The sequence below is a fragment of the Chamaea fasciata genome, unplaced genomic scaffold, assembly GCF_029207755.1.
Source record: "Chamaea fasciata isolate MVZ Bird 193981 ecotype frontalis unplaced genomic scaffold, bChaFas1.0.hap1 SCAF_1, whole genome shotgun sequence".
NCBI classification, from domain to species: Eukaryota; Metazoa; Chordata; class Aves; order Passeriformes; family Sylviidae; genus Chamaea; species Chamaea fasciata.
In genome coordinates, this window is record NW_027094086.1 from 32,590,297 (window position 1) to 32,878,654 (window position 288,358).

The window sequence follows — 288,358 nt, forward strand, 5'->3', positions numbered from 1 at the left end:
AAGAACACATCACTGTGTTTCTTTGTCCTTCTTAGATACCTAGTGCTACGTCTAATAGAAAGGAATTAACTAAAAGAAAAAAAACAAAGTATTCACTGGAACAAACTGGGTGAGCTTGTTCTCTCCTTTAATTAAGATTCTATTTTTCCTGGTTGCTCCGAAGAATCTGCTTTACTCTGTCTACTAGAAATTGTAACATTTTTCATTTGAATTCTGTTTTCTTTTACTAGACTATTGAAGACATATTTTCTTGTTTCTTCTATAAACATATCCACTAAGAGAAAGCCCCTCTTTGACCTGTTCCAGACTCATCCAAGTTTTATTGACTTTTCCTTTCGGCATAAGTCATCTGCACACAATTTATCCACCTACAAAGGTAGTTTCTACTGCTATTTGTTAATATTTTGCCTTTCAGGTGAAGCACAGGAATACAATAAAGGAAAGGAAAAAATAAAGAGGCATTCCTTCCCTCACGCAGCTTTTACCAAGGCAAGCTGCAAGTCTTGGTCTCCTCTCACCCACCCCAGGAACTCTCCCAACATTTGCTATTCAGGAGTTCAAGTTTTAGGCTGGCAGAATGCCAGTAAATTCATTAGTGGCACACTGGATAACAGACCAGACCCAATCCTCAGGGATTTAAACAACATTTTAACAGTAATGTTTGATGGCTAGAAGAAATTAAACTCTGTCTGGCCTGAGCTGTCTCAGAAGGTCCAAGTACCCACATGTAGTAGATAATAAAATAAACTGTTACCTCCCCTCGTAGGCAGCTTTGGAAGACCAGATGTCTCTTGCGTTAGTAGCTATCTGCAAATTGAAGTGTGGAAATCTAACATATTTTTGCAGACACCTCACTACTTGCTTTTGGGATTTGACTTTTGGCTAAAATTATCAGGTTCCATTAATCCTGAAAACCTCTTAGCATTGAAGTGAACTGAAAACTAAAATCCAAACCACTTGTTACGAAGAAGTTACTTGGAAATCCATCTTGCTTTTCTTGTGCACCTGCAACTACAGCTTCTTTTCTGTTCTGGAAACAGATTAAAAAAAAAAAAAAGAACAAAAATGAAAAACATTACACATGCAAACACTGTGTGGGACATGCCCTGAAATGAGAAAGTGCCTGTACCAATAAACCACGGCTAGTGGCACCAGGTTGTTCCCACCCACGGGGCTGTGTGGAGATGGCTGGGGATGCTCTGGAACAGTTTTGTGGGTGACTGTGATGCGGGTCACCACTGTACAGGGAATGGCTGGCCCGTTCACAGCTGTGCGGGACACTGCTGGTCGGGATGTTGCCGTGCAGATCGGTCCTGTGCAGGACGTGGCTGTGTGACACCACTGTGAAGGACATTGCTCAGTGGCTCATCACTGCATGGGACACTGCTGCGCAGGACATGGCTCTGTGGGAGGGACATCACCATGTGAGACATTGCGTGGGGGGTCATTGCTGGAGTGTGCGACATTGCTGAGGGGGACATTGCTGTAAGGGTCATAATCATGAGGGAGACACTGCCATGGGAGGACATTGAAGGTTATCGCTGTGTAAGTTCCTGCAGTGTGGGACATGGCAGTGTGGGTCACGGTGTGCGGGCCATCCCTGTGCAGGACATCACTACGAGGGTCATAGCTGTGGGAGTCCTGCAGGGTAGGACACGGGTCCTGCCGTGCAGGGCATCCTGATACAGAACATCGCAGTGTGACATGGCCAGCTGTTCTGCCATGCGGATCCCGAGGGAAACACCCACCACCTGGCAGGACACCCCCGGGGACACGTACCCGCCTCAGCTGCCGCTGCCCCCGCACCCCGAAGCTCTGCCGCGGCCGCTGTGCCGCTGCCCGACCGGGCAGGGCAGGGCAGGGCAGGGCCGCGCCGGCCGCCCCCCGCCCCCGCCGCCGGCCCAGCCCGCCCCGCTCCGCTCCGCTCCGCCGGGTGCCGGCGGTGGAGCGGGGAGCAGCGGTGGCGGGCCCGCACGTCGGGGCGGCGCGGCGGTGGTCGGTGTGGCTGTGTGGCAGTGTGGCGGTGTGGCAGTGGTCGGTGTGGCGGTGGTCGGTGTGACGGTGATGGGCGGCACGGCGCTGTCGGGAGCGCTGTGGCTGGGGCTGCTGTGGGCCGGGAGCGGGGCAGGGGGCAGCTGCCAGGGAAAGTGCTGCCAGGGTCGGGATGCCGCCTGCGTCGGCGAGGGATGGAGGGCGGGAGGTGGCTACGGGACCTGCTACTGCGACGGAGACTGCCGGCGAACCGGGGACTGCTGCCACGACCACGGCCAGGCGTGCCCGGGTAGGTGCGTCTGCCCCCGGCCCTGGCGAGCGGGGCGCGGCGGAGGGCGGCCGGAGGGAGCCCGCGGCCCGGCCCTCCCTCCGAGGTCGGGAGCTGCTGCCGGGGCTGCGCCGGGCGGAGGTTTTTCGCTGGGTTCAGAAGTGGGGCGTGCGGGCTTGGGCTCAGGGCTGCCAGAGGGGCAGATTCTCCCTTCCCCAGCCCCGGGGCGAGGGCATGAACAGGCACCAGGCTGGGGGAGCGCCAGGGTTAGCGGCAGGCTCAGCGAGGGAGACAGACTTTTCTCTCACCAGAGAGAAAAGGTTTCCGGATCAGCTGCAGTACAGTGACAGTCTGAAGTTATTGCCCTCTAAAATGTTATGTTACTTACTTTTCACTCAGGCAAGTCCCAAACACAAATTGATTGCAGGGGGGGCTGTCCGATTACAGAGTCAGCCAGGGACATTAATTTAGCACCGCCTGTGTCTCTCAGCTGATTCCTCACATCCTGACCAACAAATATCTATGAAATAATTGGGGAAGTCCCCACGGTGAGGTTTTGTCTAGGAGCATGAATCCGCAAGAATTTACTGTGAAGGCGAAGGCTTTAAAATAAGCATGAGTGAAAGGGTCCTTTGCCAGCCCTCGGGGGATGGCACGGTCTCCCAGTGAGCAATGGCAAGGAGGGGAAAGTAGCCCAGTTCTATCAAACTGAATATCTGCTTTGTAGGTATTCGCTGCGCCTCTTTCTGTGGGATTTTTACCCTCTGCAGTCTTCACAATTTGACCGACCTCTCTTGTGCCTGTGGTGCAGGACGCAAACCTTGCTTTGCAGGTGCAGTACTAGTACTCAGTCAGCTTAATGTCTCTTCCCAGCTGGTTGGACACATGCCAGCCTACAGCCAAAAAGTCATGAGCCTCTGCTGCACAGTCCTGCTAATTAGGGTGTATTTAGCAGACTCAGTGCCATGCTGACACAGCCACAGAGCTTTGGGACCCAAGTTGGTTTACACCTGCCGAGATTGGGAAGGGGGAGTATGACTCTTGGATGGTGTAGACCCATCCTAAGGGATGTAAAACTGCACAGAAGAGCTCAGCAGAGCAGAACTGTGACCGTAGGTCTCTAGAAGAAATATGGTCAGCTCTCCCACAGCTAAATAATCTCTTCAGAGTAACAGAAGGGAAAAAAATGCACCACAAAGTCTGACAGAAGGTAGCAGTTTTGAAATTAGCATTTTTAAAATACATTGTTCTTTCATTCGGGAAAGTCAGTAGAGGGAGAACTGGCAAAGATACTTGTCATACAGCCACAGCATATTGCATCTTTTCAGTAAATGAAATTATTTTTAATATTCAAGCATAAAAGGAGAGAGCTGATAAACATGCACAGTATTAGCATTAAAACAGAGCTGAAATCCCTCAAAAAGAAGCTCAAGATTGTGCTTGAGAAGTTCTAATTTAAATACTTTCATTGCCGTGACTTCTGGAGTGATTTCTGGCATGAGTGATGCCCTGCTGTTATCAAGCTGATATTTTTTGTCCCAGGCTCCGTGGTGATTGCCTCAAAAGGCATTTTTTGCCTACAGTGTAAGCACACCCCGCTTGTACCCTGTGTGGGCAGTGGGTGCCCTAGATCGAGTCAGGAAGGTGGAGTCCCAGTGGAGCCTCCCTGTCTCGCTGCCTCTCCTGTACCTAAGCTGGGGTTTTCTGGTCTTTGGTGGCCCAGTTCTGGGACTTAAACACACAGGGAACCATTTCTGTTTTCTCTATTGCCTGTTTCTGTCTGGTTTGACTCCCTGCACTGCCTCGCTGCCCGGCTGTGCGGGCACTAATGCAAACACCAACGGTGGGAACAGCACATTTTGCATTGATGGGTGTAGCATGGGAGGACAGAATTTAGGCACCCTAGCAAGGTGGTCATAGAACTCACACATCCAAAAGCTAAATTTAGAAGAAGTCATTCTTTTAAAGGCAAATGATCATGTGTACTTTCTATGGCAAGCAGTTATTAACTTGTATTCTGTATAAGCAGGAATTCCAAATAGTTCCAGTGGAAGTTTGTATCAATTTTCACAAGTATGGCTGAAAGTTTTAGTCTTCTTTGTTCCTATTGGATGTTGAGGTCTCCCCATTGAGTCTTGCTAAAGTCTGTCTAAGTATTTAGTGACACCAGGGGTGTTCACTGGCATAGTTCACTGTTTAGAATGTAGAGTTCAAAACTTTAAAATAGAAATGTGAATAAAAGTGATCAATGGTTCTCATGCTACAGCTTGTTTGTCAATCTGTTTGCAACTCATGATTTCAGCACCTGCAGAAATTACATTTTTTGGGGACTTTTCCCAAAAAAATGACTTTCTCTGGGGAAAGTGTGAAGTGACTAAAGAGTGAGTAATCAAGAGGTGCTAGGATGCAAGAGATGTTAGGAATCATACAAAAACAATGCTCCAAAATAAAAGAAACCACTGGAAGAGCAAACATCCTAAAGCTGCCAGCAGCAGGGTTAAATTCTGTCATGCCTAAAAATCATTGTAGGTTTGGTACTTTATAAATAGATGGCTCAGCAGAAGCTCATGGACTGCTGAACACAAGTTCAAGAGTTTTTAACTAAACTTTCTTATAGTTCTCACACAGAAGAATATTTTTGAATAAATGAAGAATATTTTTGAAGAAAGAATATTTTTGTACACAGCATTTTAAATAGAAACTGCTGTCCAATGAGAAAGCCTGAGAAAAGAATCAGCTCACCATTTGAATCAAAGTGGTTACGCTGAGAAAATTCAGAGATCCTTATACATTACAATATATGTTGTACAATGAACATACTACAGTCCTCCATTTTTCTTTTTCCAGAGATGGAAAAAAATTAAATAGAGTTCGACTCAGAAATACTGCCGCAAATGGAAGACAAAAACAAGGTTTTGGCTACTCAAGCTGTCTTTCTTAAGATAGCAATGTAATCTTTTTGTGTATTTTCTAAATTCCAAGTGTCTCGTTAGCTTCCACATTTTGGTAGGTACTTGAGACCAAGTTCCATTTTTCAGTTTCCTTTGACTTCCATCCTCCTTACTGTTTCAATGAATCATCATTTGATGTTGCTGTGTTAACTAAGCTGAGCAAATAGCAACACAGAGATGGATCTATAAAGATGTAGGTATGGGTCCCTGATGCTTCTTTTTGTGTGTCAAGAGATGGCACCATTCCTTTTATGTCAGCTCATGGACTCCATCTCTGTCATGCTGGGGAATTTGACATCTTTCCAACAAGGCACAAAATCAGTCTATTGTCCCTTAATACTTGTTGGGCACTGACTTAAAAAGCGACAGTATTATCCCATTGCCTAAATTCCATTCTAGCAACCCAGTATTCTTATTTTTCCACATGACTAGGGCAATTCATCCTTCTCATTCTAAATCTTGGTAACCATAAAATTACCATGTATTTCTGGAGATGACCAATATTTAACTGTCGGCTTGGTTTGATTCCAGTAAGACATGAAGTCATAGCTTTATTTGTTATGCAGTTACTCAGTCCCTTTGGGGGCTTCTTCATGGAAAATGTGATGTTAGACTTCATGTTATCTGCATATCAAGGTGCTAATATAGGATTAAAGTTCTGTGGAAATTCTTATTTGTGCAAGTCATTCATGCAGCCAGCTTGGAAGAGAATCAATAGATAAGGGAACAGGCTAGATAGACACTGTTCTTTGGATATGTGGGTAGAACTAAGAGGTGTGATCGGGCATTGAAGTCTGTGCTTGTATCATTAAATCAGATGGGGTCAAGGACTGTGTTTGGTCTCTGCAGCCTGGTGGCAAAGACTGAGGTCCATACTACATTTAGCACTTATCCTGGCTATCTCATGGTGGGGTCTAAGACATTATTACTATCACTGGTTTTCTTTTCAAGTTCGCAATTCTTGGGACAAACAGTCTGAGGGCTGTACTGCAACATGTCAGTGTGGTGCCTTCACAGTCACAGAGGTTGTGCTATGTACTTTGGGCTACCTGGATGTGTCTGAGGGCAGTGCCTGGTGATGCAGTGTCAGGTGTCCGCATGTGGCAAATGGGAGCTTTTTCTGTGATTTTCCAGCACTGTTTTATACAAATCATACTCAGGAGCTGTCTGGGAAGGTATTTATCAGTAACTGGAGGAGAACACCGGAGAATACTAGTCATTGAACATGATGAACAATTGGTGGCCCAACAACCAGGGCAGCCCTGTGGTTCTGTTTCAGTGGTATTCCTTAGGGTGTGGGATGCAGCATCCTCAGCCACAAGACACCTGGTGCTGTCAGAGCACTCAAAAGTGGGCGAGTTTGGTCGGAACAGCTGGTGCACAGTGAGAACAGAGGAAGGGAATTTTAGTAGATTGGTGGTAAGGACATCTGCCAAGTAGCCTCTTTCCGAGGTTTTATCTTCTTTATGATATTGGTAGTCATCCAAGAAATTAGACATGTAATGACAGAGCAAACACTGCAATTTCTATGTTTTATGAGAAGAGTCACAAACCTCAAGGAGGTTATCACATTCTACTCTTTCTTCCCAATGTCTTATACTGGCAGAATCCCAGAGGGCATAAAGTATTATCCTGAAAGACTAGTTTGGTCCCATCGCTTTCCTGCAATGCTGATACAAGGATGTAACTCATGGTTAAGCTGTAAAGCTTCTTGGGGATTTAAATTGTAATCGGAAATGCAGAAAAAAAATCGAAAGCATGTGCTATGTTCCATTACAAGCCAATGAGAAATAGTACACATGGGAAATGAAAAAGTTTTATTTAACTAGATAATGAGGAGCATGACCCAAAACAATCCAGAACCAGTTTAAGATAGCCCACCCACTGATGATAATGTGTATTTTGTACCATTCTCTAACCTGGGGCACCTACCAGGTGGCCTCCAGGAGAAAAGGCTACTGGAAATTGATCACCAGTCAGATTAAATGTCCTTGTAGGCCACAAATGGAGGATGACTCCTGTAGGGAAATGATTGTTTATCCTCAGAGAATTCTTCCACTTGATGCATGCCTGTGTGTGAGACATTTTTCTTACCTGCTCTTTCACTGCTCCTCCTGCCAAGACTGTGCAGATTTGAAGTTCCCAGGTGGAGGGATTGCATTTGTTCCATCAGTGAGCATGCAGAGGTCATCCTACTCCAAACCCTTGGAGCTCAGCCTGCAGTACAGTTTTGAAAACCTGTAGTATTCATTCTTACTGCTAAAGGGACAACTTTTAGGTCGTACAGTTTTCAAAAGCAGGGACTTGATGTTCTTGGAGATGAGGCTGAGGAAAGCAGTTTCATGGAGATGTGAAATGGCTGTGTGATCTCTATAGTTGCATATTGTTTTAATGGAAAAATAAAGTGAAGCTTCTCACTCAGGAATAATGTATCTATCACCTGGTTTTGTATTCTGGGAATAACATCGCAAAACCTTTTCTTCCCCTGCCTGAGGTAAATGCAGTTTCTTATTATTCAAAGTTTACTTTAAAAATAATGGTACTTTCCCCAAAATTTTTGATTAAGTTCAGAGGAAGTTTGTGATCCATGAGAACTGAAATTCAAATATCCTATGGGTTGTTCTGTAGTTGGAAAGGTGCAGACCTGTGTTAAAACAGGGAAACAAGGCTGTGGCAGTGGATACAGTTCAGTGTTGAGGAAAAAGGAGTTAGTAATTGATCTGAAGGGAATCGAGCGTGCCGCTACTTAATGTTCCAGCCTTTAAACAAAATCTAGTGGTGCAGGAACTGCCAAGGAAAGTCAGACCAGTCTGATGTAGATAATCCATGAGCTGTTCTCCTTTGAGGCTAATGCTTTATGCTTTAGAAGAGGATTCAGGAGAACCCCACAGCTGTAGTGAGAGATTTTGATCAGGGGCTGTTTCTTTGTGGACAAGGGTTGGAATAGGGAGTCAAGCATTGCAGGCAAGTTTGAATTTTCAATTTGATTATCCAAAATCCTGGAAGAGCGTTTAAACCCATAAAAATAAAGTTAGAAAAGAGAAAGTAAAAAAAAACCAAACCAAACGAAAAGCCCCTCAATATAATCATATTATCTCAAGCTTCTGAGAGCAATTAGGATAAAACAGAAGTCTTGACTACTAATAATGTTTTAATACTGCTTTGCAGCTATTCCCTGTGTTGTGGGGGAGTGGAGTCATTGGAGTGGCTGTGCAGAGCAGTGTCATCCTGGGCTGCGGATCCGTAGGCGCTATGTGCAACAGGAACCTAAAAACGGTGGGGTGCCGTGTCCAGCTCTGGAGGAGAAGGCTGGCTGCCTGGAATACCTGACTTACCAGGGGGAAGACTGTGGCCATGAACATGGTACTCTCAATTTCATCTCTCTGCTGTACAATGTGTCCATCACAGCCTTCATATATTTTCCTGATGTCAATGAACAGCAAAAAACCAAGCATTTATCTGCACTTAGCTGGTTAAAATTATAATTTAGAACGTTACTTTCTACTGTCATATTGCTTTTTATTCAATAATTTGTTTTCCTACTCTGGCTTTTTTTAATTTCTGTTATGGAAAGAACTAAGCTGCATGCATTCCTTCAGTTGGATGTAAGTATGAAATTATCTGTGTGAAGTTTGAACACAAATTCAGTATGAAACAGGAAACAGTACTCCTTGTAGGATTCCAGCACATCCTATTTCCTCACTGACTAGATGGCATACATTGTTAGATATTTTTCTTCTGAATAGAGAGCTTAGCTGTAGGGAATGGGGTTGAAGTCCAGTGTTGCCAACATTTTATCACTTTTTCAATAAAGTGAGCCAGCATCACCATCCACAAGCTCTTGATTCATTCACCCACTGTTACAGTAATTGAAATATGACTCAGCTGTGCCTTGCTGTTTTACCGTAACTGTTTTTTCCCCCCAGTCCCTGCTTTCATAACTACCTCTGAATACGGTAAAGAAAGAAAAAGACGAGCAGCATCTTCTCTCCAGCCTTCAGACAAAGAAGCAGCAGGGTAATCTATTTATCATATGTATGTGGGTCATCTTGTTCAGGAGCAAACAGCTGGCTACAAAGAAAAATGCAATTAAATTTGCAATTATTAAACAATAAGTTATGGCTTGTACTGATTTTCTCTCCTGCAGTTTATTTGCATGTTCTAGATGTTTATTACATACTAATTGTCCTGAATTAGACATTGGAATCATGGCAAATCTGATGATAGCTGCTTTTGAAAGCAAACAGCAAACAGTGCTAAAACAAAGCTGAACATATCCTAAGTGTAAGTCTGAGAAATTAGATGTAGGTCTCTGAACAAAGTGGGCTGAATGGGATTGGTCTCAAGAGACCTTTTTTAAAAAAACTATTTGACACAAGCAATAAAAAAATTGTTTAGTTACCAGTAGAGATGGTAATGAAGTTTAAATTAGGTTATTACTGGGTCTGTAATGCTCATAATGCTTTGTCCTATGCTATTTCCCCTAGAACAATAAAACTCATTGATATTCTTAAAGTCTCTTTTTCTTTCAGCAGCACAGAAGAAAAAATATGGGTTACTGAGATGTTTTTCAAAATAATTTAAGAATACAGAACACTACCAGAAAGTGAAGTTATACATAAAACACTGGACTGGGGCATAGAATGAGAAATAGTTTACAGAATGTTTTTAAGAGTCTGCTGATTGGGTTAGGGTCAGAAGGAGATTTGTTATCAGTGCTGATGTCTAACTTGCACTTCACAAACAGCACCCTTACGATATGTAAATCCTTTCAAAGTGCCTACCTAGCTCATGCTTCATCTCTCATACTTTGGTGCTTTTCCTTCTGGGCAGATACTGTGTGGAGTTCAGGACAGAGTCTCTTTCCCAGCACTGTGCTCTGGAGGCGCGTCCGTTCGCACGCTGGATGCAGTACCTGCGCGAGGGACACACCGTGTGCGTCGCCTGCCAGCCCCCGGCCATGAGCGCGACCACGCGGCGCTGCTCTGGAGACGGCCACAACGCACGCGGGTAAACCAAAACCCAGCATGCCAGTTAAAGCTTCTCAAGATCTCTTTAAAAGCTGCATTTATTATACCTAAAAAACGGAACGGCTCAAATTGTTTTGTAGAGGTCAGAAGGTTTTACCCTTTCAGTTCTCAGAAGTTGCTTCTAAAGTTGCTTCTCTCAGAAGTTGCTTTTAAAACCCAGATAAAATTGGGAAGTAATTTCAGTATAGGAGTCCAGTACTTTGCATGCTTTATTCGCTGTTGTGAAGAAGTGAAGCAATTTGTGTAGTGGAAGAGGACTTTTTTACATCTGTGGGCACTTCTACTCAAAAAAGGTATTTTCTGCCATAGTCCAAATCTGATTGCAGATTAAACAGTGGTGAATTGGTACTCCCCTCAAGCCTATATACCTGGTTTTTACAAAAGTAATTGTGAAAGTAGATATTTATTATTCAGAACTGATTTTTATTTGATCCATACATCTATTTATTTGCATACTACTTAATACCTGTACAACCAGCTACTTAACCCACCATCTTGGATATTCCACTTAGGAACAGAATGTCTACCCCAGAATCATTTTAAGAGCTAGATGAGTTTAATAAAATCTTACTTGCATGATTAAAAATATCCAGTCCTGCAACATTTTATACAACACAATCCAGTAATACTAAATACACAGCTTTTACTCCTCTAATTTCTCATTTATTGTCTCGTTTCAGAGATAAAATCTTACACTGGGAAGCAGTTGGCAACTCTCAGTGCCAAGGAACTTGGAAGAAGATCCGGCAACTGGAACACTGTTCCTGTCCCCTGGTGCATAGTTTTATTTTTACATAAAAGTTTAAAAGACATTTAAAATGGCAACAAAAAGAATAAGAAAATTAACACCAATGCCAAGAAACCTATAGATTTCTGATGCGTTTTCTGGAGCCTTAACAAATTTTAAATGAGTCGGAACTTTGGCAGAAGCATTTCAGGAAATTCTCTCTGCCTTAATATAAAATGCAAAGAATGATCTCTGTATTAGAACACTAGAAGCATGTTTCCATATTTCTCTTTTGTAATTAAAGAGCTAATGTTTCTAACCCTAGTAGTTGCTTTTCCTGAAGTTCTCCATCTTTCCTAGCCACAGCCCTGTCTACAGGCACTGTTCCTACTCAGTAGTCAGCCAGCCAAATATTTTTAAGTCTGAGAATAGTCACTGTCAACATTTAAGAGCAAGAGTGAATAAAAATGAAGTTTTTGAGAGCTGAAACAGATTTCAGTTTAGGTCCTTTGTTCCTCTCTAGTATCACCTAGACACTTTTTTATACTACAGCTGCATAAGTATTCTTCCTCTACACTGCAGTTTTCATATTCAGCCACCTTCATGAACACATATACCTAGTCAGCATTGTTAGGGAATTGGTCTCCTCAGAACTTCATGTCAATAATACACAGTGTAACTTCTCTAGCAGATGAACCTTGACAAGACTTAGTGACTAAGGCATTGGCTAAGAGTAAAAAAATTACTTATTACTAGTTAAAAATGCTATCTGCAGTGATTAACATAGGAACCTGCAACACCTGGCAAGACTGACATGCAGGTTAGGAAAATTTCCTGTTAAGACAGGCAGCATCTCCATGCAGGATAAAGACTTGCTGGAAGAAACCATAGTGTCTCTTGGCAAGAATGAGGAAGATGATCTGCTTGAGCTTCTGTCCACAATAACGGTGTATTGTGAAACAAACCTTTGAGCTATATTTTACTACTTCATTGTAATTTTAATACTTTCTGAACATTTCAGACTTCAAGAATATATGTTTTCCTTTTTAACGGGGAAAATTATCTTAGAGAACTTTGTTTTATTATGACCAATTCAGACAGGTGCTTTTTCTTGTAAGATTCTTGGAAAATAAAATCTTAGCCAAGGAAAAAAGGTACAGAAAATATCTGAATTCCAGGGATTTCACTTTTAAAAGAATGCTGTATTGTGGTAGTTCAAGTCACTAGATTCACACCAGTCTGACAATGGAAAGCATGAGTTTTAAGAGATAGTGAAAATCTCTTCCAAATTATCTGAATCCAGAGAGACAGGCTAGTGCCATCATCCATCTGTTCCAATCTCCCATGAGCAGGAGTGGGTGGCAGTGGCCAGGAGACACCTTGATAGTGACCTCCATCAAGGTGTATCTTTAATGTCACTGAGGAGTGTAGACTCGTTATTGAGCCTCACTTTGGCCATGTGTTTTTGAGCTTTCCCGTTCCTACTGGTCTGGAAGGAGCCACTTGTCAAGTTAAAGTAGGTAGCACAAGCTAACCAAGAAATGCTAAGTGCTAGTATAATAGTATTCCTTTCCATGTAGAAAAATAAACCAGTCCCTTTATGACTTACAAACACAATATTACCTCAATTTACACATTTTTAACTGCAGAAAAAAAACCCCAACAAATCATCAGCTTATAAAAGTAGCAATACTAATACACATATACTTTTTGATATAACTTACAGAGATGACAAGTCTGACCAAAATTTCAAAGTGAAGCAAAACAAATTAGAATGGGTTATATGGCAGGAAAAAAATTATGAAAAGGTCAGTCTAAAAAGAGATACAGCCCTTTAAAGATACAGAACACTGGAGTTTTTATTAGCCTCCATCAAGCTAAAGATATTGCCAGTCAGATATAATACCCTTATTTACATAATAGAAATTTCTTAAATCACCGCAAACATTTTCACATTTCAGAATCTAGGCCATCTATTATTGCATGTAGCAAAAAAAGCCAGACTTTAAGTCATCATTTCCAGAGCAAGTGAGCTTACATGAATTACTATTCTGTTTCACATTTTAGGACAGCAACACTGCTGGACACTCTGAGACTAAAATAAGATGTTATTCTGAAAAGCTAGAGTAGGTTTTTATGTAGGGGAAGGACAAGAAGAGTTGGCTCCTGTAGTCCAAATCAGATTTATTTGATCTTGCTCAATGTTCTCCACCGGTCTTTCAACATGACACTTGTTCGGTTGTTGAAGTTACCATGGGCTAGAATTTTAGCCCAGTTACCCACTCCAAACTCCCTTATTCCCAATTTCAGCTCTGAGTCTTCTTTGTAAGTCCATCGCTAGGGCAAGAACAGAGACAAATAGCAGATACATGAACAGAGAAAGGTATTAATGTAAGAGCTTATAGCAAATATAAAAACAAGTTTTCAAACAGCTCCTTAGTTATTTGAGTACAGATGTCAGTGGGTTTTTTTTTCGAGCACTGTATCTTGAAACTAGAGATAAATGATAAGTTTGTAACTGAATCTGTTGAGCTTTATGGGGGCTCCCATAGGGGACCCATGTTAATAATGCCTTGAGTTAATTGGAGTAACTGGATTGGAAGTAAAAAATGTTTATAGAACATTACAAGAGCCATAAGAATTGTAAATGACTGAATCTGAAGGCCTAAAATTTATAGCTTGGTGGAATAAAAGAAAGGTTGGTTTCCCAGAGTATGTATAAAACCTCCTCTTGTAAGTAACAGATAACTTCCAGCTATCAAATGGATAAATGATGTTGGCTATAAAGCAGAGGGGAACATTAGAGAATCATGTTATGGCTCACCTTTACAACTGAAACCTTCAAAATTGTAAAGAACTGGGCAGAAAGGGAAATGTAGGTGAAAGGAAGAGCCTCAACTTAAAACCAACTGGTAGATCTGGTAAATATAAGGAAACATAAATTACAGGGGAACAAACATCACTTAACTCTGAAAATAATGTACCCAATGGAAATGTAAATCGTATGGCTGCTGTCGTTACACAAATGCATACCCTCCTCCTTGTGCACAAGAAAGAAAAAAAAAATCTCTTTCTTAATTATGTGTAATTCTTCTGGGATCTATAAAAGATTCCACTCTTGGTAAGCATCATCAGTTCAGTCTTTCTCCAGGTAACAATTTTGAGTGCTATGCTGTGTGGTTCCACCCCTTCTGTTACATTTAAACTAACTAAAAGTTGCAGCAAGGCTCAGACATGAAAGATGGGGGAAGTAGCTTAGATAACATTCAGCCTCAAAACTGTATCAGATAAAAACTGTATCCTGGTTATTTTCCAAAAAAGGGAAAATGCGACATCTATGCAAAGTGGAGGCTGAGGTGTGTAAAACTTCACATCTCAAAGCTGGATTTGTTCCAGCTTAATGTGAGTATCAGGGCCTCCTCAGTAAACTTTGAACACTGACAAACCTCACTAAGCAGTGAAAGAATTAAAAGTAATAGTAGATCACCCGTATTTTTTAGACAGCTAGGAACCTAAAACTTCTCTAAAGTAGTTTACACTTTATCAAAAATACTTCCTTTTTCCAATTCTTCCTGTTCCACAGATCTTTTGCAACATTAGCAGTGAATAGCTTTTTTTTTTCTACTATTATTAAAAGGCCAGAGATTCCATTGAAATCATGTAGTTCATCTCATTTCAGAGCATGCCAGAAAACTTTCCTAAATAAAATCTTTAGTCAAGTAACACAGTTGTGCTTGAGCTACACCACCAGATAATTCAAATGCAATCACAACCCTTGTAACTTGCAATGATTAATTATATTTGCTGTTAATATGGTTGTTTTTAGCTTGTTTTGATTTTTAATTGCTTACATTGAGCTTTTAAAAAAAATAAATTTCTTTCCTATACTGTATAAATGAGGGGCCTGCTTTCCAGGTAAATCAGGGACTGACTCATTTTCTTTTCACTGAGGAACAGCACAGAGCAGTAATTGCCCCCTGCCCCACTCACTGACAAGCTGTCTGACCCCTCTGGGACAGAATTTATGTAGATTCAGCTTTGCACAGTTCCAACACTGGTTGAAAGCCTGGACATAATGCTGCACTACACTTGAGCTCACATCAGCACAGTGCCTGGTCCACAGCAACGTGACATCTGGCCAGCTCTGAACACCAGCAGAGCAAGCTTGAGTTTGCCAGGCAGAATGTGAAGACATTCCCTCACATGTCTAAAGATCCTGTTATTCCTTAGAGTCAGTTCTGCTCTAGTAACCTGTCTTCCTTTATGCATGATGGGACTCTGCACTGAGTTTTCTCCTTCAGCTTTAAATATATGGATTTTTTTTTCCCATACAAGTCTGACTAAATTCTGAACACTCAGATTTTCAGACATATGGTTTAATTTAAATAAAGTGTTATGCAGATTTTAGACAACTCAAAGGACTTGCCATATATTTACTGGATATAAAATTGAGTACAAACAGTTCTGTAAATTCTGTGACACTTGCATCCCCTAATTTAGGAATAAGAAAATAAAGTATGTATCCTTTCAATAGCGCTGCAGATTGTTCTATGCAGCTAACTGAAAACACTGCAATGAAAGGCTGAAAATGGGCACTGAACCATTGCAATGAAATGCCATCTACAAAACAAGAGCAAACAATGCCAACATTGAATGAGGGACTCCATGGAAAAGGAAGTTCTAGAAGTCAACAGCTCTGACATTCATTGCATTCTTTCATGCAAGTGGACAATTTTATAACCCAGATGATTAGGCAGAGGAGCAGATTTATTGTTTAAAAGGCCAATTATCATTGCTTTCTATAAAACATTTATGAGGTTTCAGTGGTAGGGAGTAAGGCATAAATATTAGAGGGAACAAATGCCTACAACTTTTCTAAGTGTTGAAAGAAACACAGTTCTGAATTTTAGGTTTCATTTAAGTTCTTTTAAAATTTTCAATGCCACTGTCAGATGCAGTTCTCTACAGATTTAGTCTTTATCTTTCAATTAAGGTTGAACTATAACAACATAATTAAGCAAACAACTCCTATTTTAAAAAAAAAAAAGATGTGTGGGTAAGCTCTAGATCTAGACACAGTGCTTGTAGGTGACCCCATAACAGACTAGCTCAGCATAAAAATATGTGAATACAAAGCTTTCATTAGCTCTGTGTCATTGTGGTCCAAATAGTTTAATTCCTAATGTTGAAAACAAGCTTGATGGAAGTGTTTGTGTTTACCAGCAACTGGCTAACAAAGTACCTATCCAAGTATATGCTGGAATAAAGTAATTATGTCTTTAAAGGCCAAAACCAAATCCAGTAAGTATTGCCTTTTTTTTTTTTTTTTTTTTTTTTTTTAGGGCACTGGTTTTATCTGCAGCTTTTAAAGAGGTTGTCAGTGATTTAACTATTCGTGAGATTTGTGAGAAAGTGAAAAACTCTTTACTGGAGCTCAAAATAGATGAGGTCTCATTAGGACCTTAACCAATTTGAGGACAGCATGTAACAGAAGATTTAACCAGTACTTTAACTTCAGTAAAAATGCTTAAAGAAATAGGAATAAGTACAACTCTTCTCTAGAAAAAAAACCCAAAAAACATAAGGAGATTTGGTCCTCCCTGTTATATGAAAAATGAAATATCAAAATGAACACCAGAAAAATGAAACAGCTCACATCAAAATGAAGGTGTGATGATAACTTGCACTATTACCTAAACAGAAAGACTCCACACATTGCTTCCTAAGAGATATTATAAAGAGGAATCCAACAATGGCAATACATGTATTTAATGTTAATTTCTTCAGTTATCATGATAAAATGCTGAGCACTTATGAAAGAAAATCGGCTATAAACAAAAATTAGCTTGAAAGACTGCAACATCAAACTCAAATTGCATTCTATTAAGGCAAACACTTCCGCACTTCCCACCAATGGGAATTCTAGCATTAGTGAACACAGTAGGGTTATTTTAATGTAATTCAATTAAGTAGGCTTACCCATGAAGAGAACACAAAGGATCATTTGAAATGTAGCATTATAAGAAGACCATAACCCTTTGGTTTATAAAAACTAGAGTAGTTTCCCAAGTAAAAATGTTTTTACATCACATAAATAAAGTATTGAATTATAAAATTGCTAAATATTTAACCTTCTAAACTGGAAAACAAGTTGCCTCTGATATTTGATCAAAAATCTCACAGGTAAATGACATCCTGAATTCTTTAATCCACACTTTGAAAAGAATTTTTTTTTCACCCTATGCTTTGGTAATGGTGTATTTCAACAAATAAAAGGCTTGGAAGCATTAACAACAATATTTGAGACAGTACAAATATGTTTTATTTCCTGTCTTTAAAAAGAAAAGGACTGTAACAATTTCAGGAACTGTAGCACTTGAGTAATCTACAGAATCCTAAACCTAAGAACTAGATTCAAAAATTAGATTAAATAGAGCTGGGAAAAAATTCTGTGCACGCAGATTTATTTTAATCTCCATTTAGAAGAGAGAATAGGTACAAACCTGTCTTCTTCGGCTACAAGCCAGAGAAACTTCATTTTTCCCCACATTTTGCATGTTGTTAAGACCTAGAAGACAGTCAATATAAATCCAGAACAATGAGGAGTCAACATCAAGGCAGCAATTTTGCATTTTACCATTACAGTGACAAGAATGTACACTATTTTGATTTGCTTTGACAGACTGGGAAAATTTCATTGTCTGTATCCATAAAAGTATATTTTTATACATGAATACACACGAATCTTGCCATAGTCCAAGGGCTTCAAAAAATAGGCTGTTCAAAAAACCCACCATATTTTCTATACAACAGAGCTCACAGAAGAATTATATTTTAAACACTTAGGTTAAACTTGGTACACAATAATAAAACATTTCATTTTGGTAAAAACATTTTTACTATATGCACTACTCTCATTTTACATAGAGGGAATGGGAAGTAACACCCAATCAGAGTTATGATTCTTTGTATAAAACTTACTTTCCAAGTACATGTATCAGGTTTTAACTGTGGCAAGCATTCAAGGCACCTTAAGAGTTTGTCCTTCCATGCACAACATGGCCATGTGCAGGAACTATATCATCATCTCTCTGTGCTAAGAGGGTGCTAATGGTCTTAAGAACTTACTTGTAAGTATTATATTATTTGTGATGTGGGGTTTTTTAAGAAGTAATACCAGGAAAATGCACAAACATCCTGACTTTGTGCATTTTATAGTACAATTCGTTTTTCCAATCAGTCAACTTCTTTAGTTCCTTCCCAATCAAGTTGCCTAGCACAGAATTCAGAAAGAAATGAATTTCAGTACCCCTCTGGCAGCCTTCTTTTGCACAGAATACCGTAAGTCCCATGAACCAACCAAGCAAACCAGAAAATAGTGAATGATTTTGCAAAATTAACTGCTAGAGAACCTTAAGCCACTTCACAGCTTCCCAAATATGGCAACCACCAAACCTGCATTTGTGCAGAAACCACACACAACTTTGAGTATTTTTATCCACAACCATTTCTGTATTAATCCAATCACATTGGATAGCAGTTAGAAATAAGTGTTTGATGTGACTGTTTTGAAAGTGTAAAAATAAACTAATACTCACTCTGAAGAACTCTGCTCTCTTTGGATTTCTGTCGTGAACGTCTCCTGCAAAGAACACAGATCTAAAGTAAAAATACAAAGAACTTGATGAAAAGTCTGTGACCAGAGAAACAGCAACAAATTTTTTTTACCTTACTGTGGGGTTTTTTATGTCTCCAGATGACTGACTTATGATATTCTGTTCCTCTTCCTCTAGTCTTAAAAAGAAGAGACAAAAAAATTATTTCCTAGGCAGCAACTGGCCATTTATATGATTCAACAATATTTACATGAAAGAAAATACTAAGACTTCTCTACAGAAGCAGTGGCATACAATCACTAACTGCACCAATGCATTCGCCCTCTTAACTTTGCCTCCCTGTACCTGAAGGAGAAATTAGCTACATTAGGTTTATAAAATCTGCTGAGTTGGAAGGGACCCACAAGGATCACCAAGTTCAGCTTTTAGGCCTGTACAGGCATCCCCAGGAGTCACACCACGTGCCTGACATCACTGTGAAAATACTTCTTGAACTGTCAGGTTTTGTGCAGTGACCACTTCCTTGGGTAGCCTGTTCCCAAGATATTTAAGTCGAAGATAAAGAGGCATTTTGCACTTCTGTTTTTTACATTAGGAATTATTTCCATAAGTTTTTTTGAATGAGTCTTTCATATCTCTCAGGTGTGTCAGGAGATGCCCTTCTATAAGAAAAAAAAAATTTAAAAATCTCATGACCTCTATTCCTCCATACTGTCTGCATCAGCCAATTTTCTTAACTAAATGATACCAAGTATTCCAAGTACAAAAATGAAGAAATACAGACTCTATCCCAGCTAAACACTGCAACTTATTCTCCCTGAACAACAAGTGGTGATAAACCTAGAATATTAGCATTTTCCGAAATAATCATGTAATTGTTCTGAAGGTTTACACTGTCAGAATCATGAAGCAACATAGCTATTTCCCTTCACGCTAGTATCATTGAGGGGTCAGCTGTAAGAAAAACGTAACAGACTGATTCCATTTCCTTATTCTTTTTCTTCATGAGATGATCCATAGCCTGCAATTAGAACTAAAAGGAGTTCAATCAAGCATTAAAAAAGCAAAGTCTTCTTTGTGCTTTTATTATTATAGACTGACAGCTGTTTAAACTGAAAGTTGTGCAGCCTCACAGATAATTAAACTTAATGACAGGCTGTTTGATGTAAATGCCAAAAGTAACAACCACAGAAGAGCATAAATTAAAAAAATAGGGAAATGTGCTTGTAGCTAATTTTCTATTGGACAGTAGTTTGGAATTCAACATCCCTCTTTCTACCTACTCTTTGGTTTACAAGTTTCATGTTACTGTCCAAGCACATCCCTTAGCAGTGTAATACTTAATACAAACCTTTGTTTTGATTCCAAATCACTTTTGTCATTTTCATTGACTTCTACAGCTCTGTTTAGCAATGCTGTTGCTCCCAACCCTTGCGACACCGCATGTTTTGTGGCTTCCTGTGAGAAATGGAATTGATACCTCAAAATTAAAGCCAGGCAGTACTTAGGAGGTTGCACTAAGATTAATATGTATAGTTTTTATTAGAACTAGAAGTGCTTATCTGACAGATATTTCAGAGGTATTAACATTAAACTAAGTAGTTTCTAAACAACTTTAGCATGTTATGTTGAAATCCATAAAGATCTTTATCAACTAACAACTTGGAGAAATTTGAGTCATAGCTGCAATTGATCTTTATATGGACACAAAGAGATACAACAAATAGTTGCACAGAGAGCGAACTTAAAAAGGTGTGAAGTAAGTTGCAGAGCTTAACTAAGACTGCACATACTATCAATGTACTCCAAAGTCTGGATTTTATGAGTAGGTTAGAAACTAAAACTGCAGGTGTCAAGTTTATCTAGGTCTGTAGCACATGGCAGGACAAAACATACATGTAACACTTTCAAAAGACATGACCAAGCAGACCTTAGGCTTGCAATATAACCTTTTTTGCACTGGCAAAAAGTATTTCTAACATCCTGCTCCAACTTTTAGCCATAAACTAAGATTGTTTCTCCTCCATTGCTAAGAGAAAGAAGTAGTAATTCATTACTCCATACAGAGTACCTAAAAGGGGCCCCCTACACCGAATAAAGATGAGAAACACTTCTTAGCAGGGCCTGTAGTGGTAGGACAAGGGTTAACAGCTTTAAACTAAAAGAGGGTAGATTTGGACTAGATATAAGGAAGAACTTTGTTTTGTTTATGATGAGAGTGGAAAAACATGGAACAGGCTGCCCAGCAAGGTGGTTGATGCCTGATCCCTGAAAACCTTCAAGGCTGGGTTGAATGGGGCTCTAAACAACCTGATTTAATTGAAGATGTCCCTGCTTATTGCGAGGAGGTTGGACTAAGCTACCTTTAAAGGTCCAATCCAAACTATTCTATGATTATACTTCTACATCTGACACTAGAAGAAAGAGAAGAGAAATTAACAGTTAAAGCTAGAGTGTTCTGCAGAGAAGACAGGGTACACTGCTGGGAAACCTGTGTGCTGAACAGAAGTGGGAATTCTTTACAAAATTGTCTCCTCCATGTGCCAGAATAACTCTGTTCAAAGTAAGCTTTGCAATGTGGGTGCAGACAGTAGCACAAACACACAGGCAGTGAGGGCCTTAGGCATGCTAGTATGGAGTTCTGGGCCTTCTCCGACACCTCCAAGCTTCCACTTCCTCTTAGGCTCAAAGAAAGAGCCTTGAAAAATAAACTTGAAAACTGACAGTCAAGTGAAACCATTAAAAGGTATTCCTTGCATTATCCTTTGACCGTATCTAGTAAGTTGTCTAGTCTCTCTGGTAAGAAAATGAAAAACACAAAGGAACTTCAGGATTGTTTATTTAAAATTTGCTTCTTATTACCTTTAGATGTCTGTGCTTTTGTAATTGAATAATTCAATATTCTTTTATATGAAGTAAACATAAGAGAAATTCTTTACAATCCTCCTGAAGATGAACTGAAGAAGGAATGTTGTTCTTGCCAATTTTAAATCACTTGAGGAAGACTGTTTGTAAGGAACATTTGTATTTACAGGAAAACAGCAATAATAGTTTTCTATCTCCTAACTCCTCTGACATTCCTAAAGCTTTTAGCCAAATTAACAGGTCCTGATTTTTTATTTTTAGTATAAGAAGTCATGTAAGCTTAAATAAAATAAGCATTAAATATAAGGCTACGTTTTTTAAGGAGTCCCATATCAGAACTTCTTCTCCTAAACAGATTGTGTTTTAATTACGTTATTTCCTAACTATTTTTCTAATCAAAACAGTTGTGGGAAAAGCATTCATAGAAGATATCTTAGAGGAGTCTCTTTCCTACTAACTTTCTCTAAGACATAGTAATTAAAACAAAAGGGTTGAATATAAGACAATTCAAAGGAACGTAAAGTTTCGTTTTCATCTAATACAGTAACTGAATATTGCCTAAACAACTCCCTTGAAAGGATAAATCTAATTGTACCAGGTAAGTTTTCCCAAAAGTTTTAAAAATACTTTCAACATACCTGTATTAAGAAGTTAGTTTCATTCTCCTTCATGGAAAGTTTAATGTAAGACTTGATTTTACTTATCAAAAGACTGTAACTGAAGCTTTGGAGAAGAGGAACATATGGATCCTTGGCTTTAACTACGGTTGCCAGCTTCACCCTTAAAGGCTAAGAAAAGCACAGCTTTTTACAACACAAATCCTGCAGTAAACTTGGTATCTATGCTAAACAGGAATTATAGAAAGCTAAACATGATGATTATATAGTTTTCTGAATATCCCCATGCAGTTTGAAAGGGTTCTAGGGTCAACTAGACATAACACCAGGTATTTACCTTATATGCTCAGTAAATGGTAAAGTTTAACTGATCAGAGATCCACATTTTCATTTCCTTTACGAAAACACTGAAAGCAGGGTTGTCAGTGGAGGAAAAACACCCAGAAAAAGCCACCCATTACTCAGTTCTCTCTTCTCATTTGCTGCCTCATAAAGACTGCCATTGAAAGGGGCAGTACAGCTGTACAGGGTACAGCATTCAGGAAAAGGATAAGTTAGCACAGCAGCATTAAGGACACATCAATACTGATAATCAGAAATTCACATTGTGTCTACCAATCTGTCTGAATTTTAAAGAAGCCAATATAGCCAGAGAATTATCTTCTATGTACAGGCTGCATTTTTATTTATGAATTTGAGTACTATTACCACAATCTACACTTCCCAAGCATCCAAATCCTCTGAATGGATGTGTATCTGAAGAGTAAGTTATACAGAGGCTACTACTTACATAGAACATGTGTCCTGGTATACCAGTTGAAGATATAGGCAGCATTTTAAACTTCTTTTCACCTACAGTCCTTCTATTGCTCTTTTCTCCACTCCAGCAAATTCAAGTGTGTGCACTAACTATTATATTAAAGAGACATTCACTCAATCTTCCAACTTTCTGAATGATGCAGTCAACTTCAAACCAGGAGGTGGCCTGACACATATATTGCCTTTTCTAGGCAGAGGCATAGGAGCATTCAGTCTGTATAACAGAACCTAATGAGTTTTCCTTCCCTGGGATGCTTTGGTACATAGAACACTAATCAGAGGTGACAGAGTCCACTGCAATAGAAATCAGCACACTGACTGTTAGTAGTCAGCACTATCAAATTTCCGAATTTGTGGTGCCACCTCACTCCTCATATGAAGTGGAAGAGGGGATGAAGAACAATGGCTGCTAAAAGCATTTTACTCCCACAAATCATCCAGTATTTCTATTGATCTCCTGGCCACAAATCTCCTTTTGTATTTTAAAGTGACATAGGTGTGAAAGTGACACCTATAGGCTACAATGAGACTGAAGTTATGCAGGTAGGATTTGCCAGCTTTGCAACCAACTTCCCTCTTTTTGCCTCTGAAAATCAAGAGCTTTTAATGCAATTTAAGCAATTTACTACCTTATCTGATTCAGAGTCTGTGAACAGCCTTTCAAGAACTTCAGCAGCTTCCTTGAAATATCTGTTTTCCATATGGACTGCTACAATCTACAGGAAATGTAATAACAAGATATGATGAAATACTTTCCACCTGAGATTCAGAAAAAACAAGAGAATTCACAATTCTACAGATTTCTAAGACTCCCAAAACTCAGATGATTATATATTTAAGGGTTACTGACTCTTATTTACTTCTAACAGCTAGTTCTGAAATTAGTTTTGAAATTTATTTTAATTGATATCTTTTCCATATTGGCAGATTTTGAAACAAATTTGAACTGGCACAAAGAGGAACAACTTGAGATAGAAAAAGGTCTCCTGTACAGATCTATTTACTCTCTACTAAAGCTGAAAATTCGGTTCAGTCTGCTAATAACCTAAGATTTATACAAAAGAGGTTCTGCTTAAGCAGGATAGAATAGCATTTTTAAGGTTGGAAAAGACCTTTTAAGGTCATCAAGTCCAAGCATCAACCTAGCACCCACCACCATATTCATCATTGAATCATGTCCTCAAATGCCATATCCACATGTTGTTTTTCAAACACTTTCAGGGATAATGTCTCCACTACTTACCTGGGCAACCTGCTCCAATGTTGTGCACCCTTTGTGTGAAAAAGTTTTTCCTTATAGCCAATCTAAACCTCCCCTGGCACAACTTGAGGCCATTTCCTCTCGTCCTATCACTAGTCACCTGGGAAAAGAGACCAATCCCCACATGGCTGCAACCTTCTTTCAGGTAGCTGTAGAGAGTGTAAGTCCCCCCTGAGCCTCCTTTTCTCTGGGCTAAACATTCCCAGCTCCCTCATCTGCTCCTTGTAAGGTTTGTGCTCCAGACCCTTCACTAGCTTTGTTGCCCTTCTCTGGACACTCTCCAGCACCTCAAAGTCTTTTTTGTCCTGAGGGGTCCGGAACTGAACATAGAATTGACAGTGTGGCCTCACCAGTGCTGAGCATTGGGGTCAACCACTGCCCTGGTCCTGATGGCCACACTGTTCTGGATACAAGCCAGGATGCCACTGGCCTTCTTGGCCACCTGGGCACATGCTGGCTTTTGTTTAGCTGCTGTTGCCCAGCAGCCCCAGGTCCTTTCCTGCCAGGCAGCTTTCCAGCTACTCATTCCCAATGAGTAGGTAGCATCCTGAAGCATTATGAGTAAGTCACACAGACCTGAATTTGAATCAAGCGACGAATATCTTCATGAAGTTTGTCCAGTTTATTTTCTTCCCTTTCAAGTAAAGTCCAGAAAGACAGAGCAGATTCCAAAGGTGAAATTCTTTGATCATTGTCAAACTGCAATCCTTAGAGGGGGAAAAAAGCAAAGCACTTGTAAAAATCAAAGGATAAAGCTAAATAGATTATATTATTTATATGCAGTACAGTAACATGTATTATACAATTTCAATTCCTTTCCCCTCAATTTTTAGGTGTGTTTAAGAAACCTGAAGCAACTGTCTTCTTTTAGGAGAGACTGGTTCTTCCTATCCTTGCTAATAAAATCACTGTTGCATTTTCAGGGGGTATTATGTCAGCTAATCATTTTTCACTTAAAACACCACTTGCAATTAGGTATTTGGGCTGGCAATAATTATACATTAAACTTTGCATGAGATATCACACCATTTGATATTGATACTATTAATTTTGTAATATAATCACCATGCTAAGCATTTTTTTTTTCCTGAGTCTATCACTATTTCCATTTCTTAACCTTTTGTTGTATTTGAAGTGCTTAAACCAAGAGGGAAACTCAAACAGCCCTACACAGGAGTGTCACTGAAAAAGCAGAAGCAACCTCCCACACCAGTGTACTTCTGTGCCAACACTGAGGTTTGTGCAAACTCCCAGCAAAGGATCAGTGACCAGTTCTGGCAGAAATCTAGCCAAGCCAAATATTTATCCCCTCAACGCTCTCAAGCAGTTTCCCAGTCTCGTCCTTGCACACCTGCACAAGTGAGTGTGCCAATGTGACAGATGCAGGAGGAGCTGACAGGCGCACAAGTGCTTTTTTCCCATGGCACTGCCAGTTTAATTCAAGATGTTCACTGAACTACAGCCTCACTTATGCCTTCATTTTATGGTATCAGCAGAAACTCTCTTCATAACTTATTCCTTTCATTAAGTATTTTTCAGACAGAAAGTAAACAATATACACAATACTGAAGACAGAAATGTTATTTTATAATGCTACAATGTCAAACAGTGAAATTTCAAACAGTATTATGTGCATATATACACAACTAAAACAAAACCACGTGTTTCTCTAATTATTGTCTCCACCAAGTAACATGACACTTCATATTGTTTAATAGTGTAAACCCAAAGTATTTAGCTCTTAGAGAGCTGAAACAGCCTACTCTGTGTGATCAGCACAGATCAAATATTCTAATAACTAGAAAAATTAGGAAAAATACCATATATTACCTACTTTAACCTCTAAGAGTTAAATATGCAGAAAAGAACACATATTCTGAGTTTTAAACTTGAAAGTATTGCTCACTAAGAGCTAGCCAGTCCTTTCCAGTATATTTCTTCCATTGATACTACTCTGACAAAAAAGACCTGATAATTTAAGAAGTATGGGGTCATTCAAACTCCATGCAGCTAAGTCAGCACAGAGTAACACAAGTCTTGCAAAAAGCTCAGTCACGTGTGGAATAAAGAAAGTCCAAAATGTGAAATTTATTCAATTTATTGATATCTAGATATAGCTATATATAAAAGTATATATAGACATGCACAGTAAAGGCTATGTGAAAACATATCTAATACATCTTTGTAGAAGTTCATGCAACAATTTTTAAACAAGTGAAAAAAAGAACCCGGGTATTTACCAAGGCTTTTTCCTTGTGCAATTCTTATCAAAAGCTGGCAGAGATAGACTGTTTTTTTCTGATGTGGAGGTATTTGGGAGAAGCCATTAATAAGAGCTGGAAAAGGAGAGAAAATTGTATCAGTCTTGCTCCAGCACTGCCACAGTGTGGCTAGACATATACTAGACGCTGCGTTATCAGATTTCACTAAATATCTACTTCCTTAAGAAACCAATGAAGCACACTTAATTAGTATTCTTCCATGCTAAAACAACTTAAATAATATTTAAGAGCTTGACTAGAAGAAGATATCCTTTCCTGAAGAAAGAGCAGAATTAATCGCAGGCTTACATTCATTAAATTCAAAGAGTATAGTATTGAATTTAGGGGGGTTTTTTTTGGTAACTAAGTTACTACAAAAGACAGCTGTCTACTCCAAAGAACACTTCTCGGGAATGCCCACAAACCAGGAGCCACAGGCAGACTGGTTACGCCAACATGTTGCTATAGCAACTTAGAGAATTAAAGCAGTAAAAGTGACGTGGAAAGCTTACTCAGAAATGTAAATTTACAAGGGAAATCCTTCTTGCAAGGCTGGAAGGTCAGAAGGATTATTACATACTTTAAATGGGAGCTATCATGAGTTAATTCCCATCACACAGGTTACTGTGAATTTCTTATGCTAATGTGCTGGATATAGTAAGTCATCTTCACAGCATAATACAGAACCATTCAAGATGAAAAGTGAATCACAGAATAGCTACGGTTTGAAGGAGCTGCTGGGTATCACCTAGAACCACTGCCTTCCTACCTTTCTGCACTTGCTTCAGTTTGAATTGACTTTCTTGTTGAGAGCCAATCATTACTGCTGTAGGGTCTCCCTTTGACACATGCAAGAGTAATAGTTCTGTGTTTCTATGAAAAAACCACACTCACTTTTCTATTACAATCGTATGACTATGCTTAGCTTTTCCCAAAGACTTTTACAATATCGACTTTATAATCTCAGAGTGCCAAACTCTTTCCTCTGTTGCTGAACAGAGTAGGAATAAGTTAAAAATTTGCTATTACTTCTTATTTCCATATGACCTTGAATTCTGTACAATTTAATTAATGGTTTCTACTAATACACTCGATCTTCCCAGCTCTTCTCAGGAGATACTTTCAATCTGCTTTTGCACTGACCGTGTCTCTGCTTCCCACCTTCTCAAAACTTCAGTACAATTCTCCTGCTGAGTTGCAGGCCAAACGCCACACATCGAGAAGCAGCACAGAAAATTCAATCTAGCAGCCCCCCATTCAAAGTACATTATTAAGTTATCATTAGATTTCTTACCTCTTACCATATCCCAGATCAATCTATTTAGTAATCATTCTGCCTGACATTGTATTCCATTATTTGCAGAAGCTCAAACAAGTCATACCACCACATTCACTTGGGTCAAGAACATATGCACAGACAAAATATCCCCCGAAGTTCTAACCTGGTATCCTCGGGAAAACCGCTTCTTACAGAAGAAAACATAAATCCATCAATTTATCTGAGACTTAGACATTTAGTTCTAGTTGTCAACCACTGTCACTCTTAAGTTTATTTCTCATTTTAAATATATGTTTTTCCATTCAAAACCCAGTCACCAGACCTCATTTCATCTCATCTCTGTCTGCCAGGCTATAGTTCTCTGAAATATTTCTAGCACTGCTGTATTGCCACCGTGTGCGAGGGCTGCCGGTACCACCCAAGTCCTCCAAGGCTCCCCGGTAGCCCAAGGACCTCCTGAAGCCCCCGAAAGAGCTGAGCATCGCCCTCAGCGCTGCCGACCACGGCGGTCGACGGGCTACGAGCGTTTTAGCACTGCCACCGTCCGGCGTGCTGGAGGCAGCTGCCCCTCAAGCCCCGCTGCCCCGGGAGCGGCCGTGCCAGAGCCCCTCACCCTGCGCAACGTCCCTCCACCGCCAGAACTCCGCCCCGCTCTGCTCCGCGAAGTGCCGGCACAGGCAGGAGCAGGCGAACTCCAGCATCCACTCCGCGGCCACGGCCTCCACGGCCCCCGGCGGGGCCGAACTGACGGAGCTGCTGACGGGGCCGCCGCTTTCCGCCGCTCCCGCTGCGGCCGCCGTCGCCATGTTCAAACCGGCCGCCAACGGCTGCCAGCCCTGACCTTCGCCGCGCCACAGCCAATCAGAGCGCTCGCCCCACCTAGCTCCGCTCTGCATCCAATCAGCACAGCTTTTCCTCCCGGCCCCGCCCTACTCGCCGCGCCGCAACCAATCAACGCGGCCGCCCCTCCCGGCCCGGGCCGTCGTCGCCGCGCGCTTGTTTTGGTGCGCGAATGCGTTTTGGTGGCAGAGGGGGAAAGTGCAGCGGGCGCTGTCGCTTTCGGAGCCGGGGGCTCTGAGAGCGGCCGTGTCCCGCGCTTCCTGGGAGAGCAAAACTGTGTGTGTTTTCTTGCATGTATGATCCGAAGGGCTTCTCTAAGCACGTCTTCTTGTGGGTGCTGGAGAGAGGAGACTGAGGAAGGGAGAAGATACCAGAGCTTAGAAAAACTGAAAAGCGGGAGCTTCGACTAGGCAGCGAAGCCCAGGACGGAATGTGAAGAGGGACGGTATTAGCTGGAGTGTGTCTGTCTGAGAAGGCAACCGTTTATACATGTTTAAGTTTAAAACCCAGGGAGGAAGAAAGTAGTCTCTGAAGAGCTGAATGTAAAGCGAGTGCTGAAGGGTAGAATAGTTTTCCTCTCAGGGTTGTGATGGAGGGTCAAGCAATGTTCTGGTAGATCTGGTGAAAGGCTTTAATTTGAGCTTTATTTCACTCCGGGAAAGAACAGCGTGGTATCAGAGAGCAGGAATTGTCAGCTGATGGGCCTTTACCTCCTTTGACTCCTGTGCTGACGCTAAATTGCACCCCCAGCAATCCTGCCGTGGCGTTAATAAGTTGAGGTCAAAGAGACAAGCAAACACATAATTTAACTTAAAAGAATCTTCTATTTGGACAGCTGTATTAATAGAGTACAAGCCTTAGGTTTGCACTTTGAAAGAGGTTGTGACAACTGCTTGCTGCTGATAATCTCAGGAATCAAAATTCTTAGTGTTTGACATGAACCAGGTAGACATAAAAATTGCGATTATTATGCAATAATGTTTAATTGAGCGGGCATTTAATGAGTTTTGTAGTAGAAACTGACAGGCAGGTGGATCAGAGCTTGAAATTACTATGATAAACAACAGCAGGACCAGGTTGCTGAGTGTAAGCTCTGCGCAGTACTAACAAAATCATCTTTGTTATCATCCCTGTGTTCAGCACAAAATCGAAAACACAGTTCCTCACCAAGCCACTGTGAAGAGAATTAACTCTGGCCCAACCAAAACCAGCGCAGCACCCAGCCCTGAGTGTCCTTGAGGAGCCCATAATATGTGGACAAATGAATTTCAGATTCTGCCTGTCTCTTCCCCTTGACAATAGAAGGAGCCTGAAGAAGTATTTTTAGAAAAGATCCCTATCTTGTAGGTGTTTTGAGGTCAGATGACTCTTGTGCTGGGTGAGCTTGCAGCAGCATGAGAAATGGTACTCTAGGGTGGCAAAACCCCTGGTTTTATTCTTATGGATGAGGTGTAAAATCGCAGTAGGTCAGTATAATTCCTAAGCCATTTTTTTTCTTTCTCTTGCAGGTGTTTCTACCACTTCCATCTGTAATGGTGGGAATATTTTTCTTCCCAGTTCTAGCTCCTGTAGCCTGGTCTCCAAACCTGCAACATGTTTGTGCTTTCCTTTTTCTGCTGGGACATTTTATTGTTTATCTGCCTTTTATACATTTTAAATTGCACTTTGCATTTCTTGATAAAATTACTTGCTACTTAGAACCTCTGCTAGAAATCTCTCCTGCTGATGGATCTGCTGAGGGCAAATGTGGATAGTGTTTAATCCCAGCATACCTAAGAGCCAACAGAGGATTTTGTTTAACTGAGGGTATAAAAGGTACAAGTTAGATGTGATGTATAGGTGTGCATGCATGTGTGCATATGTATATATAGATACAGATGAATGTATATATATTGCATACCTATATGCATGTATAACTATATATTTATAAAAGTATAGGCATTAGCATGGGGAGTTAGTGTGTATATATTTTTGTCTCTGTGTGTATACATACCTATACATAAATGTATGTGTAGCAATTTAATAAGTGCAAAGAGTCTCACTTAAAATTGTAAAATCTGTAAAATGCTCTCTCTTGCTCCTCAAGACAGTTAGAATAAGAAATAAGACTAAATTACACAAATAATCATCAGTATTATCATATAATAAATGAGTAAATACATACTTAACAGCATCATTATATATTTCTGGTCTCCAGACTCAATAGTCTGGATTATTCTTGGTTCATAGTTGTTCATTTATTAGAACTTGCAGTTTAAAAGGCTTTAGTCTTCTGTTCATCTGTTAATTTTTTTTGGTTTGAATTTATTTTTAATAAGAATCTTTAAGGAACATCACAAAATTGACAGATCCTTTTTAATCCCCCCAAAACTGTGCATTTTAGCATTTTAGCTCTTTTAGAACACATGCAAATTCAGGTTGAAATCTTACACAGCATTAAATAAGGCAGTAAGAATGACTTACCCTCTTCATTACAGCAACAATACTAAAGATATGTGAATTACTTTACTAAATTGTTTAAATCTTAGCATTAATGTTACTTTATTCTTCATTTTCTTTTTGGTGTTATTGGGAAGTAGGAGGCCCCTTTCGCTGCATTTTTGTTTTGTTTATGAAAACAAGATAAATTTTTTTCTTTTGATATTTGGGCCATATTAAGTTCATGCAATATTTAATCTTAAAAGCAAAGAACTTTTACACAAGAAACATCATATACTTAGGTGATTTATCTATTAATATATGCTGCTATTTTTATAACTGCAATGGAATTATGTGCGTAAAGCAGTTTTTCAAATTTGTCGATGAGGGCTCAGCAATACAACCAGTAGATGGCCCCAGCCTAATATCTCCCTTACACAGTGGTGCTCTGGTTTGCTGGATTGCTGGAAAAGTTCTTGCTAGAATACTCAATGCACTGATGTCTAAAAAAGTAGGGATCAGAATGATGGATAAAAACTTTATTCATAGTGGCCCAAATTGTAGGATACCCTTCCATAAAGCTGGGAACGAACTGAATGTTAAACTCAATGTTTCAGGAGATTTGACTTAGGCACTTTCTTCATGTACTTGTTTTCATTTGTGCTTTTCTCACAGGTGGTAATGCACACAGAATGAAAATTTGAAGTAAAATTTAGAACATTTAAAATGCAGTATGGAGTAAAGTTTGTGCAAGTGAGAAGCTGAGCTGGAGGTTGGATCCTGCTGAAAAGCAAGACAGGAATCAATCTGTAACTTCATTCAATATTGCTATTGGAAAAAAACATTTCTCTTGCTATTTAAATTAAAAAAATCACAGGACTCAACAAAGTTTTCTAGCAGTAATATTTTAATAATTGAATTCTACTGTGTAATAAAAGGAAAGAAGGATTTTACTGTGACCAAAGCACCAACCAGGGATTTCTAAATGCAGATGGTGCCTGGCAGTGCCACAGATTTTCAACTGATCTTTATCAAATAATTTATTTAAACCCGTATTTTACTATTGAAATAAAAGTGAAATTCATAAGGAACAAAAAGTGTATGCGACAGTAATATTGTGCTGTAGACCAGATGGTTAGAAAAAGCAGGCATCAGGGAGAAGTTGCTCAATTGGATGTGTAATTTCTTATATCTGCTTGAATTTGTTTATACACTAGTTCAACTTTTCCGGCAGCCGGTGCATGATAAGAAATGTGATATATCCATTCAATGCCACGTTCTCTAGCCCAGGTGTTGATAAGGCTGTTCTTGAAATGGGTCCCATTGTCCGACTTGATTCTCTCAGGGGTGCCATGTCTCCACAGGACTTGTTTTTCCTGGCCCAGGATGGTGTTCTGGGCAGTAGCGTGAGGCACAGGGTAGGTCTCCAACCATCCAGTGGTGGCTTCCACCATGGTGAGCACATAGCGCTTGCCTTGGCAGGTTTGAGGAAGGGTGATGTAGTCAATCTGCCAGGCTTCCCCATACTTGTATTTGGACCACCGCCCACCATACCATAGGGGCTTCACCCACTTGGCTTGCTTGATTGCAGCACACGTCTCACAGTCATGGATGACCTGGGAAACACTGTCCATGGTTAAATCCACCCCTCAGTCTCATGCCCACTTATAGGTGGCATCTCTGCCCTGTTGACCTGAGGCATCATGGGCCCATCGGCCTAGGAACAACTCTTCCTTGTGTTGCCAATCTAAATCTATCTTTGACACCTCTATCTTTGCAGCCTGATCTACCTGCTCGTTGTTTCGGTGTTCCTCATTAGCCCGACTCTTGGGGACATGGGCATCTACATGGGGGACTTTCACAGGCAGCTTCTCTACCCGAGTGGCAATGTCCTTCCATTCGTCAGCAGCCCAGATTGATTTTCCCCCACACTGCCAGTTGGCCTTTTTCCACCTTTCCAGCCAGCCCCACAGAGCATTGGCTACCATCCACGAATCAGTGTAGTGGTAGAGCTTTGGGCAGTTCAGCAATGTCCAAGGCTAATTGAACGGCTTTGAGTTCAGCAAGTTGACTCGATCCATCTTTTCCTTCAGTGGCTTGTGTGACTTGTCGTGTGGGGCTCCATACGGCTGCTTTCTACTTGCGGTTCATCCCTACGATGCGACTGGAACCATCAGTGAAAAGAGCGTAGTGTGTTTCTTCTGCTGGCAGTTGGTTGTACGGAGGAGCTTCTTCAGCCCTTGTCACTTGTTCCTGCTCCTCTTCATCTGTGAGACCAAAACTTTCACCTTCTGGCCAGTTGGTAATTATTTTCAAAATCCCAGGGCAATTTGGGTTTCCAACGCGGGCGCGCTGTGTGATAAGGGCAATCCATTTGCTCCATGTGGCGTTGGTGGCATGGTGGGTAGAGGGAACCTTTCCTTTAAACATCCACCCCAGCACTGGTAGTCGGGGTGCCAGGAGGAGTTGTGCTTCCGTGCCAATTACCTCTGAGGCAGCTTGAACTCCTTCATAGGCAGCCAAGATTTCCTTCTCTGTGGGAATGTAGTTGGCTTCGGACCCTCTGTAACTTCGACTCCAGAATCCCAGTGGTCGGCCTCGGGTCTCCCCTGGCACCTTCTGCCAAAGGCTCCAGGACAAACTGTTGTTCCCAGCTGCGGAGTAAAGCACATTCTTCATATCTGGTCCCATCCTGACTGGGCCAAGGGTTACTGCATGAGCAATCTCCTGCTTGATCTGGGCAAAGGCGTGTTGCTGTTCAGGGCCCCAGTGGAAATTGTTCTTCTTGGGTGTAACCAGGTAGAGAGGGCTCGCAATATGGCTGTACTCTGGAATGTGCATTCTCCAAAAGCCTATGGCACCTAGGAAAGCTTGTGTTTCCTTTTTGCTGGTCAGTGGAGACATTGCTGTGATCTTATCAATGACCTCAGTGGGGATCTGCCGCCGTCCATCTTGCCACTTTACTCCCAGGAACTGGATCTCTCTGGCAGGTCCCTTGACTTTGCTCTTCTTGATGGCAAGCCTGGGTTTTAGCAGAATCTGGATGATCCTCTCCTCTTTCTCGAACACTTCAGCTGCAGTCTTCCCCCACACAATGATGTCATCAATGTACTGTAGATGTTTCAGAGCCGCACCCTTCTCCAGTGCAGCCTGGATCAGCCCATGGCAGATGGTGGGGCTGTGTTTCCACCCCTGGGGCAGTCGGTTCCAGGTGTACTGCACGCCCCTCCAGGTGAAAGCAAACTGAGGCCTGCATTCTGCAGCCAGAGGAATGGAGAAAAATGCATTGGCAATGTCAATAGTGGCATACCACCTCGCTGCCTTGGACTCCAGCTCATACTGGAGTTCCAGCATGTCCAGCACAGCAGCGCTCAGCGGTGGAGTCACTTCATTCAATGCACGATAGTCCACAGTCAGTCTCCATTCTCCATCAGACTTGCGCACAGGCCAGATGGGGCTGTTGAAGGGTGAGTGGGTTTTGCTGACCACCCTTTGGCTCTCCAGCTCACGGATCATCTTGTGGATGGGGATCACGGCGTCCTGATTTGTCCGATACTGCCAGTGGTGCACCATCGAGGTGGCAACAGGTACTTGTTCTTCTACCTTCAGGAGTCCCACTGCAGATGGGTTCTCTGATAGTCCCAGCAAGGTGTTCAACTGCTTAATGTTCTCTGTCTCCATGGCAGCTATTCCAAAAGCCCATCTGAGTCCTTTAGGGTCTTTATAATAGCCATTCCTGAGGAAGTCTATGCCCAGAATACACGGAGCCTCTGGGCCGGTCACAATGGGATGTTTCTGCCACTCCTTCCTGGTCAGGCTCACCTCGGCTTCAACCAGAGTCAATTCCTGTGATCCCCCCGTCACTCCGGCTATGGAAATTGGTTCTGCCCCCACATGTCCCGATGGCATTAGAGTACATTGCGACCCAGTATCTACAAAAGCTTCATATTTTTGTGGCTCTGATGTGCCAGGCCATTGAATCCACACAGTCCAAAAAACCCGATTTTCCCGTGCCTCTTCCTGGCTAGAGGCAGGGCCCCTCTAACACTGGTTATTATTCCTTTCTTGGACATACATGGTAGAGGTTCCTTCGAGGGAATCCGACACAGCATTCCTACCTCCGTAATACCTGGCAGCTTGCTCATGGGAGGCTGAGGCTACCTTCATTTTAGTGGAACTCCCTCTGTTAGTGTTTCTCTCCTTGAGCTCATGTACCTGTGCTGCCAGGACAGAAGTGAGTTTCCCATACCACACTCCCATGTCCTCCCCATGGTCCCGCAGATAAAACCACAGGTCAGCTCGAGGGGTGTACCCTCTCTCTCTCACTGGGGGATGTTGGGCTCTGATTCTGGGGCCTGTGACTCAAACCGGTGCTACATGGGAGCTGTTCCTTCTCCTCTCTCATTTCCCTTATCTTCTCTTTGAGTTCCTTCACCACCACAGAGACATGAGCCTGCATTGGGCCACTGATCATACTTTCATAATTTCTGAGCTTGTTGGCAACAGAACCCACTGTCTCTTGGTTATCCTTGGCATTAATTGTTGTGATGAATGTGGCGTATTGAGATGGTCCATGAGTTGCCAGATTCCACAACATGTGCCCTGTGCATTTAACCTTGTCGGGGTCATTATCATGCTGTCCGGTCCTCCCAAAAAGTACTTCCAATACTGCCACTTCTCTCAACTGTTGGATTCCTTCCTCAAGGGTCTTCCATCGCATTCTATTGTTGTGCTCTTGCATTCTGTCTCTGTGGACAAATCTCTCTCTCACACTCATTAGAAGTCGTTCCCAAAGGGAAAGGGGCCTTTGCTCTCTTACAAATACCTGATTTATACCTGAGTCCTGGGTCAAGGGTCCCAAATTCCTTGCTTCAGCACTATCCAGTTGTACACCTGTACCCATAAGGTCCCAGACTCAAAGTAGCCAGGCTGTATAAGCCTCACATCCTCGTCATACAATATCTTTTTGCAGATTACGTAGACTTTCATATGACAGGGACTCAGTGATGATCTCAACCTGTGGCTCTTCTGTGGATTGTGAGGGCCCTCCTTTCTTATCCTTAATACCAGGGTTTGCCGATTTCTCTTTAGACTTCCTTGTTTCCACAAGGCGACAGCTGCTGGCTGTGGCTGCCCCTGTGGTTCAGCTGGAACCTGGACAGTTGTAACTCTGTGGGTTCCACTGCTGCACCATCAGACTGCCTTCTCGTGGCAGGGGGAGGGTTTTTCATGAGCTGGGGAAATGTACTCCCTCAGCATCTGGCCCATCTCGTGCATCTCTTTTACCAGAACCTCAACTCAATCCGGGTGGGTCCTTTCTGAGGCAGGCTGTGGGGCAGAGTCAGGCTCTGGGGTATCATCCCTATTCTGTGGGGTAGGTATCAGGGTGGTTATCCAGGTTAATCTTCCCTTATCTCTGAATGCTAAATAGTGTTGCCTGTTAGCAACACCAGCCATTGTATGATATCATTAGCATTCAGAGAGGATCTAAACCCTTCAAAAACTGGTGGGGTAGACCCAAAGAGGTGGGTAAAGGGTTGGGAAAAAAACTCCCCCGGTGTCATTTCCTCACAGTAGGTACCATTGTTAAAGTAACTCCAAAAACACACAGTGTATGATAGCCCTGAATCCATGTGCCTGCCTTCCAGAGGAAATTAAAAATCCATGAGTTCCTCACCTTATTAAGCCATAAAATAAACTGAATGACAGTCACAGTAGCTTTAGTTATAGGACCCATATTTAGATAAGGGTTTGCAAATGGCAGAAATACAGCCACAACCACGTGCCACCCAAACCAGGGAAAACTGGACCACATGATGCTGTTTAACAAGGCTTCTATACACAAGAACTTAGCTCACCAAAGAACTGCTATTCCTTTTTCCTCTCAATGCCCTCTAGCCCCACATTGGGTGCCACAGTCTTTCTTGGTTTAGGTAGACAGGTATCTGCCAGGGAAGGTTGGAGTCTCCCTTGAAATGTAAGCCTCTTCCCCCTTTTCCAAATTATTATAAAATTGCAGTTAAAAGGCTGTCGGGAAAAGATTTTGGGAATAGGTATAGCAGTTCTTTACTAGGGATATGAAAATACAGATGTTGTAGTACAGAAGAATAAGCAAGCAAACAAACAAACAAGAAATCCTAGGAAACCCTGACAGAGTCAGAAATACAACCTGACACCCTGTTGGTCAGGGTGTTGGAAGCAGTCCAAAGTAAGCCCTCCTGGAGTGGCAGATGTGGTTCTGTTGGAGTAGAGATGGTCTCGTTGAAGAGAAAGAGTCCAGTAATGGTGAGATGGGTCTGGTCTTCCTCCAGGGATCCGGTGGAAAACTGGATACGCAGTGGCACTGTGGCTCCTTTTTATCTAAGTTAAGATGGTTTGGCTCCTCCTCCCTGTGTGGAGCATCTTACAATAGTACAATGTAATGTGTCATGTCATTGGTGAGCTTTTAATGGTCCATTAGCAGAAGACATCCCCATGAGAGTAGTGGAACAATGAAAAGAGATAAGTAACACTCCACCATCTGATAAGTGACACTGACCCATTTGGGCAAAGATAAGCAATTCTGCTCCATCCAGTTTCAACAGATGGAATAGAATAACATGTTCTTTACAAAACCCAAGACACTGTTCAAAATGTGAATTTGTTGCTCTGATTATTTTGTCTCAGTAACAGAAATTTTCATACTGTTAATAAGTGCCTTCTAAAATAAGGATTGAAATCCCTTCCATACTTTTTGGTAGTAGAAATTTAAAAAATGGAATACAACTTGGAAGCATTCAAATTGAAACACTTCATTCAAATTATTTTAAAATAAAACTAAAAAAATCCCAAACATCTTAATGAAAAGCCAGCACTTGTACTCTGAGCCTTGCCATTTTCCCTTTGTAGCTGCAATAGAGATTCAAGCCAAAGGACAGCAAGGCACGTAAATGCAAAATAAGCAGCCTTGGGGATGGTGAATTCCCAGTCACCCCTTTTATAATTGTTTATCATACAGTTTCTTCCTGGGACTTAAATCTAGAAGGTGATCCTTAGAGAAGGCATTTTAAAGCTATAAAACCTTAGATTTTAAGGCCACAAAGATAACTTTTCATTGATAGTGTTATCCAGGTAAGTATTCAGTTTAATTCAGAGGTACTAATCTTTTTTGGATCAGAATATGAGAAGTTTGTGTGGCCTTGTATAGCTGAAGTATATTTTCTCTTCATGCTTTAGGTAAAAGCTTTGTTTCATAATGAATATGAAGAAGTTTTCAGAATCCCGCATCCTACCTTGGCTGAGGGAAGACATTTTTTTGAGGACTTAGTTATGAAGCAAGCTGCTCAACCTCCTGCGTTAGAAAACAACACAAGTGAAGAGGATATTCTACATATAAAGCTTTGCTAACTCTAGGTTAACAGCTAATACGGTATTTTCTTTGGTGATAATTTTCTATCAATCATTTTTAAATTGCTTGTAGTTAAGTACCATCAATTAACTACAATTTTCTGATTCAATTAAGCTTGCCCGCCTTTGGAAGTGCTGCCTGTAGCACCACCACCCAAGCCTCGAAAGCTGTCAGAAGAAGAAATAAGACAGATGGAAGAGCAGGAAGAGGATATGTTGTGTGAACTTAGGATTTACTTAAGAGATGTGGCTCAAAGACTTGTCACTGATAAATGTTTCAAAGCATTGACAAAGCCCATTGACCCAGAGGAGGTTAGTATTGACTTATAATACCATTGTAACTGTGTGTATTCATAATTCCTTGTGTTTATGTTTCTTGGTGGGTTTGTGCTCTTTCTAGGAAAGTTTATCTTTTGTGGTAGGACTGTACAATTCTGATTTTCCAAGAAGAAGGAGTGAATTTTGCTTTTACTTGATTCCTGGAGGCACTCAAATGTTTATTATTTGAGTTTTCACTGAAAGCCCTATGTTCTTTCTGAAAGGTCTTTAAAAACTTTAGGATATTTCAGTTAGAAGGGATCTACAAGGATGATCTAGTCCAAGTGCCAGTTACACCAAATGACAATACAATTTGCCCATGGAAAGATTTGGGTACATAGGTGTGTTACAGCACTAAAAAGTGGAGAGATCACTTTATATTTATAAAAAGCTGCTTGTAGGGCTGTTGTAATAAAGTCTAAAGCTCTTTGATTAAGTGCCAATAGCTTCTGTGAGAACAGGAGTAGAATCAGCAGTTTGTCAAATAGATTTTCAGATGCTATTCTCAGTTTCATCAGGGGGCTTTCCTCGGTAGAGAATCAACCATAAGGGCTGCGTGGGGTTTTTTTGCCCCCATACACTTCCCATTGAATTTATTGAGTAAGTCTAAGCCAGGGGCATGTACTTCAAAGTCAGTTGTAGTTTTAAGATTTGCATTTGCATTTCAGCAAGGTCCCATTACCCTAAGCATCCACTTACATGTCTTTTCCTTTCTTTGCAGTTTCCAAGATGTGAATAGCCTATAAACACAAACATGTTCTCATCTAAAGTAGTCAGTTAGGCTCTTTTTTAAGCTCTGAGTAAAGAAATTGGCATCTCTGGTCCAGTTATTTCATTCTAGAGTAGATACTTAGGACAAGTGCTTCAAAGGTGCAAATCCTGCAGATATTTTCTTGCTGCAAATAACAAAGAGAATCCAAGGTGACATTACTGAGAAAAGTTTCTCTGTTGTGATTTTCTGAAAGGAAGTGAAATGAATCCTGCCAGTTTTCCACGGCCCTCCCACATACGCTTCTGACCACCCTGCTTCTTTCTTCCCCTTCTCCTGGTCTGTCTCTTCAAAGACACCTGAAATACCTTTTCAAATTTCTAGAAGCTAACTGGTTATTTTCTTCATTTTTGAAGGTGTTATAGATATTTGGGGCTCTTAAGAAGTCCTTTACTTGGCTTTGTGAAAATGATTAATTTTTGTAGCTTAAATCTCTGAACATGCATATTTAATTTGTAGACAACCAATTACAAGAACACTACTAAACAGCACCTGGACCTCTCGACAGTTGTCTCCAAGATTGACATGCACCAGTACCTAACTGCAAGAGATTTTCTAAAGGACATTGATCTAATCTGTAGCAATGCTTTAAAATATAGCCCAAATAAAAGGTCTGCAGGTAAGGGTGTTTTTTTTATCCCTAATATGGAAAAATTTCAGATGTATAAATTGATAGATTTTGTCTGTGGAAATTTAGTAATCCCACAGTGGATATGGGATCAGATAATTTTTAACCACTCCATTAGATAATTTTAAACAACCCCAGAGAGCGTTTCTTGCCCAGTTGTAAATGTTTTAGCATTAGATATATTGTTTGAGTATGGAGTTGTGATAGATGTGTTGATTGGTAACTAGTACTTTTTCTTAAATAATTAACATTTCTGGTTTTATTCTGAAAATAGTGACTGAGATAACCTTTCAGAACCTGCTTATGAAAAAGAAAAATCATTCTAAGTAACCAAAGAAAAGGAGTTTCCTTGACTGGTTGAAAATGCACTGTTCTGGCTGTAAAATTTCAGATCATCATCTGAGGCACAAAGCTTGTACTTTGAGTGATACTGCGTATTCCATAATGAGGCATGAAATGGATGAAGGCTTTGAGCAGTGCTGCCAAAAATTTAAAGAATCTCTTCAGGAAAGAGGTACGTTTTTTGATGCTGAGGATTTTAAGACTTGTCTCATGCTTTGTAACCAGCCACACAAGACACAATTCTTTTCTCTGTGGGTGTAACAAAGCAGACCCAAAGTGTAATGAAAAATGGAAGATACCCACAGTGCCTGTGGACACCAGTACCTCCTGCCCTAATGGCAAATTGCATTTTATTCAGTCTTTCCTGGAGAAGGTGTTAAAGTCACTGCTACCTTCTCTGCTCCTGTTGCCTAAAAGCAAGTTCCTGTGATGCTTGGTTCTTCATGCCAGAGGCACTGAATTTTTCATTATGCTGCTTCAAAGTGTGGGGTGAGTCCTGATGTCATTCATTCAGTATGGTTATGAAGTTGAAATGCGCTGGCTGCATGACATTTTAAGAGCCTGGCCTTGATGGCCCAACTGATATTTAATGGCACCTACATCTTGAAGTCCAAAGCATTGTCTGTGGCTGTTTTGAATATTCAGCTAGTTTTCAGTTACATGAAACAGTGTTTTCCCCTTCCTTGCCTGTAATATATCTAATGGAGAACTGATTTCATTAACTTGCAACCTTTTCTCTAGACCCATGTAGGGAGATGGTACTGAAGCTCCTGTGGTTATTTTCCTTGCAAGATGCTGCTGCTGCGTTTTGAGGAAAAAACTGCTTTGGGAATGTTTTGGATTACTTTTTCTTGGTATCTCTTTGTAGATAAGTCAAAAAGAAAATGCAAAATGAAGGGAGACTCTTCAAGAATCACAGTAAAGAGGAGGAATTCAGTTCAGTTTGCTTCTTCCCAGGACAGTCCTTTGGAAGAACATGAAAATGTACTTCAAGGACAACAGAAAAATGGGACAGAAAATGGAAGTGAGAGAGTGACCCTTGTGGCTAAATTCCCTACTGAAAAAAGGAGTGTCATGCTTCCTGAATGTACAGACTTAAGAGAGGAGAGTGAAATGCTGGATTGCCAAATAGCTGGAACTTCTGAAGATGCATGTTCAATTGGTAAGTGAAAAGTCAAACAAGTAATTTAGCTCTTTTTTTTTTTTCCTGAGGAGGATTACACTATTTATTAGGTTTTAACCTTCTTGAATTTTATTCTGTTACTTCTTTTGTGTCTCTCTCAGGTCAACACAAAGTGTTCCTTCCATAACGATGCTGCACCTCTAGTTATGCTGGCTACAATCATGGTTTTCTGCAGTGGCTTTTTTTTTTTCTGATTCTGCAGTTTGTTTTTCAAATGGTACCGAATTGTATCTTCCCAGTAGTAAGCAGCCTAAGTGTAAACTATACTGCTGGACTTACAGCAGTGTGGACCCAGAGACTGCTGAGGAATAGAAGAATTACATCCCTATGTTTGAAATGTAAGATGTATAGATGTGTTTCCTAACCTAAAATACATTTTTTAAGACCATATTTGTTTGGTTTTTTTTTAACTTAAGGTTTACTGTGCAGTGCTGTAGTGGCAGCATTTATTTTTTTTCTTAGTTTTACCCTGCCTTTTTTTCCCTCGTGCTTTTTTTCATCTCCAAGTTCCTAGTTTTTATGGAGCAGCACTAGAAAGATAGAAGTCAAGAATTTCTCCATAAAATTATTGGTAACAGTTCTGTCTCTGTTACTGCAGAGGGCTACTGTTTTCCAGGTACAGGATACTTCACTGATACTGTATTCCAGATAAAGAGAAATCCTGAATTAAGAAATGTGTGTAATTCCAGATTCATGAATACGTCATACAGCTTGTGTGGGACATTCTCAGGTGGATGAGCAACCGCAAGTATGTGACGGGAATGGGAAAGCAAAGGAAATTCACATACGGGGAGTGTCTGTGGATTACTCTGAGCTCAGAGTAAGTCTAATTTCAGTTTTGGTAATACTGAATACTGACATTTTCTTGCTACCTCTATGGTTGTCAATTAAGTCAATTGTTAACCAATGCAAATTCTAACAATTCATGAGTGGAATGTATAGCTTATGAAATAACCTGTAATAACTGTTGTTTCCACAGTTGGTGTGGATGGCTGCTCTTGCTTTTGGTGAACTGAATTTTAGGAGACTGTTCTCCTCCTAATTTTCAATGTAAAAGGGCTTGTTAAATTTCAAGATACCTCACTGACAACCTGCTACTGCTGTTGGTTGGCTGTTTTTATGATGGACCGGGGAGATGGGTATTTTGGTTTGCTGTTTGCATGTTTTCGTTAATTAGGAACTGGAAAAGGACCTTGATTTTTAGCAGCAACGACTTTAAACCTGAAATTAGAAGATTGGCCAGAAGATCATCCTGGATAAAATGCTAATATCTGCTTTTCTGAAATGCTTTCAAAATTCATTGCTAGATTTTGCATCCATACAATTACAGTGTTACATGGTTTTTCCAGTCCCCTGTAGGATAGAAGTTGTTATCCCAGGGTATAGTTGGGGAAAGGATCAAACATGGGCCTAACTGCAGGAGGAGGAAGAGTTTCCTTTGCATGAATTGGAGAGGGTGAAAGAATGACCTGCCCTTCAGGGGATATAGCCACAAGAAAAAAATCAGGAAATTGCTAGGTTGAAGTCCTGGAGGTTGGTCAAAGCAGAGTAAGCTGCTGTTTACCTGCTGTGATGAGAAAGGGAGTATTTACTTGGTTGTTTCCCTTGTGAGGGGAGAAAATCCCCTTTGGCAAAAGGGCTCACCAGCACAATTTCTGTGACATTTTAAAGTATTGATCTGAACGGTAGAGGTTAAATTAACTTTTCAAGATGGAAAGTTTCCTAAGGAAGCAAATTTCGGGGTGTTGTGTTGTTCATGTCTGCTTGTATATTTAAAGAAGCTACATAGTTTTTTCTAAAATCAGGATGCTAATGGCATGTAATCTGAAGTTCTTGCGTACTGACTGGGGAAGTGGTGGGATTAGAGCCTTTACAGATGCTCCTGCTCCTGTGTATCAGCTGTGAGGAGAGAGCTACAGTCATGCAACATGTCTTTTAGAAGACTGGTTTCCTTAACATGGGTGTCACTGGAACTCACTGCTTGTACCAGAGAGCCCCCCCAAAATGGGGCTGCTTGGTTTTGTATAGGGTTTTTGTTTAGTTGATTTTGTTTGTTTTCTTGGTGGTTTCTTTTGTATGTGTGTTCACTTATTTGCTTGATATTAGGTGTAGGACTCAAATCTTACAGTAGCTCATCTAAGGGAGGCTGAGTCTGATGGCAAGCAGTTGTGAAGCAGTAATATTTTTGTTTGGTTTGCCTGCTCTCTTCAGCTACATCTGTACAGCCTCCCACAACACACAGCTATGGAACAGCCCCAGCAATGCTGTTGCTAGCTTGATAGTGTTGCTTTCCCCAGATTGCCACATTCACATCTTTGGTAACACAAGGAAGAACTGTGTGAGACATTGGTAATTTCCTACAGACTGCTCTGGTAGTTCATTCACTCTTGAGTAGAAAAGTAGGAGTTGACTGATAGTCACAGTGCAGATTCAGCTCATGGGTAGAGGTGAGCACCTAAGGATGCTTCTCTTTCCACCTGGCACAGCTCTGTCTGGAAGATAGATAGGCTTGTTTCTGAAAACACTTTTTCCAGAGCCCTGTATTGCATTTTTAGTGAAATACAACCACGACTTCCCTGAGGCAGCTACTCTGTGACAAAGCGGATCGTGTCATTCCCCGCTGTTCCAGAAGCAGTTGATTGGCAGTTATGATCAGTGATGTCATATAGTGATAAGTAAGAAAATACTGTCTGAAATGTAAGTAAGCCTTTCCTCTGATGTGTGCAATACTAATTTGCTTCCTCCAATTGAATTTTTTGAGATATTTAAGCAGTTTTCTGAAGTGCCACTTCTATTTAACAGTATAAGAAAGTAGGATCTAACTTGTGCTATTCTGAATTGTAGTTTCCATTCTTTTGCTTCAGCAAGTGCTGGACTCAGTCTTTATGGCAACTGAGAATGTCCGTATATCTCGCATGGAAAGACTATATGCTCTTTTTAGCCAGTACATTTACCAACATCGGGAAGATGATGACAAAACTGAATTAGTGAAGGTAAATTTTTTGTCTTGCAGCCCTTTCTGTCACATGCCATTGTACATCTGTGTGTGTGTGTTATGTATATGTGTGCGTGTTATATGTATGTATGTGTGCACTGTGAACATCACACTTACTTGGGATTACTCTTTACAGCTCAGTTGCCTGTTTCACAAGGCTTTCATTTCAGTCTGGAAGACACTTATCCGTATTGCAAAACCATTGTTGTATGTAGCAAAATTGTTGCCAGTTTCAGCAGGAAAAGGCTTGAAGACACGGGTCCACCCACTCAGGCCTCTCAGTTAACCTCAGTCTGTCAATAGTCTTCTCCAGAAGCCTTTCAGGGGTGGAAGGCTGTGAAAGGAGAGTGCATTTCTACATGTATTGCTTCCTCTTTCTCCCCTTGCAGGCAGGCACACATGGTAGTGCTTGTATAGTAGTCATTCCTTTCTTGAAAAGAAATTAAGTATGAAGCATAACAGGAACTTGAGACTTTTTTCTAGTCACACCAGACTTTCTTTTTAACTAGCATTGCCCAAGCATCTTTAATTTGAGAAATGGGGAGTTTCTTCCTATGACAGTTCACTAATGAGTCAAATTCTCTAATCTTTGTCTCTAAGAGGATGTCTGAGTTGTCAGAAGCTGGCAGAAATCTTCCACAGGCACCCATGGTCGCAGTTGGGCATTGCCAGTTTGAGTTCATTAGGATAGGTTGGATATTCAGTCTTCAGCTTCAAGGCCCTTGAATCCATTTGTCTTTCAGATGCATGTGCCTGAGAATAGATAAAATTCTTTATGCCTCTGAGTCTGCCTTAAAAAAAAAGAGCAAGCTTGTTCTATTTGGCCCTGGTCATCTCAATCTCTTCTTCCACAGTTGATAAGAGTTAGAACAGACTCTGTTCTGATTGTGCAGGCCATTCCTGAAAAATGCACCCACCCTTCTCTCATCTAGCATAATGATGTGGTTTAGTATGGAAAGGGACCTATTTGTGTTACCTCAGTGCTTTTGAGCTTTTGTGACTGGACTTGATTTTTCAGTTTGTTTTCTTCTTCTCCCTTAACCAAAAAACATCTCCTCTTCAGAGTACCCACATGAGTGGAGCAGCCTCTGCTGTATGAAGAGAGAGAATTTAACAAGAACTTAATCAGAATGCAGAAAAGAGCAGCTCCAGCTTTCAGTTGTGGCTCTTTGGGAACTGCTTCTTTTCTTGTTGTTGAAACCGTCATTGATAAAGATTGATAGTCCCATATCACAGATTTCTCCAGTCTCTCTAGCCTACTCTGTATTTTGGGTGCCTAAGGATTTGTTTGAAGCTAAGGGGGTCTAGAAAGATGTGATAGCACATGTATTGGCTAAACATTATTAACAATTGTATGTATCAACAGACTCTTGATTCTTTTGGTGAAGAAGCAAACAGGGTTCTCTTGCTTGCATTCACACTGTCTCTCTTAATTTATCTTTTTTTCCTGTTAGGCAATGAAGAAAGAAATTGCAACGTTATCTGTGAAAAAATTACTTCAGTATATTCTAATGTTGATGTACTTCTCCCAAATGGAAAAATTATGTTTAATGTCTCAGTAATTGCAGCAACTATAGAAGAAAGAATAGAAGAAAGAAACTTCTTTTACCATATGAATTAAACCAGACATAACCTCCACACTGACTATGGATCATCTCCTTGCACACTGAGTGAAAGAGCCTGTTTCAAGACAACAGTGTTTTCTTTCCATGGAAACAGCATGAAATTCTTCTAGAGGGTCCTGATTCTGACTCCTGATGTTGTCACAAAGCTTCCAAATATTTTTGTCTCTTTAAGACGTGGAAACTGATTTTTTTTTCCTTTAACTTCTTCCTCTAATTTCTAGTGAAGAGAAGTGAACTAGGAGGTTCTGGTTTCTGCACCTTGGATGCAGCAACCCTGTTTGTGTGTTCAGACTGGAGAATGAGATGCTGGAAAGCAGTGCCACAAAAAAAGACCTGAATCCTGGTTGATGGTTGAATCTGAGTCAGCAGGGCCCTGGCAGCCAGGAGGACCAGCTGTGTCCTGGGCTGCATCAGGCACAGCATGGCCAGCTGGGCAGGGGAGGGGATTGTCCTGCTCTGGTCTGCTCTGGGTCGGCCTCACTTTGAGTCATGTGTGCAGTGTTGGGCTCCTCAATATAAAAGAGACATTAAACTATTAGAAAGTGTCCAAAGGAGGGCAATGAGGATGGTGAAGGGCCTTGAGGGGAAGCTGTACGAGGAGTGGCTGAGGTCACTAGGTCTGTTCATCCTGGAAGAGACTGAGGGGTGACCTCACTGCAGTTACAAGTTCCTTGTGAGGGGTAGAGGAGGGACAGACACTGATCTCTCCTCTATGGTGACCAGTGACAGAACCTGAGGGAATGGCCTGAAGCTGTGTCAGGGGAGGTTTAGGTTGGATATTAGAAAAAGGTTCTCCACCCAGAGGGTGGTTGGGCACTGGAATGGGCCCCCCATGGAAGTGGTCACAGCACTAAGCCTGACAAAGTTCAGGAGTTTGGACAATGCTCTCACGCATGTGGTGGGATTCTTCGGGCTGTCTTGTCCAAGGCCAGCAGCTGGACTTGATGGTCCTTTTGAGTCCCTTCCAAGTCAGAAGATTCTGTGAGAGACCAGTACTGAGATCAGCCTTCCAGCTGTGGCACAGGCTGGCAGAGGATGCCACTCCTGCTTGTGACTCTGACTACCCTGTCGCCTCACAGGGGTGAGGGGAGCACTCACCTGCCCCAGCCTTGTTTCCCAGCAGCCCTTTACCAACAGCAGGTGGTGCAGGCATGGACAGGATAGGACCACACCATTGCCTTGCAGGTGGCCAGCACAGGGGTGTTGAAAGTAGATGATCTTTAAGGTCCTTTCCAACCCAAACCATTCCATGGAATGGGTAGCCAATGGTATATGTATGTGTGTGAATATATATGCATAGATATGGTATATACATGTGCTCTCTCTGCATGTGCCTACTGAGAACAAAGCTTTTGCATGCTTATGAAGTGATTATTAACTATTAATGTTGCATAAAGTCATTTTTTTTACAATTCTTTTCTGGACTTTAGAAGGAAATAGATAAGGGGAAATAAAGGATATGAGTATAGCACATGGGTAGTCTGAACCTGACTTTAAATAGGTCTGACAGAACTCCATGCTGGAATGCAGAGCTTCTTCAGCAGGCATAACAGACTATGAAGTTTTTAGTCTGCAACAGTGTTAGATTAGGTAAATTTTTTATATATATCTTGGAAAATATGCTGAAATCCAATATAATTTCTTACTACTGTTTACATCACTTATCACTATTTGCACTGTTTCTGCAAATGTGTTTTGGAATACATTCTAGCATCTCAGGAGTTTCAGACACCCCCTCCAACATTCTCCATTGTTTTTGTGGTTTTTTTTTTTCCCCCGCAAACACTACAAATTGCAGTTGTTTAATTTCCTTGTTCTGAAGGCTTCCTTTCCTTTTACATTTCTGCATGAATTGTTCTTCTATTATTTTTGTCTTGCCTCAAGTAGAGTCAAGAATCCTATTAAAAAGTACTTAGGAAGGTGGAAAGCTAGGAAGCTAGGAAGGTGGAAAAAAGAAGTCATGCATTGAAAACTGCAAGGTCCCTTATCAAAGTTTTTGCACTGTTAGTCTGGTTTAGCCCTTTAGCTGCCTTTTCTGCCTGAAAGGCACACTTTCAAAGCTGCTGAGCTTTTTCAGGTGTGTTGTATTACAGTCTTTTGTTGCATGAAAGAGCTACTTCTTGGCTCACAAACTGTAACTCCTCTGGCTGTGACAGCACAAGTTTTTTTTTTTTATTTTTTTTAATCTTACTAGCAGTGCTGAGCTGTCAGACAAATTGAATCAGTAGACTTTAGAATGAAATATATTTAAATTCTCACAACCATGAAACATACATTTAGTTATAATGGAGGTTATATAGTATTATATGCAGTTACCTTGGAACAAAGAGGGAAGAAATTGTTTAATACTCTTGATATATGTGTAATCAGCCAAAATGCTCTGCTGTAATCACCTTTTCACGTTAGTCAATGGCAATAGTTATAAGACATAGAATGATGGAAAACTCAAAGTAACAGAACTCAAAAGTTCTTTTAAAATAGTATTACTGAAATTATTCATCATATATAGGAGTACAGGACAAACCAAACTTCTGGTAGAATACTGACTAAAATAATAGATTTTGGAAAATCACATCTGCCTAGAAACTACTGGCAGTAAATTTCCATTTAGTGAAGGAATTTAGTTACAAGTATGCCAAGATTATGCAAGGATAATACGACGTAGACATTTCACAGATTTATGGATGTTGTTCCTGAGCCAATAATCCAGAAGCAATTAGATACAGTAAACTTCTGAGAAGACAAAAAGACATGGGTGAGGCTGGTCTGCAACAGAAAATATTTGTAGTTCTGAAACCGTGATCTGTCTTTCCTTGATCCCCTGGGCATGCTTCTGCTATGGTTTCAAACGGTTTGGACTTTAGAAAAGTGGCAAGGCTGAATCAATGATTCCCTTGTCACATTCACAGGCCCAGTGAGTGCTGGGGAATCCCCATGGTGAGGTCTGAACCCAACATTTTTGTATTTCAGCAGCTTCTATGGGAGATCTGGAAGTCTCTGCCAAAGCACATGTCCCCTTTGTGGATACTGTTTCTTCCAAGGAGACAGATTTCCTTGTGGAACTCTGATCAGTGGGAAGGGAAGAATTTTCTGATTAATTGGCTAGAGAATATCAGTCTAATTTCCTGGGACCTGATTAGGAGCAGAGTATTATCCAACATATATGTTCCCATTTTGCTTTTTCTAACTTAGATTACTTGATTCAGTATTAAAGATTTCAACTGCCTTCTTGTAAATAAATGCATTTTATGGAATAAAATGAAAGAGCAATTTAAAAATAAATGAAAGGCTAAATTTCCCCTGTTGAGAGTACGATTGGCACTTGTAAGGTATTTGGATGGCTTCTGAAGCTTAAACTATAGATCTTTTTTTGTATGGTTTAAATACTAGACACGTTAATGGCTCATTAAGCTAATATATGTATGAAAGAATAAAGGCTGCATTATTCTCAGTTAATGTAATGCAGTTTTAGAGACAAATGTATTACAGTATTCAATATTATGAACTCAGCAGGGTCTCCTCCCCTTTGCGGAGATTAATTCATCCACGGAAAAGGAACCGAGAGGTATTTTATTCCATCCCAGCTGAAGAGCTGCGTATGAGACTTGAGTTAAAGACAATGCAGTTGCTACATTATCACCAGCTATGTTCACTGGCACATTCACGTCACTGAATGTCAAACCATTGTGTTGCCCTAGTGTCTGGGACTCCCCCTAGAAAGAAGAATGGTGAGTTGGAATGCTGTGTGGCACTGACTGTGGTCCACCTTGCTTGCTACCAGAAGCAAATACTTCTCACATTTTGCCTTTACTCTATGTCTCTTGTTTTAACCAGGGACATGCTGGTCCTTATAGCCCCTCTGCAAAACTCCTGATGAATTTATATGGAATTCTCCTTGGCTAAGATCATAGAATTATGGAATGGCTTGGATTGGAAGCAATCTTAAAGAACATCTAGTTGCATATTGAACTAGAACATCTAGTTGTCTAGTTGCAACTCCATCTAGTTGCTGTCATGTGGGGCAGCACCATCAACTAGGCCAGGTTGCTCAAGGCCACATCCACCTTGTTCTTGAACCATTCCAGAGATGAGGAGTCCACAGATTCTCTGGGCAATCTGTTCCAGTGCCTCATGACACTCAGAGTAAAGAATTTCTTCCTAATGTCTAATCTAAACCTGCCCTCCTTCAGTTTACCACCATTCCCAGTTGTCCTATCACTATATGCCCTTGGGAAGTTTGTCTCCAGGTCTCTGGTAGGCACCTTTAGGTACTTGTTGGCTTCTATAAGGTGTTCTTTGAGCCTTCTCTTTTCCAGGCTGAAAACCCCCACTCTCGCAGCCTGTTTTCATAGGAGAGGTGCTCCAGCCCTCTGATCAATGTATGCATTTAAGTGAATTTAGCAAATCCATAGTGTTTACATTCTTTAATGAATTTAAATTATGTTTACGGATTATCTTTTATGTAAATGAAGATTTTCTGATAAAAACACACAGAAAGAGTCCCTAAGTTACTGGCCAAATACTGGTATCACTGGTATACTGAGTATTGACAGACATTTGAAATCGTTTTCTGTGGAATTATACCTGAGATACACAATTGCAGCTTAGGTGATTATAGTTCTACAAAATGATCATTAGAGACCTCTCAGAAACTTTGCTTGTTTAGAAGTAATAATTTATTTATGTGTTTTTTAACTTTGCTAAATATGCCGGACACTAGGAACTTACAGCTTTGCAACTGTTCCCACTGTGAAAATAAGGTCTTGGAAATATGATTATCTGGCTCTGCTGATTAGCTGAGCATTGAATGTGTTTAGCAACCTGGAAGAAAGAGAATGAACTTGCAACAATGTTAAATACTGTGAAAATATGAAAGAGAGACACACTTTATTGTATATCCGTAGAAGTGTCAGAGAAGATTAGTTGTAGTGAATACCAGAAAATTCAAGATTAATTTGAATGGGTGAAACTAAATCTGGTGCTGTTTTCAACCCAAGCTTCCAAATGAAGAGGAAATAACTTACTCTTGCTTAAAAATGGGAGATTGGTACATTTTATTAGATTTCTAATGCTGTGTAAGTAGCTATTGTGACAGACAATACCTCTGAACACATGAACAACAGCAAAGTAGTTTGCCTTGATCACTCATCCCAATGAATGTCAAATTAACTTGCAACATCAGTACACCCCTGGAATTACAATTTTATTCATTCTAAGCTCTGGATACATTGCTGACAGTCCCTGAGTTTTAATTCTGCCAAAGTCAAGACTAGAAATTCCAAGGAAACAAAGCATGCTGATCATACAGAAAATCAATTTCATTGTTAACTGGGAGAAACGCTGAAGTGAAACTGTACTCACAACAAGCAGAGGTAGTGGAATATTTATGCCATGGTGCCTGTTTAAATCTGTTTCTTCCTTATTCATTTTTGTGGGTGAGAATAAGATCTCAGACATGAAAAATGGCTACTATCTTCTGGGGTTTTTTTAACACTATAAAATTGATTTTCTTTTTGTATGTACTAAGGTCTTTATTTCTTTTGATTACTGGGAGTCTTATTTTGTCCTCCCAAAAAATGTGAGTAGCTTTTGACTTAGTTTTGAAATATTTAATAGAAAAGTTGGAGCTTTTCTCCCATCTTGCAAGGTAAACATGTGAAGCCTGCTTGAAGTTATTAAACAGGATTTGCTTATGTTCTTCTGATGAGAAGGGTGGTCAGGCAAGTAGGAGTGGCTGATAATTAAACCAGTAGTTGTATTGTTACTACTATAAGAAACAACTTCTTTTGGAGACATAACTGTTCATACTAGAATTAAATTATTCCAGTCTATGTAGTTTTTAATTTACTGCCAGGTATACAAGCTTGTAACAATCCCAGTGGTGTGCAGGTGTTAACAATTTCCATGTGAATGGAAAATGATGTCCTGGACTTATTTTGTTTTGAGTATGAATTAGAGTTGTGACAACTATGAGATCTTTCTGGTGTCCTTTGGTGAACTGAGAAATCTCTCTAAACTGTAGCTACATCGTAGCACAAATGCAAAGTATTGCAGGGTTTTGGTTTGCAGACTGTGGTGCTAAGACAGTGCCACATTCCATATGTGCTCTCTGCGTGTGTGGGTGTTTTATGTGTGTGTGTATATATATATATGCAAGTGCTCAAGTGGTCAGCAGACTTGCCACTGGAAGATGAGTCACAGGTACAAGATGTTTCTGTTACCATCCTGCTAAAGGATTGAAGAACTGAAAACCCAGTTCCTTTCTAAGACTGGTACAATTGTGCCAGCCTCTCTATATATTATAATGAAATTATTAAATCAAAACCAGTAAGAGATTAAACCAGAAAAAGTGGTAAATACAGACTCTTTTTTGAGTGGCTGAGCAAATGAATTCTACTTCTTTCTGGATCTGTGTTTTTGATCATTGAATGCCTCAGTGTTTAATAAGTTAGGAATACTTCTTGCAGTTGGGGCACTCATAGTGGCTCTTTTAAATGTGGATTGTCCAGAGTGTAACTGGACTAAAGTTCACTTTGAGCTCTTTTCCATAATGAATGCACTAAATTGCAAACATATCTGAAGAAGCTTTTTTAGCTTTCATAGCGTAGATATGAATAATGCACTGATCCTTGACAGCCGACAGCTCGCCTCTTGCCATCTAGTAGAAACAAACTGTTGTGGGAAGATATTTTGAAGAGTAATGGCAAATTGCCATTTGAAAACTGCCACATGAGAGAACAAATCATACAAATAGATTTCTTTTGCAAAGTAAAGCAATAGTTTCATTAGTAGTTTCAATACCAGTGAATGACAACATAACTCAACCTGAATGTTTTACAGCAGGAATACCTAAATTGTAATTTAGCAGTGATTCACAATAAATTGTCACTGTGCTGATTTTCAGTGTGGGAAAGATGATAATCTGTAGAATGCATGAGAATGAATGGCGAGAAATAAAAAATCAAATTTATTTACGATAATGTAAAAACGTTATGGAATGGCACCATTACTTCTGATGCCCGTACACTTGATATGTCTTTACTTTCTACAAATAAGACATATTTTATGGTTATGGTCATTCAACATTATTAAGTACTTTCTAAGACCAAAAATGCCTTTTTTTAGCCGCATTGAGTAAACTCTTTTCCCCTCTGGGGTCTCTGATGTTAGCTAACAAAACTGCAGTTAATTTTTCTTCATCATCTGATTAATAGCGTCTGTTTTTCATTCAATGAAAATTTGCATTCAGAGAGTCATGGTTTACACCCATACAGTAAAACCCAAAACATGATTTAAGCCTATGCAGTAAATTAAGTTTTAACATGATATTCTGAATATTTAGGTTGCTTTCTTTCCTAATATTTGTATCTAAAAATGCTAGGAATTCTTTTTTTTTCTCTGAATAGGTTCTGGCAGAATACTTTTTGTGCTAACGTAATGCTGTTTCAGTATTTTGTCAGTATCATCTCTATTGACCTGCTCTATTCCTGGTCTGCCAAGAATATTTCTTTCTTTAGAACCTAATCCCAACCACATATCACACTTGCAGGTTATCATAAAATAGTTTTCCTGCTTTCTAGCTGCATTTGTGTTCAGCCATAGGTCAAGTTGCACCAATAAAATAGTAGAGATTTTCTATATTTTATTTTCTCACTAGCATTGAGTCAGTTCCTTTCTTAGGCTGTTTTGGATTTGGGATAAGATGCTGGGGTTCTTGACATTTTGTTTTTGAAATGTGCTCCACAAGAAAAAATAGAGGGAGAGGAGAAGGTGGGAAAAGATGAAATTGACAGAACAGAGAGGTTTCCTAAACTCATGACATGATTGAAGAGATGTTGCACTAGGAAATACAGTGGTGTGTCTTGGTTCCTTGACTTTGCTTTTTGGAAGATGCTCCCTCTTTTTTTCTTCCCATGTAACTTAATCTCCTTTCTGCATAACCAAGAGGTCTGAAGAGGCCCAGGTCTTGCTGCAGGATGGAAGCATGTGGCAGCTGGAATGTGCATGTAGAACTGCAGTTTTGCAAATACTCTTGGGCACCATGAATAGATGTGTGGGCTGCTTGATTACTGAATAATATTTAACCCCCAAAATCCTTTCCTTAAAATGCAATTACTCACATGAATGCCAAGAAGAAGAGATTTAGACAAGCAATAAGAGGGATTTTTTTTTTCTTTTTTTAAAGGAAAAAGCAACTTGGGAATTTGAGGTTGAATAGAAAGATGGAGCAAATTTAGATTTATGTACAGTGCTGTACATTCATAGAGGGAACCCTTAGATTAAAAGTTGAAAGGGTAGAAGTTCTGCAGTACAGTGAATGGTGTATTAAGAGATGTATAGCACAGTGAGGTTGTGAAAATAAATCATCTCTATTTTCTCATCAAAGGGATGAACTTGGACTTCCATTTTTTGCTTCATTGCAGGGCTGTTCAGATGTTGATATTAAAAAACAGCTTTCTAATTTGAAGGTGAGGGAATTATATTCCCAGTTTTCTGAATGGTAGAGTTGCTCTATTTATTATAGGTGGATTTGCAGCAAAACTTTGCCTGTAAAAAAAAATCTGTTATTTTCATGACTCAAAGGAGTAAAATAATTTCCACTATAACCTAAATTTTCTCTTACAGTTGTGAGGTGGACAAAATTGGTTTATCCACTACGCCTGAATATTAGGCTGAGGTACCTAGGTTTGACTAGCCAAAAAAAGGGTGCTAAATCTTTCCATGCTTCTTCTTTTCATCCTGCAGGCAATACTGTTTACTCACCTTGTAAAGTCATTTGAGGCTTTGTATCTATGACAGTGCGAGTAGGAATTACCAGTAATTCTAAACAGAGAGGGAAGAAAAAGCCTTAGAATCACTATCTTTCTTTGTTGTTTTTTTTTTTTTTTCTTTTTTTTTCATTTTTTTTTTTTAAGAATGGATTCTGATTTTATTTGCATAGCCAAGTGATTTATTTCTGTACACATTGTCTGTGAGAGATCCCTATATAATTTTGTTAAGTAATGACACCTAAAGACAGTATGGATTATTGTTTTGGTATATATGCAATGTTCAATGTGAAGTGGTTTTATGAAGAGAACTGAAATGAGACACAGATGATTCATTTACACATTTATTTACTATCCTGCTTATTCTATCAGACTGAAATGGAGAACAATGCATTTATTTTAAAGACATTTGACATAAATTAAACAGATATTTTGATGTTGAACAATTGTACAGACTACAACATGCATATTAATATGTAGATTGGTGCAGAAATACTTAGTTGATCAGCAAAATCTAGTATGACAAAAATAATAATAACATTTCCTTTTTTATGAAGTTAAAATGCAGCTGATATGGAAACATTGATATGAATACCACTAAATGTGAGAAGTTATTAGTCTAATGAAATCAAATGTTTAGTTGAAAAAATTAAGCTATTGTCGAAGTTTTACCTACAGAAAGAAACTAAATCAAAATGTTTCTAACAAATACAATAATAATGAAAACAGCGTGTTTGATGCAATTACCATTGCAAAATGCCCTATTATTCCCCCGCCCCACCCCCAAATACAAACAATGCATGAAGCAAAAGCAGCATATTCTCCCACAAAATGTCTGGGGCATTTTGTAAAGGCAGATGAATGAGATTAGACAAGACTTATCACATATGCTTTTATCTCCTAGTGACAGTACTTTTAAAGAAAGATACGTTATTAATAGAGCAATGTATGATGAAATGTTGCTAAATCTGTAAAACTGAACAATAGTGAAGACACTGCTATTGCCCCAAGAGAACTTGAAAAAATACTGTTGTGCTTTTTTTGTTTGCAGCATTCAGAGCATTCACAGAGGAATACAAAGTAAAGTTCATTAAACTCCATAAAACTTATAATAGTCATGCTACTGTATCTATGAAACTAACACAGTAATAACATATAAACATGAATTAGTACATATTTAATTTGATATTTACAGTGATCTTAAAGCAATAGGCTATGTATTCAATGCTCAGCTTCTTTGTACACTAATCCCTCCATGTTTCAGCTTATCAGCATGGCTCTTTTGATTTTTGAAAGAGTTGTACAGGTAAAACTCTGCAGAACTCCAATAATTTAGACATATAAATCCAGAACTCTGCATCCTAGCAGAAGTACCCTTGATTGTCCCCAACAGTAAGTATTTTTATTTTTATTTTAATGTATTTTGTAATATGTTAAAACTGTTCCTTTTGCCTAACACTATAATATATTGCTCCATCCTTCAGTTTTATACAGGCAGAATTTCCACTGGTGTTCTGCTTAAGGACTTCAAGAACAGGCATAAATATTTTGTATTCTGAACCTTCACAGAGAGATGCTATCTGAGCAAAACTTAGAGCAAAAATATCACTGCAAGACTTATGTCCTCCACCTTGTAATGGTTAAAAGAAGTAAGATAAGGAATAGACTTTTTGTTCCTTGCATTACTGTACAAGGTATGTCCCAGACATCAGAGCAACAAAGCACACAACCAAAACCCTACTAGTCCCTCAATTTAAATAAATTTCAGCTGGTGATCCAAATAGGAAGATATCTAGACATGGAAAATCGGCACAAAATACTCAAGCTGGGCTTCTGATCCTCCATCAATGCACAGCAATTTGCTTTTGTTCATACCAGTATAAAGTAAGGGTTACTGTTAAGTAAAATAAAGCTACTTGCAATCAGTTTAATCATTCCACTGATTTTGGAGTAAGTCTAGTGCTGTCTGTACTGTCTTCATCAAATGTAACACCAACTTTAGAGAAAACTGATTGTAGAAAAAAGCAGTATATAGAGTTTGGTCCCAACTACGAAACCCAACTATCCAAAGGTTATCAAGAATTTATTTTTTAAATGATTTTATGTGGGTTAGCTTGGGGAATGCACTGGGAACAATTTAATATGGCTTTTTTTATGCAATACCACTGATGAAAATGGCAAAATTTGCTTGAATAAGTGATTTAGCCAAGAGCTATATGGGCTGAAGACAGTAGTCATGGTAGAGATCTATGTCTACATTAGCAAGTTGTACAATACAAGCAGATCTGTTGAGGAAAACAGTTTGTGCTGACAGTTTGCACTATCGGGATACAATTTTTGGACTTACTTTCATCTGGTATCAGGGCCTGAAAGCTTTGTTCTACCTTCAGTATAGCTGGTGCCCTCATGGAAGAGGTTTTCTGGTTCAGGTTCATCTAAAAGTAGTCCAGTTTGCATGAGTGTGAACCAAAGCATGAGAATTGGGGGTAGCTGAGAGATTCATGTCAAGAGAGCTCTCCTGATTGTCTCTAAGATGCCAGTGTAAACCAAGCCATAGACTTCCAGATTTAGAAGTGTTTGTTTTTCCTGCTGATGCTAAATATGTATTTAAAAAGTTGTTTGAGTTAAAAGATTACCCTAATGAAGTTAACTACACAGACTGCTCTTATATTCATGATTTATGTTAAACACAGGACTACAGTTGATGTCTAAGGTAACAATAGGTCACCATTCTGTTTGGTTGATAGGTATAATTAGGATAATAATATTTTTTGGATTAAATGTTAGCTAATATCATGTTTTTTAGTTACTTTTAAGTAAAAAGAGCAGTAATATTTGTGTTCTACTTCTTTGTTCCACAGTGGTATTCATCGGGATCTGCATTAGGTGTCATGAAAGAAAACTAAATATCAATCAATAATAATATAGTATTACAAAGTGTTACTGCTGGAAATTTCCATTTTACCAAAGGGTAATACTTCCTAAATATCATAATTCAGCATTTAAAAAATATACTGTTTAAATCTGGAGCAAAATAAATACAAAGGCAAGTACATTACCCCACCTGCAGATGTCCCGTGGTGTATGATCACTGAAAAAGAAGCCATCACACAATGCAAACAAATTTTTTTCTTTCATTTTTGCCTGCCAGTTACCTAACCTTCCTTTGTTAAGGAAACTGACAGAGGGCTTGGCTCCCAAAACACCTAATCTGTTTCAGAAAGCCTTTTAACTGGAGTTAAAGCTGAGTACCACTAATTAAACCAGATTGGACAAAAGACAATTATTCACCCTTAGACCGATGGCTCTTTTCATAGCATTTACCAGTCAACTGCTTTTAAAAAATGTTCTTGCAAGAGCATTGAAAGCGCTTGCATGAAGGTTGGGTACACTGAGGGGACATTGGAGAAGGCTGGGCACTTTACAACTAGAAAACAGGGAGAAGTAACATTCACTTCTTGTTCCTTGGTTCCAATGCAGCATCTGGCCATTTGCATCACACTTCCAAAACACTTTCCTGACAAACAAGACACTCCAACAAGATGTTGTTGAGTGGGCTGCCTTCTGTCTGCTCCCAAGAAGAAGAGAAGGTTGATATTGGGAGGGAAACGGGAAGAGATTCAAAGATCAATAGGGATATCAACATGTGGTATCTTATTTTTCAGGAAAGTCTTCTGAAAAATGATTGCAGGTCAGATATTTGTGTGGCAGGCGAGTGGGTAATAGCATCACTGAACCTGTTGGTTCTAGGTTAAAAATTACGATGGAGAAGGAGAGGAATTAAATCTTTTGCTTCTGGAATTTTTACCTCATTTAGTGTGAACAAGGATTCTTTCGCAAATGTTTTATTACATCTCTTTTTATATAGTACACTAAAACATGCCTTGTTTACTTACAGTTTTCTGCCCTTCTTTCCCCTTTGTTGTATTTGCATTTCTTGCTTGATCTGTGCTGGCTACTTAGAAAAAAAACAAAGGCATATTTGTTGCATTATTTTGCTTCTAATATATGTTTGCATGATCAAAATATACCTGTTCTATCCAAGCGATTCAAAAATTATTCGAATCAAAAAGCCAATCAGTTAAACCCTGGACATTTTTACCAGTCTCACTGTATCTGCCCGCAATAGAGCTTCAAGAAGACAACTGTCTTTTTTAACTGGACTGTGGTTTAGAGATGAGGTTGAAGCAATTAATTGAAAAACTTAAAGGTAAACCTTGAAGGAAACAGAAGCTCAGTCAACATGTAGGGGAAGAGGTCTACTTTTAAAAGAACTTAGTGTTTTTCAAGGAATACAAATACATTGCCCAATATTACCTGTTAGGAAATGATTAAGGAAGCCAATTATTATTTTGATTTATGAATGTTATAAGCAAAAATACAACTGTCTGTTCACATTTTGGGTTACATAATAGTGTGCTAAAAGGCTCTTCATGTCCGTTGCTCTAGTGTTAGATCAGATATCACCTCTAACATCACTAATGTTTGAATTTTGAGACCAATTGTGAAGTGAGGACACAGTGCATTAGACTGCTGCATTAGCACAGAGGCTTCTATATTCTATACAATGTAGCATTAAAAGGCCTTTTGTGTTTTCATTTAAAAAAGTGTATTTTATATAAATTCGGTAGTGCAAAAACTTCCTACACCATGTTACATTCTTTACATTACGTACTTCCCCTGTAAACAGCTTTCCTGTAGGAACTTCCTTTGCAGTTTGTGCGATATATTATTTCCCCCCACTCCCCACCCAGATTTGGATTAATGTGACTATTACTCAAAAACTCTTCTAATTAGTCTGTGAACATTTTTTAAATATGTGCATTTGGTTTTGTCATTGAAAACTTTGATTCAAGATTCTGCAGTTAGTAAAAATATAAAAAATAGATCAATTGCAAAGCTATCTCCCTGAACATTCTTCATTTTCCAGTGATGTGAGGAGTCAGACCTCTTTCAGGTGTACAAAGGAGTCACTTCTTCCTAAGACTCCTAAAGTTCTGAAATTGCACAGCTGGCATTAGAGATTGACGCCAGAACTCAGACACGTTCTCTCCTTACTGTGGTGACTGGGTAATAAGTCTGAAATGGCTTCAAAATTTTAGAAAACCACGAAAGTATACTTGTGTAATTTTGTATAATTTGCTGCATGTCAACTCGTGGTGAATGAAGTGACCCTGGCCTGCACTTCTTACACCTGCTGTACTGGATAGAAAGCTAGATCCAGTCCTGCAACTGCTCAAGTAGATGTTTTAATCAGGAATTATACAAGTTAGGTATTCAGAGGTGGATCCTATGTATGCAGTCAAGACTGGAAAAATCACATCTAAACCTGTGCTTCTGGTAATAGTTTTCAGTATAGTCAAAAGTAGATAACAAAATTATACCAAAAGCACTTCTAAAGCTTAATCATTTTGCTTCCAGTATTTCAAAAAAATAAAGCATCTGTTAATAAAGTGAATTGCATTTCTTTTGCTTTCAAAATAAATGTGCTTCTCTGAAAACATTTAAAATACAGCAGCAAATAAGGGCCTGGTCTTTCATCTGATTTATATAGTTAAAGCTCCTGTTGATTTTCATCAAGAGGGAGACATTATCGTTCTTCTCATTTATATTTCAGTCAGTCCCTTTTTCCACCAGACTCCCATCGGTTTCAGGGGGAATTCATCTGCACAAGGATTGAGGCCTTGACTTCACGCCTTTTAAATTTTTAGTGATTTTAAGAGGCCAGAATCAGGTTTGCATGTAGTCTAGCTCAGGAGAGCTTAAGGAATTAAACCTCTGTTCCTGCAATACGTTCCCTATGGCTGGATTCCTCCCTTTCCATCAAGTGGCATGGGTCTAAGGGGCTTTTCCAAAGCCTAAGGATCACCTGGGAGAAAAAGCACACAGAAGGAACATGACACAGACCTCAGTCTTGCCAGAACAACATCATTGTCTTGAATGGGAATTTTCTGTGGATCCAGAGCATGGGATGGGACCAGATCCCATTTGGTCTTAATTTGGACTTCAATAGTTCACTAAGATGTAAAGGAAGATCGAACAGGCCCATGTGATTTCATAAAACTGCACATAGAAAATACAAACCAACACTTCAGGCATATAAAAATTGACTGGCATTTAGTTTTTGTCACCGAAAATATCTAGAAACTAAAAAATAAATGTAGAAGATTAATGACTATAAAATATTAAAGAGCTAAGTTTGGGGAGAGTGAGACACAACATGATTGAAAAGTGTCACACAGAATACAATATAAATACATAAAACTGAATGCAGCAACAAGTTGGAAAGAACTGCAATTAAAGACAAAAATCATTTTTATTTTGAGAATTAATGACCAGACATTGTTCAAAAAAAAGACATTATATTCTCAGTTATTCAAATGACTAAAGAGACTTCTCAATATTATCTTGTTACATAAATAAGAAAACTGATGGAAATATAGAAAACTTTTTTAAAAAACCAACCTAAATGATTGTGCTGTGCTCATTGTTTGGCCCAGCCACCAGGATCAATATTTTGGGGCTCTTCAAACTTGTCTCTCTTCTGTGTGCCAGGCTTAAGTGAGGTGTGTGGCATTGGCCCAGCCATTTCAAGCAAAGGGCCCCATGTTGTAACAAAATTGCTTGTTCCTTTACACTAAATGCATTAGGTGCCTCGTTGTTACATATTCAAGTGACAGAAAAAGACACAAGTAAAAATTAATCTAGCTCCACTATGGTAAGTAGAAGTCTGCTGTTCCAAATCATGTATTGATTGGTCTAAAGTACTTTTAAGTCTTCCTAAAAAAAAAAAAAAAAAAAAAAAAAAAAGGGGGAACATTTTTTAGGACATGTCTGTGTAACTGCATACATTTGATTATGATTAGAATTCATGAATTGAATAAAATTTTGATGATTTAGGGAATTAAAGCAATTTACAAGATTTAAAAAATATTTTATAGCATAGGAAGCTATGGATTATGGATAAAATAAAAAGAAGGTTTTTTGAGACAGTGGTTAGATGGGTACTTTGTAATGAAGGCTTTGGTTCAGCATCTTTCTTTTACAAGCTGGAGAAATCAGAGAAATGAAAGATGCTTTGGCAGTTTTCAGTGGAATGATTGACATTTTCTTTTGTTTAAGCATAATGGAAATCCTGTCCTCCATTTCGGAACAGCTATGGAAGGATGGGTTGAGGCAAAGTTGGTGAGTCAAATGATATTTTATGTCAGTCCAAATGACTGAACTGAAAAACACAAAAGCTTTGGGGTATGGAAGACCTGAGGTAAATCACATGTACTTGAAGCTTTTTTTTCTCCAGCTATATGATTTATGATAATGAAAGGTACCACTTTCTCCTACAAACCTTGTCTCTTATGTCCTTACACCATCACAGCTTCAACAACATTGCCATTACTAAAGTATGAGCACGCATGGAGAACAAAAGGTTTTAAAGAGTTTAAAGAGTCATGTAGAAGCAAATTGTGTTAAATCAAAGGAAAAATAAGAAGTGTGGTAAATATGTTTTTAATACCAAGGTATAGTCTGTGAAGTTGAAAACTTTTGGATATATCTGAATAGCCATTTGGCACTATTTATTGCCACAGAAATAACTATGATTTTTAAATTTTAAAATGGAACTGTTTTTTCCTTAGTTATGAAATGTTGGCAATTTTCTATAAAAATATCAAATGCTTTAAGTTCTGGTCATTAAATCTTTGCTTTTCCTCACAGGATCATTAATTAAACTGACAAATGCAATAACTGAAGTTCTGCAAGTTAAAAAAAATGATTTATAGCACAGATAAACTAAAATACGGTAGTCCTTAATTAACAGATATACTCATGAGCTTTTTAACAGAAAGCAAGATACGTGAGATGCTTTAAGTAGAAGTTGCAATTTTGCAACATAAGTCTGTACAAAACCTCCAGGCAGCACGCTGTGAAGGAAGTACCTGTGTCCCAGGAAATGCTTTTTCCATAAATCCTTGTTAACAGTAGCTTTCCCCCTAACCCCAAACTATTTACAAATATATGCATTTTGCAAGCTCAAAGCACCTTGTTTCACATCCTTATGAATGCATGCATTGACATTTCATCCTTTCATGTGCAAATTCTAAAATTCATTGTAACCAAGGAAAAAAAAAGTTAAAAGAGTTCAAAACCTGTCTACAGTCATAAGTGAAAGGATCACAAATGTCAGATGTTGCAGACCACTGGCTCCTAATAAAGCTCTCTTTATTGTATTCACCTTTCTTGAGTAATTTTTTCCCTGTTTTTTCAGTTTGTTACAAAAGCAGTCTTTTTTTTTTTAATTAAACAGTATTTAAACTAAACAACTCTTCATGCCATGCAAAAATAACATTTTATGCACTTTTGTTGAGGCTTTCCATGTTTTAGTTCATAGGCATTACTAACTGTGTTTTAAGAAAAGATATTTTTATTGCTTCTGTAACTAGTCACATGCTAGTTTCACGTGTAGGACAATAACCAGTTTCTCCTGGACTTGAATGAATTTCTGGAGCAAATAAATGGTTTTCCATTTTGTGACCTTCTTGGTTACTGTCTGGCTTTACCTCACCCACCGCATGGTAAATGTCTTGAGTACAGTTGTGGCTCATGCTTTTGGGTGAAGAGGTGACCTGTGGCTCCCCTGTTAAATTGTTGCCATCACTGTGTTTATCACCACAGCAATTTGTCTTGATATCCTGTTTTTTCTCATGTTTCATACCATGTAACTCCATAAACTCTTCTTCTTCTCCAGTGTCTATTTCAGTGAAGCTCCTCCTCTCTTTTGAAGGGAAAGTGAAAATTTTTTGTTTGGGAAAGAGGGGGGATGATTTTTTAACAGGTCCCTGACAAAGTGCAGATGCGTCAGCACCAAATACAGGCCGATCACCTTGGGGGGAATTTTCTTCTAGGAGAATGGTGCTGATGTGCTGAGGGGTGGACTGTGTGAAGTCTCCTCCTGCTGTCACTGGCAGTGGCCTTGCGGTGCTTGGTGGAGTTTGTGGAGCGCCACCTCTATTGTCTTTAAAATTAACTTTAAGAGATCTAGATTTTAACGGGTTGCTACCTTTCAGGGAGCTTTTGGGGCTTTCCATGGCCGTGTCAAAATGAAAGTGACCATGTGAAACTGTTTGGGACCCACTGCCATCACTGATAACAGCTCTGTTGATTGGATTATAGTCAAAGGTGATATCAGTTGGAGAAAATCCTCTGTCTTTTGCAAATGGTATAAACTGAGAACTTCTGCCTCTTTGGTTTTCTTCCAGGTTAATAGCATCAGTTGGAAATCTCATTTGCAAGTGAGAGCCAGGAAACAGAGAGAGGGGAGACCTCTCTGTTTCCGTGAAGTCAGTTGCACAACTGGCAAAACTGTCGATACTGGATGTACTTCTCATGTCCATTACGATGTCCGCAGGCCCAGCTGGCAATGGATCTCTCTGACCTATAACTTCTTCCATTTCTATTTCTTCTTCATAACTGGGTGGCTTTGCTGACTGGTCTTGGTAACCAGCATTAAGATTAGGCTGAGACTGAGTTTTAGTAATTTCATTATACAGCATCTCCAGTTTTTGGGCACTGAGGTGCTGCGGGCTGGAGGATGCTGCAGCATTATTTAATTGCTCATGAGAGTCTTGTTGACTAACTTCTTGGTACTTGTTTTCATAAGATTTGTTTGAGCTTGTTTCAGACATTGTCCTTCTGGCCCATTTCCACCGGCTTGGGGATAGGCGGCTGTCATCAGGTGTGTCCTTTGGACTGAGTGGTTCTCCAAGCTTACCTGAATCTACTGCTACATCTATCATTTCCATACTACGAGCAAAGGCATCTTTCAGGTTCATCGAGACAATACTGCCATTTCTTTTAGCTCGCTCAAGTGCTTCTCGCCTCTTAATTGCCTTCTCCTGTCTTTTCTGCTCCTTATAAAACTCCGAGAAATTGTTCACAATAATTGGTATGGGCAGGGCAATGACCAACACTCCAGCAATACAGCAAAGTCCTCCAACTATTTTACCTAATAAGGTCTTAGGATAAATGTCACCATATCCTACAGTAGTCATAGTGATTGTTGCCCACCAGAATGATGCAGGAATACTTGTAAATTTTGTAGCATCTTCATCCTTTTCAGCAAAGAATACAAGACTTGAAAATATCATTATTCCCATGGCTAAAAATAATATCAACAAGCCCAATTCATTGTAACTCCGCCTGAGTGTAAAGCCCAAAGACTGAAGGCCTGTTGAATGTCTGGCGAGCTTAAGAATCCTTAGGATCCTCATAATTCGGAATATCTGAACCACACGTCTGACGTTTTGGAACTGCAAGACACTTTTATTGGACTCTGTGAGGAAAATGGTGACATAGTACGGCAAGATAGCCAGTAAGTCAATGACATTTAATGGGCCTTTGAAGAACTTCCACTTATTTGGTGAGGACAGAAAACGCAAAAGATACTCCATGGTAAACCAAGCAATACACACAGCTTCAACGTGTGCTAGCTGAGGGTTGTCATTTGGCTGCCCAAATTCATCCATCTCTTGAAGTTCTGGCAGTGTGTTAAGAGATAAAGCAATAGTGGACAGGACGATGAACAGAATGGACACGATGGCCAAAATCTGTAAAACAAAATAAGAAATGTTTTGGTTAGACTGATACAAGTGTACTTGTCAGGGTTTTATTAAATCCTTTCAAATGTGCATGTGTCAAATAAACACAGAATGGTGGAAGCTGTTATCACTCCTGCATTTATTATTTTGTTTTATTGTTTTGAATTTTGCACAGAGAAAACATTAGACTTATCTTAGACGTGGTCAAAACCTGATTGCTTTACTGCCTGCAGTAAGCCAATTCATTTCAGAAAGCAGGCCACGACTGGTCTTATCATTTTTAAATTACAATAGAAGGTGATGTTTATTAATGCAATCCACCAAGTGAAAGATATATAGTTCCTGCTAGTGTGCAGAGCATTATGAATTTTCTGCATTAATTGTTTTTATGTAAAACTTTACATAGTGTGGACAATTGCTTAGGGAGTACCATGTGTAAGATGGTAATTCAGTACTACATAGTGCACACTTTCTTAGACAGGTGTAAATTTATAAGCTGAAAAGTTAAGAAGAAAAAGTTAAGAATAAACAGAAAACACTGCTCAAGAGACTAGTCCTGCTGATTTGTCGTGTCTGGACAAATTTCAGATGCTACAAGAATTAAAGGTATTGGTCCTGAATTAGGTTGAGAACAAGATTTAAAAAAGTAAGTAGTATGAAGGTGAACCAAGTTTCTCATAATTAATAAAATGTGTAAGTAGACAAAGGCTTCCAAGAAATAAAGTTTTGCTTTCTGTCTAAGGAGACAGATTTTTAAATATATTTAATTACTCATTTTCATAGAATCTTAGAATCACAGAACTACAGAATCACAGAAACATTAATGTTGAAAGAGATCTCCAAGACCCTCAAGTCCAATGTTTGACCAACCACCACCATGCCGACTAAACCATAGCACTAAGTGCCACACCGCTTGGTTCTTTAATGCTTCAAGCTGACTCCGTAGGCAACCTGTTCAAATTCCTGACAAACCTTTGAGTGAAGAAATTCTTCCTGATGTCAAGTTGAACTTCCTCTGGAATAGCTTGTGGCCATATCCTTTCATCCTGCCACTTGTTGCCTGAGAGAACAGACTGACCTCCACATGGCTACAGCCTCCTTTCAGGCAGTTGTAGAGAGCAATAGTCTCTCCTAAGCCTCCTTTTCTCCAGGCTAAACAACTCCAGCTCCCTCAGCTGCTCATCATAGCACTTGTGAGCTGCTCTGTGCTCCAGACTCTCCATAGAAGCTCTGTTGCCCTTCTCTGGAAACACAACAGCACCTCAAAGTCTTTCTTGTAGGGAGGGACCCAGAACTGAACTTAAAGTGTGGCCTCACCAGTGCCAAGTACAGGGGGATGATTGCTGCCCTGCTCCTGCTGGCCACACTATTCCGGATACAAGCCAGGATGCCGGTTGGTGGTCTTGGCCACAAGGGCACACTGCTGGCTCATGTTCAGCCTGCTGTTGAGTAGCACTCCCAGGTCCTTTTCCACTGGACAACTTTCCAGCCTCTCTTTCCCATGGAGCACTACATGGGCTTGTTGTGACCAAAGTGCAGGACACAGCACTTTGTCTTGTTGGACCTTATACAGCTGGTCTTGCCCCATTGATTCAGCTGGTTCATACCCCTTTGCAGAGCCTTCCTGCCCTCCAGCAGATCAACACTCCTGCACAACATTGTGCTGTCTGCAAACCTACTGAGGGTGCACTCAATCCCCTCATCCAGATCATGGATAAAAATATTAAACAGGACTGGCCTCAATACTGTGCCATGGGAAGCCCCACTAGTAGCCAGATGCCAACTGGATGTAGCACCATTAACCACCACTCCCTGTATCCAGCCATCCAGCCAGTCCTGAACCCAGTGAAGAGTGCAGCTGTCCATGTGGGCTGCCAGCTTTGGAGAATGCTGTGGGAGACAGTATCAAAGGCTTTGCTGAAGCCCAGGTAGACAGCATCTACAGCCTTTCTCTCATCCACTAGGCAGGTCTCCTGGTCACAAAAGGAGATCAGGTTAGTCAGGCAGGACCTGCCTTCCCTAAACCCCTTGTGGCTGGGCCTGATCCTCTGGTTGTCCTGTTTGTGATGTGTGATTGAATTTAATATAATCTGTCTCATAACCTTCCCCAGCATCAAGGTCAGGCTGAGAGGCTCATAGTTCCCTGGACCATTCTTCTGACCCTTCTTGTAGATGTGCCATTGGTCATCATTGGCCAACACTGGCCAACCTCCAATTGTCTGTTCTTGAGCTCTACACAGCTGAAACACTCCCTAATGTACAGACCCCCCCCACACCTCTCCTTCCTCACCTGTTCCTTCTGAAGAGCTTATAACCATCCATTGTTAGCATTGTAACACAGCAAAGTGTTAAAATGATACAAAAATTATTACAGTATTTGGAAAAAATATATTGTTTTGGTTGGAAGTCTTAATTACATCCAGGTTTTTATTAGAAATACTAATTTTTTTTTCTGCTTTAAAGCTCAGTTTAAGCTCATTCATAAAAGCATTTACTTTCATTTCTCAGTAATGGTGCTCTTAAATCTATTTGGTGATGTTCCAAGGACACATTAGGTCCGACAAAGTTGCTGGAACACCGAAGAAGAGTGAAATGCAGCTAAGAAGAATGCAAGTGTGAAGAGTGTATGCAGAGAGATAGGTCACAGTGGTGATAGAGACTCTAGAGACAGAAAGGCCACCTCACTGTAGCTTTGAGAAAAATAGCAGTAAACTAGTTTCCTCTATGGGTTACCAAGTGGATATTCAGCTCTCTAAGCACAAACAGAAATTGCTCCCGGTCTGATGTGTATCATGATGTACTTTTGTACTATCTTTGGCCTTTTTCAGATACTAATAGTACAGAGCAGGTATGCAGGTATCACCTTTCATATTCTAAAGTATTGAAACATATTTATTTGAATGTTTTTTACCAGTGCTGCATCTCTTTTTTTTTTTTTTTTAACTGTATTTATTGGAGAAATAAGATCCATTCATTTCTCCTGCCAAGTGAGTTATGGACCATCTGTCTTCATCCTCCATACAGCCCATTCAGAGAACATCCTTAGGTTAATCTATCCTATTTAGGTGGGGTATGCATTCCTTTAAAACTTCTGCTACCAGCATCAGCAAAAGAAGCCAATCTTAGTAAAGAATGAGGGCAATAACATTGCATATGTAGGCAGGGCTGATTGGTGAAATTTGTAGCAAGGACTGAGGCAGACAAAAGACAACACTGTAAGAGAGCAATAACTGCCTTTCAAACTGTGAAAGTCGCCTGTACCAGATTTCACTATATTACAGTTGGAAACTTAAATAAGGTGTACTAGGTATCCACTTAATCTAAATGACTGTGAAATAGCTAATGCAGGCCTGAGTTCTCTAAAATACTCAATAACATAATTATATTTTCAGAATTTACAGAACAAATGATCAAGGCACAGGTCTGAATAGTTGAGCTTGCAGTTTCTGTCAAGCTGATGGAGCCTCATTGGGACCAGAATCAGAATATAAATAACAGGATTGGAAAAGCTGTATAATACCAGGACCCAATTACTTGACATGCATTGTTCTTAAAAGAAAAGAAAACTGCAAGAATGTATCTGCTCAACTTTCATCAAACTGATTTTAATTAGGAAACACTGGCATTTCAGTTTGTCATAAGGGATTTATTTTATGCAAAATGTTTACCAGCGTATAAAAGATCCTAGAAAAGAGGTGAGTCAGTGAATAGCACCCCCTCTTGCACCTTGTGACATTGGTAAAACTCCATGCATTTCATAGGCCTTGGACACAAAACTTTCCTGTTCAGAGTTGCCACACAGTGGGTTTTATTGAAAACAAGCATCTATCTGTTTGTTCCAGCCATTGCTTCATATGCTGCTAACACACAAGCCTGAACTCTCCCAGCTCTTTTAATAAAATATGCAGTATAGCAAGCCTGGTATTTTAAGTGTTTTATACATATAATCTTATAAGCATGAGTCTGTTCTTTGTGAAAAAAAATTACAGCAAAGTAAAGTAGATTAGTTTGTTCTAATGTAAGAATCTCAAGCTTTTATTTGTTTGGGACTTTGTTGTGTAATTAAAGTGGTGCATCATTCCACACACAGTATGTTTTAATTATTGCAATTGATTAGATTTCACAACTCATTAGGCAAAAAATGCCAGGGGAAAACTTGGAAGAAGAAGAGCAACTATGAGAAAAAGAAGAAGAAAAAAGAATTCCCTTTTCCGAGTCTACATAAAGAACACTTTGCAGCTATTAGTATGCTGGTAAATTCTCATAGAATAGATGCAGATTGTATTAAGAGAAGTACAGAGTTTATAAGAAAAACCTGTAGCAAACTACTAGGCTGGTTAGGATGATACAGAAGAGTGAAGAAACCACCACTGACTGAATCTTTCCCAGCAGAACTTCCTGTTTATTACATAATATTTCTAAACCATATTCTGGACTGAAGTGCCTGGAAAATTTGTGTACTCCAAGTAATTAATCTAGGACCACAGTTCTTGACATAATATTTTTAAACTGCATTTCAGAATATACTCTGTTAAATGGCAGATTCTGGCAGGTTATGTCATCTAGATATGGTACTAAAAAAGCACATAAAAATCCAGATCCTCTTAATCTTTAAAAATATTTCCTTTTAAATGGCAATTTTTTTCTAAAAGAATGGACAGATTTTAATTTCTTTCCAATGGACTGGACATGAGGCATTTGAATCTGCAGATGCAATGAATAGTAAAACATACCTTGAGTTAATGATGCAGTCTTAACAGCCTCTGCCAGATGCTGTTGTTTCTAATTTTTGGGGTGTGGACTGGTAGCAATTTCCTGAAAATGTAGTTGTTTCCCAGTATTAAATTGCCACTGCTTTTTTTTTTCCTGTCCACCGTCTCATTGCTTATCACTGCCAGAAGTATGAGGAATTCTGCATAAAATGAGCATACAACTAAGGCAGAAAAGAATGGTGTATTGGAATAGCCTTCAAACTGTTCCTTGGTATTCTGCAACAACTGATATGATATGTGAAATGATATATTATATGATATGATATGTGAAAAGGCTTCTGCTATAACTGACAAGCCAGTGTAATTTTTATGTACAGCAGAGAAAAAGTATGCACCAGGTTCACACTAAAATATAGCTGAGGGGAATTTCAGTTGAGCCCTACTGATCAACCAGTACAGTATGTTTGATTAATATAGGTTTCAGTCTGGAATTGGGTAAGACTGTATTAGCAATAGTGTTTCCTTAGTCTTTTTTCTTTTTTTTTTTTTTTTTTTTTTTTTTTTTTTTTTTTTTTTTTTTCCCAAGGTGGGATCTGGGATAGGATATAGACCATTTAAATAATAGACAGCAGTATAGTCTCATACTTTTCAAATTTCTAGCCTCCACAGACACTGAAAATTATCAGGCTGTCACATATTCTTCTCTTTCTGCATTTAAATGTATGATATTGTCTTCACATAAAGTTCCCTGGCAGCATCTTTAACTCTGCCTTTAGAAAATCTCAAAAATATTGCTGTTGTTCAGCTTTTGAAAGGCTTCTGGATCAACTGTATCAACTTTCTTGGGCACTTAGCTATATATTCTCAGAAACATCTGCTCTTGGGAAAGAGGTGTCTTGATCTAGATTTAAGTGGATAGGTATCTGGAATTGGTCTAGGTTCTTCAGATCAACCTGAGAGCTTCCAAGTGCTGTAGCCTGCAGGTCAAGCTGGATTTTGCATGGAAGTGTCCTAAGCTTGCAGCACAGAGCTACCAGCTCTGGCCAGAGAATCCACAGACTCACAGCCACACTGGCAGGAGCAGAAGGTCAGATAATGAATGTTTTCATTTTTTTGAGGGAGTAAGCCCATGAAAGTGGAAGACATATTGGTAGGCTTGATGAGAAGTTTATAGAAATCAGTTTATTTCAGCAGCATCCTTTACTGTCAGGTGTCTTCAGATTATGATAGTGAGTTTGCAACTGAATGGAAAAAAAGTCTTGCTCAGTAAGAATGCTCTCTTTTACATCTGTCTAAATCTGTATGCATTATGTTCTTGACATCTGGGACTATCCAAATGAGATGCACACTGGAGAAGCAAAGACAACACTACAAATGGAGTCACCTTGCAACTATAACTATTCCCACATGAGGAATTTTAAGATTAGTCAGGACATCGGTCTGTAGATATTTAGGAGAAGGGGCCAATAAAATACTCTTCTGTGATGCAAAGGACAAGAAGAAGGTCATGATACAACTTCTCACTGCCTGGTCACTCCATTTTCTCCCTCCACTGTGTCCCTGGGACTTCCTAGTTACAAGCCTCACCTCTTGCTTCTGACCCACAATTCTATATCATGCTGCTTTACAGAGGAGACTGTACTCAGCTCACACCTGTAATTCTGAATTCCCAACATGTATCAGTGTGTCATAGATCACATGAGACTTAAGATTACTTTGAATCTAAGGTTTCAACAGACCACACTGGAAAAGTTCAACAAAAGGCAAAACATTCTGCTGCAGTCCTTTACTGGCTAATGCTCTTTTTTAACATAAGGTCCTTGGCCATGGGACATGAAAAAGGAGACAAATAGAAACAAATCCAACTTGGATTTACTGCAAACTAGAACACCATGGAGCTATGGCAAGTGTTAAGCATGCCAAATGTAACCAATCTCAATGGTCCTGCAACACTGAGAATTATCAAAGAATAGAAATATGTGTTTGCAAAAGCTCCTTGTTTTAAGTGATGGAAAAAATTCATTTCCAGTTATTAAAAGTTTAATTTCTGGAAAACAAGAGAAACAGAACAACATAAATTTAGTGCAATCTATCACTGTTGCCCTTTCAGGAACACATCTGATAATTCTGACAGCCTGTGTGATCACAGAACAGCTTCTCTCTGCTGCTCTTGATCTCCTTCCTTGCTGACATTATTTGGAATTCTGACATTTCATTTTCCCCTTTTTTTCCTAGATTAGTATTATTATTAATACTTTTGAGGACTTGGTTTGAAGGTTCTTCATTGCTCTTTCAGGGATATTCATTAAGCCTCACCTTAACCACATATCTGAAGGTTAAGCTCTCAGTATTGTATTTATCTGGTGTCTAAGTGATGCACAGTCTTTTCTTTTGGTCTCTGCACTGGGAGGACTCTCACTTAAGAAGATTGGTTTAGAAATACTCATTTAGGAGGTTTTCACTAAAGATTTCATGACTAGCTCCAAAACATCGTATTTTTAGCTATGACAATTATCTATTAGTTCATCAGTAGGTGAAAAAGCTCTGTCTCCAGTTTAGCTTGACAGACAAGTTCCTATGAAGATAGTGAGCTCAAGTGCTTCTAGATGTTTCTTCACAGTTCTGTGAAGTTCAATGTTGACTTTACCTAAGGAGTGGCATTTGTCCAGGGATATGCTGTCCTATCAAGCTCACCCAGACTGGGAACGAACAAGTGGGACCACCTTTGTTTCTGTAATGTGGTGTCCTTCAAGTCTTTGTCTGAGGAGGTTTAAGGCAGGTAGGAGTTTGCTGCCTGCCAATGCCAGTATGCATGACAGACCAGGGATGGTAACATTGGCAGGATCGTAATCATGGTAATTCTAGTGGAAGGTGAGATAACAGGTAGTTAAAACTCACATTTTGAGTTGCCTCACTAGGTAACTCAAACTTCTCCGAGCACAGCTGTAGTCAAGTAAGGTATTTTGAAACTGGCTAAGACAGGTCTACCTGTCTGGAGAAACTGCTGCTGTCTTGGAAAAATCTTCACTTCAGAAGTTCAGTCATAAAGCCATTCTCTGTAGCTGACATACTTCCTGCTTGAGAGCACTGTATAAGTTCTATTTTTTTTTTCCACAAAGCTTTTCCACCACTTTGTGCTGACCTTCCCATAGATGAATATTTGCCTTAGAAGACCTAGTATCTCAGAGGGAATAAACCTGCCTAGGAAAGGCCATTTTGTTGTCTGAGATTAGAAAGCATTCTCCTGGATTAAAGTAACAGCAATAAAATGCATTTCTCCTGCACTCTGTGGCAGGTAGATTACTGATTGTTTTATCTATGCTCTTAGGATAACAATCATAGAACACACCCGTCCTGCATTCTGGGGTGAGCTAATTTCATTTACTTAAGGACTTGATTATTGCTTTAGGGAAGTGTGCCCTTGGGGTTTGTGCCACCAAGATTTTCAGCATAAGAATTTAGTTTGGGTTTGAGAATTTGATTATGGCTTGAGTGTTGAGGTAGTTTTGCATGAGGCAACTCAGTGGGTAATATGGCAAATGAGAACCCTGGGAATGGACTTGAGTCTTTGTGAATCTGGACACAGGAACCACTCAAGTCTCTTAGAACACTAGGGGCACATTAGGTACATAGAAAAATAAGTACAACGCTGCAAACATTTGCAGGATGTATTTCCTAATATTGCAACCAAAAAGTGATGTTGGAGACCAGAGAAATTGCAATATGCACAAGTAATAGGCAATGGATTGCAAAATGGGACTATCAGCTTGATCTTTAGCACAGCCCTGCCTGAATCTGCTGTGATTAATTATAGGCAAAAGCTGAGGCTAATACTGAAGGCATCTGTTGGACTGGCAAAGATGGGAGACCTTAAGTAGTCACAGATGAAGACAGTCTTTACAGTTTGTGAAGAGACATATGTATTCAGTTTAGCATCACTAGAGACAACCTTGAATACTGAATCAGCATAGAGCTAATAAGAATTATGTTTTAAGCATATCAAGATCCATATCAAGTCAGCACTAATATTTTTTTTCTGTTGTTCAACAGCAAAAAGCTGTTTAAGCTCGAGACATGAAATCAACTATTTAATGATACATCTTTATCATAAAATATAAAATATCATATTGCTATAATAAATAGAAAAATGTCCCCTAGGAATTAATGTATAAGAAATGGCAGATCCAGAGTAAATGTAGGTGAATTGCTTTGGTTTTTTTTCACTATGAAATTGGATAAGCCCATGGATGTGACTGTCATGTATTGACAGAAATAGAGAGAGTACCCGCTTGAAATTATGGTGTGGCTATTTTAATCAAATAAATACTTAATGTAAGGTAGTTTAAAGTGAAAATAGAAGGTTTATCTACCTAGTACTTTCTTTGCTCAATAACAATGTGAGAGATTTAACTGTCTTACAGATGATCACAAAAATTAACTTAAAGAATCATCTTAAAGGCTTTGTTTATATGTAGCTTTTTGGCCTCCTAAGTATTATTAGTATGTGTGCAAGAAAACTCACCTACATTTATCAAAAATGAATGAGATGTCTTTATTAAAGTTCCTGCCTGCCCTTGTTCAGAAGCTTTCTAAACCTGTGACGTATTTGTTACATTTAGGTTGTGTTTTGTACTAGCTGTCTAATTTTTGGGTAGTGAAAGCTGAGTATTATTACTTAGATGAATGTACTAGACTCTTCAAAATTTGCATCGAAGTCATGACAAGGAGCTCGCAGTTTCCAATCCTTTTGCATAGCAAACCATATGCAAGATCTGTTCTGTGCTACTTCACGCACGAAAACATTGGCTTCGTTACAGGAATTTCATTAAAGAAAACCCAAACAAACAAAAAACCGAAAGAACCCCGCAGCAAAACAGCCCAGGCTCCAGACCCGAACAGAGAGGTGGTTTCCAGCAGCAGCCAAGGGAGCGGGGCAGGGAGCGGGGCTGGATCGGGCGGCGGCACACGGGAGCTGTCCCCGGCCCGGTGCTGAACGCGGGGCCGCGGCAGATGAGGTGCGCCCATACTCACTGTAAACCCCTTTTATTCTATCACTTTACTTACATTAAGGTATGAAAACTACGCAGTCTAAAAATACGAGTCTGGGAAAACAAAGATAGCTCTGGTATAATACTTTTTTTCTTGGAAAAAATGCCACTGAAGGAGGCTGAAGGAATTCCACTGAAGGAATCTCAGCAGAGGGGAGATATTTGTTTTTACTTCTTGCCATTTAGTATGTTACTACTAAAACCCAGCAAATCACGGTGGAGATAAACAAGTAGGAAAAATTAAAAATAAAACTCCAGTTGTTTAGCCCTAAGGAGTTTTAGCATAGGCTGTTGAATGGATTTAATGGGGGAAATCAGCACACTTAACATACAGATTTATTCTGACACTACCTATTTTGATATTAACATTCAATTTAAAGCTGAAAGCTGGATGTAACTGATTTTTAAAATGTGGAAACTGAAAATCAAATTTCTTGGTTCTCACTGTTTCTATTTGCCATTTAGTTTTAATGGAAGTTGCTTACACTTGGGTTATTAACCAGGACTGTACACTTGAATCTAATTTGCCAACAAACTTACTAAGTTTTTTGTTTAAACTATTCTCACTTTATCATCTTTTTACCATTGAATAAGACTGGTTTTAGTCATATAATACAGTGCTAGGTATGGTCTTCCTGAAGGCAGATATTATTATTATATTATATACCAGACTTATTTGAAATTATGACAGACCCAAAATTCTTTATTCACACTTTAAAAATAATTTTATTATCTTGGATTCATGTCAATTTCTACATAAATTTCAGAATGAAGTCTCTATATAAAATACCTATATTACTCCATGGTTTTATGTAAAGGTTTTGCCAGTATTTCCCAAACTTGCGGAGTAAGAGAAATTGTTAGGGAGGGGAATCCAGGCTGTTGCCTTTTTTGCAATGCAGTAGTTAAGGGTCTGCATATCTTAAGTGCCATGTCACTCCAGGATTACTTTTGAAAGCTCATCTATAATACTGCAGTTTCAAACCCTTATTAAAGTGTGATGTGTGCTGTAACACATACAGACAGAGAGTACCAATGCTCTTCAATAAATATGTAAATGCCCTCATATCCCATTTAGGAAGGTCAAATTGTAATTGAAGACACATCTGATTCACAAAATATATTATCCATTATTAAAATACTATTAAAAGGTACTGCTCATGCTACTGTGAGCTTAGATTAACAAGATAGTATATGAGAAAATGCCTGTAAATTACGGGAAAATTCCAGTTTAGGGCCGTAATTCAGACTGCTTTTAGCACAAATACCTCAGGCAGGTGCTAAACAGGGTGTTCAAGGAATGTCTGCTTTATCCCAAACAGTGACTTGGACAGAAGAAGGCCTGAATATTCCCTGCTCTACAGAAGACTGATTTTGTTCTGTCACAAATAAATGTCTATTATGCATATGATCTATTAAAATCAGAGTCTATCAGTGTTACAGGGTCTGTTTTTTTTCTCAGGAAATCAAAGGGAGGTTTACTCTTGCTTTTAACCAGAACGCACCAGTGGAGTTTGAATATTTTAGTCAGCTGTACTGGGAAACAAAGGAGGGCAGTCTGACGGGGCTTAGTCTAATGCTCTGCATTAATTTTGATATTTTTCCTATTTCGTATTTTAACCAGTAGATGTCTCTGTTTTATCACGCAGCTGTTGACAAGGACACACTATTCCTGTTGTCACAACACATGGTAAGAGAACCATTTGTTTCCCATGGAATGAATACACGTGAATGCAAAAATGCGACTTAATGCTCTCAGCATCCCCTAACCAACCTAAGCCCCCAGAAGCTTTGGTGAGAGCTCTGGCTGCTAAGCAATTTTGAAAATCATCTTTATGGGAATGTCCAATAGGATTTTAAGAGGACAAAAGGGGAATTGGTGAGATTCAATGGATATTCATCTAAAAATGCAATAAATTTAGGACATCTTTTTTTATCCCATGGGAAGGCTCTCAGAAGCAGCTTACAGAACAGTTTGGAGTACTTGATTTCTACACAATGCCTCAGGAAATTCCATGTTGTGATAAATTATCTCCTCTGCTTCACAAATGTGTAGGATGATATTATTTTTGCATCTATAGGCATCAAGAGTAGTATTGTAGATTATTTGAAGCTCTTGCACCTAACTGAAAATATCATTGTGATACAATTCTATTCAGACTTTTGTATATTCCAAATTTGAAAAAAGTTATAGGATATATACAGTTTTTCTAATATCTCTACAGAAGAGATCAGCAGTTTAAAAATTATATTCAAATTCTATTATTTTAAATATATGGAAATTGAAGATACATTATTTCAGACCTTAAAACTTTTTGATTTTTAGTAATTGTCTAAGAATGTGATAGGTTTCTATCAGTTGTTTCCTGGCCTTGTTCTTGTTCTCCTAGGGCAGTAGTCCACACATTTAAAAATTAAGGAGCTATTTTTTGGCCTCTGTTTTCCTGGGTATCTTTATATTTGAGATCCTGGATTAGGACATCCGAGAAAAAAATACTAGACTGGATCTACACTGAGCCCTGAACTGCATCATAATTTTTGTTTGTGGGTTGCTCCATCCTGGTCAGATGCTCCCTTTTAGAAATCCTGGCAGAAACTGTTAGGATCTGTTTTTGTGCTACATACTTATTAAAGTAGAAAAAGCATATAATCTTAGAGAAGAAAAATGTCACCTCTTTTAGATGGCAGCTGTTCCCACATGAGCAAGAAGTATGTTGGGGCCTTTTTTCCCCATTAAAACCCAAGTCAATGTTCGAAACAGAACTTCTCCAGCGGAAGGGAGCATGCTCCTCAAGGACAGATACATGTCACAGACTACCCCTGTGTGTTCACACTTCCACCCACTATGGCTGTTCCTCCTACTGTCAAGTGGAACCAGAGGTGAGCTATTTCTTAGCCCACATTTATGCTCCCAATGCACTGTGATGAGAGGCATAGATGGCCAGTCTGAGTCATCAGTTCCGTGTCACTGGTTCCACCAGGCTGGCCATTTCTGGGAGCCAAGCAGAGCACTAAGTAGCAGAAATATCAGGCCTTACCCTGAAATGGTTTGTTATTAAATACAGCTTTTCCTAAATGTCTGAACAATGAGGAGTTGATTGTAGAAGGGAACATGAGTGTTGACTAGTTTCAAAAGAAGGACCAAATTGTCTGTCAGATCTTCCTGATTGTCAAACTGACGGCCAGGCCACAGAAACCCCACAGGTTTTCATGACTGCAGCTACACAGTAGAGTTCCTACAGCTCAGTCAGGCTTCAGACAAGAAATAAACCTGGAAATAAATTTGTCAGGTATGAACAGCTATAATGAAGCTATCTGCAGCAAGCCTATGGACAATAAAATTCATCTTCAAAGAACCCTTGAACGTGGAACAAATACATTATGCTTTAGCTAGGCTTCAGGAAGTATCTTTCATAGCTGACAATTTCATAATGCATACATTTTTTTCTTTTAACTGCCAGCATCTGGAAATTTATGATAAAGACATGGAACAGAGTCTTTGGGGTATTTACAATTGCTTTTATCTACACACTGATTACATATATTTCTACTTCTGAAAGCCACATAAAACCCCCACACCCACTACCAACAACTCAAAAATCTGACGGAAGGGCAATGTGATTCTTTATTTTGCATGATCTTTATGATAAGACATAGAACTGCATGAATAATTAAAGAAGAAAAAGGTTTGTGTTATTACTCAGTCAGAGGTGCTAATCAAAACAAAGTGAATAGTTTTGAAAAATCTCTTACTGTGGAATATATATGACAAAACCATATGGCTTTTAGTAATTACAGCAATGGCAGTACTGGAAGAAAACTGTGCAATTCAGGTACCACCTGGAATAAACTGGAACCACTCTGCATAAGGAATGTATGTAATATTACTATATACTGTTACATATGTTTTCTCTGAGATGTAAACATGCAGGTATGTACTTTCAAAAGGATTATTAATTATTGATCTTGCAGATTAGAACTACTTTTGTTTTATTCTGGGTCCTTTATGTCCAATTATTTTTCTGCAAGCTGTATAATTAGAAACACATTTTTATGGGAAAATACCTGGCTTACTATACCTAAGAGCTCACTAACAGTGAAGTATCTTGCTGCTATTAATAGAAACACAGCAACGACACCACGGCTGAGGTTTGGGTTTTTTTCCAAAATGATTTATCTTAGTAGTCATGGAAGCACATGCTCCTACCATTGGCTCATGCTCCTTTGAAGGATAGGAAGTGGGACAGAGGTGATTTTTTGCCTTCAGTACAATACATTTGACATTTTAACAATTAATGTTAGCCTGAAAGGAAATAACTGGAAATACTTATTTTACTGCCATATAAGATGGGGAAATGGATGTGATGTGGAAATGAACGAGTCAAAGCACAGGAATAGTTGAGGTGCTTTGCAAAACTTGGCATTTTGACTTCTGAACTCTATTTTCAGCATCTAAGAAAACACTCTTCTTCTTTGAGGTCTTGTTTATATTACAGAATGTTATCCTTTTGAAATATTTCCATTAAGACAGAAAATAAGAACCTAGTTTGACACAAAATAGGATTTAGAAATAAGGGACTATATTAACTCACAATGACTGAAGGAAATATGCCATCCTCCATCAGCCCTAACATCACCATTTATGAATACATTTCTGCTCAAGCAATTAGCTTCCTGTCTAATTTCCATCTCCTGGTCACTTCTAGGTTCTTTCTGGAGGCACATGATCACCTCTGTGTGAGATGAGATCAATATTCTTGATAATATACTTCAGGAGAACAGTGAAGTCTAAAAGCAGGAACAAGGATGTTTTGACCAGATGTGCTCATGACCTCCACCTCTGCACAAGTGCCCCTCCTGACACTTCTGGAATGGGAGGGACTTTTGAGTAACCTGTCTACGTGCTTGGACTGAGACAGAAGAGATATTTTCATCACTATCATCAGCAGGCTTTCAAATGTACCTTTTATAGCTACAATCTGACAGTGAATCTGATTTACACAAGAAACACACTCATATAGAACTGTGTGATGTTACTGTACATATCTAATGCTTCTGTTGGGGGAAGCCTGCTATATGTAACTCAACAAGATAAACATTAATTTCTATGGATTTTTATCCGCAGGAGGCTTGTTTCAGAGCAGCATGATTTGGGTAAGAGATTCCCCTAGAGGCATGTGAAATTGTAAAGGAGGGATAGTTTCCAAATCTTTCTCGGTGGAAATCAGAGCCAAACAGTAAAATGGTGCCAGTTAAGAAAGTGAGGAACAGATGTACTTGCATTGTCTTATCCTACCACTTACAGTTAGTCTTTCAATATGATGAACACCATTGCCAACACCAAAACATGCAAATGAAGTTGCATTGACAATGTCAAACAGCAGCAGTGTTAGTAGGGTCACAAGTTTCACACCGATTCTGGAAGCTGGGATGAAAATGGATTATGATTTTTATCTTTACATCAAAGGAAAACGTGTTTCCTCTGAAACACCCTGTCAAAAGGAAAAGGTACGGTCCCTTCTCCATTACAAGGCATTGGATTTTTATTAAAATTCATTTAGTGTTTAACTTTGTAGCTGGAAAGAAAAGCAATATTTATTTTGGAGTTGCCAATTGCTTTTGATTTTGACAAATGACTTAAATTATTTGCTTATCAGATTTACTTTAGGAATGAATTGCATATTTTTTTCCAGAGGGTGTTACAATTCCTAAAGAGTTTCATCAATTTTCCATTAATGTGCCAGTCAGTCTTAAGCAATAATTACTAGAGCAGAGGCATCATATTAACCTCTTGATACCAGAAGTTGGAATTAGCATATTAGCACTTAAGCAACGTAAACATTGGCCCATTGGTGACAAGGGATTAAACTGCAGCACGCTGTGTGTGTGCTGTGAATGAATTCACTTTACCTGGCCTAGCATATTTTCTGCAGTGCACAAATCCTTACCCAAATGCACAGAACTCACTTGGAATATCCTCACGACTTCAGGAGTCAAACCCCCATGTAAAGCAGGAGTCAGGAACTAAAATCCTGCCTCGGTCTGATGTGTCTCAAAGTAGCTCAAATGAATGACCCTTTAGCTTTTCTCATGTTTTCTTTTCCTGCACTCTATACAGTAATTACTGGGGACTTTTGCAGAGAATATGCTTGTGCATACTATCAGCAACCATTTTTGATCAGTAATTTATACATCAAGATATGCTTCAAAATCTGATCGCCACAGTAATCCTAAATGTAAGAACCCCATTGGTTCATACTAAAATACTAAAAAAATTGACATGGTAGAATTATAGTAGTAGTAGTATAATTTTAAACACAAATTTAGTGACTGTATGATTTTTTTTTTCAGTGAGAAATCTGGCTCAACAGTTATCATTAATTTTTTCTTCCAGTAATATTTATCACATCACAGAAAAAGAAAAGAAGCATCAAACACATAGGCATAGATACTTTATATAGAATTTCTAGTATTTATAAAGCATATCAGGAGTTTTACAGGAATAAAGGTATGAAAGGAATTTGTTGTTCTGCATGCCTTAAGCTTTGATGACCTGTGAGTTGTCAAAATTTGCAGGTAGACCTTGAAATTGAAAGCCAAGTGGCTTTTCTAGATATAATCTGTGTAATTTTTGAGAGAAATGGCAAAGAGCTCCTGGGGAAGACTGTGGAATATCATGCCTATGACCTCACATTTCTTAGCTATAAATTTCCTGTTGTATAAAACTTAAACATAAAAACTACTGTACAGTAGCTGCCAACATTACATTGGTCTTACAATGATCAATTAATTATGTCTCACATTCGATGAACTTTCAGAGATCAGTTCCCATTTAAATCACAGCATCTTGCTGGCACTCTTTCTTATGTGGGAATGCAAGGTGGGGTGGGTCATTGTTGGTCATGTACAGCCACACAGGCACTCAGGGTTTGCTCGCCATAGTCATAGTCTGTGCAGTCTTGCTGCACAGATATTATCAATTCTTAAATGATTCTGGAAATGATAACACACTGGACCAACAGTCAGCAGTAACCACAGGTGTGCTGCCTCTCCAAAGTACCCATCCACATGACATGACCTTGGGGCATTGGATCACTTGTTTTCCTTATAATTAATCATTTACTAATGTTTGCATTGCATTGCTGGAAGAATGTCATTCCCTTCAAAGTGGGCTCTTTCCAGACAATTGGCAGACTCTTATCTGCCTCTAGATTAATCTTGGTACTAGATGAACACAAAAAATAAAATGGGAAGATAGGAAGACAGGGACACTGTCTTTACCATTTGAAGCTTGACATCACATCTTATTTACTTTATATATTTTTACATGAGTGTCTTTACAAGGAATGGGGGCCTTTGTGAGTTCAGGACATTATGTAGCAACAAGTGCTCTTTAGGTGGTTAAAGAACACAATTTATTATTTTCTATGACAATTTATTTTTGCATATGATTTATAAATGTAAGAACTTTTTGCAACAGTAAGAAAGGCAAAAAAAATTCCTTAGATTGAATGAGAATCGTGTTATCACATTATTAACAGTTTTCATTTCATCATAGTGAAATAAATACAATCCTCGAAGATAAGGGCAAGATTTGAGATGAGTAAATTGGTTTAGAGGCCCAGAGTTTTTATAGCTCAATTGCTTGGAGTGGCTCATATTAATTCTGTTCACTTAGTCTGACATCTCTAACAAATATCATATATTATTTCCAACAAATCATTGAATTTCCCTTCTTTTCCCTCCTGAAAGACACTTGTTTGCAGAAGTTCTGCCAAAACCATGAAAACATGACTAATATATTTATTTTATACATCTTCCATGCCAGAAAAGAGGTGAAAGGATGCCATTTGAAGAAAAGCCTATTAGGAACCTTGAAATGAAAAAAAAATTATTTTTTTCTTTGCGCTCCACTAGTCTGTGAAGTTGGAAGACTGACTATTATTAGTTTTTTTCACTGAGCCACCATCTCAGTATATTTTATAAGTATATTACAATTCCTGTTTACCAGTTTATAAGCTTCCACTTCAGCAATTTAGATGAAGAAATAACTGGTATGTGCAGGTATCTCTGGTTATCTGTCTTAACTACGTCATCTGCACAAGCAGAAACCTCAATTCCCTTAATGCAATCAGGAAAGGAACTTCTGAGTCCTTTCAGTATAAATGCCCTATTAATGGGTTTTACAGCTGATCTTCAAAATGCTGAGTTGAAACACATGAGAACAGCTGACACTGTGCTGATAGACAAGAGGTCAAATCTTTACAGGGTCACATATGTTACTGCTGAGAGCTTAAGCAATTGCTTGCACGCAGGGTTATTTATAGTGTTGAAGGGTGAACCAATAGTATTGGTATCTGATCCATACCTCATATTGATAAACCAAAATGAATATCAACTCAGGGAACAGATGTTCCTGAAACTCATCTGGTTGACAGATGCCATAAAGTTTATTAAATATTGATGGCCACTTAAGCAGATTTTCTCTGCTAGTTTCTCTCTGGAGCAGGCACAAAATCCCAAATTATCTGGACTGCATTATAGCCCATGAAATATGCTACTTCAAGGTCTAGGGAAGGTTGCATTTCGACCACTTTCATCAAGAACCTTCTTCTTTCTGTATCCCCCACAGCTGTCAAAGTTATCTCTCACTTGGAGCAGGACTTGTATTGGTTTCCCTTTAGCACATTTTTAGGTTTGATTATCCTACTTTAAAAACAGTTCTTGGATGCAAACATGCTGCTTGGTTAGGAATACAGCAATAAAACATCAACACAATGCAACAATAAAACAACAGCAAAAATAATATGTCTGGTTTATGAACAGTAGTAAAATCCCTTTGCTTGAACCAGGGATTCTTAAACTGCTTAACACTTAACTGCCATGAAAGATGCATAAATAATTCCTAGGAAGCCAATTGCTTCATTCTGAGCAGAAATGTGACTGGGAACTGCTGTCATTGCTCCCAGCATTACCACAGAAGTGGTACATGAGAAAAATAAAGCTGGGGACTTCCAGAACCCTTTGTGTTTTGCAACATTTTAATAAAACTATTCAGTTCAGAACAATGAGCAGAATCTCTCCAGGACACATGCAGGAGGTCTTGCAGCACAGAAGCAAAAACTTTATATATAATGAGCCACTTCACATAGCAGATTATGTGGTAGCCTCTCATAAGAGAGTAAAATAATTCCCCTGGTGTGAGCCTTATTTTAAAAGACATTTGCTTACAATTGTAAGGGATAATATTTTGCAGTGATAGGGAACATTTGAATCTCGAGCAAGAAACTGGAGTATTGGCTATGACTACCTACAATTAACATTTGAACTCTCTCTTACAAAGATACTCTTCCAACTCTCCACAGCTGTTCATATATTTATGTACTGTACAGATGAGGAGGACAAAGATATCTGCTCAGACTACTTACCGCTTGCAGACTTTTAGGTACTTTGAGTAATCAAAAATGTAAAAAGTGTACCTCTAAAACAAACAGAAGAACATTGTCTCAAGATTACACTCTCTGAAGAAGAGCCACCAAATCTCAGATTTACTCTTACTCAAAACTGCCATTTACAAATCTCGAGATTTCATGAGAGCAGCAGATGGTGAAAATACATTTTTAATTCATTTATGTTCCATGTAGTGGAATGAATTCTTTTTGCTCTCCTCCTAAGTATCCTCCCAATACAATTCTAACATTATTTTCAAAAGCTGAAACTGGTTATGAAGTTGGGTGTTCTTTCTTCATCTCATTTTGTATGGTTTTTGAAGTGACAAAGGACTAAAGCTTCACTTATATTTCAAATGCAACACCTGTCAGCATTCATTTATATTAGATATATACACACATATATTTACCCCCCCACACACATCTACATATATATGTATGCAAGTATGTACACTTATGCCTAGAGAGATCCCTGTTAAATATCTACAAATCTGAAAGAATAAGGCTTAATTCAGGAGCATTTAGGGTTGCAGGCCACACTGCTGGCATAGTGCTAAATTCAATTTACTAAACCTTTTATGCAATGTGTTATTACACAAAAAAATTGTAGATATGCCAAAAGTAACAAAGCGGATTGGTGTGGAAGATTTAATGAATTTATGTTGCTCTGGAAGCCTGAATCAAACACGATATTCCTGGAGTTTAATTTGGATTGCTAGTGCTTTTTAAAGTAATTAAGAGCATACAGCTAGGAGACATTTGAACTGTGCTGGAAATTATGGAAAAATACAATTTTTTGCATATCTTTTTTGCATTGCGTTATTTTGGGTTCCTTTCTATTTTTAGTGCATACTGCTCTGTCCAAGACTTTAATTTTCCATATATTAGTTCTCAGTTCCCACCAATTTCTGCAAGAATTGCACCAATGGAGAGTGGCAAGAAGGAAAGCTCAAAAATAACAATGGAAGTGCTTATGCACCATGTTAATACTCCATGGGCGCTGAGGATTTCAGGTAGATACTTGTGTACCAAGTGCATACAAAGTGATTTTTTGTTCATTCAATATGATGAAATACCTGGAACACCCTTCTCCAGGGTCCTTTGAAATTTTTTTTTTATATCAATTCACAGTATTTCTTGATTTCCTTCACCAACCTGATCTCATTTCAACAGTTCTCTTTGTAAGATGAAATGGAGAGTATCTAAGACAGTCAGTTCAGTTCAAAATTCAGTTACACAGAAACGTTTTTATTGTAATACTGTGCTATGATTTATATCCATTTAACAAAGCCAAGCGTTAACAGACTTAAGAGAAAGAAGAAAAGAATTAAAGTATTGCTGGACCCTACACTAGACCTTTTCTTCAAAAGCAAAGAAAAAGCAAAATGAAAGCACTTTTAGACTGACCTGTGTATTAGAAGAATTAACCACATAACATCAATATGTCAAAATTAGGAGTATCTACAGAATACAGGATGAATCCTGGAGATACTTCACCAATGATTTAAAGTTCATTATATATCATAAATACTGATCACTAGAACAGATGGGCAAGGACTTACTAAGCAAAATTTCGAGAGAAATGAAAATGAATAAATATTTCCTCCATGCCTCTCTTCTGTTTTAATGGTAAAAGTATTTTGTTTAGAAACCAAAATGTCAGATATACATTACAAATATGATTTTAATTTAGAGGAAAAGCTTCTCTAAACAAATTTCAAGCAGTAAATTTCTGACTTTCCAGAGCAAACTATGAATTGAGCTTTAAGTGCCTGGACAAAATATGAGAATATTTCTGGGGGTATTGCATCACTGTCACTTGTGATCTGAGTCTCCTGTTGGAATGGTCACATTCCACCTTCCCAATTTAACTACTGCTTTGTCTCAGGCAGATGAATCTCTGCACAAGTGTTTAACAGATCCATCACAAGGTGATATGTTCCAATGCACAGTAAATACCCAAATCCTTGAAAACAAGGCTGACTCAGGATGTGCAGAACATCACATTCTGGGGTACTTGCATATGCTCAGGCACAAAAGGAAGAGTGCCCATCTTTCCTCTAGTCTGATTTTAGTGGGATGACATTGTGACAGCACTTTTAAATGAGTTCATCAAAGTTAAGTGTGTGAAGTCTAGGTGGAATGAATCTGAGTTCTGATGTTCATGATATTCCCTGATACTTCATAAAATCAATAATTTATGTGTGATTCTGTAAAGAAATTAAGATTAAATAATAAGCACAATATTTTAACCTTCTCTTAGCCTGTGTATAATATAATATAACACAATACAGGCTAATATGTATGGTAATATATCTGGGAAGAGTAAAGTTCACTTTTTAACTGCAAGAGAATTCTGTATTATTCAGAGGGGTATTCCATACTATTCATCCTCAGGCTAGAGTGTACAGTGGATTCTACTATTAGCTCCTTCCCAAAATGCTATTTACAATCCTTTGAGCCTGTCAGTTCAAATAGTTTTCAGAGCACTTCACTGCCCACCTACCTAATTTGTATTTAATCAATTTGTCTGAGAGAACGTTATAATGGGCAGAGTGAAAAGACTTATTAACATTCACTGATCTCCTCATATCCACCAAGAGAGCCATGTTATTACAGAAAGGTATCAGGTTAGTTAAGCATGATTTTCCCATTAGTAAATCCATCTCTTAGTCACCTTCATGTCTTTAATATAGCTGGAAACAGCTTCCAGGATGATTTGTTCCATGACCTTCCCAGGGATTGAGGTATGACTGACCAGTCTGTATTTTCTCCTTGCCCTTTTTGAAGTTATGAGTGACATTTGCTTTCTTCCAGCTCACATGAGCTGCTCTTGACCGCCACAGCTTTTCAAAGATAACTGCACGTGGCCTTGTGGTGGTATCACCTGGCCCCTCATCACTTGTGGGTTTATCCCATCAGATCCTATAAATTTGTGAATGCCCAGTTTGTTTAAGTGTTTCTTAATCTGATTCTCCTCCACGGAGGGTGAATTCCTCCTTTTCCAGAGCATCCCAGGGTTCTCACAGATCTTGTATTGCTGATGGTCGATCTTATCAGTAAAGACCCTCTGTGTTGGCTCAGGCAGCTTCAATGCTGATAATGTGAATTGTATAGTCTTTCACTAGTAATGGATGGGTTAGAAATAGTTTTCTTTGGCATTCAAGTTCTAGGCTCATTATTTTTAGAGCCATTAGCCAGAAAAAGTTCTGGCTTATTTTTTTCCCTACCAGCAGAGATTTGCATTTGCAGATGACTCCATTCATTGTGGTGAAGATGTGGGACTAGAAACCTCAGGATATGCAGCAGCTTTGAAGGAATAACTCTTTGGTAAATCTAATCACGTACCACTACTTCAATGCTACTAGCCCTGAACTAACTAGATTAAAACCAACAAGTTCTGTACATGCAACAATAACTCCTACTATTTTTCAGAATTCCCCCAATAAACAGAGAAAAGGCATGGAGTGGCTCATAAATAAATAATTTAACCCACAGAAACAGTTGCCGTAATTTTTTGTTTTATTTTACTGTTGAAAAATTTCCACTCTGAAGACCAGTTTTATGTTCCATATAGAAGAATATCTTGTTACCACAAAGTACTGAAAGTCACACATTCTGACTTGCTAGATAAGGCAGAAATTGATCTTAGCTGAGAAAGTAAAAAGCCACAGTAAAATTATCATAACTATAAATTGCATCTGAAGAGCACAATTGCTTGTGTGTGTGTGTGTGTGTGTGTGTGTTAAGTGGTAATAGAGACAATAAATAGAAACACATGTTGTAATGAAACAATTCAAAAAATGAGTAGGAATTGAACAGGTTTCCTGGAACTGAGAATGGCCATAGTGAAAATAAGAATGAAACACAATTATAATAAAAAAGAATACTTGGGAAACACTTATTGTTTGGGATTTTCTAAGACTCTTTTTTAATTTTTTTTCCATGCTGTGCTAGCCTGATTGCTAACAAATTTTCTCTTTTACAGACACCTTTCTCTCACTGTTGTTACCTGAAAATTGTAAGGAGAATATATTATATCAGGCAAGGAGAAATCTCTTTGCCAGAAAATACCTCCAATTTATTTAGAGGTTTTCTAAGTTTAAACAAGGGAACAAACTTCCATCATAACACAAGAAACTTCTGCATGCTCATTTTTATGTTTTATTGATGTGATAGAAATAAATCACTGATAGCCAAACCTCAAAAAAGATTTAGAGGTCATATCTAAAGGGATACTTAGAAAGTCACAAGGAAATCCACTGAAAGCAGACATTTGCAGTGGCAGGGAGCTGGGGGAACTGTGCTGACACACAGTGGGGTTCACTGAGTGCACAGGCACAGGAGGAAGGAGTGGGGTGCTCAGCTTCTGCACAGACACAGGAAGCTTTTCCCCTTCAGCCCTGTTGTCCAGAAACTGTAGCTAATGCCAGCAGATAACAGCTACTAATGTGGCATGGGATGAGCAGAGGGATTGACTCTGTTGAAGGGCAGAGACCAGTATGAGCTATGAACAGTTGAGGCTTAAAACAGAAAAAAATAGCAGGAAATACGCTGGGGCAGAAAGATGGCATATTTTAGAACAATATGTTTTTTTTTCTTTGAGATAAAAACAGAAGACCTGCTGGGAAAACTGGGGGCTTGATTATAGCACCCTGCTTTTGAAGCAGGGCTAAAAGCTACTTGCTTACCACTGTATTCACTGAATATCTCCATTTAGCAACTACATGTTAGCAAAATATATAAATGACGTTTCTGAACGGTCATTGGTGCAATATATTCCCCCCCTACCATATGGACTTAGAAATTATCTTCCTTGCCATTGGCTGGAGCAAATGCTTGATTTCCTGAGCCTCTGGATATATTTGCATCACAGGACTGTCACTCTACAGCCCATACCTAAAGCCCCAAGGTCATTATTCATCTCTATGAAAGATAAAAAGCTACTGGAATAGAACACTGTCACCAGACAAATTACAGTATATTTCCGACCTTGTGTCTTAAATATTTATCATTGCTGTAAGTAGATTTGTGGGGCTGCTCTTTTTGAGAATCTGAAGAAAGCTGCAATGAAGGGAAACTTGTCACTTGTTCTATGAATAAATAGGGCACTTCAAGATCCATCAATCTTATGTCTTTCAAAGCAATAAATTCAGCTTCAAAAGGAAAAAAAATTCCACCTTCAGCTGTAGATTTAATTTGTCATTATTGTACATGTATGTTTCTTTTGATGGTTTAAAAGCAAATTCTTAGTGACAAAATTTGGCAAAAACATGAAAAAATTACCTTTACAAAACATAATGCTGTGTTTCACTTTGAAATCTATGTCATTATGCTCACATCTATTTCCAAACTTTATTAGGGTGTGTGGTAGAAAAATCCCATCAAATCAATCAGAACCTTTGAAGAAAGGTTTTTCACAGTTGTCATTTATCTTGCCTGGTTTTTGACTCTTTTTCAAATAACCAGGAGAAAACACCTTTATCCTTCAGTGAAAACACCCTCACCCTTCTCTTGGTTGCTTGTTTCAAAAACAGGAGGTATCTAATACTTTCATGCCCCATAGTACACCTCAGATATGAAATACTGAGCTATGTCATGAGACTGTAATGCAGCATGGCAGAGGCCAGTCCCCATGGGAAGGAAGTGGTAAATTAACTAGAGACAATACAGGCTTATTTTTTTGTTTGGTTGGGATATTTTGTTTGTATGTTTGTTTGATTTTTTTCTTTCTTTTTTTTTTTTTCCCCCAAGGAATTTTCTGAAGGAAAGCAGAGGAAAGTGTTGCATGAATCCTATGTTGTCTTCTCTGTTTTGAATGAAAAACTCTTTAAATAATGGGAAGGGAAGGGAAGGGAAGGGAAGGGAAGGGAAGGGAAGGGAAGGGAAGGGAAGGGAAGGGAAGGGAAGGGAAGGGAAGGGAAGGGAAGGGAAGGGAAGGGAAGGGAAGGGAAGGGAAGGGAAGGGAAGGGAAGGGAAGGGAAGGGAAGGGAAGGGAAGGGAAGGGAAGGGAAGGGAAGGGAAGGGAAGGGAAGGGAAGGGAAGGGAAGGGAAGGGAAGGGAAGGGATATTGGGCAGCCAGTGAACTGGGTGAATGTGGGTGTTTTCACATATGTAAATGCATATGTGTGTGTGTGTGTGACTTTGGAAGACTACTGATAAGATAGAGCAAAAGAAGACCACAAATATTTGAATGTTTTTTCATCATCTATTGTGGTTACAAGTCAAAGTGAGCAGTCATGAATGAGAATGTTTCCTCAGGCTTTTGCCTGATGATCAGGGTTGTCTATGTATAATTTCAGTGCACATGTACAGCTCACATCTGTGCAAGGGCAAATTTTTTTTCTGCCAGAAAACCTGTGCAGAGTGGCAGGTACCGTTTAATGCAACTTATGGTCCTGTGAAGGTCTGAAACTAAAGCATGACTCGTTACAAACACAAGAAAGAGACTGACATGGCACATTATTACTCACATCAAAGAGGTATTTCATACGATTTATATGTAATTGATTGAAGTCTATTCTATTTTGAGAGTCCCTGCAAATCAAATGTGTCACATGGTTTGCTATTCAAAAGCACAAATAAATAGTGTAATATTAACAGTCCTGAAACAGTGTCATGGAAAGGACAGGCATGCACAGCTAACATTAGAGTTTCACAGAGTAACTTTGCTGTTTAACAGCATGTACATTTGCTGGCTCAGACTTTGTTTCCTCCAGACTTGCACTAAGCACACCTGCAGCAAGGAGTGAGTTGCCAAACTGATAAACTATGTTTTTCACATCTTCAGGAATCAGAAGCATCATCCTCCATAGTATAATACAATGATAAATTACTACCCTTCAGGTCTTTTGAGTATTCCCTTGGATGGTTCCCTCCACTGCTAAGAAGTGTTCACAAGCACATTAGCCAATGCATTTCTGTATGTTTTTGTGTGAAAAAGTAGTCTGTAAGCTGCATATTACTGTGCACTGACACCAGTGAAACTCTTTTCCTCCTGTGCTCTGTTCTCCTGTGCTTTATCATGGCTTTAGGGTGCTATGCCTCATTACAATTTTAGTCTGTTCAGATCAGCAATTGACCTTTCCCTTTGTTATGGAAAACTCCATGCATATTCCTGGAGCTACACAAGTGATAAATAAAAATCACCTAATCCCTAGCTGCATCACCTAGCCCCTAGCTGATGTGCACAGAAACTCTCCATACTAAGTTTTCTAACATCACTATCTGCCCCTAGGTATTCATTACTGTGAACAGCCAATGATCAGGCTATAACCTGGGTAAGTTTAGTGGAAGGACACATTTTAAGCAGTTCAGAGCAAATATATAAATAACTTAATTACCAAAATTGTCCAACAGAAACAAGAGTCTGTACAGAAATCTTGTTTTACCTCTCTCTTTCTACCTCTGTTCTTTAAGGCTCTTTTTCTTGAGGTTTTAAAGTTCAGCCTCATATATATGATTTGTTTGTTTTAGTGCCCTAGTACCTAATGCATGACATTCAATAAGCTAATAATTTACTAAAGCCTAAAAATGGTTCTGTTCTAAAATACTGTTGAAGAAACATCAGACAGTTTGTCATCCTGTACCAGGAAAGAATGAGTAAGTGCTAAAAGTGGCTTCACATCCTTTCTATATATAGAAATCCTATTACAATTACCCTTAACTGTCCTTTGCCTTGCTGTAGTAGTTCCTTCTCTGTCCTCCATACCTCCATAAGTAAATACAATAAGATGCCAGGGTTTGTTTGTGTATATAAAAAGAAGAGGCAATCCTGATCCACTTTTAGTGTATAGCTAATTTCCAAGCAAATGTGTGGTATTTTCATTCTCATCTTCACCTTTGTTTCACAGTTTGCATGTGCAGGAACAGTTCTTGATGCTGACTCTATTTTCAAATTTTGACAATTAAACTGTTTCTCAGAGTATCTCCCATTGCCACATCTTGTATTTGGAGCATAAAGCATTCAGAAAAGAGTCAGGCAGCATTAATAGCTTCTGGAAGCAAATCTGTGTAGAATTCTTGGCCTGCATAAGGAATGAAGGTGGATTTTAGTGAAGGACCTGGCACAGATGGATAATGATTATAATAATCACCAGTGCATCTCATCACTTTTTTTTTTAGCAGTTCTTTAAAAGGCTTCTTTGTTGACAAAGTTTTTTATTCTTTTTGCTGTCAGTGCAGAGCCGGTTTCCTTCCTTCTGAAGATTAATGGTCAGTTAACTGCTCATGGCTGAGCAAGGCTCATTAAAGGAATATTGTCTAATCATCTACAACACTGCCTGTCTCTCCTTATTCTAAGCATATAATTTTGTGGAAACAGGATCAGAGATTAATTGAGTCAATTAGCAGCTAGATTTGCAGACAGTTGGGGAGACCTAAGACTTCCCACTTACTGTATTGATTTGTGTGCAAAATGGCATCTAATTTTCCACACTTCTAGGACTGGCAGGCATCCAGTCTGTTGTTTTTCTACCCTAATGGCTAAGAACAAGCCATGTGATCTTTGCCAATAAGTTGCATTTCTTTAATCTTCCTTCTAAATGCAGTCATTCTATTTAGGTACTTAGGGGGTTGTTTAATATGTTTTTCAAAAATCAAGCTATGTTTGGAAAACACAGGCCCAGACAAGCTTAAATCAATGACATTAGCTCTAAATAAGGAGTTACAGTGCTTACCTGACTGAAAATGGGCCAATTTCTGTACTGTGATAACCTGTAGATTTCTGGTGAATCACTGCTTTTCACAGAAGAGGAGAAGCTAACATTAAATTCTTCAGTATGTATATATATAGTTTGAAATTTTAGGCTACTCTCTTTTTCCACATCTGGTCTTTATCATTCCTTACCTTAAGGCAGAGCTCATGCAGTTAATGGATAGCTTCTGGCCATTGATCAGGACCCCAGGGTGGGTTCCAAGCATTCAGAAAAGCACTGCTACCTTCTTCCTGGGTGTGCTTAGTTGTATAGGAGAACAATTTCATGAAGCTAAATACTGCTGCTTTACAGGTGAAAAATCTAGCAGAGTTTCTATTTAATCTTATGTCTTCCATGCTAATAGTGCTGAAGTACTTCCAAATCATTAGCAGTGAAAGACCCCTTATGTCTTTACAAGATGCAGAGGGAACCAATGGTTTAATCTGTAGCTTTATTTGTGAAAATAAATTATGAGGAGCTTTGACTTGCAAGAGTGAATGTTTTTGTGACTATCTCTGCTGAGGAAGACCAGCCCAGCCACACCGTATTCTCCTCTTGCACCAGCACTAAGTGCACACTTACTGCTGACTCCCAGCATTTCTACAGACTTGCTTGACCTAAAGTTTCAGAAAAAAATTCTTTAGATACAACTTTTCCTATAAGTAGTGGAATATTGTGAAGACCAGCTTTTGTGTTAACAAGAAAAAGAGTGGACATTCATGTGTTTTTATTAATGAGTGTCACACATTTATTTCTGTATAAAATAGAAGTTAGTAAAATGGAAGTGAAGGAAAGAGGAGAAAAAACTTCAGTATCTGATTCAGATAGCATTTAAGCCACTGAGAAGTGGGTGACTGATTTGAATGGACTTTCACAGGGAAGAAGAAACCCCAGCTACAGAACTGAAACACCTCCAAAGTCATAGAACATGATCACCTGCTACATCTACTGATATTTACTTCTGTTATTTCTATACAGATAGCCCTCAGTTTGGAAGGTTAAGCAAGGCTTTTGGAAGCCCTGCAACTCCTTTAGTGTCTTTCAATAGAATAGGCTCTCTGTTGCTCAGACGATAATAGTAATTTTTTGCTCTTCCTTCAATTATTCTTGCTTCAGCAAGGAATCAAATCCTCAGTGTCCAAAATTTTCAAGTAGCAGTTTTTTGCTGCTCACATGTCTGAAATGAAATTGAGAGTTTTAATCTTCTTGTTTACTAAGGTTCCTTAACAGCCTTAATATCCACCTCCTCAGTTTTCCATCAGCAAGTACCACCATTCAGCGGAGTGGAGAAGAGAGATAATTGCTTGAAAGACAAAAACCACAAGTAATGCAAGATTGCATGAACCAGCTCATTAGCAAGAGTCCTCTTCACCTCCAAAGTGCAATTCAAAGCTCTGGGCCAGTTATGCACATACATTTTGGGATTATTTAGTGAAGGTGGTGGGAAGTGTGCTATTGTAAGAAACCACAGCTTTCATTTACTTAGTGGGTGCAACAGATTCTCAGCTACTTTGTATAATCAGATTTGCTTCTTTAGCTAAATCATGGTATCCTGTTAGCTTTAAAAAAAAAAAAAAAAGTACAGGAAACCTCGTTTCTAACCTGGCAGTTTTTAGCCTCTGCCTCATCTGTTAGACCAGATTACCTGCTTGCTATTTCCCTTACAGGACTGCAATAAGAAAGCATCTTCTGGTTTCTTTAAAGGAAATGTTTGTCACTGACTCTTTTGTCTCTTCTTTTCCTCCTGCTACCAGCTGCCCTTTTGCTCCGTGGCAGGCAGGTATTCTTGAAGGTGAGAAATCGCTATGAGAGGACCACTAGGGAAATGAGAAACTTCCAGTGGGATCAACAAATCTGAGTCTGGTGTGGCAGAAGTTCTGGTGAAAGTTGACTCCATAGTTGCTTAGGACAGATTACTGACTAGCCACATATTAAAAATTGCTATTAGGCCCTGTTTTTCTCAGAAGAGAATCAGTAATTTTATGAAGAAGGTATCTGAAGTCTTGCACTATACTGGAAAACAGCAAAAAGCAAGCCTTTCAATGCCTTTACGCCTCTTGCAATGGAAATACAATTCTTACTCTTGTGTCCTCCTATGTTTGTATTGCATTTTTCAGTACAAAATTATTTTTTTTTAATTCAGTGAAGCCGGCTATTTTAGCCGAGATTAAGGGTTGTAAGGATCATGAGTACTAAATTCTATTTATATAATGCCAGAGTCACAGCAGACATACAATATTACAGCAAAGAAGAGAACGTCCTTTAGGTAAAAAGACTTCAGTGTATGAATAAAAGGTTCTAAACAAAGTGCTAACTCCCCTTTCAGTCTCTTTAAACTACTCACATCCTCCAAACTTGTAGCAAAGACCATAAACCTCAGGTTTGTAGCTATCTCAGGAAGTGTTGTCTTTTATTTCTAAAAGTGGATATTAGTTGTGACTTACAGCATCTGGCCAAAGCCAAACTCCCCTGCCACTGGATTTAGGAAGATACTTGTAACTGAAGTCCTGCATTACTTAAAAAATTCACAACTTAAGGAAGTACCTGGAGGGACCTAAACTCTTTAGCTACTTCCCTTCTACTTCAAAGCCTCTCCTCTGATATACAAACTCTAAAAAGCAGAAAACATATGTCCCTTGTGATCTCTTTGTTCAAGGGTCTCTTTTTAGAATCTGATGAAATGGTTTGGGGCACTTATTACACCCCAAATTTTGTAAACCGAACCGATGTCTTAGTAACACAACAGAATGAAAAATCCCACTATACTTATTTGCCCATCTTAAAAGTATGCTGCTAAACACACTGCAATGCAAATGAGAGGCAAATTAGCATATCTGACCACAGACAGTCATTCTCTGAAGAGCAGTGTGTTTAGATATAAATGATTACCCAGTAATGAAATAGCAGCAGTAGTGATGAACCTATTTCCTCAGTTTTAATTACATAGGCTCCAAAGAGGTCTAAGCTATGTTCCCTGAAAAGCTAATCATTCTACCAAGAACACTTTCTGCATTACAAATAAATTAATCCCCACAGGAATAACTGAGCTGAGGTAAATGGGACAATGTTTCTACCATAGGGAAAAGCATTTGCTCCATAATTTTTAACCATTCAAATGCTGGAAAAGCTCCATTTGCCCCCTTGAAACTAAATACATTTTGATAAACAGTTCAGATTTTGCAAGGTTCTTGATCTCTCTATCTGGTTATTCATTATAAGGACCATTTAAATCCCATTTACATTTTCCAGAAGATATTGCTTTCTGGTTTCCTATTTAAAGTTAGTTACTCATTACTTTAAAGCGCCTTAATAAATGCTTTAATATGGGGCTTTAATAAAAGGACTTTACAAAAAAAAAAAAAAAGTCCTAAAACTGAAACGGAACTGAACTGAAGATTTCTTCATATAACCTTAATGTAGTAATAAAAATTACTAAAATAAAAGTGATCCCACATTTAACAGCCTACTGCCAAGAAGTAAAAGAAAGGCTTATTGAGAGCTCAAAGGCTCACTAAAATCAAAAGGTGCAAAGAGGAAATTGGCACTTGAGTTGAAAGCCCTGTGTTTAGAGACACACTGCATAACACTACACAAAGTCGTAAGACTGCTACTTTCCAAATGCTGCTATTTGAAAATATACAAAATATGTTGTCTGCAGCTTTTCTTCCTAGGGTACTTTGTATCCTTTCTACTCTGCACCTTTTCCTTAGATTAGCAGCAACACAGGTGGAAAGGGAGGGAAGAGGCGAAGTCCATTTCCAACTCTTGCCCTATTGTCAGGGAGATGATGTACCCATGTGTTTAAATTGAGAAGCCAACAGATTCTAGCAGGGTCAGAGAGAAATTTCATGTTCAGTTCTAGCAGCACCTTGAGACCCTTTCCCCTTTCTAATTCCTCTTTCTTTTATTTCTCGGCTTTGCACATGGAAGAAAACCACCAACTCTGGATTTAAGTATGACATTCATAGATAGTATATTCTTGTCTTTAAATGGCTGGTTTATCTTAAGATAAGCTTAAAAAAAATCTTGAGATAAATACACACCAACCCACCCTGCAACTGAGAGCAAGGGAGTGAGCAAGGTACTCTTTTTCATGGAAAAGCAGAGCCATCTAAAGCAACACTGTACTGCACTATTACTCACTGAGGAGCTGCCATAATATATTTTAACTGGGCAAGTTATAGTATGATCAGAATCAGAAATGGATTCAAATATTTAAGTTTCAACTGACAGATTGAGGAAGAGGGCTTATATTCATTGCATGTGATTTTATAGTACCTAATTTTTGTACTTAGCATTGCAATTAGGATTGATAGAACTAATCCAAACCCTTCACATAAAATGAAACAACATGAAAATGAGAAGACATATGATGTATAAATTATGAAATTATGCATAAGCTTAGAGCATTATGTCTAGAGTAATATAGAAATATTCAAGAAATATTTAATTTTGAACAGAAAGAAGAGCATGATGGGCCTTTTTTCCTCTGATATATAGTCCTTATGGACCTGTCTGGGATATCTGACACAAGAATAAAGAAAAGAAACAGTTTGTTGAGAGGTTAGAGCCTTTTCATGATACTGAAATCCTGAACCTAGTTTTAAGTACAGCAATTTGACTAGTATAAAACTTGAACTGAGATGAATGAGACTTCCATTTAGTTTTCTCTTTTAAAATCTGATCCCTCTTTCTTAACTGAAAACCAGCAAAAATAATGGAAATCAGAAATGTAATTGTTTTTCAGTCCATTAGATAAAGAAATGTGTATGTCATTGACTAGGTAATAGCTTTCCAGAACTAATGAATACTCAAGATTCAGTCTAGTGGTGATACAGCACAAGAATATGGCAAGGAAAGAAAATACAAAATGCCATGTAGAAATTAAATATTTGAGCTGAAAGCAGAGGGAATTTTAAAAACAATGAATATGCTAGTGCAACGGCAGATGCAGTCTTCGTTAAAAACACACTTTCACTGCTTAGATTTAAGATTAAAATCACTTTATTTGAAACAGTGAAAACCTATGAGGAAAAATATACTTGATATGCTCCAGACTTAATTCAAAAATCTGTTTAGTTAAATCCATGCAAAATTTTGGCACACCTGACTACCTTGCCTATGATTAATAGTCCACCTTCAGCTTTCAAGCCTTCATTCGTCACAGGCCCTGACTATGGAAATGCCTGATACCTCCACAAGAAACTATAGCACTGAAGGATGCCAGGTAAAGCAGGGTACAGAGGCATGTTTTCCTCAGCATCACTGTCAGCCACTGCAAATGTGTCAAGTTTGGTTGCTGTGCTTTATATTGTTCCTTGTGCAGTACAGAACCAAGTGAAGGTCACAGCCTTCATCTTCAGGGTGTCTCCTCACTGAAACAAAAGATTTCGTTTACAAGGGTGTCAAACACAGCCGACAACACTTCTCAGGTGGAATGGAATAATATGGATACAGCTCATCATTACAGAGAACAGGACTGGCACATTCTGACATTTAAATAAGAGTATCAGACACCTACAATCTGAAATAGAAAGCTCATTTCTTTTACCTTGTCTTCTTACATGAGCATTAATGATGTTGCTTAGTTAATGTATATGAATTTTCAAAACCAAACACTCAAGTACTCACTTCTATATCTGAGGAAAGGGTGGGAGAACAAACTGCTTCTCAAGCATTAGATCCAGTGCTTAAGCAAGATAATAAGGTACATGTCCAGTTCTGGGCTCCTCAGTACAAGACAGACATGGAGCTCCTGGAGCTGGTCCAGTGAAGGGCTACAAAGATGTTTAAGGGATTGGAACATCTCTTTTATGAGGAAAGGTTTGGAGAGTTGAGCCTGTTCAACCTCGAGAAGAGACAACCGAGAGGGTACCTCATAAATGTGTATAAATATCTGGAGGGAGGGTGTCAAAAGCCTGGAGCCAGGCTCTGCTCAGTGGTGCCAAGCAGTAGGACATGAGGCAATGGGCAGAAGCTGATGCACAGAAAGTTCCACCTCAATGTGAGAAAGAGCTTCTTTACTGTGTGGGTGACCAGGCACTGTTCTTAGGTTGCCCAGAGAAGTTGTAGAGTCTCCCTCACTGGAGATATTCAAGAACTGTTTGGATGAAATCCTGTTCCATGTGCTCTAGGATGACTCTGCTTGAGCAGGGAGGTTGGACCAGACAACCCACCGTGGACCCTTCCAACCCGACCCACTCTGTGATTCTGTAACTGATTTCAGTTACAATGAAAAATACACTCAGAAAACAGAGGAGGTTAAGATGTAAAACTCTTGGAAGAAAATAACACGCAAAGCTGTTGGGGTGGTGGATGAGAAGGACAGGGAGGGAAGAACAGGAGTGAAGAAAGGGAGCGAAAAAGCATGTAAAGTATCTTCCTTGTATTTCTTTGATTTCCTGCTTTTTCCATTCATTAGCCCTTCTTTTAGTAGACATAAGAAGCATTTGACCTTGTAGAACGTGGAATGGGAGGAATAAAGAGAAGTCCTTGAACCATTCTAGATGCAGAAATCACCTTTATCAGTCTTCTGTTTTTCAGTATCAGTTACCAAGAATAAGTAAGTAACTTTTTGCCATTTCTGGTTGGGCAGTTCTATTAAAAATGGCTTCCTTTTATAACACATAACCCACTTTCTAAAAGAAATGGATTAATGGCTCTGAACAGTGAGCAATTCCATCTTACCCTTGAATTTGTTTTGTTACTAGGGTGAGGCAGATTGCTAGTCTAACACCACAAGCAAACAAAAAATGGTTTGATAAAATAAGTCATCTCTTTTCCATGGTACTTACAAGGGGAACTGGTGTGATGGTTAAGGAGATAGAAACTATCCCTCCTCTGAACTACTGGTGGAATTTCTCCCAAAATCCCAGCTTCTGTATGACTATCCAACAGCATGCTAGTAGTCTGTTCATCTGTGCTTTGGCCCTCTTTGTGATGAGGGCAGATAAGGTGATCTTTGGCTTCACCCAGTGCAGACTTAGAAACTGATTCTAAAATTACTGGTAATGATGTTGAATGCATGTAAGATTTATTGCAGATCATTAATTCGCTTATCTATATGATGCGTAGAAAGGTACTCAAGGTTTTTTAGGACGGGACCAGTTTCTCACTATTTGGGAAGATCTGTGGCATTACACTGTGTCTCTGCAGCCTGGACAGATGAAATCTGAAGTGTTGAATATTTCCCAACAAGAATTTATCACCTTAGAGCAACAGTTCCTGAAGAGTGAATGAGGCAAGAGAGAAAATTATGCTGATGAGTAAAGCAATGTCTTTGGAGGAACTTGTGATTCTTCAGAGGTTAAATCAGTCAAGTGACAGGGAACCTGTAAAATCTTTATTTCAAGTGCTTGCTTCCATCAAATTGTGATAAAAATCTGATTGGTGAAAGTTTACAGGATAGCTTTAATGGAAGAACAGCCTCTCTTCTGACTTTTAATTCTCACATTTGAAATTCAAATTCAACAGTATATAAGCCAGAAAATATTTTTTTTGCCCATTCTTCAACAAGCTTACATTATACTGTCAGGATGGCCAAGATGAGAGTCTAGTTGAAGCCCACTTTGCATTCTGGCTAAGTTTAACCAGGTTTAGCAAACTTTTCAGTCCAACACTTTCCAAAAAGTAGCAGCAGAATTGGGGGTAAACAAAAGCAGTAGTAATACTTCATAGGTATCACCTTTTATGTATTAAGGTTTTGGAAGAGCATGGATAGCAGTTATGTGTGGCAAAAGAGGAAGCTATGGATTTACTGGAAAATAATTCATTCTGATGATAAAATCTCTTTTTTATTCCTTGCAATTTTAGCATGCACATACTTTCCACTGTAATAGCTGGTTCTTTAATTAATGTCAGCAAAATTAAGCTGCCAGTAACTTTTCCTCAGGTAACAACTTATTTCAGATCACCATTCATTTGGTCACATCTGCTCTGTGGCTTTTTTTTTTTGTTTTGTTTTGTTTTGTTTTGTTTTGTTTTTGTTTTGTTTTGTTTTGTTTTGTTTGTGCAGAGGACAGGTACGGGCAAAAAGCCATAGGAGCAGCTGGGTGCAGCTGCACCATGTTGCCTGGGCATGTTTTCTCCCAGTCCAGCCTGCTCTGAGGGCTGTGCTGGCTCCATGTCTGATCACTCCTGGTGTCTCCCAGAAATTCTCCAAGCATCCCTGCTAGCACCAGCTGCTGGGGAACCAAATATATTCATGCAGTCTGCCCTATTAACAGAGATTATGATTCATTTAAAAGCACAGAGGTAAAAAGCAATTAGTATTAGTGATGATGTTAAAGTGAAATTCTTCTGGAAAGGAACGACTAGGAGAGAGAAACATTTTTTCCTGATGTTTTTCAGCTACCGAGACTATTTCTAGATAAAAATAAGTGATTCACTCTGGACATTTTTGTCACTTGTTATTTAAAGGGAATTATCATGGATTGGCATTAGTTCTGAGGTATAATTCACAGTGTTTAAAAGAATAAATATGTAAGATCCTCTTGGTAAACAGATCCATAGAAAGGGCAGGCAGATGGAGGTCTGCATGATGTTTTGTTATATGTCCAGCATTACTTACATTTGGTAACTACTGAAACCCTTAAGCTTTAAATCTCCTCTTTCTCTTATAAAATACTGTGGGATTAGGAGGTCTGCACTAATCAAGTGCCAACAATAATAAAAAAAAAACCAACCCAAACCCATTGTGGAGCAGCCAATGCTAGTCAAGTCAAAGGTGAAAGTATTGCCCAAATCCTCAAAGATAGACCTTAAGTATATTTTTCTCTGCTTAATATGATTTCTAAAATACAAAGGTAAAGGTGTTTCTCTTTACCTGATTATCAGCTGAGAATAATGCATTAGAACAAAGAAAAGAGAATGCATAAAGAGAATAATGCATTAAATAAGAAGAACAAAAAGACCTCGTTAACTTGAATGCTTCAGAGTCTGGGATTCACACTCAGATTATCTCTAATCCATTGTGAAAACAAATATTTGCTTTCTTTTTTTAAAAAACTTCCTCATCTTATAGTTCGGGCATACTAAGTGCCCTGGGTGTAGATGCACAAAGAAGCAGATAATAGCAGATGAATCTCTGAGTCTAAAAGATATCTGTTATAAGTGTAATTCCAAATTGGAGACATATCTTGTTCACTTTTTTTTTTTTTAAATATCATGAAATATTTATCTAAACTTTTCTGTGCCTAAATACCTTCCCCAGTTTTCTTATTTGCCAGGAAATACAGCTACAAGACTCGTGAAATATTAATTAAGTTAATAAAAAATAGGGTTTCATTTCTTGAAAAACTTTATTTCAGACATTTCCTAATGAAATGCTTTGATTTGGTATGTGGAAGATGCAATTTAAAATAATAAAAATATACAACGAGGTACATCTTTCCAAGCTGAACAACATGTCTCTTTCATTCAAGATGAATTATTAAACTTTTCACTTTAATAATTTCAAACATGAAATTGAAAAGTCTACTAGATAAAAAAATAAGTATTCAATATATCCTAGTGACTGTATTGGTATTTACATTTCTAGCTTGCTTGGCTTAGTGCCAAATCTACACCGTCTTCTAAGAGATAAAAGAGAATGTTTCTTAGAGAAGTGCTAGTGTTAGTTCATTAGAGCCCTGTGACTGAAGGCCTTGAGCTGAATATGTGGTACATTTTACCCTTTAAAAAGATTATCCCCATATTAATTGAATTTCCTAAACATCCTTTAAGGAATATCACTATTATCTTACTTCTTTATTGAAGGCAAAGCCCATGAGTGTTTAAAATGAGGCCAATTTTATGGCATTAAGAATAATGATTATCAGTTATATTGAGGATAACACTATGCCACCTTATATTAGCTACTTGAGAAGGAAAAATAGAATTAACAAGCTCTACTCTTCTCTAAGCCTGACTATGTCAGTATAATAAAATTTGATTTCAAATTAACTATTTTTTTTTTTTTAACTTATGAGCCAGAGGCTGTCTGGATGGCTGAAATTTGGAAGAAAAACTTTTAGTGTGATGTATGTGCACTGCATGAGAAGTGCTGAAGCCAAAAATTCTGTGACTCAGCTGAGTAGCATGCTCCAACTATGAATGGAGTTCAGGGTAGTCTACTGGCCTCTTGACTAGTAAACATGAGATGGATTCTGCGATGTAGCAGGGTATAACATTCATATTACAAAATTCATCAAGGAAAAGAAGTACAGCACAGAACTGGTCACTGACTGAACATTCATTTCGGTTTTGGTTAAAGCATGAGCAAAATTTAGATGCATTTATCAGAACTAGAAATAGATCCTGAACCCCCTCATGATTCTTCTGTCCACCCCACATATCAAAGTCTGCCTGAAAGTCAGCTGTAAGCAGAAGCTGCAAAGCAAAAACTAGTTTTCTTTTCAATGTGAATATCTCCATCCCCGTCATACTCCTTTCAGCAGAATGCCAGAGGGCTGATAGAGGATGGAGGTCCATGAGTTTTTAAACGTATCATGGATATTCTTGTTCTTTTACATTGAAACAGTTTTCACTGGAAACTTCAAAAGCCAAGAGTCATCTAAAAAACTGACAGTTTGAAGGCAGGAGTATCCATACAGTAGAGTATATTAGAACCTGAAAGTGGAAAAGCTTATTCTCAGTCCCCCATAAAACACACAGATTTTCAGAGGTACAAGCACTTTCATCTTGCCCTTGCAGTTAAGAGATCTTGTCAGTCCTGAAATTCAGAAGAGCGGGTTTTGTCTTGGCCATGAAACATACAGCACATGAACGTTTAAAATGCAGTTCAGAAAAAGATCTCAGTAGGATTGGATCTGAAACCCATTTACATTAATTCCTGATTCAGAAATACATCTGTAATACTGTTCTCTCATTTTAAACTAAAGATTTAGATGCAAGTATGTGATGAATATACCACAAGAATAGTTACAGAAAACTTTCCAGAAAGGTCAGCTTTTTGGTCTATCATTCCTGAAACAGTTGCTTTGAACAGCAGGAATTATTAAATATCTCAAGATATTCAGTGTAAAGATGAGGCTTTTGATGCCAGTCAAATAAACGCAAGTGTCAGCTTTCACTGGCTTCTAACCTTCACAACTGTAACAAACAGCTTGGAAATGTGACAGTCAGAGCATGGTCATTGACCTAAACACAGGCATCCAGTGTCATTTAGGTTGCCCTTCTGGACCCCAACTGGCCTCAAGCTACTTCTCCACCAGGGCACAGGTCTTCTACTGCTCTAATGCCACACTTGCAAGGCTCATGCAGATGCCCTGGACACACTACCAGGGCATCTCTAACGATACTGGCTATCTACATTGAGGCAACTGATAACTCAGATCTATAATTATTTTTAAATTGTTATAATTATGAGAAGCTCACCAGTGATTTCAGAATGCTTCAGCTGGCAAGTATTCAGCTGGAGTATGCAAAGTGATTTTTCACGTGTCTGCAATTAATTAGGCACTGGAAGTATTCTGCTAAGTCTTCCCTCAGATGAGCATTTATAGAAAGGATAACATTTTGGTGCAATTCTTTTACTAACAGGCTGCTTGGGAAACTGCAGTGTTTTGTGAAAATTTTGGACTGACTGCTTCAAAACCTTGACAATATGTTTAGTCTGCATAAATGAGGGAAAACATATTTTGTTTTGTTCAGCAGGCTCTGAACTTTCACAGTTACATAATTATCTGCTCAGATGGTCCCACAGTCTTATTTTGACTGAAAGGGAAATTGGAAATGTTGATAAAATAAACCCAGGCTGGAAGCTTTGCAGCTCTGCCTTTGTTGGAGAGCAAAAGACTTGGGTTCAGGACTTTCTTTAGCATGTGATGTTTTTCACTGCAAACCATTCCCTGACATGGTGATAGATAGCTGTGACAAGGACATAAAAAATGGCTGGACTATGCTTTTCTGGTCTTCTCCTGAATAAAGATATTATGAGGGTGTTGAGTTGCATATTGTGGGACAAGCTGAGATGCTGGCACTTCATACCACCCGGCATCTAAATCAAAGTACTTGATCTGATTTTGACATGAAACAGCTCAGGGTTTTATTTCAAAACTTTAATTTCTCAGGAAGTCTCTTTTTTTCTTTTCCAGTACCTTATGTGTAAAACTAATTTGTCAATGATTTCCTCTGCAAAGCATCTTGGTGATAACAATGCTACGGGCTATTTAATACAGTCTTGTTGAGTAAAAAAGGATAGGTATGATTTGAGTCATAACAAGTGGGTAAAAATAAAATTGAATGAATATTTTCAAATTATTTCTTGTCAAATACTTTGACAAACTCAGTCCCTGACCATAAAATTAATTTCAGTGTGGGAAACTTTCTTCTGTGAGTTCTCTGAAAATTATTGTCATTCCTTAGTTCTGCATAAGCCTGTAAGTTAAGGTGAAATTGCTCATAGGAAACAAGAAGCTTTTCCTTGCCAGTTCTTGGCCTCCATATCAGCCAAGGAAAAGATGGTTCAAAAGTGTAACTGCCCTGCATCTTTAATCATTGTCTGTGCTAGCAAAGAGTGAAACCTGCTTCTGGAGCTCCTGTTGTTAAAGTATCTTAAATCCCTTGTTCCTAGGTGTAGATGCCATCATGGCACCCAAGGCAGCTGAGGCTCGCTTCAACAGTTTTTCATGTGTGCATCAACATGTCATGTTTTTCTGTTTACGGCTTCATTCATTGGTTCTTGAAAATTTTTTAACAGAAAAATCTGAACTGTTTCCTACTGCTGCAGCAATAGAGAGGTTAGCTTTGGGCAGACCTAGAAGGGAATGCAGATTGTTTATCTTCTCTTGCACACAATCAGTGATGTGTCTGCTCAGTATTAATGCATATGTGCAAAGTACAACTTGATACAGATTTCTTAACTTCTGGGACTGCTAAAGAAGTGTGTTGCTTTTGGCTCCTTGCATCTTAAGTTTCAGAGTAAAACTCTGTTTTACTTAAATTCTGCTGGTTTCATACTTTCTCCCTTATCAGAGAAGCTGAACAAAACTGTCCAGGCCATGAGGCACTGTCAGCCTCGCCCATACCTGCTCCACCTGCCCATGGGGGGAATTCCTGTGAGGGCTCTCTCCACTCTGCTCAGGGCACAGGATCTCATGTCAGCCTCCTGGGGCCACCAGCTGCTGTGGGCTCTGCTGGGCCAGGGCCACCTGTGGTGCCACAGCTCAGCCTTGTCCTAATGCCTGGGGCTGCCCTGTGCCTCCCTTCTCCTGGCACGTCCGGAGCTGCTGTGCTTGGGGTGCCCTGACAAGAGCCTCTAAACTATTATTAATGACCGAAACTAAGGCAGAAGGAATCCACATCTTCCTATGGTATTTATTTGGGAATGTCACGTCCTGGAAATGGTTTAACATGCAATGGTTCCAGTGAAAAATCACTTCAGTCATGTTACTGGAAAACCAAGGCTACATACTGTTAATCCAGACTAGGCCAGGAAATAAATGACATTTTCTCACAAAACCCTTTGAGCATCCATGGTCTCAGAAGAGGACAAAAAGTTGGGCTAAAACTATGTAATATTCGTACACAAAGAAATTAAAATTGAGGGGAATGGAGAATAGTGGAGATGGGGGTTCTCTGGATATGAATTCAACACAACTTTCCAGAGGTTGGCAGCCAGGTGTACATATGGTGTATCTCTCAGTGGCTTTCTCTGGTGTATTGACTCTTCATAATTTTTTGGATTAAGTTTAGGACAAGATTAGGTGTGTCCACCACACCTGTGATGAACAGCCCTACTGTATCTGCCTGTAGAAGACCCTGCCCGTCAGGACTCACCATGACACAGGCTGTGCCTTAGACTGCACAGGATACCCCATGGCATCCACCAGTAGCCTTCCTACCTTCTATGGCCTTTCTCTGTACACTTCTTGTGCCTATATATACCTGTGCATTTAACATTAACAGAAAGCTTTTCAGAATTCAAACTCTGAATGTTTTCCAAGGTGTCAGTCTAGAACCATACCGTATCCTTTCTGATGTTTAAAACAGTTAACCTTGAAGACTAGAATGAAAGAGCATTTTTTATTTCCAAGAAGAACTCTGTGCTGAGAGGACTGACAGCTTCGTGCTGCTTAGGACCTCCACTGGTCTTGCTGTATTCCAGACAGAAAAGAGCAGCAGGGCTATACTTTCTTGCAGATATTCAGGGCTAAAATGATCCTAATTCTGGTCAGCAGGGGATCCCCAGGAAATGTTTCTTTCTTCCAGTGCAGCCTGCAAACTGGCCTGAATGACTTTTTTCCTTACAGATATTGTAGAGGTCTATAGGTGTGTAAAGACAGTCTTTTTTCTCAGACGGACCTGGATTTAAGGGATAAAGGCTTTAAACCTCTCATCTAGAAGTTTTTCTGTCAGTGGGACACAAATGTCAGGGCTGCAGGAAGACATCGGGACAGGCTTTCGTAAGACGCTCCCCACTCCTCAGAGCAGAATGTAGTTAACTTTCAAAATACAATCTGTTTTCATACTGCATAATGCTCATGATTAAATGTGAATTTCTCCTAGCTGTTACAGCCTGAGGCAGTCACCAAGCCCCAGCTGATAAATGTTGCTTAAATGAAAAGACATTTTTGTTAGGCTCTTGGCAATTCAATAATGATGTGGACAAATCTCTGGCAGGGTAACTGCAGACCCTGCAAACTTTCAAGGAGTTTTTTTTTCAAATGTCATGATAACAATAGGTCAAATCATTGATTTCTGGCCCAGAATCACATTCCACAAGGATAAAGCTCATTTCCTTATAACTCCTACATGACACAGCACAATTCCCTTTTCGATTTTGGAAAACGTACCACGAACACACAGAGCTGGAGTAAGAAATAGATATATAGGCCCTGATAAATGGCATGACTGATGAGCCATTTTGTTTCGTGGTAACACCTCAGGGCCTCTGACAGGATTGGGTCCTGTGGTGAGAGGTGCTATGGGCACGCAGCAGTAAAATCACATCTGCTCAAAGACTTTGCAGTCAGAAAAGCAGTTTGCAGCACGAAGAACAATCTAATAATCCCTGTTCTACATCCTGATGAGTGAGGTGTAAGAAGTACCTTTGGTAAGCATGAAAGGGGAATAATTTATTTCGCTGCTGTGTAGGCTCTAGTATTATAATTATAAATGTCATGTCACGACACAGGATGTTATACAGCCAAGTTTGTTCATATATCCCATTGCTGGAGCTGGGAAAACTGTTCCTGATGAGTAAGTTAAATTCTTCAGCAGTTTTAACTTTTAGCATTAATCATAATGATAATAAAGTTCATGCTAATAGATGCATTCTATAATTTAGGTATCTAAATATAGCAGTTTCCTGAGGCTCTGACAGTGTGAGGTATTAGCCTTTCCTGACTGGTGTACTGAATGGGGCTTTCTGCTGGGAGCAACGTGAATCATGGACTTAATATATGTAAATTCTCTCATGTCAGATCTTTTCATGGGTTGCAACCTGCCTGCTTAGAGTCACAATCTGTATTTGATATGGCTATGATAAGAAGTTCTGCAGTATTTGCTTATGGTGGCACACCATGAGGGGAAAGGGTTGTTACATTTTACAGGGGAAAGGCAGAAGCTATGTATTCCCCTTTGTAATACAAAATAAATGAAAATGAAAAACAAGTGCAATCTCTAAAGCACTATTATTTTAAATTTATGAATAATTATCTTTCTAGTACAATAAGAAATAAACATAATTTAATAGGCAAAGCATAACAAAGGGAACTTGAAATATGTTTAAGTGATTAAACAGCAGAGATCAGCAGGTTTCAAAATGAGAAATTGTTTTAAATATATTTCTTTAAATTATTAAGTGGATTGCTTCACTTATTAGCTTAAAATTTTTATTCCCCAGAAATTATGTCTCACTTTCCAAAGAAGACATATTTAGAGAGAATGTACATGCTTCTTCTGCCATGATGAAAACTGGGAAAGGATGCCCAAACTTCTGCCTTATGTAAAGGCTATTACCCAGCCAAAAGAAAAATAGAACAAACAGGTTTTTTGTTACTGCTATAATGTGCTGTTCCCAAAGAGGTGACAGGAGCATGTTTGCTGAACACACAGCAAGTCTCTGGAAAACAATAATCCCCTTTACTTCTTAATCTTAGTGAGAAAGTCTAGTGCTAAGAAGGAAGACCAAAATTTAACCAGACTCAAGAATCTAATCAATTTTGGGTAAATTTAGCTCTCCCTCCATGTAATCTGGTGGCAGGCTGGTGAGACAGCAATCTTATGACAGGATATGTACTACTGAAGTAATGAGTTGGTGACCACAACCTGACCTCAGATTGTTTCTACATGAGCAACACTCTCTCCTGGATGCTTGTTTTGGTACCACGGAAATGAATCCAACAAATCTCACCTCCAATTTGCTGTTCACTATTCCTAACCAAGGATAGCACAGGGCACTTCAGTCCCCTGGAGGGACACAAAAGCCACAGCTTAGAGGCACCTCAGAATTCCTCATATGTAGGGAACATTGACCACTTCCAGGCTCTTGCTAAAAGCAAACTTAGGGGCATCAGAACACAGCCTCTTTCTTCTCTCTTACATGCAGAAGACAATTTTTCCATTCCAGTATATCCTCTTTTTAAAGGATGTGACCCAGCTTCATGGGGTATTTATGGTAATAATAACAGCAGGCATTAGGAGAGTTTTCTGGGTCCTCTCCAGATAATAAACAATGTATGGGATTCCTGTTGGCAGGCTTCCACTCCGTAGCCAAGGGCAGTTAGCTGAGATGCCCACAAAGCACAGACCTACAGCTTGGTCAAACTGTGGTATTTTGATAGGCCCTCCATGAAGCATTTGGACAGAGGATGGAGGAGCACAGCGAGAGCAAATGCTCTGCTGCTGAACATATGGATAAAGTCTAGAAAACAGTCCCTTCATTACTGGGGAAGGATGGGCAATTAGTGCCAGGAATATGTTTATTACTGTATGTGTGTACAAGAGTACATCCCGGTATTCTGGCTGCTCTCCAGGACTCCCAAGGTCTGTGGGTAATTATAATGCACACAGAAGTGTGACCTAACTAAAGGTCCCATAAATTATCCTGTTGCATACTTTGTTCAATATTTTCTTTATGATTTTTATGTATACTGCATATACAGGAAAAGAAAATATATTTGTCCTATACCAGCACTTTACTACTAGAAAGATCAGAGAAGAAATAATGTAAAAATCAAGGTCAGGAACAATTCTTTTTGTTATGATTCCTTTGCCCATATTCACCCACTTCCCTATCTAACCTTTTAACTATTAGCTTTCCTGGATTAATCTGCTATGTGTAAGTTTCTTTAGCTTCCTCTAAGTAAGAAATTCTAAACACTGAGCTTTAAAAATATTTTTAATTCTGAATAGGAGTGGTTCAAGTTGAAATATTATTTTAGGACAATCAGAAACCAAATTAAAGCTGAGCTTTTGAAACCTTTCAAATCTGAAAAAGAAATGAACTACCCAAAAACCTGATCTAGAACTGAGTTTTGTGTTATTACGTAAGTTACAGGTATTTCTATTTTTCACCACCAAAATTAAAAAAAAAGTTAATTACAAATTATCCTTTCATTTCAAAGTCTCTTTTTTTTTTTTTTTTTTTTTGAGTGAGAGAGAAATTAGAAGTGGCACAAAGTTTTTTTTTTTTTCCTTTTTTCCTACAATTTTACCAGAAGTTACAGAGGCCAATTTAAGTGGAACAATGTTAGCATGAAAAACCTTTTTGTATCATAACCCCTCCCCATAAAATACAGTGCTCTGTATTCTTCTGAGTAGTATAATGTGAACTTTGCAGGACATAATAGTGCGACATCAGTCAAGGCCTCAATTACAACGTAGGAACTCAGTTTGATCTAAATTGTCTAATAACATAGCCAGTGGAATTTTGCCCAAGCTATACCGATCATAAATTTCCTTTATAGTTCAAAACCAAACTTTTCCTTCTTCTTCTGCCACTGATGGGCTAAAGTGCTTGATAAATAGAAAAGAAATTAGTCTCCAAAGGACTTCTGTGACAGGATTTGACAGATATAAATGTAGAATGAAGTCCAGATCTAGTGCAGGGTCTGTAAATGCAGCAGATTTGCAATCTCAGTAAAATCTGTCCATTCACAGATGAGGGCTAGCACACCTCCAGAAACAGGGAGGTTTTGTCTGTAGGCAGTAAATGTGTGGGAAGGAAGTGCCTGACAGAATATGTTCTTGATAAATAAAGCAAGGTGGAGAAAGTAAGAGATTTGGGACAATGACTACCTAAGTAAAAAAATGAAGCTTAAAGTACAAACATTCAGCTTGAAATCAGCCTCCAATCACCACTTTGTAAATGGTTTGAGCTTTACCATATTCATTGCCTTGTTGTAAGTGAATCCCTGTCAAAGTCTTAGCAGCTGTGGAGATCTAAAATAATCAAAAGAAGCCCAAACCTGTGAAACAAGAACTTGGTATTCCATTAAGAATATGCACTTCTGCATTTTGATCTAACATATCATTGATTTTGCCATTCTTCACTTTTCTAATGCTGTTTTTCAGTTTTAATTTAAATATGATTACATTTTTAATGTAATTTATTTCAAACATTCTTATTAGCAATAGCAGCAAAATGAGGTATGGGAATGATGATAGCAATGTGGATTTTGAACTGATAATAACAGAGTCCTCTGATATTAGTCTATGTAACAACAAGAGAATAGTAATCAATCCTTGCTACAAGGTAATTATGGACCTGTGCCATCTCTCTTGTATTTGGTTTGAGCAAATTTTTGGTTTTGCTTCTTCCCCCGTAAAAAAAAAAAAAAAATTCTCACAATGTGTTTTCTTGTTGTAACTAATTTTTGACTATGTCTTTATACTACAGCACCTGAACTCCTCTGTGGGTGCCATTAGCCAGTGTCAATAGGAAAAAATGATGAGTTTCAAGTCATATGGGTGACTAAGAATGGGTTCTGAGGGTCTTAAGACCAGTAAAGAAAATCATAGGCAGCTTCCTTCAGTTTGTCTCGAAGACCTGTGGCTGTACCCAGGTTTTTGAGACAAACTTGTACCCTGCGAAGTTCAGTCCATGATTGCTATGAAAACTCTATGAAATCTCCACAGATTATACAATTGAAAATACAGCTAAACCTGCTATATCCCAAAGCCAGGGATTTGTTCTAGAATTGTTCTCTGAAAACATTTTGTTGAATTATCTTGAGAAGCTTATTCTATGCTATGACAAGCAGTTTGTGAATGCAATTCATGCATTGCTTAATACTCCTCATTTGCTAAAGGAATAGCTTTGAAACCAATGCATCAGCCTGGTGTCACAGAAATGCATGAGAACCCTGGCTGAATGAATTTTAGGTGGATAAACATGTCTCCGTAATGTCTGAAAAAACCTCTTATACCTAGAGAGTATTCAGTGCCCTTACCTCATCAAATGGGCTAACAAATCACTGCCCTGCAAAGCAAGAAGCAAGCCAGAAAAAACTGGGGGAGATTGGGCTGGGTGGCAGTGTGCTGCATGAGTGCTCCAGCTCTTAAAAGGAGATTCAGGCTTTAACTACAAATTTAACATCTTCTTCCTTCAAAGATCTCCAGGGTTTGCACAATTTTATCCAAAACCAAAATTTCCCAGTCCAACCTCCCCTTTGATTCTAGCAACAGTAGCTTTCCTGTATTTTCTTTCAGCCAGAAAAAATCAAAATGTCACACAATGTGCTTTGGAAGGAAGAAGTTATGACTGCTGAGAAGGCAAGATTCAGGAAGGAGTAGCACCTACAGCTGTTAAGCCCAGTCTATCTTCTGCCCAGTAAATGCTCTAGATTCCAGGCATAAAAGGAGCACGATCACCCAATTCCACCCCATTAAATCATTTTTTGCCTTGCAGCAGTTTATTCTGGAGTATTACAGACATGAAATCATTAATATATTACACAAGAGAGCGATGGTGCCACTGTAGCTGTGACAGTCTAAAGATACATGGCAGAGGGTTTGCAGTGAGAGATGGTATCTTTTGCTAGATCAACCAGCACAGTGTGAAAAAAAGGACAAGATATTGAGTGAAAAAGTCTTGATATAACCTTCTTCTCAGCCTCTAAGAACTCCTATAACTAAAGAATATTTGCTTAAGGATGACAGTGTTTGTTGATATTTAACTACCTTGTGATCATACAATACTTAATTCTACATATCATTTAGTAATGTATCATGTTGCAATAACAAAAGTAAGAACAAACATTTAATGAAATATTAAAAATCAAAGTGAGTGTTGACATTCATCCTGCTATTGCCCAGATTTCATCAAGTTTTCCACTGTTCTTACTAGTTCTAAAGGTTTTGCTTAATGTTTCATTATATTATTTCAGATTGTGGTTCATGACTGAAGGATCATAAGGAAAATAAAATAAGAAAGAAGGAAAGATAATATTTTTTGAAACTGTGGTCAATTATTCATCTGGGTCAGATGTTGCAATGGATGATGTCATGTAGATCTCACTAAGCAACAAAATACAAATAGAAAATATTGTTCCGCTGAATGCAAAGTACTGCAAATTATGTAGATAATGAGTTTTTAATGACCAAGTTCACTTTGTGCATAGTCTCAGAAATGTCCCTGTAAATGCTGTTTACATCATGAAAAGGGCACATTAGGTACAGTTTACCACTCTCCACTCCCATCCTGCACTTACAGCAAGACCATTAGAGAAGAGATTTGAAGATATTTGAAGGCTGTTGTAATTACCTCACATGAAAGAGAAGTTTTTTATCAAAATCCAGTGAGAAGGGATAATTTGGTAACAATGTAAAGTCAAAGTGCTACAAAAGAGCCTAGAATTTCTTAAGCATTTTATCCTGCATGTGAATATAAAAGGCTACAATTGAATTCCAGGTTAAAACAGCAATTACAGGTATATAAAAACCAAAATGGTTCATTTTGTTTGACCTTCAATTTGCTATTATGTAAGTAATTATGAACATGTAGCACTTTTTTGTTTTGTTTTGTTTTTGGAAGGAAAAGAGGGACACATACACAGAAATTTGGTGAATAAGAAAGAAATATGGAGAACAAAAGTAAAATTTTGAGTTTCCTTACTATGACAGTAATTTTAAACTAGTTCAGTCAGTGTTTATACACATTGTGACAGCCTGGGTCTGATCATACGAGATCTGTGTCTGATTCACTTGGATATTAGAAGCATTTTATTGTGATTTTAAGGCAATTCATTACATCTTTCATGATGCAAATGCTGAGTGCATCGTGAACACACAGTGGTTTGTACTGCTTGCATTCTGTGTTTTTAGAGAGCATTTGCTGATTTAGACAATTGTAAAAATCTATTTCAGCAATTGCAAGGTCAAAGTACTCAATACCTTTGACTAATGTATAGTGACTTCATACTTGTATGCTGATAAATATAGCAGTATCATTTGAAATGTTTATTTAGACAGAATTAAGCCATTTTGTTTTAATTTCTAATTCTTATTTATGGCATAAAGTTTAACAAAAAATAGAAATTTATTTTTAAAAATATATTTTTCAGAATTCTTCAAGGCTAAAAAGTCAGTTTGTGTTTGTGTTTTTGAATTGTTAAATCTGTATTTTTCAATGGAAAAAATTTCTCTTTCAAATTTTTTAATGAGCTCCTGTGGTAGATAGATTGCATAAAAATTACGTGGCAACTAGCACTCTTTTTCTCTGGCAATTTTGCATGGCATGATTATTTTACATTTCCTTGTATACTGAAGAAAAGAAAACACTTAACCCTAATTGCTTTTTTCCCCAGTAAAATATCTGAAAGTTTACAAATGTCTTTGTCTTAAGACATTATCATGACACCCATCCTTTATTAAATGGTTAAAATTCTTCATCATGTCTTGGCTTTACTGATTCTGGTTTCCAAAAGTTGCTGGTTTTTTATTTTCACATAAACTCATTACCTAGTGATCTAGTGATCACCGGTTTCCTTTGCTGGGATTTTTCACTTATACCCCAAGCATGTTTTTCCTTATAAAACACTTCACCAGTGTTCATAGACACTTTGTCAGCAATTTGAAAATGTCTGTTCAAGCGCTAAGAAGAAATCCAAGGAGTAGATTTTGAATAAAATTTTGAACAAAAGTTTCTCAAGTAGCTTAAAACGAGCAGTAGGGTGTCCACACTGGTTATATAAAAGAAACTGAGAAGGAACTCTTTGTTGATTGCTAATGCATTGATAAAATGTTTGCTAGCCATGCTCTCACCTCACTCCATCCCTGTGGCCACAGATGATTGATTACTTATAAACCTTTTGAACCCAATTAGCCACCACAGTAATTATCAGCAGTCCTTATAAACCCCACTAACTTTGTAACAATACACCAGAGCCATTTATGATGGACTTTGTAATGATGAGTAACACACGCAGAGGTTTTACTCCACACTTGAAATGTTTCTTTTCAAATGCAGACAATCCGAGCCACAAAAGCAATTTTATAAAAAGCCAGTATCACCTGACTTGGGCAGAGCACTAGAGCTGCAGCAAAAATGTCATCTCTGTTCCCCTGGGAGACTTGGAAATCATCACATTCCTGCAACAGCAGACTCAAAAGTTCATCTATTTTATACTGGATGCTATGAAGTCCAGTTGGCTGAGAAATTACAGCTTTGTATTGATTTTCTACTCCTTTTAAAAGGCTCTAGTAGAAGTATTAGTGTTATGCCATCTTTAAATTAATGACATACTGTTTTTTATAGCCTATCACTGATATAAAAAAAAAAAATGAAGACGACAGAAAGGGCAAGTCGGTTTTCTTCTGTACAGGGGAAAAAACTAGTCAATATTTTGACTGGACCTGTCAAGAATAACACAAATAAGATTATACATAAAAAGAGATCCCACTTGACAAGAAGGTGGTTTTGTAAAATGATACACAATGGGTCAAATCCATTAGGAAGAAAAGGAAGTCCCAAGAATTGGCTGGGGGGAAGACTGGATAGCATTCATAAATTAGCTGATGCTTAAAATGTTTTTCATTATGCTCTATTTATCAGCTTGTAAAGACTCCCATTTTTATTTATAATAACACTTCTCCTCAGTTATCACCCTTCTGCCAATTTTCATTACATTAGAAAATTCAGTTTTGCATGCGTTGTTCTCCCACAGAGAAGCAGAAATTTATTTTCCTCCCCATCTTTTGATTACAACATGCATTTTTGCCTAGATTATCCCGACTTTTATTAGTGCAGTACTTTACTGGACAACTCTCCACCACCTCAAATCTGTGCCCATGAACACCATGCTGCATCTTGATTTGTCTTCTTGATAGCAGAATATTGAATTCAATTTCAAAGATAAAAATGCCATCCCGTTTGATTCATCAAGTAGAATAAAGCCTTCTTGGTGAGAAAGCCATTTGAATGAGGGTTAACTGTGACCTGTGCTCCTCCACAGTCCTTGGAACATCTGGCCATATGGGCTGTAAGCAGATTAATCCAGTGCTTTGCACTCTCCTCCTTTAAACAGCTTAAAGGTTGCTGTTTAAATAGCACGGCATGCAATTTTTTAAAAAAAGATCAGCAAATATTCAAAATAACTGGGACCAGATGAATAAACCTTCTCCATGGGAAGTTTTCAGGGGACCTGAAGAGGCAAATTATTTGGAAATTACTTGATTTGTTGTGGTCTTATGTTTTAACTTGATACATCTAAATTTAATCTTTCCCAAAGTTGTCAAATCCTATCTAGTTTACATGATTGATCCAGACATACAACTTCCACTACTCCTGCTTCTGAAAATTGTAATAGACAGTTTTAAAGTCTCGGTAAGAGAGACCTGTAGTAACACCAGCTTGTCTGGATGAAGCCTTTTATGCCTCGGTGAAGCGTCCCTCCTAGGGTGCTGGTGGCAACTTTACTTTTAGCTTCAGCTGTAGCTCCAAAAAGCTGGAAAGTTCACCCTCCCAGCACTGACCACCCAGCTGGTGCCTGCTAGTGCCCAGAGCTATGTGAGCATCTCGCTGACATGTCCTCTGGGATGCAAGCAGAGGAAAGGCTCTGGCTACCCTCCTCACGCTGGCTGATGCTTTTGGCCGCAGGAGCAATTGCAGCCAGACTGCACTGATGAACCAGAGGTCATGTGGAGGACACTAATGCAGAGGCTTTTTTTCTACCTGGGTTTGTTTTTTTTTTCTTTCCCAACAGCACAATAAATTGCTGGTGCTAAAACAACTAATACCATAATTAAATTTGTGTAAAATTTATGCTTTCTTTTTTTTTTTTTCCCCACTGAAAATGGAAGCCTCACAGGTGGAATTTTGGTTATATTTGAAAAGCGGAAAATCCATTTAATTTTTTTTTTTTTAAATAAAAGTTTTCACACAGAAAGAATTATTTTAAAAACAAATCAGATTGAAGGCAAATTTCAAGCCATATGACATCAGTACTTTTTATCTCCATCTGTGTTTCTAGGATTTTCTTTGGTAAAAGCAGAAACTAAACTCCACAACCCCAAATGTTTGCTTTGTTTGAAATTGTACTTTCAGGTTTCACAATACATCTCAATTCATATTTGTCTCCTGATTTCCAAGCACTTCATATCTCAGTTCTTGTAGTTTGTAGTTACTGCACTAGAGATTAGTTCTTATCACTGTGCTTTGTGTGTATAGCATGACCAATCCTGGCCAGATCTGTTGTTTTCCTATCTGAGTTTGAAGAAATTGGCTTCTTCACAGGTGCAGGTGGTGACTGCAGCTCTGCAGACAAGCTGAAGTCTTATTATCTTCATTTTGCGTAGCTACTAATTTTAAAGTTGTCCATCATGATTAGTTCTGGGACTAAATCCTGTCAATTACCAACCATGGTGATTTCAAGGTTGTCTCACTAACTTTGAAGAGAGGAACTGAGGAAACTCTGACGATCCTCTAAAACAATATTCAAAAATAGTTTCTGAAGTTGGAACTCTTATTAACATGCAGAGCAGCACATTGCCATTACTCTGCATTCCTAGTTAATGGAGAAATTATTAGCAGATAGCACTAAGTTAAGAAAAGGAATTATATTTTGATTGAGTTATTGAACTGGCTCTATTAAAGAAAACTCCATCACTGAGCTGACAATCCCTGCTCCTCATTCTGTTGTGCATCTTCTAGGAGGGGACCTGAATGAGAGCAGAGTGCCGAGGCTGAGGACAGATTGCACAGGAGACAGATTGCAGGGGCATTACCACAACTAAGGCAGTGTTTTAAGGACTAGATCTCACCTCTTGCTTAAGCTGTACGTGTTGTGTACACCAAAAGGCCATCCTGAAACAGGAAAATGGCAGCAATTCTCAAATTTTGGTCTGATGATGCCACTGACAATACTCCACCAGTCAGTTCTGGCCAGATGAGTGTGAGATGCATGATCCTTGTGGATAACTAACAGCTGACTTTTCAAAACACTGAAGGCCCGAGCAACTTTTTCTTTCAAATAAAACATGTGCAGCACTGACAGAAATTCTTTATTCCTAGACCATGGTAGGATATAATTTTTCAGTTCTTCAAAAGCTTTTTATTTTATTTTTTTCCCATTCCATCTGGGTTGAAACCAAGACCTTTCTAATGAAAGCCCAAATCTCAGAATATTGTAAGTTAGGATCTTCATCTAAAATGGATGTTAATACACATGAGCCTTCTTCAGCTCCCAGTTTCTGCCAGAGATTTCTATTTTATCAGCTCAGTTGGGATTCCTGACTACTAGACTAAAGACTTGGTATCTCTTGCTGTGCCCTAGTAACTACTCAATTATTTAAACATGGAATAGCTCCAAGAGATGCTATTGCAAGAGACACATTCTATAATAGCACAGCCAAGGCATTCACCTGGGACACTGAAAACCAAGGGTCAAGTCCTTGTACCAGAGAGGTTTAAAATCTTTATACAAAGAATTAAATACATGCTAGACACACAACACCACTGGGTCAGGGCTATTTCATGTCCTAGGATGGAATTAACTGTTGAATTTTGGCAGAAATAAGTTCTTATATCTTATAAAATGGCATCCTAAGAAGAAATAGAGATACTCCCTACTCAATAATGCAAAAGTCTAATTGACAGTGTTACAGATTGACAGACACTCTGATATTTGGTATGAAAATCCGATATTTTGTGGAAGTGCAGAAGTTTCATTAAAATAAGAAAGTATTAAAGCAAATTTCAGAGTTCATGGTGGTGGCTCACTTTCTCAGCAACTCAAAAAGAGTCTTTGCAGTGCAAGCAACAGACAAAACTGCCTTGGAACTAGATATTGAACCCAATATTCCTGTTGGGGAAGGGACTCCTGAAACGATGCAAGTCCAGTGAAGGTGTGCAGTCCATGCAGGTCAGCAAAACTTTGTGACTTCACACCTGTTGGAAACCCTGCACACAATCCCTTGGCAATCAAATCAAACCTCTAGAAATCTAGCTATAGTCACTGGGGAAAGGCATTTGCCTTCAGCTCATGGTGAGACTGCTGCTGTATTTCCAAGGCTGCTAAGAGGGCTGGTGGTGTAACTCCCCTCACTTTGGGAGACTTTCGTCATGCCGATGTTAGAGCAGCAGGTTATATGTTTTGTATGGCTCTCAGGGTGTGCAGGAGCAGCGGTAGCACTGGATGAGGCTGGATCAGCATTCATGAGCTGGGAATCAGCAGTACAGCCACTGCCCTCCCCAGTACAAGGGGTTGCATCTGCCTGGCCACTCTGCAAGCTCCTGAAACGTGTACGAGCTCAGAAGAGCAGGCAGATGGAAAGCACAGAATCATCCCATATGAAAAGCTCTGATTTACAGCAACTGGATGTGATTTCTTCTTTCTGAAACTCAGTGATTTTGTGGTTTGAATGATTCTCTGACTACTGGTAAGATAATACCTTTGTTCAAACTGATACCCTGCAATAATTTATATAAACACTGTCAATTACGTATCTGCACTGTATATCAATTTTGTCTGTGCCCACTGATTTCCCTCATAAAACAGAGAAATAAAACTTGACACAGTTTTCACGTACATCACATCACCAGCTGACTGTCTGACTTCTTAGAAGTGAACAAAAGCAGTGTAGGTGACAGTCAAGACAGGCAAACTCAGTCACTCCCAAATCATATTTACCTTCTATCACTGCCTTTTCCTTTCTGATTCATCTATAATGAATATCCTCCTCTCTTCATTAGATCCAATTACTTTTTCTTTGTCTACAGTAATATAATCCACATGGTTTAAAAACACAGTTCTCTATCTCTATTTCTTTCCCTTTACCATTAGTATAATTGGGATGAAGCTTTGCCCACGAGACCTACAGATAGAGTTTGCAGTAATAAGGTATTGAGGGAGGTTAAAAGCAAGAGACCTTGATGGCAGGAGAAAACACTGCAGCAGCTGTTCAGATGAACGAGCCTGGCTTTTGTGAGGCTCTGAGCGCCTGCTGCTGCCATTTTACACATGAAGAACTTAATGTGATGCCCAAAGGCAGAGTATGTGTATTTGACAAGGTAGGATGCCTTCCTCCCACCTGGGTGCTTTCAGGCACAGCAAGAACAGGGCCAGCTCTTGAAAGCCACATGGCAGCAGCTTCTCACCCACTGCTGCTGCTGCCGCCACTGGTTTTCAGGAGAGAACGACTGGAGTCAGCAAGCCCCTTCCTTGTGGCTTTCAAAGACAGCACTGCGAGATATCCACATATCACAAGAAAGACAGGAAAAGATTTATAAAAGAGGGAAATTGTAAGGTTTCTATACTCTTTAAAATAAATCTCTTACCCTGCACAGTGACTTATCTTTTCCGGGATTATTTTCACAGCCACAGATTTCCCTTACTTCTTCACTAAGCGAATATCCAAAGCAAGACTTTACTGCTAAGACATATGGAAATCAAACAAATCAAGATCCATATAAGCTGCTGTCCTCTGGTTGACCTGTCATGTGTGGAAAGCAACTTAATCCTCAGATTTTGGATTGCATCCAGTCTATAAAAACATGTGGACTGTGAGGAGAGGATTGGAAGGCAGGCTGAGCTGCAATAGGCAGTAAATGTGGACACTGCTCAGCAGTGCTCTCAAAGAGCTAAAACCCCACAAGTCTGTGAGATGCATCCCTCTGCACTGCTGCTTCTGTCCAGTTTGGCCTGTGAGAGAGAAAGCCGTGAAACCAAAAGCAACTCTTTGCTATGAGATCAGTAACTGTCAAAGCTCATCAAACTGGTAAAGGGCAACCTCGGGTCTCATCTCTGATGCTGGGTGTTAGAGTTGGCAAAACAGCACTACAGCACATGTCCTGGTATTTGTTTCTGCCATCTGTGCTGTATTTTGGGGGAAAAGGATCCGAGCTCTGGAGTTTATTTCAGGTCCTTTGCCTTTCTATAACAGAATCTAATATGAACAGTAAGCATAATTTGAAAGCTGTTTAAGAGAAATATATTACAGTAAAAAAATGAAGTGGTCCCTTCTCAGCATATTACTGCCTGCTCTTTGTAAGCGTTTTATAAAGCAGTAGCTGTCCCTGTTCCATTGCAACATACATGCCTGTATCCTGCCTGTTACAGAGAGGGGTGGCTCAATCTGTTTTGACCTCTGGCTCTGCCAGAATGCCAAAATGCTGCTGTGAGCATCAGAGAAACATGCCAAAGATTAGACAAAGAAATCCAGTGTAAACCAGCAGAACACAAGGGCTCTGGGCCCTGCAAGGAGGTTTGCTCTTTGAGCTGCCCAGCTTGCCACTGGGTCTTTCCCAAGCCCATGCACCATCAGGCACAGAAACCGGAGCCAGGGGCCAGATGCAACCCAAGCCAGAGCTGGCAGCCAAAAATGCTGAGGAAGACACTAGTCCGGAGTCCAGAAAGGCAAGAGGCAAGGCCTGTTTGTCCCATCCCCTGGAGGAGCAAGGACAAGGCTCAAGGAGCAGAAATTACTGTACTAGAGGAAGGGTGAGGGACAAGGCTGAGTAGCAAGAGGGGTACACAGCTCCTGCCAAGAGACACTGCAAGCAGACGAGGACAGTCGAGGTAATTGAATCATCTACTAAATGAGCAGGGCACATATTTAGTAGTTGGATTTAGCAGATCATTTCAGTGGAAGAGTTGGGCTGTGGAGTTCTGAGCTTGAGCAGAACCTGTTATCTGAGCCAGAGCCCATGCAGCAGTAGCAGAGAAGAGGATCACATAGTGAGGGAGGAGGAATACAGCTTGAGCAACATAGCTCTACTCTGCTAAACCCACCCTTGCTTATGGAGAGATGGAATCTGCAACTATTTTGGCAGAAAAGGGATCAGAGTTATGAGCCACCTCCAGCTCCTGACTGACTCACTCCATAGCCCTGCAGCACAGGGGGCACAACCAGGGGGACAACCAGGTTTTCAATGAGGCCATGCTACCATTACCCTTCAGAAAAATAGACTGGTGTTTGGACCAGCAGCATACAAACATATTGGGACCACTCTTTAAAAAAAAACCCACAATTGAACTCACCAGCATTTTTTGCCTTTTGGTACTTAACAAAGCTCTCGGATCCCTCTGAACCCTCACTCCAACTCTTTTAAGTAATAAACTCTAGCAAGACAGGCACAAGAAGAAAAAAGCTCCTTCATTAAAGAAATCCTGCATAAAACAGGACCCTTAGAATGGTTTTCAGGTAAGATATTAATGTTGAAATGGCTGATAATGGCAGAATTATATAAGCTCTAATGTAAGATTTCTCACATTTCATGGAAACACAAGTACAAAACAGCACATTCGTTATTCATTACATGAATCTCCATAAAACCCCAATCTTATAAAATGTAATGTCAAGAAAAATCTGATTAAATGATGCTGTTCTCCCTCAGGGAAAACCTACTTAAATTAGAAGAAATTGTGTTAAAGCCTGCATTTCCTGCTCCATTTCACATTATTTACCATTTCAATAAATTTATGCTAGGCCAAAAAATTGCAAAAACCACTGAATGTCAGGTGAACACTAAAAAATATATGCATTAAATATACTCACCTATTTAGACCTAATGCTTTTCAGTTGTCTACTTTCAAAGCTAAAGTATTTTCTTTGGGCTTAGTTTTGCCATCTTGACATTTTTAATAATCTGAATATTTAGATATGTTAGTCTCTGGCATAACTGGAGCTTCCTGCTTTAATTTTGGTCAAGAATAGCCCTTGAAGTGGATAGTCAATGCTGTTTTGAAACTGCATTCAAGTATTCTCAGGTACTAAGTGTGAAATTTGACTCTAGATTAATAAAAATCTTTGGTTACCCTTTGCAATGATTGCATCTGTATTCATTTAACTTTGATTTAGGAAGACAGTTGTATTGTGAGTGATTAGATGATTACTGAGGATATATCTGAAAATTATCAAATAATAACAGATATTTTTTCTTTTCCTGTCTTTGAGTTTGTGTCTATTATGTAGCTGTGAATTCTAGTGATTTTTTTCTTACTGTACAAGTTGCTACTCTGTCAAAACACCACTAGCTTTAAAAACACTAGCTAAATTCATACCTTAGACCACTGACATATATATATAAAGGTATTAAGAAATAAAGCACGATACTTGTCTCCTTAAAATACAGATGTTCACTTCATGTGTCCCGTTGCATATGCAGGAATTCAGGAGAATAAGTTGCACTGTATGAAGTGTGTGATACCTGCTATGGCTTACAGATATTAATGAGCTTGCACATGTGTTTTCTTTCAATTTACTGGGCTCATGGCAAAACTGTGAAGGCTGATGCAAAGGCAGATTTCATTGACTACTTTGCTTTCTACACGCTGGAGGCAGCTTGGGGAAAAAAACAGCTGAGTTGTCTTCTGGCAGGGTAGGGGCTCACTAAGCAGCCAGGTGCCAGTCATCACGTCAGTTTAGCAGAGTTTAAACTCTCACTTAGTTTTTCCCTTCCAAATTCATGGTCACCTCTACTATAAACTTTGTTCATGTTTTACTGGTGAAATTTTTCTTGCTTTCTAGACTCGTGAATCAGCTGTAGGGAGGGACAAGGTCATGCAATACTCCTCCTGATGCAAGACCTGTTTTGCAGCTTTAATTATAACAGCAAGACATCAAGAATATGCACTTCTGGGCAGTGATTTTCATTATTAGAATGATTTCTAGATTCAATGAGTTTTTGATAGATTTTTAGTTTCTTGCCCACTTTTTTGAACACCAGGGAGAGGCCATTTGAAAATGAGCATTTTTTGAAAAGGTTTAGACATTGTTCAAACACTTTTCAGTGTAAAAAACTTGCAAAAAGAAAAATGACCAATCCAACTTTTTCTATATGCTGACTGGTATAAATAAGAATTCAATATGAAAGAAAAAAAATCAAATAATTCCTTGCTTTTAACTACTCAGAATTTAACTTTCGTCCTGTACCGAGAACACGGAGTTTAGCAGAATGTTGCAATGCAATGTGGAAAATACTAATCCTTGAACTTTCACTGAAATTTTTTGCTGATGTGCTGAATTGTGGCAAGAACTTTTTCACTCTGGATGCTGAGTGCTGGACTTAAAGGAAACCTTAAGGTCTAAAAAAGGACAATTTTGGCTGAAAACACACCAGAATTCAGTGTCAAAATGAAGGTAACTTTTGGAATAAAACTTTTAAAAATAATAAACAAGGCAGAAAGGAAAAAGAGAACAACCAGGTTACCACAGATATAATAACCAAGTCCAAGATAACTGATAAATAAAAAAGAGAAGTGCAAGAAAATTATGACTGGCATAGACTCATTTCTATATAGATGGTGTATGGCACACAGACAGGACTGTTTAACTCATTCTTTTCTGTTTCCACAAGAAAGATGTTTTTAAGAGCATGAAAGTACTTTCTAGCACTTTCAAGAAGGATATCAAACAGGATGTACAGGAGATAAACACTTTTCAGGCTGTAACCCTGAAAAACTCACATAGAAGATCCTATTTCTTCTGTAACTCAGTCAAGCTTTTGAATAGAAGCAAGCTCATCTGCCTTTGATCAAAACCTTTTATTCAGTTAGTACTTAGTGACCTAAGATTGTACTTAAAATACAGATTTATAGCTAGTCAATACCCCGACTGAATTAATGCAGTGTACATGTCTCATTAGCAAAGAATTTGGCAGGACAGGAGAAGATCAGTAGATCAAAAGACTTGATGCTGTGGTTCCTACATCTTTGTCAGATGTAGTTGAAGGAATTTACTTTGAAGCAGAGTTTGTCTCTTCCTGAGATTAAAAGTCTCCACCTGTTGGGGCTCAATGCTCTTCACGGCCACATTGTTTTGAACTCTAACCTCAGAGAGAGGGAATGACATGTATTCATAAGCACTTGGAGGGGATGTTCCAATTTAGCTTCCACCAAAAGAAATTTAAAATCCAAAACTGTGATCCTAACTCAACTAGAACATATTAAATGGAGGTGATACAGGGATTTGCTTCAAACCAGCCCAAATACCACTACAACTGTAAGCATTCACTCAAAGTAACAGAGTTTCTTGCTGTGCCACCGTCCATGTCTCATCTCCACAGATTTTACATAAGCCCTGTATTTAAGAGGATGATTCATAACATGACCAACATGTTACAGAAAAATAAATGAAGTTGTATGTCTCTCTTGTGGTTCTCCAGAGGATCAACTTTCACTTTGGCAGCACTGGTTCCTGATAGCACCCTGTAAACTGGAAGGCTGAATGAAGCACTTGAGAAGCTGCTGTGAGAAATGTCTTCTGCAATGATCCACCTGAAGAGTAAAAGCTATGAATCATTTTGGAAGGCTATAGTACTATGGCCAATGCTGGAAAGCTTTACTGCCTGAAAAAAATTGTCAGGATATGAAAGAAGGAAAAGCAGCAATTTACACAACTTCTTCAGGGCTAAACTGCTATCTCATATTTAGGAGCTCTTGGCATCAAGTATCCTTAGTTACCCATGGAAACTAGGCCTGTGTGAGTCAAAACCACATAGCTGAACAAAAATAAACACAACAGAAAATCTTCATTTGAGCTGTTGCAGATAATAATTTTTCTATATGTTTTCTTTGGTAAACTGAGACGAAAATTTGAGAATTTTAACAATTTGGGGGCATTTATGATAAAAGTAAGAAAATAAAGAAATCCTGTACTCCTTTTATAACAAGAGTCAACTGACTTTCAAACACCAAGGAAGATGCAGCTGTGCAAACATGCACAGTACCATCATACTCTGGAAGACAATCTCTCCAAAAATTAGCAAGTCATTTCCCAGGCAAATCTTGCCTGACTGATTCAGCACAAAAACTGGAATTTATAGCTCTCTTCTCCAAAGGCAGGACTCTAGCCATCAGACTGTAAGTGGAGTATAGGCAATGAGGAGCCGCTAGTCTTTCTTCTCAAAGCTGCTGAATTTCGACTAAATTTTTGAAAATAAAGTTCAATTGATTGACATTATCATGGAGAGAGAGAATGGTATTGAGCCTGTAGTTCATGTGCTACTAATAAAGGAGGTCCACCAAATTTTCAGTTGAATCTAAAAGGTTTTAATTCATTTTTTGAATTGCTTTTAATGAAAATGAGCTTTGAGTAATGGGAAAGTAAGATTTATCTTTCTAGAAAATGTCCTTCCTTCCTTCCTTCCTTCCTTCCTTCCTTCCTTCCTTCCTTCCTTCCTTCCTTCCTTCCTTCCTTCCTTCCTTCCTTCCTTCCTTCCTTCCTTCCTTCCTCCCTCCCTCCCTCCCTCCCTTCCTTCCTCCCTCATCTTGTAGCTAATAGAGCTCATGGATGTTAATTTCCTCACTTGCATCTGCCCCTTCTGTGAGAGATGTTTTCAGAGAGATGCACGGACAGTGTAAATTACAAACTGAATATCTGTAAGGTAATCATCTGGTGAAGACTTCTCAGGAAAACACAAGAGTTTGGGTTAAATTATTCTGAGCTGCAGAAATGGGTTGTTGGGTGTCCATATATGCATAAATAGAAACACACATCACAATTCCAGTTTTAGCAAGGGGAATATGCACATCTTGTCTCATTACTCACATTCCATTTTCTACTTTGCCTAAAATATATTTAGTTACATCCCAGCATGAAATATCTTTGAATTTTTGTTTGGAAGGAGTACCCAGCTTTCTAAACTCTTACCTGGTTAAGTTCTTTTCAGAGGAACAGCTCTCAATTCCCTGTTACACTAGGAGTACAGTAGAAGGAACAATTTGCCAGTCTTTGTGCGAAAAGCTCTTAGACAAAGAGAGTTTTCGCAGGTCTCTTGTGCAGCAGGAAGGCAACTCTTTGGATCAGCATTGAAGACTTCTTTTGCATGTAACATTAATGGCTTGACTTGCTAGTACCTTCCATTTTAGAGGCTATAATAGGTAGGTTATTGGTAGAATAAAGTATTAGGGTATTTTTAGACACTTCACCCTGACTATACCATAAATAAGGAAAACAACCTTAGCTGCAACTTAGCCTACGTATTTCACATTTAGTCCCATATTTTTTTAATACAGAACGGTCTGGCATATTTTTCTTCAACTATATGCAATTTCATGTTATGGCTTGCCAAGTTATTTTAAAGAGATTTATAAAGACAGCTCATAACATCTTCAGAGGCTGAAAAACTGTTATATCTGTAGGAGGGATGGAAAGGAATCTGAAAACCATTTTCTGGAATGGGCTAATGGCTGAGAGCATGAGAAGAACCTAAGAACAATTTCAATGGTATTTACAAAAATGCATTTTTCATTTAGCTCTTGGAAGAGGCTCTCACATGGGTCAAATGTGTCTTGGCAATTTGTCAGTAAAATGCAATTTGAGTTTGAAGCATTTGGAACTAAAGCTTCCAGAGTATTACTTGTGGCCTGATAAGGAAGGTTTAATTTCAGTAACTGCAGACCTGATTCTCTATTTCCTTTCTCAAACCACTAATGTCACTAACTTGGTGAATGCACTCTAAAGTGATACAAAGACTGAATGTCAGTACTAGAGCAACTGTCACCAGGGCCATAGACTACAGGACAACTGGAGAAATGGTGTCTGGGCTTCTGGCATGTCTACATACAGGAAAAGACAGAGGCAAAAGCAGAGATGAAAGAATCACACCTTAGGCACAGACTTAACTGTGTGACCCCTCACTGTGGCCCAGAGAATTTTACTCAGTGTCGCTTGCTTAGTCTCCAAAGGCAGCTGAAATCTGTGGCCAAATAATCTGTTCCAGCAGATTCCAACAGGCTGTACTAAGCAATGACCCAAAACAACAACTAATGAAGGTGGTAGGCACACCAAAAGCATTGAGATGATGACAGAAAGGAAAACCTTAGAAAAAATCCTACTCACAAAGATGATAAATCTCTTTACAAATCATATGACAGTGGTCCATCCACTACCCCTGCTTTCAGACCCTTTTGTGAAATTGCTGCTTTACAGTCACACAGAGGATGTTGTCCACAACCAACCACACATCACTCTCCAGAGAATCCATATGGAAATCTTAATGTCTAAGCAGCACATCTAGTCAAATAAAACCTCTCTTGAGTTCTGATGCTCAAATGCTAAAGGGATGATGTTACTTCCTTTCCACAGAAATTATGGGGAACCCTTCTCAAAGAGCACAGCCTGCTGATGTATTTCGAAGATACTATGACTTTGCTACATAAACTCACAACTGTATTTTGCACACATCCATGCACAATGAAGTGTCATTGCTTTTTCTCTTAGGTAGGAAAAAAAGATTTAATCCTGATTCGATTAAAGAGCATCTAATAAACAAAGTATAGTTCTACTCAGAGAGAACAGCATTTGTTACTTTTTTTGCTTCTAACAGTGAGAAAGAACAAAGACAAAAATCCCATAAAAATTATTCATTTTAATATCCATATAGCAATCCTTATCAAACTGAAAATGATTTTGCACTAACCTTGAAATGGTTAGCTGACTGCCTAAACCTCAAGGCCCTCAAGATAAAATAACTGCCAGTGGAAAGGACATAAAGGCAAAAATGCGGTTTTGGATAATTCATTTACATAACATATTTAAAATGCTATTGTTTAAGATAAAGATTATCTTTGTAAAAAAACAACAACAACAAAAAAAAAAAACAGCAGCAAAAATCCTCCTGGCTGTTACTATGCTACTATATAGACATTTGTGAAGACTAGGACTATTAGTCTAAGTCTCACTCAAGCAGTGCTATTAAATATGTCATTACATGGAACACTGCAATTACACAGAACAGTGACTTCCACAAAACTCATTTTAGACTCGTCAATTCTAGTAATTTATGCCTACCATCACCATAAGCAAATGGGATGAAGAACTTATTTTATGACTGCTAGCTGAAAGAAGATACAAGAGGACTGGAAGTGATTGCCTGGACCAACATTTTATTTAGTTTTTCCTCACTTATAGAATGGGTCTGCTAGAGCATCTGTAAAAACATAGAAATGGCATAACACAGTACATTGCCTACCCAAGGTTGGAAAATGTTACCTTATAATTGAATCCTATAAATATCTATATATCTCCAAGTGGTTAACTAATAAAATACCAATAGAAAGCACCAAGAATAAGTAGAGGATTTCTGGGTTTTGTAAAAACGATAGTTGTCCTGATTGCACAATGCAAATAGGATCTTCTTTGCAGTCTTTGATCTGGAACTCTTGTCATGCTCTATAGAGAATTTAATGGTTTGTCCAAGCTCACCTGCAGATCACAATTGAAAAAGAGATCTCTGATGGACTTTTAAAAGGTCAATAGCTCAATTTCTAATCAATATATTGCTGAAAGTCAAGAAGTCTTTAAAGAATGTTGAGCTAGTGAGAAGCAGGGAGTTATACAAATAGTAAAGAATTAATGTGTAATGATTCACATGGCTCATAGAATAAGGAAGGATAAAGGCAAGAAAATGATGCCTCATGATCTCATCCCATGAGTGTCATTTTCCCTGGAACTGAATTTTTTCCAGGAGTAATGTACACAATCATACTGATTATGGACAACCTGCAGAACTGGTTAGAGAAGAAGGAAAGAAAAACATTACATCTTTCTGATAAAACTCCAGAGGGAATTTTCTTGATGGCATGCAGAATAACTGTTTGATTAGTATCAAGTAGCTTTTTTGACAAATTCTACAATATTTTTGGAAACTCCTTGCCCTTGTTTGCCCAGTTTAGAGGCCTAGCTGAATCAGTCACAAATATATTTCTGAATATTTTGTTCAATGTGTTCCATGGCATTTTCAATAAATGTACAATGAATACATTTTCCCAGTTCTCAGACAACTCAAGTAATTAAACAAAACTGGGACTTAGCCAGGACATGGGAACTAACAAAATTACTAACAAAATTACTAAAAAATGTCACAGGAATTTTTAATGACGCAAAAAAATTATAATACAGTTTTCTCTCCCATTTCTGGACTCATGGGGGAAGATTAATTGGGTGCAGGCAGAGAGAACATGGTCCAGTGACTGAGCAGAAATACTATCTGGGTGTAATTACTGCCAAGCTACAATATAATTACCTTAAAGTGTGAGAGGTGGAGAGATCTCAGTGTGACATGTCAGCAAGAAGTATGGGGCAAGATAGGCAATGTGGAATGTGGAAAGCAGAGATGCCTGCACACTCATTCCCTACTTCATTGAAAGTATTTCATAAATGTAAGGATATCAAGCAGTGAGAACTTAGGGAATGTTAGAATTAGTGGGTTTTATTCAGCATTTGTCCTTATTTACCCTTCCCCTTCAAGGCATAAGAATAGTTTTTAATGACTTGAGCCCATACAATTTTTTTCCATATGCCTCCTATCTCATTGAGTGAGCGCATTAAAGGGCACTTGATGTTATCTTCTTGCTCAATATATTGTGCACATTTCAGTAGAGAAGCACTCTCCCAAATGTAATAGATACATTCCTGGGCTGTTCTGTACACAGAGGACCATCAGACGATTTGAAAATTTTATTTATATATTTTCTTGACGTGTAGGGTAAGAGAATAGATACCAGCACAATTTTATAGATATGGTATTAAGTGAAATAGAAGTTGAAATTAATACTCCCTACCACTTTTAAGCTTCTTTTGAGATGCCCCAGGACTGACTTTTCAGCAGAGGTAACATTTGTACAGTGGTTAATATATTCTGAGAACAAGTCTTCTAAGCTAAACTACTTTGCCAGTACTTCCCCAAACCATGCTGCACTCGGCAAGGCACAACTCTACTGCGAAACCTACAATTAAAGACTGTGGGAAGTCTGGTTTGTGTGACTTGCTCACTAAAGCACAGAAAGGAGCAAGAACTAAGGAAAGAATCCTGTTTCCTTGGACCAGAGTCACCTTGACTGTATGAGTATTCTACCTCCTCTAACAGTTCCAGGCACTGCACCCCTCAAGTCTCGCAATGACAGAAGCAATATGCAAACAGCACTCTTCCAAATCTTACTTAGCTCTCCATGTCAGTGAATGGCAACACAAAGAAACACTCTCTTATGACAGGCCCAGAGATCCCCCTTCCAAAGATTGTGAACTTATCAGGAATAGTTTGACAAAACCTACAAAACTGGTTTTCATTAAAAATATGAAATGAAAATAATTTGAACAAAGTATTTCTAGTCTTGTAATACACAGAATTCATATAGGACCTGATTATCTTACACAGTCTGCAGTGAATGGAGGAGGGGAACAAAGGTTCACAAAGCTTTGCACTAAACAAAGGATGGTGGTTCATATGTCTATTTTGACTTGTATCTTTAGTTTCCAAGCATGATTTCCAATACTTGGAGGAACAAGTCTTAGGTGAAGACTCAGGTGAATTCATTAGTTCAGAGCATCTGAACAGACATATTCACCCCCAAATTTATAATGGTGTGAAGCAGTTGCAGTCTACCCCCTTTCTGAAATTTCACTATTTAAAAAGCAAAATATTCATTCTATCTTTCTTTTACAAACCCAGTGTAGGATTAAAGGAGTTTTTTTCTGATCCAAGTAACTTAGAGCAGTTGAAGTCTGCTGCCAGCCTGTCTCCCTGGGTCTTACAAAGCATTAACAGGACTATTTCCTGAGCCTCATACTTCCCTAGTTTTAACATCTTAAAATTAAATTACAAGCTCAAGGATCACAGTCACAGCCTTGGTACTGAAGCCTAGTTTCTCTTACCCCATGAAATTAATATTGCTTGAGAAGTGAATCAATACCAAGCCTTGTATAGTGAACAGCAAAGATACCAAAGCATTGCTCCTTTTCTGCTGCAGCATTGTATTCTGAAATCAAAATCAACACAATAGCTTTCACAGCTAATGGGCTGTGCTGGTAAAGATCTGTGCATAAGGCACTGCAAACAAGCCTCATGAGAGCAGGTGAGATTTGTCAGAGGCAACGCTTGTTCCAGTTGACATTGTATTCTGGTGCTGACAGCTGAAGGCTAAAGTTCTAATTAATTAATTTTTCTTTCACTATAAACATTTTCTTTTTTCTTTGAAGGTCCATTCAATCAAGAAAACTGATGACCCTTGGCAGTACTGGTTATTCTGATGTGGTCAGTAAATATGCAAGAAGGCTTTGAATTCTAATTTTTCCCTGAGTTTTCAGCTCTGTCTGGACTCTGCTCAAGGAGTGAACAAAAGCAAAGAGTTTCAACAAGCCAATAACTGCTGTATTTACAGAAATGTACAGTTCTGTTCTCTCATCTCTTTTTTGGTCTCTGCACAGGCAAACAAATAACTTAAGTGGGAGTTTTGCCTGTTTAATGAATTTAGGAAGGTTTCCAAAACAGGAATAGGATGTTTGGAGAGCAGCAGTGCAATAAATACCCATGGTTTTTCCCCCCAGTTATCTGCAGAGAAAGAACAGAGGTTGGACTGAAGAACAGAATTCAAGTTTCAAATGAACAATAGAATGAGGATAATATGATATACTTTATTTCTGACCTCTGAACTTCCAAAAGCCAGGTACAGGCATTACAAATGGAAACTGAGAGAAAGACTTCCACTATGTTCTTTGAGTCTTAGAAGTATTTTAAAAAGTACTTAATATCCATTTAAATTATTTGCAATAGAACACATAGATCCCTGTTCTGCAAATGGCAGGAATATACAGCATTTGTAAAGAGAAATTCCAGCTGCACAGCTAAAACTTTCCTGAGTTGCAATCATATTTTGTCAATATTTACCATTTCCCAGATCACTGGCTTTTTCTTGGCTTTTCTACTCTTTGTTTTGTCACTGAGAAAATACTGTGCAGTGAAACTGTTCATTAATCCCTGCAAACATGTTCTGGAAGAGAATAAATAAAAAAAAATGCTGTTTATTTAGGTGAACAATCATAAGCAACATAAATTGAGCTTGAGGGAGAGTATAGTACAGAAATATAGTCTCCTCCATCCTTAGTAAAGGCCATTAATTATGGGCTCTAGGACTCTTGTGACTTCAGCTTGTTTTCCCCTAAGCTTTTATGGAAAGCGCAAAGAACCCCAAGCACCATTTTAAGTTGAAATATATGTTTCCTTTAGCTGGAAAGGAATGGACCCTAGAATTCTGCCTGGCTGATATGAAATGTCTATCATGTTGGTCTGCCTGATGTTTGGTTTTGATCTGGACACTGAACAACGAACCCAAAAAATCCATTGTCACATTGCCTTAGTGAACAAGAATTCGATCCAAATTGAGGGAATTTTTACTTTGTTTAATGATACAGTATCCACAGTGGTGCCAGTGATTTAAGCCAAGGATCTGGTCAATGCTAACCATATAAAACCAATGCTTTCATGTTAATAAATTATATTATGAGGAAGAAGTAAAGAGCCTGGTAATACAGGTATCTAATCCTTGCCCTGAGTGAATATGTCAGTGCTGTGCCAGACAGAGAATCCCTCCAGACTGGATCTGGACACTCTCTTGCACATAGTCTTCAGCTAGAACCTTCCTTTCCAGATGATAAACTTCATAAGTTGTTCCACAGCACGTGACAAGCCTGTGTACACTAGCCCTCAATGGGAGGGGAGGGCTGCTTGAAGCAAGAATTTGATTGTTTGGAACAAAGCTTTTGGCTCAAACTGCATGACTCAGTCCATTTACATCATGACATGCTATATTAAATCTAAAAACACATTATCTTACCCATTGAGCAGTCTTTTATTAAGTAGGTTATAAACTAGTTGATAATATATTTAAAAAAAACCACCAAACCAAACAGTGCAGTGAATAGAGTAGACCTTGATTTTACACTGTTCTGAGAGACATCTGAAATTTCTCTGAGCTAAACACTGAACAAAAAAAATATTGATTTCAATGGAACTTATGGAAATATAACCACATATGAAATCTGTGTAACAGAAAGATTGAAGTATTTGGGACCTGCATGCTTGGGGTTTATCTGCCAAAACACAAAGAAAAATGGGGAGCGTGCTAAATGCTATCAGGTAGTTTGGGAAGCAGGGATCCTTTTACCTTTCTCACTTAAGTATTCTTGGACTGACTGAGCAAAGCATTAATGTGCTGTCTAGACATTTATATAGAAGCTGATTTGGTTTGTAGGAGAGTGAGCCATATAAATGACTAATTACCCTGTATCTTACATGAGCCATCTTCAACTGCCATATATTTTATTGAGGTGAGCATATTAAGAGGCATAAACTCTATATGGTAAATCCTGAAATGTCCCATGTAACTTAATTTTCAGAGATAAGAAATGTAAAACAGTCTTTCCAGCGTACCATGACTTTCTGCAGGAAGTAAATCCATTAGAAAATGAAAGCTTTCTAATGCAATGACAGGGCACACAGTCTCATCATCTGCATGTAGGACTGGCACTCACAAATTATTGTTCCAGCTGCCACCAGGCAGCTCTCTTTATCAGATCTAATTTTCTTGTCTTTTATCAAGCCATGTGAGAGACATCTTAATCATGAAGGACAAGATTTATCTTACCTAATGTCAGCTTTCTGACGTTAGGCAGATGGTACTATCCTCAAGGCAATGCTTAGGGTCAAAGGAGTGGGGCTCCTCTTTGAGATGCCTGTTGTGGGATTGAGTCCATGACCCTTCAGGGCCTCCCGTCTCTTGCTGCCATCACAAGATCACAGACATTTGGTTTAAACTTTGCTTTTAGCCTTCTTAAGCAGGTTGGGATGAAACCTTTGTTTCTTTCTCAGAATGCTAATGACATTAGCATTAGAGGTGGACTCGTACTATACTCAGTCAGGTTAAAATGAAGAAAATGTCCCTGTGAGGTATCAACCACCCAGTTAATATGATTGACTGATCTAAAGGCAGCTGAAAACCTTAGACACCAATACCGCATTTGCCAGTTTGCCGTATTGTGTCCAATGGCTGGTAAGGACAGAATCTGACATGAGAACAAAATTATCAACCTGAAAACACCTGATTTCCCTTATTGTCCACAGAAGATGTTCCAAACTGGATACTTTATGTTTATCTGATGCTTTGCAACACAATTTTGAATGTAAATAGATTGAAATAGCAATAATATGAAGGCCATCAGATAGTTGCCTAGATCATGTTTGGTGCCTCAGAAACAGCCAAGATGAGAACATGGTTGAATAAGAAAATGAAAATATGTTTAGTTTAAATATTAGATATGATTTTCAACAGGGACATTCCATCTGGCCTTCCTTAAATAGTCTCCTGCTTGAACTTTGTTGTGCTCTTGAAACCAAGCAGGTTGAAATCGTCTCTAAAACACAATGATTCAGTAGCACTCAGAGATGCTGTGATTAAGAAGCCAAGCAGTGCACAGTACATAATGTTACATCATCAGCCTGAATTGTTAATGCCTTGTTAATACATATACCAAGACATGAGTTTATGTTCTATAATACTGATTAGGCTAAATGTATTGTGATCAGGTTTTATTATTCCCAAATAGAAAGCTCTGTGTATTAAAAGAAAAGTAAATGCATGTGTTTTACTAAAATATATGGGCGAGTAAACTGACCAGCTTCAGAAAAATTACACAAATTGACCTCAATGTTAGTCAAGGCATCTTCCCAAAATGTCATTTTCTTATATTTTCCATTTTCCTTTCCTGTAAGACAAGTTAATCCAAATATAAATACTGTAAAATATAATGACTAACTGCTGTGAGGTCAGAAGTGGGTCAAAGAAGGATAAAGAATTAATCTCAAGACCAAGGGCCATTTTATTTCAGATATGCAGCTCACAAATGGAGGAACTCTATAAATTTTAAATGAAATTTGGCAGGCTGAGGCTGGTGTGATTGACATCCTTTTCTGGACACCACAATCTGAATTCAGTTTGCTGCTATGCATATCCACATGTGTGAGAAACACTACTGAAGCGAAAACACAACCTACTATATGGGAATTGGTTAACTGTCATCATCCACAAGAAATGCATTAATTAAATTAATATAATCAATTAGTTTGATTCAAATACATTGATTTTTCTTATTTTTCTGGGCTAGGTAGTAGTATTAATTCATTATAATATGCCAGGAAAGTATATTCAAATATAATTTAACTATAGAAATCATGGTGTCAGCTAATATTCTAGAGTTCCCAGTAGCTGGGAAACCTATCTCTAATACAGTGACAAGACATATAACTGCTTTTACACACACCAGTATCAGGAATTCCTAACATGATACATCTACAAAGGGTAGTTACGAATACCTGCCGATGCAATATAAGAATAGAAATTTGATTAAATCTTCTAAGCGGCAGAATCCTTCTTTTTCACATAGTTATCACAGCCCAGTATTGGCTGCCTTGCTAAATGTGATAGATCTTCCTCTCAGTTTGTTGTTTGAATTCTCTTCCTGTTTTGATATTCAGCTTGAGGACAGTAATAGCAAACACAATGAAAGTACAATACTGCTGGAACACTGCTAACAGAATCAGCCCAGGGGACAAGCCACAGCAAGGTATTCTAGTCTAAGCTAATGGCTAAAGATTGATCCTAAGAAAGAAAATAAAGGAAAAACTGGTAAAAGGCTGAAAATCCAATCTGATGCTCCAGTACATGTCCAAATATATATACTTCAATTGTGGAGGAAATGAGGGCAGTAGAGATAATGCTGCCTTGCCTAGCACAGCCTCTTCTTCCTCAAAAAGGCATTCACTTGACTTTCAAGACTCTGAGAACACTTACAAGAGTTAATGTCCTGTGATTTACCTCACACATCACTGTAGTGGACAAGAACTTCTACATCCTCTAATAAGCAGCTACTCTAAGTTTTGTGACAAACTTCACAAGGAAATTTCAGAAACTTACTTACTTTCCATCCTTCATGTGTCCTGTAGCGGGCTCAACTCAGTTACAGTTATGGCCATATCCAGAGAAAGGTATTTCTTCTGCTTAATGTTAAACTCCAGTTTCAACTTGGTTTTAGAATCTTACATCTGTTTAAATTTATTGGCAATGAATGGTGATAATTGACCCCGAAAAAGAAGCCCCAGATGAATGGACTTCAGCACAAGAATACCACAACTTCATGTGGCAGAAAGGCTACTTCAGAGCTGGGGCCTGACATTATTCCTCAGCTGGAATGAATTGCTATCAGGCATCTCCTTTTTGCAGCTGGGATGATTCTGTCTAGTGGGAAGGTCCTTCTACCACTAAAAGAGAGGAGTCATGGATAAAGCACAGGGTGCCACTGTTAGTCCAGAAGATGGAGACCTGGTGTTTTTGTGGCAGAACATGTCCAGCAGGGGAGATGCCCACTGGACCCTTCCCAGGGATCTTTATTAGCTTCTCATTAAAGGACTATGGCTCTAAACTGGCTCCAGAGCTAATGCTTGCCAGGCTACTTTGTAACTAGTAAAAAGTACTCCACTGGTGTGGAGGATAAGCAGGAATGTTCTGGTTCACCCACTCCAATGTGAACAGCCAGGCCAGTGTCAGTGGGACTGACATTCCTCTGCCCAAGCAGTAAGAAGAAGGAACCAAGATTTTGTCAGCAATTTGATATGCTTCAGATTACTCGAGTGGATACTTAGCTGATTAAAATCAACATAAACCAAATGGATATTTTTTGGTCAAGGTATACCATGTAAGTATGCGATCCATTTTATTTTCTAATTATGAAATATCTGAAGTAAAAGGTTTAAAGTATTTGTCATCTTGGTGTCTCAGCCCAATTAGCTGCACAGTCTTGACAGAGTTACAGAGAAATTTATTTTTTGATCATTAGGTGCCAGACATAAGAACAAATGTCATTTCTGAAAGTGAAGATGAATATATAAACTACACAAACAGTTCTGAGAATTTATATAGTGCCACAGAACATTTCTCCTGAATTCCTATTTAGGAGTTAGGGTTTGCCAAGGTGACTGAGCCCAGGTGCACTGGCTGACGTCCATTTGAGCAATTATATTCAGTTCAAATTCCTCTTTTCAGAAGAGCAGTGCACTCTCTCTTCATCCTGACACATTGTATGGTGGTGGTGCCTATTATTTCAAACATGCACCCAGCCCCAGAGACACCTGTACTCTATTGATAACTGAAAAAATCCTTGAACCCACAGCTCATATTTTCTTTCAGACTCTGCTCTAATTCACAAAACAGACTTGCTATTGAAGGTCTTGTGTAAAAGTGGCTACCCTCTTTTGCAAACCACTTTGAGAAGCACAGAAGAGCAAATGAGTCACCTGGGTGATAGCTAGTCCTTCCAAACAGTAAGAAACAAGAGAGCACAGGGGGAGGGAAAAAGAGCTCAAGATCATTAAAGCCATCTCTGGTGTCCAGGGACATCACTACAACATCCCTTTCTAAGCTTTCCTGGAAAAGCAGAGAACAGCTCACATCTGCCCCAGCCATCAGTCAGTGAGATGAGCACAGAGCCTTAAAACACATTATTTTTCCAAAAGACAAAAAATTTCCCTCAGTCCTTTTTCAATTCTAATATTCCACCTGGGGTAAGTACTACGTAGTATCATTACTCAGCCTACCCCTGCACTAGACAAAGTGTGTTGCCACTGATGTGTGAGAACTTGCAAGGACTGGACGTGAGGAAAGTCAAAGGATAAGACAAGAGTATGATACAAGTATGATCTTACATTCACCAGTGTTCTCTTTTTAAGTTTTTCACTTTGATTTGTCATCCTCCCTCCCTTTTTCCTTCCTCAGCTACAGCTTCCTGTCTCAATGCTATAAATTCTTTTCTTGGTTTCATTACCAAGAGAGGTTTGCTTGTAAATGCATTAAGTGTCTTAAGATGTCATAAGGTGTGGAAAAGGGCACTTTTTTTCTTTTTGTGGAAGTAGCAGCAGTGTGCACTGGTGTCTGATGCCATGTAACTTAAACAATGGGCGTGCCTCTATTCTCTTCTTCAGATCACTATCTTCCACTTTTTAGTGTTTTCTTTTCTCCTATTTCTTGTCTAAATCTCGTTCAACATCTTTAAGATCACATGAAGGTACTGCAAAATTCTATTCCAATATATGACTGGTTGCTAGTAAATCATGACATACTTAGTTTTCACTTCACTAGAAGTTTACTAGAAATGATGTTACTACCCATGATGCCATCATGGGGCAACAAAAGATTTTTATGAAAAAAGCATATAGGAAAAGTTGTTCCTACACAAAAAATTATTAACAAGTATCTTTATAGTATTGTTATTTGACATATGGGAGGGGAAAAGAAATGCCATGGTATATTTGCCATATGGAAAAGTACCAGCCTGGTTCAACGGGAAAAAATATTTTCAGACTTCTGATAAGATTTTACAATTAGCAAAGACATGTGAAATTAAATGAAATAACACAAAAAACCCCCATGCAATTTCGCTATTTTTGCCCTTATTACTTATTCTTCCTAATAGTCCTGTTTACTAGCTTTTGCCTCTTTTGATCTGACTCGATGTAGTTGCCACCCCTTCTCTGGCTTTCATTGTAATCTCACACTTGGCCAAAGAACAGAGGAAATGAACAAAGCTGTTGATATGTAAATAACAGCTTTGAAGACAGAAGTACCAGATTGTTCCTAAAAAGAAAAATGCAATAGCTTTTTCTTTTTCCCAGATTAAAAAAAGAAAAAAATCCTGATGTATTATTCAAATGGTGACTGAAATAAAAGATTCCATTATCTCTGAAGAATAATCATTTCAGTCAAACCAGGTATTTCCAGAGAGCCAAGGAAATTGTATTAAGAGTTCAAAATGTTACATTCTAAATGTTGTTGACAAAATTGCTTATTTCAACCCTATTTCACTTTCCATGTATTACATTATGAGTACCTTTTAGCAGGACGTTTTAAGAGATGGGTTGATTTTCCCCCGCATAAAAGCAACTGAGGGCCAAATTCTGATGCCTGAGCTCCTGTAGGTGGTATGTGAATCACAGAGTCAGAGAGCTGGAAGGTATCTATGGAGGTCACCTGGTCCAACTCCTGCTCCTCAAGCAGGCCCACCTAGAGCTAGTTGCCCAGAACCATGTCCAGAAGGCTTTTGAAGGTCTCAAGGATAAGGAATCCACCACCTTCTTGGGCAACCTGTGCCAGTGCTCATTTGGCCTCACAGTGAAAGAGTGTTTCCTGATGCTCAGAGGAAACCTCCTGTATTTCAGTTTTTGCCCTTGTATGGTTTCTCTGATCCCAGAGAGAATCTCTCCTGACCACAGAATTTATGATAAATAGGCACCAAAAGTCACTAAAATGATGTCAGTGACTTCAATATTTCTGGACTTCTGCATAACTAGAAGGAGGAAACCAGGTTCATTTTCCTGCAAGTGCTATTGCAGTTTGCATTGTATTTCTGTATGAAGTGTGTTCATGGAACAATTTCACTCTTCAGTGAGATACCCCAATGCCTTAGTCAAAACCTGCCATTGGTGGCATGTGGATAATATGTAGATTACGAGTTGCACGTGCACAAATGTGATAGAATGAGCCTTAATAATTGGAAAGGACTTGTTCCAAAATAGCCTCAGAACGGAATAACTGCTGCTGAGGCATTGCCTCAGAATACCCAAGGAGAGCCTTATTGGTTGTCTTTCTGAATGAACAGGATTCAGATATCATTTTTTGAACTATCCAAAATTAATAAAGTGTCCTGTTTTAAAATCTTGATACCCAATAGTGAATGAGTGGAAGTGAGCATATCTAACCCATCTGTTGTCTAAGACACACAAGCATCTTCTTGTGTCAAAGTGTGTGTCAAAGACTATCTCCCACTGTTCAGAAACAGTTACATTTTTACCTTTTGGAGAAAGCCATGGGGAAATTCAGGAGAATCTCAGGTGAAGTTCAGGTAGTTCACAAATTATGTAGTGGCCTCTCCCAGGCAGCCCATTTTGCCTCTTCTTCAGGACACTTCAATGACAATTTGATCTGTTACTGATTCTGTTCACATTCTGAAAACTGGCAAAGTGATGCTGCCTACTGCTTTCCAAAAGGTTACAGTTCTATGTGATGATAAATGATGGGTAAGCACTACCATTAGTAAACAATCAAGGTGTCTGATGGAGAAAAGTCAATGAAATAAACAGCACATAGCCTGTTTAAGTTGACCTCAATTCAGAATTAAAGGGAAATAAAATTATCTGCTCTTATCTGGCATGTAGGCTTATTAAATACATTTGTTTCAAACCTGCAGATATAGAAAAGACAAGCTCTACATTGCTTGAAGCATGTTTTTTCTTGTTTAGTGACTATCAGGAATATGAGAGCGTGGCATGATGATAAACAATAGAAGTTGGTTGGTGTTTTTTTTTCCTCACAAGGTTCCTTTTAATAGGAAAATAAGACTTTGTAGTCCTCAGTACAAGCAGGCAAAGAAGATGTAGGTTCATGAACAAAGCAGCACATTTTTTCTGAAAAAGATGTGGTGAATTGGAAAGATTTATAAGCAAGAAAAAGAAAGACTGATTGAGAGAGATTCCAAGAAAGTGAACCCAAATGGTAGTGCAGGGGCACAAGGTAGTGTGGGAGTACCTGGCTGTGGGGTTGAGCCTGCAAAGTTAAGAGAAAAAAGAAGCTCAGTTCTACCCTTGGATCTGTAGACATGGGAGCATGGGAATATCTGCAGAACAAAAGGAACCTTATGCAGGTGGGACCCAGGTGGGTTTGATACCCAAGATTCATTGTTCATCAGTGGGAAGATGAGCAGAAAGATGATTAGAGGGATGGGACACCTCTCCTATGAGGGAAGGTTAAGAGATTTGGGATTGTTGAGCCTAGAGAAGAAAAGATTTTGGGGTGACACCTAGTTGCTGCCTTCCAGTACTGGAAAAAAGCCTACAGGAAAGATGGTGAGAGACTTTTTACAAGGGTATATAGTGGTATGACAAGGAGGAATGGCTTTAGATTATGTATTATTAAATTAGGCAGAAATTCTTTGCTGTAAGGTGGTGAGGAACTGGAACAGGTTGCCAAGAAAAATTGTGGATTCCTCACCCCTGGAGGTGTGCAAGGCCAGGCTGGATGGGGCTTTAAGCAACCTGGTCTAGCAGGTGTCCCTGCCTATGGCAGGTGGGTTGGAACTAGGAGATCTTTAAGGTCCCTTCCAACCCAAACCATTCTGTAATTTGCTAAGTCATCAAGGCTTTTTTCCCTCTGGCATATCTCCCACTGGCAACCAAGACAGCTGTCCTTTCAGGCAGTGCAGAGATGTTCATTCCACTTTGGACTTCTTGGCTCTCTGTGTCCATTCCTTGAAGCAGCTCAGAAGGACAATCCTACTCAATGCAGGGGACAAGGAGAGGGTGGAAACTACCACATGCAAGTTCTGCAAGAGACTGCTCAGACCAGAGCATTAGATTACACTTCTGTCTGAACCTGCTGCAAAACTACATGCTCAAGTGCCAGGCTGAATCATTCCCCTGAAATGAATTCTCCATGTGAGGCAATTCAGCAACTCTCTAGCGGGGTGTTGGGTTTTCTCATCTTGTCCTTGGGCTGTACAAATGCCCTTGGCCACTACCAAGCAGTTTAGAAAGGAGAAAAAAGAGAAAAACACTTCTCACAGTATTCATTTGGCTGAAACTGGAATTAAATACTATTCTTCTCACCTCACAACCTTCCTATTGAATCCAAGTACAGGGTAAGAATAAAGCATATGAAGTCTATGCTCTTCAGTGGAAAAATAATTAAAAAGGTGAGTTTTGAGAAATTTCGATTTGCTCCCTTTCTTCTAGCATGACTTAAAAAAAAGCTTAAATTTCTGGCCTCTAAACTCATCCACTCACTCCTAGGGGGAAAAAAAAATATATATATTTCATGGCATATGCTAGCAATAATCCTGTTTACCTCTGAGTAGACTGGAAGATTAAGGTTTCTGCCAATCTACTGAGTGAACAGTCGGCTGCAGCCCTCTGTATATTACAAGGCAATCAGAGCTCAGTTTTAATTAAAGCACAATGTGGGCAAATAACTTATGGAGACAGTTATTAGACAAACATTATTAGACAGTCACATATTAGATTGCCCCAGAAACTGCACAAATTTAACCTGAAGAAACAGTGGTTTAATTAAACAGTACATATATGTACAAGTTCAGGCACGCTGTGCATGCTTCAGGATGTCTGTGGATGCATAACACAAAAGAATCTTGGTTCTGATGTGTCCTTCTGTGCTACTCTGAAGTAACATTTCCTGCTGCTATGAGGTAACATTCATTACTACTGTGAATAATATTTTGCTTGTATTTGTTTATTTTGAATCACCCCAAAGCAATCTCTCTTAAGGAAACTGGGGTCTGGAATATCACCCATTAGCACCAACATGATGTATAATGCCCAGAATATACAGTCGTTTGTCGTGAAGGATTTAAAGGGTGTTCATCAAAAGCTTTTACATGTTTTTAACTGTGTATCTGCAGCAGCACATCTGTGAGATTTTTATCCTCAACTGGATGGATTTTCTACTGTATCTATCATTGGTTAACTGGGTTAATTAGGAGAAAAAAAGTCTAAGATTCGAAACATTATAATTACGCTTTGACCATGAATCTTTCACACACACCAAAAAAAAAAAAAAAAAAAAAAAAAAAAAAAAAAAAAAAAAAAATTATCCTTGCAAGGACCAAAAATGGTACTTTCTTATCTATTTAACCTGATTCAAATAACTGAAAAAAAAAACAGGGTGAAAGCCCATTCGTGTCACTTAGCATTTGAAGAGAGCCTTTTGTGAACCTTGCTATTAAAAAGGCCATGATAGTAGGAAGCAACTGTAATTTGGCTATGAATCACAGAGCTATTCACAGGAAGACTCTTAGCAAAGACAAAGGCCCTGCTGTCCATTATAAACCCATGAATTGCCTTCAGATAAATGCAGCTTGTCCTTCGATGTAAAACTACTCACCACCATCCAGCCAGCAGTCTCCATTGTTCATCCTAATGAAAATGCATTCTGGAATAAACTGTCTAATTCATTTCAGGGGAGACTAATTTTTTCCAGCAACTACTTTGTACTGAAAAATTTAAAAATCCCCAGTGAAAGCAGAGACAGGCTTTATTTTTTTTTTCACACAAAATTTAACCTTTATTTGCAAATGGCAAAAACACCTTTTTCTTAAAAAAAAACCCCAAATAATAATGGTGTTCCTTTTGTGTGTACTTAGCAGAAAGGTAAATCTCAAAGAGCTTTCCTCTATATCATCTTCAGAAAGAATCTCTTTTTTTTCTGGGTTTTATGCATCTACAAAGGCTTTGAACAAGAGGAAGCGATTTCTTTGGCTACATTTATCTTCTTCCAGACTCCTTTCAATTAATATTTGTTTAATATTTGTTAATTGTTACTAAAGATGCTGTATCAGGCAATGTTTTTCATTTACCTATTGAGGTTGGAACTGCAGATAGAAAGTGTATCTATGGATATGCCATTGTAGAGTAGCAACAATAGCTTTGGGCTACAGCTGCTAAAAATAACTTGCTCTGTGCTGCAACTCAGGCATGAGAGATTCAGACCATTCATAAGAACTGCAATTAAAAGCTTCAAATACAATGGAAACACCCTCCTCCATCACTGGCAATTCCTTTTTGATGAGTCTATACAGTGATGAAGTTTTCCTGTTGTTTTGCATGCTTACTATTATAAGAAAAGCACAGCATTTCTTTTGATTTCTTTGCTGGAAAACAGTAATTTTAGAGTAGAAAAAGGGAAGTAGGTATATTTTAGTTTCAGACAGACAGCAAGGAAGAAAAAAAGACAATTTTTCAAGGACAAGCAATGTTAAGACTGCTGGCAATTTTTTGAAAAGCAATTAAAACAGTAGTCTTCATAATAAATAAAATCCCTTCATCATTTAAATAAAATGTGGCCTCCTGCATATATTTAATTAGCATGTTTTTCTTCACAAAGTCTCTGTGGGCATGGTTGACCTACTCTTACCAAAGCACACATCCTTGAAAAGCAGTCCCACTGACGTTGAAGAGATTGATCATGCAAATAAATCTCTCATCACCTGGGTCTCAGAATAAACACTGCACTGTGACAGTCAGAGGAAGAGCTGAAACCCTGCCTGGCAACCTTGCTGAGAAACTGGCTGTCAGGGAATCAAGAAAAAACAGAGGCAGCAACTTGTACCACATGCTGGGATGGCTCAGGGGATGGGGACAGGGGTTCTTTTTCTCAGCTTCCTTCTTTCTCAAAAAGCCATCCTGAAAGGCCCGTGGTTGGTGTGACTGGAGCAGCTGCTGACTTTCCAAGGAGAGGTGGACAAAGCCCTTTTCCTGCATGCTGAGCAGCACAGGCACATGTGCGAGTGCAGGTTGCTCCTCTTACACCACTGGCAGCAGCATCCTGGAGAAGATGCCAGCCAGGGACTGTGATGGGGCTGGTGGGGGACCCAGGCCCCACATCCTGCACTGGGGGCAGGCAGAGGAGGTGCTGTGGCACCTGGCCAGCTGTCTGGCCACATCTCTGCTGACCAGGCCACAGCCACTGCCCTGTGCTGGGAGGAAGCAGCTTAAATCAGCTCCAGCAGTGCATGATTTATTTGTCCCAGTACTCAGGCTCCTCTTCACCTGTTTTACCTGTGCTTTGTCCCTTCTCTGCTATTCACAAAGGGGACAGAGCATCTGGATGGTGGTGGCATCTGTTGCTCTGCTGTGTTCTTTCTCAGGATACACACTCTTTGGGATAAGGGAAGTGATCTTCTCGGCTCCATGTTAAGCAGCAGCAGCACAGACAAAGGCTCAACTGTCCTATCAATATCAGCGATCTAATCAGGACTGAGAGTGCCAATGAAAAAACAATTATTTTTTCTTTCTTCCAGTTGGAACAAACTGAACAACATCTTTCCCTTCCCTTCATTTTGTTCTGCCCAATTAAAAAAAAAACCCACAACTTCCTTATCAACGTGTCTTTGGGTCAAAATGTCTCTTCAATCTGAAACAAAATGTTCCATCCTGTGGCAGATATTCAAAAAACAACAGGGGATGGAGGACTGGCTGCATCTCCACTACTGCTTCCTTCTTCCAGAATCACCAATGGTGAGGGTACTTCTGTGACCTGAACTCATAAGTCTAGACCCAGCTCTCACTGAAGGGGTTCCAATCCATACCTCTTGTGAAATGGACCAGCCACTGTGCTATGCCGTTCTCCTGCACTTGACAATGAGCGCTTTAGTATTTATAAAAATGTGTTTCAGAGAGATAAATATTGAGGAAACATATATTGGGATTTTTTTTTTTTTTTTAATCCTGATGGTTAAGGCACTGTTGAGACAAGAGAATTATAGTTCAAATCAATACAGACAGCACTGAACACAGCTCTCCTATGTCTTGCTTGATGTTAATCACTGGACACTGAAAAAGCAGAAGGGACATTGACTGGCCCTCTGTCAAGCTATGATGACTCCTCAACAGCCTAGCATGTTTACAACTGAAAGTACTTGGCAAATTTGATCCAAGTCCATGTAGATTATGAGCTGTACAAAACCACTTTTTGGCAAATTTTCTATTTGTACTACTTGTAAATTTAAATCCTGTTTTGCTATACTGCTGTGCAAGAACAATGACTTTTAAGGAGTAATTAAAAAAAAAAACCTGTATATTTATTCATATTTTTGTGAAAACTGAATGTGTTTTGCATGTGAAATATTTCCTGTGTTAAATTCATTCTCACAGTGCTATTTTCCATACTAATCAGTACTCAGTATATTCAGCAAATTCAGACTGATATATCAGGATGATAGTCGTTTAGTACAACTACTAAATTATTCATGTGAAAACATATGCTGCACTAACACTGCCAAAGTGTTTATAAGCAATATGTCTAGGGGAAAAAAAATAGAAAGAAGAGACAAGAACTATCCACAAAATGAAAATGAGAGATCTTGCAAAATTATCATTAATACAATGTAGTAGTATGCTAATGAAAATTGCTGATACACCAAAATAGGAGATAATGTCCATTAGGTAAGAATTAAAATATCACATTAGAAAGAGTGCTGTTTAAAAAACAGGGATTGGACAAAAGGGAATATGGCAAAGTTGAGGGTTATGTTCACAAGTTGTCTATATGGTCAAATAAAACAAGGGTCGGGTAGAGGAGCGTGTGATATTTACAAGTAAGAAACAGTGGACAGAACCAGTGACACTAAGCAGTAAAGGAACACACTCAAACTTTCCCTAAGCCAGGGAAAGCACCAAAACCATAGATCCATACAGTGTCTGGCCACTGTGCCAGGATCTCAACACAGAGCCTTTTCTGACAATCACATTGCTGTTACAGGACAAACAGATCCCCTTGCAAATGGCACCATGCAGTCATAAGTTTCCTGCCCAGGAACAGTTCTTAGGCAGACATGTATTAACTTCCAAAGGAAAAGCACTGCCAGGATCATCTGTTTTTCATAGCTATCATAGAGTCGGGGATAACATCTGAGGGTATTTTGTCTTATTTCTAAACTCTTCAATCCATCTTTTACAAGAACTTTTAAGGTCAGCAGAGAGCAACACGTGCAGCAAACAGATTTACTGGGCAGATTAGCTAAGTGACCTCATAAAGCGAACAAAGCATGCTGCTCTTTCAATCAGCATCTTTTTAAATCTGTTAACTAACACTGAAATATTTGCTTTGACACGAGTTTGCTGCAAGTGTTTCCATGGTAATTCTTGGCCTCTCAACTGTGGGGACAATTTCAGCTAACTCCAGCAGACCGAATGGGCTTAAGGATATCTTCCGAGATAGTCTTCAGATTATTTTCTGCACAGACCCTGGGAAGAGCTGCAATACACATGGGGACGAGGAAGAGCATGGTCAGCACCCTTGGCAGGCTGTGAGCTCCAGGATGATCTTTGGTGTTAAGGGCAAGGGGTGCAAATTTTCCTTCCTAGTGGCAAATCTATCCCCAAACTGAGATTAAAGACAGGAGATGCAGCGTGGTGTTCTCCCAGATTTTCCTGAACTCTGCCTGTAGCTGTAGCACAGCTCTCACTCAGCACAGCAGCTGGCTGTGGGCTCCAGCTGTGGGCCGGCAGCCCATTCTCTGCAGGCCTCCTGGGACCCAGCAAAACCACTGCTCTTGGACAGCCCTCTACTACAGACAGCAGGAAGATGTCAGGCCACGCGAGCAAAATCCTTTCTTCTAATCACTGACTGCCAGCTAATCCTACAACAAAAACTCCCATCCACCTTTCTAAACAGCTGAACTGCATTTACTTGAATTGTTCCTTCCAACACCCCTAATGTGAAACTATTTACAAATAACATCTGGACACTGGTTTGTGCAACTAACATGATTTTTTTTTTACACATTTTATACTGCAAACTGCATGTGGTCATGCTTTGACCTTTACCAAGGGGGTTTCAACTTTTTTTCCAAATTTCTTTTGAACTCAAATTTTTGCAACCACTGCGGACCTGCGACTTCTGCGTTCTATCGTTTTCACATTGTTCTCAAACTTATTTTGGCACTTGAGGATTGCAGAAGGAAGATGAAAACTGTGCCTCCAGTAAGACTACAGGCTTGTGAATTTCCTTCTTTGACTGTCTCATGTGCAGCCACGACCCTCTGCTCTAAAGCAAGGGGTCATCTTTGCTGTAAGCAGATATACTGGCAGAGTAGCTTGATTACAAGCCACATTGCAACACTTACAAAGTCCATGTAACATTAGAAGATAGTGCATAGATTTCCTATAATTAGGAAGAATTACAAATAATCCTCCGAATTACAAATTTGGACCACTTTGTATCCTGGGCTATAGGAAAAGAAGTGTGGCCAGCAGGTCTACGGAGGTAATTCTCCCTCTCTTCTGAGATCAAACCAGGAGTGCTATGCAGAGTTCTGGTGTCCCCAACACAGGAAGGACAAGGAACCATTGAAGCAAGTCCAGGGGAGAGCCATGAAGTGGAGCATCTTCTCTATGAGGACAGGCTGAGGAATTTGGGACTGTTCAGCCTGGAGAAGAGAAGGTTGTGTGAAGACTTCACAGCAACTTTCCAGTGTCTGAAGGGGGCCTACCAGGAAGGCAGAGAGTGACTCCGCATCAGGAACTGCAGTGATATGACAAGGAGTAAGGTGTACAAACTGAAGAAGGGGAAGTTTAGGTTAGATATCAGGAAGAAATTCTTCACTCTGAGAGTGGTGAGATACTGGACAGGTTGCCCATTGAGGTTGTGGATGCCCCAACCTTGAGTGTTCAAAGGCAGGCTGGGTGGAGCAAGGTCCTCTTTAAAGTTCATTCCAGCTCTTTAAGATTCCATGAAATACATAAATAACAGGCCTATAAATATCATGCATGTAATAGTACAACAATAAACATATTGCATCTATTTTGCAAAGTATTATGTATGCTATATATAATACTATACATCAGTAAGACATATGTGTATATGTATAAAGATGTACAAACCTGTGTACATCTATATAAAAAGATTATAGAACGCTACGAAAGCAAAAATACTTGTTTGCCATAATAATGAAGAGAGCAAGCATGCCCTTTAATAACATCTATGATGCAGAGTGGCACAGGAATAAGGATCCTCCTTAACGAGCTTTTGAATGTTAATGATATAAATTGTCTCTGCTGCACCTTTGAGTGGTTTAATAGCTGCGTATTATCATGACATACAACACCTCCAAATTTCTATCATATTTCTAGCCTGTTTCTAGCATATTTCATACTGGAGTTACTTATATGTCCATTGGTTTTTGGTGTATAGTACTTGCTCCTTCCTTTTGATTCTGTTATTTTGAATAGAGTGAAAGAAACTCAGAATCAAAGATCAGGGTCAAGACATACAAGTATTAAATGTGCACTGCAGAGAGCATTTCCATTTTGCTGTCACAAGGCTGGTGCCAGTTGGCACAAAAGCACACTGCCCAAGCATGCTTTACACAGGCAACCTTACAGCTCTCACAGGTCCAACTGCAGTTCTCTGTGATGGGATGTTTCTCTTCATCAGGTGGGTTATTCACACCCTTCACCTTTGGGCAGAATACTGAGAACTGACACACAGTAAGGGAAGAGTCAGGAAATGACACCTGCCCTGCCAAAAGCAAAATGTGTCCTGACATATTTACCAGCCTGAGCAGAGCCACAGTGTCATCAAACAGGAGGTTCTAGCTGCTCTGAGTCTAACAAAGCAAGAACAAAGGAGCCCACTTGGCTCCTCCCATCATTCCAATGCTGGTCCCCCGGAACATTTGCCACTCACCCTTCACTCTGATCTCTTTAATTTTACTGGGGGTGAATGATCTGTGATTTAATTCTGACTTTCTGTCATGGGTTTTGTGTATTATTCTATTCCATCTGGGTGGAGCAGAATTGCTTATCCTTTGCCCAAATGGGTCAGTGTCACTTATCAGATGGTGGAGTGCTACTTGACTCTCTTCATTGTTTCACTGCTTCCATGAGAATGTCTTCTGCTAATGGACCATTAAGAGCTCATCAATGACATTACACATTACAGTGCACTATTGTAAGCTGCTCCACACAGGGAGGAGGAGCCAAACCATCTTAACCTAGATAAAAAGGAGCCACAGTCCCACTAGGTATCCAGTTTTCCATCGGATCCCTGGAGGAAGACCGGACCCATCTCACCATTACTGGACCCTTTTTTTCTTCAACGAGACCATTTCTACTCCAACAGAACCACATCTGCCACTCCAGGAGGGCTTACTTTGGACTGCTTCCAACACCCTGACCAACAGGGTGTCAGGTTGTATTTCTGACTCTGTCAGGGTTTTCTAGGATTTATTGTTTGTTTATTTGCTTGCTTATTCTTCTGTACTACAACATCTGTATTTTCATATCCCTAGTAAAGAACTGCTATACCTATTCCCAAAATCTTTGCCTGACAGCCTTTTAATTGCAAATTTATGATAATTTGGAAAAGGGGGAGAGGGGCTTACATTTTAAGGGAGACTCCAACCCTCCCTGGCAGATACCTGTCTATCTAAACCAAGACACTTTCACAGACAGTCCTGAATAATGCATTCATCTTAGATACAATCAAATATGGCAACCAACAGGACTCTCTGCTTCCCTAACAACTTTCTTTCTCCTTTGTAATTTTATTTTTGGTTTTTGTTTCCATTCATCATGCAAATAGTTTATTTGTGTTATTTTCTTGAAACAAGGATATTTTTCTTTTATTCATCTCCAGATACAAGCTATTACATACTAAATAAATACTGAGTCTTAAGGTGTTAGATGAAAAAAATCTCTTGTAGGCTTCAGTATGAGGTTTGTATAACTCCTACACAATTCTGGATGCACTTGGAAATTGACTTTTATCTGATTTTAGCCTTCCTATTTAATTTGACTATTTAAATAAAACAAAAATGAAACTTAAAATGATCTCCAATTGAATATTAGAACCTTGCCATCATGCCAACATAGCTGTCTAAAATAAAGCTAAAGCAGCAGGAGGAAGTAGGAAAATAAACACACACTTGAAGATGATTCTACCTAGAAAAAGGATATGAAAAAAAGCAGCAGCATTTTTCAGGAAGTTGTGCACTAGGAAGAGCTATTACAGACAAAATAATTGTTCCTGGTTGGAATAAAACAAGAATATTTCTAGTTTTGACATGTATCAGCATTTTCTACCAGGACTGTTTTTACTAATATCTTTAAAATACAAATAATTCTTATTTCTCATCTGAGAAATATTTTATTTTAGTTTTGTTTTGCTCTTCCTTCTGGTTCCAAGACAATAAAGAATTATGAAAATGCATTTAATTAACTTACCATGTATGGCATTTTCCATCAGTAAAAGAGACACTAGGAATAACCACATCAAATTCCAGTCAATCATATTGCTTTCAGTCCTTTTATCTTACCATTTATATATTGTCTTAGATTTTGCAGAATTTTACAGAAGACATACAGTTTTTCATCTACCTGCTAGTTTCACATTGAGAGATTCACTACAGTGACTATAGCAGCAGTTGTGTTTAATTAGAGCATTCTTGTCAGCTGGGGAAGGTAGGACAGAAATTATTGCGTAAAGTTTCCATATAAAATGTCCCTGGTGGAGATAAGTGCAAATAACAATGAGAACCTCAATTCCCTGCTCTAATCTCCTCTTCCTAGTGTTGTTTACCACTGAGAAGGAACTCAGTGGTAAAACAAACAACTGGTTGTCTGGGAAAACACCAGGAATGCATCAATCTGAGGATGTGCCAAAGGAAGCAGATGATTTGTACTCTTTTCTGTCAGCTTCTGTGGGCTGTTGATGTGGTCAGCAGACTCTTGGGAGGAGTGGCTGTGTCACAGTGTCATCTGGGGTGCAGAAAAGTGTGTACTCCTGAAGGTGCTAAACCTCTGAGTTCTGGGAGTTACAAATCAAAATCCAGCCCATGACTCCCTGCATGAAGCTTTTTGTTGGTGCCTCGTATTGCATTCCAAAACTATATACTAACACTGGTTAAATTATTACTGGATCACACCTGGCACTGCATTGGAAATTCTTTCAGCTTGTACTATTCACAACCTTACGAAATCAAAATTGATTCAACATACACACAGGTAGCCATGTGCACGTATGGAGCTTTATACAGAAACACTTTTCTCTAAGCATCCTGTCTGAAGAGATAAAAGGGTACACATGTGAATATGCATGCACTTGAACACGTTTATGCGATTGTATATAACACAGTATATAATGTGTTCACAAACACAAATGAAAGACGTAAATAATTCCAAAAGTTAGGATTTGCACCACGTCAGTCTTCCACTGATGATTTTTTTTTCTTTTTTTTGTAAATGAGCAGTGAAGAATGGTCATGGCACTAGTTGAAAAAAATCCCATCTACTTTAAAGTTATTTTAACCTAAGGAAGTATCTAATGGTGCTTTGGAGAGACGGGTCTACCAAGGGGAGGACCAACACAAACAGAATGGTTAGAACATGAATAACAGGGAAGACTGATCAGAGGATAAATGAACACAGAAAACCTCTCCCTTTCTCAAGAGAAGTAGTATCTCTCTCTGTAAGGTGTGAGGCTCACTGAATCCATTGTACTGAGAGAGAGTTATCTTCTTGAAAATGGAAAGAGTACACGAAAAAGACTTTGATAAAAAAAATTAAAACCCTCTGTCCCCCAAAATATCATAACTCAAAACAATTCCATGTTTCAACAAATATCATATGTGTTCTATTTGTCTAAGATTATTTGAGTTTTCATAAGCGATTTCATCCTTACATGTTTCTGTTTAGATCTCTGAAAGTTCAGTCAATGTGCAGTACAAGTCAGAACTTGGTTTAGATTCAGACATAAACACATAATGCAAATTCTTCAAATAAGGATGAAGAAAGCACCCTTACTTATGACAGAAGCAAGACTTACTTAATTATGGACTACTTCTAATGTCAGATAGCAAAAATATTAATGAATGAACACAGGGGACATTTTTTCTCAAATCTGAAATTTCAGGGCTCTGTTTTCTCTTTGAACACAACACATGATTAATCTCAGTGTAGGATTTACAAAATCTGCTTTTAGCTATAGGATATACTCCAAAAAAAGGAAGTAAAATGTGGCTTGTGCTAAACTTAGCAGCTTTGGCAACTAATGCAACTTTATTAATTGATTCAGTCAAGCAAAATAGTTTTCTAGATAACTATACAAATTGTTCCTGCAATGTTGAATACTACTACATATCCTGCCAAATGGGCTTTAGGATAAAGAAGCCAAGGTGATTTATTTGTAATCCCTTTAGTTGCTTTTTTATTTGCTCTTTCAGATTGCAGAGACTAAAGAATATCATACTTACCCAAACCCTTGGATTATTTCTATGCAGAAGATTTGACCTTAATGCTCTGTGTGTGTGTGTAATAAAATCAGATGGGTTCAAATGATCCTGGTACAGTGACGCATTCTTGATACTGTCTACTTATTTTAAGCATGCAATTTTGGTAACTTATGCCCACTCTGTCTCTGCCAGCACATGATGGGGCTCAGGTTAGCCTTTAATAAAGGGTGATGACTTTGAATCCCACATCGTACATTCTTCACCAAGGAGGAACCCGAATTTCAACATCCATGGGGAACAGCTTCCTGCCCAATGCAATCCCCTGCCTTTTGTCTGCTCAGACCCCAACTCCACTGGCCTCATCTTTCTCATGTCCTCATCATGACCTTCAAGAGCCCTGATCAGAAAACCTCAAGAGGAGATCCTTGATGAGACCACACTGAGGAAATAAACAGTCCCAAGTTCTATGACATTCTTCTCATTGCATTGTGGTGTGTGTAAAGGATGAACTGAGTACCCATGGGTTTAAAATTAATTTCATGCAGAATGGAGTATGAGCATTTAAAGGAGGAGAGGGAACAGAAAACTGGTTAGTCAAACAAAGAAAACTGGAAATAATGTTGAAGGAATATAGTTTTATTCTGTATAATGAGGATGAGGATGTGAATGAAAACATTTTATGAACAGTTCTATGCACTAATTGAAACACCTAACATGATAATTAACTTTAAAAATTGTTTTTAGCAGAAGTAAGCTAAGACCCTCAAGTCAGAAGCAATCTTAGTCCTAAGAAAGACAGGCATCATCTCCCCATATCTACTGCAGTGTCATATACTGAAAAAGCTATGCTACATTTTAGGTTACACTTTAGAGTGGCTTTTTAACTATTTTACAAAGCATTTCAGCACCGCTGCTTGTATTTCACTTAGTATGTGGGACTAGAAAATTAAATGGTTTGCTGGAAGTCACTTCTGGTGGGCAGGGGTCCAGATCTTGTGCAAGGGCTTTATTGTGTCTCCCCCAGTTGTGAAATTATGGTAACATTGACAATCATTACCTTCTGCTGTCCTATAACTTAATGTGCAAAGATATACTGAAAATACATGAAATGGTTAGGATCACCTGTGCTAACAAGGCTGAGTAGTGAGTACTGTGTAAGAATGAGGTGAATGTACACACAGACTGATCTAGCAGATTAACAGTTACTCAAACTTACTTCTGATATCAAAATACTCAGAACAAGCCCAAATGCAAAAGCTGCTCAAGGGCACTACTAGTATCAGGTGCAAGATGGAGACAGTCATCATGTTCTCAAACACTGGAATAAAAATATGTGGCAGGAAAATCAGAAATAATGGCTCACTTTGGTTCAAGTCCTCCAGTCTCAATGTACCTGTGCAATTCCTTCTTATCTTTGCAGAAATATATGAACTAGAGGTCTTTTGTTCAATCTTGAATCTCTAATCCTTTTGTTTTCTCCTTCCCAATTATAAGGAGTTTTGAAGAGTAGTAATTAGCTAGAACTAAGAAATATTGGACTTTGAATTCCACTGCTGAAAAATTCTAGGTCATCTCTGAACTTTTTTATTCCTACTCTTATTAATTTTCTTATGTTGGGGCATGTTGTTTTTTCTTTTAATTATGTAATTATACATAATAGTCCTTCATATAACACATTTCTCACCACTCCTTCTGCTAACATTTGTATTTGTTATTGAAGTGTTAATAATTAGGGATGTGGATCCTAACTATGCATATTAAGGCCGTAAGTTTTCTTTTTATTCCATGCTTCCGATTACCATTCAATTATACCAGATAAAAACTTTTTCTAAGGTTATCGGCTAAAAAGCTCCAGGCATGTCCTGCAGTTGTTCATTTCACATGAAGTTCACTAGAACTGTTTTAAATAATTCAGAAGTGATCTCTTCCTCTGTTGCAGGGTTTTTTTCAGGGTTTTTTAAATATTACCTAATGGTACTGGACAAGGACACAAGGATCAACACTAGTCTCAGTAATGCCACTCAGAAATTTTTCCAGTGTGTTTCAAAGACCTCCAAGACAAAGAGATGCAGCTCAGTTTTACAAATATGTGCCCTGAGGAATCAACACCTTGCTCTCTTCTGATCAAGAGCAACACAGAATCACAGAATAGTTTGGTTTGGAAGGGACCTTAATCATCATTTAGTTCCAACCCCCCTACCACAGGCCAGGGACACCTTCCACCAGACCAAGTTGCTGAAAGACTCATCCAACCTGGCCTTGAACACTTCCAGGGATGGCGTATCCACAACTCCTTTGGGCAACTTGTTCCAGTGCCTCATCACCCCTGGAGTGAGGAAACATACTGATCTGTTCAATTGCATGGAGACAGATTAAAATTGGGGTACAGTAGCTTGCTCAGGCTCTTTCTTGGATAGACTTCTCAGCTTAAATTCATCTGTAGCAATACAGGTAAGTTTACCGATTTTTTTGGGGTCCAGTGAAAATACTGCTAAAATCATCAAAGAGGTCTATTTTTCATGAGAGTTGTATGGAAATGTGCTACACATTGTTGGAAGGTGATGGCTATGTGAGTCCTCTAACTACCTTTAGTTGTGCTGTGCTGGGTACCTGCAGGTGGAGCAGAAAAGGCTGGTGGGGCCACTGACAGGACATTCTGGCCACCAAAGCCAGCCAGAAGCACCATCCTCCCCTGCCCACCTTCTGCCTCCCAGGGCTTGGTCCTGCATTGCTGCAGGGAGACCAGAGACAAGCATCCACTTTTGTCATTGGGTATTTAGTCCCCTCTAGGCAATGCTTGTGATATTCTGCTCTAAGAGCTGGTGTTCACAAAAATCTAAACTAGATAACTGATTAAAGTATTTAGGCCATCTAATTTAATAAGTTACTAAATACCACCCAAGCCCAGGAAAAGAAGACAGAGACTTCTTGAATTCTTGAATTCTTGAATGGGTCTGAGAAAATAATTTGCTCTCTGAAGAGAGATCAGAGCCACATGTAAGGAGAAAATAAGATGGTTGGTTCCTGGATGTCATAAAATAGCTTACCGAAACAAATCAGAGCACTACTGGGTGCTTTAGAAATCTATCCCAAAACACTGAATAATTAGTAAGTTCCTTTTTACATGTTCAGTTTGGTGTCTCATTTAATATATGTGATCTGTGAAAAGATCAGAGACCTAGAACCTCTGTTTTACTCAAGACTACTTTCAGGGCCCATGGATACCACCATCTGGAAAAATGCAGTAACCTAGTATATATTAGTAATATTATTTATAACACTCTTCTCCTAAATATTCAAAGAAACAAGGTCATCCGAGATATTCCAGGATATGTTCCAGTAATGTTTGTTAGCATTCAAACATTCCAAATCAAGTTAACCTGTTCTATAACTTCTTTGTCTTCTGAGGGTTGCATCAGAGAACAAAATGGTCCACTGTATCTTATGATATCTTTTATAACTCAACAGTAACCATCCTTCTTAAAAATTCTTCTAAAACATCTACATCAAATTAGAGAGGTGAAATTGTCCTAGAACAGAACTGCAGGCTATAAAAATAAATCTACAATATAATTATTTTGGGGAACAACTGGCAATTAGAAAAGACCAAATTCAAGGACAGTCAGGCACTTTGTGTCTTTGCTAAAAGTCAGAGCTATGATTTACTTTTTCTGTTTGATTAGGTCATCAGAAAAATAGCATAATTAGGAATAGTAATGAAAACTTTGACGTTCAGTAGATAACTTTCAGCCAACTTTCTCTCACAAAGAGGAAACATATGTGCCTTTCAGCAACCCATAACATAAAATATATTTCAGTGCCATATGCTATCTTTCCTCTTTGGATCCCATCATAGAATCTGTAACCTCTAAAAATGGTGGTATTTTTTTCACCAATTGCTTCTCTGCATCAGTCATACATACATTCTTTAATCATAAATTTGAATTTTGGACATAATTTTTTTTGTCAGATATGAGAGGGTCATAAAATCAATTCAAATGAGCTGTGCAAAATTAACAGATGAAATGGTGTGTTAGGTTTGTTTTCAGCACTACGATCATTAAGTACAAGGCTGGCTCATTATGGGAAGACAATGTTTAATCATCCTCCAAATTCTGCAGATGGATTTACGTCTGTGCATATCCCCTTCTGTGATGCTCAATAGCCAGGCACAGTCTGTTCCAACCGTCTGCAAACAGTACCCTGTTCAGCAGGCTGCTCTGGTTTAGCAAAGCGTTTCAACAATCTGAGTGGGTCTTGTTGGTTTCACAGGAGCTTAAGCCCATACTTAAAGCTAACAAACCTACACTAAAGGCCATGGAGACTGGCCTTGTGTAGGTGCATTTCTGCTTTTGAGAGCTGGAGCACACCACAAGCTTTGAGGACTAACACTAACACCGAGATGGAGCAATCTGGCAAGTGCGTCTTGATTAGCCAGTGCTGCTACTGTAAATGAAAGAGTGGGAAGAACAAAAAAAAAAAAAATTCTAAGAATCCCCAGAGATCTAAAAGCAAGTACAAATGTTGAATAACCATTTTCTTTACAAGATTAAAAGACATTCTAAGAAGAATTAAAAATATATATCAGCCTATGCTTACCGTTTCCTTGTCACATTCCTGGCAACAACTTGAGGTTAAGTTATGCTTAAGGGAATCTTATTTTGGTCTAATTTCTCAGCGTAATTATTTCCCTCCCAAAGGGATGACACATGGGGGAGGCACTGCAGTGCTTTGAGGTTCTTTTCCTCAAACAAGACAAATGAGAAATAACACCCAGGATTTTGCCAGTGGGACTCTGTTCCAGCTTTGCCCTTCAGCTTCTTGGCTGAAGAAACCATGAAACCCATAACCTGGCTTCTCAAAGAGAGAAGTCTCAGTGATGCTAAAACTATCACTGAAGCTACATTTCTAAGTTTCTGCTTACACTATCAGATTTTGTTTTTATTGTATTTTTCAGAGTATCAGATATTGTGATGACTTTAGAAAACACACACGAATCATTGGACAAAAATTGTTGGCTAGTATAATTCTATTGCTATTGGAGGTATGCAGAGCATGGGGTTAATTTTCTTTTTCTGACTATCTTATTTGTTTTAAAAATATATATTTCTTTAAATAATTCAGGAAGAGTATCACAATTAAGAAGCTTATTCTTGCTCTGTAATAGTGTGCTTGACATTGATGAAATCTCTTGCACAGCTATGAAGAAGGGCACTGCAGCTGCTTGGTGTCATGGCAGAAAGAGGACATCTGATATATGCTACCACTGTCTAGAAAGGAGTAACTAGAAAACCCAAGCTGTCCAAAGGATAGAATGCGTATGACAATGAGGCAAGAGAGTCATAGCAAAGCTATTTACTGAATATTAAAGCTTTCTTATTAAAACTTATTAAGATAGACCACTCTGTACATTCAGAAAGAAGACACGATTAAAGATGAGGTAATAACAGTGCTAGACAACAGGAAACTTTTTTATGGAAAGAATGATAAAGTACTGGAATGGTCTGTCTGGGGAGGTAGTGGAGTCACCATCCCTGGATGTGTTTAAAGAAAGACTGGACGTGCACTCAGTGCCATGGTTTAGTTGAAGTGTTAGGGCTGGGTTGGACTCGATGATCTTGAAGGTCTCTTCCAACCTAGAGATTCTGTGATTCTGTGATAAAAATAATCAAATTTGGAAATACAGTGACTAAAAATAGATGTTCTCCTGAGAACTCACACATACCTGATCCACTGAAGGATGAATCTGACTCACTGTGAAGAACAATGACTCAGTTGAAGTCCTGCAAGGCCCTTTCATCGAGTATTAACCAAGAAAAAAAACCTAATTCATCTTCTTACCAAGAAACTAATGTTGTTACAGAAGCTGGGCTATTGTTGTAGCTCCTGGAAACCAGGCATATGGAACAAGCTTGCACTGGTGGCAGTACACAAAATAAATTTTGGCAGGTATGGGTAAAAGATCAAAACTTTTTCTAAATGAAAAATATAGAAAAACCGTTTAACAGAGGAGAGCAAATAAATTACATGCTTCTATTTGTGTCGTCTGAGGATGGCAGATATGGAACATCCAAATGTAAGCAAAGAAATCCTACACAAATGACAGTAAGATGATCCAATTGACCCTGAAACTGGTACTGTTAAGGAGATTTCTTACTCTTTAATGTTGCATAAACTTAGTGACAGAGCTATGGTGTGAAACACCTTTCTCTTCAAATAATTGTTATAAAGTAACCAAATTGCTCATCTTCATTTTCTCTGATATTTTTTTAATATAGCATACCATATATTAAAAATAGGAACTTTAGGAAGATTATTTTTTTAACATTTTAGCATAAAGTAACATGCTCTGGTGGCTATTTCTACGAGGATAAATTTTAAAGAAATTATTCAAAGTTTCTTCAGTTGAACAATCTTCTAACAGATTGCTGTCTCATCTCTTTCCCTATATTCTTTAGAAAGGGACATTTTATATCAGGTTATTTATTATTAAATTTAGTTAATATGCTATTATTAATAATACATTTAAATAATTCAAATTATTTAAATTTAAATTATTATTACATGTTGCAACTATTACATTTAAATCAGGTTATAAAATTTAGCAGGGTCTGCACCTCTGCTTTTTCTGCATTTAAGAGACTTACAGATTCACAGTCATGCTCTTAACACGAATTAGCCAATCCATAAATAATGATCCATTATTATTTTATTATCATTAATAAATAATAGAAACAACAAGAATTTTTGCCTGAGTCAGAACCCTATAATTTGAATCCAAGACTGGAGTTTATTCTCTGATGGGAAGAGAACCAGTAATGATGGGATGGTGTGGGTCAGAATACAAGAGGCACCCATTTCATCTTGATAAACTCCTTTTTCCCAGGAGAGTGTTGAAGTAGGTGAAGTGACTTGATACAGGAAAGCCATAGACTTGTGTGAGTATACCTGTGCTGAAGGTTCATTCTTGTGGACATGCAGAAAAAGTATGACTGCAAGTTATATGGAAATATACACATTCTTTCATTCTATCTCCCTTACTTCCCAGGGAAAAGACATCATTTTAAATAGACTCGAAAGCAGGTTTTTTTCCATGCTGAGAACAAATTAACAACAGTCAGACACTAGTTAATAATGTGGATATCTGAGAGAAAGGTCTTGTTATTCAGCTACAAATAAAAAGGAGGGGACAGGCAACTTCTGTCTATTTGCCAGTAAATAGTGAGAAAAATACTGGCCACAGCACTAGCTAGGAGATGGAAAGAGGATTGATGTGATGTTTTCCAGCAAGATGGCTCATTTCCCCAAGATCTGGAAAAGCTACATTTAGAGCAACAATGATTTCTTTCAATTTCTAGCAATGGTAAGAGAAGGCTTCACAGGCAAGAATCCATTTCTTCCATCCTAGAGTGTGCTGAAGGAGCAAGCATTTCTTCCCGACATAGCAATCAGGGATTTGTTTTGCAAATCAAGCACCAGGTTATCACATAGGGACAATAACCAGAGTTATTTCTGAACAACCACCATATCCAGTCATGCGATTTGGAGGCGTACCTACTATTGTATCAAGGCAAGAGAGCGCTGCCAACTCTATGACTGCTCCAGCTGGCAGCAACACTTCAGGGGCAGCACAGGCAGAACTTGCTGTACTTTGTACACTGAGGTGGTGCTGGGTTTTGCATAAAAACCCAAAGTGTCAGGTGCTGCTCAAGGACTGAGAGGGTGAAGGTCAGATGAAGCTGCACAAGTGTGTGCCAAGGCCAAGTACCAGGTTATGTTAGAGGGCATGATTCAGAAACACTAGGTATGAAAGCCAAATGCAGATAAATCCCAAAATGTTGAAAACCCACACAGAATCTCTTAATCAGGTGTTTTATAAGGTTAAATTTCAGTGAACTGTCAAAACTTTAAAAAGCAGCTGCATAGCTGGTTCTAACAGAAATCAAGTGATTACAACTGCACTGCAGTGTGGTTTATACAAGCAAATGTCACATTTGAGTCTCAGATGGGCTTATTTCACAGGGATAAACAACAACCCTCTTCAGACAGCTTGTTGTACATTTCCTTCTTGGAGGAAATGGAAGGTGAAGTTTAAAACTACTAAATATAACCGTGCAGAAAAAGGCAAAACGGTGAGGGGAGAAAGAACATTGTGATTGTTTGCTTCCTGTACATTTCTTTTCTGGGGTTATTACCAGTGTTAAATCTGCAGCGGCATCCAATGGTGTGTCTCAGAAGAAACCCTCCTGCACATTGTGGCTCTGGGACTGTCATGACAACCTGTCACCAGAATGCTGAGGGATCTGAAAGACAAGGTTTCCTTTCAACCAGCCTTCAAGGTTCAGCCTTCCTACGCTGTTCTGTATTGTCACCAGAGACACTGGGATCTGAATGCCTGCACTCACACAATTTGAAACAGGTATTGATAATTGATTTTGACAGGGGTTCCAAACACTATCACACTTATATTTAGCCTCTTCATTATAATGTTTTGATATGACCTTTAGGCAGCTAAAATAGCCATGATTTCTCCAACTTGGATGAATGGCCATCATTTGCCCTGACGAACAATGCACCAGGGCAGCTTCCTCCGCGTACCTTTTTCTGCCTCGTGTGACTGATGCTGTCAGGCAGAGGAACGTTCCTCATGCACTTCACGTAAAATTAAAGGGCTTTTACATAGGATTTCAGCTAACCTCCCACACTAAGCTGAAAATTCTGAAATAAGCTCAACTTCTACAAATCAAGAGGAATCCAGATAGGAAGCTCCTTGAACAAGCACAATCCAAATCCGAATCTGAAATGGGTTGAGGGGGGCTTTTTTTTCTTTTTTGATGATAAACAATGTCTATTGCATATTGCAAATTGACTGTCACAATAACAGATTGTGATCTTCTGCAAGAAGCTAACTAGCTAGATGTAATAGAAGTAGACTGATTATTTGTGCATATTGCATTTTGTAATTCTTTATGTTTATGAGTTTTTAGCCTGGTACTTTGAGAGATTTGTCAATCTCTCTCGGAAAAGCAATAGATTCTATATGTAATATCACATTATGCTAACAATCAACACTGACTACTTTTCAAGACCAATTTTCTTCTCTAAAACATGAACTGGATTTTATAAATGTGGCCATTTTCTTCATAAAAATGTAATATTCCTGCTGTTTTCCAAGATTATATATTTTAAGTCTTCCAAAGCATAATGACAGAATTATTCAACTAGGGTCCTGTAATGACTTAACATTATTTAATTCTTTCCTGTTTATTTGGACTTGTCTGTAGCACAGGAAAAAGAAAAACTTGCTTCCATGCAGGATGTCTTTTTCCTTTGTCCTGATGTGACTGATTTAAAAACTGCTAAACATGGAGGATTAAACATTTAGGAAGAAGTTACACAGAAACAGATTTTGATCTTTTTATTCACTGGAGTGAACCCACTGACAATAAAGTAACTAATGTAGACAAAGCAGATGTTAGAGCAGGACCTGGACCGCAGTGTTTATTGAGCACTCCATCTTCACTGGAGCTTCTTCAAATTTCAAATTCCATCTTATCTATGAGGGGGTTTTGGCCCACTGAGGCTGACAGTTAATAAATGAAAATAGATAGAAAATAATTTTCCACATTTGAAGCTTATTTGCAATAAAGCTCCAACTACTGAAACTTCATCTGTTCTGTGGATTTCTCTTACGCCTTTTCAGCCCCAATAGTGTCTAAGAGAGCTTCAGACTTTTCCGAAATCTTCAACCCTCTGTGTGAAATGACTTACACTAGATCCTTTGCCTCAGATGCTATCATTTCTTCTGTCATGATGTGGAGCTTGTGTTAGGTCCAGCAAATGTCCAACGAAGTGCCATTTGGTGGATATCCATATAGGCAAAACACTAATAAGCAGTCAGGAAGTGGGAATCAGACCCTTTTAGGTGCAGAACATATCTCAGGAATTGGCTTGCATCCAGTGTACCTCTTCCTTCTTCCAAATTGATCTTCCCCCTCCTAATATGAAGCCTTTCTGTTCGGAGCTTCCAGGATTTTGTTAAAAAATGAAAAGCCCCTTCTAAAATCAGAACTGAAGTTTTCAGTCCAGCTGAGAGTCTTGTTTGAACACGTCAAATACATCACATAAACTTGTTTACATCTTGGGTACACCATCTCCTTAGAGAAGCAGGAGATCATTTTGAGGCTTCTTTTAAAAGAGGACTGCCAACACCTTCCCATGTTTACTGAAATGTTTGTAGGCTTTCCAGTGTGGGTGGCAGTTCAATTGTGCTAGCTAGCAAATCTTTTCCAGAACTTGGCACCACTGCTACAAACATGCAGTGGTATGGAAGAAACACCAGCTAAATGTAATTCAGAAGCACTATAAATACTGTACCACATTGTTTGTAAACAACCATCAGCAGGTAGAAAGTCTGGTCTGGAAAAGTCGTTCTGGGAAATTGGTCACCAGTGAGAAGACCTGCCAAGAAATAGCGTGACTTTCTGAAGGTCTCTTATCTATGAATGGGGCCTTTTTCAGCTGGCAACATCTTTCCAGTTCACCAGAATTGCATCAAAGAGAGGTGTCATCTGTGCTCTCTTCACTTTCCCTGCCTGGTTTTATTCTCTGACTTCCTCCAGTTCCAGCTTTTCTGCCCCCTTTTTCCCACCACAAGGCCACTTGGTCACTATGTTACTACTTGCCCCCTCTGCTCTTGTTCCCTTGTCATGACTCTTGTTGGACTCCAAGATGGAGTTCATCTCACCTGGTCTCTTGAAGGGAAGAGTTTGGCCTCAACTAGTCATCCACACACCCTCTGTAAGCAATAGGAAGAGAGGCATTCCCAGAGCATGGAACAGCCCATCCTAAGAGAGAAGAATCCATCCAAACTCTCAAATTCCATCTGCAGCAGTTATAGTTCTACCACATTTTGCTCCACCACCTCCTCTCCCACTGTCTCAAACCAATAAAAACTGGCATCGAGGGATACTTCCCTGGGAGTATGCTAGCATCTAAATTTCATCAACTTCCAGGGACTCCTATTTCCTTGGCAAATATGTTCAGAATTTCTTCACAATAATAATGTCAATGATGGGGAAAATAGTGCAGAAAAAGGCAAATAAGCAATACAAATGCCTTTAGGCAACGCAGAAAGGAAGCATTTGATTTGAATTTTACTCAGCTACTCCTTACTTAACTCTACATTCATTGATACTTCTTCATCCATACGTATAAATATATACTTTAAGACTTCATCATCTTATATCTCAGCATTAGAAGTTTTGGGGATTTTTTTGCCTTTTTGACCTCTCAAGTCTATTCTTTCCTGGTAGACATCACAAGCTCTACTGCAAAGAAATGGTTTTCTTAACACTTCGAGTATGATTAATCTGCACTTAACAGATATTCTCTCACTCCCCCTTCTCCAAAAGATGAAGCAATGAAACATAATCTGCTTGAATTCTTCCCCATTTACTTCTAGTCCTTTCAAACATATGCTTCACATGTTGATGCATGTAGAGCCAATGACACCTATAACATTCAGTCTGCTTTCAAAGCAGCACCTTTATCCCACCTCTTTGCATTAAATCTTCACATTCTTCCCATTACATAGCTCTGTGAAGGCTGAAATTTCCCACACCCTCAGTCAGCGGTCTTACCGTCCAGTTTTGGGTGCCACAAGGAAGCAAAGAAAATGACAAGCCATCTAAAAAATGTAACCTATGAGGAAATATGTATTAGCTATCCTGTCTGAGGGAGGCTGAGGATGATTTGCATCAGATTAGTGAAACAGGACTTTTACAATCAGCTCTCCACATCTACTGTGGAAATGACAAGATGTAACAGACTTAAATTTCTGCAAGGAGCATTCAGAAAAATCAGAACAGATTGCCTGGGATGGCTGTGAAGATGCCATCACTGCGGGTGCCTAAGGAAAGATCAGAGGTTTGTCAGGAGGAAAGGTGTGTTTGATTCTGTGCCCACAGAACTAGCTAAGCACTCTCTTCTTGTCTATTCTACTTTATTACTCCGTGACTCAAAGATAAACATCTGCTGTGTAACTTCATTGTGCTTCTTCAAAATCATCTATACAAACCTCATTCATCATAACCCAGGAGAAGAAAGGACCAGTGCCTATCATAATTTGTGCTCTCCTACCCCTTCAGGCATATCTACTCATACCATTTGCATCACCTTTCTCTTATCAGCTCACTGACTGTACTGGCCACATTAATAAACACAAGTCCCCAGACCTGCAGTGGACAGTACAAATGGCATCCAGGAAAGACAGCCCTGAGTGGAATGGTAGATCACCTTGAAGCCAGACACACACTCTTCCCAAAGCAGGATACAGATTATGTAGAAGCAGCAGGTCACTTCCAAAGCACTCCATTCCAAACCACTCCTCAAATGTACTCAGAAGCATTTGCTGTCCTGCACGCAAACCCAGCTTATGGCAGCAAAGGTGTTCTTTGCATTTTTCTCTTTCATAGTCTCTTAACTTTTCATTATCCAACATGGTGCCTGAGTGCAAATTTTATTGATGAGCTATCTGTTCTATGAGACATTTGGGGGAATTTAAGTAAAAGTAATTGCAATTTTTTTTTTTACCTTTTTCTTTGAAAATGTAGTAGTAATAGCAGTGCTGTAGCAGTGAAGGACCCTGTACCCTCACTCATGTCCAATTTTTCCAGCTACCATCATCTGGTTCAATGCCAGACATTATGTATCCCTGGAACTTCTGCTTGTTGCTAAATTTTTTGTTTGTCTGTTTGTTTTTCAAGCCTAAACCAAAATGCTGCACAAAAATGGTGTTGAGAAGAAAAACATTGTAACTCACTTAAAGCTTTTTACCACTGAGAACAGGACACAGGCTTTTTTGGACATCTTTCATATTGATATAGGCAAAAGAAACTCACAGATAGTGATCTTAACTGACATTTCTTACATCACTAAAAACTCCAGGTCTCCTATCTTGGAGTTTTGCAACAGCTGAGGCTTTTGTTTGTTTGTTTGTTTTTTTAGTGAAGCTCTGGCTTGTGAGATATGGTAACAATATCATTCCTCAATTGAATGTCTGAGGATATGACACAACCTTCAACATTGCAGTGGAGTCCTGTAGTCCAAGCTGCTCACTGGTAGTGGGGAAGTGATCAGGAGCCTCAGGCACTGACTGTTTCGCCAAGAGAAGATCTCTGGTCACAGACCCAGTATGGGGCTTATCCTGATCTTCCTTCTCATGGGACTGAGCCAAATCCATCTCGTCTCATCTAATCTTTTCCTACAGCTAATATCCAGCCTTCTGGTGTTACTAGTATTTCTTCTATCCCATTCATCCTTTTGCAATAATGAGATGATCTGAAGGAAGGTGGCTTGGTCTGCCAACAAGCAATGCTTATTGGGATGAAATGTGGTTTATCTCCTTTCAATATTAATCTATATGATTAACCAGAGATTCCTTCAGTTTTCCTTGTTTTCTTTTCACAATTGTCCCTCATGCGTGATACAGGACCTTAGAATGAGTGTAAAATAAAAATGCTAAAGTGACATTTTTACAGGATAGATAAAATCAGTTCAGATTCATGTTTATGAAACCCAGAGAGAATAGGAAGAGAGCTGCTCTGGCACTAAGGCACCCAATACTGCTGGACTGCATGAAACAAAGTTTGTACAAGCACAGATAATACCATTCCTAGTGGGCATTAGGAATGGATTACCTCTCTTCTTCTTACCTACTTCTTTTGTATGGCTTATGAACACATTATGCATGTTTGTGCTTAAGCAAAGGAGGTTTGCCATGCATTTTGCTTCTTAAAGCTTGTGTTTCAGTATGTCAATAATGTGGGCTATGTGGGCATTAAAAAGGGGATATGGGCACCTGAAGAAAAGATGCCATAGAATAATTTTGGTCCAGAACTGCAGCACATCCAGGCACAATTATAGTTTTGGCCATGTATGGGCACTATGAGAACCCTGCCAGGACTGGCTGCACAGCCCCAATCCACTCCATGGGACTTATCCTTCTCCAGATCGACACATCTGCAGGAAGGAAGCATGGAAGATGAGGACATGCTTGTAAAGCACCAACATCAGAAGACTGAGATCCATGGAACAGGATCTCCTTTGCCTTATCTCTTGACTACTTCATTGAAATGTTCTGGTCTGAGACAGAGAGACAAATTGGAAGATAATGACTCTGAGCTTGCTGAGATTTTGCCCAGTCTAGGAAATAAGTGGATTGGATTAATGTTACCCATAGAAAAATTGTCAAAAGATGTTTCAGAGTAAATGTCAAGAAGGCAGAGATGAAAAACCAGAACTCTGAATAGGAATTAAAAAGACATTGAGAGTACTGCTTAGGATGTCTGACCACTGGAAATAAAGAACTGATGAACAAATCAGGATGCATGAAAACAGCAACTTCAGTATTTGAAAAGCTTCATTATTTGAAATAGCTGATCATCAAACCTCAGTATGAAGGGAAGGCTGAGGAAAGTTATTGTTTGTTTTTTTGCCAGTTGATTATGGGTGTAAGAGATTGAAGGCTTCTATATTTTAACAAGCAAATGTCTGTGTACTGACAGAATCAGTTAAGTTCAACTGGAATTCGAATTCCAAATTTGATTTTTGACCATTCAATTCTCTACACGATTTTGCACAGCTAATGGCAGCAAGAGCGGCACAAAATAATAATAATAATAAAGAAACCCCAAACAACAAAAAACAGACAAGACTGACATGACTAGAGTGCATACTACCATGTATCAGAGTGTTCAGTGAGGCTTGCTGGAAAAGAAATATAGTCTAGTTTTCTTACCAAATTAGAAACATTAAAATATATCTTTGTGTACACTAAACCCTAAGGGACTGAATATGCTGTGTGAATGAGATAAATATAGTCTTCTTGATTAATCCCTACCTGAACCTCACGTAAAGCCTCCTCATTTTTTTAACAGTTATTATATTCTTGTGAGTTTAAAAATTGCTGCTGTACTGAAGAGGGGTTTCTGTATAAAGATTAGAGCTTTTTTAATGTTTGCCTTAAAAGCATTTTCTAAATTTGGATTGAGCAGGTATTTTATTTCTTCCCACAGAACAGAATGGGACCACTGATATGCATAGGGATGACCAGAGAACAACTTGTCCAATGCCATCCTGCTGAAAGCAGGGTCAGCTAACAAAAGTTGTCCTTGACCATGCCCAGTATTTAGGTGACAGATTATCTTATTCATCTCCTATTTGGGAAGAAATACTTCACGCTGGTACAGAATATCCACAAAGAGCTTAATTTGAATAAATAAAAAAGAGGAGAAAAAAAAAAAAAAAAAAAAAAAAAAAAGAAAGAGGAATCATATCCAGTCACTGCACTGGCATGAAAACATGTATATTGATCTGACCAGAAGTCCCCAGAAATTCTTGTATATCTTTTATCTGGATGTCATTGATTTGGTAACCAAATGTCAACAAATCAAAAGAGAAGGGGCTGCAATTTGTTACACTGGTACACTGGTTTCCACACCTGAATACTTATTTTCTGCACCATTTAGTCATTCCAGTTCAATTAGAGAATAGATTCCAGTTAAATTAAAGAATAAATCTAACCACAACTAGAAATGGGCAAAACCCATTTCAAATTAAGGAAGGCATAGAGTCTGCCCTGAAGGACCTCACATAATGATTGTGGATTTCAATTATCAAACAATTCAAATACCTGTAGGGATCATTTTATAAGGGAACATTTAAAAGAGTATATAAGGCTAGCTTGGACAAATACAGACTCAATTATTTGTCTTTCAACCAATTCCACAAGAGTGAAATATTCAATGAGCCTACTCTCGTGGTTAGAATGAAGTGTGTACTCATGAGATTTCAGAATTGAATTTCAGGATCGAATCCTACTTTTTTCCCCCAAGTATTGTCAATACAATCAGTAAAAATACTTCCTGCTACATGAGTCTTCAGGACTGTATTTCCTGGGGAAAAAAAAGTGGTAGCAGCAAACAAATACTGATGACTATGAGAATAACAACATGGAAGAGGATTTTTAAAAACTCATGACTAAAGATCATGAATAATGTTTGATGCACAGCAGTAAATATTTAAGTGGGGATGAAGATCCATCAAAGTGTGGGGAGCTTAGCAAGGGTTTCCCTGACATGATTATATGGCATTTCAATAGCATTAACAATTGCCAGATTTTCTTCTACTGTTGGTGACTTTAGAGGAAATGTAGCAACACAGTGCAAACCTAGTAAGTATGGCTGGAGTTTTAATGGCAGTGTAGAATAAAAATGACAGTGTTTTTACAAATTGCATGAATTTCAACCTGGCACCTCATGAAAATGAATGAGAATTATTAGCAATTAGTTTTAGTTTATGCAATTTGAGGTTTAAGAGTAAAGAACCGCTTTATATGCTTATGATGAAAAACAATATGAGCATCTATAGCATCTGATTGATGCTGTGTGAATAACTGTGTTAAGAAACTGAAATACCAGAATTCTGTCATGGACAATTTCTCTGCAAAGAAAACATAAGTTTCAGGTAATAGCCTTATCTCAGTCTTCTTGTAATACGTGCTTCATAATAAATGGGAATACTATTGCCAAAACTAGAGAAAAAACAGAAGTGAGATTCTGTTCATGACGTATCAAGGTATGTGGAAGTTTTGAAGTCCACACAATGCCTTTTGGTTGACTTCCTGTTTTTGACTGCAGAAAATTACAAGCACAATGGAGATAGAATATACCAACTGAGCAGGCTAAATGGAAGGTTTCTAAGGAACCTATAGAAATAGCCTATATATATGGAAATAGCACCTACATACATACATACATACATACATAAAGCTTTATTCAGGTTTCCCATACCAGTGTTGACTTCACTAACTCCTAAAAATAACCTTGCAATCCTTTTTTTTTCCTTACAGGAACATAAACAGTACTATGACTGTCCTATTAAAAGCAGTGGTAGGCTGGTGTGTTTGTACCAGTCTAAAAGAAGCTGATGTGGCCTTCAAAATCTCCAATTCTAAAGAACCTAAAATCGATAATTAATTTGTGAGATGGCTAGCTCAAGGAAAAGAAAAGCTAATAAATGGTTATTTAACTCTTAGGGCACCAGAGTCCTCCAGGCTGCCAGTAAAATCAGTGCTTTGGAAAAGATTTATTGACATCTACACTACACACCTACTCTCTAAGGGGTTACCTTAAGTATTATTAAGCAAAACTGACAAGTTGAATGATTGCAGCATTAACAAACAGGCTCTCCTTGGCAGACAGGACGGCTTATAATTCATGCTAAGATGACATCTGCCATTTATAATTGCTTTAAAAAGACAAAGAAACTCTACTACAGGGCTGCAAAGTCAAGTGTTTTGTCTTTTACCCTGATATCCTACACTTTCAGCTTGAAAGCTATTTACTTTTAATATATACAGAAAGTTCCAAGTCTAGAAATGACAAATATAGACCTTGGCAAGGTGACAGTGACATTTGGTGCTTGCTCTTTTGCTACCATTTGCTACATTTTTAGGCACAAAAAACTCTCAGGATGGAAACACTCAGTAGGAAATTATGTCTTTCAGCCAACCAAATGTTGTTCCAACGAACACTGCCTTAGAATATTGGCAACATAGCCATGATCTAACAAGCTCTGATAATGCATGCAATATTGTCTTGTTATCCATTTGATGCCTATTGATGTGAAATACTCACAAAAATAATTTGGCCTCAAACCGTTCTAGAAAAATGTAAGAGAGAGATACATGGACATATCCATTTAAAATGTGTCTATAGAAAGTGGAAGAAAAGGAAAACTCTCTTTTAAGATGCCCTGTGTACCGATGTTAACATTCACACCAGCTTCAGAGGCCTCTGCAGTACAGGTGTGAGCTCACTCATGCACAGATCAGAGAACCATCATTTGGGTTTTTTTCACATTGGCCATTAGGTATGAGCCCAGCTAACACCTACAGCCTGTGCATTTTGCCTTTACATCCCTGCCCTGCTCAGTGTGCAGATGGGTTGGGAGGAGAAAGATCCAAATAATGGTTCTGACATAATTTTTTGCCTTGTGCTGACCTTTCTCCAGCTGCTGGGCTGCTTACTGGCAGCACATGTATTCTGAAGGATCATAGTGGAACACTTGCCCTGGTTCTCTGTGCGCTATAGAGATGATAAACTCATCTCTGATGAATACATGATAAAATCATGCTACTTGTGCAACAGAGTGTTAGGAGTAGACTAAAATAAATTGGTATATGATAGAAATCCATACATAATACATACTTCCATGCAGCTTTACTGAATAACTTTGTGTTAAATGCATCATTTCATCCTGGATTACACTGTAGCTGCTTGACTGGTTCTCTCCACATCCTTATCTGCTCTGTTATACAAGGCTTCTTTACAGTTAAAAACCCTTCTATGGTTTACCCAGGAGCTCAGTGTGATAACATGCTGTGTGACTGTAGGAAAGTCTCCACCAGGCAAAGGTGTGGAAGTCTGGTCGTGGCAAGACTTCCTTAAGGATAAGAAGTCTTGCCTGTTGGATTCCAACACTTATAGAAACTCTTACTGAAATGGTCTTCACATCTATTTTGCTGTCTTCTTTGATAGGGGCTCTCCTGCTCCAAGAAAATTTGAAATATGAATGAACAAGCTTGGCATTGACTGCTACTATGTGTTATTAAGTACTTGCCTGTATGAAAAAGATGGGCTGCAGAGAGAGCTGGTGATAAAGTTTACATTCTGAGGTTGCTGAGATCTCCCAACAAAGGTTTAAGTTTGGGGTCGTGTCTGGTTGAGTGGTAAACAGTTACCACACAGCTGGCTGCAACTCTTTTGTTTTCACTCAATTCAGTGTTTGCTTTTGATAAAAGTGGATTACCTAACTTGAAAAAACCCATGAGTGCAGTTTTGTTTTGTAGTTACCATAAAAAACAGCCCCAGACAGACTTCTTCTCCAGGCTTTTTAATTAATTATGAGATCAGAAACCTGATGAACTTTCCTGTAGTTTCCACACAGATGTCAATTCATTTCTATCCCTACTCACTTGTCTAACAGCACTGGATGTGTGAGTGTGAGGGGGAGATCTACAATTCCTGGAAGCTTGTACACAGCCTGAATTGTCATAAAATAATAAAAACAAATGAAAAATGCAATAAAAGACATGACATGGCTTTTACTAGCTCAATCTAATTTATAACCCAAAAGCTTCCTTTAATATAAAATGCCATCAGGTAAATACGTGGTTATAAAGCTAATAGCAAATGCAATGAAAGGAAAAAAAATCCAGAGACAATGTCCTTGGAGGGCTCAAGAATCTTCAGAGCTCATGGGTCATCATTAGAAGTTCTACAATTTCTCAGTGCCTCAGTATCTCCTGCAGGAAAATATATCAGTTATATTTTTCTTTTCCTTCTTGTTCCCTGCTTTATCTATTTTGTGGTGTATTATGCAACTTTTATTCAGAAGAGTGAATTGTGGTACTTACCACTGACTTTAGAGAAACTACCTATCAAAATCCTTATCAACTTAAGACAGGGTTACTTACAGTTTATCAGCTTTTTGAGGTGAGGGACTATTTATTCTTATGGGCTTCAAGAGTATTTAACAAAAAAAGACCTGATTTCCAAAGGTTCATTTTCTGTGATCAAAACACTAACAAATCTTTTTGCAGGTTTTTATCCTGGGCCTTCTTTTTTTTTTGCCCAGTCTATGCATGTGGTTAGCCCTTGAATATCACCTTCTATAGGGAAATTTTGTCAATTTAGCATAACAGATCAAATTCAGGGATCAGTTCTGTGGAGATGTAAATACCCAATAGACTGGATGCACTCTAACATAGAAATCAAAAACTGGAGGTAAGAGTATTTAGTTAAATTCGTATCAGCAACATTTGTGTCCTCTGCCAAACCACTGTGCAGCTTTTACACTGCTGCCAAAGCACCGTGCTGTTACTGGTTTAACACCAGCGGCTTGTGCGGCTCAGAGCTGCCTTCACTGCCTTCAGCAGGCACAGAGGTGCCATGGATTGCAACATTAAGGAATCTTTAACAGCAGGGGATTAACGGCAACTGTTGGCACTGGATGCTGAATACCTCAATGGCAATTCCCCTTCACAGTCACAGCTTTAGCATTCCGACTTCCCTGGAAGTGAAATGTAAATTTTGGAACACTTCCCAAAAGCAACATACTTTCCCTTTCTTTCACTAAGTTGTTCCAAAGAAGCGCTCTCATGTATTAAGTTATGATCCCCTTAATCAAAGGCTGAATAAGAATTAAACAGAAGCCCTAGTCCTAAGCTATCGCACACGTGAACTCCAGAATGAAAAGAAACATTTCAAAGCAGAGAGGAGTATCTTGACTCAGCGGTCAACGTCAGTCTACCATTTTTGCTTTGGATTTCATAATGACCACTGTGAATCACAAGACTGCGCTCCCCAACAGCTTCTGCTGCTCTCTTGTCATAAATATCCTAAGATGATGGAAGTAGATGTTAATTTTACACAGAGACCACAAATAGTTTCCTGTATAGTGCTTGTCTGCAAGGCAAAATAATCTGATTAGTTATACAAGGAGAATTGCATTTCATTGTTGTTTTTGCCTGTCATATAACCAGAGCTCAGGTATATAAAAAGTTGAAAGTTCCAAGTAATAATTTGGATTAAGATCAGGATATAAATATGACCCTGTGACATCAACTAGGCTTTTGGAAGCCCCCATGGATTGGGAAAGCAGCAATGAATTTCAGGAAACAGCGTCACAAAGCAGGGTCACAGAAAGATAAACAAAAGAAAACATTGCATTTCAAAGCCATTGACAATCCTTTTTCTTGGCAAGTTAGCTGCAGTAATCTCCACCCAAAAGTGCCTTGAATAATAAATATGAAGAATTGGATAGCACATGGAGTATATGTATAGGGAGGGGGCAGAGATGCAATTACTGATAACTTCTCCGAGACTGTACAGGATGCATAGTGTAGGCTATTTGGGCACTTCACCATGAGTCTGAGCTAGCATTAAAGTTTTGCTAGTAAAACATGACAACCACTGTTTTTATTAGGTTCAGCAATAGAAATGAATCACCTTACCACACAGCATTACGACACAAAGCACTTAAAAATCAGGGATGTTGCTGCAGCCTGAAGGGTGGGGTGAAATAGCTAGAATGAAGAACTGGAGCTACAATAAAGAAGGCTGTAATACCCTCAGAGGATTTTTAACACACTGATCAAGCTGACTGAGGTGGCAACACTCATTTAGCACCACTCCAAACTTGTGACATCCGCAAGTCCTAGGCTGGCAACACAATAGCACCATCTCCCTTCTCATTGGGACGCATTGCACCTCAGCAGAGCAGAGTAGCCAAGTCAGCAGCAGGGCTAGGCTGAGGGCAAAGTCATCTCCACACCTGCCAGCATGCCTGCTCACTGCAGAGGCCCCATGTTCAGAAGCACCAGAGCTGATGGTGCTCCTCAAACTTATTTCCCAGAGCATCATCCCATGAAACAGGAGTGCTGAGAGGCCCTGTCTGGTCAGCATACTGACATCTCTGCCTCAGGTTCTCCAGGTCTGCTCTCCACCAAGTCCCCAAGGGGAACTCACACAGGTTTATCCAGCCACACTGCCAGACTCCTGAAAGCACTTGAGAATTTTCCAGCCTGCCTGAATTAGGAAACCTAAACCATTTTCACTTCGACTTGTTGGACATATATGGGGTTTTTGATTTCTCTGGTGAAAGCCAGATTCTCAGAAACAAAAGTATTAAGAGTAAGTTGCAGAGTGAGATATTTCTCACTCAACAAGGCATGAATTAGAAACAGAAGTAACCAGTCTCACATGAAATATAATCAGTAAACCATATAATGATGGTAGTTTAATTAGGATAAGATTAATTAGGATCCAGTTCACTGTATGTACCATACAGGAACAGTCCCTTTTCAGCTGGCATGTGCTGATTAGGACAAAATTCACCAACTAAATGACTGTTCTAATTAGAAGTCAAAAAGAGTTAGCCACCAGAAGCAAACTAATGACCAGGGAATGTGCCATTTTGGGAAAAAATAATCAGAGATAACCCAGGGATTTTTGTAAGTAATACTGAATTCTCAAAAGTTTCTGCCAAGTCAAAATCAATGGCTCACCTGGGGAAAAGAAAAAAAAAAGAAAAAAAAAAAAGAAAAAAAAAAAAGAAAAAAAAAGAAAAAAGAAAAAGAAAAAAGAGAACTATTTTTCCCACTCACTCTTTTCCAGAACAACTGGTAATTTTTTCAAAGTATTAAAGCCAACCTAACCTTGCAGCAGGGGATAGCTAAATACTCTCCAGCTCCATTACTGAATATGATAGGGCTTCCCAAGGGAAGGAGATAGACACTGTCAGTCTTTTCTTCTGCAGTTCCCAAGACAGAGATGTGCCAGAACTAACAGCTTGCTATCAAACAAGCTGAATCCCAGTGCACTCTTTTCCCACCTCTTCTGCTCCTAATTGCCAGCTTCTGCTGTTCCTCTTTACAAGGCTTGGTGCTCACTTGACCTCACCGTTATCTGGTTCCATTCATTATTTTTGGAGGAAATGAGCAGAATGAGGTAAAAGAAAAATAACAGTTTTCTTCCAGGCCGGGTAGTTGAATTGTCTCTCCGAAAGGTCTGATGAGGGCTATAATAGAAAAAGCAGGATTGTATATGGCAGGGTTAGGAAGGGGAGAGGAAGAGGGTCAGAGAAATGGGATTTCCCCTTTCAGCAGCAAACAGCTGTAAGACCAGATGCCATCAGATCTCTAGGAACGCATTCAGTGCCCCTTCAGCCAATAGCTCTACTCCTGCAACAGTCACTGGCTTCAAGTATTCCCAAGGACCAGGGAACTGCTAACTACCTTGAATTGCTGGCAGAAGTTCAAGTGTCAGCAATTCCAGAGCAGAGGACCAAGAGCAGAGCAGATATCTGAAACAGGTGCTGCAGACACTGCTGCTCCTCAGTCCTGGTGGGAGGGGGAGGAATCTCTGCTAATTCAGGTGGTCATGCATGTGTGTGACAAAAGACGCTGGTGTTTAGTTTGGGAAAAACGCTGTGTATGGTGCAATGAAGCACACATGGCTTTAAGGCATGCAAAGCCAGCTCTGGCATTCTGCCCTTTCAGTACAACCACTTCTTATTTTATGACTTGCTTGAAACAAGCAATTCGCAGCCAAGTTGTGCACAGTGATAAAGTCTCATAAAAACAGCTCAATTGGTGACTTTATGGGGCCAGGGAAGACTTTTGAGGCAAGTCCAGGGTTTGTGCCACAAAAGCATCCAAAGGATAGACCTTCAGAAGAACTTGCCATGGAGAGGAGTAAGTTGTGCCATCTACCTACCTGTCTGCAGGTAGTGAAGCCAATGACACTGACTCCAGTTATTTCTAAAGACCCTGGCACTCTTTACCAGGATGCCAGTAACATTCATTCATTTGTGTGCACCCACAGGCTTAGAGGTGTTCAGGGTGGGGTGCTCGTAATCAGCTTCTTGCCAAATGAAATCTGCACTGAAATACCTGAGTGCACTGCAAACATATGCCTGTTTCAGGTGTTTCCTTAGATTACAAAAGAACTCATTTTATCATTTCAGATGAGGAAAAGAACAGATACGCAACCTAAAAAGATAACTTCACTGCTTTTTGTCTCACAGTTTATTTTGGAAAGTTCAATTAAGGAGTTATTGCTTTGCTATGTAGTACAAACACTATCAAACATAACTACTCTAACAGAGACATTACACAACTTCCACTGAACAGCATTTTTACTATTGACTAGTCTATTAACAATGATAAAATTAAGCCCCATAACCAGTTACAACCAAGTAACAGTATTTAGATCACAATTAATTGGCTTGAGGGTATGGGTAAAGTTTTAAACTCTCATTAAGGATATAGTTTTTAACCAGAAGGAAAATTTCACTTGTTCATCTGGGAGCCAAACTCAAAATGAAGAAAACTACACATTTTTTAGGGAAAGATAATTCCAAGAATAATTTCCCATAATGAAGACATGACATAGGTAAGGGCTGCCACACAGGAAAGTTTCACCAGATCCAAGAACACATTACATTTAACATTCAATAAGGCCAGATGAATTCTGAAATTAAAGGTCCTTTTCTTCTAGCACAGGTTAATAAATTTAATAGTCCATACTTCTCTAAATTGGGATGTGCATAATTAGAATAGCACCTTTTTAGGATACATCCCAGAGAACCTTTTTGGCTTAATGATTGTCAATGATCATGACAACTGTTTAGCTTGGATAGCATTAACAAAAATTTCCCTTAATGGGATACATGCCGATTGTGCCAGGGGGTTAAGTGGCATTTAACTAAGTGTGAAATTCCAATTCCATGTCCCTTAATAAAGAAATTGTTTAATAATAATTAACAGAAGAAACTGAAATGAACTGTAATGAATAAAATCTGAAGCCCTGTGTTTACAGATAGCACTAGAGTAACATGTACACACACAAAAAATGTATTTCAGAAAATTAACTTATTTTTTCCTTTCTGAACAGATTGCTATTTGCCAATTGTTTTCGTAAATTGAAGGAAGTGAGAGACATTTTTGCAAAGTAACTTTATCTAAGGCTAAAATGAAGCAGTTTGTTGTGGGGGTTAGCTTTCCTGCATGGGAATGACTTTACATGGATAAGGAGACCACATGATGGGTTGCTGATCTTTGGCTGGATGGGCACAACACAGAATTGCATTTACAATGAGAAAAGCTGATGAATGAATTTCATTATCTGATCATGCTCTCCAATATTGGCTTAAGATTTAAAGTTCAGTGAATGCTCATCAGTAAACCCATTAGCCAAGGATAAGAAATGAGCAAAGCTGCACTGTCAGGCAGGAGGCATTGTATTTTACACTTCAGTGACAGGCATTTTACAGAAAACTGTTTCTAAAATTAACTCAGGCATTGTTGCTACCTCATGACTGAGGTAATGGTATGACTCCATACCAGGGAGAGCACATCTTCCTCCTCTCCTCAACCCCTGCAGTCAGGCACACACAGGAGGAAGAAAAAAGCTACTTCCAGTCTTATCCCTCTTGACCACTCCCAGTTTAAACCAGTCCTGAGGATGCCTCTAAATCAGGACATACACTGAATGAGGAACAAGTTGGAAACAAACTGTGAGTCCTTTATCTGTTTTAGTGAATCAACCTCCTGTCTCAAGAACAAGACTCACAGGGAAGCCACAGCTGAGCCATTCCCCACAGCTAACATAACTTTTATATGATTTGGCCTCTTTCAGACTTCTTTTATGGCTGCTTCAAATCAGAACAGCTTAATGAGGGATGACAAACAGTTGATAGATGTCCTCATTAACAAAAATTTAGTACCCTATTTCTACTGCAATATGTCTTCCTTTGTTATTTTGGAAAAAAATTGGCATTTAAGATTGGTTGCTGAGTTGAACACTCTAAAGTTTCACCATCAAACTGTCTAAATTAATATTATTGGGCTGTGCAAGGGGATAGCTTACAGAGTATGTGGTTCAAATACTTCTCAGCGGAAGTTAGCAACCCAGCCTAACTGCTCCCATCCAATTTAGAAGTGCTTCCAGGTGATGCAAGTAGTGGCATAGAATAATACAGCATCCATTTTCACAGGTGAAAGCACACTTTTGGAAACTCAATTGCATATCTGCAAGGGTTTTGTGATGGTGTGCTCCCCCACGGCCCAATCACTCCATTATTTCCCATAGCCCTGCTCCAGGGGCAGCCACCATGGCAGTTGTACTGGATGCATCTGGTTGTGATGGCTGCATCTGGCTCAGAGTGGTTTCAGGGGTGACAGGTAACAACACAATAGCCAATGGCTAACTGGAGCAATGAGCCCATCAAACCACAGAAAAGGACTGACTCAGTCATCTTACTCCATAAAGAGTGAACAATCCAGGGAGGGTCCACTAAGTTTTCCTGCAAGGCAGTGGGCTGCACACCATGATTTCCCCTTGAGTAGGGGCAGCTCTCAAGGTTACATCTCAAGCTTGAGAGAGTTCTTATCATGTTGCATACTTGGTAAGTCAATGTGAAATAACTGTGCTGAAACTTTGGGATCTTAGCTAAGTGATAGAAATGGTTGATTGTGTACATCTAATCCTTTAGATATAAATCATTGACCAAGTTTGGGACTAGGTCTGGATCCAGCCTCACCTAAACTCCTGCCCTGAGGACAAGTTTAGAACTCATAGGGGTCCTTTCTGAACCTCATATCTCATTGGGAAGGTTCCCCTTACAGTTTTATCTGTACTGTCCTCTATGCAGTAAATAAGCGATTCCATTGAGTCTAATTAAACCACTGTCATATTTATTATTGAACTTTGTAAAATCACTGTTTTGTATCAAAAGAAGTATCTCTACTTCCCTTGTACAAGTGAAGTGCGTCACTCCATCCATGAACAGCTTTTCACCAGTACAACTACAATGTTCAAGGACAAACACCTTGGAACCTCACAGGGACTTGCAGCAGGGGCTATATTGTAGTCAAGACATGCGTCATCAGATATTGCTTCTTCTTCTTCTTAATTGAGTGACTAAACATATCTATACAAGATCAGCACTTGGAAAAATCACCTTTTAAACAAACACCAACATAAATGTATGTACGTTGTTTTGCTACGTTATATTTTGGTGTGTTTTTTTTCTTTAGTTCCATGAGCCTCCTTTGACAAAGGAGAATTTCTGGTTAAAAGTAAATAAAGAGATTGCTAACGCTACTGAACAACACAAAAAAGGGTTTGCTTTTCTTTCTTTAAGGTTTTCCTGAATGAATCTTGAAACCTAGTTTTCTAGTTACATGCCTTAGTTCTCATCATTAGCATACTACATTTCAATGTTACTTATTGACAGGGAATACAGGGACATTTGCTTGGATGGGTCAAAAAAGTATAGTCTTTATTACAAAATTCATTCTCATGGATGAGTTGGCAGGTTTATATCAATGCAAAAAAAAAGTTGGCTGTTGTGCATCATTCCTATTTTTTATCCTTAAATAGATAAAAATAGGTGAATGAGGTAAAACTCTTTCATTTCAAATCCATCAAAGCCCAATTATTTCATATGGACTTTCTTAGTCTATCAATTTATAGTCAAATTAAACATAATGATAAATGGTATATAAACAATAAAATATATAAAATTATAATAATGCATAATTGAATAAATTTTATAATGATGTATCACCAATATTACACTGCTTCAAGATAAAAAAATCAATGCAATATTGCTGCTTTCATTCATTTGTTTTTCCTTACTTTTTGTAAAGAAAGAAGTTGTTTTCTTTATGCATTTCATTCTGGTTCAGAACTTCAGAAATAACACTTGATTTGTCTGACTGTCTCTCCAAACTGTACATCAGTGGAGTTATTTCTGATTTACCAAGCAGAAAACCGAGATACATGCTGAAAAGGTCTATCTATGGAACTACTCGTGCAGCAGATCTGGATGTGGCCCACTCATCCCTGGGCATTATTTGTCCCTCTGTGCCCTGGAACAGAGTGGAACAGTGGATTTGAGTTTGCAATAGCCCTAGATGCAAAGATATTGAGATGCAGTGGGCATCTTGGTGCCAAGACTAAAACCAATAGCTCTGTAGTTTGAAGCTCCTAGTGTTAGCTAGGATAGCAGATATCACAAAAGGAGGAGTTGATCCAGGTATGAAATGCATTTACCATGCAAAAAATATGAATTATGTCTGTAAAAAATAATGTGGATAATAGAACATTATTGTGTACAAAAATAATCCACTGCAAACAAACTTCTGAATCTGTGTGAATTCAATTGCTCCTCCTCCTTGGTCTAACAGAGGTAAAAAATTATTTTGAAATTATTGTATGCAGACCATCTTCAAGTGCATGTGAATACTGTCATACTGTTAAAGTCATATACCCATGTCCACCAAACTAAATAAAACATTACAGCAACAATCAGCTATGGCATGACTGCACATTGCCACATTACTTTTCTAAGTGCAAAACTGCAGAAGTCAGTCCATCTGATTTTCAACTGTACCTTACAAGAGCGAGACTTCATAAGCCTCCTGTAGGATAATTACAGTAGGTCACAGTCAAATTATGGATAACCCTGTGGATTATTCAGGCATACAGTCTATTTTCCCATGACATTTCTGTTGTGATGAGCTTCTCTATTCAAGTAAACAAGACCCATTGTCTCTGCTTTGACATTTTTGAGGAGTATCTTGACCATTTTCTGGACTGCACAAGGAAAAAACCCGTGAGACCACAAGGAGACGAGGTGGATGGAAAGGCATGCACAACACAGCTGTGCAAACTCCAAAGCCTCGTAATCTACCAGGGTTCTCCTCCACACTGCTAATCTTTGTTATGTGTTGGCTGAGTTGCTCAATCCTTGGATAAGCCAGCCCTGAGACTGTGCCTGTGGAGGCAGGAGCTGCTGGGGCGGCAGGGAAGGGATTGGTCCCGCAGCCGACTTGTAAAGTCTGATTAAGCGATCTGCCGCTGGTGGAGTCCTTCAGTGACCCGCTGGCTATTTCTGTGTCTAAGACATTTGTGAAACAGCCCCAGCATGTGATGCCCTTGCTGACGCATGCACACACCAAATGGGCAAGGTGGCCAGTGGCTTTTATCTTACAGCTAGGAAAAAAGCCTACGCACACCAATTTCCTCTCGTTTGCTTCTAATCCAAGGATTGAAAGTGTCATGTTAGATTGGAATGGGAGCTTCATAAACAAAAAGAGCAAAAACAGAAACAAAAAAAATCAAACAGAAAAAAAAAGAAAAATAGGGGGAAAAAAAAACAAAATCAAAGAGATTTCAAACTAATTTTCAAGTGCTTTGATTGATTTGCAATCTTTTCCTTCCCATAGCAAAACTGTTAGCCCATTTAAGAGAACCTAACTAGCTCCAAGAATTACACTCAAACTCTCTGCTTTTTCCCTGCTTTCTTGTATACATTTAATGGAAACAGACTGACAAAAAAATAACCTATAGAATGCTAAGATGTTGATACTTCCACGAGAAGATGTTCTAGGACAGAGAGGTCAAAAAACTCAGTTACTGACAACCTTTACTGGTACCACACCCAAAGTTTGTCCTTTTATTCTCTTGCACAATATGATTCTCTTGCATTGCAGACAATTCAATAGCCTACACTGCTTCATCTTCTATTTGCAAAGTATTTTGGTATTGGAGTGGGGGTTCTGTTGGAAGTATTTAAACCAGGATAACACACACAGTGTTAATTGTTTAATGAAGATTCCCACGCTTGAAAGTACTGACACAAATTTTTTCTTTGTAGAAAAGGAGAATGAATACATTTCTTGAATGTTTTTAATTATATAAAACATTATCAGGATTAATTTAAAAAAAAAAAGGTAATTTATATATCTGAGTAACTAACTAGAACCCTCCCAGCAAAGATAAGCAGGCTGATTTTCATTATTCAGAGTGTTCTTGTGCCTGGTACCTGTCTCTGAGCCTTACCCAATTCAGCAACACTTATCTTTCCCAGTGCTAGCGCATCCTTATGACATGACACCAGAAGCACATGTTGACTACACTGTACTGATATTATGAATGATGACCTTTCAGTTCTGGGTGCTCTGTTAGATAGTGGCTACAGATATAAAACACCTCCTTCCAAGTAAGCTGCCCCGAAAAGGTAATCATTGCTCCTGCAAATTTCTGTACATCATCTGAATGGCAGAGCAACGTGATAAAAAACAGTGCTACCCACAACGTCACTCAAACACCTAATCAACAGGGTAACCTGAGGCACAACCCAATCAATTTTTCATAGCACACCACGAATAATTAATTAGATACACGGATGCCCTTAACAATCACTTAAGTGATTTGCACTCCCATTTTTCTGCACATCAATTAAAATTGTATTCAAGACAAGGAATGACTATTGCATCTTCTGGTATCTACTCTAAGGCTCATAATCATGCCCAGTTTGAGCTATAGGAAATTATTAATCCTAAAGGCTCCTACAATGGTTTGGTATCCATTAATATCCACTTCATGTACCTCAGCAGTGAAGTACTTCTTCACTGCTGAGGACAGGTCTGAGGGTGGATCACTCAGAAAGAACGGTCAAAAAATGAAGGAAGAGTTAGTTGCCAGGCTGTAAAACACTGAAATTGGTATGTCTAGCAAATGACTTAAAAAAAATATATGATCATTCTTGTGTCCTTTTTCCTACCCATTGCCACAACTTTGCATTCACCACCTGTACAAGAAAATATCCATAATCTAAATTTTGGATCTAGTTTCCAATGCACTGTTCATGGACTTTACCATCTCAGAATACTTCCAATCATGTTGTGAATAGTGGCACAGCCAAGTCAGTCTGTCTTACCTTGAAAGAAACTGCATGACTTGAGTTTTCCCATATTCTTCCTTGTAATTTAGGTCCAGGTCTATGAGACCACAAGAAGCTGAAGGAGCTGGGGCTGGGGAAAAATCATCTTAAGCATTTCACATAATACTAGCCCTCTGAAGAGCAAGCACCTAGTTGTCTAGGCTTCTCTATAGGTAGAGATAATGCTTCCAAAGGGCATTTCCTTCCCATTTTAGAAAAAATACCCTTTACAGTGGACCTCTAACTATGAGGCAAAAAAGTCTTTTACTTAGTGCTTCATATAGAAGGAGACAGATACCAGAGTCATAAGATTTCTGCTTCATTCTGCCTTTTTTTTTTTTTTTGAAAATAACTTCCATTCCCAGGATAGTTAAGAAGCACAAACCAATCAGTATCAGTGTTCTGCATGCAGAAAAACAGTTTCTACAGGAAAAAGGAATTAAACCCCACTTTTCCTATATTTTTGGTGTAATTTTGTTAATGTAGAAAGAGCATTGTAGCTTTCTTTACAGATCAGGGATCTGTGGATGTTTGACTGAACAGAAGGCTGACTCTGAGACAATATCACAGACACCCTCTGAACATTTCATTTACTCAAATGGCAACAAGTAATTGAGAGTCTTTAAAAAATGTAATGATAAAGGCAGAGTGGTTTGTCAGGGGTGCCAGTTTTAGACAGTCCCTCCCATCTTACACATGGAGAGCACCTGCATCTGAGGTTGAACACTACAGCAGACTCCTTTAAGGCACAGAGCCTGTCATCTGGGATTAAACTGGATTACACTGGTTGAAGCAAGTGTTACCTGAGAAATGACTCCTTATGCTACTTAAGATTAGATCAACTGATACAGTACAGTAATAGAAGTAATTTTACAAGGAAAAAAAGTCTGTATTTAGAGGAGGAAGCAACCTTTAGAAAGATGGAGTATGCTATAATGAAAAGAAAGTCTTGTGCAGGCTTTATTTTTTATCAGATGGATTAATAAAAGTAATGAGTGAAGGGAGCATGGCATATGCTATTTGAATTTTAGTGAGGCATTTTGGAGTCTCTCAAAACAAATCTTAATTTTCTAGTTAATACAAATTACCATGGATATAAAGATTATTATGAGGATTGAAAACTGGCTGAAAACATAAACAAGAGGTGATGATGAATGACAATGTAGTAGTGAGAATGTGTCTATTGAGGATCACAGGAATCAGAGCAAGGCCTGGTTATTGCTAAGTACCTCCATTAGGAGAAGGAAATACTTGTAGTAATGAAGTTTCCACATAATGCAAAACAGAGATGAGTTGAATAGCCAGGTGCTGATAATAAAGTAACACAAAGGGGTCTACAACAATTAGAAACATGAACAGACTGATGGTGAAATATGATTTACTCAGGGAAAACGAAGAGCCATTCAGGAACAGGAATGTATTTTATGGATTGTCTACATGTAAAAAGCTGCCCATTTACCTGTTCAGAAAAACTACATTGGTAAAACTATTAGGACATGTCTCTTGTGCAGCCATTCCAGTCTGGGATAAAAACAATTTCTTTACTCTCAGATCAAGTTACTTTAATTCCAGAAAATCAGTTTCCAAGGGAAATTATGCTGGAGTAGCTGGATGCAGCTGTGCTGTGCTGGGCTGAGCGGTGGGGGTTATGCATCAGCTCTGCCATAGGCAGGTTTCAGCGCCCCATGAAGCCCTGGAGGGCCTCTGCTGGCCTCTGTGTTCTCCTCAGCTGCACTGGCAGGATTTCCTTCTTGAGAAAGCCCCTAAGACCCAGCAGGAGGGAAAGTCAGGAAGGCAAGGGCAATGGCAAAGGGCCTGCAAATGCCATAGGTGGTAGCTTAGACATGATTTTGCAATGCGAAATTGCAGCAAAACTGTGTTTAAGGGTAGACAGCAGTGACAGAAGGGGAAAGGGAGGTGCCCTAGTCCTCCCTGTGGTGTTCCCTTTATGTAACTACCTCGCATGGCTGTCCCAGCAAGGGGGCACTGAGCTTTGCTCACTGTCAGGAACACTCAGTGCAACAGAGGGGCATTTGAAGAGAAGGGTGGAAAGCGCTGACTCACGAGGAAAGACCAGAGGAGTTAAACATGTAGCTGGCTAAAAGCAGACTGAGTGGGGAACTCTGTAGTACTTTATAAATATATGACTCTGGAGATGAGTTTTCTCAGAGTGACACTAGAAATCATGGCATGCAGCTAAGAAAGGTAATTTAGAGTAGGAGCCAGATAAAACTTCCTGGCAAGGAACAACATTAGCCTTGGCCAATCCAAAGGGAAGACAAAGATATGAAAACTCAGCAAATACGTGGGAGGTCGTATAATCTGATTGTCTGACCTTGAAGGAAAGGTGAATTCACGTCAGGAACCACATCAAGTGGAAAGCAGAAATGCTTAATATTTGACTCTGACCCTGAAGAGGTCAAAGCTGCAGTGATAGTCTTTAGTCTTATGGGGCTGTACAGACACCAAGAGTTTGAGTGTTCCCTTTTCCAGAAGGGCCACACTGGACCTGGACCTCTCCTACAGCACAGGAAGCCCTGAGTACAGTCCTGAAGCCAAGCCTTATACAGAGGAGCATCATTTCCTCTGCCTTGCTCTATTTAATGACGAATTCCTAGTGTGGAGACAGTTCTACAATGCTCAAATGAATTGAAAAGGATAAAAGTTTAGACACTTGCTGTTATTTCTTAATTGAAAAGCCTGGCTGACCCTTGTGACAGTGTTACTGCTGTCAGGAGATAAACCAGGAGCACGAAATCCTTCTGCCACTCCTTGGCCTTACAGGGGGCAGACACACAAATTGAGGTAGCCCAGTGCTATGGTAGATGCAAAACTAGGGGATTACACCTACCTGGATGATAAAGTGGCACTTTGCTCAATTGTCTTGCTAATATTCCATGCTGCAGCATGGAAACTGTTCTCAAAATAGGTTTCTAATTTCTGTACAGATTAAATGCAACCAAGCTACTTTACTTGCTGATAATTTATCTAATACCTCTTAGCTGTGCAGTCACATTCACCACAGTGAGTTGGACAAGGAGATATCAGGTGTCCTGTGGAAATTCAGAGAATTACTAATAAAAGAGCAGCCTGCTTGGATTAAACATACATTAGTACTGTACTTTCAGGCTGGCACCTCTAAATCCTTATTCTCTTGATGTCACTGCTACTTCCTGCCCTGCCTGTCAGCATCCATCTCATGCTTGTTAAATTGCTGTGCCACATACTACCTTAGCTAAACCAACTTAAGGAAAAATGACCAAGATATGTTGTGAAGGATCAGGGTTCATGTCACCATGATGGACTGAAAGTCTAGACAAGCCTTTTCAAGGAACTAGCTGAAGTGTCACCTAAGGTTCAGCAGCGGGGAACACCAGGAAAAATTCCAGCAGAAAAAACCTTAGAGAAATAAAGATTTGTATGACATTTTCAACTGATCCATGATCTTGTATGGTTGAAGTTTTTACTCTCTGGGCAGCAATGAACCCTTTAGGATCACAGATGAGAACAGCATATGCTTTGAAATTCTAACAGGATTTTCTTACAGGGATTGATACAAGGAAGAATGAATGATCTTGCTTTTAAGTTTAAAAATTTCAAAATGAAAAAATTTCTTGACTATTTTTTATACTAGGTATTTCTGTATAAATGAGAAGTAGAAGCAGTACTACTTCAAAGCCCTTACTGTGAACTTACACAACTGCAACTGGGCTCAGAAAAAAAAGTTGCAAATAATTCAGGAAATTAAAGGTGTGTGAGAGTCTCCATGCTTTTTTGTATGTCAGAAAATAAGGAGCATCCCCAAGAGGAGAGTGAATATCTCAGTATCTCAAGAATATGTTTTTCATGTCCCTGCCATTGAGAAATATAAACAGAAGAAGAAAACCCAAACAGTCAGATACTTCTGCTTTGCTCTGCATAATGGATGCATCCAAAGTGCTCAAAGGAGGTTGAGAAACCACTGAAACACTTGGCCAAGCCCTTCCTTCCCCAGATCCAGTTGGTGGAAACCTCCACAGCTGATGCAGAGGAGAGAAACAGCAGGTAGCACTAAAAGCCCCAAAGCATCTTATCTAAGTCACTAAAGGACCTAAAAGGAGGTGATAGGAAATTATGCTGCTTGTTTGTTTGTTTGTTTGTTTATTTGCTTGAGCTTCTTTTTGTTAAAAGCATGATTATTGTTACTTATTTTTTCTCTGAATACTCCTTGCTCCCCTACTTTACCTATGATGAAAAGGTTCTGTTTAGTCGGCATGTTACTTTTTGCAAGAAATGATTGACACTAATTAATGACAAGTAGCTAGAGATGCTTCTAAGCCCCCGTTCCTGCATACAGCAAGGCAGATATAGGTAAAAAGACAATGTGAGGTACGATTGTCTATCACTTATTAACAGCTGTCCATATTGTCTTTTAATGCTATTTTAGTTTGTTTTTCCTATTTATTCAGCATTTCAGAAAATGAGCAAAGACATTCTTTAAGAAAGCATTTTTTCTTGTTTATTAGGAAACAGTGATTATTTCAAGTAAAGGGTGCTCTCTGTGATTTAAAAAAAGTGAGTACTGCTGCCCAACATCTGCCTCTAGAGTAATGCCCAAAAGCTGTGGTGGTCTGCTGATAACAGATTACTATTTGCTGCAAGTCTGTCTGTTTAGGGAATAATAAAATAAATATCAGAGGGTCAGACATGTGGCTAGTAGCTAGCACACGCTATGAACAGACGCTTGCTAGTAAAGACTGGTAGTTCATTCATTTTGAATTAAACAGTAAATCAAGGAACTATGAATGTGTGGGAGGAGTGGATTAAAAATTTAACAAAAAAGCTTTTGGTTTCTTAATTCCATGATCTGTCATATCTCTCCATCTGTGCAAAATGAGTGGGTGTTGCAAAAAAAACCCTGAAAGGGTGGGGTGTTAAAATGGTTTACACTGAGGTTCCTGTGCAGGGTGGCTGACTTCTGTGCTTCCCAAACAGCTCCATTCCAGAACACCTCTGCTTTTCTACAGAATCAAGCCAGACATATTTATCACCAGTTAGACAAAAAAGCTATTTAAATAGCTGTACTGAAAATGGAAATAAAGGCCCTATCATGCTTGAAAAATGCCATTTGCTTTAAAGGGAGGTTTTCTACTAGTTCAAACAATAACAGAAAGGGACACCTAATATATTCTACCAGTTTGCACTGAGAGAATCTTAGATAAAAACAAAAAAAATCTACCCTTGGAGAGCCAACAAGAAAGAGAAATTACACAACATGTGTCTGAAAGAAAAATGACAAATGATTCCAAGATTTTATTGTAATTTTACTCCAGAAACTTGAACTTGCTATTCTTAAGGTCCAAGTATTGATTCTTACACATGAAAGGGAGGCTGGACCATAGAAGTGCTCTCTGACAATGAAATACAGTGCCCAGAAACTGACAAAGTTAGCTGAAAAGTTAATATATTTAACAGTGAAAGGAATAGTTTTGAGTGCAAACTCCTGAAATAACATGTAATTCATGTATCTCCGTAAGCTGCTGGATCTGTTGCTTATTTTAAACTGTCTGTATATTCAAGCACAGAGTCACCCATCTGAAAATGTGAAGTAGTTCAACCCTAACTGTAGCTAGTCTCTGTGCAGGGAAAGACCACAGGCAAACTCCTCTCAGCTTTGAACACAGCATGCTTTGATGAAAAGGGACTCTCAGCAACACAGCTGGCTAGAGCAACAAAAGCAGTACCAGCAGAGTCTGGACTGCAACAGGTTCCCATCTGCAGCTCTGTCATGAACAACCTCCATGTCCTGAACAGCAGCCCATCTGAAGGAAAAAACAGGGGAATAAAAATCACTGGAGTACTGCAAGAGTGCAGAGCCAAACCAAACTGGCCCATGAATTCTCCTGCCTACGCAGGGATCAAAGTAGGGAAGATTGGTTGAAGTGTCTTCTTTCACTTCAGAGCACGTGTATATCCCTTTCAATGAAGAAAGGTACTATTAATCATGATCTCCCACTCTCTCCTAGGTCAGATAATTCAAAATTCCCATCTGGCTGGTGCTTGGGAAGTTTCATTACAGGCCTTTCATATTTCTGGTGTCTCACTATCTCTGGAGGAGTTTCTTACACTATTGGCAGCCATTCCAGCTTGCCCCTGCCTGCGAGACTACTCACAACATCAAGGAGGGAGAAAAATAAAATAAAAACCCACTCAGCAGAAGTAAACAATGATAACTGGAAGAAGCCTACACTGAGAATGAGAAAAGAAAGAGTAATTTGAGATGTGGGCTGTGTGTGGAAAGTCTCCTACCTGGGAGCCTAACTGGCTGGCTAGAAAGTGGAGAACTGCAAGAGGATACCTCCAAGAAAAATACAGAAATATTCAGACCAGAGAGACCTTTCATCAAAAGGGAAAACCAACCATAAACACAGATGACAATTCCATCCCTTCTCCCCCTCTTCCTTTTTTTCCACCCTCAATGCTGAAAATGCTGTCTTAACCCCACAGATATATTTGCCTCTCCTGTGAGCTGGATCTGAAGCCGCCTGGAGCCAGTGATTTCAAAGGACTTTACTAGGCTCAGTAGGGTCTTGGATATGATGTCTCTGTTTCATGGGAAAATCCTTTCCAATCTCATGAACTATCAGAAAAGGAGGAAGAAAGAAGCCTAAGAGCCCACAATCCTTTCTTCCTGCCATCTGACAGAATGGGCAAACACAGAGGTCCCTTTAGTCCTGTCTGTACAGACCAAGATCTGGGGGGACAAACCTGAATTAGCTTTTAGAGATTAGTATAAAGATTTTCCAAGGGTGCAAAGCACAGAAATGCAGAATGGCTGAGGTGGGGAGGAAACTTCGGAGATGATCTGGTGCAACCCATCTACTCAAGCAGGACCAGTTGTCCAGGAACATGTCCAGATGGACTTTGAGTACCTCCAAGGATGGAGACTCCACAATCTCCCTGGGCAAACTGTGCCAGCTCTTGGACACCTGCACAGTGAAAAAATGTTTCCTGTGTTTCAGTGTGTGCCCATTACCTCTGGTCCTGGAACTGTGCACAGAGCCCATTCAAGAACCTTGAACAATCTTGAGTACTGAGAATTTGAGCACTGACATGCATGTTCCTAATCTGCTAAATTTAAACTTAGCCCATGTTTGCATTTAGCCCATTTTAGTTCTACACAAATCTAAGGTCCAAAAGGTAATCTATGGTTATTTTGGTTCCCTTAAGCAGTAAATGAAGTTAAAAATATACTTTTCTGGTCATTGTTGTACTTTAGTGCAGTATTGCAGGTAAGTGGCCTCCAAAGTTCCCTTTCAGCTGCAGTTGTGTGGCAGTAAAACAGTCATAGCCAAAAAATATGATGTAATAACCTTACTTATAAGAAGACTCCTAATACATATAGAATATCTCTGAGGCAGTGGCTTTTTCAACTACATCTTTGACCATGACAATAACACCTTTAAAAGCAAAATTTTTGCATTTATACTTAATTACTTAATTTGTTTTCCATTATGTTAGCAGTTTTAGGCTTGCTGTATCTTGTTATTCTAAATAGGATCAGGCAGGGAATATTTACATTTTAATTAAAATATTGCAATAAACTGGAGGTTATTATTGGAAAAAAAAAGGGGAGAAGGAAAAGCGGGTTACCACTATTTAATTCAATGGCATTAATCAGGCTTTTTTTTTTTTTTTTTTAATCGTGGCTTTTCTACAAATAACAGTGTGTAAAAGTATTTTTTTGTCATGCAAATCATTCTGAGCTGATAATGCACAAATTTATTCTTGAAAGAATTCAATTGCTTTTCAGAACAATAATAATCTGGTATATATCTGAAATGGTTTTTCCAAGCTTGTAAATCACTGAAAGTAGAAACAATGCATAGAAAAAGTTCAGTTCAACAAGATCACAATGTGAACAAAACAGATCTAATTCTCATCACTTTCTGCCACTATGGCAGCATTAAAGACTCCTATCTATCTGTTCCCAGGCCCTGTGGGGCTGCCTTATCAGAGGCATGTCAGGTAAAACTATCTTGATGTAAATGCAAATCTCTTTCTCCATGTTTGTAAATTCCCAGTAAGATGCATTTAGTGAAATGGAAAGAAGAAAATGGATATCCCAGTGTGGCACTTCTGAATGCTTCTGTTCCAAAGAAGGAAATGGACATAAAATTGGTAGAAGTAGGACATGTCAGGTTGAATGACAGGAGGAGGGAATCAATTCTCAAAAAAAGTCCACATCTGGAATGGCTGTGAGGTCCTTCATGGCCCCTCAGGTCTAAGAGGCAGTAACTTTTCAGTCCAGAGGAGTTCTTAGGTCAGCAGCAGCAAGAGCAGGGAGACTTGCCTTTCTCCAAGGAGCAAGTTTCTCAGGTACGTGTCAGTCTTGTGCACTGTGAAACCTGAGCCACCATGCTATATCAGATAATATTTGTTTCAGTTCTCTCTATGTACACTTCCTCTTATTCCCACAGAAAACCTGAAATTGTGTCCCTCAGATCCTGTCTCAGAAGCTATATAGTGTTCCACTTCTTCTCCGCAAAGACTTTTCCTTTGCTCAGAGTTACTCAGAAGAAGCCTGGAACCCACTGGCATAAGAACTGCCCAGATGTTAATGGTTGTAATTCCATGGTCAAGCCTATTTCAGTCGAAAATGAAACCTAACTAAAGGAGCAGACAAGCCCCACTCAGAATATAGGATGCAAGACACATACCAGAACTTAAACACTTCTGGTATCATCAGCATCATATTTTCTGCCCATATCTGGGTAGAGAACAGACTTTTTTTTTCCAGTTCATTGCATCAACTTGCAAGTCAACCATAAGTCCTTCCAGAAAATGTAAAATGGATTTAAAAGGAAAACAATGACATGGTTTAAAGAAAATGGATTAGCTGTCTGTGCATTTGGGCCACGCATTTAAGTTTCTTCCCGCAAACATGACAGCTAGAATACCACCTAAAAATTAATTACAGCAGAGGTTGTGACTTTTTATCAGCTTTGTTTCACTTGTTCCTGAGCATTTCACATTGAATATCATAAGGTTTTCAAACAACTGGGAAGATGTGGCAAGTTTGTATGGTGCACAATCAGTTCTGGATTACCCTGAACTCCCTGTATGAGTCTCCAGGTTCTTTGGTTCATTCCTTGAAAGTGCAATACAAAGGAGGTCCCTGGATGTGTGTGTGGATTACAGATGTACTCTTACAAGTGGTTTTGTTGTGAGAAGCAGTTCAGTGCCCAGAGAAAACGAGTGCTTCCACAACTGCAAAGTAGGCAGGCAAGCACAATCTGCCACCCCAGCTTGGCACTACACAATGCAATTCATGTGTTTCAAAAGCATCACCTCAGCAAACAGTGCCAATCATTGAAAGGTAAAGTTAAAGGGATTTAAGTAAAAAAGCTTGGACACTTCACATAGAGGAATTCTTTAGGGTCAGGTTCAATGGGGCTTTGAGCAACATGGTCTAGTGAAAGGTATTCCTGCTGATGGCATGGGGGATAGAAATAGATGATCTTTAAGGTCTTTTCCAACCCAAACCATTCTATTATTCTGATTCTGTAATTCCATGAAATATTAGCTGAGACCATGTGCAGGACTAAAAGCTCAAATATGAGAAATTTGTGTGTAATTTTTTGTAATGGATGTAATTTCATATATAGTAATAATAGCTGAATTATTGAGAGGTCAATTATACATCTCAGTTGTCATTTGCATTTGCAGCAATTATGCCTACAACATAACCATAGTTATTAGCCCTGCTATTGTCCCCCATCTGGCTGGAAAGCTAGGTCTACAGTTTTTATTTTTTAAACTACGTACATGGAAATCAGGACTTTATCTATCCATCTATCATAACTAACTGTTTTTATTTTATAGCATCTGGTACTACTATTTACACTACGACAAAGAAAAATGACTGTGCTGAAATATTCTTGCCTCTCATGATGTTTTGCATGAAAAGCCTACAAAGTTTTTAGAATGAAAATTAAGTTCTTTATGTCCACCTAGAAAACTATCAATCATATAGATTTGGAGAAATACAATATCACCGAAAGTAGAGCTTCATTGCAGATCCAGTCATATTACCTCTTGGTGATTAGAGAAAATAAAATACGTCAACATAAGCTCACAGGAGATCACAGGTTTGATTCAAAATCCACCAGGGTCAAGGGGAATATTTTCCTAGGACTTGTGGAAGCTTTGGGTCAGATTTTGTGGCATGCTTGCGGAGTTTCTCAACATGAGGGTCTGAGTGGGAATGGGCAATGGTGCTCACGATACAAGCCTCTGCTCCAGCATCGCATCAAGCTCAATGTGTGGCTGCAGGGATGCACGAAGCAGTCCTATTTCCCTCATGCTGGGAAACCCATGGCATTGGAGCTGTCTGGGAACAATCCACTGAATCCAGGGTGAGGTATTCCGCACTGTCTGAAGCCATTAGGAGGTGAGGGGTGTACATGACCCAGCTGGCCCATACGTGCCCCGTGCTGGGCTAACCAAAAGGATGGACCCACGTCCCACCTCTCATATGGCTCCAGTAAACACCACAGCTCCTGCAGGGCTGAGCTCAAATTCAGAGAGAAGAGCTTCAGACAAACCTGGTATCAAATGCAGATTCAAGCCTATGCCAATGAGCATTAAGGATCTGATGCATACACTGCCTTGCTGGACAAGCTTGAAGGGAGTAAACCTCCTTCAAATTTTGGAAGAGGATAGGATCCTGCCTTTTTAGAAGAGGAGCATGAGATTAAAGTGGGAAGGACACTGTCTTTTTTTTTTTCATTTACCCTTTACCCACTTCTGTACTAGTTGGATTTTCTTTTCTGATGACTCTCATCTCCTGGGACCCTAGGAAGAGTTTATTTAAAAAAACAGAATTTAAAAGGTCAAAAACATTGAGCTGTCTGTCCAGTCAAAAATACAGAACCTTTGAACCTAACATTAAAGGGTCATCCAAAACCAGCCATTGATTTTTAGATAGCAGGTGGTATTTTTGCACTCAGAAATGGCAATGAGACCACAGAAACATAAATGTGATACTGAAATGATTTTGGCAACTTTCCTGGGCTATTAAGAGAATTTGGAGACTGATGTTACTTAAAACTGAAGGAAGCAGGTTAACCTATTTTTTTTCTATTTTCATAATCTTCTTCCATACTATGCAATTTTGAAAGTTTTTGTCAGTTTTTGCAGAATTTCTTCACACCAGTAATTTTTACTTTTTATAGACTTTACAGGATTTTTCATTTCCATTGAATCTGAAAGATGTATTTAAAAGATGAATGACCATTTTAAATGCATTTTTACTAAAACACTGTTTAAAACTATTAAAAACAGCATCTGAAAGAGCTGTGACGCTTTGCATTTCCCATTTATCCTTTCAAAAGTTTTGGCTAAACATTTGGCTAAATGTTTGGCGATATTAAAACAGCACTTAAGTCACTGTAAAATTTCATTAATGAATGTTTTAATAAGGCTAGCTGTAAAGAATTTCAGTGAATACAAATAATAATAACATAGAAAAATTATCAATTAATGTCTTTGCCCTGCCATTTTTCTCCTCTATTACTTAAATCTTTCAGTCCTCTGAAACTCTCCTGTTGCATGTGTTGCATATATCTGTCATGGTAGGAGGGAGACTGGCCAAAAATACAAGCCTGTATTTGGTCAAATATCTGGTGAGGTGGCATCAGAAGATGCTACACTTCACAAAAAATGCTTTCCACAGAGACTGAGTCAGGTCTATATTTTCTGGCTCTATCCATATAAACCTGGAAGAGAGGAACTTTCAACCTTTTTAATACCAATGCTTAAAGATGGCTGGAGGAAGGTCAAAATATTCAGCCTCCATGAGCTGCCAAAGACACTGTGGTTGTGAGGTGATCCCACAAAGGTCCTTTGGGCCATGCAGCAAAAAAAATTGGGAAACCCCCCACTTTTGCATTAATCCAGCTCCTGACATGCAGGCAAAGCTGTCAGCCCTTTGGACCTTGCTGCTGTGACTGCCCAGCCTGGGGCTGCAGGTGAGGAAGGAATTTCCTTCACCCCTCTGACCTAGGCTGGCTGGAGTCAGTCACCATGGGACTGCCAGCTCTGCAGCTGGGAAAAATACTGGCTAGTGATAGCTCATTTATTTTGCAACTCTAATTGCTTCTATGCCTGCCCCAAAATACATCTAAATGAAGCTAAAATAAATCTAATGACTTAATGTCATTGTTATCACGAACCTCAAACAATGACAAAATTATGAATAGCTGCATGTTGCAATTCAAACTTTTATTACAAATAAATTTCACAACAATACTCTAGTAGAGTCCATTATTTTTATATTGCCTGTTTTAACTCTGCTTTTAAATGATTCTCATAAATCTGCAAAAAGACCATTTATACACTTATCTTAAAAGAGTCATATATACTTTGAGCAGAAATTGGGAAATTAATTTTAAGCACATGAATGTATTTGGTTTGATTAGGCTTAAAAAATATACTTGGGTTGTAGACCTTTTATAAATGTATACTGGATTACTTTCTTCCTAATACAAAATATTCTTCCAAGTTGGATTACAGTCATCAGTGGCATACGAAGAGAGTATGAGCACATTTGCAAAGCAAGCTGGAAGGTGGCTAAGGGAAACAGAGATTTGACAGAACTCTAGTTTAGCAAGAGAACTGAGTTGATATTTACTGAAGAAATCCTTCAGTTATGACTAAAAGAGTATGTGGCACTTAGAAATACTGAAAATTGCATTTGTTTTATGGGCATTATGCAATTACTGTCTTAGAACATATTTTTCACTTTTACTGCATTATTTACTAGGCTGGTTGCGAACTCTGTAATCTTTTTTTTGTGTGGATTATATTAAAATCTTACTAACTTTGCTGTAACATCACAGTTTGTTAGTGGTGAAGAGGCAGCTTTACCCCATCTAGAAAGTCTCAGAAGTCCACTGTAAAGAAAACCAACACAGAAAGAGGCTGGATGCCAATGAATGTCTTGAGCTAGGTACTGCAATGCCTGAAATATGTGTTTCTTGCCCCAGCAAGGTGACTTACAGTCCTGGGATTCAGAGTCCAGGCCCCCCTACCTTCATGGGGAGCTCGGCGCTTCCCAAATGGCAGGCAGAGAAGAAGGCACACACAGCTGGTTGATGGCATTCAGACTTCTCTGTGCTGCTGCTGCAAGCAGTGGGCACTTAATTAAATCACTGGGGTTATAACATAATGTAAATCATGTTATCAAGCAAACCGCTTAGCTAAGCACAACTCCTGGGGTAACATTGGTGCAGCATCTTTGCCCATACTGAGTGCCCCAGGAAGGCACCCAAGGACTCCCCAGGGCAAACTGGAAAGCTGCTGTAAGCTTAAGGACTCCCTGGGCATTTTCTTAAGTATCAGTGTTCTAGGCATCCTGGGCAGGAAACTTCCCTTTTGCGCACCTAAAATAAATGTTCTTGGTTTGCTACATCAATTCCAAAGCTGAAACAAGTATTTCTACCAGCATTTGTGTTGAATATGTTGTTTCCTCAATACAGATATAAATTTATTTCTAGATTAAATATTCATACATTCTAAATTTATATATATTTAAGAATATGATATATATATAGATTTATACATTAAATACATATGTCTATATATAGGTATTCATATGGATGTATATCATTTTCATACTGCCTCCCTGACAAGAAAAAAGGTATTGAATATTTTGCCAGGATTTTTCTAATCTCTGATAAAGTATGTATACCTGACAGGCTGCTTGTCTCACTGCATTGCAACCTTTGAAGGCTCTGCAGTGCTTTAGGCATCACGTGAATATGAGGATTGTGAGCTTGGGCAACATACAAGCAATGATGCTATTTTTCTCTTATTTTAGCTAAATTTCTTCTCAGCTGATTTTTTTTTATCCGCAAAGCTTCTAATGTAAAATATTTTCAACTCTAATTACTTCAGATTGTGACCTGCCACATCAAGAGTTTATTTACATATGAAGGAGACATTAATACACCCGCTTAAGAGGAAGAACCTATCACTGCCTCTTCAAAGCCAAAAGGCAACTTAAATTTCTTGCTGAAGATGAACACATAGGTCACAGCTCAAATGCTGTCAGGCTCAGAGCATGTTTTTACATATATTTTATTATTATATAGTACTTAGGCAGCTTAAGGTTTTTTAAAACAGGGCAAAAGGCCAGCATTTTTGCAAGCCTATCATCTTATTGCTACACTTCAGCAAAGCAGAGCTCTTTTCTGGGCTTGTTTTTGGGACTATTGTACACTCACAGCTGCTGGGTGGGCTGTTACTAGCTGGCAGAGTGGGATCCTCTGGATCTGTTCACTCTCCGTATCATCAGTGGGATTTAAAATGTCTCTCTCTAAAAAGGATGGCAGATTTCAATGAGAATACGCTTGTACTCGGTGAAGGAAGGGATGGAGCGGGAGTGGGGAAACCCCGAGTCTGGAGGACGTGTGTGCCCGCCCCTCCTTCAGAGGGAAGCCGCAGTCATCAGAAACACTTCTGGGCTGTCAAGGCAGAGTGTCTAATACGTTGTGCCACAACTGGGTTGGCGATGTCATTACTCTTTTATGCGTGGCATCCTCCCTCCTGCCCACGCCCTGGCTCTGACTCGTTCGGGTGTGCTGCAGCATCCCCTGGCTCAGTGGGGACCGACAGGCAGCCGGCTCGGGCAGGGGTGGCCGAGCCCTCTGCACAGGGCAGAGCCTCCATCTGGGGGATGCAGCAATGGGACACGATGCAGTGACATCCAGTGCGGGCTCCCTGCTTATAAAGGCAAACTTGGGTGAGACTGGAAAAGGCCTGAAACAGCTCAGCAAGCCTGTACTTGAGAGACTGGGGCTTTGTGTGAATAGCAGGTACCAATGAATGAGGGCAACTGCACTTAAAAATGGGCTTAGGGTGGCCTCTGAATCTCTAATCTACCTAATAATACCTGATATTTGTATCTAATAATAATAATCTAATAGTGAGCATTTATAAAGTCTTTTTCTGAGTCAGTCTGACTCTGAAAGATCTTTCTGGAGATAATTAAACATCACAAAAAATGCACAGCACTCCCTTCCTTGGTGTCAAATCAATCATAGAATCATAGAAAGGTTTGGGTTAGAAGAGACTTTAGAGACCACCTAAGTCCAACCCCCCTGCCGGGAGGTGGATTCCTTCCACTAAACCAGGTTGCTCAAAGCCTCATCCAACCTGGCCTTGAACACAGTTGGGGGAGTTTCAACTTTGATGTCACTTAGATATGTATACAATTCCTTCAAACTCACATAATGTCAGAGGGTCAACACACTCACAGGAACCAGAACCACACACAGATCTTACACAGGTTCTTGTGAAGACATGCTGCAGGCTTTCTCACAGTGCTGCTGTTGCCAATTTTAGATGCACATCTCCACATGCTCTTTTTAAGCAAGTATTTCTCAAATTCCTACTGGAGGTTTGATGTAAAGTACTGTGAACTGATTAACAGTGTCATGTAGTTGTTTTAAAATTGCATGATGTTGCCAGAGGACTGGCTGCATGATGAGACAGCAACTCCTTCATGCAAAAGTAAAAATGATCAAGAATTACTTGTTCTGAGTACAAGATACTAGGAGAAATGTTTGAGATTATCTCCTGCATATAAAGATGGCCAGCAAGGTCAGACTGTTCATGTACTTTCATGATGGGGACAGGTCAGGTAGGGATTCTTCTGAGGACTCCTGTCACCCTCAAACATTCAACCCAATCCTTCCTCTACACCAAGGGAAAGTCTAGAAATCAGAAGACTGGATAAACTCTGACTATCTACAGATCTGATAGACATGATGTAGAGAAAAGAAAATAAATTAGACAAGAGACAGGGTACAAGATATAAATGATAAGTTATGTAAAGAATAAATTCAGCATATGTTTGGGAGGAAAACCCAATAGGGTATGGAAACTCTTGGAGAAAGACAAAGAGAAGATGACTTGCACTGGGACAAAGACAAGAAACTGGGCCAATGGAGTACAATACAATCTGAAGAAAAAAAGGAAAAGATGAAGCGTCAGGAGATAGGATAAAAAGGAAAAGAAAAAAGGAGGAAAAATAGGGAAACCTATACAGACAAATCCTTGCTACTATGCTTCTGTGGCTCCTCAGTGAATAGAACTGCTTTCTCAATGCATGCTAGACTTAATTTCCCATGAATGATAGATTTCAGAAGAACTTTAGAATTCAATATGTACTGTGAAATGTTCCATGCTCAGCTACTCCTGTAGAGTGGGGAAATAGCAGGAAATCATTTTGAACAACAGCAAGTGTTATTTTGAGGGAGACATAATGGCTTGTTTGGTTTGACATCCAAAACAGATATAACTGTGACAAAATCATTTAAATGCTAATCTGTCATTTACAGCAGGTAAACAACAACTAACATGCATAAAATCTGTGGTGCTTGTGAGAGAGTGCCCTAGAAGCCTGAAATACTGCTTAATTCAGGCATCTCAGCAGGCACAATTTATACCCAAAATATATGAATCTTAAGAGCAAATTTTAGGCACTCAGACCTTTCTTTCCTGGTGCTGGATTTGGATCATACAGTTTGGGTCTCAGAAAGGAGTGATTTTTCATTTGCAGTGTATTTTTCTGAGATGGAAATTTGCAGGCAGGTATTTTCCAGGAGCAGTCAATACCTGAACAGTCCAATCAAAATGTACCCCACATGTGCAAATTTGAGAGGTACAGAGAGATCCTAAATTTATCACAAGGTGGCTCTGGGTGAGTGAGGAAGAAATGCTTGGAGCTTTTTTCTTTCTTATATGCCTGCTTGTATGTGGAAGTCTTCAATACACACAAAGACAAATTATGAAAAGTCTCTACACTGGACAAGCTGTGATCTGTGACTTATCTCAAGCAGGCAAAACGACAGGAAAAGAAAGAAACGAAGCCACCTGTTCCTCCTGCTTGTAACATGGCATGATTTATCTCCTTACTATCCACTCACGTGGCTTTTGTCACGCAAGTCTCTGGGCTCCTGAGAGCTGCTGAGTAACTTGTACAGAAATCATGCTTTCACAGAAATAGAAAACCATTTTCGTTTCCAGCCGACTATTGGCTAAAAATTAAAAAAAAAAAAATTAAAAATAATGCAGTTAATAGGATATTCTATAATGATCTGTTTGAATCTGACCTTGACATGGATTGTCAGGCACTCTGGCAGAATTGTTTTTAGTTCTGGACCTTCACTTCTTAACCTTCTTTCACCTTTTTCCTATACACACTCTTCTGCAATACAGGAATAAACTATGTGCACTCTTTGTTTGGAGAACTGCACTTTCCTGTGATATTGACATGTCCTGTTTGTCAAATATACATCCCTGGAGTGTAAATGTGAAACTTCTGCTGAGTTGGCATTTTCCCCAAGCCCCTCAAAGGGATGGTCATCGGCTCTATGCAGTACTTAGGTGCTTGTTTGTGAGATGTCACTTTCTGAACATCCCTTGTCCTTGTACTTGCTGTTTGTTCTGCGACTGAAAAGGAAAGAAGGGAAGGCTATGCCTGTCCTGCACAGAGCCTATGTCAAAATGCACATTACAGACATCTGTCCAGAAATCTGAGAGCATAGCTGACAAGTTTACAACCTCATCGTCCTCCCCTTATCTTAAGACATGTATCCACAGGAGCAAGCATAACCATTCAATTAAAAAAAATCACCAAAATCTGATGTTCCTTGTGCTATTCTACTTGTGATTTTTATGTTACTTATTTGAAAGTACTGATTGGAGAAAAAATCAGCAGAAACATTATTTTCCAAGAAAATTTCCAGCTCAGTTTCAGGTGCAGAGCATAAAGGTATTCTAGAACTGTCTTAAAAATATTCTGTAAAATAAGGATGCCAACACAGCATTCAACTTTATGTTTTGAGAGTCTGAGAATTCACTACTCTGCTTCAAAACGTTCAGTTATGCTTGTGTGGGCTTTGACATTGCTCTTTCAGCCGACAAACATAATCTCATAGTGTGTCTAAGCCTCTCCACATAGATCTTACAAGCTTTACTCTGTTGTCAATATCCTGCCTTGAGTTTCATGACCTAGGTTCAGTGAATACTTCAGGACATCCAGCACATGGCATCAGACATCTTGATGACACCAAACCTTGCACACTGCTGTTTAATGACCTCTTGTATTATTTTTGTCTGTTGACTTTCTAAACCCATCAAAGCAGATTACAGCCACTTATAGTGTTCATGTCTTCTGAGTCCTCTGCTCAGCTTAATACAGCAAGGAAATCACCTTATCTGTCAGATATTCACTGTACCCCAAAATCTCTCTAAAATACATCATAATCCTTCAGTTGGACTAAGAAAGGATCTCTTTCGAAAGATAATTGCACAATCTGTTTTAAACATCTTTCTCATTCTTATGTACAAAAAGGACCAGGTTTTACACTTTCTTATGGTATTTTATTCACTGATGCCAATGATGTAGGTATGAATGCAGACAGCAGGCTACAACTTTTGGTTATTAAGTTCTTCTAAAAATACTTGAAATTGATATAACATAAGCGCAGGCACTACACGTTACACATATTTGTCAGCCATAATCCTTGACAGTCTTTCATACATATACCTGGGATAAATTTTGCTGTGATGAATACAAATGTGTTTGTCTTGCTTTAGAATGACACTTATTTTTCAATTGAGAAGATGATTACAGCAGGATTTCCTGATACTTGTTCTTCCCATCCTCTGTTGTTGTCCATTCTCATGCAAAGAAGTTAACAGGAACAAATACATATGTTGAGGTGGTAGCAAATTCAATGCTTTACCATTGTCTAGTATCATTTCACAATATGTGATTGGTATTGACTGGAACAAGGGGAAAATACAAGAAATAATTTTTTCAGCCCTTTTTGCCTGGACATATCTTTGCATGATCTGCATGCATAATCTCCAACAACCATTTTATACTCATGAAGAAAAACTGAAGCTGAAAAAAATGATTTTTTTTTTTAAGTAGCAGCTGATATTCTGCTTTAGCAAAGGGGTTACAGTGAGCAGTATATTTAGTTGTTTTGTTTTCTCCTGAGAGAAAGATCACATGCTGCATTTATGCAGGAAAATTTACTGCCACCTGACTAAAATTAGATAGTCCACACTTATGCTTGAGTTTATGTCATTATCCTGGGAATGGTGTGGGAGTTTAAATCTATAATCTCTGCATACACATGGAAAGGCTGAGGACTATTCTGAATAAATGCAACAGCCTTGGAAATTCAGGCCTTAGCATTTGAATCATTTTTTTAATGAACTCTTTTAAAGCATAGGCACTGGAAAGCAAAAGTGTAGGGGAGAGGAAGGACAAGTAAGCAAGCAAGCATACCATATGGGTACTTAATGTATCTGGCAGCCTGCTGTTTTACCACTCTGGAGCCTTGTAATAGTATTAGCTGACACAGACGTGTGACTGTGCTTATCAGACGTCACTGCAGGGCTAAGGGACATGCTGTGGTGGCAATCCCCATCACTGCCGTTTACATTGCACCCTGCAGCTCTGGTCACTGCAGGGCCAAGGGACATGATAGGGTGGCAGCCTCACCACTGCAGTTTATATTGCACCCTGCAGCTCGGAGTGGGTGCTGCTTCAGCTCCTGCTGCTCAGACCTCCAGAAAGGCAGCTACTTAATAGATAACAAAACACTGCCAGGTGTAACATCTCCTGATTTTTTTTTTTTTTATTATTTTCTTGGTTTTCTGTTGAAAACTTCTGCTTCACTACAATGACGATTTTTTTTTTTTTTTTTTTTTTAGCAAGCTGAGTCCAGAGCCCTTTGTAGTCATTGGCAAAAATGTCTTGGGGACAGGGAGGGAGGTTGGGAAGGCAACAGCAGCTCCCAGAAAGTGACACCAGCTCTCAGTAAATTAGTTGTGGGGATTTGTCAGGCAATGACAATTTTTAGTTCTAACTCTCAGACCTCTCTTTCTATGGCAGCTTCATATACTGTAGAATGTTGCATACTATCTCTTCTCCCTATGACAGGCTGTCAATTCAGAGAGGCAGGAAGTAAATACTTAATCCAAACCCAGTGTCAGTGTTATTTTGCTTGGATGCTACCTCACTGCACTCAACTGCACTCTATCTTTCCAGAACTGAGCTCTTACAGTAAGCTCCTTACTGAAAAAACAGCGGAAAATAATATTAAAATGTAATGCAAAATATTGCCATTTCCATCAGATGTCTATTTTCTATCAACCTGAAAAATCAAAGAACTTTCTCACTCACCTGTTATGTCTGTCTATTTGTAAACCTCATATCCTATTTTCAAGACCTATCATAAGCAAATTGGTTTGAACTGTGACACAAATCCATGTTGATAACCCTTAAACAGCATTAAGGGTAAGTCATGAGCCTAATGAAAACTGCTTGCCCTTTTCAATTGCTCAAACATCTGTGCTAAATTCTTAAAAGAGTATTTAAAGGATATAAGAAAGTTTTCAGGAATTCCCAAGAGACTGGCTCACATCTTACAAAAGCAAAAGCAACTGTAATGCCAGAGTGCACATAAACAGAAACCATTCATCTAAAAGCCAAATTACAGCAAGACTCCATTATGAAGCCAATTCTGGATTAGTAAAGCCCTACTTTCTCCTTATTCTATATAATTTCTCCCTTTTCTTTCAGTCAATATAAAATCAGAGTAGACCAGACACAGTGGTTACTTGTTTTTTCCCATTAAACTATTAACTAAGTAGGCAAACAACTGTTGTGCACCATTTTTGAACACATCTAAATGTGTGTTCATGTCTGTGATTCTGATAATATCTTTTCAGAAAAATTAACAAGACAAGCCCTGCAGGACTAATTAGTTTTTCTTGCACAAAACTTTGGCAAGAATTCAGCATTTCCTCCCATTTAACATTTTGGACTCAAACTGACTCCATTTCTGCCCAATTCAAAATCTAGCTCAACTGTTTTTAGCCACATTGAGAATTTCAGTCCTCCACTAAATGTGTATCTCTGATTCAGTGATTCAGTTCCCTGACCTGTCTTTTACTCAGCATGGTCAGAACAATGCACTTGATTTCAGTGGCCAGTCCTGATCTAGTCAGAAGAGCCAGAAGTGAGACAACTTGAAAAATGTAGTAAATTCTTGGTTTGTCCAGAGTTAGAAAAATATATCATTTCTGGGATTTTTCAGATGTCAAAACAATTGCCGTTCTTCCTTCTGTCAGGTGTTCTTTGATCTCTCTCCACTATTCAGTTGTTTCCTTAGCACAGTATTTTTTCCCTTAGATTAGATGTCAACAAGAGAAGGTTTTCAAGTCAGAGTGAAATCTTCTCTTTTATGTGCCATATACTGCCAGTTCCATACACAACAAGTGTTAAGTCCTGAGACTAGATTTGATGCAAACCATCTCATAGCTAATAAAACTATAGCAATGGGATACAATTGAGAAAAATATAGACCACTGTCTGCCCCTATGTTGCTCAACAGAAACAGCAAAGAAAAGTTTATGCCGACTAGCAAATTATTCTCACACCAGAAGACATATTCAGAGACTGAATTAAAAATGAGCACATATGCTTTTATTCCTGGAAGTGTGACATCCACGGTACTGGTAATTTGGGACCCAGTGCAACAAACTCTTAAGCAGTTTCCACCCTTCTGGAGTACCAGATTAATTCTCCATAGATGAACATGATGTAAATATGAAACATTTGGCTCCAGTCAAAAGTGATTTGCTGACTATCCCACCAGCATTTCAGCATGCTCTGAGCTACCTTATTATTCCTGTCAGCAAACCCTCAGATGGCCAAAAGTTTCTGCTTCCTTCCCTACAATGCAGCAACCATTCCTGAGATACTCAGAAAAAAACCAAAATGAACCCCCCAAAAAATTAAACTATACTAGTTTAATTTCAGATTGTGTCACTGAAACAAAGTCAAACACCTCAGGGGATGGAGGAGCTTTCTGTACTCTTAGTATTTAAACTTCTGTATTAGCTGTGACAAGGAGCTTTGAGAAGAGTCATGATCAGCAACCACAGCCTGTAGGTGTGCTGCCTATGTGATGTACTTGAAATGTAATTTGTGAGTAGTAACTGAGGAGAAGAAACTACTATTTCCATTCCCAGTACATGCTTTGATCTATAAAAATACCCTACTAGCTACTTCTGGGTAGGGCAGATTCATTTCCTAACCTGACTACACAACAACAAGCTTGAATATTACACTTGTGATAGAAATAAAGCATTGCAAAAATGACTAGACTATATATATATATATGAGAATTAATTTTGGAATTTTGTCCCCTAGGCATAACTTATACATTATGACATTGCAACAGTATCTTTGGCTCTGTTCCAATTATCTCCTTGGTGTGGTAAAAACTTTTTTTGACTTACTTTTTATTTATGTAGCTGTGAGGATCATTTAACAACATTATTCTTCTGATTAGAATTCAAAATGTTTTGAGTTACTTCTTGGAAACTGGAATTTCATCTTAAAGGCAGATAAATTACAAAATTTATCACATCTGTATGAAACTATCAATAAAATGGAGTTTGGATCACAAAAATGTGCTGTATCTCTTCTTTGTTTCACCAAACCAATCACTTTAGTCAAATGCTAAATTTTAAGGGATAACATGCAGTTAGGTACACGCTTAACTGCAAGTCATGTCTTAAAATTTAGCGTACTAATAATATGTATATTATATATAATACACAAGTAACATAATGCAATGAAAAGAACAAGGTATTCCCTATTAATTCCACAGACAATGTCATAATGAATTTTTATATTCTTTGTCATGGTTTCAAGCAGACCAACTGTGACAGTTTCTAAGAAGTGACATATTGTTTGTATGTCACCACATTTAAATGCTTTAGCACTATAATGCTGCAGCTTGCAAGAAGGAACTTTGTGTGACTAGCTGCAAACCTTTTCTTCAGATAGTAAGGGCAGTCTAAAATTTAAAAATAAAAAAGTAATTAAAACAAAAAACAAGCCAAACCCCAAGGCATAAATATTGCTTTTGCTGTGTTTTGATACCTGGTTACATTTCTGTGGAGCACAATTTGTTTGCTGCTGGGTGCTTAAGTAAAACATTGTAGCATATTAGATGATGTGGCTATCTTCTGAGACAAACTAAACTCCCATTTCTTTCAGCCACAAAGTGAAAGTGTTGTTTGCAGAGAACCCTTGAATCTTTGTGCCAAATCCAGCTCTTTCCTGTCAGCATTCTGGAAAAGCTGCAGCTTCCATCCAAACAACAGAGAAGGTGAGAAGCTATGCAGACAACTGACGTTAATGCCTCACGGGACAAGAAAATTGAGAGGTTGTTAAAGCTAATGCAGTAAATATGGAGCAGGACAACAAAACCTGTTTTGCCTTCCCTTCCCTTCCTCCTCCCTCTGGTGAAGTCAAGCATGCTGCGTTTAAGTTTTTGAGAGCTATATTTGGTGATGCTGCACTGAAAAATGACTGCAGAACTTCACCCATGCCATGCAGGTGCTCTCCCTGAGGTCCATCCTGCTGGATGAAGGTGCCTACCTGAGACTTGAATTTCTCCTACAGCCAGTGGAGAAAGACATGTTACCTCAGGCTGCACTCAATCCCACTGAGCCCATGTTTTTCCTGACTGTGGGACAGAGCTGGAGACAACCAGACTACTGATCCAGGCACCTTGGTTTGGATGCTGGAGGCAAAAGGGATGAATTCTTACTTCGCTCTTTTCGAACAGGACTGGGTCTGGACAGCCAGTTCAACTCCAAGTACAAGGACCCCTATTGACATGAAGAAGGGCTGAATTCAATCTCAGAGCTGCAGACTTCACATTTAGCAATGTTGCAGAGTAATCCAACAAGTCAACTTTTCTAAGATGCATGGAATATCTCAAAATCAACACCCAAACGATTTTGACACCTAAGCAAAATTCAATTAATATAAAACACTTTGGTGTGAGTTTAGATGGTTCTCCTCTTCCTCTTCAACTCCTTACAATTTTTTTTACAAGTGAATAAAAAACAAACATTGGAAAAAACATTCCCTCAATGTAATTCTATTCAGCAGCAACAGAAAAACTGGTGTAACAGAAGTTCAGCTACCAAGCACTTACGGAAGAAATATGATAAAGTGGGACACCTTGGGATTTATGTCAAAAACATGTCTGAAAGAATTGCTTGTGATTTTCCTCTTCTCCATATGATAAGTGCTGGGAAGTGCTGACAAGTATTATATCTGAATATATACATATACATACATACAAACACAGACAAAAACAAAATATAAGCATATGTATGAAAGGACGGAACTCACTCATGGTTTGAAAGCTGAACTCAGAGGGAACACAGGGCTTTTGTCAGGGCAGGGCTATCTCTTGTGTCATGGACTGGGGCTCTGAGAGACACCAGTGAGGGGCAGATCACCCACCCAACAGCTGCAGAACTGAGAGTGTGTTACTACTCTCCTTGCAATTGCTGTAGGAAACCTCTCATGTCCTCTAAAGCTCTTTTGTGTCCAGAAATTATATGTAAAATCTCATTTTTGGCTTTATATAATGTCTCTGGGTATTGTAAGATTGGAGAATACTGGTGAATTAGATCACTCCCATCACATGAACTGCTGACACTTGAAATGCTCTTTTGATTCCCCTTTTATACACACAAATTGTTAGACTAAAGAGTCGGACACCATATCATTTTCTCTCACACAGATCATCTTATTTCCTATTGTTAGAGAAACCAAACCACCACATATTGTGTCAAGTGACATTTCTTAAATGCTGTAAAATAAAGGAAAAACAACTTCTTTTCTTTTTTAGATTGATGCCTTGATTTTTTTTTTCATTGTACTAAAATCCTTAAGTCTACTGGATAATAGATATTCCATTACTAACCCTTCTAAAAATCTCTATACAGGGACTAAAATTTGCTCGAAACATGTTTGATTCTAAAGAACAAACAACTGAGATTATTTTTATTCAGCAGATTTCCTAATCACATACTGCCTTTGCTTCCTTCAGTATATAATGAAGTTCTCTAACCACTGCCATATTTCATTATCTCTAGACTTCCGAAAGAGAACTTTTATTAAATCACTGCCAAAAAATCTGAAACACAAGAGTTCAGATATGAAAAATACAAACTCTCGTTCCAGTATTTCAATTGTTCCTCTATTTTTACTCAAAGTTTTTATCTTACTCTAAGTACAGTGCAAAAAAATACAAATTTTATTGATGAAATGATTTTGAAACTGGTGAGGTGTACCTCTGAGTCCAGGGAGTGAGAGGGGAAATTACTGGACTGTCACGTTCTCTCCAGGCTTGCACTTGTTCTCTATGGTTGTCAGACTGTATCCATCTATCTGAGACACTACAGGGGTGGAAGCAAAGGGGTAATTGTCTTCCAAAGGAGTCTTGGTGTTCAGCTAACCCCTAATAAAATGAGCATCCGTAGGAGAGAATGAGCAGTACTGCACAGTGCAACAAAGAAGGCTTCCACATCAGCCTTGTCTGAAAGCAGACCTGACGTAAGACACTCCCTAACACACGCCTGCTCAATATTTGCTTTGCACAAGGACTATGATTAATGAAGGCTCATTTCTTCGCTACTTGTCAGTGATTCACACTAGCACTCAAAAGAAAAAAAAAATTCTTTATTTCTCAAGGCCAACATTTTATGTTGGCCTTGAGAAAGCCTAGTAGTTAAATGCTTTCAAGCCATGATAAAAATCCCAAAACAACAAAACATAAAAAAACCCTCAATGACCTGAAAACACAGCAGACTCAAAATATCAAAACCTGGCTTTACTGAAGGAAAACAATGTTATCTTGGGGGGATCCAACAATGCAGAGAAGATGGGAAGCAGCTGTGCAGGAGCAGCGCAGCCTCATCCTCTGAAGTGTTGGACAGGGGCTCCAGCTGCTCTTCCTCACTGGCCTCGGAACAAGGGGAGCTGCTGTCACGTGCAGAGGCAGCCAGGGACACATGCTCCATTTCTCTTGTCATTTCCCTTCAGTGTCTTTTCATAACTACATTTCTGCTAGTTAGCTTCACCTCAGAGTTGGGCAGGATAACTGGTTCCCCTTCAGGCTGCAGAGTGACAAGAAGCCCCTAGAGTCACACCTTGTTTGATCAACTCTTTGGACATGAGCAGCACAAGGACACACAGACATTAAAAAAACTCAAGCAAGCAAAATAGCACTGTTTACCAGAAACAAACAAACACAAACCTGAGCTAAGCGGCCATTTGACCTTCAAGTACACAAAATGCACCCAGCAGTGCCCTATCACTCACAAAACTCCCAGCACAATGCAGTAGTGGAGACGTGAAAAGGAGTATGAGCTTTCCCATAGATGAAAATGTCCATGCTAGGGCACAACAACAGCTCACCCAGCTTTTTATCACACATCTGGAAGCACTCAAAGCAAGGAAACACCATAAGGTCTAAACATCTGCTCTTTATATCACACTTCATTATGAGTTTTTTGCATTTGCAGTACTCTTTTGGCTCCCTTCAGCTTTTCAAAATCCCTGTCCAGACCCAGCTGGAGCAGCAGATAGAAGAGCTGTAGGTTTTCATTCTCTCTGTTTGGATCAGGGATTGTGGGTTCTTCCTGATAATGTGAGCTCTTCACTCCTGAAGTATAGAAACTTTTCTCCAGTTGGAATCTTACTCTGTCATTCATACATACTTTGTACCTTTATATTACAGGATTTCTTTCCATCAAGGCTCTGAAAGACTTACTTGGCTGACATCCTCAAATAAAACTAGGCATTTCACTCCATTTGTCTTGCTTTTTTAACCTATGTGGTTTACATAGCACCTTAACATACACTGATTTGTCTGGTTTTACATATTAGGCCTAATTAGTACTTTGCTAGCACTGGGGTGTTTAACTGTTATTTTTCCTATTCTTATTTAAGAAGAGATTTCTATTTTTTTTACTTTTTCTCAAGTGGACGATCACCTGGATTTTGTGTGCTTCTTCACATGACATATTTTCCCTACTTTTTTTTGTAAACGATTTATAATGTCTTCAGTTCACTTTTTTGTGACACAGAGAAAAAAATAAATGCAACGTTAAGTGAAGACTTTATCCAAGTTCACCTCCTGCATCAATTCTGTTTTTCAGAATGCCCAGTTTGGACATTTTTTCAGCTGTACAAGAGTGAGAAATTGGAACAAGGTAAGGAAAAAATGAAGAAAAGTTAATTCACAGAAGTTTCATACGTGTTGTCCAAGAAAATGCCAGGCACTATGGAACCCTTCAGGAGCCATTTGCTGGATGTCATTTGCTGCACCCAGGTCTTTCCCTCTCCTGCCCATCACTTGCTCAGCCTCTGAGGACTCTGGGATTGCACACAGATGTTCTCTACTGGCCAGTGCCGTTTGAGTGTAATGAAGATGAATTGTGACCATAAGGAACAGTGGATAGGAGAGAAATGTCTCTATCCAGACAGCAGTGGCTGGACAGGTCCAACAAGTTATTTACTGCTCTGAAAGTCAAAACTGTTGTCTTGAGTGAATACACAACAGCCTTAGTTCTTCCCTTGTCCACTTGCAATGAACTGTTTCTTCTCCTTTACAATATGCTGGACAAAAAACTTTAGAAGGCACAGAACTCCATGGATGGAACTTCATGGAGAAATCAAATATCACTCAGTGTGCTGGTCCCTCCACAATGCACAGCAACACTGAAGCTGTTAGCGTGGCCCTGCATCCAAGTTAATAATTTTTGCCTCTTACTGAGGTGAATTTATATGAAAGTAACACCAAAGCTGATCCAACAATCTAGCTTCCAGCCCAGGGCTAAAGCAGCTGGAATTAATTTAGTGATTTTTGCCCTGCAACCCATTTCAGAATCTGGAGGAAGCTGCCTGTACCCATTATAAACTCTAGCTGTCCCAAGTGTACTGGAAGTGTAGGCAGATTGCAGCATCTCAGAGGAGATATTTATATTTGCTTACCAAAGTCAAAAGAACAGATTGGAATTAAGAATCAATGACTATGGATAAATATCTAAAGCAAAATCTGGATGCATCTGAAGCCTTTCTTACTCTTTTATCTCAGCTCTTAACATTTATTTTTGTTTTTCCACCCACAAAGTTTTTTTATTGACTGAAATTAAATATTAATTCACTTTTGAAGCTACACTGTTGAAATCTGATCAAAGGCAAAGGGTTACTACAATAAGTAGTAGTTGAATTCTCTAAGTATAGAGCAATTTATAAATTTTCTTCTAAACTATAGCACTGAACTAAACATGTCAAAAGACTCTGGGACCAACTGACATGTACACCATTACATGGACACACCCACAACATATTGGCTAAAATATCTTCCATTAAATAGAATAGAAACAAGACAGCTGAGTCTCTTAGACTTGTAAGCTTTCAAATCTCTGCCAGTATTATTAAATGAAAACATTATTTAATTACTAATGGTATGAGAGGATAAACTCTGCCTGTTCTAAGTCTAAAATATTTAAGACCAAACTTCCACAGAGAGAAAAGATGTTCCAGGTGAAGGGGTCTGTATGGAACATAGAAGATCTGGATCCAGCTTCCCACTTTGTCAGAAATTTTTTGTGGGACTTTGTGCAGTGAACCTCAGGTCCACATTTGTACAACGGGGCTCCTCTGCTCTGTCAAACAATCGTAGATCTCAAATAACTTCAATATTACAAGGAACTCAGTACTAAAACAATGACATTAGGGACAGATGAGAACATACATCTACTTGTCCGCATTTAATTTGTAAGCAAGACTCATTAGCTTTGCTCCTCACATACAACAAAATGCTCATGCTTTCTTTAATAGATGTCTTTTCACCCAGAGGTAAGCTTGTGGCACTAAAGCTTTAGTAGGAATGATTTACACAACAAAAAAGATGAGAATATTCTCAGGCACAATGTATACCCCTCCCTGGGGTGCCTTGGTTTTGGGCTGGTGTGGTGACATGCTGATATGACTGAGCTCAGCACCTCACACTGCACGGTAATTTTTGCATGCATACCCCAGACACACACAGAGAAGCTGTCAGTAAACAGGCGGGAACAGCTGTCCCCAGCTTAGTTTAAAATTCTGACCTACACAGTTGGAGAAAACACTGCTTTGCTTTCACAGAAGGAATAATCTCACTCACAAGTAGGTTAGTCATCAGACCTCCTCTCTCAGGAGATGGCTGTCACTACTCTGAAGTTCCCTGCTATGAATGAAGACATGGAAACTGGAGACCCTTTGTATGGCCACTGCCTTTGACTAAAAGCTCTGACAATAGAAACAAAAGTTATTTGAGATGCTGTGCTAAGAATTTTTATAAAGAAAGGAGTACTAATGCCATGGATTTAAGGAATAAAAACCCTAATATGCATTAGGATTTCAATACATGTAGATACTTCCTGATTACATTTCTCTTATTCCCTACTCTGTCTTTGGTATTCTTTTCTGATGATCTCTTCTAGCCTTAGGGAAATTATCTGGTGACTTGGACTGCCTTTTTTTTTTTTTTCTTTTTTTTTTTTTTTGCATCCTTACCATAAGAAATAATTCCAGCTGTACAGCTGACATTAGGTTACTTATACAGGGTGCAATTTAATTATCTAAATGGCATATATGTTATTCCAGCTAACATGCATCTTGCTCCTGATACAGATTTCCTGCCTTTGACACATGACAAGCCTGCCAGAGCTGACACCCTGCTCTGTCCCCAAGGCAGCTTGTCCCCAAACCAGGCTGCAGCCCAGCTCCCCCCAGAGCCCTCCACTTGCCCAGTGCTGTTCCCTGATGAGGTTTCATGAAGCACCAGCTGTAGCGCAGAGGCTGAGCTCTCACCATCACCAAGCCTGGTGGCCTTGAGGACTTCCTATGGTCAAAGGAAAATATGGAGATACACACTATTGCGCAGAGGAACCAGAGGGTACTTGCACAACTGGGACTACAGATCTTTTGTGGAAGGGGAAGGAAAGACTGCTTTTGCTGTTCAGACACAACCTGGCTCTGTGCTTTTTATGTTCATTTTGATCTATTATCTCACTCTCTATTTTTTTTTGAATACTGTAAATCTTTAAAAGCTATGTTTCAAAATAGCACCCTTAAACCTAGAATATGTACCAAACTTACAACTTACCAAACAATGAATGCCAAAGTATGACATCATTGAATAAATTCATCAGCATCTTTCATGCACAGAAAAATGTATCTTCTTTTTTTCTTACACACTAGATCAGTGTTAAATCAGTGCACATCAGAGTCAATGATTGGCTGCACTTCTTCTATAAACATGGAGATCTCAGGTGACTTTGGTGAACATCCCTCTGGAGGGGATGCTTCATTCCAGAGAAGTTTTAAAATAATATTTATGGTGGTATTTAAAAATTAGCATTTAGCAAAAATGTAAAAATGTTGTCAGATTCTTCTGTTTAGACCTGAAGAAAAAAGAAAGACTCGCTTGACTTCTGATTGTCTCCTTCATGCATTTATAATAGAGAAAAGAAAAATGTAGTTTTAGATAGATGGGAAAGGAGAAGGGGAAATCCAGTTAAAAACCTCCGTTCCTCATTTGCATTTTACTTATGCAAACTCTAGGCAGGTTGGGTATCATTTCTGTGCCCAGAGGTGCTGTTTGTCTATGGCACAGCACTGAAGAACTGTTCCTCCATCCTTCATCACATGGTTGGAACAAAGAACGATTGCCATGCGTGCTCCTGCAGCAAACGGATCTGCCACAGGGATCCACGACTGTCACGTGCCTTTGCATTGCTTCCCTTGCAGGAACACTCTTGAGTTCAGACTAGTTCCCAAGGGATAATACTCCACTCAACTGGAAAATGAGAAAAGGTTCAGAGCTTTTGAAGGTTTTCTCCCCATCTCCCTTTTGAAAAATGAAGGGGGAAAAGGCGTCACAGAGATTTGCTGCTGTGCCTCCTGCTCGCAGGGACCTGGGTTCTCCTGCTGTTTGCATGCTGGCTTTCAGCTTGGCTTCACAAGCAGGGGACATCTGTGCCTGCCCCATGCCCTCTCCAGCTGCCCTCTGCCTTCCACTAAAGCCCTGGGGGAGGATGCCTCTGTGAAAGACTGGCAGCAGCAAAACCCTGCTAGTGACTGCGCTCTCTAAACCACTTCTCTGTCACACACAGCCTCCTTCTCAGGAACATGGGCTTAGGTTAAGGGCTGGGTTTTGTTTTAAAATCCAGTTAAGAGAGGAAACTGATGCTGGAGTTATAAATGCTGAAGTTACATTAATCTGAATCATTATTGCTGAAATGCATCAGACATGTTTTCAGAGATTCAGTGCAATAATGGATATTTCTAAGATTAGGTTTTTCCTTTCAATTTCATACCCGCCTAAACTAAAAAATTTGTTTTCAATTAACAACAGAAATCAGACTGAGAGAGGACACCTGTGAGTCAGACATAGCAGCTCTCATCATCAAAGCATCTCATCATCATCAAAGGAAATTAATTTGCTTTCAGAAAAGAGGAGTATTTTAGAAGAGCTTATTCTTCATACAGACATTACAAACATCAGTTACACAATATTGTAATATGACTTGTCCCGCCATTCTGTGTTAACACATACTAAGAATGCTTCCTAAAGAGCACATCTAGCCCTCATCTACTCCCTCTATAATACACTCATCAAGCAAATTATTTTTCAGTCCAAGAGCTCTCATCTCTGTCAGCTACTCTAATTAAAAGACTCCCTCTTCAACTTACTTATTTTCATCCAAAACTACACATACAAGTATGTAGCAAACTGTGTTGAGTCTTCCTAAATTCAACAGACTGAAGAAGCACTGAAAAGCTAAGAGAAATTATTTACCATTTCACTATTACTGAAGCACCCTCAGCATTTTGAGTAAATTAGAATTAAATCCATGAACACCAACCTCACCATCAGGCAGAGAATATATCAATCTAAAATGCAGATTACAATAAATTAGTATCAGGTTCACTGAAGCATGTGTTATTGACCTGAGTAATCTGTCCATCCTGCTTCAATTCTAAAAAAAAGGCTGTAGAGTTCAGTGAAACAGGACTAGCCTCGTCCCTATGTACTCTTTTCATAATATGTATTTTGCCTTTTGTGCTGCTAAACTCTGGTAGCCATGGCCTAAAGAACTTTGAAGTCAATGTTAGTGTTGTGACTAAATTCAGGGCCACTAACCAAATTTTTCTGTGCTATCATCTTAGAAAACGAAACTGTATGCATACATATATAGACCACAGGCCAAGATACTTTTGGAACAGTTTTTTCAAATAGCATTTGACTCCAGAAAAAATTTATATCAACCGTTTAAAAAGATGATACATGAAAATACAAAAGCTTAGTGAAAGTAATAGAAATGGAAATGAGTTCCCAATTCTTCTCAGAATAAACCTGTAACACATTGATCAGTCTGCAAAAGAACAGCCTTACCTATTTAATTTTAGCAGTATCCACTGTTCTCCAGAAAACCCTCCCCCAAAGTAAAACATGCTGGTAGATACTTCAGTAAAACAGAATAGATAGGTCATCTAAGGATCCTTCAGTAAGCAATCCAAAAGGAGGCTACAGTGCTTGGGAAAGAAACTGTGTGAATGTGAGTTTGTAAACAAAACTTGATGTCATTTTCGTCTGTCACAGAAATCCAACTGACTGAAAGAGCATGAAAAATGGAACCATCTCAGGAGTTCGCCAAAACAACCATCCCCAAGAATACATGAAATCACAGCAAGATTTACTGTCCCAAAGTGTGCCAGCAGAAATCCCTTGCAACAGGGCATTCTGCTAGTGGCCAGTGATTCCTGGAACTGTCCCTGACACTTGGCTGTCCTTGAGAGAGCTCTGGCCTGTGCCATACTGGAGGTTTTTAAAGTAATTTCTAATCCTTGTGGATGCATCAAGAGGGGCCCAATAAAGGATGATTGAAGACAGTGAACTCTGGGTAAAAAATGTGCCCCAGCACTCTGTGATGAAGCTCACTGCTGCCTTGAAAAGGAAAGCTCCCCCTTTAAGAGCTGTTTTGTGAAGACATTGGACTTCTAGTTACCTTATCTTTTAGAGATGAGGACAGAATACCTTAGAAAATCCTAGAAGATTTTTTATTATTTTGGTGAAGTGCCAGTTTTAAGGCAGGAACTTAGGGGATCACAACATCATTTTCACAATAGCAGGCATAAAAGATTCTCAGTGAGGAATGAACTTGAGCCTCAGAGGTCAGGTGAGACCAAAATCAGGAGTTCAACTTGTCACTCAGATAAAAACTTCAGATTTCAGGTTTGCATACCATGGCTCCTGTCTTCCCTGCATTTTAGAAGAAATGCTATATGAATATTTATTACAAGTAGCTACACGATGATTTGAAAAATCAGCAAATATGATTCAGGCAGTTTGTAGGCACTTTGAAAATTCAGCAAATATCATTCAGGCATTTTGTAGGCACTTAAATACTGAAAGAAAATCACTGCTCTGATAGCTTAAGCCATCTCACAGATCTTCTTAATGTGCAATATTGTGAGCATTTTTTTTTTAATGGCTCAGCTGTCAGTATTGTACATACTTATGCAGAGTGTATGTATAGGATAAACTCCAACAAATCCAAACACTTATTTTGGAAAGAAAGGCTAGTTGGTAATATTTAGAATTAATGGTTACAGTGCCATAGTAAGCATGCTTTTCAAAGATAACTTGATCCCTCCCACAGCTGCTCAAAAACACCAGAAGAGCTGTCTCAGGTATGGTATTTGGAGTGCAGGTAGTGACTCACCTACAATGCCATAACACTTATGTGGAAAGGATACTGCATGCTTATGAAATGACTTAAAATGTAAAACTTTTCTGAGTCTCGCCTAGTGTAAATCAAATTCACTTATCCCACCTGAAACCCTGGCCTCTTTTCATGCTTCTCCAAAAAGAGAATAACCAAGGCATGGTAAGAGCAGACTGTGGCAGCTTCATATAAGGACTGTACTGGGATCCTGTTTTAATCTCAAAGTCACTTTGAAACAGCTGTGCCAGTGTCACTTTCTTGTTTTCAATATTTCCCAAAGGACCTTGTTTCCAGTGCTATGTGTCAAATATTCACATATCTTCATCAAATAGAAAACTCATGAGTCTGCCATATGTCATGATAAATACCATAGTTTTTTTCTGAAATAAATAACATGCAACAGTCTGTTTGGCTTCCCAGTCACTTGGGAGCAATTTTTTGTTCTTCTACATCATGCAACAAAATCAGAGAGCCAAACAAAGGCCAGTTTGCAGGGGATTATATAGATTTGTTTTGCCTCTCAGCTCTACAAAAGCCAGACAGAGCCTGTTTATCCAGACAATAAGATGCAGCCCTTTGTGCACCATAGATTTGGTCCAGAAAATGCTTCATCATTTAATTTATTAGTGTATCTCCCTGACATCTGATTCCTTCCAAATATCTTACATGAGAGAAGACAATACAGTGGCAGCTGTTTATAAAAACATGGAACGGAAATGCAACATTTTTAGGACATATGATCTGCCTCTGGGTGAAGGGAAAGGCACAACAGCCTGGTCTGTCCACTCAGGCATTACACAGATTAAGTTACATGTCACAGCTGAAAATCCAGCTCGTGAGATGCCTCTGATTTTGCAGGGGGCATGCTGTAATGCCCAAAACATCACCCTCCTAACCAGAAATACTGCAATACATATTTTAAAAGATATATGCCATTGATGCTACTCTATACTCAATAGATGGTAACAGCACAAAAGAAGGATATGACCACTGGTAAAAGAAGCTGTTGTTGTAGAGTTAAATTGCTCTCCTAAATTAAGGATGTAAGGTACTGGGGTAAATTGGAATAAATGCTTTCTATCCATTGTGGCAAAGGATAGCTGCTCTCATGTAGCTGGTACCTGCTGGTAAACCACTGTAATATCATATATTCCAAATCCTAGTAGGTTTCTCTGTGCAAGAGCTACTGTGTGATTCTGTGAATGGTGTCACAAGTACAGGCATGTTCTATTCATTACTTTTTGTTTTGCAAAACATTACCAATTAGGTATTATTACCAAATACAAAAAATGGATTTCTCCAATTTCTAAAATAATAATTCTTGCCTTTTTTTCCCCCTTTAACAAGACTCATCATGAATCCCCTTTGATTTTCCTTAATGTATCCATAAAACCAGAGTCAGTGAAGTCCCTTATCACAGCTAGAGAAGTAAAGTTCTCACCCCTGTGTTCATACAGGGAATGGGGATATTCCCTGGTGCCAGTCTGAATGGCACTTGGACTGTCTGAATATGAGTCACTGCATCTTTGCCCTTGGCACTGCTTCCACAGTTCCAGCATGTGTTTTATTGAGATTCAAGTGTCAGTAATAAGCAAATCAGTTCAAAGGACATTTTACTCATCTTATTCCAATAGTTGTCTTTAGAAAGTTTTTTAATAAGTTTGCACACTACTGATAAAATCTCAGGGCTGAAGGTAACCCATAACTGAGGTACTGAACACCTCTGAAGCTAGACAGATCAGATGGTAGCTGTATTCCCATGACACTTTAAATTGACCAAAAATGCTGAATCATGGGTTACATGATACTTCATATAAGAAGTATAAAGAAGGTAAATAATCTTTTAATGACTAGTTGAGCAGTGAGCATATATAAGTTCTTCAAACAAAATCAATTAACTACTGCCAGTCTTCCTTGTTCCTTGATATAATATCTATTGAAAAAGCAATAAATTCACTTATCTTTCAAGACATTAAAACACTTGAGTTATTAAATATGAATGACTAGGATCCAATATAATCTCCTTGTCTTACAGTCACATTGATTGACTTTATCATTTGGCACAAGAAATAACTTCACCTTAAAAGCAAAGAGTGCTAATGAATCTCCTTGGAAGAAACAATTGTGAGATGAAGATACTTATTTATTACCAATGACCATTCTCTGTGCTTTACTATAACTTATTTTCAGCAGATAAATTTCTATAAAGTATTGGGAGTGACAATGCAAATTGCATTATTCCTGGTAGTCCATTTGGATAAAGGTTTGTGACAGGATTCCCCCAAAAAATAAATTGAAACCAGAGGTCAAACAGCAGTTCAAGCCACATACCAGTTAGAAAAGAACACATATCTCCAATGAATATATCATGCCCTGAGGTATATGATATCTAATACGAAAACTTGTGAGAATTAAACTAATACAAAAGCCATTCCTCCCCCTTTAAAAAAGAGACAGTCTTAATGCCATGTCATCTTCATCCTTGGTCTACAATTAGGTGGTGAAACACCTGAAGTATAAGCTTTTTATGAAGAAATATTCACAAAATCAGGATGACACAGAACGTGTAAACCTAAACTAAGAAGAGGACATTGGCAAAAAAACCCCCATTTTGTTTGTATAACATAAAGGATGCAAACATAACCAAATGTATTTCTTTCACTTGAACACTTTAATATCTTTATGCAAACATTCAGCTGCTGACAGACAGTTTGCTGATGTGTGATAGCTCTTCTTCACAACACAACAATCAGCTAAGTTTTCCTAAAGTCCTTTGAGTGTATATGTTTACCTTCAACTTAAAAGGAACCGGTACCATACCATTAATTAGGGTTCACCCCAGAATGAACACTGTGATAATCCAGGAGATTATTTACGATGATTTGCAAAGGAAAAATGAAGTGTCCTGTATGGCACTCTGCTCTGTTCTGGTCACGCATAGTGACTCTGCTAATTTCCACTCACTCTAAGACCACTTCTAAGCTGCTCTACAAGGAATAGGCATGAGAGTCAGTATGAATTATGCATAAAACAGACTTATATGTAAGAATTACATGTAAGATAGTGGAAAATAAGAATCAGGCCCCTAATGTAAAACAGGAGTCACCCTCTCTTGGCAAGTCATTGTGGCAAGCCTAGCCAAAACACACTTGTAGCTAAATAAATATCGGTGGCCTAAAACTCCTCTTGTGTGCTTCTGCTTTTTTTCCCCCAAAAGAATTTTGTTCACAAAAGGGATTAGTTACTCAATACAGCCCAGAAAGTCCTCACAATTTCCAGTCAGGCTTGGGATAATTATACCTTCTGTAATCCACAATCCACTAGTTAGCTGATAAATTAGTGTGCCTTTTACAAAGAAGTAATACTCATGTTACAGTTTGTAATGCAAACCAAAAAAAACCCCTGAAAACTAACCCCAAGAAAAACACAAATCAACAAAATAAAATAAGGAAAAATCAGCCATGCAGTGAAACAAACAGAATTAACAGAGAACACTTTCAACCCTAACAGTTTTCACTTAAATAAAGCAAACCCCATGCTACAGAAACACAAAGGCCAGTATTTTACCCTTCTGTGCGTGTACATCAACAGGGCTTGCACAAAAATTCAAGGACAGACTGTGATTGACTAATAATTTTTTAAATTACTTTGTACTACCTTTTATATTTGATCAGTTAGTAGTCACACTGAGCTTGATGCAAATATTCATATGAGAAAAAATGACTTGCACAAAAAGAACTGTAGAATCAATCCCAATCAATTACATTCTAGTTGTATTCAAAGGGACCACATAGAGTATAAAATACCAATTGGAAAATCTGAGTGATATTTGTTGATAATGTTACTGTAAAGTAATTAGAATACTCTTGTAGATGAAAAGTCATTAAGTCACTATCAGATATCTTTAGGCAGACATAGGCTCTTTGTTACCCCTGGATATTACACTTATTTCTTATTTCATTCACTCTATATTTACAGTAAAACATCTTCCCTAGAAACATTCCGTATTTATTTAGGATATAGCCCAAATGAGTTTCATCAGTATTAAAAAACTGAGAGAAAATAATCAGGCCATTGGACCCAAGAAACAAGAATGAAAGGAAGAGTCCATGCACTAATGCTTTCAAAGAAATATTAAATGTATGAGTTCATTTGATTCACATTCATTCCAAAGTAAGGCTCCTTGGATTTTGAGTGCACTGCACAGAACAATATACCCCAGACACAGATGAAAAGGCATCAGCTCCAGTAGATGCTCTCTTAATATGCCAGTTCAACAAGGTACTGAACCATCAACACTGATGCAATCCAGCTGCACAAAGTTCACATCTACTGAAGTCAATGTTCATTCTGGTATCTGTTGAAGACTTTTATACTACTGACAGGTTGGTCAGAGCTGCTGCTGCACTAAGGAGGGTGTTATGGGTCCAGCAGCTGCAAATAAAAGACTAAATGATGGCTGATAGCAAAAGTAAAATAACTCTTTTTTTTTTAAAAGACAGTTTTCACAAACTACTGCTTACACAATAAATATAAATAAATGCCTGGTCTAAAAACTCAGATATTACTCCGGACCAAAGAATGCCGGACTCATGCAAAACTGTGGTTTGGGGACCAGGCTTTAGGACTCTTCTGGGATGTAAAATATACACAATTCCTGTCCTTCATAAATCCCAGCACTGCTTCTCATTCCATAGCACTGTACATGTCTGAAATAGCTGGACTTCTGGACATCTTTATCTTAATCCTACTTAAAAAGCTTATGAATGAGAACACTGGAAAATGGAGGCAAATCCTGTTTTCCTCAGCTGAAATGTCTACTGAATTCACAGAGATCTTTCCTGGGGTGAGGACTAAGCAAGAACTGCTGCGCCTCTAATATGGTAATTGGTGACTCAGATGAGGTATACATCTGCATTTACTAAATTAAAAAAAACTTAAAAAGCTAAGTGTGCCTGTACTGTGCAATAGTACTTGACCTATAATATTCCTTTTTTAACTACCTAAACATAGTTTTAATTTCTTGCCACACATTCTTCTTGCTATTTGTTTTCCTATTTACTGTTGCATATCCTGTAAAATGCATGCTGCTCATTCACTGTCACCTTGTTCTGTCTCACCTTGCTCTAAGTGAAGTCAGTGGCAAACCTTCACTGACCTCGAAAGGCGCAGGATTTGTCCTGAGATGCCTAATCCAAAGCAGGACTCCCTCTTAATTCAGTAAGCTTTGGATCAGACCTAGAAGGGCTCTTAGCAGAATCAAGAAGTGGCAAGACACAGTCACATATCAAAACCACATCCGAGTGTTTATCTCACATTTCTAATCTTTGATGTGAAAGGGATTAAAAAGCAAGCTGTTCCTGTCAACTGCTTGGATGTCACACAGGATCTAAATGACTGAACAAGTACCTATAGGATACCTATGCACATTCATATGGTTTCATTTCCTCAAAAGGGAGCTAATTGAGTTTGAGGCTTATGGTAATACTTCCTCACTTGGTTCTCAACTTGCCACTGTCAAAATCTCACCATCCTTTCTACTCCTACAGAGGAAACAAGATGGCTGTGCCTCTTGTCTCAGGACTAACTAGAAACTTATTTGACCAAACACTAAATGAATAATCTAAAAGAAATGTTATCTAAACACTTCAGATAAAACCTTGCCACAGATCTTAACGCAGTCTGTTTCAAAGTGCATCCAGCTGATTCCACCATATCTTGTTTTATGTTTCCTAAGGTCGAATGTATTGTGATGGTCTTTGCTCTCCTTTATGTCATCCAGCCAAGTTTCTACAGCTGTCTGAGTTGCCACGGGTATATCTAACTATAATCTTGGCTAATATAAAAATTTACAGACAGAAGGTGACTGGATAGAGAAACTGAGTACATGTATGATGGCGACTTCTAGCTACCAGAACCACAGAAACCGCATCAAATGGCATTAACTTAGACAAAGGGAAATTGAAATAATAAAAAGCATTACAACATATACACAAGTGCAATGTGAAACTCCCTGTAGCAAGAAAGATCTATAACATTGAAGCAAAATAGGGGATCAGGGGAAAGGGGAATAAAATGGTAAAAAAAACTTATTTAAATAAATAAATGGTAAAAAATAATTATTTAAACATCTTGGGAAGTCAAAGAAATAGCCACATTCATCTGCAAAATCTGAGGAGAAATCTGCTCGGAGTGACCAAAGGATTTTCTTAAAAGCTCAGGGTCAGCCTAACTTGTTTTCAGCAAATTCATGATGAGGCATTGGTAAGTCATAAGAACAGTTTGGTGAATGGCAAGCAGTCATGCAAGTTTAACCATCCTATATTTCTGCATGTATTCAACATGCAAATGAATGAAAGCGAGTCACAGGAAAAGAATCTAAAAGTCAGTGTATTACTTTCGTTTTATTCATCTGCTTCATCTTACTGTGTTGACTCCTACCTAGTCTTAGAAAAACACTAATTAGGCATATGTCTCAATCCTTAGAAGCAACAGCCTTCTTTTCTGTATATAAAAGAGAAAATATTTCACAAACAAATCTGCCTGCTGGATGTCTCTGAGGCAGTGTCCACGGCCAGGTGATCTCCCAGGTCACGTGCAGTGTCTTTCAGCAGTGTGGCTCAGACAGGAAACCCTCCTGCCCAGATCCAGGGGAGGTCCATTAAGGAACACATTGGTGATGTTTCAAGGCATGCAGGACTGAGAAGCTGGTCCCTGAGTCCTGCAGGCAGTGCAGCAGCTGTGTCACAGAACTGCTGGCGAGGGCTGATAGATGTTAGCTTGCACCAGGGGATCACGGTGTGTAACAGGGCCTCCCTGAACCCTTTTTTGGCAAAACTTATGCCCATCTGCTTCCCCTCTGCTCTTTCTCCTGGAGAGGAGCATATGACCCAGAATATGTATCTTGGAAGCAGGAAATTTATTCATGTAGTTTTCTAAAATATTCTGAATACTTTCGTTTTTCTCCTATAAGCTTTTATTCTGGTTAAAAACCTTATATTCTGCCACAACACCTTTTTTTTTAATAACATAAGTTCCCTGCTTAAAAAGTTAGGTAGCTCACAATGAAAAATTTAAACAAAAAAAGAAGTGTTGTACTTCAGTAGTAAGAGTTACTATTGCAAGAAGAATCTTTCCCAGAATTCTCATTTTTTTTCCATTGCACCATCATATTTTAAAACTTACCTTGGTCCAAGACCATTGCATCCAGTAACAAACAACAACAGAAGAAAATAAAGCCACAATTAAGCTTAACATGAACATCTAAACATCAAACAATTTTGTTTTGAATCATTCAAACTGGAGATGATTTCCCAAAATTTACCTCACATTAATTAGTGCTTCACACCACAAACAGAACAACTAAGATGGCAAGATGTAAGAAAATTTTTCTTTTAAATACCAGTACCAACATCTGTGTGTGCGGTCCCATTTCCACAACCAGGGTAAACTTTTCCATTTTAACAGTAATATTTCAGCCAACTTGCCTGTTTGAAGACAGCAGAACTGGAACCATGATTCATCTGAGTTTGGTCTCACTTCTGACTAAATGTATATAAACTTTACATATATATATATATATATATACATACACCTGTGTACACATAAATATGCCTACATATAAATATACACATGTGTATATATATCCATTAATATTTTAGTATTTTATACAAACCACTCTAATTCTTGATTTCAAAAATGTAGAGTAAGAGAAAACATGCCATATTAAAACCATGCCAGACCAGCTGTTGACTCTTTGATAGCCTATCCAACACAACCTAGCAAAAACTGACACACCAGATATGAAAGGCCTGTAACAGGACAAGCAATACTGAACTGGATGTTTGTCATAAGCAAATGCTTTTCTAACAAACAAGTAGATAATGTACTCTGTATTTTCATTGAAGTGTTTCATATGGAGTCCATCAAGAATCACACAGATGTTTCTCATCACATACAGCAAAAGCAAAGTACAGTAGTTTCCTAAAAACAACTGAACTCAAAAAGGTTCCTTCTGCTGATTTCAGCGGGATTTAGGACAGATTTGAGTGTTTTCACTTAATGATGTGTGGATTTTAGATTCTTCTTTTCTCTAAATATTTCAGTGGATGTTGTTGATTCCTGCAAGTTGGATGCATGGGTCATGAAACCACTTTCTACTATCTTTGTTTTAAACCTATTGTTTATCCTACCTTTGCTGCAACAGATGAGTTGGGTTTCTCCAGCAAGTCCCAAAGCTTCTTCCTTTTCTCTGGGCAGCAGGAGTTGTCAAACTCTTCCCCTTCTCTCTCTCGCAATGTCTCTGCCTCTCTTCTCAGTTCCTCATTCATTTGTTCTTTCTTTTGATGGTATCTTGCCTGGCAGCAAGATTCTAAATATATTTCATCAATTCCCCAGTAATCAAGCTCCTGGCCAAAAGAGAGAGCACACATTTCTTCCATCATATGTAGTTTTCCTGTCCTGTAGAAATTCAAAATGGAAGTGAAAGCCCCTGGATGTCGATCAAAAAAATACTCATTTTCATTCAGATTATAGTCATCACATACTTCTAGCAGAGATTCATGGGTATTGCAGTCTCTGAGCTTTCCTAATCGTGTCCTTGGAAGTCTGTCCAAAGTCCTCCACAGCACTTCATGGTTGAGTCCACCAACATTTATTTTAACTCTCCGCGAGCAGGCTTTGCTCCTAATGATCTCCACTGGTTCCGGAGGGAGAGAAAGGGTGGACCTTGAAGATTTTTTTGTGATTCCTGGTGGAGCTTTCTCAGCCATTCTGAAAAAGATGAAGATGTAACACCAGAGTCTGTAGGAAAATGAGCTTGGAGACTACGAATATTTGGGCAGAATCCTCTTCAGACAGACAGCTCCATTCCTGAAGCTAAAAAAGACAAGAAATTAGCATATTGCCATGTACAATGCATCCCTCAATATCTCTCTCTCTGTCTCTTTCCATACTTTCATATGCAGATGAAAATTTAATGATTGCAATTTGCCCTCTTTATAGTGATACTCTGTGGTAATATCCAGAAGCACTGAAACAACTGGAACAGCTAAGAGCATTATGTTTAAGCAAAGGAAAAATTCACTGGAATGTCTATATTTGTGAAAACCAACTGTGACAGTTTCTACAAAGGACTTGGGTTTTTTCTCCATTTTTTTAAGAATCAGTTTCTGATGCAGCTGTGTCAGCTTAATCTGATTACTTACTTTTTAATGTGTGAGGTGTGCAAATGGAAAGACTGTAGGGATATCTGTAAGTAAAGACAGAGGCCAGTCTACCATTTATTGAAAAATTCAAATTTAGGAGATACTGAAACTGAATACAACAATCAGAGCATATCAAGATCCCCAGACCAAACTGCCTCTCTCCTTGTCCCAATTCAAATTTTAGTTTGCTGTATAATTTCATGGGTAAATATTATTCACCAAACAGTTCGACTTCCATCCTGAGAAGTTGCATTTTTTAGCACCACACAGCACTTATTTCTTTACAAATGGGTCAAAAGAATCCTAAGTCTTTTGTGGCCATCTGACCAGTAACACATGTTGTATAGGCAAGGGCTGTACATACTTTCTCTGGATCCTCTGAAAGGCTCTTCTCTGCCCCACTGTTCACCTGTTAAATTGCTGCAGACATGACTGCAGGACAGCAATCAGCGACCTCAGTTTCAATAATCCATAAGTGCATCCCCACTCACTGTGCCCAGTGCTTCAGTGAACTCTGAAGTGCAGCTGTTTGTCACTAAATGTAGAATCCCAGTATCAATCAGGAAGGAAACCCACCCACCAGCTCTACTGCTGCCACCTGCCAGACACAGTGCTTAAATATTAATGTAGCAATAGTATCATGGCCCAAAGAATGCTTAGACAAGGCTTCTGTTTCAAACTTGGGAAGTCCTCCTTAGTAATTTCCCAGAGTTGACATCTCCTCCTCCCGCTCTCAGTAAATCAACAATTCAACAATCTGGGTTTTTTTTATTTGCCTGTTTCGTTTTGCTTGAAGTGAAATAAGTCCAGCAAATAAAAGATTTTGAAGTGTAAAAGAATTTGATCCTCTTTGCAGAGTAAAGCGTGACGATTGTGCTGGTAGGGATTGTTACCTATAAATACATCAGGAGTAAACACCTGGGAGGGGTTTGAACTGTTTGGACTAAAGGACCAGTTGGCACAAGAACAAATGGGTACAAACTCATCATGAGAAAAAGCAGAAATTTGAAAGGGAATTAGAAGGTCACATAGACCAGGTCCTCACCAGAGCAATGAGGATCTAGAATAATCCTTTACTAGAAGTATCAGGAAAAACAAAGAATAATTCCAGTGTGTCATCTGACATGCCCATAACAGTGTTGACTATGTTGCTGGTATAAAATCAAAATTGCTAAACTTCACTACATCTAAACTTTAAAAGTTCCTCTGCCAATAGATAAAATAAGACTCAGTCAACTATAACTCTGGTAAACCAGACTATCATGTCCAAAAACATCAGAAAGAGGAAAAATTACTTATCAGAGTAATTTTAAACATCTTAAGTTTTCCTTATTTTTTGTTTTGTGCATAAGCTAAATGATGGCAACAGCCAGAACACCACCATTTTAGTTACCCATTTCACTGTCAAGCTGAACTTACTTCAAAACTGTAAGGGTCAAAATATTCTGCATCTTCCTGCCTCCAGCATTGCATTGTGAAGAACCCTCCTCATCTCCCAGTGTAACCCAGAGCACTTCTTTGCCTAATTACATATGGGTTTAAGCCTATAACATTCACCTTCATTCACAAATAAGATAATCTGATAATTCGCAAAGATAGATATCCTATCAAAAATCAAAGCTCTGGCATCAGTAGGTTTACATAATTATATCCCTTTCTTTTGTGTTTGTTTCCTGTTTTGTTTTTTTTTTTTGTTTGTTTGTTTGTTTGTTTTTCTCTTGACCTTAGGCTGATTTTTTTTTCTCTGGCTTTCCCCTCCTCCTCATTTCCTTATATGCAAGGGGATGATGGTGAGACTTCTGAGAAGTGAGGGACTCCAGTCTTTGCAAGATCTCCTCACTTAAGCATTTCCTAGTGATCTGTGATGCATTTATCAGCCTTCTGACATACGGACAGCTACAAAAGGAGTAAACAGTTATGAGAGGATATTTCTCTACAGAGGAAATTTTTAAAAAATTTATTTTAAAAAAATCCTTTTAGACTTCAATGCAATGATACTTCTCCTTTAAAGGTTGCCTTGCATAAGAAAACACAAGAATTTAAGAAATTCATAAAGAGGTTCTGTCATCCTTCATGAAATCAATCAAGTCTTCAGGCATTTTCTAGAGAGGTTCACTAGTTTGTCAGGGATTTATTTTTCTGCTTTAAAAACGAAAATGTGTACCCTATTGTTAGCAATATCGAGTAAAACACAATAGAAATCAAGCATCTCATCTGATTAATCTTAAGTTAACCATATCCTTATTTATTTTTCTGATTGCAGAAACAAAAGATACACAAGACTATGCATTGTTTTAACTTTTCTACAATGTAGTTATCACACTTATTTTTTAAACAATGCAAAAACTCCAGTGTCACCATGACTGGTTACAAGCTGATAAAACATTTTCTGATTTTTCAGTACAATTATTGGTTTCATCTTCCTGCTTGAGAAAATGTGGTTTCCCTAAAAAATTTAAAAATCCTGGTGGCAACACTGCAGTCAGCAGTGAAACACTATTAAGTTTAGTGTTGAAAATGTGCTATGTATATATGTATGTACCAAGGGATGAACCATAACATGCAGCATTCTGAAAAGATAAAAAAGGGCATTTTCCCAAGTGAAGAATCTTGAACCATGAGGGTGATTTTTTTGCCTTTTTACAGAACTCTTGTCATTGAAACACACATTGAAGACAGAGAATGTATAACTTAAAAATAAACAAATTAGTTATTTTCATTTGCTTCCTAAGTGCTTTTTTTCCCAGCTTCTATCGTTCTTCATACCTTCTTTAATTCTCTGATGATAATTTTTAAAACTTTTCTTCCTGTGCAGCTTTTCCCCAAATCTTGGCTTAAAAGCTTGGTTTTAACTGTTCCTTTAACAAAAACATAAACAAATAGCCTCTACTTTTAGAATCATAGAATCCTTTCACCATCTTCTTAGTCCCCCTTTGGGCACTCATCAATAACTTTATATTATTGGGTGCTGTGGGCACCCAAAACTGCCCACAGCACTCGAGGTGAGGCTGCCCCAAAGCAGAGCAGAGCAGGACAATCCCCTCCCTTGCCTAGCTGGTGATGCTGTCCCCAATGCCCCCCAGGACAGGGCTGGCCCTCCTGGATGCCAGGGCTCCGCTGACTCAGATTCAACTTTCTGCTGACCAGGACCCTCAGGACCCTCTCCATGGCACTGCTTTCCAGCCTCTCATTCTGCAGTCTGCACATCCATCCAGGGCTGTCCCACTCAGATGGAGAATCTGGGCACCAGTCCTTGTTGAACTTCACATTGTTGGTGATTGCTCATCTCTCCAATTTATCCAGGTCTCTTTGCAGGGCCTCCCTGCCTTCAAGGGAGTCAACAGCTCCTCCCAGTTTTACATCACCTGCCAACTTGTTTAGTATCCTTTCCAGTCCTGCATCCAAATCATATATGAAGATGTTGAAGAGCACAGAGCTGAGCATGGAGCCCTGCACCAAAAGCCTTACTGAAATCCCAAAAAAGGTTACATCCACTGCTTTCCCCCTATCAACTAGGTGGGTTATCTCATCAAAAAGGAAATTACCGTTATGTTACCATATAACATTTCTAACTTGAAAATCCACATTATCAATTTAATACAAAATCACCAGATCTTTCATTATAACAAATTAATACAAGTGAGGTTACCTTTACAATTCATTAAATTACCTTTCTGGATTTTAGATACTGTAAGTAACACAGAAGATTTTTTTTCCTAAGAAGGCTTAAAATACTTTTCAGCTTCACTTATTGCCTTAACCTTTAGGCTGTGTGCAACTCCATCATGCACCTTGTCCACCATGGGCTAGTAATAAATGCAACTATCCCTTGGGAGGCAGGCAAAGCCAGCCTGGTGCTCACCAGCACTCTTAGCAATTGGTAGAGAAAAACATAAATTCTACTCCCATATATAACAGCAAATCTAGATAAACCCTACATTCTTCCTGTGCAATAATAAAATCACTTTGTAACAAAATATCTGTAATATTACATAAAACTCTTCAAATCAAAGACAAATTCTTGCATTAAATAAAAATGAAAACTTCAAAGACTACAACTCAAAATCCAGGGGAAGCCAGAAGGAAGGTTAAGTGCTCTCCTCCGCACCACCGACATGCAGCTTTTAATGGTGTGATTCTCCCATCAATCCCTTCTTCTTTACATGAATGGGTAATTATTTACCATTTCTTTTCATCTTCCTCATTGAGTATTTGGCCTCTGATGTTATTCAGCATTTCCTGCTGCAAGGCCTACATTACACACAAAGTGCTGAATTTCCCTCAGGGAGCTCTCCCTGTCCTACTCAAGTGCTTCCAGGGTACCCCAGACTCCCCTTCAGTAGGAGGCCATTATTACCTTTGCTTTATAATGTTGAAATGAAGGTCATAGATGCCTGAGGTATCCAACAATTTTGGCTGCTCAGATTGAGATATCTGCTTTCTACAGAGTCCTTAGGATTTTCAGCACTTTTGATGGGCATGCCTACGTGACCAGATTAAACCCGCAGGCTGAGGGAGCCCAGTTGTCTGTGCTGTCACGTTGCTGGAGCATCTCCTGCCACAGCACAGTCAGGACTCTCCCAAGTCATTTGCAAGGATGGCTGAAGAGTCCACACGCTTCAAGGTCTGCTTCTGGTAAGTAGTTTGTTCACAACTATCTGCTTTGGAGTCCAGGTGAGTGTAACTGCACACAGGGAGGTTGTCATGCCAGCTGGCCCGAGCAGTGCCAGCCCCTTCCACGGACTCCATGTGCAAGACCTCTCTTCCAAAAGGATTAGCATCCAAGCTACTCTTGCTTGCCTTAGTCATAAACATGTCTCCCAATCTTTGTCATACAAATTTTACCAAAGAGGATGGAGAAGTTACAGTACATAAGCACACTTCACTGTTGGTGCATGTCCTGCATTTAAAGCAGTGAGGAAAAAAAGTATGTGGTACCTAAGAAGAGGCTGTGTCCTAAGGAGCCCTGGAAAAGGGAACAAGCTTGCTTTCTTCTGACTTTTAAGAGACAAACTTCTACCATTTTTGTCAGATGTCTTTTAGTCAAAATTTGTCAAATTGTTTTCAAGAAAAGATTGTATTATTTAATTTACTTGCTTTGAAAACAAATGGAAGAGTTTTCCACAATTTGCTGGAAGTGTCTCCAACATTTTTAAACAAAATCTCCTTCTAAATGTACTGTTATTTAATTTTTTTTAAGTTCAAAAAGGGTCTGAATTAAAAAGGAGAGATTTTGAAATTATTAAACATTAAACAAATTATAAAATGGGCAATACCATTTAAAGTACTTATTTTCAGGTCTGGAGAGTCTAAGATCAATGTGCTGGTTTTCTTCACATGCAAAAATGCTCACCAAAATCAAGAAAAATCTGGGGACACAATTGTTTAATTTACTAGTTTAGCTGTTAAAACTGACTTAAGGCTTAAGAACTTCAGTCTGTATATAATGCAGATATGTAAAATTTTCTGAAAAAAACAGTTTTAGGTATTGTAGGTATAGTGTCAGGGAAAGTTCAGAGCAGACATTAGGAAAAAGTTCTTCACCCAGAGGAGAGTTGGGAAATGGAACAGACTCCCCAGGGAAGGGGTCATGACACCAAGACTTTCAGAGTCCAGGGAGCATCTGGTCAATGTTTTTAGTCATATGATTTAGTTTTCAGTTTTAGGTTATCCTGTGAGGAGCAGGGATTTGAACTCGAAGATCCTTATGATCCCTTCCAGTTGAAGAACTGCAGATACTGAGTGATTTTTAAAAATCCTTAGAAAGCTTGTGCCCACCTCAGCGTCTGACTTGTAAAGCCTACAACCTGGGATCCAGCAAGTTAACCAAGAAAAGATGAAGCAAGTTGGTTGTGACAAACCAATACATTTTTACTGAGCAAACACATTTTTGCTAACTTATTTGGCTGCATGATTCTTCTTTTCTTTCAGTGTCTGCTTTGCTGTAATCTCTATGCTGCCACATCTCAGCTCTCAAATGTCTGCTCTTTGTTTCAAAATATGAAGACCAGCAATTTTCTAATGGTGTGCTGTGGGATCTTTTACTAGAATTTTCCCTTAATTTCAGTTTTTAAGAAGATGGCTGAGGTGATAGCTAAAACTCTGCGCAAAAGCATCCCGCTCAAATGAGTTGTTCGTTATTTCCATTTCCCACCTTTAGAGAAGTCACATCTCATTTAGTTAAGGATTGGCAAGCTGAATACGAGAGGTGTCAGGAAACATGTCAAAGTATTCCTGAACATACTTTGTATGTCTCAGATTTGTATCTATATGCAGGAACACATGCATGTATGCACAGGAGAGAAGTATCTGAGCTTCGATTATCCCAACTGCTGGTGACAGCTCTTGGCACAAGTCCTCAGAGGCTTCAGTGGGTGAAACCACTGGAAGCAACGTGGTCTGAGGGGGCAGAGATGGAGCCTTAGCCTGACACAGCTTCTCTGTGAGCAATGGCTGGCTCTCGCCTGACTACAGCCATGGGCAGAGCCATACTGGAGAGCTGAGTCTTTACATGAACTAAGACGAAATCCCACCTGTTGCCTTGACTGCTCTGTTAACAGCTATGGATCGGTTGGTCTACGAAAAGTAAGATCTTTTGAGAATAAATCCTGCAAAATCAGCTCTTGGGGCTTACCAGTTTGAAATGATTATTTCTATTTCAGAACAGATCTCACAGGTTATTTATTTTTGGTATGTGAAAATTTAAACTTTGGCTGCACAAAGTCTTGGAGATCAGCAGGAAACACTCAAAAAAGATGAGGCCTTTTATAGACGAACTTTTCAGATTGACTAAATCAGTCTGTCTGCTAACTCGCTGTTCTCACCATCTTGAGCACAGAAGTGTCTTTTAGATGGATGAGCTGAACTTCACCAAGGAGCAGCAGACTCTGAGACTCTATATATTCCCTAGGAGCCTTGGATAAGAAAACCCAGACAGAAATAGGTAAGGTGACAGAATACAGAAAAAGAGGGAAAGTATAACTGATAAAATGTTTTTAAAGTCTTGCAGTCACACAAGCTTGGCAGTTTTGGCTTATCTGAATTTTCTATCTACCCCAAAAGCACTTGTAATCACTTACTGAAGCTCTTACACAAGGTAAAGCTGTGTCGGTGGGCTCTAGACACACTACAGGTGACGTAGACTGCTTTACAAAAAGCTGAATGCTCTTGAGAGCATTCAGAGTAATTTTGCCTCAAGTCTCATGGAATTTAGGACTCAAGTGGTCTTTTTGAGTAGTACCTCTTCACAAGTCTGGATCTGAGCACTGGGATTGTGGCACCCCTCAGTCTGCACTGAGGTCTCAAGCGAGCATTGAACATGGCTTTGTAGCATATCCAAGTGCTGGACCAAGTTCCCCACCAAACTTTATTTCAGATCAGCTTCGATTCTCTCTTTCCTTACTAGCAGCTCTGCTGTTTGTGCTTGTGACAAGTGTGGTTACATGATCCTTACAAACAATCCTGATGCATTCCTGTTCAGTTTACAAAAACCTTTCCATTTCCATTCCAGGTTGAAACATCTCTCATTTAGGATGTAGTTGTTGGTCATGTCCGCACTTTACTGTTCATGTTTACAATTGGTTGCTAAGGGCTGTTACTGCTTTTGCCAAAGATACTGCCTTTCACTGCTTATTTAGCCTTCCCTGGAAACTTCTGGGGAGATGAGCTGTCACAGAGAAGTACAAGGCCGAATGGCAGATCATTTTTTTTAATGTCAAACAACCAGATACTACAGAAATGTGATTATGTAAGGTCCTCATGTCAGGTCTAAATCAGACTACACATTTATATCCCAACTTGCACTCCGGATCCACAGGTTTGATTGATGCTTCCATACAATTCTTTGAGAGTCTACAGATGTTACATATACAGGATACACTAATAATAGCAAATACATTAATTTTAATAAATTAGAGCTTTGAATTGCAATTTATTCGTCCACTACTTGATTTTCTCTTCTAATTGCATTGCAGTGCATTAAGATGATGGAGGAGATTGTCAACACATCATTTGTTCTTTGAGGAGGCACTAATGTAACCAGTTGTTCTAAAACAATTCGTTTTAGGGTTATTCTAAATATGTTAGCTTCCCTAACCCTTCAATCTCCCACTGCTCCCTACCAATAACAGTGCTGCCAAGTAGCTAAAAGCAGTGAAGAACTTCACAGATGTTTTTTTGTTCTCCTGAAGAAAAGCTTGTACAGTGTAGTACTGAATGATGATTCCAGGTTTCTAGGCAGGGAAATATTACACAACATATAATATTATCCTATATACATAGAAAATTATGTCTGAAGCAATGAGGCACATCTTACAAAAGAGTCAAATTTTATCCCTCTTTGAATGAAATTCCACCCAAAATTTTGGATGTTGCATTTTGGTCAGAAGCCTGGTCCAATGTTGAGTTTTCTAATAAAGAAAAAACATGCAATGCCACCGTCCCAAATCTTCAATTAAGGAAAGCACTGTAGTATTCCTAAGTGACTTCTTCAGAAATGAATACATTTATGTTCAGTTGCTGCTTCTGTCAAAAATTTCATTTTCAACCATTCCTAACTGGGCTGTTCCCTAATTCAATCCAGGTAAATGGGAGGCCTGGACCTACCTGGACCACAGATAGGAAGAGACTTGGCCAAAGAATACAGTTTGAAAGGGGCTGATTTACTCAAGAGACATTTGCCTCAATCCATTAGGAGCCTGCCTCAAACTCCTATTGCTGGTGCTTTACAAAAGCCCTGAAGGCGGAACAAAGGAATGAATCAAGGCCTTGGTTTTTGGGTGACTCAACTTTTGACGAGTGCCTTTGTACATAGGTGGCAATGTCCCCGAGGTCACAGCATCAGCAAATCTCTACAGAAGGCTTTTATCATTAAAAATTAAGACAAATTTCTGTCTAATCTTGATCTGAAAAATCCAACCCTTCAACATTTTGATGTCTTCAACTACAGGATGCCTTGGGAAGACATCCCAAAGTACAACTGCAAACTGCTGGGCAAGGCCTAGGACAACCCAACACCTTATTTTGCCTCTCTGAGAAAAGCAGTCAACCAGACAACAGAAAACTTTGTTTCCTGACCTTATCTAAGACCTTATCAGTTTTGGTTACACATACTACACAAAGATACAGTTGGTCTGGGGGCCAGTAAGGGAAATCGGTTCTTAGGAACTCCAGTTTAACACTGTAGAGAAGAAGCTACACTGACTTTTAGTCCTACCTGATACCAAGAGTACTGATATTTTTTGACCCTCAAATTGACCTGACAATAGAAAAAAGTGAGGACTCACTATCATGCACAACCCTATGCTACTGTTACTATAATTCTGAAATCAAGACAGGCTAAAAGGAATACTTTTAGAAAGCTGCCACTATAAATTAATTTATTTACTTCTATCATGCCAAAACGTATTTTTAAAAGCCACAGCATCCTCTTAAAAATGTGCTTTATCAGAACCATTAGTTCAGGGTTTCTAATATTAAACACACAAGTCCCAAGTTCAGAGAAGGGTGTGGGAACCTCTAAGGCAGGATCAACACGACACTTCACAGTCAGAAAGAAGATGCTCTTAACTCCCATCCAGGCCCAGTGCATAAGCAGGATGAAAAGGGACACAACTTACCCACATAATATTCTAAGCATGGAAACCTCCTCTTACAAGAGGTATGTGAAACAGTCCTTCAAAAGAACTGAACAAGGTCTACTCTTTTCATATACACCTTGAGGTGGTGGCCTTGGTTCCACGTCACTGCTTGGTCATTCACTGAAAGACCACATTCATCCCTGGTGACTCAAACCTGTGGTTTATATCTTCCAGGCTCCTGCGGCTATACGTAATCCTTAGGACAGCTGCAGTGATGGAGACCATCCCCATTCTTACCGAGCAAGAACGAGGCAGCCTGTGTTTGAAAAACAACAGACACGAATGAGTCTATAACTGAAGGGTGTGACCAGTCCTTCGGTGGGTGGTAATATTGGATTACAAGAAGTGAAATGTTTATTTGCATCAGATAATCTATGAAAGGCCTAAAAGCTCAATTTTTCTCCATTGCTACCCTAACCACAAGGTTACTGAGCAAAAGCAAGGTATTTTTGCTTCTACCTAGGTTGTCTATAAACATGTTGAAGCAGTTAAACATTCTCATTCCTTCTTCAGTTCAAAAGGAGCAGAAGATACATACTCTGGTAGAGCAGACACTGCTAATGCTACTTTAGTGGCATGCCTAAATAAGGACTAAAGTGACTATCAGTAGCCAGGCTAGTCCAGAGAATGAATTCAAGTATAAATCTTACCCAGTTAAAAGGTTTGCTCTATGTCAGCAATAATAATAAGAATGAAGAAAGCATGAGATGGAAATATTCCAAAAGGCAAGACCTTCTAGACAGCACGCCTGTCAAGGTAGAACGACTCTGTGCTGCTAATCTCACCAACCACTGGAAAACCACGTACAATACTGTCATTCATAGCTGTGTGATTTCAAGGCTAATTAAGCCTATTCACTGTTTTGAGTCTGCTTAAATACATTAGTGGGATTCTTCTAGCTTCTGCAGCTTGCCAGCACTTTCTGCTCAAACTGTCTCAGAATGTCTCTGGTAAATGCAAATTTACACTGAATGTATGGCTATAAATTATAGCAGGATTATTCTGCCATTTGAGAGTACATCCATCTAAGATGAGGTTAACAACCTTGTAGGTAAACCAAATCCTCATACCTTAAGAGGGCAAATGACACAATTGAAAACTCTGCAAAAACAAGCATTATGGCTTCATTTTGAGTTCTTGCATTTGAATGTAATTTTTATCTCTATATATATTGAAAATACACCTAATTTTCTAAAAGTTAACTACTGATGAGGTACTGTGAAGTATTATTTTATGAACTGCCTTATTAACGCTCTGAGGCAAATTTATTCCGTATTTGGACTGTACTGCCATAACTGATTTCTATTTCTTAACTTGTTAGGCAATCAGAGGGAGAAGCTCATCTCCAGTGTCATCAAAGAAGATTACATTTGAGAGCTTTGTTCAGTTAATTATCAGCACAGCTTTGCATTCATTTCCTCGTAATGTGGTTTTACCTAAAGGGCTGACATTTATTTCCCAACAAGCCACTATCTGAATATAATGGCAGCATCAAGAACACCCTGCAACAGCAAGTCTGATTTCCCAGTAAGAAGCACTTACCTAGGGTTAAAAAAAACCTAGGGGCTTATGTATCATGTGCCAGTGCTGTGGTAAGAGCTGTTCAGCCGTTCTGCCTTGGCTCGGACTGCAAATGCCCTCACACAATTTTGCAGTGCACTGTGCTCCCCCGTCATGGTGCTATGAGAGGTAAATTGGTCAATTGCCATTGTTCCTCGTAAAGAGTTCAACTGCTGTTTATCGCAGCCTACTCCTAAATGCTCAGAACTGCATTATGCCAGCATTACATATATTATTTATTAGCTAATAGATTGTTGTTCCGACTCTTGCTGGTGCCAACAGTGATGCTACTGACTACTCTTTACAGTTATCCAGAGAACGAATAGGCATGTACAGAAGTCAGACACCTAAGTCACGGTTGATCTGTCATTATGGCTAAATATAGATTTCCTGCATTAGAAGCAAATAAATTTAAACCCCCACTTTTTTTAGTGGCTTGAGACTTTTATTGTTTCCCTTTTGTTCATACCACAATCCATGAAGAAGTGTGTTCAAAATAATATTCTTTGTTTTCTGATTAGACAGTTAACATCATCATACTTTCATGCTGGTGAAAAAAAGTAGTTTAAGACATTCGTCCCTTAAGAAATTAATCCATTGAGAAACTCCATCCCTCCAGACATAGAAGAAGGAATGTATTGCACAGCAAACAAGTGAAAACTTAGGCAGATGCCAATGTCTGACTTGCGCTGAAGTTTCTGCACATCCTGTAGTAAGCACTGGGACAGACAAAAAGCAAAACAGCCTTTGCTGTCCTTCTAGATTTTATCAAGAATACAGGCAGGTTTAAGCTTGATAGATTTTAAATATCTTGACTGGTGCCTACTCTCTCTAAGGCTTTTATGGTATTTAGTGGTCTGGGAAGCTATGCTGGGACTGACTGTGTACGATAACCAAGAAAAGAAACCTCCAAGTTCTCTCCAATAAACACTTGAATTGTTTAGCTTCTCTGTTCTTTTTTTTATTATTATTATTTATTTAGTCATATAGATGCATTTTACTAAGAATTCATTTGAGTATGACTGAGCAATAGCATGCAATAAGATACCTCTAATTGCATAATAGTGAAGAAAAAATTTCAAAATAATGAAATTCTTTCCATATCTTTTCCATATAGCTAGAGAATTATAGATTAAAAACCATAGGAAGCTATGGGATGGCTTCAAAATATACATTTATAATCAGATTAAATCTACTCTGCAATGTCCTAAGCAATTTCGTTTCACATTATCCCACAGAACACTGTTGAACATCTTAAAAAATCTCCGCAATTTAATATTGGAAAATTTATTTTGGTTTGAAGTTAATATTCTTGTTACAAAGTAAGCACACATTTCTCCCTACTAAAATGTGAGTTAAAACAACATGTTCCAAAGATTTATTACAAAATCCAAGAAATCAAATACCCTGTTCCACTACTCCAGCAATAACCGCAAGAAAAAGATGCCCACTACAGATGGGAAATCAAATTTTTTTTCTCTTAGGGTGCTCATATCCTGATAAGAAACAGCAAAACATAACAAAGTAAACTAAAGCCTGTTGCTTATCATGCATCCATGTTTATAACATTCAGACACCTGTTAGGTAAAAAAACCCTTATTCCTAAAAATTTTAAAACTTACTATAGCAATACCAGACAAACGTAAAGTCCTTTCAGAGAATATCATTGCTTAATTCCAAGAGCTGTGAGCATTGCTGGGTCAGAAAACACTATCCAACAACATGATGAATTAATAGAATTGACCCCTAAAAACATCCAACAAAAATTCATTTTCAGACTGCCTGTATGTCTACTCGGATGAAGCTGAAGTGGCGTACAACTTCAAGCACTTCCCTTTCTGGCTCCCATCTCTTCCTGTGGGGAGCAGCAGGTCTGTACTCTGGTAGAGCTGACACCTTCAGGGAGGTCTGCAGTGGAATCCCACTGCACTGACATACTTCCAGTCACTGCCCCCTTCACCAGATATCTCAGCTTGTGTTCCTTCTCTGAGCTGAGACCAGACAGACCCTCTCCAACATGCTGTTTATATCATGACAGACAGAGTGAAACACTGACAGAAATATCCTTCAGCAGGTAGCTTTAAATACAGTAGCATCATGGAATATATTTTACCTGTGCATGTAGTTATATGAAGCTCAAGGGAGCCACATAAAATCAAGATTTTTTTCTAAAAGTGACAGTAGCAAACCGTTTGGCAAAATCCCAACTGTTGGCAAGAAAGCTATTGCAAATCTTGACCTCTCGCCTTGCTTTGAATGGCAAGGCAGAATTTGCCAATTAAATTTTACTTATGAAAAAAAAAAAGGCTGAGTATGAATAAATATATGTGATAAGGTATTGTTAAGGCAATGGGACATTTCAAAATGCTGAAGTGAATGGAAATGTTCAGGCTGAAGCGTGCTGCTCCAAACAGCACCTCTCCCTCATCTCAAGCTGAAGATGTTTTACTGTCTGCATACATCTGAATGAGGGCAACCTGCTGAGCTCCAGCAACAGCATCCAGCTGAAAAAAGGAGGCAAGAGAAATTCAAATGCTGTGGTGACAGCTGCCTACAGAAGCACTCTTTGGAAGAAAAAAAAAAACAAAAAAACAATGCCAGCTGCAAGTTCCACTAATGCTGAATGAAGTGAGAGTTTCATTTGTATCAGATTTATCAGTTGTTTGAACAGAATAGACAGAGGTACAAAGAACCAGAAACAAACTATTTTTTCTGTACTGCATCTTAACTCTCTGGGAAAGACTTCCAGAGATTTGCTAGCACATCTTGGTGATCAGAGAACAAACAAATTCCATAAGTGGCATGTACTCACTGATCCTGCTCCCCTGAAACTTTCTACTAAAACTCCCTGGAGGATCACGTCCCAGGCTGGGTGGAATGTTCAGTTTTGCAGACTTTGCCCAGCCTCTAAGGCTTGGTGCTAGCTCTGGTCTGAGTTGGACAGACTCGCCGGCTGAGCAAACTTGAACTCTAGGTGTTTTTAATGCAAAATGTTACCAGATAGGCTTTTCCCCCTCCTAAGCCTGCCCAGTCTTGCTGCTATTCTTCCTCTTCTAAAACAATCCTGGCACCTCCTCAGAGCTTCAGGACAGAGTCACTGAAATCCTTCGCTTAGGTGTCCTTTTAATAGCAAGGTCTTGATGACTGTGTATTTGCTAAGGAACGTTGTCTGCACCTGATGCTATGGACACTTCCTTTCTTACACAAACATTGAAAAAGTGACAATTTTGTCTTGCTAGAGTCAGTCTTATCTGCAATGAATTAAAATGTCCAAGAAACTGCATATATACTGCCTATTGTATCTTAATCATTATGTAACTTGAATTGAATGAAGTCCAAACCCTACTATAAATATGGACAGTACATACATACGGTATAAACAAAGGTCTACCTTCACCCAGGCAGTGAAATTCTGGTAGAAGAAACACACTGAATGGTTTGTGGAAACCATGTAGCAAATGAACATGCCGATTCATAAAGACATTTAGGTTTTTAAATCCAGGGGCCAGCATGCTATGTGCCTACAGAGAGCATATATGACAGTATATTTTAGACTACCACAATGCTACATGTATTTTCCTTTATGGATGGGGATTTTTCAGTCCCCGGGTAGATGGGGTAATTCCACCGACAGCTACCGAGAAGGCTGAGGTTTTGTATCATCAGGTTTCCACAAGCACTGTTAGAGCATCGGAAACAAATGACGAGCCTTTATCGGTAGAGCTCACCCACGGCAGGAGGCAGAATACTACGAAATGTCATTCCCTCCCTCCCTTTAGCAGCTCTGAAGGAACAAAAATACAAGGCACGGTTTCCAAAGCGCTCCAGGGCGAGGGTTGTATTGTCGTGCCTCGGACCGATCCAGGCAGCCGGGGAGGACACCCCGTGTCCGTCCCGCCCCGCCGATCATGCCCCCTCCTCAGGGGCGCTCCCCGGGGCACCCCGGGGCTCCCCGCGGGAGCGCCGCGCTCCCGGCCGGCCCGGGTGCTCGGCGGCCAGCAGGCACTTCTCACCTCCCTTGACAGTCCCATCAGGGCGGGAGCTGGGGATGATTCGGGCTCTCGAATAAATCCAAATAAAAGCAAAAGGCAGCTCTCGGCGGAAAGAGGGATGCCCTGCCGCTTACCTTGCTCCGCGGGCGCCCGGGGCGCCGCCGGGGGCTGCAGGAGGGATTCCCCGGCACTGGCAGGGGCTGCTCGGGCTTCCCCGGGCACTGCGCGGCCGCCAAAGCCACGGCGAGGGATTTGTTTTGGTCGCTCCTTCCCGGGGAGGGTTTTCCTCTACATTCCCGGCTCCACATCACCGCCCCCCCCGGCACGGAGAGGGCTGGGGGTGGCAAAACCACGGCAAAGGCATCTCCCTCCTAACCCCCGGAGATGAAAAGCCGCCGGAGCAGCCGCGCGGCCAACGGCTGGGGTGTCGGGCGGAGGGGGGCGAGGGGGGATCAGAGGCGAGCCCTCGCTGCCCTCGCCCCGCTGTAATCCCCGGCTGCATGCGAGCCGCCGGCTGCCGGCGCGGCCGCCCGTGTCTGCGGCTGTGCGCGGCGGCGGCGGCAGCGGCGGGGCGGGGGGGCACGGCCGCTCCCGGCCGGGACACGCGGGGCGCCCCCCCCCCCCCCCGCCCCGCCGCGCTCCCGAGCGCCGCGCCCGGCTCCGCGCACGCTCCGCGCTCCCCGGCCCGCGCCGGGGCTGCGCGCACCCGCACGCACCCGGCACTGCCCCGGGCGGGGGGCGCGGCCCCCTCCCCGGCTGGCCCCAGACAAAGGGTGCGCACACCCCCCGCACCCTGCCCGGGCTGGGGATGCGCGCTCAGAGACATCGGCCACGCACAGACACTGTGCAGCGCCACAGGCGGGTACGCACATACACACACACACTCGTGCACATGCATGTACGCTCACAGCCCACACTGACTCCCCAGGCGGGGCATGCACACACACATACACACACACACAGAGCCCACACTGATCCCCCAGGCAGGGCAGGCACACACACATACAGCCCACGCTAAGGGCACCCTCCAGGCAGGGGATTCCCCTCTCACACACGGGTGAATCCACATTAACATTCCTAAGCGTGGGATGCGCACACGCCTCAGAACTTCCCACACACCGTCCTCCCGGGTAGGGAATGTGCAGGAATGCACACAAACATACGACACGTACTTCCATGTACTGTCCCCTACCATACACGTGGACACACATCGGCTTCTCCTGGTCAGTAGTGCGTCCACAGCATCCCTTCCCAGTTTTCCTTTCCCAGCCAGGGCAGGGCACGGGCACACAACACACAGCACAGGACTGACTGTTCCCAGCCGATGACCTGGCCGGTCCAGCCTCGCTATTGCCATGCTGAGGGCCTGCCGAGGGCTGCACGCCACAGCAGAAATGCAGTGCCTGTGGAGCCAGGACCCTTCGTGGGGCAGGGACTAATGCATTATTGTCAAGTCTTGGCAAGGTAGCAGGCTGCAATCAAAACTTCAGCATCTTGCTGCCTCCCATAATATTTTACAGCTCTATTGTTTTTCCTTGATCATTCCTGATAATGGGAGGAAGTCTCTTTCCCTCATTCAGTAATGCCCCACTATATTTCAGGTATCAGATTAGAAAGCTATTTTCCTTTTCAAGCTCTTCTCTCTTTCTCAGGTTTCATAACAGTTCATCTGTAGCTTTGCCCTCTGCATAATGTTGCTCAGGCTTCATCTCACCCTTTAGCTCTGAGATTCAGCCCTAACTGTTGCACATTTTGCTGCTGGGATGAAGGCTTTCCAACAAAACTTTTATCAGCTTCCTTTTTTTTTTTTTTTTTTTTTTTTTCAAAGACCTCCTAATTCTTTTGAAAGCTATCCAAGAAAGAGATTGGGCAGTATTTGCCACCACGATTTTAACTACAACCCACCAAAAAATGGGTTAAACTTTGAATGCTCCTTTACTGTGCTAATTTGCACCCTTCATATGTACTTCCTTGCCCACCATCTTGGGAACATATAAATGGATGACTTTTTAAAAAGTTTGCCCACCTTCTCCCAGCCTACCTGCAGAAGTTTTCTGAATGGCAACCACAGCAGTAGCCCTAGTCAGTGCTGAGTTCAAGGCCAGTTTTCTATGAAAAGCTCCAGCAGAATGTATTTTGTCTGAAACCTGGACATCTCTGGAGTAGCTATCCATGCCTATGCTGCTCAGCCTTTTCTTACCCTTATGGTCAATCAAGGAAATTCTCTTCCATGTCTTACATGTGATAAACAAAGCTCCATAGCAACCCATTCCTCTCCTCAGCTATTCCCCAACCGAAATGTCAGTATCTATGTATTTTATATGTGCCATCCCTTGTGTGTACATGTGTCTATGTGTCTCATTACAAATTTTTGAATGTACCAACCAGTTTCAGATAAGCAAAACTCTCAAAGACAATTAAATTACAACAAGTTTAAGAAAAAGAAGGCAGGTGGATGAAGAAGCTAACAATGTATCTCTTTGTGCTCTGAGCATGGCAAAGGTGACATTAGGAGTTCATATGTTGTTCCATACCTCAAAATCTGCATGTACATGTGAGATCAGTGAGAAAAGTTAACTGGAGAATCTGTCTTCTTACCCACTGTAGTTCAGTAAAACCCATGAGACTGAGCTGTAGGAAACTGGAGTTCATTCCTTCAGATTCTCATTAAATAATAGGTTCTGAGAAGCTCCAGTTCTCCTCTATTGCTTTTCATGATGCAGTGAGTGGTTTTGAAGCAGACTGTGTTTTCTTGAGATTTTATTATGTGATTTTTCATTTTTGATAAAGGAAGACTGTCTTATCTCCCTCTCATACACACACCCCCAGACACTAGTAAGTCTCGCTTATTGGGAAAACTGGCAGAAAGTGCAGTTCATAGGTAAGTTCATGCAGTTCTTTGGCTACACTGGTATGCATGCTGTGTAGACACTGCTCCAGAATAAGCAATAGATCTGCTTTCAAGAAGTTATTCTGGAATAAAAAACTCCTTATTTTGCTAGTATGTCCACAGTAAAAGTAACTGTATTCCAGGAAATTATTTTTGCACATAGAGGTACATTATACTGCCTAGACACATGTTTACATCATTGCATCTTTGTTATTAATTTTTTCCTTTATAAACAAATGCTAGCAGTTCTTGGTTTGCTCGTTTTCTAGGCTTGGGGCTTTTATGTTTATAAACACTCATCTTCTGCTCTTACACCTGCATTCTTGGATATGGAAGGGAAGCCTTTGTTGGTTCTGTAGTTACCAGAAATAAAATGCTAAATGTATAGCCACGTTGATGAACAGTGTCTTTCAGATCATGTGGGAAAGATTTCCATTAGATTTTAGTCTCAGTTGGTTGGATCAGGGGAAGAAAAAAATAGCTTGAGTGAAAGAGAAATCTCTTTTTTACCAAGATTTCTGCTGCAGGATTTTTTCCCCTCATTACAGCAATGTTTTTCAGAATATGTTTCATTCATCAAGACCATCCTTGTAAACACCCTGGGCCTCTTCCTTCTTGCTTAATGCCTGATTTGCATAGATGAGCCTTCTAGGTCTCTATGAGAGTGTTTCCCAAATACCTTCCAGCAGTGAGAGGAAAAACTGTTTAGAGGAAGGCATGGATGGAGAAAGATAGGCAGACATGCGGAAAAGTATAATTAAATCTTGATGTGACCAGGAGGATCATTCAAAATCACAGTCTAAATGTTGAAAGAAATAATTGTCTTCGCCACTGCTGACCTTCTTGACCATACCAGTGAACTTATGTGACCCATTCATTTGCTTCCTTTTGAAGGAGGAATGGGTTTATATTTGAAGGCACGACCAGGAATGCTGGCCCTGACCCACTTTCCTTGAAGACTTCCCAGTCCCTCTCTATAGTCCAGGACCTCATTTCAGCTCAACACAGGGCTTCCAGTCTCTGCCTCGGTGACACTTCCCTGTGGAGAAGAGAATAATCTCCTTATAAACTGGTAAATGGCTATTCCTCACTTGTAGGAGCAGATACTACATTAAGCACCAATAACAGGAGGACTGCTGTAATCAGCATCAAAGTTGGCCCGTCTAAATAAATGGTTGATCATTTTCCTGAGTTCAATCATCTCAGTTATTGCAATGCCAAAATATAATGTCAGATGGTTTTGAAATGTATCATAATTTCCCAGCAACATGTCTAACGAATGGCAAAAAAAAAAAAAAAAAAAAAAACAACCCAAACATTCTAGGAGAAGAGTGAACCCCATCCCACAGTGCCCTTTGTATCACCCAAGGCTTGCAGAAAAAACAAGTCAAACAAAGGCAGCTTCTTGGCCAAGTCCAATATTCTCTTGAAGTAAATCACACTGGGAATAGCATCTGGCAGTAGCATAACCCACCACAGCTCAGACCAAGTCTGGTCTGGATTAGGGACTTCCTGATTATTGGAATAGCTTTCTTTGCTTCCTATTGAGTGGCTGGGGAATGTTTTGCGCTTTTTTTCTCCTCTTTTTTTTTTTTTCAAGCTTTTGTTTCCTTTATCATATTTCTCTAACTCAGAATAATATGTTTTCTATTCTTGTTGCCACAGATTAGGCTCTGACACACTTTTTCCAAGTCTTGGTTTCTAGAGGGGCTCCTGGAAGTGTTTTCAGTCCTTCCACAGGATGCAATAGGAGAGCAATCTCACTAGTATTTAAAGGCTGTCTTGTGGACACATCCAGGAATGATACGCTGCTGCACACAGGGACAATAGTGGCAGCTATTCCCTCTCTAGTGCATTAAATGAAACTTACAGAGCTGGGTATCACAAAACCAGCAAAAGAGCTAAGCAAGAGCACAGCCAGGAAGGACAGATCATGGGAAATATGTCATTGTCAAATAAGCCATAACTTGGATGGGTTTGAGGGTCATTTTTTTGTCTGTTTATAAAAATTGATTCATTGTTCCTTTCTCCTGTGGGTTGATTTCTTGGGATATTTTTGGGTTTTTTTGGGGGAGGGGATTGTTGTTTTGTTGGTTCTTTTGGGTTTTGTTTGTTTGTTTTGTTGTTGTTCTTAATTCTGGACAATTCTGCACAAGAAAATAGTAATTAGTGTCAGGGCTACAATCAGTTGTAAACATGACAAAACACAAACAGAAACCAAATTTGAACTAAAGAAAAGCATATCATTATGATTGAAGTTGAATTATTAGAGTTACCGTTAGAGCTATACAAACTGACATTTCAAATTTAGGCATCTTTTCATATGCAGAAGTAAAATAGATAAGATTTACTTGTTGGGTTTTATGGCAATCAAACAGGAAGCCTGCTGAGTGGCTCCTGGAACTCCACACTGCAACATTTAGGTTCTAGGATGTAAGGCTCTCCTTTGTGTAACATAAGATAGTGATGATTTCCACAAAGCCAAAAGTCATTTTTCAACATCCTGTAGTAAGCTATTGCAGCTTGCATTTTTATTTTTTAAAAAAATCCCTATTTGTGAATGTAATTTTCATATTTTTATTTCTTTTTATTAGCATGACTTGAATGTTAATCCCATCTGACGATTAAAATCTTATTTGGTGTTATTTACAGACCTTTAACTTGAGATCCCTTATTTTGGCCCCATGTCACATCACGACCTGGGAAATAATTAAGCTTTTTTCATGAACATCAGGGACAGTGCATCCCAGGTATAAGCTTGATCTGCTATTGCTTTCTAGAAGTAGCAGTAGTTTGTTCCAAGTTGATGACAACTGAGCAGTCCAATAAAACCCAATCCTGTCACTACGAAGAGCTGGCACTTGCTGGCTATATTATATAGGGGATGCTTATAGCCAAAGCTATATTTAGCATGAGGCTTGTTTAGGTGATCCAATATTGCTTGCTAACTTTGAACTCTGCAATGAAAAAATATGCTTCCTTAAATACCATCTTCAAGAAGATGGCTTTCATGCCTTTCTCTGCCATCGCCTCTTCCACAGTCCCTGGCTGCTACAATGCACACCTTCTCCCCCATCTCTGTAGAGACAGAGCCCCACAAAGGGGGTTTTCCATTCCCAGGAGGGCTGTCATGGAAGACATGCTTTCCAAGCTCCTTTGAAGTTTTGTAGTACCTGCCTGGGGTTTATGTACCAGGCAGAAATTTTTCTGTCTTTCCCCAGTCTGGTGAAATGGGAGTCAGAATTTTCAGGCTTTATGTTTTGGATTATTTCTGCTGTATGTCAAAAATGATTTAATGATGGATTAATTAAAAGTCATCTGTCACAATAGTTTGAGCATAGGCAGAAGGTATTTTCTGTACAGGTCAAAGCTGCAGGAAAACAGCAAGGACTGGAAGAAGAGATGCTCAACAGCTGCTTGGAATAACCAGCTAAATACTCTCTTTATTAGTAAGGGAGAATGTAACATGCAGGAGCAGAGGATTTTGCAATGGGAAGATGACAATTGCAGAGAGAGGAGGATGAGGTTGTGATAAACTGTGAGAGGTATGAAGTTTCTAGTTATAAGAAGCTGCAGCTGAGTGGAAGAGGATAGAGGTTGAGCAGGGAAATGGGGCTAGGCATGTGGGAAGAGAGCTTCCTCCATATCTTGATCTCCAACAGGGTCATGGGGGAGCAACAGGGAGATGAATTTACCTGAAAGGCAGGTTGGGTCTTTCCCTGAGCAGGGCAGCTCTGCAGGTACCAGGCACTGATCTGTGCTCAGGCAGCCTAGTGCTGCCATTGGCAGCTGACATTGGGATGGGAACTGGGAAGTAAGCTTCCCAGAGATTGGACTGAAACTGTTGTCAGCACATCGGATAAACTTGTACTGCAGTTAGGTATGATAAATTACTTGTGGATAATTTGTTTAAAACTTACTGTATTCACAAGTGAAGTGTTAGGCCTGGAGCTCTAATTCACATCATTATTTTTCATTTTCAACATTTTCCCCAGGGATCAAATTTCAGGACTGGAACGCAGAAAACCTGTGGACATTTCCTCTTTTAATGAAATATCTTGATATCACCAGCAAACCCTGAGCAAATAATAAGCCCATATTTCTCCAGCTGTGAATAACACATGGCATAGAACTGTGTCTGCTCCTGGCTTGCAGCTCAAAACAACCAGCAAGCTAAAAAAACCCTCAAATTGCTTTCAACTATTTTTCAGGCATTAGGTAAACTTGGGGATTTTTTTGGTTTGGTTTGGTTTTCCTTGTATGGGATTGTAGAAAAATCTGATAGAGTAATAAGTTAACCTAATTGCTTGTTTTTTTCTTTAGCATTCACCCCAAGAGTTCCCTGCAGCCTTTTTATCCTTTGTAATGTCCGGAAGAGAGTACTGCTGTGATGTGTAAATGGAACATTGAGCCCAAGTGGAACCTCCTTGAAGACAAACAATTACGAAGTTGTTGCCAGGTAATGGTTTCAATTTGTAAATTCTTTTTTGGAAAGAACTGTAGTTTTTCTTAAAACTATGTGAAAAACAGAGTTTCCTGCTCATGGGAACTCTTGCTTTTTCTAACCATGAATGTCAGCATCTCAGCTAAAAAAAAAAAAACCAGCCAGCTTCCTGGACAAGCTGCTGATTAATTCAGTGGTGGAGGGTGAGCCCTGCCTGGGACACACTTGCACAGTGAGCCCATATAAGTTTTTTCAGACTTCAAACCTAAGACCTGTGAGCTCGAAAACTTGGGGAGTGGGTTCTTTCACTGGCTTCCACTTCACTGCTGAAAAACTGGAGGCAAGCCTGTCTAGGTGGATGGTTCCCAGGCCTCCAGGGTCTTGCCTCAGGGAAATCTGAACATAGACCAGTGTGTGGGGATCAACACTAGCGTGGGGGACTCCAGAGAGACACAAAGCAGATTGCTTGTGGCGTGGCAAGCCAGGCTCCTGAGCAGCTTTGGTGATCTTTGGTGGAGTGGTCCTTGAAGAGAAGCAAGATTCCTGGTTCTGTGACATCTGCCAGGGAATGGAGCTGGTTTGAAGCTCAGCTCAAAAAATGATAGAAATTCACCAAACCAAAGGAAATTTAAATAAGTATCTTGATACTAACGCACTGGCTTTGCTAGAACATTTCAAGAGCTCAATGTTCTTAACTAGCTTCAGAAATATCAGCCACTAAATGACCAACTTTTTGAAGTAATTTCTCGGATCATGCACAGTTCCTTATTACACAGGAATGCTCTGCTTCTGATTCTGCATAATGGCTCTGTGGGGTTTGTTTAATACCATGGACTGTTATTTAAGTCAAGAAAATATGACTTTTGTAAAATTACATGTCAAGTCCTCAGGTTCCCCCTTAAGTATATCAAATCTCAATTGTTGGGTTACACACCATAATCTCTTCTGAAATATTTCATTAGACATTTTTTATACCTTGTGTAGCCATTTTTAAAATCTCCTGTAGTGTAGGATGAATGCATTGGCATTATGTCTAAAAAACCCATCTTGGATATCTAAATTTACATGTTCACATTTTCCTAACTTGGCTACAACACATTTCTCATTGTTTCCATTAAAAACCCAAACCCCACAAAAATCCAGAAAACCAACAAAACACGAACCAAACAAAAATCTAAAAATCTTATTCTTAATTTGCATATTATGTCCTTTGCAAATCAATGGAAGAATGCAAAAGACACTGTAAAGATACAACAATGAAACACACCGGTTTTGAGGAATATGAATTAACATGGTGATTCAAATGTGGAAGCTGATTAAGACTGGAAGCAGAGTCATGAAACTTCATATCCTTACTGTAGATTAAACAGATTGGTTTTGAAGTGACTTTTATGTTTTAGTGACCTTTATTTTGGCTACCTTCAACTGTACTTGAAATTTATTCCCACAAGCTCCATTATTTCACACTCCTGAAATATTTCTTATCTTGCACAGATACACTCAGTATCCTCCATCCACTGTGTCCCATTCCCTAGCTGCTAGTGACATATGCTGTGGGTGATTCTGAGTTCTATACACTTAAAGGTCAGTGTTTCTACTAAATTAATCAAATAACAGAAAAAGTGTTAAAAAACCCACTTTTTTTTTTTTTTAAAGCAACCTCAGAAGAGAGACTAATGTGAGTTCCTTTCCTCTTCTGCCACTATTTTTTCTGAAAGTTGGTAAGACATTTTGAAAGGGCCTAATGGATTTAGAAGTGATGGGAAAGGGATTATGGGGGGAAAATGGACCTGAAAGACCAAGACACAGATTTTTCCCCAGGAAGCCAGGCTGAGCTGTCATATGCCAAGCTGATCAGGCAGAGCTGGGCCCTCTTTCCCAGTGGATCTGAACACTTGGTTGTAGCCCTGAAGTGACTTTGAAGCAGGTGAGAAATTCTACCAAATCTGACTTAAAAATGTTACATTCATTTTGCATGGATGGAGATGACTGCTGAAGATGCAAGTAACAGGAAATTGTGCCCCATGCTTTGCACAAACTTGTGTTGTTGTTGCTATTATTAATTTGTTTATTAACTGAATTTACTTGCAAATGACATAGACAAATATCCTGTTTTATGAATTGTTTGCCTGGTGCATAGTTCTTGCTTTAGATGTTCATTATTCAAATTTGCTATTTGCATAGTGTTCTGGAATCATGGCATGGCACTGTGGGTCCCATGATATAATTTCACTCCCTGACTAGGTCATTCTCAAACCCACCAGAGACTCAAGATGGCAACATGACCCCTGCAACACAACACCTCTGTTATTGTGTGCACTGGTTATGAGAGTGAGGATCAGGTTCATTAGAGTACCAAACATGCCACACTTTTTCTGCCAAAGCTAATTATGAGGCAGAGAAACACTGTGATAAAGTTAATTGTATGTTTGCATCTGGTCTGGACTGAAGACCTGAAAAAGAAAACTGTGCTAGTAATTCAGTCCTTCAAAACAGAAAAGGCTAAAAGCCTGTGTGTTTGTTTGAGGCAAAAGGTGGCCACAGCTGTGGAAAAGAAGGATGTCTTTATCCACCCAGAGAATACAGTGTGGTAATGTGCTCCACAGAAGCAAGCCATGTGGAGGATATTGCTCTTTTTCTCTGCTTTCCCAACATCTTTCCTGGTGTTGCAGCTCTCTCTTTTAAAGTCAGATATTAACATCAGCTGTGTTACATAAAGCAAGGCTAATCTCTTAGAACAAACTCTTCGACTTTTATCTTTAGTTTTGTGGGCAAGCTTGAGATTCTGAGAATAAATGGGGTTTTCTGTGTGTACTGCCAACTGGATATACATGATCTTCACACTGATGGATGCCTGTGAGCCTCCAAGCAAGAAATGGTCAGGTCATGAACTTGTGCAATTAACTTTAGGTGTTCAGTGTGAGCCCCAGTATAAATTTTCAGTGAGACATTTCTATCACTTGATGAAGCTCTTACTTAGAGAATTGGACCACTATACAAACTACCATAATTTAAGACATAACCATCCATTCTATAAACTGAAGATGAACTGAATATTTTTGACAGTTCTGAGATAGAAAAGTGCTTTCATGGATTTCTTCTCTTGTGTGAATGATTGACTTTCTGTAAAACAAAGAATAAGCCCAAGCAGACTGACAAGCAGAGCAATAAGATCTGTTTCTAATTCTTTAAGCCAAGGGTAATTTCAAAGTACAGACTTGTTGAAAATGGGTGAATTAGAAAAAGTCAAAATCTACAATACTGGATTTCTGGTTGTATGCCTCAATAAGTACACAGTCCTTTTCTCTTCTAATTTCCTGGTTACTTAATATGACTAGGAGCAACATTTGAACCTCTTTATAATGAGAATGCTTCCCAGAAATTACTTTATCTTTTCATTTATTACTATTGAAAACATCTAATGGTTTTCACCACCTGAATATTTTAAGCAGGTTCATTCTGAGTACTGCATGTCTGCATTATTCTATTTAGCTCCTTTTAGCAGAATGGTCCTTTAGTGAGTGAAAGGCCCTAAGGCAGAAGTTGGTTCCAGTTTTAAAAGAAAATCTTGTGGTTTTCATCCAGTAGTGGAAAAAAATATCTAACTATAGAAAAAGCTGCGGTGTGAGTTATTAGGTACCAGAGAATTCACCCTAGAGAAGCCCTTATAAATATCCAGAAAAGACTTCTCATGAATATTAAAATTTAGTTTTCATGCTAACACTCAGATACAGATCTTTATTAAATTAGTCTTCACTGGTTCAAAGAATTGCTGTTTGCTGTGTTATCTCTAAGTAAAAAATGTGCTGAATGCCACTTGTGCTTTTCTTTCAGAAATGCCTCCAGTTGTCTCTAGTAGAGCAGTTACATACACAATTTTTCTGATGTGCAGGGATTTAGCATGGGGAGCTACAAGACATTTGGGACTTGGATGATGCAAGGACAGTGTCCAAGATAAGGAAAGAAAGGTGCCTTCAAGTGAGAACTGCATAAGCAGGACAAAAGAGACATAAATGGAGAAAAAATGAATACCTTAGTAAATGAACTTAAAGCTCATCATCATGATTAATGTTTCTCTAGGCTTTTGAGAGTGCCTGAATAATGACATATTAAATCAAGAAGATTTTTTCAATATGCTATATTGGCAGGTGTTCATTAGAAGTATCCAATTATTAAGGATGTATATATTTTCTCAAGATCTTTAAAGATTAATGGTTGCACATATACATTTCTCTCCCTGCAGAAAAAAAAAAAAAAGCATCATCCTTATACTGCAGTGGTAAATATTCTTTTAGTGTGCTCAATTTTTTAGGCTTCTTGAGTTGGCCTAGACTCATTACTGGACTTCAACGTGCAGAGAAATGTTAGGCTTTTTTATAATTAGATAAGCAATTCTGCACAAAATACAGATTACAGATTTCAGGTTGTTCCTAGATTATGTGTATTATGACTCTTTTGAGCTTCAGTATTATGCCTCTTTTAGCTTATCAGTCTAATTACCCATACCAGTACATTGGTTTGACATTCAATCAGTGCAAAAATTTGTTAGTTGGGGCCTGAGCCATTGTCTGCTCTGTCTGAGATTCATCATGCTGTGCTACCATCTGTGGACAGCTTCCAGGGAGAGAAGGCTGTTGTGCTGGCTCTTAGGGCACTGTGACATGCGTTAGACACACAGTGGAAGGCCAGAGTACATGTGTGTACCGTGATGAGTCACAGCTGTCCAGGAGCATCTGATAAACCACACGAATGTTCCTCTGCCTTAGCAAATCTAACCTAGCAGAATCTGGAAGCATAGAAATTTCAGCTCCTAAAATTCACGTTGGCACTCTCACACATGGTTTTACTAGAGCTGGGCAGTGCCTCATTCCTTGGGCATAACTGGGAAATGAGCTCAATGCGTTTCACTGGGTATCTACACACACAAACTTTAAACTTCTGTGAATATCAGACTATAAGAAAATGCCCACTTGAAGCACATTTTCTGGAATGTTTTATGAAAAGGAAGCAGTTGAGATATATTAGTATAAATTTATGACATATGATGTGGTTTACAATACCTAAAATATTTGATTATCACAGGAAAGAACTGCATCAGGCCTTTGATTCTTCTAAGTGTTCAGTGAATGCACCCAGATTGCTATAGATAAATTAAACTTCCTTTTGTGTTCAGGAAACAGACATGTTGGCACCACTTAGGATGTTGGCACTTCTTTTAAGACCTACATCTTGGTCCCTACTATTGGACTCAGCTGAAGAATTGATAGCTAAAATTAGGAAAAAAGGCTCAGTTACAGAGTTTAATTTTCAGAATGAATCTTTCTGGTCTGAAAGCAGAATAATTTGATTAATTCCACTATTAATACTGTGCCCTTACATGTACAATTTACATGCAAATATAGGTGCATTCTGTGAAATGGCAGGTAGTGATAAAGATGTCAACTTCATTAATCAAACAATCAGAGAGTTCAAGGTTGGTAATTAATCATTTCCACCACCATCCTTCATACCCACTTGAAAATTATGAGGAAATTAGCCTCTCTTTGAAACAAGAGGTCACAAAAATAATCCTCCAAGATCACCAAAATTCAAATTTTTCCCACTGATTCTCAGTAAGAAGCATCTCCTCCTCCCATTCACATATATTAACAGGAATCAGACATCTACATATTGATGGGATCATCTTGCTTTTTTTTTGATTGGTTTGGCATGGGAGAATAAATTTCTGCTTTACCTAAGGCAGAATCTGCTGTGTATGTGCCCATCTTGGTGGTGCTCTTGTTACACTAAACTCTTGTCTTAAAGCTCAGTCTAAGCTTTCTGACCGCGACAATGCCCAAGGCATTAAGCTGTTAACCATTTTACTGCAGTTTCATGGGAACAGTTAAACACATTTTCTCTCTCTCTCATTTTAAAGTCCTGAAATCAGACTGAAGGCATCAGATAAGTTTACAGAGCCTGGTGTGGTATACATCTATTCTCATGGCTCATTTTCTCCTAATTGTGAGAAAAATCCCTTTTGGGTTCACTTCATAGGATTCACAATTCTGTCTCAATCTAAGACATAAGTAGATCAAAATGCAAATATCCTTATTGTGTTACTTTTGTCACATCCTGAATTGGCTGGAATTACTGGTGCATACCTCCAAATCAGCTTCTGTGGATTTAAAAGCCAAAAACCAATAACAACAAAAAACAAAACAAAACAAAACAAAACAACAACAACAAAAAGCCAAAGAAAAAAACCTATACATCAACAAAAGAACCAGAACGGTGTTTTGTGTAATTTCTAGGAAGGAGGAAAAAAAAAAAAAAAGAGATATGGATATTTTCCCTTTTTCCTTCGAAACCAAGATGAGCTTCAAATGTTTCATAGGTTATATGTTTTCCTAGTTGGTGTGAATATTTGCTCCTTTCCAAAGGAAAGGGACAATGCCCAGGGAAGCTGTGTTTTCAGATTGTAAGAAGTTATTGGACTGTTATCCCTGTAATAAAATTCAGTATATCAAGTGAATGACTTGTTGTTTAGTGAAACATGGCACAACATCGATTGAAGCTACCCATTAAGTCAAGACATCAAATATACCCTTGTGACACTGTACTAGGGATCATTGTTGAAATTGCAGAATTTGCTGGTAACAGCAACTGAGCTCAAGATAAACATTGTCCTTAATTCATGCCACAGTGACATTAATGGTTCATGACATCATGCAGTGATCAAAGCCTTCTGGGAAGACATAGATGTAAAAAGACAATTTTCTTGGTGATCCATATCCACTTTTTTATTGAGAAAAGTACACCAGATTGGAAATTGAATAGATGTTTGCTTTAAAATATCCAGAGAAATTCTGTTCTGTAAGCTCTTTTGTTTTCTTTCCAAGATTTGTGTTAACCTAACCACTGATATCTCAATATGGGAGAGCCATCAGAGTGTTTTGTCAATTAAATGTATCAAAAAAAGCCAATAAATGCATTACTATTCATTGTCTCTCAAACTGCAAGAGTTTTTCTGTACCAACACTTATAAAAGTATACTCGTAAGTTCAGACTCTGATCAGGGTCTTCATCTTGAAAGCCTCATTTGAATACCTTTACACAAAGTTTCTTCTTGTAGTAAATCTTGTTGACAGGATCAATAAAAAGCCAAAAATTCAGGGTTCAATTCCTTTCATGTGGATGCCATCAAAGTACCAACTGCCCTGTTGCTCCCTTGAGGTATTTATCAGATTGCTGATGGGTTATACCATCACCACCTTTTGTCTGTCCTCCATAGTTTTTTCTTGTCAATTAAATTCAGATTTGAATATGGCTTGGGATTTGAGGACTTTGCATGGACACCCCGCCTTTCTCCCCATCTGGCCATCACCATCCATCTGCAGGCTGCACTTATGTCTTGGGAGTCTTTTGGCAAGCCAGCAACTCACAACAGATATCCCACCCATAACATACCTCTCTTAGTGTCCTCACAATCTTTTAAACCAGACAGAAGGGACTTCTGCCCACCCCAGTGTGGAATAAATGGAATAAATTTAATCTTGCCATGATTTCTGTGGTAATCATATTTGACTTTTCTTTTGTTTAGTGTGTTTCTAATATACACTTGTTTTTGAAAGCAGAGATTGTAGAATTGTCACATGGTAATACGAGATTTAATCACAATATTTTTTATATGTCTGGTTTCACTAGTTGGGTATAAATTAATACTGTTTTGAGGCCTTCCTTGTGGCCTCCAGAAGCAATTTACTTCCCTCAGGGAATAGTACTACCATTAAATACAATAAGTAAATACAATAAGTTTCTTTAGAGAACTTATAATCCTTTGGGGAAAAAACATATTACAAAGGGAAGAAAATATTGTCTTCTTTGTGCAGGAAAGACACTATATTACCCCCTTACACTTATTGAATTCAGAGTTGTTTTAAAAATAGGAAGTTTTATTTTTCATGGAAGTACTTCATGGATAGTCCAAATTTTCGATTCATTGAAATACGTGATAGACAAAATAAGGCTTACATTTATTGAAAGAAATAAACTACACACAGGATCCATTGTTTAGATATGTATCTGGAACTCTTTAGAAAATTTAACTGTCTCTTATACATTTATAGAAGTGCTGAGCACCAGGCTTGTCTGATGGTATCATAAGCAGCACTTTGAGAATGCTTTTAATTTCTAGAAATACTCCAAATCCTTGACAGTAGTCAAATAATGTCATATTTATGTTTGCAGTCTTGGCACTCTTTATCCTATTTGAATAATTCACTAAGACTAAATACTGCTATGTATTAGCATCAGCTGAAGTGCAGTTTGCTGATGAAGATCTTAGAGGTCTTCAAAATACTTGATTTCCTATTGCAAACTGGAAATGGAAATGTTTGCAGAGAAATAACAAAAACAATCTGTAGGAAAGCACCACAGTAACACCCGGCAAATCCTGACATTCCCTGGAGTGGCTCGTGAACTGGAAAAACCACTCTTGTCTACCATGTGCAGCTGAAGAGATGTCAGCAATGAAACCGCAGAATGGAAATGCCATCACACTGCCCATCCAGAATCATTCCTCAGTGCTGGACCCTGCAGGTTACGTACAAGCCATGGAATGGTATTCCCAGATTTGGAGGAATTCGTCTTGAGATTATACTTGTCTGCATTTTAACTATTTTCTTTAATGTCTCCCTGTCTCTTCTCCATGTCCACACACACATTGAGGTTAGCAACAAATAACTCCATCCTACTCAAGCAAGCCATGGGTTTAAAGAATAATTTATTCACACCTGCTTCTTCTTTTCATGATTGTCACTTCCACAAATAGTTTTCTTATTTTAACACACACATGCTTTAATGTACTGAAGCATTTTGAACACCAAATATGAAAATGACCTGTATACCCGAGTAATTTCATCACCATGAGATATCACGGCAGTAGAAAAAGATCATCAGCCACTCTTTGCTTCATGTTTTTCTCGGCTTTATCTGGTTTGTGTTGAAGTCATTGCAAACATATCCATTAAAAATAAGAAAACTGACACTCCAAAGTATCATCTGGGAGATGCAAATATTACTTTTGGAAAGAAAAATTATATATTAGTTACATAAAATGCCTTCAATTGGCAATGGAAGAAGAAATGACAGAAGTGCTGGTGATTAACATACTGGAAGATGTCTGATTCTTTATGATATACAATAAAATCCCAGGAAAAAATGAAAAGAGACTGAGAACTAACATATTTGAATAGCAAACTGAAGATATAAACTATGACACATATGCAAGATGCAGAAGTGTTTTATGAAGCATTACGCTTTCTGAGTGTGTTTTATTTAATGCCAAATCTCAAAATTCAGGCTAAAACAATAGGTGTTTTAGGAGGTGTGATTCTTCACTGACTGATAATTCATACAAAAATATTAATTTCTAATCTGTTTAGCTAGTAGACTTTAGCAGCATCCTTTGGCATTACTAGGAATCAGCTCAGCTGTAGCCCTCCTAAAGCACAGCCAAAATCCCATTTGTTGTTTTTTTTTCATTGAAAATCAGTAAGACTCTTGTTCCAAAAATTATATATACATTAGAAGAGATGGTAACTTTCTTTGGTTTTTCCCCCTCATTTCAAAGTTTTTTGATACAGAGTCAAAATGCTTTACTTTGAAAATGTTAACACAAAGGCATATAAAAGTTTTAGTTCAAATATGCTAGTCATACCAATACTTTCTGTCCTAGAAAAAAGCCTGGCTCGATGGACTCCACTTCACATAAAAGGTCTCCAACTTTCCATCTTGCTGAACTACTCAAGTGAATTAAATTTCACAGTGCATTGTGAGGCCTGGACTGCTTCACTTTCCAACAAAACAGGCAAACGAGATCTCATAAGTGTGGGTTTTCATCATGTTGTACATTTTTGGGTTTTGTCCAAAAGTCATAATTTTCCAAACAAAATTGTGAAAGACGAAATTCAGAAAAAAAACCCAAAACATTTTCCCTAAAATCATAAATGAAATTTTCCAGTTGAATTTAGCATTCACATCATCATGGATCCCATTCTGGTAAAGAACTTGATGTGTGCTACTTACTCTGTGGGAAGCAAATATTTTTTGCTAATGGACATAATGCATCTGTAAAATATAAAAAATGCATTCCAATAACTTCAGGTTTTCACTTGCTGAAACCAGACTTGAATTTGGCCCATTACTCTTTTCAGCTGAAGAGGAGAATAATGCTTAATGTTGTCATATGGCAATATATCAAATTGTTTCCAGCTATCAACACCAAAATCAGTTTCATCCTCAGGGATTTGACCCTGTGCTTATTAAACAGCAATATCTTTTTCAACAGATGGATTTTATACCGCTGATATCCTGACAAGTCACTAGAATGAATCTGAAGATTCCCAGCCATAACACAATCCTATTTTAACCTTGGTTATTTTTAAAAACCCAGTGTAAAAAACATGACAAGCATCGATGCTTAATGCAAATGCCTAGCAATGCGTGTTACCTGGTAACCAAATGGATGGTATGTTGGAGAGGGAAGTGGCAACAGCAAGTGAACATATGCCAAAGCAGCTCCGAGCAGATAAAGAGGTGGTCACCATGGATTTTGCCACATCGAAAGAAAAGACTGTCATGACCTAGTATAAATTCGTGGAAGAAGAAAACAGGGGGGTTTTACACACTCCCATGAAGGCAGAGGACATTCATGGTCTGTGGCATCAGAAACTGCTGGAAGTGTCACTTTTGTCTGGGAGGGACAAAATTTCCCGCAAATAAGGAGGAAAATGTCCCACATTTCTCCGATGAAACAAGATTGGAAAAGTTAACTGCAGCATCACAGGAGAGTTGGGTCAAAGTCTAAATTTCCCGAGTGACTAGCAATACTCCTTCTGCTTTGTAGGCCAAAACAGAGAGCAGTTTCTTAGAGAGATCAGAATTTATTTTCTTACTCTAAGTTCAAAGAGTTTTTTCTTTGCTTTGGCCTTCCCTCAAAAATTCATCCTGCCGGAAATCCATTATCTCAAAAACTTAAGGCATTTCTTTTGGTTGGGAGAGTCCCTTTGAGAGCTCTGCCACAGGGGCTTTCACCTGAGGTCAGAGTATAAAGCTACAGTAAAAGCTTGAGGTATGATCATAGTATCCAAATGAATTGTTTCCTGTGAAAACATGAAAACCAAACAGTTTTTCTAAATAAAAGGTTTTCTTTAAAATTTTTTTTAAAAGATTGCAAAAATAGCCTAGAAATTAAGTAGAAACTAAAATGATGTAGATAGGAACTAAAATACTGGAGCGTCATAAAAATATTTCTATTTAAGGAGGTATCGGTATGTTTTTTATTTCCCAGTGATATACAGAACAACCACAGTTACACTGCCTTTGAAGTGTTTGGGTTTGCAAAGCAACTTTGGAATAGCTTCCAAAAATGGCTGTTTTTCTGAAGCTATTCTTGGCTGATGCCTTATGTTGCACCACTTTAGACTGATGCTGGGAGTGGAAATGTCAAAGGCCTAGGTGAAGGGAAAAACTACAAGTGCCAGACAGTCTGCCATAGTTTTACAGATGCAATACATGGTTCTGGGCTCACGTAGTTCATTCTTTAAGCCTGTACTGAGTAGCACACTCTGCACTTTCATCGGAGCTGCATGATCCAGCCCATCCCATGTTCTATGGTAGATTTCAAATTATCTGTGTTACTGGGGAATGTGCTGCAAATAGCCAGCTTGGCATCTGATTTCATCTATGAAATTGCAGATATCAGGAAAAAGAATGAAGTTCAGCTGTTTGCAGAGAAGGCACAAAATCAGATCACTAGCACAATTAGCGGTAATTAGAAAAAGGCCAAAGCCTGGAAGAAGAAACAGTGCCCATTCCCCAAGGAAATGCATCTTGACAATGGATGCTTTCTGCTTCTCTCAATAAGACCACGAGAGCACAGTTTGTGCTTGTTCAAACCACATTCAGAGCAGCTTACTTCGTTAAGATGTGTATCTATCTGTTTTTCAATTACCTTTCGGATTTGTCAGTATGTCCCATTTATTAAATATTATTAAACTAATCAAAAAGCTTTTAAGCATGCTTACATGCAAAGATGAGGAATAAATTATTCAGTACCTGAAATCTGATTGTACACAAATTTCTGGAAAGTACTTAACTACATGCTTACATCCTTCCTCAAGAATGCAGCCAGCCTGCACCAAAGAGGCTCAGGGCTTGTACTGGCTGAGTAGAAGCCCTGCTGCACTGCCTGAGCCACGGCCCCAACCTGGAAACGGCTTTCACACTGCTAAACTGTGAATTTCCAGATAGGCTCTGTAGGGGGAGAGAGGCTGCAGGTTTGCAATTTGCAAGAAAAATTTCCCCTCACCCCTTCGGCGGTGCTGCTGTCCCTCCATGCTTCCCTTCCAGTCTTCCTGTATTCTAGGAGCACTTCTGTCACTGATCAAGGGTCCTCTCTTGAACATGTGTGGTTTTGGTTTCATCACCAGATTTCCTTGTATTTTGGCCTGTCTGGCACCTCAGGCACCTAAGTGATGAACTAAATGCTTTTTTATACTTATTTGAAAACACTTAAGCACTTGAAATTAAGTTTGTGTCTATGTCAAGCGCTATACTACAGAAAATGCTGTCTGTTCTTGGTTTTAGGAGGGAGGTCTGAACCACAGACCTGCCAAAAAAATAAAGTCTGCTATTGGAAAAGCATATAAAAACAAGCAAAAGAAAAAAATTGATGTTGCTTTTCAGCAAACATTTGGAAGATCAGCACCAGTATTTTGAGCTAAATATGTTTGACTAATACTGTGATGGCAGTCTTGCAAAGGTTTGCAATAATAAGGGAAGAGTATTTACAAAACCCTTTTTGTCTGGAATCTGTGGGCAGAGATCTCGACCTGGTAGCTACACAGGGAAGATTTATGTGCACGCAGCATAGCAGTTTCTAAACACGTTTCCAACATTATTTTAGGAAACTGTTACATCTCCACTCTGGTTTATTAACTTCCTCTATAGATTGACTGATTTTTAGCGTGGGGAGTGTTTTGTCGTTGCATGTTAAATGAGCGGCATTGCTTAAAATTTTTGCTAATGAGGACACCAGACGTGGAACTTCCCCCAGTGCCCTTGGCTATAGGGATTTGTTTCTAGCAATGTGTCATCTTCACTTCAGTTCTCAGTTACATCGAAGGCATTACTCAAGTGGCAAAAATAGAAAGATTATTGCTCATGTATGTATGCATTGGAGTTATTTGCATGAGATTGACAGGGAATGCCTGCCTGTCCTTACAAACAAGCCAAAAAAGGAAAATGCCGTATGATGTTGCAAAATGGCACGTGAATTACCTCACTTTCTCATCTCAGTCTGTCTCTCACTACAACTCATGTTATAGAGACAGTGAATGCTCTAAAGCTTGAAATGGATTTGCCATTTACAGCCAGAGGACTCTTTTAAGCTTGCTAATCCATTGGAAAAATAGCTCATTCCTTTGACCGGTGGACGCTATCAACTGGAAACAGCATCAACACTGAAATTTTAAACATGAAAACATAGATACACATGCAGAAATATACATATTCATATATATGTGGGTTTAAATTTTATGTTTATATATACATAAACAGACACACACACACACATATAAAGTGATTTTGTAGGTATCTCACACAGATACAGAAACCAAAAGGTATTCTTACAACATAATGTGACTGTGAAGAAAAAACACCTTCCTTCAATAGATCCAATCAAGAATTATGGAGCTGCCCGTAGAACAGTTAAAACCACCCTATAGAATTAAAATAATTTACTTAATTTTAATGACTTAAAGTCAATAGAAAGCAAGGGAGTAAAAGAAAGCAGCAGAAAACAATAAATACAATTTTGTTATTTAAACACCTCCCAGCTAAATAAAGTTGGGCTCGCCATTATTTTCTATATGTCTCGTCCTGCCTTCTGGATGGCTGAATATCTTCTGTGAGAAGTTCACCAGATACAGTTTTTAATGTCTAACTATAAAGGGAAAAGAATGTAACAAATTTCAAGCATTAGTGGACTTGGTTGCACGGCTACGTGCATGTGTAGGGGTGTGTACGTATGATTACACAAGAGAATGAAAAGGACTCAAAGAATCAGAATGATCTGGACAAAAGAAAGAGCAACTTGGCCAAATATTTGTTTAATGGAAGGTTGCTATTATCAAAATTTACTGATAGTTTTTGAAGTCAGAAACTAAGGGAGGTGGTTCATTACAGACTGAAGTGAGAGATGAAGGCTGGTCTCTCTCCCTCTGTGAGCTGAATTTCGGTTGAGGTCATGAGAAACCCTAGCCAGTAATGAGTGTTAATGAAAGGCTTGCTGGATGTTTATGACATCGACTTCATAGCAGTTGAGGAGAAGGCAGAAGGTGTTAGTACAAGAGTTATTTACCAACTTCTCAGGCAGTTTCTGTTGTGGTTCCCTTCTGAATAGCCCCGATTCTTTCCATATCAGCTGTGATCTCAGTGTGCAACAGAAAAAAGTCATGAACATCTGACTGCCAATAAAACCCCACTCTTGTGTCTTTCCGTTGCCTTGTGGACAAATGAGACATGCAGAAGAAATAACTACCCTGATCAGTGCTTCTGTCTCCCCCTAATCATAGTTCCTAGAAGGCCATTAAGAGCAATTAAAACTGAATGTAAGGTTGTCTTTGGGTTATCTTTGTAATTGTAAATTCTGAGGCAAAGCAATTTTAAAGGCTTGGCATCTTAGATGCGAGACCAGTGCATATGAAGGCACACAATCGTTTATGGAAATTTGTTGGTCGAGTATTTCCTTTCGTGCCCTCTGGCACAGGAGACTTAGGCACATAGGCCAGTTTATTTTACCCTCGCTACAGCCCACACTTGTAAATAACAACTAAAGCAGTACTGAAGGCAAAGACTTGGCAACCTTAAAAAATGTAGTAGATGGTTACAGTGGCAGCAAGAATAGCTGGTTTTAAAAGCAAGCACTAAGAAAAATAAAGTGTTTTAGATGCATAAACCCCTCAGGTTGTATAGCTCAGTTTCAACGGTATTTATCAACTGATCTGATAGATTGACTTAGAATAAATTCTGACTGCGGTATGCCCATGAGCAGATTACAGCATCCTTCACTGCCTCTCCCTCACTCTTAATGATATATTTACTTATCTTAATGGCTTGGATACGGAGATGATTTCAAGTGTAGATTTGCATGGCAGAAGAGAGTAACACTTGATATCAAAACAATTGAGATATAAATGCATTAAACTGGAACTAGCAAGCAAAGGAACAGACTGCTATATGTATTTTTCTGAAATAAGGCTGAGTTTCTCTTCTCCTGGTAACTTAGCCAGATATGCTTTGGTAATGTGGTAAGACATGAGATTTGTGATTTAGAACAGATCAATGGTGTAAGAGGACCTTGTTACTCTCCCTTTGATACTGACCAGGATAACCCACTCCATATGATTGTGCAGTAGCATATGGATAGCATGAATATTTTCCAGGTCTGTTGCTTGCAATACAGAGTTTAGATCCTTCACCTGGGACAACTTAAAGCAATTATGCCCATCTTGATTTATATGCATATCTAATTCTACTGTTTCAGACTCATTTTCAATGTGTGACAATGTGCCCTTGGGACACCAGGCTTGACCCTTTAGGTTAACCCAACCTGTGAAACTTGGAACTTCATAATCTGGGACAGTGAAGCACAGCTTCACACATTGATAAACCATCTCATATTCTTACCATCTTAAAATCCATTTCTTTTCAATTTCCATGGCTCTCTGCGCTGGTGTTTGTTCGTATATAAGGGTCATGACTGATTAGCATAGCATCTAATATGAAAAGAACAGTTTAATAGTGTGAGGTTATTTACAAAAGGACGAAAGGACTCTTGTGAAGTATTTCTAAAGGACTTCAGCACATATTGTTTGAGAGTCGTTCCTGAGTGTGGGTTAATGATTTTTCTGGTTCGAATGTATTCCTATACCCAGATCACATTTGGGAACAATGATCAGAGGAAACTATGGGAGAGTTAATTATGTCCTGTCTGTCATTCATCACATATTAAATGCTTCCACTCAACATTACAGTTTTCAGATTATATCCAGCTTCACCTACTGTGGCAATTACTGTTAATGTTTATTGCTGGGATGGGAGAGATTAAACTTGACATTACCAAACAGCATGATGTAGTTAGGTGTATTATGGGGAAGGTTTAAAGTAACACATGTATCATACTAATTTGTTGTTAAGGGGCTTTTAAAATTATTTATTTTTAATCAATTCTGTGGGTTCTTTTCCCTGACTGAACTGATAAATCAATGCTAATTGTAATCAAATTTCACAATGTATTATCTCTAACATTTATGAATCAGCATTGTCATATATTCAGTGTTCTTTCAATATGAATATGTGATTTCTATATGAAAAAATCAGTTTATTTCCATATGATGTGACAGAAATAATTTTTAGCAAAAAATACTCCTAAAATAATCTCTCCTTATTTTTCTTTTATTTATGGATAAATACTACTGGAAATTTTAGGAATGTTACAAAATATCCAGTAGCTGAAATTCCTAAACATAGCTCACTCCAAGAGTAGTTTTATTTTTATAATGATGTCATGTATTTGTCTGACTTCCTCTAACTCTCTACAAACATAAAGAAGAATATATTTTCTTTTTCACTTTAATACAATTTCATCATGGACAGACATGAATTATGCAGAATTTTTGAAGCCAAGCTCAGCTCAAAGCCTCATGGTTAACTCAGCAGTTCTGGCAACTGTTTTGTTATTGTTAGTGATGCTGTATTTTGCAAAGCAATTCAAAGGCTATTGTCCTAGGATAGCCTGTTTGGAAAAATATGACTTCGAAGTTACTACCATTAGAATCCTGAATAAATCCTTGTTCAAGAGCAACTGCCTTATGTTCAAATTCAATACTATGGATGCTATGGATGACAGATATGATAAATAATATAAATTCAGTGATGAAAAATGATAGGAGCAATCTTACAGACAGTCACTGAGGAATCACTTTGCTTCAGCAGCCCTGAAAAGTTAGAACTAGACAGTGGAACTTAAGCTTATTTTGGTTTTGCTGCAAAGCTGCTTTTTGGGCTGGGTAAGCATTCATTATGTGCTGCAAACTTAGACCAGAATTTCCCCTACAGTGAAACCAAAACATTGTTTTCAACAATACGTTTTTCACTATTCAAAAAGCAAAATTGGCAAATAGGAGACAACTGGTGAGCAGCACCACTTGAGAGCTTAGAACAGTCGCTGGAGTTCCAGAGCTCCTGTGCACATCCATGGCCTTTGGTGGAGCCAGGAGGCAGGAGGGATCTCCAGGCACTGGGGAGGAGGTCTTATGCCACTGAATGGTTGTGCAGCTTGTGGTCAGCCTGAATTAGATGTTGGGTGAGATGATCGATGTAGGTCATTCCAACAGAAATGGTCCATTCCATTCCATCTCCTGAGGGGCTTTAAGGAATGCTGATATTCAGCATACACATCATGGTTTAAACAAGCACCTGGTTTAATGGTGAGCCATGGGTAAGAATCCAGACTAGCCAGTTTACAGAGATTTGGGGTTTGGTTTTGATGGATATCCTGCAACCCTCTTGCAGTTTTAGCCCTCTTGAGCAGGTTCCACTTGATTCCACCTGACTCCAGAAATGCTACTGAAAAAAATAATATTTAGAAACACAGCACCAGTGTCAGACATTCAGATTCTAGTTCTTTAGGATGGGATCCAGCTTCACTGGCATTCATGAGAATGGGATTTAAACCAGGATGTGTTCCCTACAGCTTCAGTCTTGGGTTACCTTTCCACTTGTAGAAAATAAGCCAGCCTCTTTTAACATCCAGAAACTGCCTGTTTTACACGAATATCTATTTAAAGCATGATATTAAAGACAAGTCTAGACAACATTAAACAAATCTAGACCTTTACACATGACATAAAGGAAAATGGGAACAGTCTCCTAAGGCTTCAACAAAGTATTAAATGTGACATATGAAAAAAAATCTGCAGTAAAATGAAATTGTGCAGTGGACTGCATTATTAATACTGTAGTTAAATGTGAACAAATAAGGCAGGGAACTGAATGAATAAATAATCAACTTTAAAAGGTCATTTTAATAGTTCAGAACCTCTCTATGGGATAATTTAGAAAGGAAAAAATATTGTGTTTTCAAGCTGCATTGAAATAAAAACATATTTATAGCTACATAAATGATAACTTTAGGTGAAAATATAATGTTGGAATGTAAGTTAACAGCTTTGAACTCCCTAAAACTATAGACTCAAGCACTAGCAAACTAAACATGGACCTTTTAACTTTCCTTCTTAGATCAGTTAAATTCCATACAATTTTCCAGATGAGAATTTGGGGCTTCACTTCTGGAATTCTCAACATAGTTGTGGTACTTCCCAGTCCCTAACTGTACTTGCATTTTTTTTTTATGTTTCTTGTTTTTTCAGTAAGAAAAATTACTTTATGCTCACAATTCAGACTACCCTTACAAAGTACTGATAACTGAAATTTGTCTGCTGTATGTTTAACACATAAGGCAGAGCTGAGGATATTTCTGTGATTCAGCACATGATATACTGTCAAATCTTTTTGAATATGTGCCTGTGTGCAAGTGCTTGTAACAATATTATAACAAAAACATTGCTAAATGGTCACATTGACATTTGGTTGGTCTGAGTTGCAGGATGGAGTGGAACAGTTGGATGGAAAAAGACATTTCAGAGGTTTTTTGGAAGGTGTGAAAATCACCTAGAATTCAGACTTATTGGCGTATCTCCAGTTGGAGAATACCAGGAAAATGAAAACATTTTTTGACATGCTGTGTTATACCTTTATAAAGTTTATTCATGCACTTACAGCTTTCCTCTCTGTTTCCATTTGCTACCATCTTTGGGTTACAGGACATTACCAAGCTGAGTGCTGCTTGTGTTCCCATCTGTGAAGGAAAGCTGATCCCTACCACAGGATTCTGGGGACGTGAGACACTGTGGTTTATCTACACCGGGGTTCCCCCATCTTACCAAACTAAGCCACTGCTCCTAGTGGCAGTGCACCACGTACCACAGCAGGCAATGCCCTTTTGGCATCTGCAGCTCCCAGCCAGGGGCTGCAGTGCCCACACTGAGCAGCTCTGCAGTGCACACACAGGGAAACTTCTGTTTCCAGGTTGTATGGGACTACCTGTTCAGACAAACAGTATGTGAGTAAGCTACCAATTACTATATGAAGCCAGCAATTCTCCACCAGCATGAAAGTGTAACTGAGCTGCATTTAGAGGTTATGCCTCTAAATGAAGAAGTCATGGCTTTCTTTGGCTTAGATGTGACCTCAACCACATTCTCAAACTCATGTTGATTACTAAAAGAAAATATTCTTCACCATGTTCAAGGATACCCATAGACTACCTTTAAACTAGGCTTGCGTCATGGAAATTTTACAAAGACCGTAGTCTCTTTTTCTTTTGCCAGCTTTCTCCCTAGGTATGCCATGGTAGGTGCAATCTCCTGCTCATTGCTATGCTGACATAAACTGTATACAGTTCAGTTGTGAACAGCCCAAAGCTGCTACTGCTCTGCAAAAACTGTATTTCTGATTACTTTATTGATACTTCTATCACCTTTGGTCGTAGAGGATTGCATAACTGAGTCCAGCTCAATCTGGAATTGGAAAAGTTTGGATATGGAACTGGAGTCAGGACTTCGCCTGGTATAAGTTGTTTTACAGCTATAAAAAGGCCCCTTATGGATCTTTTTAATTGAGCCTCAAACTTCTGAACATGGACATATTCTCTCATAATTGATCTCAACTGGATGCACAATAACGAATTGTAATGTTACATTGGAAAATCCTTAAACCATTCCAGATGGCCATAAATCAGAAAAGCTGGTGTTGGCTGCTGGCACTGAACTTTGGGACAAGGCTTTAACCTTTTAAATCCAAGTATTAAATAGCAGTAAACTCAATTTGACCATTGATATTTTGGTAGATTCAGAAAATCATTACTGTCTACAAAGTACCTTTTGGATTTTGTCAATAAAATACTACAGAACTCAAATATATATTATATGTATAATATATATTATACATATATATGAATTATTATAATATCTTGAACACTTTTAGGTTCTTGAATACATAAAATAGTTGATGAAGATGAATGAGCAGATTAAACAAAGGCAAGCTTAATATAGCTCTGTGGTGAACATCACCAGTAGTGGAAGAGGAAATGCAGAAAAATGTGTGATATTTTAATTGAGTGTTAGAAAAAGATACATTTATTAAAAAGTTATTGTGCCTCTACATGCCAATGTTCTTTGTAATTTGTTATAGCTTTTGAATAGTCCTCTAACAAAAGGATGTTATTGCAAAACACTGTAAGAAAAGACATATATTTCACTGATTTTGTGGTTCCACTGAAGACTACTTATCATTCTGGATAAATGTGAGGGGCAATAACAGGCTGCAGAAAACATCAAGCTAAAGAGCAGGACGTTCTATACTCTTAAGTCCCAAAGATAGTTCCTTGTATTCTGCACAGGTTAAAGAAAACAGTGAGCTTTCACTGGGCATCTGTTTCCAAGGATATTTAGGTTACGCCTTATTTTTTCATTCCAGACTTACTGACAATGCAATTTGAAGAGATAAGATTTTAAAAACTAAATGTAAAAAAAATCCAAACAAACCAAAAGGTTTTCCCCTCATTTGCTGTCACAGAGGTTGCAGCAGATTTTGAATTTCTGGCTATAAGCAGGAAGAAATAAAAACTAAAAGCAGATAATGGAGCCTGGGATGATGTTCTGGGACAGGGGACAGCTATTACCTAGATGGGAGTGCACAGACATTGGGCCTGATGGAGCTAAAGGAGGAAGGGCTTCAGGACAGAACATCTGGTTGTGGCAAACACAGCTGGCAGTCCCAGTTGGAGGGCCTGCTGTCCTTGGCTCCTTATAAGGAGGTTTTCAGGTTTTGTTGATAGTGGAGTGAAAGCAGAGGTATAGGAGAGAACTCTAGTCTGCAACAGTGAATAACATGGTCAATACCCTCTGAGGTATGACTTCCCTTAATTGCTGTGTAGTGTGAAGAGAACAATGCTCTGCAAACTGTGCATCTCATCGGTATAATTGACATGATAATACTATCACAGATAAAAGCAGCAGGAAAAGTAGGAAGTTGCATGGAATTATACCTTTTGATTTTAAAAATCTGTAGGTATCATGCCCACATCCACAGTCTCTTTGTTTGATCTCAAACCCATACCAGTTAATATAGAGCTATTTGAGTGGATAATTTCTGTCTTCCACTGAAATACTGGGTGAAAATGAAACAATCAAGCTGAAAAGGAATACCCTGAAACAAAATGTTTTCTTATGATGATTTCCTTCTTCTACTGATTCAGTTCTGGTTTTTTGAGTTTGCAAAGATTTTTCCAACATGAATTCCACCGTGCTAAACTGTGAAAGCCCTTCTATATATTTGGAAAATGTGGTTCCACTAAATATTTCAGATTTTCCAATTTTTTATTAAGACTTGAATGTTTATTTACCATGATATTTTGTTGTGAAAATGTCACCATATCATAAAAAGTCTAATTAAAAACCTTACGTCTGTTAGGCTTACTCCGCCTTTCATTTACAACTTTAATAATTTATTATTTTTGTATTCACTGGGATCATTCCAATTTCCTTTGGTGTAAGCCCAAACAGAATCTGACCTAATAGATCGTATTTATTCCTATCATAATTCCACTTAGTTTAGTGGGTTAGCTAAAGGGTAAATTTTTTCTTACATATAATAATATTTACTTTTTATAGAGAGGTGAATTTTGAAAAGGCATTCCAGATAACAGCATTTCTTTTCATTACAGCAGATAGTAACTGAGATTTCTCTGACAACACCAGAAATAACAACAATTTTGCTTCAATGCATTTCAATTTCAAAACAGCTTTACTGTTCTCAGAAGAAGACTTTTTGTAATCTGATTTATAGTGATTCCAGGCAGTTGGCTGAAAGCAAAAGGGGGATGAAGAAAGGAAGCAGTCTAAAGGGCAAAATCAACTAGGGTTCAGCTCTATTTATAAACAGAAACGCCATAATATGATGCATTCATTGGCAGTTGTCTCCTTGCTGAAATGACATTATGACCAATTACAAGATCTGAAATGAATTATAAAACAATCAAAGGAAATTAGTTTTTACTGATCCATTCAACTAGATCGATAGCTACAGCATTTTATTTCTACAGGGTGATCTATGCTGTAACATGCCTGTGTTGAACCAGAGTGTTAATGACATTACCTATCATTTTTAACAAGAATATGCCAAGATAAATTCTGCAGCATGTTACAAAATGAATAGGAGTACTAATTAAACACACTTGCTTGGCATTCCTCGGTATTCATGTGCTGTGCAAAGAAAAATTCTGAACAAGGGAGATACCAATTACGCTATTCCAAGAAAAGGCTGTAGCTGCAACAATGTGTATTTGTAAGGTGTGACACTGTTAACACCCAGTGGATCCTTAAAAAACGCCCCACCATCTATGTTGTTATCCAGGCAACAATTCAAAAGCACAGGAAAATACTTAAAAATACAGAAATATAAAAGCCTTCAGGAGCTTCCTATGTGGTTGTCACAAAACCTTTAGAGCAACCTTCCAAAACCTAACTAAAAACTATCAGAGTATTCTTTTCTTAGAAACTAAATGATAGTGTATACAGCACAGATTTTCTAAGCTGAGAATATAATTAGTACAGTCACAAATGTCTGCACTGATCATTTTGCTATTATTGCTAAATTAAAATTCTGGTTTTTAACCATTTCCAAACTACAGGTAGAACAGGGAGAATTTTCAAAACATCTTTTTTACTTGGAAGACTATATTGTCTTGGTATTATCTGGTTTCTCTCTACTGAAAAGGCAGACAGCAGTAAAAGGCATAAAGGTAAGACTTCTGCAACTGAGGGTGACACTTTCAAATGCTGTAGGTGCATATGTGTGGTTGGTATAATTTTTTGTGATGTACACAACACCGATCTGTTCTCTATCTACGTTTATCTATATATATCTGATCTACATTCAGGCTATAATATCTTGCCCCCTTTCTTTTTTTTATAGCAAAAATTAAAAACACCTAAAAGCAAGGGATTTAATGTGTAGGACGCAGATGTGAGTCCAGATGGGAACTGAACACTGCCTTAAGAGGACTGACAAAAGGAAAATGGAGTCCTCTTCCCTGACATTTTACAGACCTTCATTTTATCCACTCTCTCCAGACTAAAAGGATTTAGTTTGTTTCATCCTTCCTCACATGGAAAATGTATTGTACCTGTGACCATGTTTTCTACTTTTTTTTCTGAAGTCTGGTGTTGCTCTTATATCTTCCTGAAGATGTGAGAACCAGCAGCAATGGCCAAATTAAAATCTCTCTTCATGCCACAGCCATCCTGTTCACCCAATCCCACTGATACACTACATGGGGCCTGAGGGACTTGGAACACAAACCCTTTGAGGAGCAACTGAGGGAGCTGGGGTTGTTTAGCCTGGAGAAAAGGAGACTCAGAGGTGACCTTATCATGAAAGAGAAAAGGAAAGAAAAGGAAAGGAAAAAGGAAAACAACCTCACACTCTGTAAGCCCTCCTGGAGTGGCAGATTTGGTCCTGTTGGAAATAGAGATGGTCCCATAGAAAAAAGGGTCTAGAGATGGGTCTGGTCTTTGGATGTCCCATGGGAACACTGGATGTCTGGTGACACTTGTGGCTCCTTTTTATTAGGGTGGAAATGGTTTGGCTCCTCCTCCTCCCTGCGCAGAGCATCTCACAATGGGATGATGTAATGTGTCATGTCATTCGTGAGCTTTAATGGCCCATTAACAGAAAATGTCCCTGGGACAGGCAGCTGCCCCCTCCCTCCTGGAGGTACAACAGATAAACAAAAAAATACCTCCTAGAGCAGAGCCAGGATTTCATGAAATTCTCAAGATGAAGCTAGTACAGCTATAAAGTTGCTTGGCTGCTTTCCCTGTCTTTCAAAGAGGCACATCCTGAAAATGGATGCTCTACCCAAAAACATAGCTCTGGAAGAAGCATCCCATTTCTATATATTAAGACTTGAAGTTTCTCTGTTTCCCCTGTTTATCCAAACAAATGCAGAGGTTCTTTGCCGACTTCACACCCAGCACAGCATACAAGGTAAGTATTTTTCTTCTTTATAGGATGTGGCATAATTTTCTACTTGCAGCAGAACATACAGCAACTCCTTGTTAGTCATGCTACCAATCAAACATTCAGATAAGAAGCACATCAACTTTTAGGAGTGAATTAATGCTTCTGATGTTAGGTTGCTTGAAGTGCAGATCCCTATACAACTCTGTACCCATCCCAGACTTTTATCTTCAATTCCTTACAGTTTAATAGCCTAATTTTAAGACTGATAGCAATCTAATGGGGCAGAAAAGATTTTTCCCTTGTGCATTCAACATTAGTTGTCCTGCTGAAAGTTTATAGGATGAAATGGGCATCTGCCCAAGGGATGAAGAAGTCATGAATATATTTCTAAATAGAAGTGGAAAGAAAATATTTAATGCCAATACCTACAGTTGTCCAAAGGCTGCATGATTTCCCTCCTTTCCTGCTTCTATCTCCTGCAAGTTCTTTCTGGATACTTCATTCTGTGATCCCTTATTCGTTCTCTTCATCTATATCTGTGTGTAAAAATAATTGATAAAAAGGGTAAGAAAGTGAAAGAACTGTCTGGATGGAACAGAAGCTAAACAGGAATGTCATGAATAATTTTGTGTTAGCCAGTTACTGTACTGAAGTAGGGAAAGCTACAGCTGGGGCAGCTCAAAGCTAAGAAGGGAGCCATTTGAAAGTCTTCAATAACTAAAAAATGAGGATCTGAAGAAGCCATGGAAAAAGAAAAAACTATGAGGGTATTTGCTATTAGGAGCTGTAGCTATAGGTGCACTGGAGACAGTGACCATCCATCAACAACTTGCTAACAGGATAGAGAAACAAGGTTTTTTTACATGCAACCTATTCTGGACAGAAAGTGCTTTGCATTTCTCATTGCAAAAAGTGACTTATGTGATAGTAGAAATAAATTGCACCCGGTCAGAAACTATCTAAAAACTAGAACCTTACATCCCACTGCCAAAAAACCACTGGAACCTTTGGTAGGAGACACATCTGAGGAACTGCCGGTAACTGGGGATGGGGTATGTCCCTGAGAATCATTTCTGCATTTTTTATATAAACCCTTCAAATACTGGGTACTAAACACTTCTCTCAAATGGGCGTCTCTTCAGGGCAGGAAAGCATTCAGCTAGAACAGCCAAATATGTCAAAACACGTTTATTATCATGTACTGAATGGTATAGGTGAAGTGGACCAAGGGAGGAGAAAAGAATTACACAGCAAAATAGGCACTTACTGTACTATGAGCAGCTGTAAAGTTAGGGAGCTTATATAAATTACAGTGTATTGGATTTCAGACAAGGTCACCAGATTTACGCAGCACAAGACAAATGAATTCAGAAGGAAATGAGAAATATTATTGCAGTTCAAAAAGAACTTCAATCCAGCCTGTACAGTCCTTCCCTTTGCATAGAGCTGATTGTGTTACTAGTTTAGTGAGGGAATTTCAAAGTAGCAAGCGAGGTGTCACACTGCCATTGAAAGTACCTCCCTTTGACAAACCTTAACAACAACAGAAGCTTTATTTAACAAAACTGCCTTTTTACATGTCTTTTTATCTCCCTGGTTTTTGGCTGCATCATCCTGATTTGATTGTGTTACAGCAGCTGCTTTCAAACTTGTTTTCTTAGTCTGTGGAAGGAAAACCACTAAAATTACACAAATGGAAACTGCAGGTAGTTTTTTGCGTTTTTAGTTGTTTTGTGTTTGGCCTGAACAGATTTAATAAACACTTTACAAGAAGCCATGGGATGTACAGAACTTTCTTTTTTGATTCACAAGGCTTCATTTGGAGTTATGGGAAACTAAAGAAAGTACCTTCATTATTAATATATATTGGGGGGGGGGGGGGGAAAAGAAAAAAGAAAATGGCTGATCAGAGCCCTAAGTTTCACAGCCTGAAGAACTCAATAACCTAAATAAGATCAACACAGTAACTAGGATAACTGTGAAAACTGTCCAAAATGTGAGAAAAAAAGGACAAGAAAGCAATAGAGAAATGCTAAATCTCATTATGTTTCTGTGGTTTTACTGGACAGTTCAGTGCTATGACAATCTAAAAAAACAGAGTATCTTAAGCAAAAGAGTAGCTGTCAAACCCAGTGTTGGGTTTGTGTGTTCCCAACTCATTTTTGCATGTTGCTTTACAGATGATAATAGATAGCATCAAAGTTCACACACAGAAGACATGGGTGCCTACTCTTTTTTACAGAAGACCTGTGTGCAAACTGGGAGTTTTTCAGATTTTCTGGACACTTTTATGAGATGTCTGAGCTCTATCCAAGCCTTGAGGTCCAAAAGGGATTTATTTAGTTGTCAGGAGTCTCCTCCAGCAGGGCAGCAGCTCAGTACAGGTGTGTTGCATGAGCAGTAGGCCATGACCAGGAGATGCCATTCCTCTGAGTCTCAGAGGCATCTCTCCCCTTTATCTTGGCCTATGAAGCACCCTAGTCAGCAAGGCAGCTGTGCACAGAACCAAAGGCAAACAATAATTGCTGGTTTTGATACACTAGGAAGTGACAGAAGGTTGCAGGGCCTGTCAACCTTCTTTGGTGAGCCAGCAAACACTGTGGTGCTCGACAGCCCTGCTTGCTGACTAAAGCTGAGAGCAAGTCCCAAGGTACTGCAGAGGCTGCCTGGCTCTGCTCTTGAGTGGCATATCCTGCGATGCCAGTGGGCACTCAGCGCCAGCCTGCGCTGGGAAATGCTCTGCGCCTCACCACATCTTCCCCCAGAGAGCAAGCCCTAGAGTCTCATGTAAATAATACATTTGGAGATTACTTCTATAGCAGGAATCTGCTCTGATCAAACTAAATTTTTGCTTCATGAAACATTAATTCACACAGGGATTCCATTATTTCTCAAAACTTTCAGTTATCATATTGCATATTCTTCGAAGGTGACCTTACAGAAATATTTTGGTGTTCTGTTGTAAATGACCTAACCCGCCTCTTCTTGATCATTTTAATGAAGTTTAATGAAAATATCTCTACATCTATACCTTATGTCAGTCACACAAAGCTGTCTATTGGGATATATTATGTAGTTTATTTTGGTATTAAGAATTTACATAGAAAGAGGGAGGTTCTTGCCTTTTTATCTGCTCTGCTAAATCACAAAACCACTATTAAACTGCGAAAGGTTAATGAAGTCCAGACTTGGCTGTCAGGTTACAAAGTGAGAAAAATGTCAATTGCTGTTACTTTAAAATGTCATTAGCACATTCGCTTAATTATGTATGAAAGACATGATTACCACAGAGACTCTTGTGCCATGTGAGCAAAGGAAATTTTTTTTTAAGTGAGGCTGGAAGTCCCTGACTAACACCCTGCCTGCTCTTGTTGCCCCAGCTCTGTGCGTGCACACAAACGCACATGTGTACATTATGATCATTACTGGTGAGTCTGGGCTAGGAATATATATGTCAGAAAGTAAAGGAAAAAATATGTTTGGAAAAGGGATGTTCAAAGCTTGTGGCTGGAAATGGCAGTTCCTCACAATTTTGTATCTGCTCTCAGAAGAGAATGTGGGAACTATGAATCCATGGGACTAAAGAGAAAAATACCTACCTTCTTGATCCAGCTAATGTTCTTTCAGATTTATCCACCCCAATACACGTGGGTGGCCAGTACTACTTCCATGCAAGACTGCTCACTGTGCATTAGGGTTGCAGCTGGCAATGGGTGTGTTGCGGGGGCTCTAATGTTTTACATTTGCCCAAAGCAGGAGGGCTACATTTCTGACTGATATGACATTTTTCCAGCACACAGGTTTTGATTTTAAAAGTTAGCCTCCTTACCATAGGAAAAACAATGACTTCAGAAAACAAGAGAAAACCATAGAACAGGGTGTTACCCTTGCTTTGGAAAGAAATCTACCTATTCAACATTTTTGGGTTTCAGAAGGCTTCAATGCTTTTTAAAGATAATCCTTAGTTATTTTTCAGCTTTTCACTGTTGTGCTGTTCTCCTCACTGTATTAAGAGGAATCATAGAATAGAGTTGAAAGGAACCCATAAGTACCATCAAAATCTAACTCCTGGCCAGGACTCCAGGACTGCCCCAAAAGCCATATCGTGTGCCTTAGAGCATTGTTCAAACACTCCTCAAACTCTGTCAGCCGTGGCGCTGTGACCACTTCCCTGGGAAACCTGTTGTAATCCCCAAACAGCCTCTGGGTGAAGAACCTTTCTTTTCCTAGTAGCCAACTTAAACCTCACCTGACACGACTTAAGGGCATTCCCATGGTCCTGTCCCTGCTCACCACAGAGAATAGATCAATGTCTTCCCCTCCTCTTCCCCTTATGAGGGAGTTGTAAACTGAGGTGTCCCCTCAGTCTCTTTGCTTCCAGGCTGAACAAGCCAAGTGACTTCATCTGTCCTCACAGGGCTTCTCCTCAAGACCCTTTCCCATCTTTTGTAGTAGTAATTTCTTGAAAATTTTCTAGAAAAAACAGGAAGTCCCTCCTATAATTAAGAAAAATTTGCAGAGTTTAAACTGTATCTAAGTTAAAATACAAATATATATGTGAGAAGTATATAGAAGTCTTTCTTGAAATGCCAGATCCAAATCTGGACTCTGACTTCTGTCCTAGCTCCAGATGGTGTTTCCCAGTATAACTCTGTTTTCAGTTGCTTTTAGTTTTGTCAAACTTGAATGAAGCTGAAAACGTAAAGCCCATGTGCTATTCAACAGTTATCATAATGATGGCAAGATTTTTGGGGCTGTGACATCTGTGTAGAATCATGTCTGCTGCTTGGTGCTGTGGTTGCTGTCAGCTCTGTGAGTCACCGTGATGCTGCAGGTGGTACAGGGGAGCCCCCTCAACTGAAGCTGACTTTTGTACTAGAGTTTACACACATTCCAAAAGTATTTTCTGGCGCACCCCTGCTGCAAAGATAGCCAATCTGCAGCTCTTGTATGGTGCAGCTTGGAAACAGTCCTGATGCAACTCTGGCACCACAGTAGTGCTGTACGGCTGTGCTTGTGGAAAGATGCTGCCCTGCTCTGAGCCTTGCCTGCAGGCACAGCACATCAGCCTGGTTGCGGGGGGGATGTAATCCCTCATCACCATCCCTCACTAGGGCCTCCTCTGCCCCTGGGGTAGCTCCAGTCCAGAAGTAGCCCACTAAAGGGCGTCACATGCCCTGTGGAGTTCGGAAACCTGGTTACAGCTGTGAGTTAGGGAGAGTAACATACCCAGAGAGTTATAATTTTCACTCAAGAAAGATAATTTTTCACTTAAGATTTTCCCTGACTAGAATCACTTACAGTATTTTTTTTTTCAGACTAAACACTGAAACAGCTCAAAAGTAAGTCTTCTTGTGGAGGAGGAGGAGGGGCTTTCTTCCAAAGGTTATTTCCTTTTACCGCACCGAAGAATGATCACAGAAATCTACTATTTCTCTGTCTAATCTCTCTGTTTAGAAAACCTGGGTGACATTAGGGTCAGGCTATTCTTCAGTGACAGCTGGCTTGCATAATCACCGTGTCATGCTACCTGGCTCATTTTCTGTTGATGACTGAAAACCTTGGAGATGGTAATTGGAGTTGACCATCGGAGCATTTTCATTGTAACTGAAGAGAGCCATTACACCTTTGCTATTGAATATACTTGTCTCATCTCACTGGGTATCCTACAAAAAATACATATTGGCCTGGGGTTTTTTTTTCTTTTCCAAGTGCTAGCTTTCCCCCTTTTTGATTATGTTTTTCTATGCAAAATTTTAATGGAATGTGGTACCACAGTGTAGTATAATGTCATGTTTTAATGGCCTCTGGCTCCCAGCTCTTCCCACTCAACATCTCTTTATCTTTTATTGGTAAATGACACACTCATGCAAAATCAGTATCTTATCCTCTGAAGGAATTTTAATGGTGTGTCTATAAGTGGATTTTGTCCTCAAGAAGAAAAAAGTAATCTTTGAGGCCCTAGATTTTCATGACTTTAAATTTTGTCAAAATCTGCAGTCTGAAAGATCAATATTGGGAGCAAATAAATGTCTTAGGCAAAGTGGGGAAGAACACCAGTTGCAAGTGTTGCAAGTGAATACCAGATTTCAGTGAAAAGAATGTGGGTAATAAGCACCAGATCCTTTTTCCTCCCTCTCAGTAGTAAAGCATTTTGTACTGCTTAATAGCAAATCTCATACACTTGCAAAAGAAACACCATATACCTTGATTTGGTGATGAATAAAATTAATCTTATGCCATTAGTTAAGAGCACTAATTCAGGCCCTTAGTGCTCCAGGTTTTTATTTCCTGTCTTCTCTAGAAAAGTTCATTTGTTAATGGGATTGCACATTGAGGACAGAAATTTTGACTTGCGTTATTCTTATTGTTTTGTTTGTTCTCACTTCTTGTATTTTCTGAGAAATCTATACCACACACTAAAGACAGCAGCTCCTTTTCAACAAGAAACAGACCTTTTGAGAATTCATAATTAAAGCATACAAAGGAACAGTGTGTTGAGAGTTTTCTTTCCATCTTCAGTTGCTATATTTATCTTCTCAAATCCTTTGTATATCAATGAAGTAGAAGTAAAAAATTACAGAAATAGGCCTTTCACTTTATCAACTCAACTGGTGTATGATAACATGCATAGGTTGGGTGTGAGTCCATTTCTTTCTTTCAGTGCTCCTGTTTGGGGAAGAAAATGTTCCTTCTTTGGGTAATAACTATTTTGAGCTCTGGCACAGAGCTCAGATTCTTAAGAGATCATTTATATTACAAAGGCTCACTCTGTACTTCCTCAGTGCTTAGAGGCACATTTCAGCTTCCAAACCAAAATCTTTTTATGGTTTTTTAAAACAAATTAGGGGGTTTACTTAGGGTTTTTAAAGAGAAGAAAGAATCATGTATGAAAGCCAAATTAATATACTAGTCTTTCTAAAACAGAAAGTTATTCCATTCTTTACTTTTCCAACAGTTCTCTGAAATATATTTTACTCTCACACAGTGTCTCTGTAAAAGAGATTGTATTTCTCAAAGCCAAATGGGAAAATGATTCATAACATCGTATTCAAGATGACAACTGGGCTGATGGTCTAGCTAACTACGTATCTATTTCCAAATGTACTAAATTTAAATGGATGTAATCACAGTTTTTAGTACATATGTGATGTTGCATGATGGCCAGACAGATTAGATACATTCTTGCCATAGAAGAGTCTCGTGCATAAAGCAGTGTTTATTCACACAGCTTAGACCACCCCATTCAGCCCTCATGCATAGATGTTCAGTTCACTTGTAGGCCAGGGACTGTTTTCAGTAAGGCTGATGAAAAATACACTCCAAAAATAAGGATGCAACACAGTAAATGTCCTGCCATATTATGGAAGGGCTTTCTGTTTTACTGTCTGAAAGCAGCATTTTGATCCTCAGTATTGATTTGGTAAATTTTCAAGTATTCTATTTGACCTTTCATAAAAGATGTATTGCTCTTTTTGAGCTGATATGTTATCAAGGTGGAAAACTGTCCTTCTTAAATAACCAAAGGAAAGAATGAACCTCCTGTACTGAAGATAAATATAGTTCAATGGGACGAAAATAGGAGGAAGAGAATCTGTTTGGAAGTATTTAAGACACCCTTTCTTTTCCATTATTAGTGCTTGATTCCTGTCATTTTAATTGACTTAAATAATTAATTTACATCCAGTTGGGTGCTTTAAGTCATGTTTAGTCTTCATGCTGTTACATGCTTCCAGTTTTTTAGAAAGGCACTCGGTTCTGTCAGTGAGTACCCTGTCCCTGATGAATTGTGTGAGATATGTTTGCCATGGGCTACTGCCCCTGACAGAGCAAGTCCAGCTGCTCTGCAAGATGTGACTGCAGGTGGAAGAAGGGCAAAGTAAGAATGGGAAAAAAAAAAAAAAAGAAGAAAAAAAAAGAGAGAATAAACCACTCAGAAGCTATTACATACTATCCTGGGGAAAGAAGCTTAGGGAGGAAGTCAAGATGCTACAGGAGCCCTTACAGGAGAATCAAATCAATGGGAGTGATGGATAACTTGTCTCCAAATTATATTTAGGGAAACAGAAATTGTAGAGCTGAATTTAGCAAGAAACATTTTGGAGAAAATTTAGCTCTTCTAATAAAGCTCAACGATCACTTCACAGGTTTGATCCCTGCCCCCCCCACCCCCACCCCCCCCCGCTCCCTTTATTCTGGTCAATAGTTTCTTACTCCTTCCATGAGACTCAACATGACTGGATTTTTGTGTGAACCTGGATGGCCCAAGCAAGTGAAATTTCAATAATTTTGTATTTGTGCATGGAAATACAGAATTATTTTACCAACCAGGAGATAGCTACTAGTAGAAATATCGAGATGTTCTGCAACAAATGTAAAACTATGAGTATCTTTTCTCTTGCATTGACATACACCTGTGGTCATTTCTCAGGAGTGTTTTAAATAATATAAAACCCTGTGTGTTCTTCTGGGAAAGTCTTCCCTACTGTTTTAATTTTCTAAGCCTATTGTCTAAGTAGCATCTACTTACTGTTCTCAAGCATCTAAAAGACTCTGCGTATGCAAGCCAGGTAGTTACTGGGGCAAACCAGCACAGGAGAGACACCAGCAGATCCCACTAGAAAAGGCTCTGTACTTCCAGCTGAACCAGGCTTAAAGAGGTGTGAGTTATGTTTCTAATTTTATTACTTTATTGACTTCCACTTGGGAGCTGTCAGTCAGAGCCATACTGCCTAAAAGACAGCAGAGGCTTCATGCTGGTCTGAGAACCGATTCAAAGCATCTGCCCAAGGAGATGGAAAACTGAAATGCTGTCAGGTAAAGAAATGTACTGCTGGTATGCACAAGGCATTGTAAAACCTGTGCCTTTGAAATTTGTTACTCCTTTAACCCCAGCTGGCAACCAAGTGCCATGCTGCCACACACTCACTTTTCCCCTGGTGGGATAGGGAGAGAATCACAGAATCATGGAATCATAGAATGTTAAGGGATTGGAATGGACTTTAAAGACCATTCAGTTCCAAATCCTTGCCAAGGTCACGGACACCTCCAAACAGACTGGGTTGCTCAAGGTCCTATCCAGCCTGGCTTTGCACACTTCCAGGGTCGTGGCATCCACACCTCCCTGAGCAGCCTGTTCCAGTATCTCACCACCCTCACAGTAAAAAATTTCTTTCTAATATCCAACTGGAATTTGATAAGCAAAAGTGGAAATACTTGTGGTTGATACAAAGGTGCTATACTAGATGAAATAGAGTAAAAATAGTAATAGTGAAAGTAATAACAGTAATAAATAAAAAGAAAAAGAGGAAGGGAGAGAGAGAGGAGTAAAACCCAAGAAAGACCAGTGATACACAATACAATTGCTTCACCAGCTGCTGACTGATATCCAGCCTGTTCCTGAGCAGCAATCTGCAGCTTCCAGCCAACTGCCCTGGTTTATACATGAGAATGACATCCTGTGGTATGGAACATCCCTTTGGCCAGCTCGGGCTGGCTTTCCTGGCTGTGCTCCCTCTCAGATTCTTGTGCACCTGCTCACTGGCAGAGCATGGGAAACTTAAAAGTCCTTGACTATTAAGCAACAACTAAAACATCAGTGCATCGGCAGTATTTTTCTCTTACTAAATCCAAAACACAGCACTGTACCAACTACTGAAAAGAAAATGGACTCAATCCTAGTGAAAACCAGGACAGTGGGAAACGCAAGTAGTGACACCTTTGTGTGAGAGATGGATGCAGCTGTAAATGTGCCACTGCTGCACCATCTGCACATCACTCATAACTGCTTAACTTGGGAGAAGTTTGGAAATAAAACTCTTCATACAAATAATAAATAAAAGACCTTTCTTACTATGTTACTTCTTTCATTGCCTGGGTCCTCCAGAGTTCTGCTAAAACTACATTTCAGGGGCAAAAGGTATTCTAGGGGGGTTTTCTCTTCTAATACAGAAATTTTTGTGTGAAATAAATACTCCCTTTTTTGTAAGGATTTTGATGCATGAGGGATTTGCTTTTCACTGTTGATTTACAGGTAGCTTGAATCACTTCTGTCTCAGCTTTGGATCATTTTTGAAATTAACTATATTTTAACAGGTCATCTGAATCAGAAGGCTGTAATCCAGAATTTCCAGAAATATTTTTGGTGGTTTAGTTTTTGGGATGTTTTTGGTTGCTTGGCTTTGTTTTTTTCAGCACAGATATAATGCAGACGGATGCTTTGCAAATGTCTCAATGTCTCTCTGGTATTTGGGAAGGTATCTAAACACTGGCCAATACAAATCCATTTTTTTAAGGTTACAGAGCATAAGATGCTGTTTAGCCCACAGTGCATAACTGTTAACTGTGGAAACATATCTCAAGAGGAAAAGGAAAACACTATGGGGGAAAAAATATTTTCCTGTAGCAGGTGCGCTCCAAATGCAGTGGGTTTTAAAATACCTGGATTTCATCTGAGTATTGATATCAGGCCATGGTTTGGGCTGGTATTTGGGACCGTAATCTAAAGCAACATGGCACTTCACACTATTTCTCAAGTCTGAAAGACAGACCAGTGCTTACTTAATTTTTTTGAAACCCACCAAAGTCCACTTTGTTCTCCTGTTTGGATGCTCCATCTATGATTCCAGCTCATGCACTGGTAACAGAGAAAATATAACTACACACCTGTGCAGCAGGTGAACACAAACTCTTCAGCATCTTCTACACAAATAAAATGTGGCATATCCTGTCTCAAGTTAGATACATCCTTGAAACTTCAAGGTCAGTAGCAATTGCTTTGTGTTTCATGTAGGATCAGTGGAGAGGAACAATCATTGCAGGAGGTCACTCTGGTCTTCACATCTGAATGCTCTGCAGAATTCTTGTCTCCCTCACTTGCCAGGCTCTCCTTTGCCAGTAACTTAGATACTCCTTCCAAGAGATGTTGCTTCAAGCATTTGGAAGCAAACCTGACTACAAAACCTGAGGCATTGCTACAAGTGAGAATACCAGTAAAAGTTTTCTGAAATATTCATTATACTTTCTCTGGCTGAAGCCTGATGTTGATGTTTATTTCCAAATAAGAGAAAAAGATTGAAATGACTAGCCCCGTATTTCCAGTAGGTGTTGTTGTTCTCTTCTCTTAAAAAGCCCTTTCACACTGTTCTGTTTCTGAATTCACTGGAAATGATCATTTGGGGCACTTCAGTAGAGAAAAGAGAAGAATGAGGTGCTAATTGTAACACATTTAAATATAGATAGACTAGATACCTGCTTCCCTCAAATGGAAATTATAAATTCCCTCAATTATAGCTGTATGAGTACACACAGGACACATCTGTTTCTTTTTACATCACTTTTATCCTACAGATCATTTGATTAAGTGGGGTTTTGTTTAAAGACCTGTTCTTGAATGATTAAGAGGAAGGTACAAATAGTTTCTTTGGTACATTGAACTACTTGCTGTGTGATTTTCATGGTGCACATGCTAGGGGGCTGCTGAATCTGGCATACTGGCAGATGTGAAGCTGCCACATCTCCACACAACCGGTAACAGGGCTGAGCACACATTCCCAATAGGCACACATAGAGCACAAGTATACACTGCACATATGCATATGTATACAGCCACAGAGAGAACACAGACAGAATTGTGGCTGTGCTCCACACATGAGGCTCTGTCCAGCCCTATGTGCCAGGGAGGGATGGCAGAGCAGTGTGTGAGAGGCAGGAACTGCACCAAAGGGGGCTGAAAAAGAGTTTCAAGGATTGGAGAGTGAGTTGTGGTAAGCCTTCCAGACTAATAACCTGTCTTCATCTACGTTGTCATCCATGTTCTTTAAATAGTCAGCTGCTGGCCTTTTAGCTTCCATTTATCCACTCATCACTCTGACAGGAATTTCAATACATGATAAGTTGCATGCACCACATTAAGCAGAACTGACAAATTAATGAAAAAATGGTTTGGGAGACTGTTGACTGAACAAGGATCTGATTAGCCTATACCTGCCCTTGTATTGTTCATAGCTTATATATGATCCAGCAGCTGAAATTTGGTGTAGATAACTATTTTAAGAAAGCAAACTTCAGGCTTTTGGTCATGATTACTAACTGCTAGAAGTTATTCTATCATTCAACTTCTTGCTGTTGTTGTTGCTGTTGTTGTTGAAGCAGAAGTAACTTGTTATTTAACAACAGTTTCCTGTAACAATACCTACCGCGGCAGGTGCTGAAGCTCTGCCCACATCAGAAGCATTATCTTTTCTTTCAGTTCTGGTGTATGAGAAAAAGAAATATGCTTTCCATCATTGCCAGATGAAATATTTGCAGTCATAGCTGCAGTGATAAGGCAATATCAAGTGACTTTTTAGGTGACTAACGACAAAGCAGAAGTGCCTTGATTAAATCCAGCTTTGATTAAGCACTTGAATAGTCGCTATGATCAATTTGTGAATAATCCAGGGATCAAAGAGAACCGTGAATATGCTTGGTGTAACCCTTCCAAGTAACAAATATGTCAGTATAAAGCAGGATCAGGAACAATTTGTGAACAGAGAAGTGTTTAATCTGTCAGTTGACTGGTCATAGTAAGTAACGTGACCTGCTCTGATAGCAGAGAAGAGACAGAGCACTTTCAAAATAGATAGGTTTTTTTTTTTTGTTTGTTTGTTTGTTTGTTTTTTTTTTTTGTTTTTTTTTTCTGGCAGGATCCAAGAGAAATCTGAGAGAGCTGCATTAAATAGCAGAGTTGAAACAACCCCATGAAGAACATATTATTACTGCTGCAACACTGGCAGTCTAAGAAATTACTGAGCAGAGGTCAGAAGGATTCAGCTCCAGGGCAAACCTGCCAGAGAAGTCTTCCTGAGCGGAACTATGATGGCTTTGACAGGTCTTGGGTCTGCCTCTGAGCCTGGGGGAGCATAACTTGAGGCTTTTGAAGCCTTCCTTGGGTTCACTTGGGCTTCATTCAGCTTTCTTCAGTGTAGTCTTTTTCTCCATGCTCTTCCTCCAGTATTAGCTGTATTTCAGAGGCAATGACTAATCATGAAACTGATATATAAGGACTGAATTTCCTTCCATAAAACCCCCAGATATATCCATTGCTGTGTGACAGTCCAGGACACCCAATGCAGGAAATCATGGACAGAGCAGAGACAAAGGAGAGTGGACAAAAGCAGAAGAATTGAGACATTTCTAACTTCAGAGTTAATTTTCAAATGGTTCAGTGCATCTGAACTACCCACGAACAACACTGTCAATTTTTTTCTTTTTTTAAAATTTTTGTAAAATACTCCATTCTTACTCTAAATGAAAACATAAAGCCAACTAAAGAACGAAAAATGCAGCACCAACAACAACCACCAGATCATCCCCAAAAAATAACATCAATCTCAGTTCAAAATCTCTCTGAAGCAACTTCTACCCCAGAAAGGGAGAAGAGCTAGGCACATCATAAAGGCCATTAGGACATAGTTTCTGGCATATGCAAGCATGCAAATAACAGCTCATGAGGTCTGAATTTGCCAGCAGGTATCTCTGGATGATATCAGACACGACTGAATGCATAATACTTCCGGATGAAAGCATATAACTACAGAAGAAATATGTTCCAAGATAGATCCCTGGCAGGACTTTGAAATTACTTACCACTGGAAATGTTGTAAGTATTTAGTTGCTGAAACAAAAGCCTCAGCTCAGATGTCTAAAATGCTTTTGGGAAGTGCAACGTTACGAGGTTAGGAAGCAAAAGTAAATCACTGGTCAGCAGATATAAACAGGTTGCTTTGGACTGTGCCAGGACAATTTTACTGCTCTATTGCAAACCTGGGATGAGCTCTTGTTTTTATTGTAGCTTTTGCCTTTTCAAGCTCTAGGTTCAAAGTTTGCAGTCATAGTTTTGTCAGA

The 288,358-nt window shown here is 39.0% G+C and overlaps 3 protein-coding genes across 5 annotated transcripts; 1 reads left to right on the top strand and 2 right to left on the bottom strand.

Moving 5' to 3' along the window:
* Window positions 1-1,943: 1,943 nt before the first annotated feature.
* SBSPON (somatomedin B and thrombospondin type 1 domain containing) lies at window positions 1,944-11,292 on the top strand. Its single transcript, XM_066180248.1, has 5 exons — window positions 1,944-2,281; window positions 8,380-8,574; window positions 9,138-9,228; window positions 10,045-10,221; window positions 10,922-11,292. Exons 1-5 carry the CDS (start codon window positions 2,065-2,067, stop codon window positions 11,037-11,039), a joined length of 798 nt encoding a protein of 265 aa, XP_066036345.1. The 5' UTR covers window positions 1,944-2,064; the 3' UTR covers window positions 11,040-11,292.
* A 1,351-nt stretch (window positions 11,293-12,643) lies between these two features.
* On the bottom strand, window positions 12,644-28,509 carry TERF1 (telomeric repeat binding factor 1). Of its 3 annotated transcripts, none has more exons than XM_066180235.1 (10): window positions 28,300-28,509; window positions 26,387-26,482; window positions 24,723-24,853; window positions 23,515-23,601; window positions 22,088-22,237; window positions 19,936-20,042; window positions 18,697-18,762; window positions 18,567-18,610; window positions 17,472-17,536; window positions 12,644-13,305 (listed from the first exon to the last, which is right to left on the bottom strand). In XM_066180235.1, exons 1-10 carry the CDS (start codon window positions 28,490-28,492, stop codon window positions 13,153-13,155), a joined length of 1,092 nt encoding a protein of 363 aa, XP_066036332.1. In that variant the 5' UTR covers window positions 28,493-28,509; the 3' UTR covers window positions 12,644-13,152. The 3 variants fall into 3 exon arrangements, with proteins under 3 accessions (XP_066036332.1, XP_066036323.1, XP_066036314.1); XM_066180217.1 differs by lacking the exon at window positions 12,644-13,305 and adding an exon at window positions 18,097-18,241 and having other exon boundaries at window positions 28,300-28,500; XM_066180226.1 differs by lacking the exons at window positions 22,088-22,237; window positions 23,515-23,601 and having other exon boundaries at window positions 28,300-28,500.
* Window positions 28,510-63,333: 34,824 nt separating this feature from the next.
* KCNB2 (potassium voltage-gated channel subfamily B member 2) lies at window positions 63,334-227,320 on the bottom strand. Its single transcript, XM_066180260.1, has 2 exons — window positions 226,742-227,320; window positions 63,334-65,559 (listed from the first exon to the last, which is right to left on the bottom strand). The coding sequence occupies exons 1-2, from the start codon at window positions 227,318-227,320 to the stop codon at window positions 63,397-63,399; spliced, it is 2,742 nt and encodes a 913-aa protein (XP_066036357.1). The 3' UTR covers window positions 63,334-63,396.
* Between the last annotated feature and the right edge of the window lie 61,038 nt (window positions 227,321-288,358).

Bases quoted from the DNA above. Each gene is read 5' to 3' on its own strand.
- SBSPON (XM_066180248.1), top strand. From the start codon at position 2,065: ATGGGCGGCACGGCGCTGTCGGGAGCGCTGTGGCTGGGGCTGCTGTGG. The intron at 2,282-8,379 runs GTAGGTGCGTCT...ACTGCTTTGCAG, and splicing joins CCACGGCCAGGCGTGCCCGG to CTATTCCCTGTGTTGTGGGG. The intron at 10,222-10,921 runs GTAAACCAAAAC...GTCTCGTTTCAG, and splicing joins GACGGCCACAACGCACGCGG to AGATAAAATCTTACACTGGG.
- TERF1 (XM_066180235.1), bottom strand. From the start codon at position 28,492: ATGGCGACGGCGGCCGCAGCGGGAGCGGCGGAAAGCGGCGGCCCCGTC. The intron at 22,238-23,514 runs GTAGTAAATTGC...TGCTTTTCTTAG, and splicing joins CAGACTCTGAATCAGATAAG to CCTTTAAGGGTGAAGCTGGC. The intron at 18,763-19,935 runs GTTTGTATTAAG...CTTCTTTTTAAG, and splicing joins GATTTGGAATCAAAACAAAG to ACTAGAGGAAGAGGAACAGA.
- KCNB2 (XM_066180260.1), bottom strand. From the start codon at position 227,320: ATGGCTGAGAAAGCTCCACCAGGAATCACAAAAAAATCTTCAAGGTCC. The intron at 65,560-226,741 runs GTAGGATAAACA...TTTGTTTTACAG, and splicing joins ACTCATCTGTTGCAGCAAAG to ATTTTGGCCATCGTGTCCAT.